The following is a 210085-nucleotide window of genomic DNA, read 5'->3' as shown; positions in this document are numbered from 1 at the left end:
TGCTTTGGGCCTCTTGATCTGCTCTGGAAGAGGCCTGATGCTCCTAGGTGGTTCCAGAACTATTCTGACCTCCTGAGGGTTTCCTTGGACAAAAGGAGGAAATGACCAGCTCTATGATAAAGAGACAATCTTTTGAGGGACACCTGAGAGTGAATGACAGTTTCTCCATTTTTTCATTATCAACTATTATTAGCAGATACTCGGTTCCCAAATTGCTAGACAGTGGCCACCAGAGCCTACATTGCACCTCAGGAGAGTGTCTCACTGGGAGGTAGCATGGTAGCAAAAAGACATTGCTGCTCAAGGGTCAGGAGGCCAAGGTTCACATCTCAGACCTGCCATTGTGACTTCGGTCAAACCTCTCAGGGACTTGGCTTCTCCAAATGTAAAATCAGTGAACTGAATTAGGGGATCTCTAAGGAATCTCTAATCCTACTACAAAGTGACCAGCTACATCCAAGCTTCTTGGGAACTAAACTTTTTCCTACATTAAGATGGGAAAGCCAATTCTCTTCCTCTCTAACCCTGTCCTAAATGACTCACAGGCTCTTTGGGTTAAGGTCAGGGCTGGGGGCCACAGTGGGAAGCAGGCTGCATTTCCAGTAATCTATAACCCTTGATCTACCCTTGATAACACAATGAGTATCATTCATCAAAACAACCCTCATTCATTCTGGCTTCCTAACCTTCCTAAACACATCATTGTTTCCCTCACCCAACTCCCTCTCTTACATTTCTCCAATTACCCCAATTTGGCTCCAAATCTCCAGAAATCTGTTACTGGGTCTAATAAGAGTGCAGAATTGATCTTCCTGATAAGTTCTGAAGTTGTTCTCTTCTCCTCTCTTTCCCTGATTCCTATGTCAACCTGATGCTTGGGGGACACGGGCCATATTCTAATCAATGGAATTTGTGATGAGCAAAAGACAGTTTTTTGTCTAAATACTAAGGAAATACTAAGCTGGTGAATCTTAATCAATTTCTAAAAAATGTTTCCAAGCTCAAAACACATGCCCATTTAACTCAGTACTTATTGCCTCTTAAAGACTACACAAGGCCCAGGGGGAGCCCAAGCCTATGCTGGACATTCAGATGATTACCACAAATTCCAAAGACTCTGAAGAACAAACACAAATCACAGGGTAACCCAACTCTGAGAATAGGATAACCTTGAACTTGTGTTGGCTTACACAACTGGGAATCTATAGACAACTGCTTTCTGGAATGCTCTGGCCCTATCACACTTGTCAGGATAACCCAGAGGGGTGTGAAAATTGTTCTTTTTCTACTAGCTAGGTTATTCCTAACCCACTCCTGCTGCTCACTAGTAAATAAAAAAAATCATAATTCATATTCTCCTAAAGTCACAAGCATTAGATCGGAGAGGCACCTTAGAGATCATTTAGTTCAATATATTCGTTTTACAGATGGAGAAACTGAGTTCTGGTTCCCAGGTGGGAAACAGTTAGTTCCTCTGACTCCAAGTTCAGAGCTCTTTCCACTCTGCGACACTGCCTGTTCTTTATCCAATTGGGGCATAGTAGAAAGAATCCTAGATCTGAAATCAGAGAACCTGGTTTCAAGTCTTGGCTCAGCTACTTACGACCGGCTTGTGGGCTGCACCGGATGATTTCTTGGGTCGCTTCCCTCTCTGCCTCTATACTAGGATGACTGATCTGATCCAATTCAGAGCCCTCACCAAAAGGCCACCAGAGTTCACCAGAAGACCATGGCAGAGCTAGAGGTGAGAAAGGAAATTGCAGCACAGATGGAAAGAGGAGCTTCTGCAGCTGAGACCCTCCTTGTCCTCAGCAGGGGAAGCTAGAGGGGGCCAGGACTGACAGTCGAACTCCCCAGAAGCAAACTGACAGTCTTTCCAGAGAACTCTCTGAACTGGGAAGCACAATGTTGGCAGGCAGGCCAGGGCCGACAAAAGCACCAGGATCTGCTCGGGGAAGCATTACAAGGAATGGGAGGAGGGGTGCATCCTGAAATCTGACATTGGTACCCATGTGGCAGCCACCACAGCTGGCTTCTGGGCAGCCCATACAAGAGATAACTCCAGGACATGGTTATCCCCCTCCTCTCCATCCAGAAGCCCCTGAAGTCTCTTTGGGACTGAAACACCTAATTCCTGATGCTGAACTGCTGTCATCCCTGGTCCGGAAGGAGAAGGCTCTCTTTTCTGAAGGCAAGAGAACTTGGGCCAATCACATTCCCCTTTCCAAGGACGGTTTTCTTTTCTTGTCTAATAAATGGAAAGATCTATTTCCCCTGAAAAATCATCATCTTTAGACTTCTTGGGATAGCCTTAGCATATGGCCAGCTCATGTATCAAGGCATTTGGAACTCAGTAAGAAGAGTTTCTTTTCTTCCACTGTTTTAAAGGCAGACAGAGACAAACTTCAGGGGTAGGACTAGAGTCAAAGGCTAAAGATGATCCCTTCAGGTGGAATCCCCTAGACTACTTACTCACTATTGACCTCTCCTGCAGAATAAAGACCCTGGACTAAACTCCTGAACATGATTTCCATACTCACCGAGAATTCAGTAACTCCACCTCATGATGGTTCTGCAAAAAGGACCATGTTCCTCAAAATCTCATTTTGCCAAGAATAGCCATTAAAAAAAAAAAATTCAAGACTTCAAAGTAAACTTTAAAGGGAAAAAAAAAAGTAAACCAACCCAAGGTGGCTGCTGCCTCTCAAAAACAATTAACCTGCAGTTCATTGGATTCAGTAATGCTTTAAGCCCGGGCCTATGGCCCTTTCTCAGAAAATGTGTGACCCACTTCTCTAAGTTTCTACCACTTTCCCCCACAGATATAGGTTATAATGCTATCATGACTACATCCTGATAAAGGGAGTCTCACCAGCCTCCACAACCTCCAGGGCCCAGGGCCCCTTTTTCCCTGGCTGCCTCGGCCTGACCCCAAGGCCTGCTCCTGCCCCACCCTGGCGGACATCCTCAGTCTGACACTCTTAGGCCAGAAGACCTGGTGAGTGAATCTTGGATCTGCTACTTACTGTGTAACTTTAGGCAGGTCACATTCTCTTTCAGGGGCCGTTTCCTTATCTGTGAAATGAGGGTGCTGGAATAGATAAGCTGGACAAGTCCCTGGTCCACTCTACATTTCCTGATCAAGTACCTAACCACCGCAGGCTCCTCGCTCTTCTTCCCTAACTCTGGCCACATCCAACACAACAAAGTTCCTACTGTGTTTTCTTCAACTGACTTTATGGTTTGGAAGTTCAGCTGGGGACATGGTGGAAAGAAATGAACAACTTGGTTGAGGTGACAGAGATGGTTTCTTTTTAGTGAGTGGGACCTCCCCCTCCCCCTAAAAACATACACTGTCTGGACTGCCTCTCCCCAAAGTGTCCAGACAACTAGCACTATGATAAATACTGTGTTTGTTTATATATATATATATGTATATATATATATTTATATATAATCTCATTTTTTTTTTACTTAAGAAAATAATAAGCTATCACCAACTTGGATGAGCTTTATCATCACTAAATTAGCAGAAACCAGCTCAGCACAAACTCTCCAGAGATAAATACTGGTGGCTCAGTCAGAAAAAATATAGATAAAAAACCAAAAACAACCAACTCCCTCTGCCTCCCCCCAACAACGTCTCCTAAGAGTGGAAGGAGCTACATTAGGGTAACCAGCCAAAATACTGTGTGTGTTGTCCCTGCTGTTGCTGCGCATGATGGAAGAGTCAAGGAGAGGTTGAGAGAAGGATGGAGAAGAAAATGGAAAAGGGAGGGAGAAAGAGGAGAGAGAGAAAGAAGGGAGGAGGAAGATCTAACTCTGCCAGCAGCTTCCAGGTCTCTGAGACAGATGTGTGAGAAGGGGCCATGATAATAATGAGAGGATAAGGTTAGCCCTGAGTTCTTGGGCTAGCCCAGGGTGAGGAGAGGCAGCATGGAGAAGGCCAGCTAGAGCCCAGGGGCCAGGCTGGGGCAGCTCGGTGGGATGGCGCTCCCCTCTTACTCAGGTGGCTAGTGCAAATAGTCATCAACTCTGGCAAATGAACAGGAGCCCAGGCCAACTCGGGCCATAAGCCGAAGACACTCGGATGCTTGGCCCAAGGCGAGCATCAGTGGGGGCTGCTTTGGCAGGTTTTGAGATTCTGCGGGAGAAAGAGAAGACCAGGTTATTCTCTCAAAGGCTTCAACTCTCGGCATCACTGCATAAAGTAGAAGTCAGATTTGGGAGAACTGGGTGTTTAAGGGTTAGATTTGATTCCCACGTAGCAAAGTTTGTATAGGGAAATACAGGAGCCCCGGAGCACAGGAAAATGCCTTGGGGTCCGAAGAAGAGTAGGCTGTGAGCAAGTTCCTGTCTGGTTCTCTCTGTGCCCAAGGGAAGAAGCCCATGGCAAGAGTCATAGGCTGAGCTGTATAGTCATGATTGGAATCCCTGGGCAGAAAAGCTAGAGATCTATTTGTAATCTGAGTTATCTGGTCTATGGTCAGGGAGAAGTTGGGTTAAGGTTGGGGGAAGGGGTCAGTCTGGGATCAAAACTTAGAGCCTTGATTTGTGGCCTGGGGTGAGAGGCCAATCTGGACTGATGGTCAAGGTTAACACATTCTCCAATCAGAGTTAAGAAGTCAAGGTAGGGCCAGGGAGATTGTGATCAGCAGGACACAGTCAGGCTGTATCTGAGTGAGAGGGCTCAATCTGTCCAGGATTAGATAGCAGTTTGAGATGAGGGTAAAGGTTGCAATCTGTGACGATGGTTAGGACATCCTATCTATTAAGAGGGTTGGGGAAAGGGTCAACCTGTGACCAAAGCAATGGTCTGACCTATGATCTCGGTTAGGGAATTAGTCTGGGGACACGATTCAGTCCAGAGCATTAAGGTCTGTGTCTACGATGAGGCACAAGTCTAAGGTCAGAGGAGGTTGTCAGTCTGAGATTAGAGTGAGGATCTTTATGGTCTGGGTCAATCAGTGGCTAGGGAGTCAATCAGAGCACCAGCCCCCAGTCTTTATTATGCCCCTTCTGGGACAACTGGGTCACAAATTGTATCACGGTTTGTTCCATGGACTGAGTCCCAATTCTCAGCCACCCCTTGGAGGACGGTGAGCACGAGCCCTGAGGCACTTGAAGCAGTACAAGGGTGAAGGTGGAAGGGACTTTCCCTCGGGCATGGATCCATTTGGTCCCTCCATTCCTAAATAGGTAGATGCTAGAGAGTGAACACCTTCAGAGCAGAGAACACAGCCTTCCTGAGCCCTCAAAGGTCCTCAAGTCTATGATCTGCAGGCAGCCAACAATCCTACATGATCTCCTCCTGAGCCCAGCATAACCCTCCCTTGAAAAGACACCAAACCTGATCTGTGATCAGTCAGAGAGAAGGGAGGAAAGTTTCCTTACAGCATCTTGCCCAGGTTCTGTCTAAGCCTGGGGCAGGAATGGGAGCAGCAGAATCTTGCCTGGGGGCTCTTTTCCTACCTAAAATAGCACTATTGAGGGCTGCACACACAGGCTCCCTCTGGATAGGGTCTAGCTGCTGACCAACAGGGCAGTTCCATGGGTCGGAGTATGCTAATAGGCTGAATGCGTCCTGCATGGAAGAAAGCAAATGAAGAAGTGGTGAGAAAGGGCCCTCTTCCCAGGAGGCCCTCCCCTCCCGCAGCCCCCCTCCACCTCCTCAGCTGGCGTGCTGGGGAGCGCTGGGGCCGAGCCTACAAGCTCCAACAGACCTGCTTTCCTCCCCGTCTCCGAGGAGCTCCCCTTCAGGCAGAGTAAAAAGCTGTCCTCTTCGTGAAGGCTCCCAGCCCAACCCCCTGAGACTGCTGGCCTGGCCTTATTCCTGGAGCCCCGGGCAGCAGCTGGAAAGGAGCTCAGGGGCTTCTCCTGCAGCGGGGGTTTCTGGAGCTGAACTGCAGAGGAGGTGACTGTTTTGTTGGGGCTGAAACATGAAGGAGGATCCTCGAATCCCCTGAAGGGGCTACTCCCGACATAACAAGCTGCTGCTGCCCCTTCTCTCCCTCAGGCACAGCAGTCCCCTCCCCCGTGGCAGCGACCAAATCAGTCCTACTGGAAACTCTGTCTATTAAGCCAGTCCTGTCACCCACTTCACTTGGGGCTGGGGCCTAGTTCCACCGCGTGACCAAAGGCCTCTGTCCCTGTTCTCACCCTTGACCAGGGGCTGTCACTGGGAGGCTGCCTTTCCTACAGGCGTTGGGGACAGATGAAGGGGGACTGTCAGACCTGGTGCTGCCCATTCCTCTAGCCCTCAGCCTCAGGGCAGCTCTAGAGTTACCTGCAACATCTCTTTATGGGCCAGGTTCTTGCCGTACTCTCGGCACAGCTGTTCACTGAGGGTCTGCAGCTCCCGGCCAAACAAGATAATTCTCTCCGTGGCAGCCTGGTTGCCTCCGCAGAGCTGTCGCCGAGGACGCCCATCTTCTGTGCCGATGGAAAGAGCAGATACATAAGAATGGGTTGGGGAATCCCAGGTATAGTCTATGACACTGTTTTCCCATCATAAGACTTTAGGGAAAGATGGTAGCAGTCTTGGCTCAAATCAAGAGGTGACAGCTGTGTGATTTGGGGGGGCCTGGATGACTTAAGGTTAAGGCTGCTTCTGACTGATCCGTGGTTGAGTCTATCAACAAGGCTACACTTCAGGAAATTGGAGAAGCTGGCTGATAGTTTTGGGAAGACCACCTTAGATGCAGAAAGCTCTATTTTGATCTAGCATGCTCTCCCTCAGATATATTCTGCATTCTGTGATCTCACTCAAGTTCCAACTGACATGCTTGGCCTTTATAGGCTCGGTCTGAAATACATCTAGACATTCATGCAGCTCTTGAAATAGTCCAGGACTCAACTTCCCTGGGAGGAATAGGGGGAGCCAGCTCCCTTGCTGGGTTTTTTTTGGTTTGAGTATTTTATTTTTCCCCCTAATTACACATAAAACAACTTTTAACATTCAGTTTAAAAAATTTTGAGTTCCAAATTCTCTCCTTCTCCTCCTTTCTTCCCACTTCCCTGAGATGGTAAGTAATTTAAGATAGGTAATCCATGACTCAAGAAGAACTGGCCAAGGGTGGACCAGAGGCTTCTGATGTCCAGCTGGGGCCTCAAATTCCCACCAGATCTCACTTGTTCAGTCCCAGCTCCAGCTATTCTCAAGGCTTCACTCCTTAACGATATGGACTAAGGATCCCATGGTGAAAGCTACAGTCCTAGTTTCTTTCTGAGACTAGTAACAGAAAGGGGAAAAAGTGATGCCCTCCTGAGACAGCCCTTACCCATACTAGATTCATCTGTTTGTAGGATTTCTTCATGCTTGTAGGCACCATTCACGATTCGGGTGGATGAGTTCTCTAGCACTCCATTGGGATAATGTTCTGCATCCATCTCCATCTCACTGTCACTAAGAAAGAGGGAAAAGATGTTGGTCAAGACAGGTCAGGAAAGAAAAGATGCTGGCTGGGGCTCTCTTTTTCACTAGGTGGGAGACTAGAACACAAGTTTAGGATCTGAAGCCTGGCTGGGAGGATGATTTCCAGGGAGTTTTTACTTGCAAGGCCACACCTCTTTCCCCATCACTTTAATTTGATTTCAATTCAAATCAATAACTGTTTGATGAGCACTTACTATTTGCCAAGGACACCATGACAAGCTGGGGTTTAATTTTTTCATCTGCCATCACTCTGCCCCCCCAATTCTCTTTTCTCTCCTTCCATCTCTGCCCTCACATTAACCCATACCTATCTCCCTTCCCCTTATATAATCAGAGGCCTACAGAATCATATGATGTAGAGTTGGAAGGGATCTCTGAGATGATCTAGTCAAATGCCTTCATTTTTGCTGAGGAGGAAATAGGGCCAGAAAGGAAAAGATTAGAAAGGTATTAAAACAATGGCGTATGTATTTGATTTCAGGTCTTTGTGACTCCAAACTCAGTGTTCTTCTCATGAAATCCTAATGCCCCTTGCCAACTTTCAGAGCTAGCTTCTGATGCAGTGTTTCTCTCTAAGCCTTTAGAATGATCCCTTTCAGATTCCCTCCTCTTTCCCCAAGTATCCTTTTCTCCCTGACTCCCCATCCATTGGGCCATGAACTTGGAATGCCTCTTAAGCTGAATCCTACAGGACCCCTAATAGATCCTCGCCAGGCCTCTGGCTATTCCAGGTAGACCTCAAGGTCGTAGTCAGCATTGCTGGAAATGGTCATCTTGACAACAGTAGGGAAGACAACTTAACCCTTAGTTTCCCTGATGCCTAAGTGGAGCAACATCAGTTCTAAGCATCATAATGACTAAAGCACTTTGTTCATAAAAGTAGCTGGCCTGGGCCAGAGGCTGGGGCTCACTGGGTCTGAGCTAAGTTCGGCAATGAAGTTTCCTTGTTAGTTCATAAAGACAAATTCTATCCCGTGGCCTCACCCTCAAGCCAATGAACCCAAGAAATTACCAGGGAATTGTCCTCTCCCTACCTTCAGCTCAAGTCTAATCTAGCCCAGCCAGGAAGTGGTAGCAACTGAACAGTTACAGTGTTCTTGTGGACTTGGTCACTCTAAGAGTCCTGTCCCTTTCAGCAATACTGACCATGGAGTTCAGAAAAGTCCTATAAACTCAAAGGAATATTCTCCTCCATTCTCCTCCATCATTAAAAGAATTGTCCACAGTGTATGGGAATTAGGGGGAGTGCTGAAAGAAGAGAGCCTGCTGCTCCCCACAATCCTAAGGGTATGAGAATTCCTGAAGCCTGGAGGTGATTGGCTTAAGGTAGAATCTTGTCTGGGAAAGAAAAGCATTAATAAGCTGATCTAAAATTTTAGGGTTGGGGGTCAAGCTGACTCTGTTCCTGTGAGAGAGGTGGACTGACTATGCAAGGACGGTGGAGATGAGGGGACAGGAGGAAAAAAAGCGCTAGTTAGTCAGAGTGTGGTGCTGTCAGGGGCAAGGCCCTCAGAGTGGCCACTGCTTCTGCACCAGGGCCTGCCCCAAGAACAAAGAAGGGAAGCATGGTACCTGGTCTCTTGGTTACTTGTACTACTGTGCTGCTGGGATTTGGTGGAGTCTGTGGAGTTGGATTCAGAGTAGTTGATTGACGAAGGGGAGGAGGATGATGATGACGATGATGAGGAGCTCAGGGCTGGGTATTTACTGTGACTCTGTTTGCTTTTGGTGGATGTGACCCCATTGCTACAGCTTGGGCTTTCTGCTCCTGAAAACCAAGAGAACAGAGTCAAAAGGCTGGATGAGTGGCATTTGGCAGAAAGCAGGCAACCTATCGATTCCCCTTCCTGCTGGCATGGAAGCATGAGCCTAGAGATAGCTACAGGAAAGAAAGGGTCCCCAGAGACCTCTTTGTCAGGATCCTAATATACTGATTTCCTCAGAGCCATGGCCCAAGAGATAACAATAGCAATGTCAAACACTTGAGTTTTACTCTGGGACTTATACTGGCAAGCTGCTTCTGCTCTAGGTTATCCTGAGGACTGAGACTTCCCTAGCAGGGATCTCTCCTAAAGGAGAACGTCAGCTAGTTGGGACAAAGACTTTTTTCTAGGTTTTAGGGCTCCATTAAAACCAGTAATATCATTGCTGCTCTGGGCATTTCCTGTCTCGTATCAGCCTTGCCAAAATGGCATGTAAAGCAGATCCCTTGCTCCTTCCCTGGCCAAGGAATTCAGAAATTCCTTCCCTTTTCTAAAGCTGCTCTAGGGAGCACACAGGAAACCAGCTTCATCACCTTTCATTGGCCTCTTGTTTTCAAACCCTTCTCCAAACCTGTTCTCCTACTTCCCCAAGAGTGGCCATGCTCCACTGAACGTCTATATCCCTGACCCAAGTACTCCTATACATTCTGCCTTCTGACATCATGCTTTGGATCACTTCTTCTTATGAGCCATCAGGGACCTTGGTGAGCACAGAGAAAAGTCTCCAAAAGGCCAGGTCCTGGGAGATAATTAGTCATAGGCCTTACATAGAAGCCTAAAAAATAGTCCCATACCAGCAAGAAAAATGACAGGATTTCTCTGGCAAAAATTTTTTTTTTAAGAATTTATAAAGAAATATTTCCCAAACTAATTCTGTGAAGAAGGCAGTGCAAATATCACTATTCCCATTTTATAGATAAAGAAACTAAGGTTTTAAAAGGTTTTGGATTTGCCCAGGGTCATAAAACCTGGTAGAGTCTAGCTAGAGTCAGTTTCAAATCTGGGCCAAAGAGTTTCTGAAGAAAGATTCTTTAACACTTTCCACTGTGCCCACTATTATGGATATCAAAAAGCATGGGCTTACCGGTGCTGTGCAGATGGGAATTGCTGGGTCCATGTCTAGGGCTGAGGCTGGGGGACCCTGGGTAGCTGTCTTGGGATTTGGGGCTTCGAGCACTAAAACAACGAACCTCACTGTCTGTTCCATTCACCATCTCCACAAATTGCCGGCACCTGGTGGGGGAGGCAGGGAAGGAGCAGAGGGGAAATGCTTTAAGTACACACTTTGGCTGGTTCCATAAGTAGCTGTGTCAGAGCCAAGAGGGCCAGAAGCCCCAGACCCCACAGGCTGAGGCAATGGGGAAAGTCACTTGGGCTGCCAACTTACTTCAACATGAAGAGCAGGTTGGGGTTGTGCTCCAGGAGACCAGGATAGAGCTGCTGGGTGGCCTCTATGGCCTCTCCCACTCGGCCTGCCAGCATGAGCTTTTGTATTCCTGTAAGCAAGAGCACAGCAGTCAGGACTCCAGGAGCAAAAGAGAAACCCATTTCAATATCCTGCCCGCTCAGCCCTTATCAGTGCCACTGATGGAAGAATCCCCAACGGACGAGGTACTGGAGGCAGGCAGATATGACACAGGAGTTTATGACCAAAACGATGGGGAAGAGACAGAGACAAGCGGCAACAATATAAGGGAGACTCAACGTAAAGGAAGTGTCAGAGGCGAAGCAGAAGAAACCCGAGGAGGCATGTCTGCACCACCCTGGGCCATGAGGAAAGGGAAGGATTTCTGGAGGCAGAGATGACAGCCAGGGAGGCAGAGACATGGCTGAGGTGGGGCAGGACAAACATGGGGGAAGTGTCCCCTTGGTGGAAGGCAGAGTCCCCGCAGAGGAACAGAAGATGACAGAGCTGGAAGCGCAGAGTGGGCCCGCCTCAGCAAGGGGCTGCCAGGGGAGTGAGAGGGTCGGAGGCTTTCAAGCTGAAGGGAACCGGAGCAGTTGCCCGGCACAAGCTTCTCCAGTCACACGGGAGGGCACGAAGGAGAAATGGCTTGCCCGTGGTCCATCTATGCACTTATCACATCCTCAGAGGATCAGTTTAGGGGCCACTGTGCCCTCCCTTCCTTCTTTTACACATGAGGAATACGCGGCACATAGCGGTGGCACGGTGCCCATAAGCACCTGGGGCAAGGTCAGAGCCGCTCACCTCCAGCTTCCCAGCCCAAGCCACGAACAGCCAGGTTCTGACTCCATGACTTCTGAGTGAAGATCTGGTGCTTTTTGTAGCACTGATTTGACCTCACAGTAGAATTAGAAAGAGAAAGAGTCTGATGGGAGGGAGACTGGGAGATTGCAATCGGCTGGCCACCAAGGATAGCTCTTGCTTAAGCTCTGAGGAGATGTCCAGTGACATGTTGGCGCTATCCAGACCCACTGACCTGTGCTATGAAGAAAGCTGGACAGCACAGTGGAGAGCAAGAAGACCTTGCTGAGCCAGAAGGAATTTGAGCCGAGCCACCGAAGTACAGTTTTACCATGAATGACCCCTCCCTTCTGCCAAGGACCAAGGAAGCTTTTCTTTCTTTCAATATTGAATTATTAAAAACGTCTAACATCACTACTGCACAGTAACTCTACATTTAAACTCATTCATGTCAATGCCTACAATAGCCTAGGTTTTCCATCACTCCTACTAAGTCTTCATCGGGATCCTTTGTACATTCATTCTCATTTCCTTTTACTCTTTACATCTGTAGTACATTGGGGTTTGGGACTTTTTTCACAAAGCACTGTTTCATACAAATAGAATCTTTTGATTTCTTTTGTATTCTCCTAATTTATTAATTAGAGTAATCCATTAAGTTAATGTAATATAATTTGACCACTTTCCTAGTGTTGGAATTTCACATTTTTTGAACAGATAATGCTTTTTTGTTTGTGGTCATTCTTGTAGGGTACTTTCTTGCATGGAATTATGAGTTCTAAGACCATGAATATTTTTTCCTCTTCTGGTATACACTGCTAAACTAGACTCACATTCACTCTCTCTCTTCTTTCTTTATGGGTGAGGCATTTGGGGTTAAATGACTTGCCCGAGGTCACACAGCTAGGAAGTGTTAAGTGTTTGAGGCCAGATTTGAACTCAGGTCCTCCTGACTTCAGAACTGGTGCTCTATGCACCAATTAAGGCAGAATCCTTAAGTCTTCATACTAGCTTTTAGTTTGTTCGTGTCCTGAGTTCCTCCCAGCTTCAGTACATGATTTTATGAAGCCCAGTTCTGACACTTACTATAAATGGGTTACAGACCAGACAAAATGGAGATAGCTACTGCATTGGGGGTTGTAAGGGAAGTGTTCTGTAACTCTTAAGAGAACTAGAGCTATTTAAACTACTGCTCCTGTGATTATTCAAATCAAAAGAAGAGACCCAAAGCCAGGGTAGGATAGTGGGATGTTTTCTGACACATTTTTCTCCAAAAGTCTGAGGATTTACAGCTTTTTGCCCCCCCTTTTTTCTTTCTCTCTTATTCCCGAATCTGATTTTCTCAGGCTTTGCACTACTCCATTTCATTCTTTAATCAGATCTTATATGCCTGCTTGGAAGTCATCTCTGGCTTGCTCTTTCTCAGATGCAGGTCCCATGGTTGGGACTTGCTCTGTTGCTCCCTTTTGTATTGCCCATCTAGTTGAGTGTTTTTCTGGGAGACACAAACACAAATATATACACAAATACCTACAGGTTCAGAGAATGGTATAGAGACAACCACCACCCACACTATTCTCTCTTTTTCCTTTCTTTTCTATGTCAGAGGAACCTGAGAAGGAAGAAAATACATCTTCAGGGCCATGTGGGAACTTTTCACACTTTCCTTCTGACATTCATTTTCTAAGATTGATCCTTTAGACAATCTACAATTTGAACATTTTGTTAATGATTACACCAGCAGAGCCCAGACAATTATGAATTGTTGGTGACTCTTTTAGGGCAGGACAGCTAGGACCCCTTGCAAGCCTCTTGGGTTCTGTGGAAGTCAAGGAGGTCACAGAGAGGAGGGCACTGCCCGCTCCAGACTCCTGAACAATAGGCCCTTCAATAGGCCCGAGGAGTCCCTCAGTTCTTTCTTTAGCCATTAACATGAACAGCTGCTTGATGAAGGGAGAACAGAAGGCCCAGGCCTTGCTAGTAGATAAGGACTCAGCAGAGCTCTGAGTGATCTGACTAAAACAATAAAGATCAATGGGAACCAATTTTCAAGGGAATGAAAAATCCACACAGAGGAGGCTCGGAATGCAAACTTGCCAGGGCTCTGGATGACCAGCAGCCAGAATATAATGGAAAAAGTGAGTTTTGTTCATATCAAGAAAAGAATCAATTCTGGAGGATCTGACTAAAGAAAATGGTCAGGCTGGAGCAGCAGGTCTCTAAAAACCCTTCTGGTCCTAAATCCTATCACAAGGAAAAGGGGACAGTTAGAGCTGGTGGGCTGAGCATCTCCAGTGAACTGGGTCCACTCAGGAGACTTCCACCAAGAGGAGGACCAAAACCTAAGTTCAAGGTTCTGCTGGCCTCCTACAGGCTAAGGCTAGCATCACTGAAACCAGAGACAAAGGAGATCTAAGGTGAGGAGCTCACAGAGAAGTGGGAAGCAGGGTGGGAGAGTGAGAGAGGAATCTTGGTCTTACTTTGTCTGTTCTTGATGGAAGTCTGTTCTTCCTGAATCGTGGTTTCTGTCATACGGGCAAAAGCTGTGGCAGTAGCACAATACCCATGATGCACTAGGTAGGAAGAGACCATGCTAAAAACAAAAAAACAAAACAAACAAATAAACAACAACAACAACAAAAAAAAAAAACAGAAAAATAGTGACATTCAAAAAAGCAACTTTGAAAAAATAGAATGTGACTGGAAATACCATCTTTTTGATCTGTGTTCCTCATTCAAGCTTCCACTAAAATGTACCCAGAGTGGAGGCTTGAAAAAGCCTGCAGAGCAAGCATGTTCAGGAGGTACTAGAATGTTTCCTCTCACTGTCCCATAATGGGCCAATACACCTTTTAGTGTTGTATTGAAAAAGCACTAGAATCCAACTTACAGAGAAGAAAATAGCTCTTGGTCAGCAGTCAAGAGATCTGAGTTTGAATCTTGGCTCAGCTGCTAGGAATCTCACTTTTGTCATTTATATTGAGACTAGATCAGGACTTTTGGACATAGGATCTAAGAATTTGAACAAACTTTGGATAACTGTATTTCAATATAATTGGTTCCTATTCCCAATAAGATCAGAAGTGAAACAAGGTTGCCCACTATCACCATTACTATTCAATATTGTATTAGAAATGTTAGCATTGGCAGTAAGAGAAGAAAATAAGTTTAAAGAAATTGGAGCAGGTAAATGAGGCAAATTATCACTCTTTGAAGATGATATGATGGTATACTTAAAGAATCCTAAAGAATCAAGTAAAAAAACTATTAGAAACAATTCACAACTTCAGCAAAGTTGCAGGATACAAAATAAATCCACATAAATCATCAGCATTCTTATACATCACTAACAAAATTCAACAGCAAGAAATACAAAGAGAAATTCCATTTGAAATAACTGTCAATAGTATAAAATATTTGGGAATCTACCTGCCAAAGAAAAGTCAGGAATTATATGAACACAACTATAAAACACTTCCCACACAAATAAAGTCAGATGGAAAAATATCAAGTGCTCATGGATAGGCTGAGCGAATATAATAAAAATGATAATACTACCTAACTTAATCTATTTATTTTGTGTCATACCAATCAAACTCCCAAGAAATTATTTTATAGACCTAGAAAAAAATAATAAAATTCATCTGGAAAAGCAAAAGGTCAAGAATTTCATGGGAATTAATGAAAAAAAATTTGCCAATGAAGGTGGCCTAGCTGTGCCAGATCTAAAATACAGCAGTGGTCATCAAAACCATCTGGTATTGGCTAAGAAATAGAGTAGTCTGTCAGTGGAATAGGTTAGGATCACAGGACAGAATAGTCAATAACTATAGCAATCTAGTGTTTAACAAACCCAAAGACCCCAGCTTTTGGGATAAGAACTCATAATTTGACAAAAACTGCTGGAAAATTGTAAACTAGTATGGCAGAAACTAGGCATTGACCCACACTTACACTGTATACCAAAGTCGAAATGGGTTCATGATTTAAACATAAAGAGTAATATTACAATATGATTGATTCCCCCTTGTAATCTTATTCCGTATTCTGAGTATTCTGAGATAGGGTCTCTCTAGGCTTCACTGGGCAGCCAGAGTAATATGCTACAAAAAATGATAAGAATTCCTGAACTAGAAAGAGAAACAAATTCAGGGAAAGCAATGGCTCTGGAGCCAAAGGCCCTGAGCCTATTCATGGCACCCTGAAACCTGAAGGCAAGTCCTCCAACTTCCTAAGCCAGTCTCTCCTCGGGAAGATGATTTTTAAGACTCCTGAGGTTACATCTGCTGACATTTAAGACTAATGATTTTTAAGACTCCTGAGGTTACATCTGCTGACATTTAAGACTCCTAGTTCCAACAATCTGACCGGGACTATTCTTCATTTAAGCCGCTAGGTTTGACTGCAGTGGGTGCTAGGAGGGAATGGATGGCCACAGTCCATGGTGAAGCAGAAAGCTAATTGCAGTAGATGAGCTGCCTGGTACTTCTTAGCGTGATTCTCTCAGGCACACTTAAAACGCCAAGAAATCACTTTTGGAGTAGCTTCCTTGTGGGACCTCAAAGACATTAGCCACCAGAAAGAGAGCAAATTTCTGTGCTGTATACTTCCTGTGAAGCAGTCTCAAAATAATTTAGCTTGAGAAAGCCTGCAGTGCAAGCCTGTTCAGGAGGTACTAGAATGTTTCCTCTCACTACTCCATAATGGGCCAAGCTGGCTGTGCTGATTTCTTGCAGACACATCACTATCACTAGACTCTATTAAGCCTTCGGAAATGCTGGCTCTGCCCCTATCTGAGAAACCATCTACTCTGCTTGTCACTGAGCAAGAGTCAGGGGAAGGAGAAGTCAAGCTGGATCTTCTAAAACCAATCATTAAGCCTACAAGGAGAGAAGAAATCTTGTACAGAAAATCTGATGAGATGAATAGCTTCTGAGAGGTCATTTACTAAGAAGCTACATTCCCAATTCCACTTCACCTCCAGAGACAGGACTGTGAAAATCCAGAGAGGACCTTCATGTTTGTATCATGCATATGCAAATATGCATAAGTGTGTGTACACTTGGATATGCCTTTTCTAGTCATGCTAATATATGTAAAGTATTAGAATGGTTTCTAGAATTTAAAGGAATGCCATGTGGAAGAGGGCAGAATGAAGACCAATGGGTAGACCTTATAAAGGAAGCTATAGATGGGAGACAGTGTGGTATAGTAGAGAGAGAACTGGACCTAGCGTTAGAAGGTAAGATTCCAAATCCTCGCTCTGAAACTTATGAGCTCTGTAACCAAAGATACAAAAGCTCATGGGCAAAATGGGGATAACAGTACTTGTGAATTAGGTTGCTATTAGGAAAATGCCTTCCAACTCTTAAAATATTGCAGAAATAGGAACGACTATTATTATTATTCAGCTCAGCACAATAAAAAAAGAACTTTTTTAACAATTAAGACAGTCAGGACAGCTAGATGTCCCAGTGGAGAGAAAACCAGCTTTGAAGTCAGGAGGACCCAAGTTCAAATCTGGCCTCAGACATTTAACACTTCCTAGCTGTGTGTCCTTGGGCAAGTCACCTCATCCCAACTGACTCAAAAACAAAAGATCAGTTGCAACCATTAGGACTGTCTAACATTGAATGCTTTGTTGGGTACTAGTTCTTCATCACTAGAAAGATTTAAATATAGGCTGGATAACAATTGGCAGAGCAGCAGGTGGGAGGACTGGATTCTTGTGCTGGGTGGGACCCCAGATCTGATTCCTCCTGTAAGAATAGGACTTTCCAAGTGTGGGCATGTGTACATTTGAGAGCATTCTTATGCAGGTCTGTGCCCGTGAGTGTCTGTTTCTGTTTATAAGTGTAGACCTGCTCCTTTCTTAGAAACAGACTCCCTTCAAATGATAGCTCCGTTATCCAGTCTTCACTACTCAAGCCAACTTCCAGAAATTCAGCATCCAAAGACTTTATATGGAAACATTTTATTAGAAACTGTTGAATTAGCTCAATATGGCTTGGAATAACCATATTCACTCAATGCACAAATAGACTTATTGCCAAAGACAAATGGCAAATAGAAGTTTTTCTATTTCAGTAATTGAGTTTTCTTTATTTTCATATTTCTTTCTACTGAAAAGTCAGAGAGAGAGGGAAAATGAGAAGAGGGAGGAAAGAGAGAGAGAGAGAGAAGGAGAGGGAGGGAGAGAGAGGGGGGAGGGAGGGAGAAAGAGAGAAGGGAAGAAGGGAGAGGGAGAGAGAGAGAATGGTTCCTTACCCAGCAAAATAAGGCAGAACAGGGGCAACTAGGTGGCACAGTGGACAGAGCACCAGCCCTGAAGTCAGGAGGACCTGAGTTCAAATCTGGTCTCAGACACTTAACACTTCCTGGCTGTGTGACCCTGGGCAAGTCATTTAACCCCAATTGCCTCAGCAAAAAGAAAAAAGGGACAGAACAGGAGGTGGCCTGATGTTTCTCACATCTGAACTCTTAGAACACAAGGAGGTTTCACTAAAGCTCAACCTATTCTTTCTAAAACTGAGATATATGCCAAGTCTCCCTTCTTTACCAGCCCAATGTTCCTCCTTTCTCCCTTGCTTTGAAAAGGGGCCAAGGCTAGTAGCAGGATAGGAAGAAGCCTCACTCACTCTTCAAGTCTCAGAACTAGGATCACTTTACTCCAGAAAATGAAAGACAAGACACTTCCCACTAATTTTTGGTGGTTTTTTAAAATGAAAATGAAAATCATAAAAAAAGTGATCAAGAATAAAAAGAAAATAATCTTCACTTAAGAAGAGAGTCAAAAAATATAGTACATAGGGAAGCTGATAACCCCCCATAAGAGCTTTCTAATGACGAAAGATGTTTAAAAAAATGGCATAGGCTGCCTTATGAATTCCCAGCCCTGGAGATTAGGAGTGCTACTGATCATCTCTAAGATCCCATCTAATCTAAAAATCAGCAACATAACAATTCAATGGGACCAGGAAACTTGAAAATAGCTGGGTTCAGATGAATTGACATTTTAAAAATGGGGAATTTTTATAATAAACCAAGGTCGGGGTCCTGCTGATGCTGTGTATTTATCTGTGTGGAATTTCTGGACTGCTGTGGAGCCTGAACATCAGATATGTGCTAGAGGGCAGAAGCCCCAGAATATGCACAGAACATCATCTCAGCAAGGGATGATAGTTTCTCCTTTTTAAACTTCCTTTCTGGGTACAGGGTACAACAATTTCTGCACTCTCTAAAGAACATCACTGTTGGGCAGGGAATAAAAATGCTCCTTTTTTTTTTTTTTTTAAACAGAGCTTGGAGGTTTACAAGGTCCTTTCCCTCACAACCAACTTTGTGAGGGAGGTAAGGCAAGTATTATTCCCTTCCTTGAGCAGCAGCTGATGTGAATGTCAGAACAAGAGAAAAGCAACAAGTACAGAGGACTGTGATCAGTGTGGACTTTTACCCCCAGTCCCTGGTTGGCTCTGGGTCCATTCAACACCATCAGCTGCTTCAAACAAAGAGAGCCGCTCTATGTAAGAAGAGCCTCTTATCAGGGACTGGAGGCTGCCAGAATACCCCAAGAAGATCAAAAGAACCCTCAGCTGCTTTTTTTTAATGCGAGGTCAAACAGAGCTCAGGAGGTTCCCAGGCTTAGGCAAGATCTGATGGCCTGGTAAGTCTCACATTGTCTCCTCTAATGCCCTCAGCTGCAGCCCCCTAAATCTGCCACAGGACTCCCAGACAATTGGTTCCTAAAGCTACTGGATGCTAGGACTCTTAAGTCACTGACTAAGACAATTAAACCCTTTCCTTCTGAGCCTAACCTGCAAGAATGGTTTAAAAAAAAAAAAAAAAAAAACTATAGGAAATTAAGATGAACATGCACACAGGGACAGAAAATGAAACACAGAAAAACGAAGTGACCTTGCCAAAATCAGGCTCTAAAATAGAGTGAAGCTATGAATCAAGCTGAGATTATGTACCTTTGCCTAAAGTTTCATCATCTAATCACAATGATTCTCAAGCCTTTAAGTACTGGTTAAGGTATATATGACAGCTCAACTAGACAGTGTGAGCCAGAGCCTGCTGTGTCCCTACCTTGGCCAAATTTTTAATGTACAATAAGAACAAAGTTTCTTTTTTTACTACTTTGGTAGAAAGATCTGGTCTCAGTGGCTGATCTTCAGATCCAGGTCGGGGCTTCACAGATTCTTAGTGAAGAAAGAAGCCAAAGAGTACCAAAACATCCTCTCTGCTCGAACCATTCCTCCCTGCCCTCAATTACAAAGAAGGACCAAATACTGACCAAGACCCCCTTTTTGGGCAAAATTCAACCCAAAGTAACTTCATTGAGTCATTACCTAAAGATTCTAGGAGCAAGGAGCTTGGGCAGAGTAAAAGACAGCCAAGGATGCAGGTAGACCCAAATTTTATCCTTCAGACCAATTCAGGGAAAGCTGTAACCTTAAGAGCCAAGAGCCACCACCCTCAGGCTATGAGAAAATAGAGATGAGGAGGTTGGTAGAGATGACATGGGAGCAGCTGGTTGGGGCCAAAAAAGGGGAAACAAGGACTCACTTCTGTAGCATGGCTTGCCACTCCCCGAGTCTGTCACCAATGGGAAAACGCTTAATGGTTCCCTGAATCTTTGCTCTCCATTCCCTCATGTAGTCCTCAATGTCAAACACAAAGGGTTGCTGCCCAAAGTTGGCGTCTACGATCTCTCCAGGAGTCTGCAAGCCTACTGTGGGGTATAAGTTTGCCTGGAAAGAAAAAGGAACATTGGTTAGAAAATCAGCCTTGTGGGAGAGCAAAGCAGGCTCAATACCATGAAGAATGGGGTTCGATGAGTTGGAATGGATGAGTGACACTCTGGAGGGAGGTGTCTTAACTAAGCCAAGGAGCTAGGAAAAGGTGACTCATTTCAGGAGAACCCCTGGGTTGCCTTGGGTGATTAGCCTGAAGGCAGGATGGAGAGGCCATACCTAGTTCACATGAGGTACTTGTGCCCTACTCTCTCCAAGTGCTCAGTCATCTCACTAGGAGAACAAGGAGAGGGAGAGACCTCCAAGGGAGATGATTCCTGTGGAGACCTCTTGGACTCTAGCCTAGATTCTCTCTGGCTTTAGTCCTTCCTCTCACTCCTTTACATTAGCTAAGTGCTAAGACTTTCCAGGACAGGGGAAACTCCTGGGCCCAATAAGACCAGCAAGGCCAGGTCAAGCTGAGCAGTACCCAATAAAGTGCCACAAATCAGAAAGCCAACAGCAGTAACCTCTTCTCTGGGCCTCAGTTTCTTCATTTGTAAAATGAGAGGACTGGACTGGATGATTACAAAGGTTTTTTTGCATTCTACATCTTATGATGCTATGAAAGGGGAAAGGAGAGCATAAGTTAGCCAGAGAAAGAAGAGAACCCCTCCTACCCCATCTAACGGCACTTCTCAGGGATCTCAAGCACACTGGATGCCCAGATCTCATCTGATGTAAGAGTCCCTAGAAGGGAGTGGGGAGTGAGGGATGAGAAGAAAAAGAGGAAATGAAAAGCTGAATAAAGCTAAAGTTAGCAGCACCTTCTTACCGTGCATCTAAGTTCCCAAGTATTTGGGGAAAGAATTGAAAATGTCCCTGGGTATTCCGTGCAGGTCTTGCTTAATTATTCAACCATCTCCTTACCATTATGGGGCTTGATAAATCTCCTGCCTGATAAATGGGAGTCCACCTCCAAGGTTTTGCCTTAAAATCCTATCCACACTGATGGCTTCCATGATCCTTCCTAGAAAATCTGCACGTATAGCACAGACTACCCACCTGAGAATCATTCCTATTTCCATTTGTTTGCAGAGGATCCTTATTGAGTCAAATCAATTCCCACCAAGATCACTATAACAGCCTCCATCTCTTTCCCCTCCAATTTATCTAAAAGACTTCAGTCAGACTAGTCTTATTAAAAACAAATCTCTTATCAGTTCAAAAACTTTCAATAGCTCCTTATTCAGGCTATCAGATGAACCCCAAACTCCTTAGCCAGACATTAAAGGGCAAGGCTACCCCAATCTTCTCGAAACATTGCTCCTCATGAGATTTCTCTGCTATAGTAAAAAATGCTTAATTTCTCAAAACCACCCTCTCTTAAAACATTATACTTTTCTTTTTATTACTGACTCCAGAAAAAAAGGCCTTTCTCCTTCATCAACCTAATTCTTTTGCTTCCATCAAGGCTCACCTCAGCATCTATTAGCACTATGAAGCTTTCAAGTGATCTTTCCAGCCTATGAATCCGTATGGCATTTCTCATCTGGATCACACATTCTTTTTATCTCATGTAAATTCTCAGGCAGGTTGACATCTCTTCTGCACTGTTCTTTTTCTACCACTCCCTATCATTTTGTAAATCATTCAAGGAAAGTACCTTCTTTCTTTCTGTCATCTCTATAATGACCTTTTCATCAAAACTTAATGAATATGTGCTGATTTGACTTAGGAAAATCCTTGAATAAATGGGCTGTTTCCACCCATAAGACAGTAAACCAACAGTAAAAAGCAAGTCATAAAAAATAAGTCAAATAAAGAAACAACCAATAATTTTTGTGTAGCCACTAGTAACAGTATGCTAAAAGTTGTTTGATCTTGAGCAATTTCCTCTCCTCCTCTGGGCCCTTAGGTTTCTCATTTTTAAATTGGGGGAGCTAGGTCAGCTCTTAACACTCTGGGATTTTACTGCTAGATAAAACTAAGAAACTGGGGAAAAGATATGGGATAATGAAAATAAATATAATGTTTTAGAGACAGTGAAGATGAACTCAGTGAGTTTTCCTCCTTTCTTAACATTTTTTTCCCCTGCTCATTCTTCACCTAAAATCAATATTCCTTTTGCAAACAGCATACTGGTTTCTATGCTAACTGGCCAGGAAGTTCCAATGAGACTCGGGACAATGGAACAACTCCATAAATCAAACGGAGGTTGAAGGGCAATGTCTTTGATGGTCAAAGCAAAGGGAACCAAAGTGCAATCTATTTAAACAAGTAGTACAGTCCAAGAAGGGTTAGATCAATGGTAGAGGCAAAGAACAATGAGTTCCTTTTTCTTGACTTCTGTCTTATTATTAGTAGATTAGTGAGCTCAACTCTCATTGCTTCCCAGCAGAACAGAAGAATCCTTTTCCTCAAGTACCCTGACAGAAGCATAGACCAAAAGAAAGAAAACTACCTAATTCAGCTCATTTTCCTTCTCAAACTACCTACTTTTGGAGAATATTTGGCAATCAAAAAATATTTATTGAAGCTTATTACTGGGGAGAGGGGAAAAACATGAGAAAGACAATTTTTATGCTCTGTCCCCAGTAAGACCCATTAGGCTACAATAGTGATTTTATTTAGAGTGAAGTAAGTCTGGAGAGGTAAGTCAAGTTGAGGTCATGTTGTCAAGATAGTCTCCCTCCAGTGAAGGTTCTTCTCTAAATTCTTAAGAATCTGAATCTTCCTTGCTCTTCTCTGTTGTTTTTCAGATCATCATTCCATCAAGTTCAATTGATAGGTGGGCTTTTTGAACACCACCAATTTACATAATCCTCTATCCAAGCCTTTTGTTTTTTATTAGTCTTTAGTCCACACTACCCATATCTTAGCTCTTGATTCAGAGCCTTCCCTGTACCCTATCCCTCACCATTAGCTATATAATGTTAACAAATGTATATACATATGAGTTCTTGGTTCCTATCTCCTTTATTCCAATTAAATTGTACTCTAGTGTAATTCTACCTTCTGGATTCTTATTCCTGGGACTGTTCTAAGATGTCCAAAATGGAAACTCCCGCTCTGACCACAATTTCCTTTTTCTCTCACCAAATCATTCCCTCACTTCTACTAAATTTTTCTTTTCTCTTCAATGGGACCTAAACAATCGCTCTTCTCTTAGTCTATCATAAATCTTTTCTGGTATTACCTGCCTCATCATGCAGGACAGAAACCCATTTTCAGTCATGATTCTCACCTTTTCAGCTGTGCCCACGTCCCTTCCATGCAATGAGACCTTCTTTGACTTCCCTTCTTCTCTTGCCAAGTTGGAATGAATCTGGTCAGTCTTTGGCTCAATATTCATAGTACTTGGAATGACCATATGGGATTCTATCATTTTTTCATTCTCCCTCATACCTTTCTAAACTCCTTGTATCCACTTTACCATCTATTACACAGTAGGGATCATGAAAATTTTTTGAATGAATGAGTCCAAAGCACCACTCAGAAGAACCCATTTAATTACTGTGCAAGAGGTTTATAGCAAGACAGTGAGTTAGGGGTGGAGAGAAGAGAAAGAGGATCTGGATGCTCTTGCTGGTGGGGAAAAGCAGGAATACTGAAGGTAACAATAAAGAAAGAGAAGCTAGGACAAATTAGCTGGTACAAAGGAAAAACACCGATTTCTGCTAGTGGTTATTTCTCCTCATATCTCTTTCTACCATTTCAACAAACTAAGAGTTGGATAGGAACTTTTATGGGGGAAAAAAAAAGATAATGTCTGTCTTTTGCAGCGATAGTACCTGAAAGGTGAGACAGAATCACCCTCTCAAAAAAAAGCTAAAGATGAGTGCTTCTGTCAAAGCCTTAATATATCTGAGGCTGTATATCCCCCTTACCTATCTAGGGAAGCCCCTTTTCCTCATGCAGAAGTTAGAATAACGAATGTGGAAAGCCAAAGGGTGTCTGTTATGTCAGGCCTGGTACAGCACAAGTTCAAATCTTTCCAAATCGATGCAAAACAGTCAACAATAAAACCTAAGTTACTTGTGATCTCCAACCTTTCTAATTTCTGAAGTTCGGGCATCTATCTGCTGGCTCTTTCACTGAGCTTCACTGACCTCTGCTACATGCTGTGCTAAATCCACTGACATGAAGATGTAAATAACTAATAGATTAAAAGGCTGAACTTTCTTACACAGGTATTGATAAACAGTTACTGAACAAAACTGCCAAATGGTGGGATGTCTTAGGGGGTAGGGATGGGAGGGACTGAGAAGGATTAGAGAAGGGTGGTAGCATTCAGGTAGTTTTCTCCCCTATTCTGGACAAGTCTAACAGACAGTGAAACACAGAGAATTTAATTTAGCATTGTTTTAGCATTGTTTCACAGCAAGTAGCTGTGATAGAGACCTATCCCAAAGCGTAGCAATAGGAGAGGCGTCACTTTTCCCTGAGACTGACCCTTTCTATCTGCAAATGTGGATGTCCCCTCCTCCCACACCATGACAGAAAACAAAAAGATTAGTACTTACCGGGAGGTCTGTAAAAGCTATACCTGTAAGGAGAAAATGAGAATCATTAAAGAGAAGCTTGAAGGAAGGAGGAGACAAGAATTGAGGCCTCATGGGTGTAGAAGACAGACTCATACATATACACACTCACACATAAATATTACTACATATTTGTAATTACTAAAAAGACAGCGGGAGGGAGAAAAGGGGAATTTTACAATAGAGTCCTTGTACTGATAGGCTAAGAGGGAACATGTGTCTTTCCTGCTCAAGCCTTTCTCTATGTACTTTTTCAGATACTGAAAAACAATTCCTACTTCCCTTATCAATCCTAAATTAAACCAGCAGTTATTAAGTGCTTTCTATTGTATGAGGTCCCGTGAATGCCAAAATGAAAAAAGCTTAAACCCCTTAAGGAAGCATATGAAATGTAAGCAAATAGGTAAAAGAGATTGTAATGAGGAAGAGCATACTTTAATGGGGTGGGATGCCAGGAATAGGGGCAATGATGGCAGGTAGGTATAGAAATCAGGGTAAATGACCGAGACAAGGTGGCACCTAGAAGGAAGAGTAGAATCTTAATAAACAAGGATGAAAAAGAAGGGTGTTCCAGACCTGGGAAAAGATCTTTTCTAATCCATGAGGGCAAAGATGGTAAGACCAATCATGAGAACAAAAGTATGAGATGAGGCTGCAAAAGGTAGGTTGGAGACAAACTGCAGAAAGTTTGAATCCCTTTATGTTTGTATATTGTATACTATTCTTACTTTTTTGTTGTCGTTCAGTCTTTCAGTAGTGTCCAACTCTTCATGATCCTAATTTGGAGTTTTCTCAACAAAGATGCTAGAGTGGTTTGTGATTTCTTTTTCCATCTCATTTTAGAGATGAGGAAACTGAGGCAAAATGTCCAGAGTCACAGAGCTAGGAAGCATCTGAGGCCACATCTGAACTCAGGTCTTCCTGGTTTCAGGCTTGTGCCACCTAGCTGATTAGCTGATGTTAAGTCAGAAGGTTTTTCTTAAAGCTAACTAAAATTAAATGTGTTTTAAAACACTTTGGTCTTGATACTAGCATGAACAAAAAGGATATATCTAGATGACATTTTAATTGGAATCATTGTGGTTTAGTCTCAATAAGCATCTCTTCTCCCTTAGCAGATATGTGAGCTATAGATATCTGTCTGAACTTGTAGTAGTAATCATAGAAGGAACTCTCATTTTTACAATGTTTCTAATGTTTACAAAATGCTTTCTTCATAACAACTCAACCCTGTGAGGTAGGTAACACTTATTACTTATACATTCAGACCTAATTTCTCTCAAACTACAATATTGATTCACACCTACTTTTTGGACATTCTGTCCAAATAGCTAATGTTCTATAGGTATCTCAGTGTTTACAAAAGAACACATGATTCTTTCCCTTAATTCTCCCCTCTTCCAAATTTCCCTATTATTGGCATCATCATTCTTCCAGGCTCTTAGAACACCCCAATTTCTTATTCACTTAACAAACATTCCATCAATGGTCAATTCTCACTGTTTCTGTTTCCACAACATCTTTCATAGACATCCCATTCTCTCTCATTCAATTTCTACTCTTATGAGGCCTTTGTCACCATATCCCTGAATTATTATAAAAGCATTTTTATTGTTTTTGATATTATCAACTTATTAAAGTGAACGTTTTTTTAAAAATGGGCAAAGACAATCACAGCTTCTTATCTTGTGTAACTCCTTTCTCAAAGGGACAGAGGTCTTGGCATCATAACCTAGTCCCTCTCTTCTTGAGAGATGGAAACTGTTATTTTTAGAAGCAGTTCTCATTTAAGATACACTATTGAAAACTCCACAGACCATTGTTTTCTTCTACAATACCATCTGAAGAATAAAATGAAAACACTAAGCTAGTCTAATTGCAGTTGCTTTTTAGGGACAGTTAGGTGATGTAATGGATAGATCTTTTGGAGTCCAAAAGATCTGGATTCAAATCCAGATTCAAATATTTCCTAGCTGTGTGTCTCTGCAAGTCATTTCACCCCATTTACCTCAGTTTGTTCATCTGTAAAATGTGCTGGAGAAGGAAATGACAAATCAGTCTAGTATCTCTGCCAGAAAAAATGGATAGGATACAATCCCACAAAGAACTGGAAGTGACTGAAATGACTCAACAACTACCACCTCTAGTCATTCCCTCCCCTAAACCATCCTTCACTCAGATGTCAAAATGATTTTCCTCCAGCAGAGAGAGGTGAGCCAATGTTCTCTTTCACCTTGGGGGCCCTCCACTCTCTGCACATTCCCTAGCTCCCTGCTACCTGGAAGATCAAACATCAGCCACTGGATGTATGTGACCATTTCCCAATGTCCCAGCTTTCTCAGCCTTTCCTCCCTGCCACTCCCTCTATGATCTCATGGAGTTCCTTTCTGCTTCTCCTGCCTCATGTGGGCCATCTCCCAGGCCTGGAATTCTCTTCCTTCCGACCTGGTTTCTTGCTTTCTTTCAGAACTCGACTCAAATGCCCCCTTTTGCAGGAAGCTCCTCTCAGTCCTTCCTTGTCCTCTGTATAGGTCCGAGATGTACCTCTGACTTGACAATTAGAATTGTCTGATTCCATTAGAATCAGAATGAAAGCTCTGTGAAGCAAGGGTTGTTTTGTATCCCTAGTGCTTAATACAGTACTTAAGAAGTTTCTGTTTACCGACTTAACCCTATATGCTTGTGCAACTGATTTTTAAAAAATCAAAAGGTAACACTTGATAGTTATCCTTATTAAATCTAAGCATGTGAGTTTTTAGGTGTAGGCTTTTAGAATCTTTCTAGATTCTGATTTTGTTATCCAGCATATTAGTTCTCTTCCTCTCTACTGTGAGTGTGGGCTCACTACCTTCCTTGAAGTTTTTACAAACATGAGTCTACAATGCTGTCTGTCAAGAGAACAGTACCATGCTCACAGGTATGTAGTTTTTTTTAAACTTGATCTCTTTGAAAATAAGTCTCAAATTTGCCCATCTTTAGTCTGTGCACACTTCTTCCGATCTTTACAATTCCTCAAGGATTACTACTGACACTGGTAGTTTAGCTTTCCTTCAGTATCCTGGGCTGTAATCTCACTGGGCAAACATTCCTGAGCTTATTTAAAAAAGTTAAATACTATTATGAAGTTATGAACTGATCCAATGATTCTGGAGAGTGATTTGAACTCTACCTAAAGGGCTATAAAGCCATGTATACATGGATCCCATAATAATACTATTAGGTTTGCATCCCAAAGAGATTAAAAAAGGTAAAAATTACCCATTTCTTTAAAAAAAATGTGTATATATATATATACACATACACACACACACACACACACACACACACACACACACACACACACACACATATGTAGAGAGAGAGCGAGCAGCTTTTTTAGTGGTGGTGAAGAATTGGAAATCGAAGGAATGCCCAACAATTGAGGAATGACTGAACAAGTTGTGGTACATGACTGTGACAGAATATTATTGTTCTATAAGAAACAATCAGCAGGATGATTTCAGAAAGGTCTCAAGAGACTTATATGAACTGATGTTAAGTGAAATGAGTAGAATCAGGAGATCATTATACACAGCAACGAGATTATACAATGATCAATTCTGATGGATATGGCTCTTTTCAACAATGAGGTGATTCAGCCAGTTTCAATAAATTTTTGATGGACAGAGCCATCTGGATATATCCAGAAAGAAGATTGTGGGAACTGAATGTGGATTACCACATAATATTTTCACCTTTTTTTAGTTGTTTGCTATTTGTTTTCTTTCTTATTTTTGTTCCATTTTGATCTGATTTTTCTTGTGTAGCATGATAAATGTGGAAATATGTATAGAAGAATTACATGTTTAACATACATTGTACTTGCTAAGGGAAGGGGTGAAAGGAAGGGAGGGAGGGATTTTAAAATTTGAAATAAGGTTTTGCAAGGGTGAATGTTGAAAACTACGCATATATTTTGAAAATAAAAGGCTAAAAAAAAAAAGCTCCCTCCTTTCCTTTCTTTCTTACTGGAATTAGTTGAGTGGTTATACAATCAAAACTTCATTTTTTAAGACTTTTTATTTGGGAGGCCAAAATTTTAAACAGGAGAGTCATGGTCAGGTCTATGCTTAGAACAAATGTTTGGCAAAAATAGAGAGATGTGACAAGGGACAAAGTGGAGGCAGAAAGGCTTAAGGAGGTCACTTCAATAGTCAGAGTGAGAGCCTGGAGTCATAGAAGTGGGAATGAGAGAGGAAGATGATCCATGTATTAGTTTTGTGATATTTTAATGATTTCAGAATTGCAGAACTTAAAGGGCCTTGGAGATCATAGGGATCAAATCACTCATTTTGGCCTCACAAGACAAAGTGGCTCATGATCACACAGGTAGTTAATAGCAGAGAACTCAAGACTCAGGCTTCCTGGCACCTAATTGGGTACACTGTCTATAACAACACATTGTAACAAGTCTGTTGTTTTCTTCATTGGTTCTTCATATAAGAAGAAATCTAAGTGGATAAGATCAGGAGACATTATCTTTCTTCTCTGGACATTTATTTTTCTCACCTGTAAAAAAATCGATCAAACTGGATGATAGCTACAATACTACTGCTTTTCCCAATTTCTTTACTGTTATTGTTGTGCTGAAACTATGACTAAAAAAAATGGAGCTTATTTTTCTTTTTAATATATTTATAATTTTAATTAGAATTACATAATATATGTATATATTATATAATGATGATTAATTACAATTAATATATTTAACATATTTATCATGTAACTGTCAAACTGTCAAAAACTGTCATTTCTTCTGGTCTTGGGCTAGGAATTGAGGAGAGAGGAGAGAGAGAACATTGTCTCTTTTCCTGTCTCTCACCTAAATTGAAAGCCTCATTACAAATATGCAATTAAGCAACAAAATCCCACATTGTTCAAAATAGGGTTCCTTTTGCACCCTGAGTTCAGTCCCTCTGTCATAAGAGCAGCATGCTTACCATCAGTCCACTGGAATTGTGTACATTCATTGTGCTGCTCAGAGTTCATAAGATCCCCAAAGCTGTTTTCTTTTCATCATTATCATGGTCTACATCAATCTGGTTCTGTTCACTTTATTCCACAACAGCTTATACAAGTATTCCCAAGAGACACCATCCCTTCAGTATTCCAGTATATTCAGTATACCATCTTTCTGAAGGGCACTTTTTTTGTTCCCAATTGTCAACACAAAAAGAGGTGCTAGAAATATTTTTATACATATGTGTACTTTTCCTCCTTATTTGATCACTTTGGAACTTGGTTTAACCGGGTCAAAGGTATATAATTAGTGTTTTTATTTCATGAAATTGTTTTGTGTCAGAACTTTTCTTCAGTTTGCTTATTATCTTTGAATTTTCAGAAGTTTTCAGATGGCTTTGCTGCTCTGTGGTACTTCTATTGCTATTTCTTTTTAAGGATTTTGAGGAAGTTGACTGTGACTTTTCTACAATCTTATTTCTAGAGTTGTTTTCAGAGATTAGGTAGAAGCTGCAAAGGGTTTCGAAAAGTTAAGACATCGATCAGAAAAGCCTTCTTGAACTAAGCTGTTTAAAAGTAGAATGGACTGCCCCATGAAGTGGAAAAAAGCAAGACCACCACCACTTGTTGGTTCTCAGGTAAAGAACATTTCTAGTTTAGTTAAGAACTAGCTGGCCTTGAAGGTCTGCTTCCAACTCTGAGATTCTGTAATTTAACTTTAAAATTTAGAATTTTCTATGACTTGTGTTTTAGGACAGAAACTATACAGTCTCCAGTGCTCTGCATATAGATCTTCTAAAGATTTCAAATGAGGTTCCCAAGGCACTATCTTGGAATCCCTTAACTTCAGAGAGACCTTCAGGCTATACAAGTGAGAAGACACATCCAAGTCTGGTTGAACTATGGAATAGTCTCACGGTGAAAATAAATGGAGGAGTGGAAAGTAAACACAAAACCTGGCCAAATATCCAGAAGTCCTACCAGGTGTAGGCAGAAGCTCAGAGTTATAGACCTATGATGCAGTGTGTTTATAAAGGCAAAGAGCAGATCAATCTATCAGCACAAAGGATGTAAACCAATATGGCATTCCATGAAGAGAACAACATTGCTTCTAACTGCTCTGTAAATTTCTGATTGTACTTTTTGCCTAAATGTCAGGGAGAAAAAACATTGGAAATCAATGAGATAGATGAGTGAGAATTTGAAAGACCTAATGATAAATATAACAGCGCTAACTTGGAGACCATTTCTAAGTCTGGGAAACTGAAAATGGATCAGAGATCAGTAATAATTTTTTTTTTTTTTACAGTTATCCTCGTTAACTTAGAATTCTCTGAATGTATGGAAATATTCATGTTCCTCTGCTTTGCCATTTAAAATAACATGGAATAAAATATTCCACAGTCTACCACTAACTACTTGGAAATTCCATCTTATCCTCAGCAAAGACTTAATCAAGGAAGAAACAATGAAATGTTAAAACATTTTTGACACCTCAGAGTGATATGGGATGGTGGGTTTATGAGAAGGTGGTGAAGTATTAATTGTTCTCCTTCCTAATCATAGCCTAGGCTTCATATCATGATCCCTGATCAAAGAAACCTGAGGAGAAAGTGAAGTTGTTAGCTTTGCAAAAAGTTCTTGAACAGGTGAAGGGCATGCTGCCTTATTTACTGACATCTGCAAGAGAGCACCAAACTAGAACAATGCTGGGCCTTGCAGGAAGTCACTCAGTCTCTGCATAGTCTCATGTCCATCTTCTCTATAGTAAGAAAAGACCTAATTACTAAGGTTTATAGTCCCTTCTCCATAAGGAACATGAAGTGGTTTTAATGGGGGAAAAATGACCTGAGAGGCAGTAGTGATGAAATCTTGGGATGGGGAGAAAAAGGGGGAAAAGAAGAGATGTTTTAATATAACTATGCCAAGCTGTCTTTGTTCTGAGCACCATCCTGTGATCTTCTTTCTCCCCATATGGCTAAAATCCTAAACTCCTATGCTATCTTTAATATTCACTCCTGCTGTCCCCATAGACTGGTCTGATAATCTCACCAAAAAAGGAAATAAGTTTAGCTTGCTCCAGGCTTTTCTGATTCCTACAATGGGATCAAATGGTCGATCACTCATTGCATTCCTTTCTAATTGATATCAAACTCAAGTACATAGTTTCTGAAATTATCCTTTCTTCCTCTTAAGAAATGGAGACCTTTGCTTGATACCTTTCCTACTTTTGTAATTTATATCAAGTTATCAGCACTGATTCAGTGGTCACATTTTCAAGAACATCTTTGGGATGTAATTTTTCTGACCCTAGAAATAACTTCATTTAAAACAGCTCTGTGCTTGTATACCCCACTGTGTCTGAAGCAACTTTACTTGTACAAAATCATTTATGCTGTTCATTTCCCTAGGTCATTGTGGCTTCTGGCTTCACAGACCTATTCTTATAGATTCACAATAGTCTTTGGTACTGGCCTTTGGTTATAGATCTTTCTTTCGCTTTCTCACTATCAGGGTATCAAAAGGTCACCACATTGATTTCTTTTGATACTTCCCTCTTTTTTTTTTTTCCTCATTGAAATCATTTCTGACCATACTGTTCAGGAAATTTGGATTTCTGTGGCTCCTGAATTTATTTCCTTTGGAGAATCTCTGTCTCAACTATTATTTTCTCCCATTTTTGGCTTCATGACTATTACAAGGACCTTCCTTTCTTCAGGATCACTGTAGTGCTAACATTCTATGCAACTTTATACTCTTCCCCAGGTGGATGGATCATCTAACCAGAAAGGGGACAGACTAGATACAATGTATTATATTGGACCTGAGTTTTAAGGGCCACTGAGAAGTCTGACTCCTCCAAGGACGTAGATAAACAAGTACTTATAATCTGAATTCCAATAAATATTTCAGGAGAAAAGCTGAATACACCATAGTGAAGTTTTCTCTTAATCCTTCCTGTTTCCCAAAGTTGGGAGCTGTCACTCCTGTTAATATCCACTTAGACCTCTGCTCGGGACCAGTTGTATGTATAGGGAGGTCATGGAAAGGCTCACTTGTAAAGGGATGAGGAGAACTTATCACATGCACAAGAATTTTCAAGGTTTATTCACAGAAAACAATTTCTATCTCTTTCTAAAATATGTTTGCTTCACTAAGGCCCATGTTGTATGTTCTTGAGCCACAGCTAAAAAGGCTTCTTACACTGCCTAGGAAACTGATCTACAGGGGCCTGCCTAGCTATTACATGGCATCTAAGGGTGTATTGTGCTCAAAGAGTGAGGAGAATGATCATTTGGAAACCAGAAGATGAATGGTACATGGTCAACCCTCCCATTAACCAGATAAAGGAGTGGACACTTAAATATTTTGATGACTTCAATCATTGTCTAACAAGACTGTGCCTGCCAAGACCAAGCAGAGACATGGGAAACTTTCTTAGGGCAGATGAAAAAATGACTAAGTCCAGATGACTTCAGTGGCAGGGCTCAGAATCCAGAGAGAAAAAGGCTGTCCCTATAGGAGGTCTTTGTCCTCAGAGGACAGAAACCTGAGTCTTGAGGAGGACCTGGACCTTGGGAAGGAGAAGAACTATCAATGTAGCAGGGAAAGAACAATACTTTCTTCCAAATTCCTGGCTTGCCTTCTAATAATTCTTGGTTTGATGCTTCCCCTGGAAAGCAGAAATGACTAGAAGAAACAGGGATTGCCTAGCATTCTTGGATATTTCCAACATAAACATCCTCTGGTAAGGATACTTACCAGATCAGATTTTCCTGTCTAAAAAAACAGCAGCAGAGTTCAGTGGAAAACATATTCAATTTAGAATCAGAAGATCTCAGCTTAGATCCTTGTTTTGCTACCTACTGCCTTGGGTAAATAAGTCACTTACCTTCTTTGGGGGACTGGACTGAGTGACTTTTAAGGACTTTTTCAACTCTAAATATGATCACATTAGATTAAGTGTCCAGTCAATGACAAAGGGAAGAAGAGGAAAGAAAATTACCGCTTGGACATAGAATGCCATTACCCTAGTGTCTTGATAACTGTCCAATACTTCCCTTATTTGTATCCAAAATCCACAAAAGAATTTAATCGGGAGAAATAAGGGCCTCTGCAGTTCTGCTGAAACTGAACTTAAAAGAAAACTTTTGAAGTCGTATCTTTCAGGAATGGTGTTTCTCCCTTGAAATAATAAAAGGAAATGTGTCAATTGTTTTCTGGGAAAGCCTCAAGCAAGCTTCTGAATAGAAAATAAGATGTTGGGACTCTGGGAGATTTCTTATGGTATAAGGTCAGGGCCAACACTGACCTTGTTTCTTACATGTCATAAGAAATGGATACCCTCTATCTGGGATATGGGTCTTTTCTAAAAACCCAATTATCTCTGACAGAATAGGAAGAATATTGGATTTAAAATCTAGGATCCTGGCTCTGACATTTGAATGACTTTGGGCAAATTATTTAACATCCCTTTCTATCTCTCTTTCCTTCTATATAAAATGAAGGCTTTAGACTAGCTGCTATCAAGGAGTCTTCTAGTGCTATGTTCTATGACTATATTCCGCTAAAACCCCAGAATTCAGACCAGCTCTGGCTAGAGTTAGGACCACAGTAGATTCTAGGCCTTTGGAGATGCTACAAATAGGATCTTAACTCCAAACATAACATTGAGAATTCAAACGCTTCCTCTCTCAAATGCTTCCAGGATACTAGATCATACAAATATTCCCCTTAGAAGAAAAATGTCTGTACCTAAGGTCCTGGAAGGGAATTCAATGTGTTCTTAGTAAAAACGGCCCATGTGAACTCTGTGATATAAGGAATGTAGCAGGCATCCTTTGAGGAAGCATTATTGAGAAGGTTCTGACCTACAAGTATCTAAAAGGTGCTTATATGCTAGAACTTCCAGCTCAACAGCTCTACTTCTAGATAGTGGATGGTTGAGATTTTCCCCAACTGTGTGCAGAGGTAACAGAGATGGATTCTGTACCAGTCTTACTAAGCAGCCCCTTTATTCATATTTTAAGTTCCAGATCAATGAATATTTCTTCATGTCTCATGTCCTAAATCAAAAAGTATCAGCCTCTTGATGAGTACAGGTTTACAACTACAGCTTCTAGTCTTGGCGAAGCAGCCCTAAAGGCTAGGCTCTTTCCAACAAGGTAGCTTGTTAGGACAAGGTCACTTCACTGAAAGGCTCTGCCATGTTTCCTTCACTTTTCCCCATGCCTGATAACCCACTTGATTTCCTTTTTCACTCCTTTCTAGAGTAAAAAACCTACTAGATCCTTAAGAATTCAGATAATTTTCGAGGCTCCAGCATCTCCACTTTCTCCCCAGAAATTTATTAAGATGGAAAAGAAAATGTCTCAAACTCTAGGTTGACAGGGTCATTGACTTCTCTTGGTTGTGCTACACTGAAAGCTGATACTTGGAAACCCTTTCATAGGAACACTGCCCTTGTCTATCACTATAGGATGCAGTTTAAAGAAGGATGTGGCCCAAGTTCTCTCCTTCCCAACATCTCTACCCCACCACCATGCTCTAACACCGCTAAAAATCAGAAAGGTGTTTCCTTTGGGAAAGAAAAGTATAGTTAGAATTGAATAGACAGGTAGCCCTTCTCCAAAGGCATTCTCTCAATGCCATGATCCTTTCACCTCCAACTTCCCAAAACCCAGACACTTAGTAGTAAGGAGCAATGCAAAAGGAAACATGTAGTAATATCAACTGCTCTTGTTCCCACAGAGTTCAGCATACCCTTTCAACAGGACTGAACTTTTGTGCAAGAGAGGAGGGAACTGGGCTTTGTGGTCTTCTACTAGGGTAAAGAAATGGTCCCTATGAGGTGAAGTGACCTTCCCATCATCAAAATGTTCCAAGGAAACAATCTGATTGATATAATCCTAGAGAGCTATGTTAAAGATGTGGGACCCAAAGTTTTATCTGATAAAAGTCTAATTTTTCAAATTTGTAAAATTTGAATTTATAAATATATAAAAATAAGAACTATTCCCTAATTGAAAAATGGTCAAAACATATGAACATATGAAGGGAGTTTTTAGAACAAGAACTCAAAGCTATTGTTAGAGAAATGCAAATTAAAACAACACTGAGGTACTACTCTCACATCTATCATATTGGTTAATGTGACAGAAAAAGAAAGCAAAATAAATGCTGGAGGAGCTCTGGAAAAATAGGGGCATTAATGCACTATTTATGGAGTTGTGAGCTGGTTCAGCCATTTTAGGAAACATTTTGAAATGATGCTCAAAGGGGTATAAAGATATGTATACCTTTTGACCCATTAATACCACTAGTAGGTCCATATCGCAAAGATTTTTTGTTTTTTGGAAAAAGGAAAAGGACTTATATACCAAAATAACTGAAAACTGAGGGGATGCCCATCATAGGGGAATAGCTAAACAAGCTGTAGCAAATGACTGTGATGGAATACTATTGTGCTACAAGAAATAACAAGCAGGACTAGTTTCAGAAAAATCTGGGAAGAATCCCTTGAATTGATATGTGAAATAAGCAGAATCAGGAGAGCATTGTGTGCACAGTAAGAATGATATTACAACAAAGATCATCTGTGAAAGTTTTAGTTGCTCTGATCAGTTCAATGATTCATGACAATTCCAAAGAATTCATGATGAAAAATGCTATCCACCTCCAGAGAGAGAAGTGATGAACTCTTAAGTATAGGATAAGCATATTTTTTTCTTTATTTTCTTTGCCTTTTTGAAGGGGAAGGAAGGGCTCAACATGTTTAATATGAACATATATTTTGCATGATTTCATAAAAACATGAAAGTCTCATATTTGCTTGTTTTCTCAATGGGATGAGGGAGGGGACTGAAGGGAAGATTAAGAATTTGAAATTCAAAATTTAAAAAACAAATACTACAAACAGACAAATAAAAGGGGAGTGGGGAGGGGGAAGGGAGAGAAGGAGGGGGGGAGAGGAGATGTGATGCCTAATACATTATTCCCATGCTATTCCATGAAGAAGCCCTGTATTTCACCACCAATCAGGTGGAATGACATCTCAGTTAATCCAAGTCAGAGGCCAAGAACAGCTGTCCTCATTCACTTACCTAGGCTGTGTCCATTCTTTGTATAGAAGCAAGTGTTGTTGATGAGATTGACGCAGCAGCCAATCACATCTCCAGTAGTAAAGGTGGGGCCATATGGTTGTCCAGTTCCAGAAGAACAGAATGAATGTCCATCATCACCATGATAACCATATGAATGCTTGTCCCAACCTGTGGGAGCAGAGAATAATATCAACTGAGTAAAAGGAACAAGGAAGGTGAAAAAGTCCAAAAATGAGAAGAAAAAAAGGAAATTGTAGATCAAGGAAATCATATGAGCAAATAAACAGAGGTAGAAATAAGAATAGGAGATAATGACTAGATCAGTTAGACTAGAAATGGCTGAATTAAAAAAAAAAAACAACACATACACACACATAAAACAAAACAAAACCAAATGTCAAAGACATGTCTATGTCTTTTCCAGGTCTTGAATGCTAAGCCAAGGAGTTTGAGTTTTGGTTTGTCAGTATTGAGGTAGACAGGACTATATAAAACTTAGAAATGGAATAAGATCTATAGGTCATGTAGTATTATTTCATTACCTAAGTTACTTGATTTCCCAATGTCCCAAAAGTGACATTGTCCCACCATCCCAAAGTGGGGATTCCAGTTTAAGTCTTCTGACTCAATACTATTTTTTTCTACTACACAACAGCTGATTTTTTGCAACTTCCACAACATCCACCCAACAAATGCCCTCATAGTCATAATCTCTGATGAACAAAGGGGTCTACTTTTGGCAGGACAACACCATTGGCAAGAGGTATGTGCTGAGTGCATATCAGACACAATGCTAAGTTCTAGGTATAGAGAAAAATTGAAATCTTTATTCCCCATCTAGTTGGGAGACAAATCTCAAAAAAAAGTTATGCGTTTTAAGTACCAAATGAAAGACACACATAAAGATTTGAAAAGAATTTCAATGTAGATTGAATTGACTGGGTAAGAAATAGAATGAGCAGACTCTTGAAGAATAAGTGGAAAATAAGTAAGTAAAAAGCTATCTAAGTGGTACAGTATATAGAGTACCAGGTCTGGAGTGGGGAAGATGAGTCTTCCTCAGTTAAAATCTAGTCTCAGATATTTGTCAACTGTCTGATCCTGGGGCAAGTCCCTTAATTAATCCTGTTTGCCTCAGTTTCCTCACTGTAAAATGACCTAGGGAAGAAAATGGCAAACAGCTCCAGAAGCTTAGCCAAGAAAACCCCAAATGGAATCATAAAGAGTTAGGCACAACTGAAATCACTGAATAACAAAAGCAACAACAAAACGAATAAGCAAAGACAGGAGCAATGGTGGGGGGAAAACACAGAAATGGGAATTTGAATGGCATGTTTTGAAAAGAGTAAAGAGACTAGTGAAAGGACATAAGGTTAGAGCAAATGGATAGAAAACCTTGAATGCTATTATTTTGTTCTGCAGGTAAAGGAAACTGTCTTTTGTGTTTTGAGTCAACAAAGTGGTAAATAACATGTGACAAAATAGGTGTTTTTGACTAATTCCTCAATAATGACCCAGAGCCAGATTTTTTCTATTATCTGAGGATAGGATTAGCTAAATTAAGGAAGAAGTTCATCCCAAGAACACAAGATGACTCATTTTTCTGACCATAGCAATTCTTGAAAATCTTCTACTAAATCACAATAGGCTTGTACAGGAAAAGTAATTCCTGTATCAATAAAATCACAGAAGAAATTAGGATATAAAAATAAAACAAAGAGGCTCTACAATCTCCTTTCTGTCCTACAGTGTGATTACTGTTTTCCAATAAATAATGAGGGCTGAAGCACCTCTCCATGCTGGTGGGTGGGGTGTTAAACAGGCAGCTAGAAGTGCAGGCAGCAAGAAGACAGAACTGTGGGATGGCTCTCCCACCAAACTTCTCTATTCAAGAGTCTTCTTCTCTAAACCAAACATGAATAATATTAAATAAGAGAAAAAGGACTATTTGGGGGAGAGGAGTTGTCAAAGATCATGGGTTCAAATCCTGACTATATGACCTTGCAAAGTCACTTAAAGACTAGCTAGTCAGTTTTTTCATCTGTAAAATGAAAGTGTTAGAACTAGATGACTTATGAAAAGGTGTTCCAAATCACTACTGATCAGAGAAATGCAAATTAAGACAACTCTGAAATACTACTACACACCTCTCAGAATGGGTAAGATGACAGGAAACAATAATGACCAATGTTAGAGGGGGATGTGGGAAAACTGAGCCATTGATACACTGTTGGTGTAACTGTGAATGGATCCAAACATTTTGGAGAGCAGTTTGGAACTATGCTCAAAAAGTTATCAAATTGTGCATACTTTTTGACCCAGCAGTGTTTCTACTGGGCTTGTATCCCAAAGAGATCTTAAAGAAGAGAAAGGGACCCACATGTGCAAAAATGTTCGTGGCAGCCCTTTTTGTAGTGTCAAGAAAGTGGAAACTTGAGTGGATACCCATTAACTGGAGAATGGCTGAATAAATTGTGGTATATGATATAATACTATAATAGTATATAATATATAATATAAATAGTATGTAATATTATTATTCTGTAAGAAACGACTAGCAGGATTATTTCAGAGAATTTTGGAGAGGCTTACATGAATTGATGCTAAGTGAAATGAGCAGAACCAGAAGATCATTATACACAGCAACAACAAGAGTGTACTACGATCAATTCTGATGGACATGGCTCTCTTCAACAATGCTAAGATTCAAACCAGTGCTACTTGTTCAGTCATGAAGAGAGTCACCTCTCCATGAAAAGAGCCTTCCCAGAAAGATTATGGGGACCACAACATAGCATTCTCACTCTCTGCTGTTTGCTTGCATTTTGTTTTCTCTCTCAGTTTTTTTCTTCCTTCTCGATCTGATTTTTCTTGTTCAGCAAGATAACTGTATAAATGTGTGTGTGTATATATATATATATTGGATTTGACATATTTAACATGTATTAGACTACCTGATAGCTAGGGGTGGGGGGAAGGGAAAATTTGGAACAAAAGGTTTTGCAAGGGTCAATGTTGAAAAATTACCCATGCATATGTTCTGTAAATAAAAAGCTTTAATTACAAAAAAAAAAAAAAAAAAAAAAAAAAAGAACTAGATGACTTCTGAAGTTCCATCCAATTCTAGATCAATGATATTGGACAGGAGCTACCTACAAAGAAAAACTTCTACCTTCCTCAAAAGCAGTTTTCTGGAAGGGTCAAATCCTGCTTTCATTTATTCATATTAGGATCCAGAATAAAAAGGAAGAAATAAAGAAGGCACAATGCCCTCTGACTAGAATCCAAGTAATACAAATTAGGGGGAGAATATGACAGAGAATAAGATACTAGATGCCAATTAAGGCAAATTAGCAGTTTCTATAATTAATTCCATGTGGTATGAATAGCAAAATGCAGCTTTTAAAAAATTTCCACAGAGAATCTTCACCATCTGTTTATGGTCAAATGGCCTTTACCAGGTCCTGGCTTTCACTCAGCTTGGGTTTATGAAAACAGAAGTTTTACTTATAAAATGTTGAAAATGAAAGTGACCTTAAAGATTCCTGGTATTCCTTGTGTGGCCTTTGAAAAGTTCCTTCCCACTTGTTTGTGCTGGTACAGAGTGAAGTAAGCCAAACCAAGAAAACAATCTGCCTAATGATCTCAGAAATATAAAGGAAAACAACATTGAAGACAACCTTGACTTCGGCTGATTGAAGATGCCCCTCCCTGCTCTTGGCTGCAGTGGTGGACTCCAGGTGTGGGATGAGGTCTACGATCTGAGATGTGGCCAAGAAGTTGCTTTGTTTTGCTTAGCTATGCTTTTTTTTTTTTTTTTTAAATTACAAAAGCAGGCTGGAGTCGAGTGCTCAAAATAGGGCATGTAAAAAGGTTGTCAGTCAGACAAGAATCTTAGAGCCAACTACGTGCCAAGCATTGAGAATAAAAAAGGAAAGCTGGTCTGTTTTCAAGCAGTTAACAGTCTGATGGGGGACAGAACATGTACACACAACCATGGACTAGTTAGTGCGGAGAACTTGAGGGTACCAATTCCAACTTTGCTACTTCCAGACTGTACAGCTTGAGCAAAGTTACTGAGTCTCTCTGGGTCTCCATTTGCTCATCCATAAAATGAGGGAACTGAATCACATGGCCTCTAAGGTCCCTGCCAGTTTCAGATCTATAACCTAATAAAGCTAGTCAGTTATGAAAGAAGAAAGCTACGCAGGATAAGAAAGAACTTCCTTCTTACTCAGTCTCTATTAACCTAGCTGATGAATGTAAAAAGGAATGGGATTAGTTACAATTACCTCTTTAAGAATGCTTCACTCAGGCTAGAAACTGGAAATTTAATAGATGCCCATCAATTGGAGAATGGTTGGGTAAATTGTGGTATATGAATGTTATGGAATATTATTGTTCTGTAAGAAATGACCAGCAGGATGAATACAGAGAGGCTTGGAGAGACTTACATGAACTGATGCTAAGTGAAATGAGCAGAACCAGAAGATCATTATACACTTCAACAACGATACTGTATGAGGATGTATTCTGATAGAAGTGGATATCTTCGACAATGAGAAGATCCAATTCAGTTCCAATTGATCAATGATGGACAGAATCAGCCACACCCAGAGAAAGAACACTGGGAAATGAATGTGGACTACTTGCATTTCTATTTTTCTTCCCAGATTATTTTTACCTTCTGAATCCGATTTTTCTTGTGCAACAAGAGAACTGTACAGATGTGTACACATATATTGTATTTAAGATATACTTTAACATGTTAACATGTATGAGATTGTCTGCCATCTAGGGGAAGGGGTGGAGGGAGGGAAGGAAACAGAGAGGAAATTGAGGCCTTGTTTTTTCCTTTGCCTCATCCTGGGCTGTCATCCTTTGCTCTTCTCCCTGCTTTTTAGTGCTAAAATTAAGGGTTGGACTAGATGACTTTTAAGGCTCTTTATAGTCCTGAATACAGTGATCCTAATAAAGAATCAAGAAGAGTCTATTGTTAGGGGAAAGGTCAATTCTCCAAGAGTCTCCACAGCTGTGGATAATAACATCTGAAGGAGTTGCAAGGCAGCCTTTGCTGACACAGGTGTTGTGGACTGGGAATAAAATAAATTGGAGGCAGAGGGAAGAGGAGAGAGATCAGACAACACAACAACCTCTCAGTCAGAGAGGTCAGAGAACAGCAACTGCCTTTCAGTGTCCTTGTATCATCCTCTCACAAGAGGAGATCCATTCTGGGTTGGATTGCCAGCAGCCACTGTCAGATAGCTCCTGTGTATTCTAATAGCTCCCATGTATTTCAACAGTTTATTAAATACCTAAATCCCAGCATTAGAAAGACAAAGACAAAAACAACAATCCCTGTTCTTGAGAAATTTCTTATCAAAAGCTCACAAATACATATATAAATATGGAATAACCACAAAATATGTCATTTTAGAGGAAAAAGGCACTAGAGGATCAAAAAAGTTTTCATGAGTTTTTAACTGAATCTTAATGGCAGAAACACAAAGATAGAAGAGGAAGCATTATATGAGAGGAACAGCAGAAGTCAGTTTAAGCTAAACTATATACGGCAGTAAAGAGAAGAATATATAATAAAGCTAGAAAGGCAGGATGCCACATTCAATTTATATTTTATCCTTATGGCAATAGGGAGTCAGTGGAATTTGTTGAGTTGAAAAATAATATCGTCACTTTGGCAGTTTTGTATAGAATGGCCTGGAGTGGGGAGAGAATGGAGGCAGAGAGACCAATTGTGCAGCTAATGCAATGGTCCAGATGAGAAATGATGAGACCTGAACTAAAGCTGTAACTGCACAATGGTGAAAAGGGAACAGATGAGAGACATCACTGTAGAACTGTGTAGAAACACAATTTGACTGTGGGCCAAGTCTGTAAATTTTAGGTTTTTAGAAAGGGTGCAGGAAGTCTATGGATGAACAACAAAAAAATTATTTAGTCAATGAGATGTGCTGAACATTGTTCTAAGTACTGGGGATACAGAGAAAAGCAGGAGAGTTCCCAAACTGTCAACCTCAAGCATGTGTTTGCTAAAGATGATTTTAAAATGACAAATATGGAGAATACAAAGAAATATTTAAAGTTCAATGCAAGAATTTCAAAGCAAGATTAATCAAATTATGTAAGCATTCATATTTTGACTATCAAAAATATAACAACAGAAAGCAGTAGATCTTTAAAAGTACACAAAGATCTGAGGAAAAAATATTATTACTGTTGAAATGTTGTGGAAATGTGCATTATTTCAACAAGGATTTAAGCACCTACTATGTGTATGTAAGGCACCTAATAAAGTTCTTGGTGATAGGGATACAGAGATGAAAACTCAACAGTACCAGCTTACAGAAAGTGTTCCTTCTACTAAGGGAGAGATGTACTATGCTTCCTTATCTTAAGTGGAACACTAAGAACAATAGCTGACACTGAAGAAGTGGAGTGGTAAGTGTTTCAAATACATAATTGCATTTGAGCCTCTATCTTACAATAAAGTAGTTACAACAATCCTCCTTTCAAAGATAAAGTAACAGACTTAACTAAAGGTTAAGTGTTTTGTTTTGTTTTGTTTCTTAATCCATGCTATGTTCACACAGCTGAAATCAGAAGCAGGATCTGAAGCCTTCCTGAAAATATGTCCCACGTCCAGCACACGCTACCACGCCACCTTTCCTAGAGGCAGACTTAATGCCCATAAGAGCATCATGAGAACATCTACAGGATAGTGTGGCAACAGGCTTTTTCTATATCTGACTTTTCTTCTTAAAAAAAAATTTATTGATATAATTTGTTTTGATGTCACATTCATTTTCCAACCTCTCCACTGCCTGGATAGTCATACTGTGTAACAAAGAATAAAAAAGGAGGGGAAGCGTTCAGCAAAACAAAATAGCACATCACTAAGTCTGATACAGACGCAATATTCCAGGCCCATAAGTCCTCCATCTCTTCCAAGAAGGGAAAAAAGTGCTTTTTCTCATGTGCTCTGGGGACAAGCCTAGCCACTATCATCATAGGCATTCAGTTTTATTTTTTGGTTTTTTTCCATTTACTCATTTTTAAAATTATTATTATTATTATTATTATTTGCTGAGGTAATTGGGGTTAAGTGACTTGCCCAGGGTCACACAGCTAGAAAGTGTTAAGTGTCTGAGAATAGGTTTGAACTCAGATTCTCCTGACTTCAGGGCTGGTGCTCTACTCTCTGTGCTACCTAGCTGCTCCCATTTTCTCATTTTTAAAATTCAAAATAGAAATAGTTTAAATTTGAGTTTTATCTGATTAACTCTATATTTGGTTTGTTTGTTGCTATTGATTGAATGTTAATTTTATAATTATAAAAACAGTGATAAGTAAGACGACTAGGATTCATTAGTCAATTTTCTTTATCACGTGAACACCCAGACAAGATTGCACTACCTCTCTATAATTTGGAGGTTAACAATTTTTTTCTGCACTTCTGAAATAGTGACTGACAAGTAGATCAGTACATTTACGATGCACACCCCTAGCAGAGTCAGGGCAGAAGAAAAGAGGAGAGTTCTGCCAAAAGCTGTTTTAAAAAACTACCCAAGGAATTTTTGTCTAGACCTCTACAAGAAAAAAAAAAAAAAAAGATAGCAGAAGAATAATTAAGGAGTCCCGAATAAAGCTAATCTATAGTAAGAGCTGATATCACTGCTTGCTTAGCTGGTAGGGAAAGGTGGCCTCTGGTTGTTAAGAAGTCCTGGAGCCTGTAGGAGTCAAGTTTAGAGTTTGGTTTTCCCTCAAAACTCCCTTCACACTGTAGGAAAGAACAAAGCTCTCCAAGCGAAGTTCCCCAGCCTTTGTTCTAGCTCATTTCTTTTGGGAAGGGTGCCTGACTGCCCGGAAGAGAGAGAGGCAGCTTTCTTTAAGAAACAGCCAGGGAAATTCCATAGTTGATCCCACAATCCACATCCCAAAGCACGCGTGCAATGACACAAGAGCCAAAAGTACAAACATTGCCTCAATGTAAAGCTATGGGGTTCTCAATAAGGAATTACCCAGCCCTGGGAAACATTTCTGGGACAGACTGTTCTGGTTTGTAAACAGCCTCTGCCAGGCACACGTACTGAAGTAGGGAGGAACCAGGGATGGGGGAAAGAGTTCAAGAAGCTCTGAGCCCAGGGTTAGGGGGAACAGGGTGAGGCTCAAGTCCCAGGGATAAGAGAAAAAAAGTGCTACAGATCTGAGGGACTACTCCCACATCTGAGAACATGAGATCTTGGATTTTAGTGGATTGCAAGCACAATGCGATGTGGTAACTGAAAAAGTGGATGGGAACATGCAGCTAAGACTGTGTCTCTTTTAATGACCCCAATGCTGGATGACTGGATAACATAGCCCCGTTCTCAATTTAAGGAATAAGGAGGCCAATTGTCCTTGACCATAGTTAGCCTACATCTAGAATACAGTATTTGGTTCTGGCACTATAGTTAAGAAGTTCCTTAATAAACTAGAGAAAGTACAGGTAACCTTAATGCCAAAGAACCTCTACCAAGTCCAAATTCTGTGAAAATAAGTTAAAAGAATTAGGGATATTTAACTTGGAGAAGGCTCAGTAGAGAAATTACATGTCTTCAAGTATTTAGAGGCTTAGACCCAAGGACAGAACCAGGAGCAACTAAATGTAAACATAAGTTACAAAAAGGACACCTTAGACTAGACATGAGGGAATAGTCCCTCTTGATTTGGAAATCTGATGGCACACTTGTGCAGGCACTGCGCTTTCATGGAGGCCTTACTGAATTCAAATCTTGTGGCTGTGAAATATTAATTGGGAACTAAGGACTAGATGGTATAAAGCATCCCCCATGAGGAAAACTACTAGTCAACATTTAAAAATCATTCTGGGACAAAATTCTTCCAAAAAGTAGAATAGAGGCAAGTGAAATATCCAACAAAAATGGCAAATGAAGACAGAAAATCTAATCTTGTATTTTTATGATCAATATTAGGTCTGGACAATTGTGGCTAATAATAGTTTGGTCCCAATACAGTTTACTGATTGAGTTCTCCAGCTGTTTTGAGGTCCATAGTTGTAGTATGGAAACATGTTGTCTGTCGGCCCATCACATAAAATCCAAGTCACCACGCTAAATATTTAATAGATGGTCCCCATTAGCCTTTGTCAAAACTCAATTCAAGTGCCACTTTTTAGGACCTTTTCTGATCCCCCCAAACCTACTAGCATCTCCCCACCAAAAAAAAAAAAAAGTCTTGTATTTACTTTGTATGTATGTCATACCTACTTATATAGATATATAGGAATGAATGGAAAAACATGTTAGCAACTGATTATGCATCAAAAAGAAAAGTGATGCATTTACTGCTCTTAAGGAGTTCCTTTCTAATTGGAGAAATATAACACATATGTGGCTTTGGCCACAGGACAGGTAGAAAGTCCTAGACTTAGTAATACTGGCAGATCAGATAGAAATTCTTGGAGGGCCAAAAGATCTAGCTGCAAGGCAGATGGTAAGGGAGCCTTGTTGTTCTCCATCTCATCTTAATTGGTGACTCCCTGGTCATCCAAGAAAGTGAGTGGCAGTGTGCTTCTGCAGGTAAAGGTGGGGAGAAAGATAAGAGAATGTGAGGCTTCAGTGATTCTGCCCATGATCAAGAGTCTTGGTGGAACTGGTGCCCTCCTAGGCTGGGGGTGTTGGTGTCCAGGGAGAAGTGAAGGCAGGGGTACTGGCAGCAAAGGCTCCATTAGCCTCCTGTTCTTCTGGGCCCTCAGGTACATGTCAAGATCTGGCACACAGATGCTTTAATAAATTTGTTGACTGACTGCTAGCATTCAGAAGAACCCATTCATCTGCAGAATTGCAATTTTAAACCCACTTCAAAGGCTACATACAACTGGCAAACTCTACTCATCATCCTCAGAGTACTGTTTGCTTTCAACATTAAATAGTTTTTGTTTGCAAATAAAATGTGAGTATGTATCATTTCTGAGCAAAACCTGCTAACTGTCCCTCACAAGAAGACAGTGTTTTTAGATACCTTGGTTTCCTACCCTAATGAGATGCCATCTTTTTGAAGTATAAAAGGTTTATAATTAAAAAGAGGGATATGGGGAAGGAACTAGAGGGCAGCAAGAATATGGTCCAAAGTCTAGAGCTATTCTTTGATTCCTAGTCATGGACAATGCTCTCATCTATACCCAGCGACACAACAATGCACCTTCAGATCCTCTAGTTTGAGAAATCAATGTAGGCCATGAGATTACAGGCTGACATATATAAAGGAAATACGGACACCAGGCCAAATTCAGAGGGGAGCTGCTAATTGATTAAGAGTCTGTGCTAGTACAACCTGTTTCCTGAGCTGAATGGTTAACAGACTGCTTTCAGTCTTCATTTCCCTAAGGCTGACTCTCCTCTCAACATACACATCCTACCAAGAATCTGGAGAAGGGGACTTTCACTAGTCAGATGGACTGGAAGCTTGTGTTTTTACATCTTTTACTCAGGAAAACTCATTTTTAGAATGGTCTGATGTCAGGCAAGAGTCCGAGTCATAAAATGTTCTCAGACCAATTCTGTCCTCCCACTAGCTCAGTTACTTTGTCCTTCCTCGGCTCTTAAAAAACAGTCTGCAGGTTCTTTTGAGCAGGCCACAGGAGCTTGCAAGGAAGCAGCATAGGACAAGAAAGGTTTGTCTACACTGCTGCTCAGATTATTATTAAACAAAGAAAGGTACAGTGTATGGAAGTTTTCATTTAGGAATGGTCATTAATAAATGTAGGGAAGGCAGGTTTTTAGTACAACCGGATTCAAAGGGCACATAATACTTAGTAAAAACAGTCCTGGACAGGAAGCAAATCAGTAGACTTGATTTCAGTCCCAAAACTACCACTAATAAGCTGGATGACCACAGACAAATAACTTTGCCTTTTGTTTTGGTATTCCTTGGCCTACACTTAGACCCTTTTAGTACTAATTTTTTATGATATGACAGACCTCAAATGAAAATGATTATAACATAACTAATATGTATCCAAGAAAACTGCAGCTGAGCAAGATGCCTAGTGTTCCCCAGCTGAAGTCTACATTAAGAATCAAGGCAAATCACACATAACTTAATATTCATTATGGTTTCAGCAACTGTATTTCACTCCTATTCTACTTGGTGTTTTCAATCATTCTTCCTCCAGTAAATTATCGTTCTCCAGGTCTGGAATCATGGTCAAATCCATCCGGCCATTGCCAATCCAGCCCCCTCCAGCACCATTCACCATCCCTGCCAAGCTCTGGATCAAAGTTGAGTTCTCTGGCCATCAACCTGCTGTGTCTGTTATTTCCCCCCAAAAGATCAATTCCTTGAAGGCGCCTTTCTTTGCTATTATATGTATAGCTTATTAGCACATGTAATCATTTAATAAATGCTTTCTCCTTCACTCATTCATTTGTTCATTAATACTTATTTAAATACATATCTCCTCTAAAAAAATGTAAACTCCTCAAGAACAAAGATTGCTTCATTTTATCTTTGTGTCCTGGGCATTAGCACAATGCTGGATGACTGAGAGATCTATGAAACATTGTATGAACTAATGCACAGTGAAGTAAAACTCAGAGAATAATATAGATAATAGCTACAATGATATATAGTGGTGTCACACTTGAATAGAAATAGATTCCTGCTACCAGTCATCCCATGCCAGAGTACTGCTCTGATGTACTAGAGACCCACTGATGGTGAGAAGTCAGCAACAGTCAGTTACAGTTATTCCCATCCATATAACAACTTACCCCCTTACAATTTTGATATCTAAGATATTGAATGGGAATGGGGGGGGATGTTTGGGGGTGTATTTTATAGAAGCTAGGGATGACATGGGAAGGCAGAAAGTAAACCATAAAATAACATTAGCAATGATGAAGTGTATTTTTATTTATTTTGTTAAACATTACCCAATTACATGTTAATGTGGTTCAGGCTACATTAAGGAGTTTTGTTACCTCTGATGTAAATGGAAATATAAAATAACTACACTAATGTAAATGAAAACAATACTAAAAGGCAGTCAAACTCTGATTGATTATAATGACCATTCTAAGTGCTGCTCATAAAAGGATAAAGTATACTTTAGTCCTCTCTTCAAAGAGAGGAAGAGGAGTTAATAATAACATATTATGAGACGGTGTCTGAGGGTTAACCATTTTTGCTTTGTATTGTTGGAGGGTTATTAAGTAGAAAGATAAAATGGTGAATGAGAAGAAATAATGGGAAATAACTGAGGTGTAAAAATAAAAGCTTATCAATAAAATGTAAACCTCCCAAAAAAGGAAGGCTCAGGCCTGACTCTGGATCTGGTTATTCCGTTTGCTAGTCATCCTATGCCAGAGCACCAGCCTGGTGTGCTGAAAGACCCAAAGATGGTAAGAATTCAGCAACAGTCAAGTACAATTATCTTCTTCCATACCACAATTTTTCCCCATTATAATTTTGATATTCTGCACTTCAATATTTTGATATATAAGAAATTAAATGGGAATGTGGGAGGTTTATGGAAGTCACAGAAGATACAGAAAGATCAGAAACTCAGAAATGCATAAAATATGCATAATTTTATATAACATATATAGTATTGTATAATATCAACATAGCTTCTTTTTCATTACCATAATAATTCAGACTTCTTCCCTGGTACAAGGGAGAACCCAAAAATTTTATGTGGATTTTTCAGATCAAGGAATCGCCAATCCCTGCAATGTGGAGGTGATAAGTGTATATCAAACAACTTAGTGAAGTAATAGTCTCCTCTCCATTAATGATCGTAAGAAAACATTTGAGGTCAACGAAAGAATATAAATATTTTTTGCTGCAAAAGCAGAGAGAACATTCCTGTCTGCCAGATTCCTGAAAACCAGGGGGAATTGATGCCAGACTGACAGCAGGAAAAGAGGCCAAAGACCAAATACGCAAAATATGGTTGGCCTCACCACATTTCTGCATAGGTCAAAAGAGCAGAATCAGCTGTGAGATCTAGAGAAAAGACTAGGAACAAGAGTCCAAAGAAACTGGCTCTTATTTCATCTCTGCCATTAATGAGCTTGTGACCATGGGCTGTCACTTCCCCCTCACCAAGGCTGAGCTTCCTAACTTTATAGTTGAGAAAGCTAAATAAACTGTAATCTCCAAGATCCTTTTTTTAAACTCTGATAGTCTGTGGTTCAATGATTTTACTTGGGATTTTCAAAGTAAGTGTTCTGATAACAGAGTCACGGATTTGTAAGGCCAATAGAGATCATCCAGCTGCCTTCCCTCATTTTTTAGATTAAAAAACTGAAGTCCAAAGAATAGTTAACTTGATGAGAATAATCTGAAATATTCCTTTACAATGATAGGATCTTAGGATCTAGAGCTGGACAGGCTTATCTAGTCTAACCTCACCTTATAACAATGTAGAAAATGAGGTCTGGACTGAATGAAGAAGCAGAGCAGACAGCCAAAGCATCAGCCTCTATGATTCCTCTTGAGATTAATGGGTTCAAGTCTGGGAACAGCCATTTCATTTTCCTTGTGGCTCTACCTCCTGACTTTTCCATCTCACTCCACAATGAATTGTTTTCCCCAAACTCACTACACCATACTGGTGGCCTGAAGGAGACATCAAAGAATTTCTATGTTGATTAATGAAATTTTTTCCAATTATTATTATTATCTAAGGGGGAAAAGTTCCTGTTAATGCTTCAAACTATATGGACTCAAAAAACAAAACAAATACATGTGGATCTTGAAGCCTATTTCAGAGGGTTTTCATGTTCTCCAAGAAATAAGCCTCACAGACTCTGTAAAAGTTTTCCCTTTCAGAGGCTGGAACACCAACAGTGGGATAGAGGGGTCTTATTACTATCATTAGTTTCTAAGGAGTCAAGGAGCTTCTGACATGGTTCAATCCAGTCAATCCCTGACTAAGAATAGACTTCATAATTGTATAAAAATGTTTACATATATTGGGTTTTAACATATATTTTAACATGTATAACATACATTGGATTGCTTACCATCTAGGGGAGGGGGTGGGGGAAAGGAGGGGAAAATTTGGAACACAAGGCTGTGCAAGGGTCAATGCTGAAAAATTATCCATGCTTATGTTTTGAAAATAAAAAGCTTTAATGTTAAAAAAAAAAAAAAACTGCAGAAGAATACCCTACACCACCAACATCAACACCAACACTACCACAATAAACTCTCACCTAGTGTTTTCTTGAGGACCTTTAAGGAAAGAGACTCTGACAGCTCCAAAGCAATCCAGACCAGGTCTCATAGATAGACATCTTTCCTCACAACAGGCTTCATGTCTCTGACATGTCTACCCGCTGTTCTTTGTTCTAAATTGTAGAACCAAGCTGAATAAACCTAATTCTGCTTTCACATAATAGTCTTTAAATATTTGAAGAAAACCAACAGTCTTGCCTGTCCCCCATTCTCACCTCATGTAGGTGAGGTGAATTCTCCAGTTCAATTCAATAAACTTTCATTAAATATGTACTAGATGTTAGATGCTGTGCTAAATCCTGGGAATACAAATAAGAAAAAGGAAATCAATCTAAGTCCTAAAGAAGCTTAAAATCTTATGGGTGAAAATAAAACACAAGAGGAAGCTGGAAGAGGTGATTGCTATCAAGAGGTACCTCCAAGGCAGGGGTTGAAATTGAAATTAATCAGATAGACTACAGGAAAATGGAGAACATCCCAACTTCATTAGCAGATTTTCATATAGGATAAATTCCAGAGCTACTCCTGGTCACCAAACTCAAAGTACTTTGTCAAAATTCTTCCTAAAACAGGATAACTGTTTTCAAACCTACTAAACCTACTAAAACTCTAAGTCTTTTCATCATAAATGACTGAAAATCCCCTATTTCATTGAATTTTCCCCAGAAAAATAATGCTCAATTTTGCTGGATAGTTGATTCTTGATTGTAGTCCAAAATCTTTTGCCTTCCAGAATATCATATTCTAGGTTCGCCTGTCTTTTAATGTGGAAGCTGCTGCTAGCTCCTGGATTATCCTGATTATGGCTCTTCTGTGACTTTTTTTTTCTTTTTCTGGTCACTTGCAGTATTTTGTTCTTGACCTGATAATTCTGGAATTTAGCTACACTATTCCTTGGAGTTTTCATTTTGGGGTCTCTTTCAAGAAGTGATTGGTGGATTCATTCAATGACTATTTTACCCTCTGATTCTAACAAATCAGGACAGTTTTTCTTAAAAGATGTTTTCTAGGTTCTTTTTTGATCATGACTTTTATGAAATCCAGTAATTCTTAGATTATCTCTCCTGGATCTATTTTTCAGGTTTGGTTGTTTTTCTAATGAGGTAGTTTCCATTTTCTTCTATTTTTTTTTCATTTTTCTAATTTTGTTGACCAATTCTTGATGTCTCATTGAATCATTGACTTCTATTTGTCCAATTCTAATTTTTAATGAATTATTTTCTTCAGTTTGCTTTTTGTACCTCCTGCACTTAGCCAATTGTACTTTTTTCTTTTTCTTTTTAAAATTTTCAATGATATTTTGTTTTCCAAATACAAGCAAAGATAGTTTTCAACATTCATTTTTCTAAGACTTTGTGTTCCAAGTTTTTCTTCCTCTCTCCCTTACCTTCCTCCTCCCCCAAGACAGCAATTTTCCATCCCAAGTCTATTGGAATTGCCTTTAATCACCACATAGCTGAGAAAAACTAAGTCCATCAGTTATTTATCATATAATCTTGATACTATGTACAATATACAATGTTTTCCTGGTTCTGCTCTCTTCACTCAGCATCAGTTCATATAAGTCTTTCCAGGCTTTTCTGAAATTGACCTGCTCACTTCTTATAAAATAATAATATTCCATTAACTTCATATATCATAACTTATTCAGTCATTCCCTAAATGATATACACTTGTGTTTTTAAAGAAGTTGTTTTATTCTGTCAGAAATAGATAAAAATCAAACCACAAAATAAACAAGAAATAAGGAGGTAAACAGAATTTTAGAAAAGTTAAGATATGATAGACCTTTGCAAGAAACTGAATAGGGACAAAAAGGAATATACTTTTTTCTCGGCAGTACATGGAACCTATGCAAAAATTAACCTCATATTAGGACATAAAATCCTCAAAATCAAATGCAGAAAGGCAGAAATAGTAAATACATCCTTTTAGATCATGATGGCATAAAAATTAAATGTAATAAAGAGCCATGGAAAAATAGGCCAAAATTAATTGGAAACTAAATAAACTCACCTTAAAGAATAAGCAGTGAAATAACAAACCATAGAAACAATTGATAATTTCATCTAAAAAAATGATAATAATAAGACAACTTAATCAAAATTTATGGTTTGCAGCCAAAACAGTTCTTAGGGGAAATTTTATATCTCTAGATGCTTGCATGAATAAAAAAAGAGAGAAAGAGAAGATCAATGAATTGGGTGTGCAACTAAAAAAGGTACAAAAAGAACAAATTAAAACCCCCCAATTAAATACCAAATTTGAAATTCTGAAAATAAAAGGAGAGATTAATAAAATTTAAAGTAAGAAAACTACTGAAGAAAAATAGCAAACTGTTTATAAAAAAAACAACATAGATAAACCTTGAGTTAATTTGATTAGAAAAAGGAAAGAAGAAAATCAAATTACCAGCTATCAAAAATGAAAAGGCAGCGCAGCTAGGTAGCGCAGTGGATAGAGCACCAGCCATGAGGTCAGAAGGATTCTGGTTCAAATCAGACACTTAACACTTCCTAGATCGGTGACCCTGGGCAAGTCATTTAACCCCAATTACTTCAGCAAAAGAAAAAAAAAGAAAGAAAAGAAAAGGGTAAACTTACCACAAATGAAGAATTAAACAATAATTGGGAGCTATTTTGACCAACTATATGTCAATAAATCCAATAATCTAAGTGAAATGTATGAATACTTACAAAAATATAAATTGCTCAGATTAACAGAGGAGGAAATAAATTACTTAAATAAACTCATTTAAAAAAAAGAAATTGAATAAGCTATTAATGAAGCCCCTAAGAAAAAACTTCTAGGGCCAGATGAATTTACAAGTGAATTGTATCAAACATTTAAGGAACAATTAATTCTAAAACTATATAGAAAAATAGGAGTCCTACCAAATTCCTTTTATGACAGATATGATGCCAATACCAGGAAGGTTCAAAACAGAGAAAGAAAATTACAGATCAATTTCTCTAAAGAATATTGCTGCAAAATAAAATAACTGTTTGGACATGTATACTTATATTGTATTTAATTTTTACTTTAACATATTTAACATATATTGGTCAACCTGCCATCTGGGGGAGGGGGTGGGAGGAAGGAGGGGAAAAATTGGAACAAAAGGTTTGGCAATTGTCAATACTGTAAAATTACCCATGCATATAACTTGTAAATTAAAAGCTATTAAAAAAAAAGAATATTGCTGCAAAAATCTTATTATTAAAATATTGGCAAAGAGACTACAGCAATTAACCACCAGGATAATATACAATGATCCAATAGGATTTATACCAGGAATACAGGGCTGGTTCAATATCAGGAAAACTATTAGCATAATTGATTATATCAATAACCAAAATAACAGGAATCATATGCTTATATCAATAGATAAAAAAAAAACTTGACAAAACACAGCACCCGTTCCTATTAAAAAACACAGGAATAAATGGAATTTTCCTTAAAATAGTAAGTAGCATCCATCTAAAATCATCAGCAAGCATCATATGTAATGGCAATAAACTAGAAGCAATCCCAATAAGATCGGGGGAAATAAGGTTGCCTACTATCACCATTGCTATTCAATATTGTATAAGAAATGTTAACTTTAACAATAAAAGAAGAAAAAAGAAATTGAAGGAATTAAGACTAGGTAATAAGGAAATAAAATTATTACCCTTTGCAGATGATATGATAGTACTCTTACAGAATCAACTAAGAAAATAAATAGTATTTTTATTGGTTTTAGATAGATACTGATTATTATTTTAAGGAAAACTCCCTTTATCCTTATGCTCTTTTAGAGTTTTTCATAGGAATGGGTACAGTATTTTGTCAAAAGTTTTTCTGTTATGATTTTTGTTGGTTATTGATATAGTTGAATTATGGTAATAGTTTTCCTGATATTGAACCAGCTCTGCATTCCTGGTATAAATCTCATTTGGTCACAGTATATTATCCTACTGATAAATTACTATAATTTTTTTTGCTAATATTTTATTTAAAATTTTTGCATCAATATTAATCAGGGAGATTGGTCTGTAATTCTTTCTCTGTTTTGGTTCTTCCTGGTTTAGGTAAAAATACCATATTTTTAATCTAGAAAGAATTTGGCAGGACTTCTCCTTTGCCTATTTTTCCAAAAGTTTACATAGTATTGGAATTAATTGTTCTTTAAATGTTTGGTATTATTCATTTGTAAATCTTTCAGGTTCTGGAAATTTTTTCTAAGGGGGTACATTGCTACTATTACTATATTGTCACTATTATTATTCAATATTATATTCGAAATGAAGCCAGAAGGCAGGACATAGAAAGAGAATAATTGTAGATAATGTAAAATATTTGGGAATCTACCTGGTAAGACAAAGCAAGGAACTATATGAACACAATTACAAAATACCTTTCACGCAAATAAAGTTACATCTCAACAATTAGAGGAAGATCAAATTAGAAGAAGATCAAATGCTCTTGGGTAGGCCAAGTTAATGTAATAAGACTGACAATTCTACCTAAATTAATCTACTTATTCAGTGCCACACCAATCAAACTGATAAGAAATTACTTTATAGAGGTAGAAAAAAATAACAAAATTCATCTGAAAGAACAAAAGGTCAAGAATTTCAAGGGAATTAATGAAAAAAAAAATGCAAACAAACGTAGCCTAGCTGTACCAGACTAAAACTATATTATAAAGCAGCAGTCATCAAAATCATTTGGTACTGGCTAAAAAAATAGACTAAGTAAGACTGACAAGACACTATAGTTAATGACTTTAGTAATCTAGTGTAGAGCCAAAGGCTCTAGCTTCTAAGGTAAGAATTCACTATTTGACAAAACTTGCTGGGAAAATTGGAAAACAGTATGGTAGAAACTAGGTATTGACCAACACCTAACACCCTATACCAAGATAAGGTCAAAATAGGTTCATGATTTACACATAAAGGGGGATACTATAAACAATTAGGAGAACAAAGGATAGTTTGCCCTCAGATCTGTGCAAAAGGAAGGTTATGGCCAAAGAATTAGAGAATATCATGAAATGCAAAATTAACTTTGATTATATTAAATTAAAAAGTTTCTGTACAACCAAAACCAATGCAGCCAAGATTAGAAGGGACACAGAAAATTGGGAAAAATTTTTGCATCCAACAGTTCTCATTTCTAAAATATAGAGAGAATTGGCTCAAATTTATAAGAATACAAGCCATTCTCCAACTGATAAATGGTCAAAGAATATGACAATTTTCATAAGAAATTAAAGTCCTATGAAAAAATGCTCTGAATCACTATCAACCAGAGAAATGCAAACTAAGACAACTCTTAGGTATCATTTAACACCTCTCATATTGGCTAAAAGGACAGGAAAAGATAATAAATGTTGAAGGGAATGTGGGAAAACTGGGACATTGATACATTGTTGGAGGAGTTGTGAACCATGCAACCATTCTGGAGAGCAATTTGGAATTATGCCCAAAGGACTATTAAACTGTGCATACCTTTTGATCAAGCGGTATCTTTATTAGGTCTGTATTCCAAAGAGATCATAAAAAGAGATAAGGACCCACATGTGTAAAAATGTTTGTAGCAGCTTTTTTTTTTTGTAGTGGCAAGGAATTGGAAACTGAGTGGATGTCTATCAGCCAGGGAGTGGCTGAATAAGATATAGTATATGAAAGTAATGGATTATTATTGTTCTATAAGAACATGAGAAGCATGAGAAGCTAAAACATAAGTAATCAACATCTCTAGCATATCCTTTACCAATCAGTTTACTTTTCACAAAAGAAAATGAGTTTGGCATAGCACTGCCTGTTCTTGATTTTATTAAATTTTGTGGATGCCTTTTATTTATACGTCAGAATCACTTCTAGATAGATTTATCCCACCCATCTCCATCATGAACTTTGCCTGGCAATATGAAAAGCAGTTAAGTCAAAACACAGGCCAGAATGAACATATTCTACAATGTATGTAACAATATATCAGCACAGGCATTAACTCTTGAATAAGCTACACGGGCTCTGAGTACTTCCTCTTCTGGTTGCTTACTATGGTTTTAATGATTTATATTCTAGCATTTTAAGAAAACTCAAAAGCAAGGATACCAGCACCTAGTTAGCAAGTTCTTCCTTTTCTGAAAATCAATCTCTATAGCTGCCCTTTGCCAGCCATAAAGCACCACAACACTCCTTTTCTCTACAATCTTTTTTTTTAAGTTCAATTTTTTTTAATTTTGATTTTATCTATCATCTATCTGCTTAGTGAATTAATTCAAAGTTAGCACCCTACTTATCTAGAGTTTTTATTCTTTATTAATCATTTTTGTTCAGTCCCTTCCAAAGACCATTTTCTTTTATTGAAAAAGTAGAAACAAAGTATAAATAAAATGTGTTATGGGCCAGAATTTGAAACAAAGTGCTAAGTCACTGGAGTTGATAGAGACATGCTTATGTACTTGGTTCACACCTTTGGAGTTCACACCTCTGGGAGAGTTCACACATTAGAGTTCACACCTCTTATACCTTTAGAATTCACACCTTTAAGAGAGCATCTATAAGGAGGAGCCCACTAAAGGACAAGCCAACTGGAGACTTCAGGAGATTCCCAAGTCAGAAGCCCACAATCCCACTCTCGGAGGAGGAGTCAAGATTCATTCCAACTTCCACCTTTGTGCTGGCTGGAGGCTTTGGATTCGGAGGGAGCTAGAGGCTGAAGCTAGCAGAGGCAAAAAAGACTAGCGGCAAGAGCTCTTGGAACCAAGGAGAGAGATAGGCCTCTAAGAAAACTAACCGGGCTATTTTGAAGGAGACAATAAAGGATTTGGACTTCTAACTCCTGGCTGCATTTGAGGTGATTATTACACTGAGCTGAAAGAAAGCTGCCTTCAGAAGCTCCCCAAGAAACCTGCTCCCAGAGAACATTGTATTTTAGAGACGAGAACATTACAAAATGAGTAGTTCTGTCTTCTATCATGTTATCATATTTACTTTGAGCAATGATCCCATCTGAATACCAGAGATTCTGACACCTTTTCTTGGGGGCCCAGGCCATGATTTTGTAATTTTGCCCCCTTGTTTCCATCTTCTACACTTCTAAAATCTAAGATGTCTGATGCAAATTACACTGATCTGATGAAGTCTAGAGACCTCTTTTCAAATGCTGAATTTCAGTTAAGAGTTTAAGAATAAAATACAAATGTGGGTAACATGATGCTGGACTTGCAGTCAAGAAGACCAGTCAAGATATTCACAAATATAGAGATTTCATTTCACCTAACCACACATAAAATACCATAACCTATTTGCAAATGTTAAACTTTGACAGAAAGGTCAGTTGATAGTAATAGCATTTGTATTATAGTAAAAAGAATATTAAACTGAATGTAACCTGTACTTCCACTTTTCTATTTTGAATTACCATCTTCCTCTGGGCTCAAGGTAAATGAAGAGAGAGGCTAGCAAAGTAGTTTCTGATGATCTTGATACATATAAGAAGCTGAGAGCTCTTCTACCCCTCAACAGAAGTTTTAGGGAAGCCCAAAATAGAACAGAAGTTCTGAAGCCAGGCAGTTAGATTTGGCCACCTCTTCTTTCTTCTCAAGACTCTACCTGCCAGCAAATAAAACTTTCAAAAATAAGCAGCGTAGAAGAGTTTCTGATTCTAAGTATGTGATCACATATATCAAAATGTGTTAAGCATCCAAGATAAATGGATTCAGAGAAAATCATGACTTGAAAAAGAAGAATGTAAACATGGAACAAGGCTTAAGAGCTATGTGTAGATCAAAAATTTCATATGTTCAATATTATTCCATTTCAACCCTTAGGTTAAATCCCAAACCCAAGTAGTGCCACTGATAGCTATCCATGGGTAGGGTATAATCTAACCACCCAAAATCTGACCTTCTGCTGAAGAGAGAAACTAATAATAAAAACACCACGAGCAATTAACATTTGTATAATGCTTACCATGTGCCAGGCACTATACTAAGCTAACACAAAATATAATAATAAGCTACTATTATTTCATTTGAGCTTCATAATGAACCTGGGAAATAGGTACTATTAACTCCCATGTTCCAATGAGGAAGCTGAAACAAAGAGATGTTAGATGACATGTCTAGGATCACACAGTTAATAAGTGTCGACAGACATGGTTGAACTCAGGTCTTCTTGATTTGAAGCCCAAGATTAAATCCACTCTACCACCCAACCTTTTAGAAAGGTCACTTCACGTGAATCAGAGACTCTGTTAGAGTAAGGAAAGAGAGGCACTATGGCGGTTCACATGAGATGCTCAAGCAGAGTGATATTTAACAGACAGCTCATCTATCACAGAATTAAAGACCTAGAATAAGGATCTTCTCCCTACCCTCATCCTGGACCCCTTCAAAAAAAAGCCTAGATACCTCCTTAAAATAATATGTAAAAAACCAAAACATAGAATTATAAAGGAAAATGAATTATATTGGAAGTTATCAAAATATCTTAAAAAACAATTTTATGGAACTCAGATTAAAAACTCCTATAAAAGAGCTAGAAAAACAACTATGAAATTCATCTGAAGGAACCAGACATAAAAAATCTGAAGAGAAAGAATGAAAAAAAAAAAAAAATGAGAAAGGTGACGAAGTGGGAGGGCTCAAATTATACTATAAAGTAGCAATCATCAAAAGTATTGTTTGTAAGTTTAAAAACAGAGAGAATGTTTGATGGAATAGAAGGATTTACACAACATACAGAAGCAAACAAACAGTAGCAAAATATTTTATAAAATCCAAACAGCCAACTCCAAGGAGAAGAATTCTCTATTTGACAAAAACATCTGGGAAAACAAATGGAAAACAATCTGTCAGGAGTTTAAAAAGACCAGTATCTCACACAATATACAAAGATAAGTTTCAAATGGATAAATGGCTTAAATTTACAGCATAATCATGTTAATGGAGAAAGGATAAAAGTAATAATTATAGATGGGGAAATTTCATGACCAAATGAGAATAGGAATCAAAAAATTTAATTATATAATTATATAAGATTTTAAAAGCACCTACCAATACCAATAAAGTAAAACCAATAGAATTAAAATTAGAAGAGAAATAGTTTATTGAGAGGGAAAAAGCTACAGCAAGGGTTTCTGATAAAAGAATTATTTTCAAGATACATGATAAATAGATTCAAATTTATAACAATCCTATTCTTATAAGAACAATTTGGAACTATAAAACTGTGCATACCCTTCAACCCAGCAACACCATTACTAAATTTATATCCCAAAGAGATACAAGAAAATGGGAAAGAACATACATGTCTGAAAATAGTTGTAGCAACATTTTTTGTAGTAACAAAGAATTGAAAACTGAGGGAGTGTCTATCAATTGGGAAATGGCTAAAGAAGTTGTAGTATATGATTGTGATGAAACTCCACTGTGCTATAAGAAATGATGAGAAGTATGCTTTCAGAAAAATTGGAAAGACTTACATGAACACAGTGAAATGAGCAGAACCTGAAGATTGTAATACACTGTAATAGCAATAATGTAAAATAATCAAGTGAGAATGACTTAGATATTCTCAGCAATACAATGATCCAAAACAATTTTGAAGGACTCATGATGTTAAAAATTTTTGTTTACATGTAATTGAAAAAAAAAAGATGAATGGTCCAAAGATATGAACAAACCTATTCTGAAAGGAAGCAATACATGCTATCAACCAACATATAAAAGAACATTCTAAAACACTAAGAAAAGAAATTAAAGAAACTAAAATCCATCTCACGCTCATAAGATGGCCAATATGACCAAAATTTTTTTTTAAATGACAAGAAAACAGGTATAGTAAATCACTATTGGTGGACCAGTGGTCTAGTCATTCTTCAGTAATTGAGTCTATGACCCTGAATCAGTAAACAGTACTTACCCTTTGATTCACAGATACCACTTATTATGCCCAAAAAAGAGAAGAGGAAACAAAATCAAATATACAAAAATATTTGCAGCAGCTCTTTTTGTAGTGGCAAAGAACTGGAAACTAAAGAAGTGTCCATCAACTGGGGAATGTAAAGGGATCATAAGAAAAAAAAATCATTGAAGTTCTCAGAAAAAACCTGGGAAGAACTATTTAAACTGAAGCAGAGTGAAGCATCAGTGTAAAGATAACCAACTCTGAAAGTCTTTAAGTCCTGCACTCTATCCACTGTATCACCAAGTTGATGCCACATTGCCACTTTTAAAGATCTTATAATAAAAACTGTAACCAACTCTGAAAATCTTTAAGTCCTGCACTCTATCCACTGTATCACCAAATTGATTCCACATTGCCACTTTTAGAGATCTCAATAATAAAACCTGTTATTTCTATATTAACAGGATTCACATCATTTACAGTCTTTTGTATTTACTTAGTAATTAGGAAGGAAAGAGGACAAACATTTATCTATAGGTCTAGTATGTGCCAGATATTGTGCTAAGTGCTTTAACAATATTATCTCATTTGATTCTCACAATAATCCTCCTGAGAGACAGGCGTTATTATTGTCCCCATTTTACAGGAGAGGAAACAGAGGCAAATTGAAGCAAGTTGCCCAGGATAACAGCAGATCAGTGTTTGGAGTCTTGCTGACTCCAAGCTCAGAGCTCTACCCATTGCACCTTAAACAAATTGCTTTAATGATGCCTCCTTAATACAGTTTTGTCACATCATATATGTAATTTAACAACTATTCTTAGCTTTCTAAGTGTTTAAGCAGTGCCTCCACTTTTAGATTCTAACTTTCTACAAGGCAAAGGGAGTTCTGTCAAGGGGAGCCTGAAACTGAAGGGGGGACCCCGAAACTCTCTCTCTGAAACTCCTTCAAGTAGAAAGTCTCCTTGAATTCTGGCCTCTGTAAAAGACCCCGCCAGAGGGAAACAGGATAAACAGGTTCATTCTGTTATCCTGAGAGACTGGCACCACCCCCATTGATAATACTCACTACTGATAAAGCTCCCTATTGAAGTGAAGATCAGCCCAGAGACACTCATTCAATTCCAAGATTTTCTATTCTGATTCCAGCCCAATCTACACCCAGTCCTCTCAAAAACTGCCCCAGCTTCTAGCCATAAAAGGAGCCAATGTGGGGCTCAGTCTTTGCAGAGGACTTAATATGCCATGCCAAGTCAAGGAATTTCTCTCTCCTTGGGATAGCAGCAACCCTCTGCCCACTTAAATGATATTTTCTTTTAGCATTACCCTGTCTTTATCTTCCTCATCTATTTCCTTGAAAAGACTTTACACCTCGCTGTTGGGATTTCTCTGCTAGAAACTTCTCTGTCCGGACCTTGCCACCAAGGAATTCAGCTTTTCTATTCGTGCATAGCAAAGGCTGACTTCCCAATGCCAATAATAAACTTCTTTTACCAGTCTAGCTTTTCGGGTTCATAAATTCCTTTACAAAGGACCTCTGTGCCCCCAGAAGGGAGTTCCCACAACTTCCTGCCCTGCGCCAAATCCTAGGGGAATCTAGGGGAGCCAAACCTCTTCATTTGGTTACCTGAATCCCGAACCTGCCACTAACCTATTAACCTAGTACTACTTTTTTTGTCTTATCACATAGAAGTTTCCTGGGTCATGTGATCAACAAGCTAGAAGCCTAGATATTTTCTCTCAAATTTATTCAAAATAAGAATTAAGTATGAGAGGTAAAATAATTACAGTTGTCTCCATGGTCTAAGACACTAAGTACCTAATAAGGCAACCTTCAACAGATTAACAACAGAGAAGGCTAATCCTCTTGCTGCTCACTTCTGTCCAACACTCCCTGAACAAACTGCCCCTCAAAGCCAAGTTGGAGGAAAAGGGGCAAATTTGCTCTGCTGAGGGTAGCAGTATGTTTGCAAAACGTACAAAAGCAGAAACACTCAATCAGCAAACTCAAGAAGAGAGAGAACGAACTGGGGCAAGGTGTGGAGCTTCAATAAGCCTGAAGAAAAGGGCACTGGCATCTAGCTAAAGCCAATTCTGTCCTCCCACAAGTTACCTGGAGCACAAGCTGATCAAAAATGAATTTGCCTTAGTGAGGAAAGGCAGAAAAACCTGCCAAAACAGACACAAGGTTTAAAAACAACTAGAATAAAATAACAACAAAAGTACATTAAGAAATTTCTTTCTAAAAGTAATCAAGGAAAAAAAGATAAATTTAAGTGGAATAATCAAAAAGAGGAAGAACAGTATACAACACACCACGGCCTAAACCTCACAGTATCTCACCTTTAAGTTTTGTTTGTTTTTTTGGAATTAAACTGCAGAATGCCCTAGCAAATTAAAAAGGTAGAAGGAAAGAAGAAAGAAGTAAATGTGTAATACACCCTACTGAAATTAATGGTAGACAATGAAGGTAATATAAACCCGGTAATCTCTCAGGAAGAGGGTATATAAAAGAACAGGTAAGGTGGCAAAGGGAGGGACTGAAACACAAAACAAAAGAAGAAATTTCAATTCAATGATGGGAGGAGGTCTCACTGAAAAAAATTTTTGTCATATAGGGAGAATGATTCTAATAAGAGAAATTATTATTTCTCTCATATTAATTAGATTCTTTGTCTAGATTGTCCTGGGCTGGGGCTGGTGTGGTTTGAGAGTAAGTTGTAGCTTCTCCTTTTCTCTAGGAGGCCCAGGACATCAGGGAGGTGATACCATGACCTGCAAGTGAACTAGATTTGAGTGAAGGAGGGCTGTACAAGGTCACCAAAGTCTCCTCCAAACCATCTGGGTTTAGTGGCCAGATATAGATCAGGATGACTGGAATGCAGTGGGAGCCGTTGTCCACCAGGTCTCAGTTTGGAGCAACAGCAATTCTGTGTTTAAGATCAAGTAAGGAAGAAATGAAGCAAAACATGGCTTTTTTTTCCCCCTCAGACCAAAAAGGGGATGGAGGAGGAAGGGAGAAGAATCAATCCAGATTGATTTACATTCACTCTGAGGCAATCAGGGACAAAACAAAGTCAAAGTGGACTTGGCCTAGGACCTCTGAATGACACAATCATAGGTTTTCCCTCCCCTCACTAGAACTTCTCAAATAGTCATTCCTCTAATTGTTAACAAATTAGAGTTGACTGCAAGTATCAGGAACATTCTTCCAAGGGCATATAAGGATCAATAGGCCTCCATAATTCATTTTTGGTTCATGAAAAACAGCCAAATGGCCATCCTTTTATTAATTATTCACTAGCTATAATTAATAAAATTATTAACTACCCAGAAATAAACTCTCGAACTTTCTTTATATAATCACACTGTAATGCGAGATGGGAAAATTTACAATGGAGAGGTAGTGTAAGGGAGAGAAATTTGAATTTACCACAGGTATAATCTACAGGGATTTGGTATTTAGAGAGGCTACTATTTCTGAGAGTTTCCCCCTAGATCACTCTGGATCCTGGACCACCACTGTTTAGCCAGTAATAAAGAAGACCATAATTTTATTCAAATTTTAAACTATTCCCACTGGAGATGCTAATATGCTACTTCCCTATCTTTCTCCCATCTTCAAATCCCTGGAACCAAATAGCCTTCTGCAATCCAATATCAAGTTTGCACCTTTATAAAAATGGCCTGTCCATTTACATAGTGCCAAAATTGCAATAAACTCAGCTTGCCTCAAGGCCCACAGCTGGGGCCCCAAGAGCCATTTTTAACAAAAGTAATTAATATACCCACCTACTGCAAATGAAAATAGGAATATGGGAAAACAATTTTCTCTAAAGGCAATTGACTCTAGCTAAAATCTCTGTAAAAGGAGTGAAGAAGGGAACTGGAAATTTAAAATCTTTGAAGGAGAAAATCTCCTTTCAATTCTACATCAGTGAGAGACCCAGCCAGAGGGAGACAAGACAGTTTCATTTTCTTATCTTCTATTCAATTCTATTCAAATTCCAGCTCAAGCTGAAACCCAGCTAGTAGATGAGCCAATTTGGGATTCCACTCACTAGCCCCCTTAAGCTTGTAGCCAAAGCTCCTATTATAAAAGAGTCAATCTAAAATCCTTTCTTTGCAGATAGTCTAAACATGCCATGCTAGGCTATGCCAAGGAAGCCTCTGCCCATTGGAATAATATTCTTTTCCAGTGCTCTTTACCTTCACTTATTTCCCTAATGAGACTTTATGCCTCTCTGTCAGAATTTCTAACCTTACTTCCCAATCCCTATAATAAATCTCTTTTATCAATTTAGGTTTTCAGGTTTGTAAATTCCTTTACAGAGAATCTCTGCACTGCCAGAAGGGGATTCCCCAAACTCCCTACCCTTGGGCCAAATCCATAGGGAGTGCAGGGGAGCCAAACCTCTCCATTTGATTCCCTGAACCCCGACCTGCCACTAGATCATATCGTTTAACTCCCTGACCACCAGAAACCCCAATCTCATTTTGGTTCCCTAAATCTAGACCTTATCATTTGGTTCCCTACTAAAGTGAACCCCAAAACCTAAATTTCATCATATTTTTGGTTCTCTGAAAGGGAACCCCCAAAACTAGACTTCACCTCATCATATTTTAGTTCTCTGACCAGGAACCCTGAAAATTAAATCACCTAATCATATTTTGGTTCCCTGACTAACTAGAACCCCAAAATCTAGATCATCTCATCAGGAGGGAAAGGAACAGAGGCAGCATGGTACAGAGTGAAATGTACCAGACTAGAATTTAAAAAATATGGACACTCAAGAGTCACAAAAGTAGATACATTCTTGGATTCAGAGAAGACAGAGGACAGTCCTGTATGTAGAACAATACTGGTGCCAGCATTTCTTTCTGTAATAGGAAAGAACTGGAAACAAAGTGGACTTGTTGAACTGAGTTCAACTTTTAGCCATGTTGGTACTTGTAGCTGTTCTGAGTAAGGCTCTTCAGTGCCCTGATGTTTTCATATCCTCACTTCTAAAATGAAGGAAAATTTTACTACTAACCTACATAACTCATAGGTTTGTTTTTCTTTGAAAAGTAGAAAGCATCCCAGCATTGACTTCTTGTTCTTATCTTCATTGTCTTACGTGGCTAAATGTGATAAGAGAACCAGGATACCCAGAAAAGTCAAAACATTTGAGAGAAAGGATTTAGAGAGCATAACGTGAACTGAGCCTTTATGTTTCAAAGGGTATAAATCAAACCGGCCCCTCTTCAAAGGGGACCAATTAGAAAGAACGTATGAAGGTCTCAGCAGAGAAGCATTCAGTAAGTGAATTTGACACCATGTTTGGTAGCTCCAGGTCCTTAATGAAAGTAGAAAACAAAGCAAAACTCAGAGCAGGAGATGAGAAGGGCACTGCCTGCTTAGAGTAAAATTTTGCATGCCAGCTCTTTTGTCTTCACTCCACAATAATGAAGTCACATTGACTGAAGATCAAAAGTAACCAAGAGAAGTAGTTCATCACCTCACTAATCACAGGTGTCATAATTTATAGAAAAGATGCTAGGGTAATTTACATGAGTCAACTCAGAAACTTCCTGTCATTCTTAGTCTTCACATTCATTCTCATCGCCTCTCCTCCCTTTTCTTCTCCCTCTGCCTCTCCCTGTCTGTCTGTCTGTCTGTCTGTCTCTGTCTCTCTCTCACACACACACACACACACTGCCTTCAATCATGGGAAACAAATGTTGTAGAGATGCAGCCTGGTTGCATTTAAAGACCCAGAAGAGAAAGTTTTTGCCATCAAAATCCTTGACTTTGTCAATAGTTCAACATCAGGAACTAATATGATTTAATCAGTGGAAATTATAAAAAGATAGGATTAATATTTGCTCTCATAAGACCTTATGAAATATGGCACCCTTCTATTTGACTAGCAGCTGAAACTTAATAGATATGTTGTCTCATTAGACTATGAGTTCCTTGAAAGAACTGTCTCACATTTCAATTAGTATCCTCAGTGCCTTGCATACAGTAAGTGCTTAATAAGAGTTTTATACAATCATTCACTTGAGCCTTCATCCTCACTAGCTATGGTTACATATCTCTTCTCCTTTTTGTGGCTACACTCCTTAAAAAGGCTATAATTGTTGTCCCCACTTCCGCTTTTTGTTGAGGTCTAGCTTTGGGGTACCTAAATGAAATTAGGGTTAAGGTCTAGTGGCAGGTTTCGGGTACAGATTCGACGCAAGGGGGTCTAGTAGCAGCGCGAGTTCCCAATAAAAGCATTTATTGGCCCAGAGAGCTAGATTGATAAAAGAGGTTTATTATTATATAAGCAAAGTTAAAGTATAGGAGAAGGTAGAGATAAGGAGGGCACTGGACAGAGGGTCCAGTGGACAGAGGGTCCTCACATGGTAGCCATGTTTGGAATCTCAAAAGAGGGGTTCCCAGCAAGGCCTTTTTATAATAGGAGACTTAGCTCGAGGGGCTTTCGGGTGTAGCCCCAAAGTTGGCTCATATCCGGGTGGGGCTGGGAACAGGTCAGATCTTCTATTGAAATTCAAAGGGACCAGGATTTGTGAGTTAAAGGGCAATTTACATTATTAACTAGGAGAGGGTGGGAATCTAGAAAGCAAGCTTTCCCCGCATCATTTTCAGCTACCTAAAGTTTGGCTTCTGACTTCATCATTCAAATGAAATTGCTCCTTCTAAACCTAAAATGACCTCTGAATCAATAAATCTAATGGCTTTTTCTCAATCCTCATCCTTCTTGATCTTTCAGCAATCTCTGACTCTCTTCTTTTTCTTTCTCTGACTCTCTAGCTTTTCTTTCCTAGGTTTCCTCTTACCTGTCTGAGACATGGAAAAGGTTGTAGCCTCATAAGATCATAGGAATATATCTGAATGATAAATCTCAAAAACATGTTTGGTATGAACCCAAAGCAGGCCTTCCCCATACAGACAGAAGGGCTCTTCCTAGGAATAGTTGTTTTTAGACCGTGTCTACTAAAATTAGCTTCTGGAGGCCTTGGCAGAGATGCCAAGCTGAAAAACCTCAAAACTCACATTCTGAAAACAAATATATGTCTCTTGGGTGCTCTTTCAGCATTCCCAGGGTCTGAATGATGTCCCCAGAAAGCAATTTACAAAAAGCTGTTAAGTTTATAGAGTTACAGATCTTGGTACTATCTGTCATGAGAGATAAGTGTTATCAAATGCCAATAATTCTTCTGGAGTTTTCCTTAACCCATCTTCTTCATATTTGGGAAGGGGATCACAGCCATAGCAGGGAAACTGAGAGGGCTAAGACTCAAAATGATCTGATAACTACTAAGGCTGTAACCAGAATGTGAACTTTAATATGGGCTTGATGAGGACAATATAGCCTCGCCCAGAAGAACATCTACATTCCCTGGGAAAGACTGTTCCCATACATTATGCACCTTTTGGATGCAAAATCTACATTCCCTGGGAAAGATTCTTTTCCCATACCCTATCTCAAGTATGTTCCTTTCGGATGCAAAACCCAAATTGTTTTGTTTCAGTATAAAAGTAAGCCCTGAGAAAATGTCTCTTTGCAATTCTTTGACACTGCCTACCAAGAGAACATCTTGGTGTCTTGGTGTCTCTCTCACTCTCTATAAAGTGCCTTTTCTTATCATAGCCTTTCTCCCTGAGAACCCGCCCTAACTTGGTGTTCTGGAGAACTAGGAGATCAACCCATATTCCTGCCATTATCCATACCTCAACAGGCTCATGTATTGAGAAATGATGGCTAATTTAGGGATTTGTAATTCTCTCAGATACCTTCAGCCTTTTTGTACTCTTGGCTCCCACCCTATTGACCTCATGGTTCTCCTCCTACCTACAGGTCTGCTTATCAGTCTCTTTTGTTGAGTTCATCTCTTTCCTACCCAAGTAATGTGACTATCCCATAGACTTGTGTCCTGGGAAACCTCCTCTCTCTGTACTTCCTCACTTAGTAATCCCCATCAGCTCTCTTGGATTTAGTTGTCTGTCATCTTCATGTCATGACTTCCAAAATTATGTATACATGAATCTGTCTCCAAAACTCTATATATCCCCAAAAGGTTACTCTCCTGAGTATCCCATAAGCATTACAAACTCAACAAATCTGTGAGAAATGCTGAAAAGTTGGGTTTTCACAGTGTTGCAAGCTTTGAGGTAGTGTGGGATAGTGGGTACCATTGACCAAGAGGTTTTCTGAATGTGAGAGGTTAAGAAAGGTTAGGATTTACAAAACAATTAAGTGATCAATAGAAGCCTAGAGCAAACAAGAAATTACAGGAGCTAGGAAGGCACAGGTGGATTCAGCCAATCAGAGTTTTGTGGTTTTGAGAAAACCCACATTTAAAAATAATAGCCCATTTAGCCCAAACTAATTTCGACCAATGATAGAACTGACCAAATCACTACTACAATACACCCCACAAGAGTTTTCCACCAATCCATTCTCTGAAGGGAGGGGCTGCCCTCCACTAGCAAGTGTAAAGGTTCTCCCACTTCTTTAATCAGCACTCCCTCTTCCAAAAGAGTGAGGCTAGCTTCTGACCAGAAATGTTACAATGATTCCTTAAGATTCTTCTTCAATAAATTTTCCTCAATATCTGATTTTCAATGTCAAGAATGTGTTTCTAACACATCAAAAACAGAACTCATTATCTTTTCTTCAATCCACCCCTTCTTCCTAACTGCCCAGTTCTCTCGGGAGTGTCACCGTCTTCTCAGTTACCAAAGTTCATAAATTCTATACTCTCACATCCAACACATCCAGTTTCTTGCCCAATCTTGTCAGGTCTACACGCACAACAATTTTTGCTTCCATCCCCTTTTCCCTACTCAAACACTGTATTACCTTTCACCTAAACTACTATAGTTTAGTTTCCTAATTGGTTTCCCTGTTTCTAGTATCTCTTATCTCCATAGAGTTGACAAATTAATCTTTTTGTGAAATAAGTTTGATTATGTTCTATAATGGTTTAGTTTCCTAATTGGTCTCTCTGCTTCTAGTATATCTTTTCTCCACAGAGTTGCCAAATTAATCTTTCTGTGAAATAATATGTGCTAGAATGGTCTAGGAGTTCAGTGATGAAGACCTGGACCATGATGGCAGTGGCAGAAGAGAGAAGACATAAAAGAGAAATGTTATGAAGGTGGAACTGACAGGCTTTAGGAAAAGACTGGCTATGATGGGAGGTGGTGGTGAGGTGAGAGAGAATGAAGAATCTAGGACAACACCTAGGTTGTGTTACTGGAAGACTAGAAGATGGCAGTGCCCAATGATAATAACAGGAAAATGGGGGGGGGGGAGGGAGGAGGAAAAGGGGGAGGACAGATTTTAGAAGTTAAGAGTAAGCAGAAAAAAAGTTCAATTTTAGACATACTGAATTTTAGAAGTCTATAGGATATCTAGTTTAAGATATCTACTGGGCAGTTGGAGAGGCAAACTTCCAAACTGAAGATAGGAAAGGTTAGAGCTAAAGAAGCACATCTAGGAATCTTCCAGATAAAGATAAGTGAATTTTGGAGGCTGCTGAGATCAACAAGATAGATAGCAGATAAAGAGCAGAGGGCCCTAGACAGAGCTCCAAGAGACACCCACAGTTAGCAGGCATAATTCGGATAAAGATATATCAAAGGAGCTTTAGCAATGCTCAGAAAGACAGTAAGAGATACAGGAAAGAGTAGGGTCATGAAAACTTAGATAAGAAAGCAAGGAAGAGATTAACTGACAGTGTCAGAAGCTGCAGAGAAATCAAGAAGCATAAGCATTGAGAGCCACTAGATTCATTAAGAAAGCATTGGTAACTTTAGAGAGGGCAGTTTCATTTGCATGATGAGATCTTCAGAGAGCTAAGAAGAGAGTGAGAAGACAGAGAGGAGACAATAATAGATGGCCTTCTCAAGGATTTTAGAAAAAAGGGAGGAGATGGGACTACAGATAGTGAAAAAGGAGGATCAAATGAGGGCATAATGAGGGTTTGTAGGCAGCAAGAAAGAGTGTAGAGATGAGGAACTGAAGATGATTAAGAGAGTGAGGGTGGCAGAGGGAATAATCTGATGGAAACACAGGATAGAATGGAATCACATATGTATTTTAAAAGGTTTGTTGGAAAGGATTCTGGAAAAGATGATGGAGTAAATGGTAAAATTTCAAGCTCTCCCATGTCCCTCACAAAGAGAAAAAAATTGCCCCTCAGGGTGAACACAGACTGGTGAAAAATCAAGAAGACTTGGGGTAAAACAAGGGTATTCCAAAACCAACTCTAGAAGATCTGAAGAAAGACCACAGGCTGGGATCTGAAGTGCAAACATCTCCAGGACAGCTAGATAGAAACACCAAATGGGGAGCCCTAGGGTGAGCTGGGTGTGGTTGGAGCCTCAGTAGGAACTGCAGAAACTTTCACCTCTTGAATTGTTTGTGGAGTCTGAGGCTTGAGTGTGGGAAGACAAGTGAACTTCCACTGATTAGGAGCATTAGACCCAACTGTGCTGCTGAGATATAGCCTTGGTCAAGAAGGAACTGGCATCCTTTGAGTGTGAAAACAAGCAGGAGAGTGCAACTCTTGGTTTGGAGTTCCTGGTCAAGAGTGGAAAGCTGAAAGGCCCATCCTCAATTAGAGATGTTTTCACTAATACTTCTTATTTAAAAAATAAGGAAACCCATTACTGAAACAGGGAAAACTGGGGCTCATCTTTAGAGGAGATAGTAAAAAAAAAAACAAAAAAACTTTAGTAAAAACAAAAAAACTTCTACTACCCCAAAGAGTAACATGAAATGGCTCCCTGACCAGAGAAAATTTATAGAAAAAAAGAATTTAAAAATCAAATAAGAGACACAAAAGAGAAACAGGAAAAATTAAATAAAAACTATTCAAGAAAAACAAGATGATTATGAAAAAAAAAGTTTTAACCAACCAGAAAAGGAGGTACAAAGTCTCAAAGACAAAAATAATGCTTTGAAAATTAGAACTGAGCAAGGGGAAACCAGTGAAAATATGAGAAACCAAGAAATAACAAAACATGTTATAAAAAATGAAACAACAGAACACAGTGTGAAACATTTTATAAGAAAAATAAATCTAAACAAAAGAGCAAGAAGAGAAAATATAAGAATAATTAGACTACCAGAAAGTTATGACCAAAAAGATAATCTTGACATTATAATGCAGGAAATAATCCAAGAAAATGGTCCTGGAGTGATAGAACATGAGGGAAAAGTAGAAATAGAAAAAAAAAAAAAATCCACTGATCACCACCTTAAAGATATCCTTTGTGGAAAACACAAAGGAATATTATTGCCAAATAATCAAAAGAACTAGGCCTGCAACCAAAAATATTATCTAGCAAAATTATCTATAACTTGTAGATTTTCAGGATTTTCTATCAACCAAACCAGAAAATTTAACATATAAAAGCCAATAATCAAAGATCAATTTTAAGGAACAACACAGAGAAGATGCTTAAAAATGGATAAATTGTTTATGTTATTTTTACATAGGAAATATATACTATATATTTAAGATTCACAGAAACAATAGGGTAGCTCAAAAGAGACTAGCAGAGTTAAGGTAAAAATAGTAATTATGTTATACAAACGAGATGCAAAGGAAGAATAGACACAGAGGCATTAGAGGGCAGAGGAAGACTCATAGTTCTGAAAACCTACTCATATTGGGAATGTGTTCAAAAGGTAACATTACTTATATATGATGGGTACAGCACCTTCCAAAATCTATAAAGAAATAAGGAGGGAAGAGGTATGGGCAGATGGGGAAGCAAAGGGTGAGGGAAGAAAACAAGGGAGGGATCCTTGAGTAGGGGAAGGTTAAGTAATAATAGTAAGGTAAGTTAGGGAGCAGGATTTAATTAAAGAGTCAGCAGGGATAGGAAAGGGTGTGTGTGTGTGTGTGTGTGTGTGTGTGTGTGTGTGTGTGTGTGTGTGTGTGTGTGTGTGTGTGTGTGTGTGTGTGTGTTGTATATAGGTACGTATCTATATATCTACATATATATATACACACATACAAATATATCTTTTCTTAACTGTAGCTTGCTTAGGGATAATGGGGGCAATGAAAGGGGGGAAAATGAAGTAAATAAGGTTCACAGCAAAGAAACAATGAACAACTTACAAGGAAGTAAAGATAAAATGGACATTAATGAATACAATTTCTTCTAATAATATATATATATATATATATATATATATATATATATATATATATATATATATATATATATATATGGTTTCTTGATCTGGTATTTTTTGTTATATATTTTGAATTTTTCCTAATATACTACTAGACACATGACAATGTTCTTTTTGGTTTTATTTTGTTTTGTATTCCTTTTCTGTTTTCCTTTTTTAAAAAACTATTTTTTCAAGTTAAAAAAAAAAAAAAAAGATTTACTTTGCCAAAAATAGTTTCTCCTTTGTGTGAAATAGGAGTAAAAGAGAAGATTGTAAAGGAAGATATCTGGGATACAACAGATACGGAAGAGGGAAGAAAGGGTTCTCAGGGAATGACTTCAACATTTTTTGAGGCTACGTTCCTCGCTGAAAGGATTGGTTTTCAAAGCAATGAAAATATCTGGAAAAGCTGTTGTAATAAGTGAGATAGAGAATCAATTAGGGAAGTGTAAATGGACTGACTTGCTGCAATGTGAGTCCAGCTAAAGTGATGCTATGAATATTTTGTTATATATTCGACAACTCTTTCTGGCTTAGAGTATATCTACTTAACAGTAGGATCTCTGAGTAAAAAGATATGGACCTTATAGAAACTTTTTTTTTTTTTTTAACTTCCCTGATTTCTCTGCTATGCCCCAGGAAACTCATACTCTGGGGAAAATCTCTTCATCTTGAAAGATCCCATCAGCACTGGGACAGCACCTAATCACTGTCCTCTGTCCCTTTGATTTGGAGGGTAGAGCTTAGAACTCCAAAACCTCTACTTAAGGAGGGAAGTCAGCTCAGTCATCTCCTCATTGTTCTCCAGACTAACTTTTTCAGGGCCTTCTCTCTCTCACCACCCTATTACCTGTTGAGGTTCAGGAAAGAGCCCAAAAAATTGGGATTGCAGACTGGTGTCATGAGATGTCTTAAAAGAATTTGCAGGCTTGAACCCATCTCCAAGTCAAGGGGCAAAGTTTATTGTAACTATAATATTAGCTAATTGAAGAACTGAATCCAGTTCTTCATGTCACTGATATGCTAGTTTTGTGGCCCAAAGTTAAACTGAGGAGTGGTCTCAGGAATTTGGTTATCACTTACCAGCAAATTATGTATCTGACAGTCAACAATGTTTGTAGGACTTTTCTAAGGCCAGAATTCTTTAGAATCATTGTCAGAACAATAGCACTCTAAAGTCAAAGGACCTTAATCCCTAATATATTTTCCCTAAAGTCTAAGGAAGAAATACTATTATATTCCTAAACTAGAAGATTTTTACAATCATTGATGGACAGATTGTTAGAATAATAGCACTCTAAGGTCGGTGTTCCTCAAGATCACTAATTCTAAAGCCAGAAGACTTTAGAATCACTGACAGATTGTTAGAACAGAAGCATTTTAAGGTCAAGGGATCTTAAAATTATTTATATTTTTCCCCTAAAGGCTATATCCTAGCACCACCCAATCCCTTTCTGCTTCTTTTTGTGGATTATCTTTCACCATTAGAATGTAAAGTCTTTGAGAGGAGAGGATTAATTTTCTTTATTTCTTATTTGTACCCCAAAACTTAGCACAGTGCCTGACAGTTATTTTAATGATTCCAAACTTCTCCTAGTGACAAAGGCACATGTTTTTATTATCAATATTCAACCAATGTTGTTGTATACCTACAAGATCTCCTACATAGTGAAAATGAAAGTCACACATGGCAACCAACCAGGCAAGGTGAGTGGACAAATAGGTTGGGATACATAACCAATGAGAGACTTCCTAAATAAATAAATAAAGCTGTTATTAGGGAAATAATCACAAGAAAAGAAGGAGTAAGGGTAAGAAATGAAGAGTACAAACCTAGTGCCCTCCTGGCATCCTTGTAATGTTCAGAGGTGATAAAAACAACTTTATGCAGGAGGGACAGACCCCCATAGCAAACAGCAAAGAAGATGGACAAGCTAAACAAGATAGGCAGATGTAGACAGACAAAACTACACAGCTGAAGGGCAACATCCAAACAGTGACATAGATTCACAAGTACTTAGTATGTGAACACCATTTATTATAGTTACCTATGTATGAGTCTTATTTTTCCACATCTTAGCCCAAGATCACACAGCTAAGAAGTGTTAAGTGTCTGAAGCCAGATTTGAACTCAGATCCTCCTGACTTCAGGGCTGGTGCTCTATCCACTGCACTATCTAGCTGCCCCGTTTTTTCCACATCTTAATCTGGGTAATTAACCTTCCCTAGAACCTAACTCAGTCTTTGCATGAAACAGGAACTTTTTAAATGTTTGCCAATGAATAAGAAAACTAATTTCAGTAAACAGAACTGTGTCTTCTTTGTATCTTCCACAGTGCCTAGTACAAATAGAAGCATGATAAATATTGAATAAATTTGATTATTAAGCAAAAGAAGTCAACATGATAAAGAACCAACAATTAGAAATACTGGTGTTTTTCCTTAAGACAGCTCATTCCTAGGCCCTGATTAAGATAATTTACTATTGATTTTCCAAGTTAGGAGCCAATCTAAATAGCTCGCTGTCAAGAGAATTTTTATTCTGTTTTTAGGGACAGATTAATAGAGATTTCATTAAATACTTCAAAGTATTGCTGATAGTGAGGTATTGCTAGAACAGCCTGGGATAGAGAATAGGTGAAAGGGATCTTGACTGACTAAAGAGACATCTACAGTTATATTGTCTTTCTAAATATACAATCTCAGCCCTCACACATGTACCATAGCTCATTATCTTCTTACAAAGGAATGGTTAGAAAACTTAAATAGTTAATGTGATTGCAAACAAAGAGCAAAATATTCAAACAATAACTCATACTGAACTAGATCTATGATCTCATCAACCGAGGAATTCCCTCCAGTAAATATCACAACCCATTCTTGTTTCCCTATCCCATACAACTCAACAATACCTGTGCATATTGTAACAACAATCTGCCACAGAAATTCCCTCAAAACTGCAAAAGTGCCAACAGTACTCTCTTTACTGTCCACTTGTCATTCCCTCACACTCTTGCTATATGAGCTGAACATCTTTTCTTCCTATCATACAATTCCTTGATGATGTTCACTCTTTGGAGTTCAATTATTATATTTTGCCACTTAATCACTCTCCTTTATGAGTCTGTCTCTTTGGGTGATACTTGTCACTAGTTCTTCAGAGGAAATGGTGTTCGATATTTTATTGTAACATTAGCAACCTGGCAAATTGTTAGTTTTGGAAAGATGGACATCTGCTTTCATATGAAGCTTAATGGTCAGTAAAGAAGTTCTGCAATTTCCAGAAAGCAATCCAGCCCATACTCCTCCTTTTCAGCTCTGACTCCTGCTCATTGTTCATCTGCATTGTCTGTCCAATATATTCAAATTATTGGGTAAACTCATTAAGGTGTCCATTCAGACTCATATTTCAATCTGTGAACAAGCTTTCTTTATTTCTTTGGTTATTTCTTTCCTATGTAAGTAGCAAACCAAACTCCTTTCAGTAATTAAGAAATCTCTTCTATGAAGCTTTGCAACAGTTCCAAGTCTTAATGCAATTAATACAATATTGCAAATGAAATTCAACAAAGATAAAAACTGAGACATGTTATCTAAGCAAGATAACAGTTTATTAGCAGGGCACAAAGCTGTCAATAAAGTGGATCAACTGAACACCTTGGTTAGGCTAAAAGACTCCAAAGAAGGCACAGTCCTTTTTATAAGCACAGAACAATGAACAGAATGATGTAGGTGAGAAAAATAATACAAGGGTTGGCAGGATCATGAAGATGAGGACAACACAATTGGCTACATGAAGAAATGTGGGCTAACAGGACAACGGTGATCACACCTCTGTTCTTAAAGATATGCTTGATTTATGGGATACACCTGCAACCTGAGGCCACTGATAGTAGATCAGAGAGAGCAAAGCCCCTGGCTCCCAAAGATAAAGACTATTTTTAACTGGGCAAGGACGGGCAAAGATAGTACATCCTGTGCAAATGTACCAAGTCAGCTTTTAGGTCTTTAATGATAGCATACAGATGTTATGGAGTTTTTTTGAAGTTGAATATGAGTGATAAATTTTCTTGGCAGAAAGTGATGTGCAAGTGGTGCTGAGATAATTTCTTTTGAGTTCAATATTTTATGAGAATGCCGAGCCCCTTAATTTAGCTCAGTTTCTTTTTTTAATTAAAAGTGATTAATCAATAACTAAATTTTTACATCTAACTTGAGAGATGAAGACTAAACTTTTGAATTCATGAGCATCACTCAGAGAAAAGGTCTCAGGTTGTTATATTAAATACAGAATAGAGTTAGAAAATAAAATCAACTATAGAGTGGAATCAAATATAAATATCAAATCAATGTTTGATTTTTTTTTCAAAAACAAGAATATATTATTCACAGAGACATTTTCTCAACCTGGTCCAGAGTCTTGCTTGCCTTTGGCAAAAACATATCTTTCTATTTTAGCATTTAAGATTCTTTTTCTATCAGAGGGTCACCAAACAGGATTATTTCTGTTGTTACATCTTCTAAGAAATGTTAGAAGATATTGATATTTGGTTGGAAGAAGTCTTGTAAAAGAGTCTAGAAGATGACCATTTGTTCTCCTGAATCAAATGTCTTTTTGTAATCAATATAAACAATGGGATTTTATATTTCTCAGTTAATTGTGAAATGATAATATGATTCATTGTTGAATAAAGCACTAGGAAGCTTGTTTATTCCCTTCATTGAGAATGCTTTTGAAACATGATGACTCTCAAAAAGATTTTGTATAGGCAGAAGGGTAGGCTCATAGGCTGGTAGCTATTGCTGTTTTCACCTTTTTCAAAGCACAGGGCAGGAGAACAGCAACCACACCTCTCCTTGGATCATACCATCTTGAAAGACCTGAAACTTACAAGTCCCCAGAATTAACTCTGAAAACAGCAGCATGAAAAACGAAGCATGGGACAGTGCCCAGGAACACAGCCCAATTTTAACATAAAGTTCAAAGTCAAAAAATCAGCTAGATAATGAGCAAAAAACAGACTTGAAGTTACAAAAGTTACTATGATGAAAGGAAGATCAAAATATAAACTTAGAAGAGTACAACTACACATTGAACATGTAAAGCCCCAACAAAAAATGTGAATTGGTGTCAGATTCCCCCCCCCCCCAAAAAAAAAAAATTCCTGGAAGTGAAGCAGGATGTGGTCCCTTTAAGAAACTGTATTTCCTATTGATCTGTGATCCCTTTAAGATTCTCAGTCCATTCCTGGGGAAGGCATATCCTCCCTAGATAATATCTTTCTAGGATGCCAGGGCCTTTGATTCAATTACAAATCCTGGTCAAAAAGCATCCCTTTGAATTCTAATAGGAGATCAGAGCTGTCCCAGCCCCCACCAAGACACACAATATAATAAGCTTCCATCAATGAAGGTCTTTTGCAGATGGACCTTGGCAGCATACTTTGCTGCCAGGACCTTCTGTCCACTGAGAACTGCATTCTCAGTGCAAAACTACATTTTCACCAAAGATGAAATAGAGACTATTACCGATCACAAAATAGAAAATTTTGATTATATCTAATTAAAAAGCCTTTGTACAAACAAAACTAATGCAAACAAGATTAGAAGGGAAGCAACAAACTGGGAAAACATCTTCACAGTTAAAGGTTCTGATAAAGGCCTCATTTCCAAAATATATAGAGAACTGACTCAAATTTATAAGAAATCAAGCCATTCTCCAATTGATAAATGGTCAAAGGAAATGAACAGACAATTTTCAGATGATGAAATTGAAACTATTACCACTCATATGAAAGTGTTCCAAATCATTATTGATCAGAGAAATGCAAATTAAGACAACTCTGAGATACCACTACACACCTGTCAGATTGGCTAAGATGACAGGAAAAAATAATGATGAATGTTGGAGGGGATGCAGGAAAACTGGGACACTGATACATTGTTGGTGGAGTTGTGAACGAATCCAACCATTCTGGAGAGCAATCTGGAATTATGCCCAAAAAGTTATCAAATTGTGCATACCCTTTGATCCAGCAGTGTTTCTACTGGGCTTATATCCCAAAGAAATACTAAAGAAGGGAAAGGGACCTGCATGTGCCAAAATGTTTGTGGCAGCCCTGTTTGTAGTGGCTAGAAACTGGAAATTGAATGGATGCCCATCAATTGGAGAATGGCTGGGTAAATTGTGGTATATGAATGTTATAGAATATTATTGTTCTGTAAGAAATGACCAGCAGGATGAATACAGAGAGGCTTGGAGAGACTTACATGAACTGATGCTAAGTGAAATGAGCAGAACCAGGAGATCACTTTACACTTTGACAACGATATTATATGAGGATGTATTCTGATGGAAGTGGATTTCTTTGACAAAGACTCAGTTTCACTTGATAAATGATGGACAGAAGCAGTTATACCCAAAGAAAGAACACTGGGAAACGAATGTGAACTATTTGCATTTTTGGTTTTTTTTCCGAGTTGTTTTTACCTTCTGAATCCAATTCTCCCTGTGCAACAAGAGAACTGCTTGGTTCTGCAAACATATATTGTATCTAGGATATACTGCAACATATCTAACATATATAGGACTGCTTGCCATCTAGGGGAGGGGATGGAGGGAGGGAGGGGAAAAATCGGAACAGAAGCGAGTGCAAGGGATAATGTTGTTAAAAAAAAATTACCCTGGCATGGATTCTGTCAATATAAAGTTATTATAAAATAAAATAAAATATTAAAAAAAAAACTACATTTTCCATAGATCTGCCAGTATAGAAGTCAATCTCTTGGTAAACTGATTTCTAACAATAAACTTTCATTTTGCAACTAATGTTTCGAGAATGAGTGAATTCTTTCACTCCTAAAACCTGGAGCCAATTTAAGGGGATTCTTAATAACTCTAATAGCCACCAGGAATCTAGAACACTCAAACAGCATCAGAAGCACTCCAAAAGAATTTTAAAAATCAACTAAGAAAAATAGGGAAAAGAAATGGAGTAATGAAAGAGAATCATGAAAAAAGAAAAGCAGAAACCAGACTTGCCCTGGAGGAAATCACTTTTGAAAGACTGAAAGCTTATAGGTAAAACTTGGGATATCTCTGAGAGCTAGGGGAAAAAAAGACATTCAACATCCCCCCAAAAAGCAGCATCATGAACAGCCCAGATGTTCCCTCAAGAAATGAGAAAAATCTGGCCCTAACATAAAGCCTGAAGTCAAGAAAAAGACTGGAATAACCAAACAACAACAACAACAAAAAATCCCATCATAAAAGCTATGATGGTGACAAGAATGCTCAAGACATACAAACTTAGAAGAAAAGTATGAATCCAAAACATTTACAGAGTCTCAAAGAAAAAAAAAAATACATCTTGGGAACAACTCAACTGGAGTTCCTATAAGACATGAGGCAGAAATCTTTCTCCCCCCAAAGAGTTTAAAATGCTTTTATAAATAAAGAATGCTAGAAGAATTAAAAAGTAAGCAAGAGTTATGGAAGAAAGGAAACAGCCTTATCTAAGAGACATTAAATATAAAACCTTGACTAATCAAGAAACTTCTTCAAGATTAAAATAGATTAAACAAGTTAATGAATCCATGAAACAAGACTATTAAAACAAAATCAGAAGACTGAAAAAAAAAAAATAGAAGCAAATATAAGATTGTCTTTTAGCAAAAACAACTGACTCAAAAACAAATCAAAGAAAAATAACTTAAGAGGACCTGCAAAATCTGAAGAGCCAAGACATCATAATTCAAAAAAATAAAAGAAAATTGTGTGGATTTCTTAGAATCAAAGGGCAACATGGAAATCAAAAGATTCTGCCAGTCACTTGGGGGGGGGGGGGGAGGGTAGAGAAAGGGAAAAAAGACAACTCGTAGCAACATTATGCTTCCATGTTAAATGGGGGGGGGGGGAGGGGGAGAGGGGCAAGCAATTAGAAAGAAACAATTCAAGTACCAAGGAGCTACATCAGAATCATATTCAATTTAGCAAGTATCACGATTTAAAAGAGCAGAAGGACTGGGATAATCTAGAAGGCATAGGATCTAGACTTACAATCAAAAATAACTAACCAAAACTGGGTATAATTAATCCTACAGGAGGAAAATGGAACTTTAATGAAACAGGATTCTTCTAAGCATTCCTTATGAAAAATCAGACCTCAATAGAAAATGTGACATACTAAAAAAGAGTTAAGAGAATCATAAAAATGTAAATAAAAACGAACAATTATAAAAGACTAAACAAAAAAACAAACTGCCTATATTTTAAGGGCATATAAAAAGGAGAGTAAGTTAAAAAAAGATTACTTCCTAATCAGAACTAAACTCTAAGGATGTACAAACATATTTATAATAGCTCTTTTTGCAGAAAAAAAAAAAAAGGGAAATCGAAAGGATGTCCATCAGTTGGGGAATAGCTGAACAAGTATGTGAATGTGATGAAATATTGTGTTGGAAGAAACTATGAAGGAGATGGTTTCAAAGAACCTTGGGAAGACACATTTGAACTGATGCAGGGTGAAATTTACAAAACCACTGAAATGGACAAAGGACTGGCCTCCCCTCCCCTCCCTGAGTCTTAGGTCAAAGGGCCTAGGTCTCCCAGAGAAATGTTGGCTCAGCCAGATTAAAGGAGGTATTTTGCACTTCAAAGTACCTGCTCAACAATGCTCTGAGGAATATCTATTCCATGAGGGTGGTTGCCTAATAACCCTGATCTATAATCTATGTCAAAACATCTGCCATAGTGCATTCTCTTTACATCCTGTAAATGCACTATTTTTCCAACTGTAAGCAGAAAAATTGAGTCACTGTTTAATGTGAAAATGTAACAGCAAAGCTGAACAAGAATGCTTATAAGGCTGTCTCTAGATCTCTTTGAGGCAAAACTCTATCAGAGCTCCATCTTGGCTGGTAAAATAAACTCTCCCCAAATTACCCATGTCTTGGCTATCTTGAATTCTACTGCCTGAGCTATTTCACCAGGAGGACAATTTATAGACAGACAATTTTGTAAAGGCATAGGAACTCTGATCAGTATAATGACCAATCATTCATGATTCCACAGGACTCAAGGAGAAACATGCTACCTACACCTCCTGTTAAAGAAATAGAAAGACTCAGAATATAGAATGATATATACTTTTTTTTTTATCATGACCAATACAGAAATTTGTTTTACTTAACTGCTGGGGAAGTGAAAATAAAATATATATATTTTTTAACTGATTAAAAAAAAAAACCTGTCAATTTTGAAAAAACCCATCTAGGACAAGAATCAATTTTTAAGGGAGAAAAAAGCCATCTAGCAACTAAATTAGGAAAAGAGAGAAGCTTGGTCCATTGCTTCCTCCATTTCATCATAAGAAATTTTAGAAATTCACCTTCCTATCAACTACCCTTTGTGGGAAGGAGATGTGGAAGACTGTATTACTCAGTCCATCTCTAGTAAACTTAAGGCTAGATACAAAAATTAAAAGAGCTCAGATTGTTCCAATTCACCTCTAAAGGAACAAAGACCAAGTTTCTACGGTAAACCTCTGATTTGCTAACAGAATGTGGGGAAGATCCTTCCAAAGTAGATTAAATTGCTTTGGGGTCATTGTAATTTAGAATCTAATTTTAAAGTCCTTTCCCAGATAGGGCTTTACATAATTCCTATTTGCTCAGAACTCTAGTTTTAAAATTTTAGATTTTTATAAATTTATTTAAATAAATACTTTCCTCCTATTGAAGTAATCTCCTGAAGATGAAGTATCTCACTTTTGTCTTTGTATCCCCAGTACTTAACACAATGTCTTTTTTTGTCTCTGCAAGTAAATATTTAAATAATTTTTCTTTCACTCAGTCATTCAAAATAATTTCAGGAGAAATAATAAGAGCTTTAAAACATTGGGAAAACAGCATTATCCAAGGATGGACAAGAATAAAGCCTAATTTTAGCTCCAATTATGCCATAAATATGCTAGGTGACCACGAACAAGTCACTTCCTCTTGCTCTGGACCTCAGATGCTCCCCATCATCTATAAAAAGGAAAAAATAATTCTTACATCCTCCTCCCTTTATAATGCAGTACTGAGAATAAATGAGGCATCTATGAGAAATGTTGAGTTTGTTAGAATAAAAGTGCTATATAAAAGCTCAAAGCTATTATTAGCATTCTAATGAATATCAAACTGTCATTTTTCATCTCAACCAAACAGCACTTTAAAGACAAAAATTTCAGTTCCCATTTCCAGGATATGTTTATTAGATAGCCAAGCATCATGCCTACGAATACTATTAATCAAATATGTGTCAGGCTTATTTTCCATTTACAAAAACAAATTCATTACTAGGCTATCTCAGCATGCATATTTACTAATAAGTCATATTCACCTCCAATGACAACATACATACACATACTAGCTTACTGAATGGGGAAAAATAATAAAGTATGTTAAGAAAATTCAATTTGACATTTATCAAGCATCAATTATGTACAAAACTTTATGCTAGTTCTTAGCTTAGGGACCTAAGCATAAATGCCATCTATTTATTTCTCAGTTGTCTGCTTGTGCCTTTGGGATACAAAGAGAAATGGAAGCAAACCTTATCTTGCCTTGTCCTTATGGAGCTCACATTCCAATAGATTTCATTACAGATGCATGTTTTAACCTCAACTGAGCCCTTAATTATCTTTGTAAGGCAAATCTTTTACTAGTCCTTTATTGATTCTGACACATTTTCATGTTATATACCTTTCTTTACTTTGAACCTTACAAGTTGCACCTCTGAATTTACCTTTCATTCACTGACATGTAATAAAGTCTTTAGAGGCAATGTGACAAAATGAACAGAAGGCTAGATCTAGAGTAAATAGACTGTGAATCCTGGTTCTCACACCAGTTGTGGGATTATAGATAAAACAAGAGATATAAAAGGCTTATGTGGAACAATTATATTGGATAGCTCTTGCCAAAGGACTATCAAACTGTGTGTGCCCTTTGATCCAACAGTGTCTCTATTGGGTCTGTGTCCCAAAGAGATCATAAAAGAGGGAAAAGGATCCATATGTGCAAAAATATTTGTAGTAGCCTTTTTTGTAGTGGCAAGGATCTAGAAAATGAGTGGATGCCCCTCAGTTGGGGAATGGCTGAATAAGTTATAGTATATGAATGTAATAGGATATTATTGCTCTATAAGAAATGATAAGCAGGCAATTTCAGAAAAGCCTGGAAAGGCTTTCATGAACTGATGCTAAGTGATGTGAGCAGAATCAAAACAAGAGAACACTGTACACAGCAAAATTATGCAATGAAGTAATTCAAGGTATTTCTAATAGACCTGTGATGGAAAGTGCTATCTATATCTAGAGAGAGAACTATGAAGACTGAATGTGGATCAAAGTCTAATATTCACATTTTTGTTGGTTTTTTTCCTTTTTGATCTGATTTTTTTTTAATCCAGGATGACAAATATGGAAATATGTTTAGAAAAGTTGCAGTTTAACTTATATCAGATTGTTTGCCATCTTGGGGAGAAGAGAGGAAGAAAAAAATGGAACACAAGGTTTTGCAAAAGTTAATGTCAAAAACTATCTTTGCATGTATTTAGAAAACTAAAATACCATTAAAAATAAAATTTTAAAAACTCCTAAATAGAGAGATATAAGGCTTATAAAGCATTATACTTGTCCTACAGCATTACATAAATATAGAAAAGAAAATGAAGACGAGAAGAAGAGGCAATTTATTGAGCACACTCAAGAGACCAGAGGGGAGGAAACATTAGAAGATTCTGAGAGGCAGATAAGGAGTGAACATATCAAATGGTTTCAATTTTCTAAATAAAATAGGAAGCAACTTCATCTGATTGAGAAAGAGGGACAGTTGGGGTAAAATTGAAGACTTGCAAAAGAAAGAAAAAGTATGTAATATGAAAATGTCAGAATCAATAAAGGACTAATAAAATATTTGCCTTACAAAGTTAAAGGGCTCAGCTACAGTGAAAAACATACATCTGTAATGAAACCTATTGAAATGTGAGCACCATAAAGACAGAACAAGGCAAGGTGTGCTTCCCTTGGTATCCCAAAGACACAAGCTCTCAAGTTTTACCCTAAGTAACTTCATCTAGTAACCCATATACTCTGGAAAGGTGAGGAATTAATCATAAACTTTACTAAACACCTACTCTGAGACTTCACCCTCAAAAGCTGCAGCAGAGTGAAGACATGGGACACTGGCACATACCAATTCTCTCCACCCACTCAAGCTATTTAATGATGACCCACGTCAGCAATAGGTATCAGGCAAGTCCGGCCTAACTGCTTAGTCTGTTTGGGAACTCCTCCCAGCTATAGGAACAGGTGGGGCTGCTGATTACTCAGTAATTTAGGCATGTCCTTATGGAAGTCAATAATTTGGGATTCTCCTCCTTAAGAAGCTAGTTAAAGACCATATCTTCTTTATCTGCCTCTTCTAATGTTCTTTTTTTCTAGAAATGCATTTAAAGCTTCTTATTAGTCAGCAAATAAATGAACAGGATCTCAAAAGTGATAGATGAGAGGTATCTGAAAGGTCACCAGATCCAGAGATATTGGAATGTTCTCTTAGGAAGGCTGATTAAATTGAGAAAATAAAATAAAATAAGCACTATTAGGGACTTTCTTTGCCAGGACAGAAAATTTGTCACTTAAACAAAAATTCAAATGCCTTACCTGGTATTCAGGGTCTTTTCTAATGTGGTACCCTGGCTCCTTTCACAACCAGACACAGAATCCTTCCAACACTTGCTCCAAAAAGCTGGATCTCCATTCCCACTGCTTCCTATGCTGAGAATGCCTCCCCTCCTCACTCAGCTAAACATTACACTAAATGCTGTCTCTCTCTTTAAAAAGAAAGAAAACTGAGTTTGGGGTCACAGAATCAAACATTTAAGTGTTTATTGTACTATAAATCAGGCACTTAAGGAATAGTTAAGAATATAAAGAAAGGAGATAATTCCTGCCTCAAGGAACTTATATTCTAAGGGAGAAAAGACATCAGCTTTTCCAAGCTTTCCTCTTTCTTTCTTCTACACTATTCCTCTAATTTCCACATTTAAGGACCTTACCTCATACTTTACATACAAAATGAATTCATCTTTTACTCCTTTCTCTGACCTTCACAATCCCTTGACATCTCTACCTTCCCTCCCTCCTTAATTCTAGTCTCAGATGAAGAGATGGCTTTTCTGGTCAATGCTACCTCTCTTCTCCTTGAACCCACCCTCTTATAGCAGTTTCCCTACAATCTCCATCTATAGATTCCTTCCAGCCTTCAATACATTCCCAAGTCTCTCATACTTAAAACAACAACAACAACAACAACAACTACTATTACTACTACTCTCTTTACAATGCCATCCCCATTTTTATATATTTTTTCAGTCCAAGAACCTATTCTGTTCAGGGGTCTACTGACCATTTCTCTAAATTTAAAAACCAAAGAATACATTCCCTGTATGTAAGCTTGGTGAGGTCTGGGACAGTTAAGGCATACAGTAAGCACTTTATAATAATAATCATAATAAATACATTTTCATTCCATTTTTCATTTGCTGCTCTCCCTGCATTTGATACTAATGAGCAGTGTGACATAATCAATAAAACAGGTAGCTCAGAGTCAAGGCAATCTGGGTTTAAGTCTCTCTTCAGACCCTACAAGTGGTAGGGTGACCACTTGGTTCTAATAGGAACACCTAACTCACAAGGCTGCTGAAGTCAGAATCAGCAATACCTGGAAGGTGCCCCAGGCACAAATATTAAAGTGCTCTATAAATATGAGTTATCAGTGATCACTGGTATTAATCATTCTTTCTCCTCACTCTCTCAGGGTTTCTTTTTTTTCTCAACACTCTCAGTGACCTACATCAGCTCCCAATATAAAAATACCATGTGGTATAGTAGAAAGAACTCTAACCTTTGAATATGAGCCTGGAGCCACAGGATACAAGTGTGAATCCCAGCTCTGTTCCTTCCATGTGAATTGAGACAAGGTATTTAACCTCTCTATCTCATTTACTCATTTCAAAAATGAAAAGAATGATCTAAATGATTTCTGAGGCTGTTTCTGGCTCTCTCTATTCTAATATCAATCTAATAAGACTTATCTTCTGTCCTGAGTCCTAGTCACATACAATGACATAGAAATATCTCTAACTCAAAAGTCTACAATACCTCAGCTTTTCACCAAAATCATCTTTTAAATGTCCTTACATCTGTCAAAGGTACTAACATCCTTCAAGTCACCCAAGTTCCTAACCTTATCGTCATCTTCAATTTCTCAAGCTACCTCCCCACAATATCCAAATAAATTGGCCAAATCTTGTCATGACTATTCCCAGAATCAATCTCCTCCTTTTCATTCAGAGAACCATTAAAGTCCTTAATCTCTTTTGTCTAGACCAGTGCAAGAACTTCCAAAATGGCCTCCTTGCCTCAACTCTCTTCTTGAGTTCAATTCATCCCTCATATAGTTGTTCTTTTCTTAAAGCATAGTGATGAATATATCACTGCTACTCAATAAACTCAGTGGGTTCACTTCTTTTACAGGATCAAATACAAATATTTCTACCTCAGATTTAAAGGTCTCATGATCCAGCCTCTACCAACCTTTCTAAACATCAGACACATAGCAGTTCTGCCTCACTGCACTTATGGATACACATATCTATGCATGTCTTTGTAAATTTCACCTCTGAGAATGTTCAGCTTTATGAAAACTCAGATCAAGAACCACATTTTATATGAAACCAATCCTGATTTCAGTTGCTAATGCTTCCCCCCAGCATTTTACATATGCCTACTTCTACAAATACATGAATAGCCTTCTCTCACTATATTATAAGCTTTTCTTGAGGTCAGAAGCTGTTTCACTTTTGTCTCTGCAACCCCCAGTGCCTCGCAAAATACTTGGCAGATAGTAAGCACTTTAAAAATGCTAAATGACTGACTGAATAGATGATAACTTATATTGTTTCCAGTTTTTTGTTCCCCCAAAAAAGTGCTGCTCTGAATATGTTGACATATATTAGAGCTTTATTTCCCTTTTCTAGTTTTTAAAACAGCTCCTAAAGGACTTATTTCATTTAGTCTAACATGTAGCCTGTTGTAACACTTTCATTTCTTGAATATCATAAACAGCAATCATTGCTTTGGGCAGAAGTTATTATTCCAGCTCTCCTTCCTTCTGAATTCTCTTCAAACATGGGCCATTTTATGTTATAGACTGAGACGGATGGATCACAGGATGGATGGAAATTACTATGATACAGATATGGGATGAGTGAGGAAGGAAGGAGAGAAACCAGTCAATGTGTTTGCTGCTTAGCGTCCAGGGGCTAGACCAAAAATTACATAAGATCGAAGTTTAACAAAAGTTTGGAGAGTAGTGTGGCATTCTAAATAAAAGGACAGACCAATAAGTCAGAAAGACAAAATGTGGGCTATATACAAAAGCAGCACCACATAGGAAAAAGTTCAAGAAACCTGGATTAAATTTCTGACTCTAACACTCCCCAAGCTTTCATTTCTGGAGTCCTTGTGCTACCAATCTCAAAGGTTTGCTTTGAGGAATGTGGTTTGTTTAAAGCTCAAAAATGAGTTCTTGTACAAGCCTGGATAAAAGGTGGGTATAAATGACCTTTAAGTCCTCTCTGTTCCAATGCACCTGTGCACTTGGTGAGAAGACATAAAACAAAGAAGGAAAGAAGAATGAAAGAAAGATGGAATACTGGAGTTTTCAAAGATGTAGCTTCACATTGAAGTACAACATCAGTGGAAATGCCACATGAGTATTTAAAAGAAGGATAAACTAGGTCACACAAACTGGAGAACATTTGATGCTGCTCTCAGTGACAGGACTAGGAGAAAAAGAGCATGAGAAGTAACATTTGTAGTGTTCTGGTTGGTTTTCTGGAGGTCTTGGTATCAGCCTTCGTTTCAGCAGATTAATCACCACAAGAATAGCCAGGGATAAAATCCAAATTCTTCATCATCTCCTTTAAAGTCTAGTTTCCTTGCCTGGGGCCTGGGTTAGCTTTCTTGAGGTCCTCTGGAATGTGTCTTGGTTTCTGTAAGGGGAAGCAGGAGGACCGCCACTACAGTCTCTGTCTTGAAGTCTGTCTCAGTCCCAGAGCTTAATATTCCAGCCTCCAGTCTTCTGCAAGTCTGTCTCCAATCCCTTTCCGAATCTGTGTCTGGCCCAGAAGGGCCTTGGTCTCAGTGGAGAAATGAAGGAAGACAGGCCTGCCACCAGGGTAGTGTGAGATGGAATGAATGAATCTGACTGAGTTTGTCCCAGCTTATATACTCTAATACAGTTAAATCCATTCATCACACTAAGTATAAGCCAATCATTATATCACAAGGGAACCATTATTTATTGTAATCATACTGAACTAGAGAACTATTAATCACCATGCTAAACTAGATAACCATTGTCTTATCAATTTCACTTAATTAGCACCTTGTAAGAATCTTTGTTTCAAATACAATTCTGACCCATAACAACAATTAGTACTGGCTTTGAGGGAAGCCACCATGGCAGAATGGTTAGTGCATTCTTAGATGATAATGGACACTTGAGAGATATGAGTAAGGTCAACAAGCTAGAGACTAAGTGCCTAAAACTGAGGAGCAAGAGAGAAAAAGAAGCAATATTATTAATCAGAGGATACTAAAATCTAAACAATGGGGAAGAGATGAGAAAATTGGTATCCTTTTCCTCACTCCCCCCAATGCGATTGGCAAGGTCCAGAAAATAAAAATCACTGAAATAAAAAATTACATGTAGCTAGAGACAGATGATCACATGCCACAGAACTGCAGTAGAATCGTGTAGGATTATTCATCAACTAATATAAAGGAAAGAAGAGCTGGGAATACTATGCCTTTCAATCATTTCTCTTGAAAAAACCAAAGCAAGGCAAAAACTTGGAAAAGACATATATAATAGTGGTTATACAAAAGAAACTTAAAGACATACTTTCCTAAATGAAATGTCATAAAGTTTGGTGCCTACAGGGGGAAAAAAATTCAAATAGAACTACTGTTTGCCTAGAAATGATCAAAAGTGAAGATGGTTCTAGCTGCAGTTCTTCAAAGTCCTTAAGTCATAATTCCATCTAAAAAGATAATGCAAGTGCATCACAGTGGCTTTTTTTTTGTATGTTTGCTTTAAGCCTGGTATCATGTATCATGAAGTGATGATAACCAAGATTTATCCATAGGCTTCTCTGGTGGCCTAATTTGGCATAGGATTTAATGTTAATGTTTGTATACCCAGTGATACCATAAGGGACCCTGGGCCAGTAGCTCAAATTTATCAAGAGCAACTAGGTGAGATCTTACTACCCTCCTTATTTATTTGATCATTTTTGTTCTAATCTTTCTATTCCAATATTATTCTCTTTGGAAAAAGAAAAAAATTTAACTAATCTCTGTCTTCTTTATTATTGATTATCACCGGTCCATTTTCAAAGCATTCATTGAGTTCTTGAAAAACTCCTAAATTCAAAACTTTTTAACCTTTATGCTAGAGACAAGAAGGAATTAGAATTTGTGGAGACTATAGACACAGGACTACCCTAAAGGACGATTGGAAAATTTCTCAAGTCTGAAAAACCACAATATGGTTTAAATCACGTGAAAGTAAGAGGAAGCATTAGTTCTAACAAGTATGTATGTAGACACAGCACCATGAAAGTAAAAACTTCAGCAAAGGTTTTTTTGTTCTGTGCAGAGGAACCCATAATTGATTTTTTAAAAAATCCATGACATAAATATTAGATATAAAAATAGAGTTGTTATGACTATAAACAAAAAAGGCAAAAATAATTCAGTTTTCCTTCATGACGGGAAGACAGAAAAAATTCTTGATAAGTGCAGAGTGATACTGAAATAAGCTCAGTTTTTCTTAACACTTACATGACAGGAAAAACTACTGGAAATCTTCATAGAATTTGATTTAATTTTATTATTTGAAAAGTACTAGAATATTATAAAATCTTAACACTAATGTAAGTCAATGGTATGATTTAGTAGCTTCCACAGTAAGTTACTTCCCCTGCCAATGAAACTCAGTTGGTCTTTCTCTTTACTGTATAGTATGAAATATAGGGCACTGGAAGGTTAAATGGTTTGCCCAGAGACACAGAGAATATATTACAGATTAGACTGGAATCCAAGTGTTTCTGACTATCAATAATGCTTACCTACCTAGGCCTAAACTATTGATAGGACTCTTGTCTATTGATGTAACCTTAGGTTGCATTAATAGAAACAGAGCAGTTACAACTAAATGCATGATCTTCTTTGCTTTGATCAAAACAACACCTAAAGTACTGTATTCCATTTTGGCCATCACATTCTTAAAAGAACATAAGCAAAATGGAAATGTTCAGATAAGGTAAGCAAGGAAGACTTTGGGCCCACCTCCTCATTAATATATCTACCTCTAATTGAATGTTTACTAATCAAGGCTGATAACACCTGTCATGGCTACTCACTTTTCCAAAGGTATTTAAACATTTGATGAACTCCCCAATCTTTAGTTTTTGGTTACCCAGCGAAACCACTGACCATCAATATATTGATTAGTTGCTATCTCAAAACTGTCTCTTGGACCTTTCATTCAGATCTTTCCTAATGTCCTTAAAACAAAACAAACAACAACAACAACAACAACAACAACAACAAAACCTGTTGACCGTTGGAGAAAACAATCCTTTAAGAAAGAACCTACTCTCCCCAGCCAATTGTACTGGAGGAAAATTTGGTTACTCTGGGATTGACATGAGTAGACACATGTAAGTGATTCTTCAGCAATTAAAAAATATTATTTTACTAAACAGTTATGTGTTTTCCCCCAAAATATAAGCATTAAAGTGAGGAGATGTTTTTATAAATGTTTAAGCTCTTCCATAGGCTAGGCAAAATTTTTTCTGCTTAGGTCAACACCTGAGCCAGAAAGCATCTTATTATTTGTTCCTATAATGATAGTTCATAATGGTTCTATAAACTAGGACTCAAGCTCATTCAGCAGACAGGAACTTGAGGTATGAGGAAGGGAAAAGAAACTTAAGTCACACAAAGGCCTGCTATACTTAGCACCATCCCAATATAGCAAGTAAAGACTACTGCCACCGACAGGCAAGTAAACCCAATAGCCCTGTCAATTAACAGCATACACTTCCTCTTCTCTTCCCTTCCCCAAATCACCAATAATGCTGCAACCCATCCCTTTCAGTCCCTTCTAGAGAGGCAGCCCCTGTAAGGATATGAGCTACTGAGTGCCACTAGGCTAAATATACTCTTGATGAAGAGGAAGGCAGAACATCCCACCTAAGTTCTTCAAATGATTCAGTACCTTTTATCAAGGTTAATGATAGTAAAGAAAAGACATGATTCTCTGTACCTTAAGATTACTGGGTCTTTCCACTGATCTTTCCATAAGATAAGGGCATTTTCATTTATTCACACCATGGAGCAGTGAGTCAAATAAAAGCTCTGATTCAAAGCCTAAAACAAAATTTCTGGAACTCTCCATCTTAAAATCTCATGAAACGGCTTCTAACTTGGAAGGAAAAAAAAAAGTGTCAAGGAGAAGGGTACTCCAAGTCATAACATTTCTTTTTCTGAACTTTCTCCTAAATTACCTCACTAGATTCCCCCCATCCACAAGTCTCAAACCTTTTTTTAAAAATTATTATTATTATCTAAGAGGCAATTACTTAAGACATCTTTGCCATATGGTCTGCTCAACTACCATTTGATAAAAAGGAATTTTTTCTTGAAAAATCTAAGGAGGCTTGTTTATATCTTTCAAAAGAAACATTTCAACAGGAAACTGAGAATAAATGAGGATGGTATATATACCAGGAAAAATCAACATAAACTTTTCCCCTCTGTGATCTTCCTCATTTACCCAAAGAGTTTGAGGCTTCTTTAATAAACACCTATGAAGTGTTGTGAGATCATGGGATGAAAGGTGCTACAGAAACAGGACATTATTACACTTTATAATGAGGGATAATTACAATGGGAGTTTACAGGACACAGAAGCTATGAATACATGTGAGTATGTGTCAGTGATGAACACAGCACAGGTGGAGTGTGTTGAGGGTAGACTATTCTCAAAACAGTGTCCCTATTGGTGGTTACAACCACTTTATATATTTATAGACCAGTGGAAACAGACACTCATATTTACTTTTAAGAAATTCATTACTTTGTTGTTCAGCATACACAAAGCTCACTGTGTGTTCCCAAAGAAACCAGTTTACTAGCCTATACCTGCAACAAGGATACACACAGGGAAAAAGATTTTATGACTATCAATCACTACTTCCTTTTTAAGAAGTCAGAATTAGACCGTAGGGCCTAGGACATAGAAAAGAAAGTGCTGAATCGCAAATAATTCCTCCACCTTCTAAAAGGGGCAGGAGCAGTTATTTTTCCTATTTATATTTCTAGTGCTTTAGATATAGTAATGAATTTTTACAAAGTTTGTTAAATTGAATTGAAAGAAGTGTGTACAAGTTGAAGATGTCCTATTTCCCAATGCCTATGTATCATCAATCTTAAACCTAACAATAATCTTTCCATAATGCATCAGTAGCCTGTCTCATTCCCTCCTACTGCTTCTTTTCAGTTATATTTGTTTCTTCATTGTCCCATTCTACCTTATAAATTCATACTCCATCATGTTCATTTTCTCACTTCCATGCCTCTGTGTTCAGTTCTCTCCATTTGGCTCACTCATAAGCCAAATCCTCCAAGATGTCTTTCCACAACAGTACTCACTTTTCTGAATTTCCATTGCACTTTTTAAAGAATGTGTCATGCAATCACCTGTGGGATCCTGGGCAATATTGTCTACCAGTTTTATTCAACGAGCTTTTAATCTGGCCTCCCTAGGGAAACTCTAAAACTCCTGAAGAAAAAGCTTTTCTTTTTTCTCTTAACGTGTCTTGGGCAGGGCAATGGATCAAAAAAAGTACTATATAGTAACAATGAATTATCAAATAGCAAGTCGTAATAAAAGAAAGGGAGCTCCATACTGTCCAAACTCCTTCCCAAATAGACCTTTAAAAACTCTAAGAAAAGTTTTAGGAAAAAAATTTAATTTCTTAAAAAAAAAAAAAAAAAAAAACTCCTGCCTTATACTGAGGGACTTCAAACATGTATGATGATACTCCATCATTTACCAACACTTCCCAGTTTCGTCATCTATCCAACTCCAATGATCTACATCTGCTCTTCCACTCCATCTAATCGACCCAAAGATAATCATGCCCTCAATTTTGCCATCATCCACAAATGTTCCTCTGTCATGATCATGAATTCCATAATTCTTATATCTGATTATAATGTTATAATTTCATAATTCCCTGTCTTATGATTCCTACCTGTACTTCATCCCCCCAGTGACCTTTAATCTCTTTACTCCTCTCCTCAGTAAGTTTATACATTTTATTACTCTACCAATGTCAACCCCTCTAGTAAATAAATTCAGCTTTACAATAGCTTCCATTTGTCTCTTTGTCCTATCACCAATCATGGCTTGCCAAATCTCATACCTGAATTACTCTCACCATCTGCCTCCTTTGCTCCTATTCTCTTGTTACTGAACAAAGTAGGAGGAAGCTAAGAAATCATACTGACTGGGTTCACTACAAATTTATATTATCTAAATTCAACTGGGCCCTTACTTTAGAAAGGCAATCTTTTTATTTTTACTCCCTTCCAATTAATAATTCTCTCTGCTATGAATTTCAGTGACTATTCCAAACTTTTGCACCTGTCCTCAAGTCTCTCATGGGAATAATAGGACCAATCTCACAAGCAAGTTGTTGTGAGAATCAAATGAGATACTATTTCTTAAGTGCTTAGTATAGTGCCTGGCACATGGTGGGCAGGCTTAATAAATGCATATTCTCTTTCCCTGTATTCCATCCTCATGGCATACCTCCCTCATCATCTCAGAAGAGAAACTTGCCTCATACTTCCCTGAAAAAACTGAGGCTATTCACCTAGAATGCCCTTTTCTCATTTCATATACCTCTGACATCATCCTCCACTGGGCTATTCCTCCTTCCCTCAAGCTCGAATAATGAGATGGTCATTTTTCTTTTCCAGGACAACACCCTCTACATTCATCTGTGATTCCATTCCTTCCATCTTCTCCAACATACTATGCATGTTCTTGCACTCTCTATGTCTCTGACTCTTTCCCTCCCTCCCTCTCATTAGCATTATAAATTTCTTCTTCTGTATTGGTAGTTCCTTCCTTGCTACCTAAAAAAAAGTTCACATGTCCCCCTCCCCCCCATCTTTAAAAAGCCCTCACTTGATTTTACTCTTCCATTAAAGCCCTTCTCAGTTAAATTCCATGAAAAAGTCATATACCCTAGCTGCCTCCATTTTCTATCTTCAAGCCTTTTTCTAAACCCTCTACAATCTAGCAGACCACACCACTCAACTAAAATTGTTTTCTCCAAAGTTATCAATAACTTCTTAATCACTATATCATACTGTAACCTATTCAACATGTAAAGGACTGCTTGCCATCTGGGGGAAGGGGTGGAGGGAGGGAGGGGAAAAATCGGAACAGAAGTGAATGCAAGGGATAAAGCTGTAAAAAATTACTCTGGCATGCGTTCTATCAATAAAAAGTTATTAAAAAAAAAAAGAAAGAAAGAAATGATCATCAGAGTGAATACAGAGAGGCTTGGAGAGACTTACATGAATTGATGCTAAGTGAAATGAGCAGAACCAGGAGATCATTATATACTTCAACAATGATACTATATGAAGATGTATTCTGATGGAAGTGGATTTCTTCAACAAAGAGAAGATTTAACTCAGTTCCAATTGATCAATGATGGACAGAAGCAGCTACTCCCAGAAAAGGAACACTGGGCAATGAGTGTAAACTGTTTGCATTTTTGTTTTTCTTCCCAGGTTATTTTTACCTTCTGAATCCAATTCTCCTTGTGCAACAAGAGAACTGTTCAGTTCTGCAAACATATATTATATCTAGCATATACTATAACATATTTAACATGTATAAGACTGCTTGCCATCTGGGGGAGGGGGTAGAGGGAAGGAAGGGAAAAGTCAGAACAGAAGTGAGTGCAAGGGATAATGTAAAAAATTACCCAGGCATATGTTCTGTCAATAAAGAGTTATAACTAAAAAACAAACAAACAAACAAACAAACAAACCTATATCAAATGATCTTTTCTCAAGCCTTATCCTTCTTGATCTCTCTGCAGCCTTGATCCCATTGATGACCATCATCTTTCTCTTTGAAAGATGATTTCTCTTGGTATACTACAAATTCATGCTATGAAACTTAAAATGAAATCTTACAGCAAATAAATCATTCCTTTAATTCCGCCACAATTTCCCAACACATACCACCGAAGCTATTCCAAACAGTCTCTCCTCACCTGCTTCCACACCTGCTTCCACACCCCTCTTTCACTAAGTGCCTTCCCTCTCACTGAATTTAGAAATCAAAAGCAATATGATGTAAAATTTTCCCTCTTTCCCTTAATCTATCTCAAAGTTCATTTATGGCTTGTTTAGTTTCTTTTTCTAAAACTGGGTTATTTATGTAAATGTTTAACATATAATGAATCACTTGCTGACTTGGGCAAGGGAAGGAGAAAAAATCAGAACACAAGGTTTTGTAGGGGTGAATGTCAAAAATCTTCAATGTATATAGTTTGAAAATAAAAAGCTTTAATAAAAAAAGATCAAGTTATTTAAACACATTATTTCCTATTCTGTTAATCTAGGTAATAGGTAAATGAGTCTGTTTCCAATGGGCCCTACATGTCCTTTTATGCCTTAATACATGTCCATTTTGATGAACATGATAAGTATAGCTGAGAAACAGATACACTTCCTCCTATTCTCCAAAGGTCCATCATTTCTATCTTTTCCGAAGTATATATTTAGTACTGCTACTAATTTATTGTTGTTCAGTCCTTTCAGTGGTGTCTTGACCCCTGACAATAATGGAGTTTAACTTTTAATGCTTAATTCTTATATTTGTATGTCATTTTTTTCTACTCAGCTCTGGTCTTTTCATCAGGAATGCTTGAAAATCTTCCATTTCATTAAAAGTATTTTTTCCTCAGTGGAGTTTTACTCAAGTTTTGTTGCTTGTTAACCTAAGGCCTTTGCTTTCTGAAATATATTCCAAGCTCTCCATTCCTTGAAAGTGGTAGATGCTAACTCTTGTAGCCCCTCATCAGTACTTGCATTCTTTTTTCCTGCCTGTTTACAGTACTCTTGGACCTAGTTTTGGACTTAAGATTCTTTGGAGTTTTCATTTAGAGTTTCTTTCAGGTAACAATCAACGGATTCTTTCAATTTTTATGTTGCTTTCTACTTTTAAGAGATCTGGGCAGTTTTAAGATTTCTCGACATAATCAATGTAATGAAAAATAAAACAAAATAAAAATTTAAAAATCAATGTATTGATTCTCAACTTATTCCAATGAGGTCAGTTGTATTGTTATGAGATACCTCACATTTTCTTCTATTTTTTCAGCTTTTGATATTTTAATTTTGTTTTAATGTTTCCTGTTGTCTCCTGAAGTTATTAGCACCTATTTGGTTCATTTTAATTTTTTAGGAGTTCTTAACCAGGGGTGGGGGGTGGGCCCATATATGTATGTGTGTTATGTGTGTGTATTAAATTTAGATCACTGCATTTTAATAGAATTAGTTACATGTACTTTATTTTGTGCATTTAAAAACATTCTGAGAAAGGATCTATGGACTCCAAGACTATCAGAAGGGTCAAGGATGCAAAAGAAAGTTAAGAATTACTGTTTTGGTGGATAAATCAGCTCTACGTCAACAAATGATATTTGCAGTATAACTCTGCAAACATACATGAGAAAATCAACCACTGTCAAAAAATTAAACAAACATGTACTGAGTGCTTACTCTCTATGCAAGAAACAGTAGTAATTACTTTAGGGACAAAACATTGTATATCTTACAGAAACAAATAGAGAAAAAATATAGTTCCAGAATTGGAAAGTGGGAGGAAGTGGCAAAATGGTTACCAAGAACAATCAGAAAGAAAAGGGAGACACCACTACCAGGGGCACAGCTAGAGTAAGCCATGTGATTTCCATCAATTTATTAAAAAAACTTCCTGTAAAAGCACCACATTCATAAAAAACCCTCAATAACATTTTGCTACCAGTCTTGTTGAAAAAGTCATCAGCAAATGGATTGCTTGAGTGTTTCTGCCACAACCCTGAAATGCATTAGACTTTGTATGACTAAGAGAAGATGAATGATAGCTATTCAAGTAAAACCAATTCTTTTATAGTCTATATTTAGGGCTGGTTGTAATACTAAATATTTGGAATGTTGGTGAGAAAATGAGTTGAAATAATGAATAATCTTTTGATTTACTTCCAAAACTTTTCTCAAAAAGTCATATGAAGATATAATCTTATGATATAATTTTTTTTTATTATAGCTTTTTATTTACAAGATACATGCATGGGTAATTTTTCAGCACTGACAATTGCAAAACCTTTTATTCCAATTTTTTCTCCTCCTTCCCCTCTCCCGCTCCCCAGATGGCAGGTTGACCAATACCTGTTAAATATGTTAAAGTATAAATTAAATACAATATATGTACACATGTCCATACAGTTATTTTGCTGTACAAAAAGAATCTGACTTTGAAGGAAGTCAAAAATGCAGGAGGATAAGAATAGAGGGACTGGGAATTCTATGAAGCGGTTCATATTCATTTCCTAAAGTTCTTTTGCTGGGTGTAGTTGGTTCAATTCATTACTGCTATATTAGAACTGATTTGGTTCATCTCATTGTTAAAGAGGCCACGTCCATCAGAATTGATCATCATATAGTATTATTGTTGGAAGTATATAATGATCTCCTGGTTCTGCTCATTTCACTTAGCATCAGTTCACTTAAGTTTCTCCAAGCCTCTCTGTATTCATCCTGCTGGTTATTTCTTATAGAACAATAATATTCCATAACATTCATATATCACAATTTACCCAACCATTCTCCAATTGATGGGCATCCATTCATTTTCCAGTTTTTAGCCACTACAAAAAGGGCTACCACAAACATTTTGGCACATAAAGGTCCCTTTCCCTTCTTTAGTATTTCTTTGAGATATAAGCCCAGTAGTAACACTGCTGGATCAAAGGTTATGCAGTTTGATAACTTTGGGGGCATAATTCCAGATTGTTCTCCAGAATGGCTGGATATATTCACAATTCCACCAACAATTATGATATAATGTAACTAGAAATTATCACTAATTCCATAATAGTAATTCAAAGATATTCTTTATCCTCGAGTATATCTACAATGAAGGCCATATTAATATAAGTACACTTTTTTTCATTTTTAAAGTTGTTTTTGAAAAAGTAACTTTAAAAATCTATTTGTATACTTGTATCTCTTTTAAATAATCTACTTGTATACCTGTTATGTCTAAGTTAAGTGAATCATTCTAAAGACTAATATCAGAGTAAGCTTACTTACTATACAAAGATTGGCAGAGTCTCTAGGAAGGAGCTGCATGGCAGAGCTGAGAATTTAAGCTGCAATATTTTTTAAAAAATAAATAAATAAGGCCACCAAATAATGAGGAAAGGCAAGCTTTCCAAGCTTCATAGAAAGACCTTCAAACTTCAAAAGAAAAAAGTCTACAAAGATGGAAACTACTACATACCTCAATCAAGTAAGACAAGTTAGTGCACAGTTCCTATAATTTATCCTGAGAAAAGGGATCATCCACAAAATCCTTGGGGACTTAGAATTGAGAGGTGCTGGAGCTGTTTTTAACAGCTTACTGTAAATTCTCTAAAGAGCTTACACGAACCAGTCAGAAGACATTCCAATTCTCACCTGATTGCTCAAAGGCAGATGCCTCTCAGTACCCTAAAAAGCTCTAAGTCAACTATACCAGAATCGTGAGGTCTTAAGACTTTGAGCTGAGCTAAAAGGCTCTTTAGAGAGCCATTTGGTCCAATCCTCTCATTTTTCAAATAAGTAAAGGAGAAATGGATTGGCCAAGATCATAACAACAACAACAAAAAAAGCGTTGGAACTAGAAACCAGATTTTCTGACTTAAAATCCTGTGTTCTTTATCTACATTGCTGTGTCCAATTCTCTGGGGAAAAGGGATAGTCTCCTAAACTGCTTTAGTCTCAGCCACAATGAGAAGGTAAAAAGAGATTAATGGTAATGCTAGTCATCAGTTTTCTTTTTGAGAATAAAATAATCATTTTTAAGAGTGGATAACTCTAGCAAGTAGCCAAAGAATAATTGGAATATAAAAAACTATTTCTGCTGATTCTTCAATATGTAATTTTACCAAATATAATTACTTTGATCAATAATATGACTTTCAGACTCATGATGGAAAATGCTATCATCCAATCCAGAGAAAAAGTATGCAGTCTCTGAATGTAAATTAAAGCATACTAGTTTCTTTTTTTTTAACTTTCCTTTTTAAAAAAAAAAAAATATATATATATATTTATTTATTTATTTAATACTAAATACAAAATAAGAAAAACTGGAAAAAGACAGAAAAATAAAATTAAAAATAAACCACTGTCATGTCCCAGCAAAACATCAGGGAAGAGTCAATAAATTTCCATTTCAAGAAAATATATATAATAAAGAAGACATTATATTCATGATTATCCATCTTTTCTTTGCTTCCTAGTAGGATATTCTTTTGTTCTCTGCTGTGAACTTATTCTTTTTTTTCTCCTTTCATTGCCCATCTCCCCTCCAAACAGGCTACAGTTAAGCACAGATATATTTGTATATGCACACACACATATGTATATATATATATGTATATGTATATATACAGACATCTACATGCACACACACACATAATATACATACACAATTACACATAGATGTATCTAAATATTAATGATAAAGTATACTATTTTCACTTGGAGGGTTTTTTTTTTTGATTTTTCTTTTAGTTCTGATTCTTCTTTTATAACATGACTAATGTGAAAATGTTTACTATGATTATACATATAACCTATACCAGATTGATTGACATCTGGGGGAGGGACGAAGAAAAAGTAGAAAACAAATTATTATTAAAGCAAATGATAAAAACTAATTTTTAAAAATATGACATTCACTCATATGGTCATGTCTTTTATAGAAGTAGAAAGGTGAGAAGAACAGTTGTAGAATAGTGTTGTTCTCAATCATCTTGATGCAAAAATAGGGTTTGGCCTCTGGTGAAGTCCTATGCAACTTGGCCCAGGTCAAAACTAATGTATACATTTTTAGCTAATCTGGCACAAAGAACAGCCTCATGTCCCACACTGATCTAAAGTATCTGCTGGTCTTCCCAAAGTTGATATGGATGTCAAATATCAGCTGGCTGCAGAAAACTCCCCACCCAGAAAAAACATATGCCTATTGGGCCTCAGTCAATGTGATTAGATAGACACCCCAGGGACAACTGGCTAATGAGGCACATACCAGACAGGATACCCACTGTACCAAGTCAACCAAAGTGAACTCCAACAGATAGCAGAACCAGAAGACAGAGGACAATAGACTAATTCCATACCTGACCATCTTCAACATCTGAATTTCTCCTGCAGGGTTTCATTAAGATAATCAGACTATTTTCTTAAACCTGACACCCAGCAAAAGCATATGATCAAAGCAAGCTACTTGCAGACAAATAAGTGGCTTTTCTTTACAATTCACAACAGCATCTAGTTGTTTTCCTAATCAAATCCAAGCAAGAATATCACCCATAGGGGCAGCTAGGTGGCACAGTGGATAGAGCACCAGCCCTGAAGTCAGGAGGACCCGAGTTCAAATCAGACATTTAACACTTCCTAGCTGCGTGATCCTGGGCAAGTCACTTAACCCCAACTGCCTCAGCAACAACAACAACAAAAAAGAATATCACCCATGAAGTAAACTTGCACCTCATTATCCATCTTTTCTTTGCTTCCTAGTAGGATATTCTTTTGTTTTCTGCTGTGAAGTTATTCTTTTTTTTCTCCTTTCATTGCCCATCTTCCCCTCCAAACAGCCTTTTTTATTTAGGGTAACTAAATCTGTTCCAGCATACCTGCTACAACCTCCTACTGGATGGTTCAGTTTCTTAAATGGGAAATACCCCATTGTTATAAAAACAGAAAAGTTGAAGTCCTACACTCAGGTGGCAAAAGGGTCTTGAATCTCCAAACCTGAGCTGTTTGCACCATTCTTGCTAATACTTCAACAGTAACTCACTAGCCAAGTTATTCAGGTGGGCACTAGGAGAAGCTGAAGGTATAGGAAAAGGTGATATGTCCCTATTAAAACAATCTCCTCATCAGCAATAGGTAATTGCCTTAAGAGCCCAGAGTCCAGCTATACCCCCAATTTTGGTCATCTTACAGGAGCCTATATGCTCTTTAATGTCAGAGTACACCAAATCATCCATTGTTTCTCTCTCCAGAAAGGCAACTAAGACATACCACTCTGCTTAATATATCATCACCCTTACCACAATTGCTTCCCCCAACAACCTCCAAGGATTTGGAGAGCCTGTTCAACTGGCCTTTCTCAACAAGTCACATATAGGTGGGACAACTGGTACACTCACCTGAATCTCACGCAGTCCTGCTTCCATAGCCTTTAGTCAATTATTATGTTTTGCCTGGTTCTGTGCCACACCCAATCACCATGCCACCTATTTCTTAATTCCACACTTACAGGACACAAAAAATACCTAAAACACACCTAGAAATTCTCTAAGAAACTAGAAATCCTATAATATTACCCTCCTGTTCCAAAAACCTGGCAAAGTCAAAGTCTCTCAAGAGGATCAAATTGAACTTCTATCTCAAGGATAAGAGGAAGTCACTAAAGCTACTTCTGTTTGTACCCTACACCCACATGACACATATGGCATCTCTTCTGGTCTGATCTAGGACTAGGAGAACAGGAAAAGGTGATCCTGCCAATCCAGCGCAACTTATCAGGAAAAACCTGAAATACAGAAAATGGTGTCAACAAAGTTCACTGCTCTCATAATAAGTTAATGTCTTCTCCTTTAACACTCAGATACAGTTCAAAATTTTATTTCTTAAATATTTATTGGAATTGAATGAGAATCCCTTTATTTTTCTTCCCTTCTTTTGTAATATGACAATATGAAAATGTTTTGCATGATTCCCCATGTAAAATGGACATCATATTGCTTGCTTTCTCAATAGGTGGGGCACAAAGGCTGGGAGATGGAGAATTTGGAACTTAAAATAAAAGGAATATTTTTAAAATAAAACAAAGAAATCATATGTGATTCCTAAAGATTCTTCAAAAATAAGACAAGTAGGGCAGCTAAGTGGCACAGTAGATAGAGTACCAGCCCTGAAGTCAAGAGGACCCAAGTTTAATTCTGTCCTCAGACACTTGACACTTCCTAACTTTGTGACCTTGGGCAAGTCACTTAACCCCAATTGCCTTGGGGGGTGGGGGGGGGGAATAAGACAAGGCAAAAGGCAAGATAGAGGACATGAGCAATGAGAAAAGAAAAAATTGGGTAGACATACAGCATGAATGAGAAATTATTAACAGTCCAGGAAAGATTTCTTAATGGTGCCTATTGGATACTTTGTGAAAGATTTATAGAAGAATATGGACAAGAATCACATAAAATCAGAAAATATAAATGATTGAAATCTAAAAACAAGGTTCCACATTTATGAAATCAAAGCAACATATATCTCCAGTATCAGACCACCTAAGTGCAAAGTTGGCCTCTATGAGCTAATTTTGTCCTAAGTGCCAGACTGAAACAGCCAAACCTAAAAAGGCAAGGTGAAGTTTAAGTTTAATATAAACTATATTTCCTATAACTTCAAATTCTAAGTAACTCTGGACACAAGTCAGTGAATCTTATATGTACCTCATCTACTTGCAATGAAAACAACTTTGAGGTAATATCTCACACTAATCAGATTGGCTAAAATGAGAGAAGGGGAAATGACAAATATTGGAGGGAATGTGGAAAAATTAAGATACTAATACACTGTTGGTGGAACGGTGAACTTATCCATCTAACCATTCTGAAGAGCAATATGGAATTATGCCCAAGGAGTTATAAAAAACTATGTATACTCTTTAATCCAGCAATACCAATATAAGTATGTTTCCCAAGGTGTCAAAGAAAAAAGAAAAGAATTTAAATGTTCTATACTTTAACATATTTAACATGTATAGGACTACCTGCCATCTAGGGGTTGGGGTGGAGAGGAGGAGAAAAGTTAGAACAGAAGTTTTTGCAAGGGTCAATGTTGAAAAATTACCCACGCATATATCTTGTAAATAAAAAGCTATAATAATAATAATAATAATAAAAGGACATACTCACATAAAAAGAACCTAAATGTTCTAAAATACTTAAAGCAGCTTTTTTTGTGATGGCAAAAGAATTGAGAAGATGCCCATCAATTGGAGAATGGCCAAGAAAGTTGTGATATGTGATTGTTATGGAATGTTACTATGTTGTAAGAAATAGTGAGCAAGTTCATTTTAGAAAAAACAGAAAAACTTGCGAAAAATAATGCAGATTAAAACAAGAAAAAGCAAAAGAATGTTGTATACAGTAACAGCAATGTTATTTGGAGAGCAATTGTGAATGAATAAGTTGTTCTGAATAATATGAACATTCAAATGAACTACAAAGAACTTATGAAGGAAAATGCTAATCACCTCCAAATAAAGAACTAATATATGGAAATGTGTATTATATGGTTCCATATAACAATAGATATATAAATAATTATATATACTACATAGAATATTGGCCTCTGTGAGGCTAGAAAAGAAGGAATTATCTCAGAATTCCAAACTATAAAAAAAAATGATAAAATTAAAAGTTTTAAAGAGACAATAGGAGGATGTCTTTGGGCATGGGTGAATCACTGGAAAATGAGGAAAAAGTAAAAATACAAAAAAAAAAAAATTCTAAAAGACAAAAAAAAGATCAACAAAACCTTTTTAAAAACATGGCCATTGGGGGGAAATTAAGAAAATCATCTCCCTTTCTTCTTTGAAAAGAGGGACAACAGAGAATACTGTACACATTGTTAAATACAGTATATAAGTTGATTAGTTTTATTGAACTGTTCTTTTTCTTTTTAAATCTCGAATAAAAAGGACTGTTCACTTGGTGAGAAGTAATATATTCAGAAATCCAAGTAATATTAAAACAAGATTATCATCAAAAATAACTAGACAGACAGATAGGCAAGGCAGAGCCCTAAAAGTATTCTAAGGAGTCTACACCACTACCTACCTATCCTACCCTCCTCTGCAAAAGAAGAGTATGGCAAACTGGGATGGACCAACAACCCTTCAAAAGTTATCACCCATCAAGGCTGCTTTTACCCAAAGATCTCAAAGAGCATCCTCAGCTCTATAACCCATGTCCAATGAAGCACAGATGGGTATGGACAACTGAAAAGCACATCCTGGATCACCTTTACTGAGCTGCTTTTATCATATAGCATATGTTCTACCAGACATTTGATAAAAATTTCAAATTTGGTTCCCCCCCCCCCCAGTCATCTTTCTTTGGCAAATGATTGGGTCTTCTAAGATAGGCTGCATGGGGCAGGCAGCAAGCAATTATAAAGTGTTTATCATTGTGCTAGGTATTATGCTAGAAAAGGAAGAACATTAGATTTGTAGTGAAAGGACCTAACTTAAAATTCTGGCTCCATTTGTTCCCATTAACTTTTGGTAAGCAAGTCACTAACCCCTCTGTGGGTCTTAGTTTCCTCTCTGTAAAATGAGGTGGTTAAACTTTGCCTGGCAACTATACTATGCCTAATTTCTGGGGGACGTGCCATTTATTTTACTACTGTCTAAGCCCAATTAAGAGGCAAGATAAAATAAGTATGAAGTAACCGCAAGGGGATCATGAGCTGCTTATTCTTTTGAATAGGAAGTTTACAAAACTTAGAATGATGACTTTGGCTTTTCTAAACAGAGTACTGTGGTTAGGGCTGGAAATATAGAAATCTGCTAGGTCACTCTCCTCCCCAGTTCCCAACCCCATACTTCTCCTTACCAAAATTCAAGGGGAAGGAGAAAATTTGTACTTTAGTAACATTCATAAAGACTTAGGCTTGGGAGAAATAGGATAAGTACTTAGTGAAGGGCTGTCATATGTAGAGAAGCTATACTTGTGCTCTATTTGATGCCACAGTGTGGAACTTGAAAGCCACAAATGTTTCTGGCTTTTATATAAGTTAAAACTTCTTAATAGTTATACCTGTCAAATAGTGTAATGAGTTGTCCTCTCCTCATTGGCGGAGGTGCAAAGTTCTCCCCTAGGTAGAGAATGGATGAATATGTATCAGGAATATCAGACAGAGGGGATAGAGTTGAATTGGATAACCTCAGAGTTGTCCTACAATTTATGAGTTTTTGTGCAACTAGAGTATTTCTAAGATCCTTCCTAGCCCTAAATCCTATGATCATAAGCATTAAAACTAGGCTGTCTCATGTACTGAGAACTCAAAGTTTCTGCTCCACTAGTGAGAAGGTTCCATGCATCATTTTTTTGCTGTTATCAATTATAGATACAATGATATTCCAAGAACCATAAGAAATGTTCTCTTCAAGTTACACTGTGCAGATACTTCACTTCTTAGGGATGCCTTCTTTTGGTTCTCTGAGAAGACAGGACTAAGTGCTCACTAGGATAAGAAGACTGACTTATTAATAAGAGCCATCCCAAAGAAATTTTTTTTTCTTGAATGAGTTCAACAAGGAAGCCTCACTTAAATTCTCCCACTGTCAACACTGAACAAGCATATCAATGCCTGATTAGTATCTCTTCATCCTTACTGACATAACATAATGGCCTGAAGGGAAAATACTATTTTCTTCTTTGTGGACAAAGCAAATAATTTGATCTAAGCTGATAAAAAAACAAAGCTTTCCACATTCAAGTAAACCAAGGTTCTTAACCTGGGATCTGTAAACAAATTTTCTTTCTTTCTTTCTTTGGCTGAGGCAATTGGAGTTAAGTGACTTGCCTAAGGTCACACAACTAGGAAGTATTAAATCTGAGACCAGATTTGAACTCAGGTTCTCCTTACTTCAAGGTTGGTGCTCTATCCACTGCGCCATCTAGCTGCCCCTAAACAATTTTTCAAAATAAATAATATCTGTATTTCAATATAATGTATTTCTTCTGTGATCCTACAAAATGTCCAACAAATATTAGTGCAGCTTTAAATGTTAATAACTTCAAAAGTATAAAGGCTAAAAGCTTACAAAAACATCACTTTAAAGTTTATTTAAATTTCTCAAAGTTTTAAAATTTTGAATAATAAATTAATTTTTATATTTATATATGATGTATTTATTCTACATATAACATATTTATTATATATCATAATTTTAACAAGATGTGTCACTTCTTCATTACATAATATAGGTGTCACTTTCTGATGAAATTTTCTTAGACCAGGGGATTGGTAAAGGAGGTTCTCTTGCTTGATTCCTCAGATCTTATCTCCATTAAACTCCTTTTCAAAGGGTCACATCAAAATTGTGGTGAATGCATCAAAATCTCATTCTCTGAATGATCTTAAGACCAAGATTAAAAATACAATCCTATCTGTCGCTAAGAAGCAGCTGATGAAAGTTTTGACAAAGTTGAAAAATCAGCTACAGTAACCATTAACACAAAACAGCAATTACATTGAATGTTTATAAGAAACTTACCAATACTTGAAAATTTTAAATAGGCAACTCTTCAAATGTTTTTTGCAAGTTTGTAGCCTTTGTACTTCTTAAGTTATTAAAGCTGAAAACTCTCCTAATCCTTTTAATAGATACTCTATATTTATTTCACTTTATGTACTTAAAAACATTCTGAAAATCAATCCATAGATATTACCAGACGATAAAAGTGGTCATAACACAAAAAAAGTTAAGAATTCCCTATTGTAAATTGAAACATTCCTTATCATCCTTACTACCATTTTCAACTAAAGACACAATATGTAATAAGTATCTATGTAGGTCCCTACAACTGTTTCTGAACAATAACCCATCTAAGAATTCAAGTGAAGGCTCAGCTCAACATAATGAACTCAAAGATCTTGAGTTAGCATTAAAGCCAATTAGTTACTCCCAAATTATCTTCCACTCTCCCCAGACCTGACTCTGGTCTATTCATGTAAGTGTCCTAACCATCTCCTAATTTCAGTGCTATGTTCATGGCCTTTCCCAGCTTTGCCTTCCATTTAAAAATCTCCATCTCTATCAAGGCTTAGCTTAGAGCATTTCTTCAATAAAGCTGTAGTGTTCCAGCAGATCTGTACACAATAGCTCTTCTAAGAAGACTTTATGAACAGGATTAGAAAGTATGGTTCGTTTGCTGACTGCACTGGAGGAAAAACTGCTCACAATGATGAGATTATAAATCCATCCAAGTTTATATGTATGGTCTATAGCATGCCACACATTTGCTTATATGTAGCTATTTCACATTCTTATTTTGTCTCTCCAGTAACAGTATACATTATTGTAAAGCACATCTTCGGCATTCTCCATTATCTCTAGAACATATAGACAAGAGGCAGTTGAATTAATGAATTATTATGAATCTCAAACTGTCCTCTGATTTACTACTTGGATTTTATAGCTCAATTCTCCAGAACCTCAGCATTAGGCACAGAATACTAAGAAAACCAGATTTATTAGTCCATAACAAAACCTGACTTCCAATGAGAAAGTAAATTTTCTAAAAACAGACATTGCCCAATTTGCTCTGCAAAGATCAAAAGTCAAAGACACCCAAATCACAAACATTCCTTCTTTCAAACCAAAACACTAAAGTCTCCAAAAGAGAAAGAGAAAACCCTGAGAAAATCTTTTGGATCATTCAATCCACAAGTATATTCTAAATCCGGCTAATTCCCTAGGCACCATCTAGCCAGGTACAAACACCAAAATGAAATAGCTCCTAATCTCAAGCAGTTTACAAACTTTTAGGGCAATCTAGAGTTAATAGTTTCACAATAGATGAATCAGTCATAGGCTTAGTAATATCACTTTATGTAACACAAACACCAGAAAATCTGCTTCTGAATATCTTAAAGAACTGTCTTGGCTCTCTAAAAGCACTTAGGTACCTCAACTAGTCTGAGACTGAGAAAACAAACATCTCAAGAAAAGAATGTTTCCCAGGACATGTAAAGTGTTATCTTCAAGAACAGAATCTAACATCTCATCATTTGGCAAAGAAACCAAGACAAATACCATGGCTGATCCTCTAGCAATGTGTAAGAAATGTGAAGCCAATGGCTCTAAACTTGTTTCAGCCCAGCTCTCTTATTCAGAAGCAGTTATGGACACCATTTTCTGTAATCTGTAGCCATTATAAGGGATAGTTAAATAACCAGCGATACCCCAATAACGCCATGGAGATCAGAGAGCACTTCAGGGGAGGCTGTAAACATGTTAATGCCCACAGGTTCCCTGCTGGCACACTTTCTCAAGCAGGATCATTCAGACCTAGACATCTAATCTCTCCAAAAATGTACCATCACAAATCACATTCTCCTTTCATATAGAGGTTGTTCTACAAGCACATTCTGGACTTCACACTGGAGCAAAAGTGCATTTGTTCAAGCAACACAGACTTGTTAAGTACCTTGTATGTACCAGTCACCACTGGAGCTAGAGAAGGGTGGGGATGTGGAGCCAGAGCAGGAGACAAATAAATATAATAATGAAACAGTCCCTCTTCAAGGAGCTTACATCACATAGTGGAGGCAATATATACAATGCATATTAAAGTAAGTACATGGCAAATATATCTGAGGTAGTTTCAATGAGAAGGCACATGAAGAAGAGGCATTTGTTTGTACTTTGAAGGAAATTAATCAGTAGGACAATAAATGAAGAGGCATAAAAACAGAAAATGAAATGTCATCTAGGAGAAATGTAGAATAAGGCTAGAAAAGGCAGGATTGAATGAAAGGAATCTGTGTTTGATTCTCTAGGTGACTAGGAGCTATCTGTGGAAATCACATGGTTAAGCTTGTGCTAAAACACCTGTGAAGATCATTTAAAAACTTAGTAAAGAACAGTTTGGAGAGGGGAAGAAACTTGAATCTATGAATCCAAAATACAGCAAGGACATAACTCAGTTTCAATTGATCAATGATGGACAGATGCAGCTACACCCAAAGAAAGAACAATGGAAAATGAATGTAAACTATTTGCATTTTGTTTTTCTTCCTGGGTAATTTTTACCTTCTGAATCCAATTCTCCCTGTGCAACAAGAGAATTGTTCAGTTCTGCATACATATATTGTATCTAAGATATACTGCAACATATTTAACATATATAGGACTGCTTGCCATCTAGGGGAGGGGGTGGAGGGAGAGAGGGGAAAAATCGGAACAAAAGTGAGTGCAAGGGATAATGTTGTAAAAAATTATCCTGGCATGGGTTCTGTCAATAAAAAGTTACTATAAACATATATATATATATATATATATATATATATATAATATATATATATATATATTATATATATATATATATACTGCAAGGGCAGGAGGCTACAAGGAGAAGAAGAACAGAGACCTATACAAAAAATGATATGGAAACGGCTCTACAATAAAGTTCTACAGCGACTTGGTGTTGTGGAGGAGGGGAGTGAGGAGTTGTAAATGTGGCTGGGCACTGGAAGTACAGAGATGTCCTCTGAAAAAAAGCAGGACAACTTGTCTGGGGAGACAAAAGTTTGAGGAAAAAGAACATGAGTTACATGCCTACAAGATATCCTCCTCTAAAATGTCTAACATTTTGGTGAAACTATTCAATTAATGAAGTAGCCCTGGAGCCCAAAAGAGATACTAGGGCTGAATAAATGGATCTAGATGTCATCTGCACAAAAATGATAATTCAAGCTACAGGAGATCATGAAGTCATGAAGAGAATGGAGAGAGAACCTTGGGGTACAGCATTCATAGTGAATGCCTCTGTCATTGTACACAATGACAACAAGATTATGTGATGATCAACTGTGATGGACATGGCTCTTTTCAACAATGAAATGATTCAAATCCATTTTAAAAGACTTGTGATGGAGAGAGCCATCTGCATCCAGAGAGAGGATTATGGGAACTGAATATGGATCGCAACACAGTACTTTCACCTTTATTATTGTTGTTTATTTGCTTGTTTTTTTCCTTTCTCATTTTTTTCCCTTTTGATCTGATTTGAGTCTCAGAGTGAAGGCTCTAAGGAGCCTTAGAAGTAGTCTTAAAGTGAGGAGGAGAAAGGACTAATACAGAAAAATGTCATGAAGACCCAAAGAAGAAAGAGCATTCAGGAGCAGAAGCGGGTCATTAGGGCATTAAATGCCATGGAGAATAAGAAGGATGATGGTTAAGAAAAGTCCATTAGATTGGTAATTAAAGATCAGTAACTTTGGAGAATCCTATTAAATCAAAGAATAGAAATCGGATGGCAAGGAGCTGAGAAGGAGAAGAAATGGAGGCAATAAATGGCATACTCCATAAATTATACAATGCCTTCCTACTATCTCTGGCCTTAGATTTAGTTTCATCTCCAGACTACTAGACTGCAAAAATAAAAGGTTGAGTTAAACTACCAGGCTTTGAGGTGAAGGCTACCATCAATGAAGACATTCAACAAGAGATGACACTTGAGAAAAGATAGCTTGAAAATTAAGGGAACCTAGAAAGACGGCAGAGCTGCAATCCTGCAACTGAACATACACTTATTAATAAACACCTATTATGTATGTGCTGGATGAGATGCTAATTGACAGATGGGTTGAAATGTCCTCATGGAGCTTAGTTTGAGTAGATGACACAACGATAATTTTCAATCCCCTACTTAGTTCCAAAATTAAGACTTCAGTAAATATAATTATTACTATGTAATAACCATTTATATGGCATTTTTTATAATAAAATATTTTCATTTTTCAAAATACATGCAAAGATAAGTTTTCAACATTCGCCCTTGCAAAGCCTTGTGTTACATATTATTCTCCCTCCTTTCCCCTTCCCCTCTTTCCTAGACATCAAGAAATCCAATATAAGTTAAACATGAGCAATTCTTTTATATATATTTCTATATTCATTATGCTGTACGAGAAAAATCAGATCAAAAGGAAAAAAATGAGAAAGAAAACAAGCAAAGAAACAATAATAATAAAGGTGAAAATACTGTGTTGCGATCCACATTCAATCCCCATAATCCTCTCTCTGGATGCAGATGGCTCTCTCCATCACAAGTCTATTAAAATGGACCTGAATCACTTCATTGTTGAAAAGAGCCATGTCCATCACAGTTGATCATCACATAATCTTCTTGTCATTGTGTACAATACTGTCTTGGTTCTGGTCATCACTTCACTCAGCACCAGTTCACATAAGTCTCTTTTAGACCTTTCTGAAATCAGCCTGCTCATCATTTCTTATAAAACAATAATATTCCATTGTATTCATATACCATAACTTAATAAACCACTCTCCAACTGATGGCCATCCAATTTCCAGTTCCTTTCTCCTACAAAAAGGGCTACTACATTTTTCCACATGTGGGTCTTTTTCCCCTTTTTATGATCTCTTTGGGATAAAGACCTAGTAGAGACACTGCTGAATTAAAGGATATACAGAGTTTGATAGCCCTTTGAGCATAGTTCCAAATTGCTCTCCAGAATGGTTGGATTGGTCTACAACTCCATCAACAATGTATTAGTGTCCCAGTTTTGCCACATCCCTTCCAACATTTTATCATTATCTTTTCCTGGAATCTTAGCTAATCTGAGAAATATGAAGTGGTACTTCAGAGTTGTCTAAATTTGCATTTTCAATTGTGATTTAGAGCATTTTTTCATATGACTAGAAATGGCTTTAATTTCTTAAATCTGAAAATAGCCTATATATACTTTTAAAGTTTCAAAATGCTTTAATCATAGCTATCCAAAGGTCAGGAGTATAACTATTATTATCCCCATTTTTAAGTGGGAAAACTGAAGCTTTAAGAACTTGTGTGATAGCCTAGATCCAAATCAAGTCCCCTGGCCACATCCTGCATCCTCTGCTTTCTAAACATCAGTAACTGGAAGAATCATCTAGCAAATGTAAAGCTTCTCCACTAATCACTAGAAACCTGTGCTGCTGGCTCCATGATGACCACAAGTAGAAGTTGGATTAAAAAAAAAAAAATCTGACAAGCCTAACTAGGCAAAAGAATAACAGTAACCAGAACTTGCCTACCTCTTTTTCAACTCAAAATGTGAGACACACTCAGTAAGGGAATCACTATTGGCCACCATTGGACTCCATCATGAACTCATTTTTCCCCTTATAAAATATTAAAAATGAACTCCTTCATTTGGACAGTCTTTTCCAAATCTAAACAGAAGCAAAAATCAAAAACAAAATCTTTTGCCAAATTCATCCTTTCTTCATCAACTTGCCATCCTGAGCTATCAAAATAGATTGCTCTGTAGAATGACAAGAAATTCAATTAAACAAACATCATTAAGTGCTGGCATCACTGGGCTGGGTGCTGGGAATACAAAGGTAAGAATGGAATTCTCACTGTGAAGAGCTTCATGTTACTGGGGGATATGGATAGTAAATAAATAGAGGGTGAATGTGATAGAGGTAAAAGAGAGAGATAGACAAGGGACTAAGAACACTGAAGGAGCAAGATAACAATTCCACTGGGAAGAATTCAGATGAAATTTTAAGCCTGAACCAATAGTGATAAAGTCCTATTCTGAATCTAGTCCTCAAAGCATATTTACTTCAATATTCATGCTAAAGAAATCATACAAATACTACTTTCACAACATATGATAGCTTTGATTATCAAATACTTACCAAAATACAAGAAATAAATGTCAAAAATATTCAAAGAAGTACAAGAAGAATCAAACTGGATATGGTTTAGCCTATGAACCTATAAAGTCAATGCATGTTCAGGTATCCTGATTGTCGACTACTCCTCCCTTACATACCCCTGGTTCCTACCAGGTTTTCTGGTGAGGAATGGAAAAACCACTTCCCTCTGGGTACCCCAAAAGTGACAAAGTATGCCTGATGATGGTTAGACTTTGTATTTGTTTCCTATGAAAAAGATAAAACTAGTTGAGCCACACAGATTTGGTCACCATGCACAATAGTCAAGGAAATAGGAACTAGGCTAGTATCTCTTCAGACCATAGCCACTCCAACACAACAGTATCATTCACTCTGGATGATACTACTATTTTAGCTTCCCTACATGTTCTTTGACCACAGAACAATATACCATGAATAATTGTCTACCAGCAGGGTCTTCTTTTTTTAAAGTTCTTCACTATCTTACTTTTCTTAGTCCCAACTCCTTCTTTTTCCTGCTTCAGGCAAATGTGTTCACTGCCTCCTTAATATAAAAAGAACTGGAAAATGTAAGTTTGCCAATTTGGAAGAAAGAAAAGCAAATGTGCTCAAACTCGATACTGACAAAGCATTAGATTCAGAGTTAGTAAACCTAAGTTTGAATCCCAGACCCACGCCACTTACTATCTATGTAATGTTTTTCATTTCATTCTCTAGGCCTCAGTTTACTCAACTGTAAAATTGACTTTTCAGATCCCTTCCAATTCTAATAATCCAAGGATTCCTGTGAAAAAAAGATTGTTAATAATTGGTATTAAAAAAGAGATTGATCTAAAAATGCAATGAAAGCAATATAAAATTATCAGAGTTACAGGGGTAAATGTTATGTAGGGAACTGCGAAGTAAACCTTAAAATTAAAATATAAATTAAAACACCAACTTAAAATATTGGCCAAGTTACAACAAATATTAATTACAGGCCTACTATATATGTTCAAGGAACTGTGCCACAGCATTTTTGATATTACGAAAATACCACCCTCATGTATTTCTAATCATCTGACTTTGTCTACCTGTACTTTTCACTCTTTTGTGAACATAAAGCTAAAGATTCAAATGATATTTCAGAAGGGAAAAAGAGTTGAGGAAGGGCAGCTCACCCCGCCCATTCCCAGAAGTTTAGAACTCCTGATCCAGTACAATGTCCACCACAGCTACAGAAGGCAAAGAACATTTTAAGTAAACATTCAGACAATACATGTGTATTTGAACAAAAGCCTAGCCCACAGAAACCCCAAGTTGTAATGGCCCACCTCATAGAACTGTGCATTCTCAATGCCCTATGAGAGAAAATGATTCTGGATCTCTTCAACCAAAAGAAAATAAATCCTCCCGTAACTAATCTAAAGCAAAAACTGAAATCAGCAAGCATCAACGATAGGAATCCATGAGCTACAACAGAAGTCTTGTAGTTCAAAGCCCAAAGCTCTACCATTCAATTTCTGTGTGACTCTGAGCAAGGTACTAGACATCTCTCTAGACCTCAGTTTCCTCCTCTGAAAATAAGAGAGTTCAGTCAAAGGTCCTTTCAAGCTCTAAATCTTATAATCCTACCATCCTGTCTTTTTGAGGATTAGGATGGTTCTCTTCACCATTAATCTATCCAAATTAATAACTACCAAAAGTTAAGTGGGTTAGATTTTACCTAAACTTTTTCTGTGTCTTGGCAGACTGGAGAAGCTTCTGGACCCCTTCTCAAAAATATGTTTTTAAATAACAGAAATTCTAAATTTCAGTTAGAGGTTAGTGAAAATAAAAATTAATTATTTTCTTATCTAGGTTTACAGTTTCCTTTGAAATCACAGATTTGGGGTAAGAACCACTCACATAATTGAATTAGAATATAATTTAAATACTAAGCAACTAGAAGAGAAATGCAAGAAAGGATGATTTTATCAACATGTGTGTATTATCTCCACCAAAGTGGACTTGACTCTTCTACAGATTAGTATATCATGTTGGAGACAGGAATGACAAAAATAATACTCCCATAACCAACCTAGGGACAAGACTCTCCAAACTTGGTCAGGGTTATTCTCAGACAGTAGACAAAAAGTGTATTTGCCTGCCTATATCTGAAGCCTTCATAGTTGATTAGGTCCTCTAAGAGCTCTGTATTCAGCTGTCAGAGAGTAGAGGGCCAGGCCCCTGTCATAATGAGACAATGGAAGAGGGCTTCAGAGACATGCTGATCAATAACCCTAACTTAGGTACTTAGAAGAATTTACAAGTTCCATTATTATTTTTGAGCATTTTGATGTAATGTCCCAAAATGACCATTTAAACACATATTTGTTCTTACTAATCCCAGAAGAAAAGGAAAAGTTCAGAATATAATATTTATCTTGTAACCAGGAAATCAAGTGCCTTGTTCAGTTGTCAATGTAATTTTTTGGTAAACTTGCCATTAACATTAAAAAATGAGCCTGCTGCTGAACCTGCTAAGCAGCTCTTGTGGACAGTCAGGAAGGTTTCTGTATCCTACACAGAATAAAGCAACAAGGAATTGGTGTCTTCAAAGAAAATAGTACTGACACATAATAGGAAACTGGCCCAGTATAAAATGGTTCTCAGGGGCTGAGGGAGCTATTCTGCCTATTAATTAGGAAAATTAATTCTTCATCTTTAGTATCATCAAGGCATAAACTCTAGATGACATCTGATCCCTATTTCCATTTTTAATCTTTAATAGCTAGGAAAATGGAAAACAAATACCATGTAAAGGAAAGGAAGCCTGCAATAAGTTAGTAAGTTTAAAAAAAAAAAAAAAAAAAAAAAATGAAAACAACTTTACCTGTAGTACCTTTTTCCCTTCTCATCTATTAAAAAAAAATTGAGCACAGAATGGTGTAATAGAAAGAACACCAACTTAAAGGTATGACCTGATTTCAAATTCCTGCTCTGATACTTGCTAGTTGTGTGACTTCAAACATCTAATTTAACCTTCTGAGACCTAAATTTCCTTATCTGCAAAATAAGGGAATTGGACTAGATTATCTAGAAGTATCTTCCCAGATCTGAATGAAATGATTTCTTAGATGTACCTAGAAAGCCAAAAGTCAGTGGGAATAGGAAAAGAAAGCCAAATTTCAGTTAGAGGTTAGTGAAAATAGAGATCTAATTATTTTCCTATCTGGGTTCAGTTTGATGACAAGAGAAATGCAATGTGGTATAGGTTGCTTTCAAAACATCTTCCCCTCCTCGCTTTCATACCCATCATCCCCTGTAAACCTTAATTAGTGGTAACTGGCCTAAAATTCTTGCTTCATACCAAGCTACACCATCTACTACTGTTTCAGTAGGGCTATATTCAAAAGGACACTTTCAAAGTATTTGAGAAACATGAACAGACAAAATCTAGACTGATGAGTAAACCTCTACTTTATGAATGAAAGAACAGAGGCACAAGATGATGCAATTTATCCTGAATCACAAAGGAAGGTATTGCAAAGTTATAATAAAGAAAAACTATTTGTGAGAAGTTATTCTACTACAAATTAATTTACTGAAGAAAAATTCATTACAAGTTCAACAAATACTTCCCAAGGGCTTATGATGTACAATCTTTTCTTTTTTAATTAAAGCTTTTTATTTTCAAAATATGCATGGATAATTTTTCAACATTAACCCTTGCAAAACCTTATGTTCTAATTTCCCTTTCCCTTTCCCCACCCCTTCCCCTAAATGGCTAGTAATCCAAAAAGTTAAACATGATAGAAATATATAGTAAATCCAATATATGCATACATATTTATACAATTATCTTGCTGCTCAAGAAAAATCAGATCAAACAGGAAAAAAAATAAGAAAATAAAATGCAAGCAAACGAAAAAGGTGAAAATGCTGTGTTGTGAACTACCCTCAGTTCCCACACTCCTCTCTCTGAATACAGAAGACCCTCTTCATCACAAGATCACTGGAACTGGTCTGAATCATCTCATTGCTGAGAAGAGTCAAGTCTATCAGAATTGATCATCATATAATCTTGTTGTTGCCGTGTACAATGATCTGGTTCTGCACATTTCACAGCATCAGTTCATGTAAGTCTCTCCAAGCCTCTCTGAAATCATCCTGCTGGTCATTTCTTACAGAACAATAATATTCCATAACATTCATATATTATAATTTATTCATCCATTCTCCAATTGATGGGCATCCATTCAGTTTCCAGTTTCTTGTCACTATGAAAAGGGCTGCCACAAACATTTTTGCACATGTGGGTCCCTTTCCCTCCTTTAAGACCTCTCTGGGAAATGCAAATTAAGACAACTCTGAGATACCACTACACACCTGTCAGATTGACTAAGATGATAGGAAAAACTAATGATGAATGTTGGAGGGGATATGGGAAAACTGGGACACATGCATTGTTGGTGGAGTTGTGAATGAATCCAACCATTCTGGAGAGCAATCTGGAATTATGCCCAAAAAGTTATCAAATTGTGCATACCCTTTGATCCAGCAGTGTTACTACTGGGCTTATATCCCAAAGAAATACTAAAGAAGGGAAAGGGACCTGTATGTGCCAAAATGTTTGTGGCAGTCCTGTTTGTAGTGGCTAGAAGCTGGAAAATGAATGGATGCCCATCAATTGGAGAATGGTTGGGTAAATTGTGGTATATGAATGTTATGGAATATTATTGTTCTGTAAGAAATGACAGAGAGGCTTGGAGAGACTTACATGAACTGATGCTAAATGAAATGAGCAGAACCAGGAGATCATTATATACTTCAACAACAATACTGTATGAGGATGTATTCTGATGGAAGTGGATTTCTTTGACAAAGAGACCTAACTCAGTTTCAATTGATCAATGATGGACAGAAGCAGCTACACCCAAAGAAAGAACATTGGGAAATGAATGTAAACTGTTTGCATTTTTGTTTTTCTTCCTGGGTTATTTCTACCTTCTGAATCCAATTCTCCCTGTGCAACAAGAGAACTGTTTGTTTCTGCATACATATATGGTATCTAGGATATACTGCAACATATTTAACATATAGAGGACTGCTTGCCATCTGGGGGAGGAGGTGGAGAGAGGGAAGGGAAAAATCGGAACAGAAGTGAGTGCAAGGGATAATGTTGTTAAAAAAAAAAAAAAAAACAACCCTGGCATGGGTTCTGTCAATAAAAAGTTATTATAATAAAAAAAAAGAAAGAAAGAAAGAAAGAAAAAAAAAAGACCTCTCTGGGATACAGGCCCATTAGAAACATTGCTGGATCAAAGAGTATGCACAGTTTGACAACTCTTGGGCGTAGTTCCAAGCTACTCTCCAGAATAGTCGGATCCATTCACAATTCCATCAACAACGTATTAGTGTCCCAATTTTCCCACATCCCCTCCAACATTCGTCATTATCTTAGCCAATCAGAGAGGTGTGTAGTGGTATTATATGTACAATCTTAAAGACAAGAAACTTTTCCAAAAGTTGGCTCCAGTCTACTTTTCCAATCTTACTTCCCATAACAAATCTGTGACACTGTGACACCAAACTGATCTACAAGCCAGTCTTAAGATTTACCTGCAATCTCTTTATTCCCAATGCTTAATCGATACAAGTTCAGGAAAGCATAACTAGGCCAAAAATAAGAGGAATACCAGGAAATTAATTGAGTGAAGAGTTCACTAAGGAGAAGGAATAAGAGACCTACAGAACCATCACTTCATACCACCAAACATTTGTACTTACCATACCTCATGCTTGGAATAGTGAAAGTCTTTAAATAAAAGAGCTGCTAATGCCGCAATAGTAGTAGGAGGATTCAAAATCCTTTTCTCCTCCTTCTTCAGGCTCCACAAAGGGAATACTTCCTATATGAAGCCCTCTAGGATGCTCTTGGCATCTATATTTCTATAGATATGTTTTATTCTCCCCCTTTCCACATTTGTTTATTTGTAAGCTCATTGTGAACAAAGACTCAGCTGTTTTTTAATTAGTATTTGTCACCTAGCACAGAACCTAATAATGGACGGAGCACTTAATATTCATTAATTGTTATTCAATTCAACACACATATCAAGTGCCTGAAATGACAAAGATGAAAAACCACATATTCCTGCCTTCAAGAAGCTTACAATAAAACAGTAACAACAAATTTTCTGAATGCCTTTTGTTTTTATAATCATAGGTCTTTCTAAATACATCCTTGTCAACCACTCAGCTACCCCATTAATCCAACAACAACAAAAAAAGAGGAGAAAAACAAGCAGTCAAGTACCATGTCTGACACTGCAACAAGAAGAGAGGGAGGCATATTTCCTTTATCTGTTTTCCTGATTGGTTATTATAATGATCAAGATTGGCTACTACAATCAAGGTACAAATGATCAAATAGGAAATTGAAATTATCTAAGAGGCAGCAAAGGGACAAGCAAAAAGTCTCTACTCTGTAGAAAACAGCCCATTAAAGTCAAACTTGGTTTAGGAGTACATGATTAAAGTGAGCACATGATTAAAGTGAGCACTATATAAGACCAAAGAAGCCCCAAATGGGAAGATACATAGGGTGGACTGACAAGATCTTGGCAGGAGCTCCTCTTAGTTTGTTAAGAGTTTATTCTCTTAGCATTTAAGCTGCTTTTTCATTATTTCATTATTGTAGTAAAAAAGTTGCTTTTTCTACAAACCTCAAGCAGTCCATTGCTTAATAAGTACAGAAGTTCAGAAAAGCATAACTAAGCCAAGAAAAATCAAGCATTTCCAGGAAATTAACTGAGTGGAGAGTTCACTAAGGAAAAGGAAGATAAGAAAACATTACCACTTTAAGGATCCAGAGATAAAGAAGAGTACCCCCAGGAAGGGTTATGAGTCTTTAAAACAAACTGTATTAAATCCTGTTTTAATTCAACAAGCATTAATAAAGCATAGGGCTAAAACTTGCAAATATACTTAGAAGGGCAGCTAGATGTGCAGTGAATGGAACACTAATGCTGGAGTCAGGAAGAACTGAGTTCAAATTTGGCCTCAGACACTTCTTAGTTGTATGACCCTGGACAAGTTATTCAATCCTAAGTGCCTCAGAAAAAAATTTAAAAAGAGAGAATATAATTAGAAAAGAAAGGCAAAAACCTCTCAAGGAGCTCACAATCTAAATTCAGAAGATAACATGCAAATAACCATTCAAATAAAAGATATTTAAGATCAATTCAGGATAGTTTCAGAGAGCCAATACCAAGATTAAGGAAGACTAAGACAGGCATTTTGTAGAAGAAAAGTCTTTTGCTGAAACTAAAGGAAGCCAGGGAGGCCTGGAGGTAAGATTAATGAGGGAGAGTGCCCCAGGTATGGGGCAGCCAATCACAGTGCCCAGAGAAGGAGATGAAGTATCCTTTAGAATACCTTTATAAACAGGGACACTGATACATTGTTGGTAGAATTGTGAACACATCCAGCCATTCGGGAGAGCAATTTGGAACTATGCTCAAAAAGTTATCAAACTGTGCATACCCTTTGATCCAGCAGTGTTTCTACTGGGCTTATACCCCAAAGAGATACTAAAGAAGGGAAAGGGACCTATATGTGCCAAAATGTTTGTGGCAGCCCTGTTTGTAATGGCTAGAAGCTGGAAAATGAATGGATGCCCATCAATGGGAGAATGGTTGAGTAAATTGTGGTATATGAACATTATGGAATATTATTGTTCTGTAAGAAATGACCAGCAGGATGAATAGAGAGGACTGGCGAGACTTACATGAAATGATGCTGAGTGAAATGAGCAGAACCAGGAGATCATTATATACCTCAACAACGATACTGTTTGAGGATGTATTCTGATGGAAGTGGATCTCTTCGATAAACAGAGCTAATTCAGTTTCAATTGATCAAGGATGGACAGAAGCAGGTACACCCAAAGAAAGAACACTGGGAAATGAATATAAACTGCTTGCATTTTTGTTTTTCTTCCCGGGTTATTTATACCTTCTGAATCCAATTCTCCCTGTGCAACAAGAGAACTGTTGGTTCTGCACATATATATTGTATCTAGGATATACTGTAACCTATTTAACATATAAAGGACTGCTTGCCATCTGGGGGAGGGAGTGGAAGGAGGGAGGGGAAAAATCGGAACAGAAGTGAGTGCAAGGGATAATGTTGTAAAAAATTACCCTGGCATGGGTTCTGGCAATAAAAAGTTATTTAAAAATAAAAATAAAAATAATTTTAAAAAGGAAAAAAAATAGAATACCTTTATATAACTTTTTTAAAATCTCCAAGCTTAAAGATCTTGCTCTGACAAAAGCAAAGACCAAAAAAGTTGGTCTAGATGCCTCTAAGGTCCTGTCTAATTCTATTATCCTGTGATTCAGAGTTAAGATGCTACTAGCTGGACTCCATCACTTAACACCTACCATTGCTCATGATGGCAGCTCCCATCTTTATTGCATTTTAATGTTTACAAAGCTCTTTCCTCACAGGCTCTATGAGTCAGAAGTAGGACAGGGGATTACAGAAACAAAGTGACATGCCTAGCCAGAATCAAAGCAGGACTCTAATGCAGGTCTCCTGACGCCACGAGTCAGCCTTCTTTCCACGTGACACCAGGCTGCTCTGAGGCAGGTGCTTACATTTTAGTGCATTCTAATTAGCCTTACTTTGATTCTAATAAGTCGCCAGGAATGAATGTCATAATGTGGGGAAAGGGTGTAAAATAGAGGTTTCTGTTTCTATAGAGAAAATGTTATGTCCATCTTCCCAGAGCCCATCTAACATAAAAGAAAAAGAAGAGACAGACACACAGAGAGAGATAGGGACAGATCAAGAGGTTGAAAAAGGCATAGAAGAACAAAGATAAAGACAAAAGGATCCTAAGGCCACTTAGAATGACCCCCTCACCTTAAAGACAGCAAGAACTGGGCATAAGATTGCAGGAAAAGAGTAGGAGGGGAACTCCCAAAACAGTTCAAGATAAAACTACTAGTATGCTCTAAGCAGTTTATTCCAAGGAGGTCTGCTCCTACTGCACTGAGGAATACTGGCCTTGGAGACAGAGAAAAAGCTACATAGCCTTTATTTCAAATAAAGAAGTCTGTACACAAGCACACACACATGCAATGCAACTTCTTCCAAGAGATTTTTTTCCTTCTTCTTCCTACTAGAGTATTTATATGCTATAGACCAATACCATCAACACTTAAGGTAATTTTTGCCAAGCAATCTAAGAGCAGTTTGGGGGTTTCTCTTTTGGGGAGATCTTTTTACATTATGCATTTCAGTTACCATAACAACTCAGAATCTTTACTCTTTGCAATTTGGAGTAACATTATTTTTAAAAGATATTCCTTCCTTTCACCTCAGTATTCACACATTATTTTGCTTGGCTCCTTCTTCCCCCATGTTTACAAGAAGTCCTGCCCTAGTTCCATCAATCAGAAGATGGACAGGTAACTCTTCAATAACTGTGATCTAACACTCTCTGTCAGAAAAGTCTTTTGCTTTTCACTTTGATCTTTTCAAGTGAAAAAGCTCTAAAGCTGCTTGCAAAGAAAAGATGTCAGTCTGCTATCTGCTCCACTACCTAAATCTGAATCCTGACTGTCCAGCTGTCAGACCAGTCCTGTAAGTTCATTTCTCTCTAATTTTAAACATTCTTAAGTATTTTTTCCTCTGGTTACACTTAATATTGCTTACTACTTATGACATTTTCCATTAAAGTCCTCCAATGCCTCATCATGATACAGAGGAGACTACGGGTTCTTTAAAATTGTGCCAATGGACTATCGAGCTCTGGCTGAGCCTGACAGTGTTTGTATCATTTCGCACACAGCCTGGCTCATTATTCGGGGAGAAGCTTAGCACCAGATATATGGCCATCAAAAGATGAATTATTCTGCTGCGAAGCTGTCTCAGGTGTGGAAAGCTGTATTCTTTATCCACATTAAAATAATCACCCATCTTTCAAAGTTTATTGTTGTTGTTTAGCCATTTCCAATTCTTTGTGGCCCCATTTGGGGTTTTCATGGCAAAGATAGTGATATGTCATTTCCTTCTCCAGCTCACTTTATAGAGGAGGAAACTAAGGTAAACAGGGTTAAGTGACTTGCCCAGGGTCAGTCACACAGTTACTAAGGATCTGAGACTAGATTTAAATCAGGAATATGAGTCTTCCTGACTTCAGGCCTGGCATTCTATCCCCTGTGCCACTTGGCTGCCCCTATCTTTCAAAGTACTTCATTATTTATATCAAACTGTCTAAGTTTTCCCTAAGTGACTGAAAGGACACTTCCAATGATTTGCATGACAAAGCCAATCAGTAAGACCAAACTCTGCATGTTTGGTGGTATTGACAGAATTGCCTTGGTACCCTGTAGCCTACTTATTAATGAAATCTCATTTACTAAGAAACCTCAACAACTCAGTTCCACGTATTGAAGAGATTTTAAAACTTTGATCTTAAACACTCTGGAATAACAAAGGACCAAGAGTTGGCAACACACCTGCTGAAGGTCCATGTCCCAAGCCCCAGTTCAGTTAAAAAAGCCAATAGGAATTTTTGGTTACTGAGGCGTATCATACTGGAAAAAGGCCAAGGTCCTTAGCTGAAACCACCAACAGTTCAAATTCCACTAATGCAAAGCAAACACAAATTCATTTTTGGAACTGAATCCCACAAAGACCAGAAATTCCAGATCATTGGCTGGTTCCCAAAATGACATCACAGACCAATGAATGCAGCTCATATTTGCCGTTCTCCCTCCAACCATATTCTAGATTACAGACTTATAGATAGATAGGAATCCTATCATGGCTTTATACTAAGAGGATTCCCTTCCCATAATAGATCTAGAGAGCAGAACAAATGTTCTTTTGACTAGTGACTCACCAGGCAGTCTGTTCATGTTGACACCTTGGGCAGAGAGTCCTATTCCCATGTACCTTAAAAAAAAAATAATGTTGGTTAGCATACAATATCCTTCCCTCTCCTGAAAGCTTCTTGGGGGAAGAGAGGAAGGAGAATGGAAAGAGTAATAAACTAGAGAAAATGGTTAAAGCATCAAGATTTTGGGGGGGAGTATGAATTCTAATTTTCAAATGGAGAGTATCTTAAAGCAGTGGAAGGAACGAAGCACTATCAAACTGGAAATATCAAGTTTTATTTTCAGGGCTAATCAGCTTTAAGTAATCGACAACTAATCTTGATTTTTAAACGCCAATGAAGGTAGCTCCCAGGAGCTGACAAAAATGAAAACCATAAGTAGTATTGTACTTACAGGCAGAGTGATACAGATGACTGAGTCCCACAGGAAAGGAGCTCTGCAGAAGTGACCCAGATTTGACATAGGAAAATAAGGACATAACCTAACTGGATATTGACAATCATACTATTTCCACAGTCCTCATAATCCCTCACATGGATATTATAAGACTCACTGACATCCTTACTGTTAACCTTCCAACACCATCTAGGATCCTGCCAAAGACTATAAGCACAAGGTGATCCTCTTTCATGAGCCCACTCATCATATATAATATTCACCTTGATGGGGAGACACTGTTGACATTTTTTAAAGGCTTAATGGGGATAATACAACTATCTCCCTTCCTTTTCATATGTAATGGTCTTTGAGAGTAAAACCCACCTGAATATATTATTATCAAATGGTTTCTTGATTCACAGAATTTAAGGCTTATTAAGCAACAATTCCAAGGACCTAGAAAACACAGCTAAGTTTTACTATTACACCAAGGTTCTGACTTTCTAAAGAACCAGAACACAACTACATTTGTAAATGTATCATCTCCCTACTTAATCACCCCCTTTAAGTACCAAGGGGTACTCTATTGAGTCACTATGACACAAAAGCAACCATGGGTTCACAAAGACTTCCAGAAAAATATAAACCTTAACAGATCCAGTAAGCTGGAAGGACTCTGATTATGGGATAAACTATATATGTCCATTCTCTGAAGATCAGCCCAGTTCAGTACAGTTTGCCCTAAGGATAATGAACATCCATGTTTTGGACATCGTCTTCTCCAAGTGAAATTTAACAAATACTTTATAAACTTCTCATTTGAACCTCAAAATAACCCTGTGAGGAAGGTAGTATAATTACTCATTTAACAGATGAAGGAATAAAGTTCAAAAGGATTCTCCAAAAGTTCAAAAATATTAAAGAAGTATTTAATATGTGCTAAACATTAAGTATGAAAAGTTGACAAAATCCAAAGTGGAGGTCCTCAAGAAACATCCAAGCTAAAAGACAGTAAAAATTTTAATGATTTAGCAAAGTCACATAAGCTAATAAGTGACAAGGCCATGCTCACAAAATCTAACCTTTTTTATCTCCACAAGAACCCCAACAATGATATCTGTAGAACCTCAATGAACAAAAAAAGATTCTTGCCAGGAGAATTTCCTTGATCATATCTGTATTCCAACATCTAGCAAAATGCTTTAAAAATGTGAGTGTTTACTGGTTAATTCAGATATGGAATGGACTAGATGGTTGACTATTCCTTTCAACTTTGATATTCTGTTAAGGGGAGTAAAGTGAGTTTATACTAACTCACCAACAGGACACCTCAGATCAAGGCCAAGATTTCGTAAGCTGAGGCAAGAGTTTTATAACTTAGTACCTTAATGGATATGCAATTAGGGGCATGGTTCCTAGAAAAATGGTCTCCAAACCTTTTTTGACAATACTCTTTTATCAGGGGGGAAAAATGAGTATCAGGTCAATCCAGGCCAATCTTCTGGATCACAATTGGTGTATAATGAAACTATCCTGGAATATATACAAAACCAATAAAAAATTACTTCACTTAAATAAAAAAAATAAAAAATAAAAAAACCTTGATATTTTGTGATTTTGTCAAAAGCTGAACACTGAACTACGTACCAGCTAAGTTTTACAGTTAAAACTCCCTCATACAACATTCCTAGAATATCTCTCACATATACAGATATATGTGTGTGTCTATATATCATTAGTCCTTTGGCAAGCAGATGAGAAAATAACTAAGTCACAAAGGCAGCAATCTCATCACTCAAAATAAGAGTCAAAACTAAGAAGAAAGCCAAAAAGGCCTCCAAATAGTGAGGATAAATCAATACCATGGTCAAAAATAAAAACAAGCCATTGAGCACTTTCCTAGCTGTTGACATTATATCACAAGATTATAATGTAAGCCCTTCAGATTCCCTCAGAGGCTATTTAATTTTGCTTTACAAATAATTCTAAACCAGTTTAAATTATTTGATTTCATATTCTATAACATCTTAGAGACATGAGGGGAGAGACTACTGGATACAGTTTCACTGCCCATAGTACGAAAGGTTCACTGATAGACCAGAGAAGAAGGAAGAATGTGAAAACCAGTTAAGTCAGAGTCCATTTGGGAGGAGACTGAAGGGAAAGATTATGGGGAGAGTACCCCATGAGAAGTCTTGAATTACAGCACATAATAATACTGTTCATGATGATGCTAAGACTTTAGGAAAAGGTTAAATTAAGTTCATTATATCATTTAAGACAACAGAAACCAAAGAAAGAGATACACAAAAACTACAATGACATAAAAGAAAACTATACCAAGAGTATAGTATCAGATTAAATACTACAACCCATTTCAGAAGGACAAATGAAAAAACACACCTTTCTCCTCTCACCAAAGAGGCCAAGGATTAGAGATATAGAACGTTGAATAAACTGTCAAATTCAAATGCATTGATTGGTTTTGTCTAATCTTTTCTTTGTTAATAAAGGAGGGATCTGGGAGAATCTATTGGAATATTAATAGTATATAAAAAAATATCAAAAATATTTTTAAAAAAGAAAGCGGAGAGATAAGCAATATGTTTGTAAAGATTTCCATTCAAAATAGCTAAAATTTTAAAAAAGATTTGGCACTCAGAAATAAGCTTTAGTTATTTGTAAAATTTGCTTCGGTAGGAACACTTCATTGCTCAACAATGGCAGAAAAATGGGATATGAAATATCAATGCAACTCTCACCAATCAAACCAAAGGAAGTCTGTATGAGGCACTAGATTAGCAGGCCATTTTGCAGAACTTAACTACAGGTGAGATAAAAATGATAACACTAAACCAGACATCGGAGAATCTGATTCCTCTTCTGAAAAGCAGATTGTCCTGTGCATAGATTCTTGGGCAATCAGAGGATGGATGGCCTTCTACAGAACCAGAATCCGATAGTGAAGGAGATCTCCCTAAACTGTCCAAGCTGCTCCCAGACCCATTGTCTCAATCTGAGTCAGGATACTATCCAGGGACCAAAAAGAACTATGAGATACTCAACTTAAGCAAAAGAGAGGGAAAAGATTGCAAGGGATAATGCTGTGTAAAAATTATCCTGGCATGGATTCTGTCAATACAAAGTTATTATTAAATAAAATTAAATAAAAAAAAAAAAGAGAAGGGGAAAAAAAAAAAGACTGATAAATAATTCTGACAATGTGTCACTGAATCTAACAAATGTAAAAAGTTAAAGAAAGATAAACAGAATTCTGAGGAATGTTTCCTGTAGAAAGACAAGTAGGCTTATTTTCTCCAGCAATCCTTGGAATTCAGAATTGGTTTCTTAAAAATCTACAAAATAGGCATGTACCTAATTGGACTATGTCCCACTCAAATAAGAATTGTAAATATTGCCAACTAATTGTCCAGTTACAAGGGGAAGTTGATAATGCTGACAGATTTCCTATAAGATTACAGCATGAATTCTCCCCTCCCCACCCATGAAAAATGGTAACACATTTCTCCAGCTTTCTCCATACTTCAGAGACTGCCAAAGGTAAGCTTCTATCCTTTCAACTTCTGGAACGAAGAAAAAAATTGCCTCAAACAGTCAAGAGGTGACCACCCCGAATATCCTATCCTTCACATACACACACCTATACTACCCCACTCCCAAATCACTGAGATCAGCTCAATCTCGCTGGTGCTAAAAGCAGATAAACTGCTCCACTAGAATATACCAGACAACTTTCCCTGAATTGCCTACAGCTGTTCCTTGGGAGGGCACAAATAGAGCTTTGTGCCAGCAGAATGAATTCTGGTCATTTAGTGATCTGTTCATTCATTCAGGAGGGTTTCAGCAGAAACTCTTTAACTGCCCAACAACTCCAAGTTATGTCATGCAAACTAGGAACAAATTTAATAATTTACCAAATAAGAGAAATCCTTCAGTCTTTATGATGTCATAAGAAAAAAAGCTGAAGATAAAGGTACTTCTCAAACCATGGATGAAGTTTCCAATGCAAAAAAGAATAGTTACCATGTATGATTCTTCATCATTTTCAATGGAACACTCATCAAACACCTACTATGTACAAAGCACAGTCATTTGGAAAGAGACTTTCAGGAAGACATAAGGACTACGAAGATCACAAACCTTAGATCCACAGGGGACCTTAGTTCAACTGCTTCATTTTGGCATTCAAAGTCTTTTATAATTTAGCTTTTTATAACCTTGGTACCTTACATATGCACCACTCTAAGAACTGTGGTCTCTGAACTCTGGATATTTTCTTGCCTCTAATCATGGCCATCTTTCATGCTGGAAATGCTCTCCCTCTTTCACTCTGCCTCCCAATCTCTCTGGCTTCCAACTAAAATCCCATCACTTAAGGAAGCCTTTTCCACCTCCAATTCTTGCACCTTTCCTCAGTTAATCTGGCTATAGTTGTTTTGTATATATTTGTGAACTCCTTGAGGGCAGGGAGTGTCTTTTGCTGCTTTGTGTATCTCCAGCAAAGTTCCCGACAGAGAAGGCACTTTATAAATATTTATTAATGGTTAATTCTACGATGACAAAACAAAGATCCACAAAAGTAATTTATTCAAGATCATAAAGAGTCATAAAGGAAGATCAGGGAGTTCTGGAATCAAATTCAGCCTTTGACATAGTGGCTACAAAATAACGAGCAAACCACTCAAAATCCCAGGCAAATCTCTCACTATATTTGGACTTAAAGCTGAGTCAAAGGAGCTCCTCACCAGGGAGGTACTAAATACACAAAATCTCACATCCGTTCCTCATCTTCATCAATGTCCTAGTAGCAAAAAGCAGGAATCCTACTATTTTATGTTTAAAAATATTAGAAGAAGTACATTAAAAATTAAGTTTCTGGAACTTAGGCAGAAATCTTAAGACAATTAACTACTAGAGGCGGAGAATTACTGTGGAAGAGACCCTGTAGAAATTCTATTTAACTGATCCTGTTACCCAGACACAAAATCAACCAAACCAATAAGGGAAGTTAGCAAAAGGAGAGGGGATTCTGTTCATGTTCACATTACCCACTCAGAACCTTGGAAATAAGATTTCCACTTTTCAAACCACTTCTTCCTTCCCAACTCAATATCCTTAATGAAAAAGAAAACAACAAAGGTCCTCTTTTTCACTTAAGAGAGTTCTTTGAGATCCTGACTTAATATTGGCCAAAGTTTGATGCCCACACCCAAAGAAAATATGGACTTTATACTGTAAGAATTTCCAAAAGAAGATGAACCTTTGCAAACTTTCTGCCCACCGAAAGGACAACTCTTAAATAACTTCAGGGTTCCCCCTTGCACAATTTCACTGATGGGGATGTTTAAGAAAGAGAAATACTTGAGGAATCTTCACATGGAAATGACATTTACTCTGAGGCCTTCCCACGGTCAAAGAGCCCCAGATGAGGCAATGTCCAATGTCCAATGACGGTGTCAAGCTCAGCCTACTAATTTTCTTTAGATGAGGAAACTGAGGCCTAAAGGGACCCAAGGATCTGCCTAAGACAATACAAGCAATAAACAGCAGGGCCAGGGCTCCAATCCAAGTCATTGACTCCTCATCCAGATCCAAAGATCTCCATTTATGGAGCAAGCTGTGGGCTCTTAGCTGTTTTCTACTTAAGTCCTTTGTAATTACTTCTCCACTTAGGGGCTGCATTAGAGCCTCAAAAGAGTAGCGGTCATTGTGTGTCTGTGTTTAGAAAGGGAAAACAAAGCTTTCTTATTTTCTCTTTGCACTCTTAGCACCTGGCCAAGTGTACTTATTTAATGTTCATTGAATTCAACTAATTTCATTCAACTGAACTGTTATCATCAGGGTTCTTGGATAGCCTGACAACACAAGGCTACTTTACTCCACATCTGGCCAGGAATCTCTTCTAGATTATTCAATCTCCATTTGAATACCTCCAATTATAGGTTAAGTCACCACCTCCTGAGACAGTTCATTCCTCCTTTGGACATGTCAGCATAGTGAAACTGACTTTTATACATTGCCTTCAGTGAGTTTTAAGAATAGAAAAAGGTATGTATGATTACTCTTAGCGTATGAGGCTTCATTAGTTTTTTAAAATGCTTTTTGGACCTTGGTAACAAATACATTCTTAAATTCCATGAGAGCAGGAACTACTTTTCATTTTTGACTTGGTATCTTCAGATTCTAGCATAGTTCTGTGCAAATGACAGGTACTGGACAATAGCTGAATTCATCTGTTCCTCCAAAAAATCTTTAATGTCTCATACATGCAAGGTACTTTGTATATGTTGATTGACCTATCATAAGAGCAATACTTTCTTGAAGCCTTCTAACGTTTGCTCACAATTAAAAGGCAGAATTTTTGCTTGCTGGAAAGTCAAGCTGTTGATAAGGACTGTTAATGTAACCACTGGTATTTGGAGGATAAGGCTTTTTATCCATCTTAGACTCAAAGACAAAGGCTAAAATAACTTCTAACTTCAGGTTGCTGTGTCACTTGGACTTTTGTTTTGAACTGCTCCATGTGTAACTGAAACCTGGGAGTTGGGAAAACTCATAGGCGTAGGTGTCAACTTCCTTCTGCAAGTTCACCTGCATCTCAACCCCTCGACTTTCTCTGATAAGTGAACAGAGATCTAAATGTACTAAGGCTTCAAGTGCTGCAAGGCAATCGAGGGCACAGCAAACAATCCCCTATCACAGGATACCTGCATCTGAAGCTGGAAAGAACTTGAGAGAATTAAGCCAAAGTCCTTATGTTATAAAAGAGAACTTATAGAAGTAGTCTCCCCATTGTCACATGGATAGTAAAAAGCAAGCCTGAGATCCGAAAACTGGTACTCTTGACACCAGAGTTTGTGTTCTTTCCATTACAACATACTGCTTCAATATCCCACACAAATACTGAAGGTCAAAACTATATTCTGTCCCCAAGTTCTCAGGCCCAGGGAGCTGGAACAGAAAAAAGGCAAATTCTCTGGTAATCATGGGCTCCATGCAGGAATGATCTGTATGCTCACTGATTGACTGGTGTGGCAATGCATAACATTACAGGTCATCACTACAGGAAGCTACGAAAACTTCCTGATCAGTCTTACTAGCTTCTTGTCTCAGTAACGAACTGAAGAGTTGCACTTGAGGACTTCCAAGGTCCCATCCAACTTAGATGATTTATGTTCTAAGGTTCCTTCCAGCTCTGCCACACAGCCTTCATAGGTGGGTTCTGAAGAAAAGCATATCCTCATGAGGTGAGTGGGTCAGCAGATGCTACTTTCTTGAGATGCTAACAGGTTAAAAGTCTTGTCTAAACAAAACCATCATTTCATTTTTCCATTAACCAGGTGCCCATGATTGTTATTCAGGCAGTCCATGCAATCTTGAAATGACTTTTCCAAAAAGGCACCTAGTATGCATGCTAGACAATAGATTGCATAGTTAATATAGACTATTTGTCTTATATCTTCTCTACAATAAGAACTAAATCCCTAAGTGAAGTATGACATTCTCTCATTCCCAGCTCTCTAGGATCTCACAAAGACTACACTGATGAAAAAGTTAAGGAAATAAAGAAACTCAATAAAAACATGATCCTAGTGAGATATCAATGAATCAAAGTTAGAGAACCAGCTTAAATTCAGCAGGCACATGAATACTGTAAATACTGTACACAGGACATCAAGGGGAAAAAAAAGATAAGATGAAAGTGAAAGACCTTTGGGAGGAAAGATGCATTGCACAGGGAGCAGAAACTCTAGTTTTGAGTCCTGCTTGCTGCCTGTATTGTTTTAAGCAAGATCAACTGTCCAATCTCAGCTTAGAAAGACATCCAATAATGGCATCCAATAAGACAGTTGAGTGACATAGCCCAAAACAGATAAAAATATAATTGGGAAATGTTTCACAAAATAAACAAAAATATTCATATAGCCTTGATAATGTTAACTTGTGGTTTTCTAAGTCAATGTGTTTGGGCAGAGATCTGGACATCACTGGACTACACAATCCCTAAGGTTCATTTAGTTCTAAAAACTATGATCCAATGACAGTCAAGAATAAGTGCTAGGGGGCAGCTAGGGGCAGCACTAGATAAAGCACCAGCTCTGAAGTCAGAAGGATCTGAGTTCAAATCTAGCCTCAGACATTTAACATATCCTAGCTGTGTGACCTGCCAGGCAAGTCACTTAATCCCAATTACCTCAGAAAAAAAAAAAAAAAAAAAAGACTAAGCGCTAGGAGGATGATCTACTTGATAATCCACTGAGGGAGTTCTCAGCATATCTGTCTTCAGGACATCTAAACAGTCAACAAGAGGTTCATACTGCACTGAGCAGGAGGGTAAGTCAAGATCAAGCAAAACTGACATGAACCAAAAAGCACTGATATAACAAGGGGCAAAAATGATTCACGGGTTAAACCCTGATAGCCAGTATTGGTTGTGGAAGCAATAAGAAGACAAAACATGTGCTGTGGAATAGTCAGGAAGTTCTAGAGTACAATGTCAAAAAGCTGGAAGTGCTCCCATTGAACAACAAACATTTCTATATGGAGACTGCTCAAGTTATTTCCAAGACAGACAAGCAGGGCAGCTTCAATACTAGCATGCTGAATTTATTATATTCCTCTTTTTTTTTTTAAGTGTATTCTATATCATCATCATTGTTTTATATACATTCTTCTTTTTTTTCCTACTCCTGTAGACAGAGAAATACTGGTGTTTCATCATGTTTGTTAATTATAAAACAGCAAGAAAAATTTTAATTAAAATAACAAGACTTTTGTCTAAGAATCAAAATCACTGTGAAGATTACTGTGAAGAGAGTGATCAACTGGCCATCAAGCTCAATACAAATTCTACATTGAGAAGCCAAGAAAATGAGTAAATGTTTTTGTGCTTTTTGATTTGTGTTACAGAAAACCTCAAATTACAATAACAAAAAATTTCATGTTTATACCACAAAGTTAAAACTTTTCACTTCCAATTTACTCTCAGAACTGCAAAAGCTACAACCTCCAATGCTAGATCAAGATATTTCTTTAAGAAGGGAAGAGTTAAAGAAAATTCACTCTCCAAGTTTGAAGTATGTCAATTTAATGGAATATTAGTGGGTTACCACAAAAGATGAATTAGAAGACTTCAGACCAGTGCAAGGCAGCATGTATAAATGAAGGTAGAGTGAAATAAAAAAGAAAACAATATGCACAATGACCAGAACCATATAGAGAGGGGAAAAAACACCACCTAAGTAATTATCATGATCAAGCTAAGCCCCAGAAGAGCTGAAAAAATACACCTCCCTCTTCTCAGCACCAAGACAAGAACCAGGCTATGAAACACTGAATATGCTGACATATAGGTTATCCAGTAAAAGTGTGGGTTAATTTTGCTGAACTATTTTGCTTTCTTTTTTTTTAATCTTTCTTACAACAAAGACAAAGAAGGAAGGACATATTTGGAAATAAAGGTGATATGAAAACCAGGGATAATAATAAAAATATAGATTTTTTTTTAAAATTCACTCTAATCACCCAGTAATGGTATCATCGAATCTTCTAAATAAATTTAGAATTTTCAGAAATTGAGTGTCTGCTGTCTTCTTTCCTGCTTTACAGTTTAATTCAAGCTATGGCAATACAAGTAAACACAAAAAAAGAAAAGTTGGGGGGGTGGGGAAAGTTCTTGAATCAGAATAAACAGAGTCTACTAGAGGGCTTCTTTGTCTGATGGTTAAAAATAAAAACACTGACAGTTCAAAAGCCTACAATGTATTCTTTGGGACATATCAACATATCATATGCTGGCTAAGGCTTGTTTGAACAGTTTTCTCCTTTGTAACAAATCTATTCCCCAAATGCTACCATACAAGGGATTCAATGTATGTATACATGCTAAACCAGGACCACCCCAGAATAACTGGAAACTGCTCCTGGAGAGACCAAGTGGCCACTCTGCAAAGTCACCAAAGCCTCCAGATGCTGGGGACTGGGGACACGCTGTATAAGGAGACAGAGCTCAAGGTTTACCAAGTTTCTATCTTGGGATTTTCATTCTTGGCAGAGGAACTTTTCTCAAGAGTCTAGTATTCCACAAATGTGTCACAACTTCAGAACTCAAGGAAAGAATTCCTCTTGCCACAGCCTTGGTGAATGTACTGGAAACAATCATGATTCATTTCTTTCTTTAGTTTGGTCACAAGACAAAAAATGATCTGCCCAGACAAGTTTAGTAGTGAATGAAGAATGAGAATGAAGAAAGACCCTTGGTTACAGTGAAGTCACGAATGTGCTTAAAACTCCTCCTACTAAGCTCTTTCCTTAGCAAAACTTTCCCCCATAAAAGCTTGAAAAATACCCCCAAAGTGAAACTGATTGTGAGAGCCCTTGGCTGGCAGCCTGAGCTGAGGAGAAAGGCACCATGCACTCCTCCTATGTTTGCGCCACTGCTAGACATGGGTTTATCCTGGACCTGAGAGCTACAAGGGTCTCAAAGTGGTGTCTAATCACACAGGAACACCATGCCCTCAATGAAAATGAAAAGTAGGAGGAAGCATCGAGGACTAATCCAAGAACTGCTCTTTGGAAGATGACCAAAAAAGCCAGAACACAAGCACAACGATACCCGAACCCTGGCACTATGGAAAGGGTAAGTGGGGTCCCAAGAAGCTAATGTAGATTCCACAAAGTACACACATCAGTCTAGTATAGCCACTGTAGGCTGAGATAGCAAACACACTCAAAATCCTAAGTTTAAGGTCTTAAAAACTACCTGAAAATTGCCAGTTCACAGTGAGAAATCAGCCTCAGAGAAGGAAAGTTCATGTGGATATAACAAAAGGCAGAAAAGGGGTTTGAAACTAGATCTTCTGACTCCATGCCCAATGATCCTTCTACTAGACCACGTCAGTACAGATGAGGATGGAATTTTAAAGCTGCAAAGAACTTTACATGTTTTTAGCTCACTTAAGTCCTTTTTTCACAATACTGTAAGATAGGTGCTATTTTATTCCCATTTTACAGATGAAGAAACAGAGGCCCAAAGAGGTTAAATTGCCTGCCCAGAGTACCAAAGCAAGTACAAGTGTCATATTGTGATTATCAGTGGCTATTCTAACACATATCACAATCTCCTGGGTATCAAGAAGGTGATGGCTACATCAGTGACAGGATAACTTACCAAAACAGCCAATGCATCCTTAATAAAGGGTAGAAAACACAGGGAAAGCCATCAATCCCTTTACCACCAGAGAGCTACTAAAGAGACCAACTTCCTATCTACACAAGCACCTCAATTAGTACAGTGGCACCAGAAGGTAAGTATGCAATGAATACTAGTAATAATCAAATGGATAAAAAACACAGTTCTGTGTCACAGGATTATTCAATTGGGATTGGACAGCTTGAGTAATCTGTACTATACCACAGCAAACAATATGGCTGAGTTCCCATTCGTTATCTGAACCAAACCCACTGAATACTAATAAAATCTCTAACCCACGAAACAATTGTATGCAAATGAACAGAAGGCCTAGAACCTGTTCCTTCTAATGATTTTCTTTAATAAATTTAATAAATTTCTCTAATAAATGACTATATTGAGTCCTTTCACATAAAAGAGAAATCTGATGTCCAGGACCTAAAAGAGAATTTCATCAGTGGCTAACTCAAAACCCTGGTCTTGGGCACAAAACAAGAAGTTTTACTTCTTGGGTTTACTACCATTATCAAGAGCAATTAGAAGTGAAGTAAGTAACTCTTCTCTAGAGCCCAGTTTGCTCATCTGACAAATCAGGAGTTTTGACTAAAAGCCCACTGATGATCCTCTATTTCTAATGTTCTTTGAATACATTAGTCTGGCCACTTCTCCCAACTAGGCAGGATGTTGTCAGTAATCAAGGAAAAAGAGGCAAAGAGAGACTACAGAAAAACCTGGAAAGTCTCTGGAAATATTTCAGGAAAAGCAGAACTTTGACTTCAAACTATGAATCAAGTCAATAATTTGAGCCAGAGAATTCTGCTCATAACCCAGTGAACCTTATTAAAGATTACAAAAGTACCAAGTGGAGTCAAATTGATTTATCTATTTTCCTACTCTACCCACCCACCAGCAACCCCCAGAAATAAAACGCCTCATGCTACAAAGGTTCACCGCCAAACAGAACTTAGCAGTGGCCTCTGAGACTAAAAGATGCTTAGAAAAAAAGAGGATAGAGCAACTCATAACTATCCTTCAATCATAATTGATATGGATCATACCACTTCACTCTCCCCCTAGCACCAAAACCCTATGATAAGAATGCAAACTCCTATTTCCAATGAATATTGTTACAAAGTCATAATCGATAAATATATTCCCAAATAGTAACAGAAACTTACAGAAAGCATGGCTTTTTTGTTCAGGTTACAACAAATTTCATACAGCAGATACTCTATTTCATATATACAGGTGCCTTACAGTCACTCTCTAGAGAATTGAGCTCCTGTCCCAGCAAGATGCAAATTAATTAGCCTTTCACTTAAAAAATATTCCTAATACAAAAAAAAAAAAAAAAGCTTAACTAAGCTTAACTACTCAAAACCCATCACTCAAAACCTTTTAGTGACTCCCTATTGCCTTTAGAATAAAATTAAAATTCCTTGGCCTAGGATCGACAAACTGTCTCCACTCTATCTTGCCACCTTTATTTCATTTGTGCCCCTCACCCTCTGGGTTCTGAGAGCTCCAGTGTTTCATTTCTAGGATGTTATCTCCATCATCTGTTTATTTGCACATCCCTACCCATCAAAATCCTCTTTAAAACTCAGCTCAGGTTCCACTTCCCCCACAAAGCATTCTCCAATCCCTCCAATGAAAAGCATTCTCTTTCTTTCAAAATCTTTCTAGAACATTTTGTCTAGATATTTCTTTTGGTTCTAGTCACACTGTACCTTGTACTATACTTATCTGCATACATGTAATATTCCCCAATTAAATCATAACCTCCTTGAAGGCAGTAACTGTGGTTTCTTCATGTCCAATGGTGTATATAGTACCTTGTGCAGTGAAGGCATTTAATAAATGTTTGTTGAATCAAAATTAACTCTTCTCACTCCTCCCCTCTCAAATATCTAAACAAAACAATTCTCCAATTACCCATCCCCAAACCATAAAAATTGTACAAAAGCTGGGAGGAAGAAAAAAGGAAATGTGGGGAGAATAGGAAGGGAAGGGGACAGTGGATGAGAAAAAGAAAACTGTAGGAAGAGAAGAAAAAGGAAAGAAAGGGAGAATGAGAAAGGAAGAGCAGACACACATATGTATATATATATATATTTACACACACACACATACACACACACACACAAACACACATACAAAAGATTCTCTCTGAGCTCTTATCCATGTCAGGTTATACAGAGCAAAGATGTGATTTTTAGCAACATATCTACAATAACTAAATTCCATTATATCAAAACAATACTGATAGCCCCCTTAAGCTACTACAGTGGGATTTTAACTATACTTTAAACAGATTTTCAGAAAAGGCTTGGAGATAGTAATTCTTCCCACTTGGAAGTGTTACCCAGTCTTACATTTTCTTATTTCCTTAAACCGCCCCCAATAACAATTCCTTACCCTTTTCAAGGTATCCATACTCCGACCTCGGGGCCCTGGATCTCTTCCCGAATGGCTTCAGGATGGTGGTGGTGCAACTGTTCCTGGCACATGGAGACTCTGCAAAGGAGCCGAACCTGCCTTAAGCTGAGGCTGTGACCTCCTGCCTTTTCCAGGGCTTGCCTGACCATCTATCTAGTCTATAACTGTCAAAATTTCTCTCATTACTCTATAACACACAGCACTGCTTTGGGAAGAAATGGTCATTTCAAAGAATTGGAAGGGCCACCGGAGAAAGAAAACAGGGGTAGCAACCTCTGGCAAAATCTTTGGCAAATCTTCCCACAATGAGTCTGAAGTCCAGGGAAGCCTTCAATTAGAAAAAATACTATCAGAGCTCCCTGGAATTCTGTAGCCTAGAGGAAAGTACCTGCTTTGTGTTGTGAAGGTTTAAAAGGCCACAGAAAAGCTGAATTCAATGTTTGCACCACCACCACTCAACAATACCTATGGCATAAGGGAGAAGGAGCATAAGGAGGGCCCAGGGGGCCCACAGGGGATCAAAGTAAACCAGAAGAGAGGCCAAACATCGTTCTAAACCTCACCAGTCTCCCTTGCTTTAAGCCCCTAAAACGGACTATGAATTTGTAAAAACAGTAGAAAGGGTAATTTCAAGATGCCTCAAATTCCATTACTGCCAATGTGCCCCAAAACAACTTCCCTAAAAAAAAAAAAATATCACCCTTCAGAGTCCAAAAGTCAGGCCAACGGACAGCCACTAAGAGTGCTGCAGATCCTAGGGTTGGCCCTGAGGAGCAGTGATCATTACTCAGGAGTGGGTAGGAATCAATCCTTTCATTTGTTTGCAGATTAAAGACAACTTCATAAACAGTACTGAAGAGCTAACCTAGTACAGGAAGAAGCATGAAGAAACTTAAATCATTCCAGCAATTATATTAAATTGAAGATGCTAGAGATCTACAAAGAAAGGTCTTTAAGCATCACTATTTAATACCTAATCAAGTTTGTGTTTTATGAAGTCTTAATTCACATCAAGATGATCTCTAAGTACAATTAGAAATTTTAAATTCACTTTCTTCTGGCACGTGTGAGAATCTTGGTTGTTTGAGGCAAGACAACATCATCATGACCTAGACCTAAAATGTTCAGACAAAACAATGTCTGAGAACTAAAGCAATTTACAATACGTTTATCTCTGGGAGGGTCTCTCTTACTACATTCTCTAGCCAGACTTCAGCTACTCAAATATCCTAACATTTTATATTAACTGAGGAACTAGAACCTCACTATACTAGGCCTGTGGGCAGAATTAAAGAGACCTGGTGAAAGCAAACCAGCAGAATAGGTTCCCTTCATTCCTCAAAAACTATATAATCCAAATAAAGTTAATGGCTTTTCCTGCTTATACAGCCCCTCTGACAATGCTCTCTGCCTGGATAAAAGTAAGTCAGTTTTCTAGACAAGAGTGCACAGAGTCAGCATCAGCAGAGAAAGCAAGAACCATTCAGAAGTCCATACCAGGAACTCATAGACTGAAATGAAGCATGGGGGAAGGTCCTCGGAGAGGGCTCACTCCAGTGCCACATGCTTAGGTATGGCTACACTTGATGCATCAGGAGGCCATAGAGTGGATGAGGTTACAATCTATTTTAAGAGTAATATTATAGTATCTGTTTGCCAGCCCCACCCTTAGTGTGTCACCACAGAGAACTGTGGACTCCAGCAGGGTTGCATGCTGCCATCCCCAGGACGCAGCTCATCCCAGAGGAAACTCCATCTTGGTGCCTCTGGGGCTTTCTAATAAGATGAACCTGAACATCAATCAAAAGGTGACTTTCTTTCTTCTGATGCCACTAAAAGAAGTCTGACATTTTCTTGTCAGATGGTCTTTCTCCCAAACACACAATTTGGTCATCTTGGACTCCCATGAAATATCATCTCCTGGTAATGGGGACAAAGAAGCCCTAAATTGTACACTCAGGTTTCCAATTAAGGTTATGCATTTACTACATATTACCCTATGGCTATATTTCCTAAGAAGCAGACTAATGATTACTTAGTCACAAGATCCAAGATCCAGTTCTTAATTCAGAACTTGCCCAAATACACCAACAAGAATTCAGAAACAAATCTGAGCACTGTGGTATTGACCACACTTCTGTAATCCCAACACTGAAAAACAAGAAATCCCTTTTTGAACGATCTATTTATAAGTGCACGGTGCAAAATGACAATTCTCAAATTTGCAAATCAGAAGTTACCATTTCAGTGGGACTAGAATTTAAGACCAATATCCAGCTCGAACCATCACTGACAGAAAAACACTGACAGAAAAACCCCATTCCCTAAATATCTGCATTTTTCATCTAATTCCTCTAGCTCAAGTTTACCAAATAGAGCATAAAAATACTTTGGTACATTAAGAAATAAAACAAAACATAAAACCAACAACAATCTAGTCACCCTCCTTCCCACCCAATTCTTGATGAGAAAAATTGTAGGAGGTACAATATGTGTGATAACTGTGGTATTAGCTGGCTTAAAGAGCTTCTGACAGAGTTCTAGGCATCTCTAAATATGCTTGGGAGAAAAGGATGAGCCACTAACTTGGCTAGGGGAGGGCTGCTCATGATGCCTACCAACACAAAACAGCAGAATCTCACCTAGGACTCCCATACAGGCTCACTGAGTGACTTTCAGCACTAGCTCCATCTATTTCATTAAGGTAGTCTTAGATCAAATGAGATAATGAATGTATAGGCACTTGGAAACCTGTAAAGCACCATGCAAAATAAGGGGGAGAGAACCATTCATGGGTAGGTCCCAGGTCCAAACAGGACAGTAAACATGACAGCCCCAGAACATTCCTTCTTGATGATTGCCTCAGTCCTGAATGCTCCAACTGACATCTGCCCCCTAGCAGGGGCAGAGAAACCCTTGTGCCAGGGTTACCATTCTCCCCTTCAGAGTACTCTACCTGAGCTGTTGATGAGGTCGCAGCCCCTGGGGAGCTTCAGTTGAGTTTTAATCTAGGCCTAGCTCATTAGGGTCCTTTGTTAAAGTCATACTCCTTGGACTTTGTGAAAGCCAAGCTCAACACCATAGTCATCCTCTCCACTACTACACGAACACACAAACATCCTGAGACTTGAAACTGAAAAAAGATGCCTGACTTTCTGAAGACTGAAAGCTCTGAAGTAAGATAACCCTCACAAGTGAGTTCATGTTCAAATTTCCAGAGCTCTTTTCTCAACCTTGACTTCTGAGTAACAATAGCTCCCATTTCTTTGGTCTTTTAAAATTAATCAAGTATTTCCCTTCACAGCCACTCTGTGAGGTGAGTCTGACAAGTATTATCATCACCACTTTACAGATGAGGAAACTGAGGTTCAGAAAGAAGAGGTCACCTGCCCAAAGTCATATGGTAACAAGTGCTGGCATTGGGATTTGAGCCCAGTGCTGATTACCGAGCCACACGATGCTCCAGCTCACGTGTAATCAGGGATTCCAGAAAAAGCAGCAACCTGGCTCTATCTGGGCTCACTGAACCTTACTGAGGACAAAAGCAGGCCAGCCTCTGACCTCGCCAGCCCACTCCCCCTCTGGCACATGGATAAGAAGACAGGCCCTGAGAGGGCTGTGACATGGGACAATAGCCAGCCTGAGAACCCAGACCATGCAAGGGATGGCCTATCTCCCCCAGCAAACCTAAGGGGGAAGGGAAGACGGGGGAAGGATTTCCAATTTATTTGCTTTCCTGTTCTCTCACAACCTCAACACCAGCTTTATTTCCAGCCATTAGAGAAAAATAGCTGGTGCAGATGGGGTTGGAGCAGGGAAGAAATAAAAGAAAAAAATTTCTCTCCAGAAACTACTTTGTTAGTTCCTGTGTATTTAATAAATATTCACTGAATTAGTGTGCCTCAGTCCGGCTTACTTTAATTAGGCCCCTCTAAAGCTAGTAGTATGAATCCTTAAGTCTCTCCACTTAAAAATACCTCTAGGTGTAGCAACACTTGTACTCACTGTTTCCCTAAAGACCCCAAGTCAGAGATGCATAGTCATGGTTGGACAGCACCACAGAAGTCAACCAGAGATGAGCAGAAATCCCCTGAATGACATGTCTGACAACTGGTCATCCAATTGCTACTTGTGGGGAGCTCACCACCTCCTCATCAGCTCAATGGGAGTTTTAAGTTACACTGAACCAAAAACATGTCCCTCCAGCACCTCCACCCACTGTTCTAGGGTCCACCCTCTGGCACCAAAGAAAACAAGTCTAATCCCTCCTCTCCAAGTATTCAAAGAGGGTTACTTTGTCATTCCTAAGTCTAAGTCTTCTCTTACTACCTTTATGAATGCTACCAAAACCCATATTTTCTCCCTTCCCTACAAGTGAACAGACTGATATGTGTCAGGGGCTCTAAAGGCAGGAGTTAAGAGGGTGGAGAAGTGCCTGGCACATTTCCAATGTGACTTTGGGAAAGCCTAATATGTGAAGGTGAGACAGTTTTGTAAACTACCCAACCAAAAGAATGAGTAGCAGACAATCATGTCTAGCAAAGGCCTCTCTTTCAACTGGGTTTGCTGAATGAAACAACAGTACGAAATGGAAACCCAGTATCAACTAAGTAGAGGGCAGTTCAAAAGGGCCTTCTCTTCCACCTTTCCATCTGTTGGCTCCTTAGCTTAGGATCACAAAGATCAACTGAGTGACCTCCAACCCTGACTGACAAGGTAAAGCTAGTCTTTAAGGACACAGGGTAATGAGAGGGACACAGTGTGAGAGGTGACTTACCCATCTCTACCTTTACTGACAATTTTCACTTCAAAGTAATAAATGCCACAGGCAGCAGGTATGGGATGAGTTGCACGAACTGATGCAGCATCTTTGTGATTTTTGCCATGACCTGGAAAAAAGGGATAGGGAAGCTTCAGAAAAAGGAAATGCATTAGCAGTCTCCCTCTTTACTGTTCAGTGATTATTGTAAACAGAGCCCAACAAGGACTCCTCAAAAATAATTCTCACCAAGCAGAAGGAGGAAGTTGAAGACAATTCAACCAATTAAAAGTATGGTCCTGCACTGTAACTATGTAAATGACCTACAGAATTATGCTACTGCTGCAGGTTTTACTTTGTCTCACCTCTTCCATGGCTTGGAGAGAGAGAGAAACAACACTGACCGAGAAACTCTGGCAGCAATACAGATGAAAACTAGGTAACAATGTTCCCTAATAAAAGTTTGTGTGTATGTGACTTCTAAAGATAAGGAGGTGATGCTTGTCAGGCCTCTCAGGAAATTGTGCCAGCCACCTTTGTGGCACTCAGGACATGGGGGTAGGAGAGAAATGATATCCTGTTCTATTTACTTCAATGTTTCCACTTAAAAACAGAACTGAGGGGCTTCCTGAAAAGGTCTATAATTGGAGAGGTCACCACCAATAGGTTAACATCAGGAAAACCAGAAAATGGCAAATGGTTTGGCAGAGTCTGAAGTACAGAAAGCTAAGAATCTTGTGTTGCAGGGCACCTCCAGGGCCCAGTGCATTATGTAAGGTGCCAGCAAGAGCTAGGGACACCTGCTGTGACTCCTGGAGATTTCAGTAAGCCATCAGGACAACCTTCGCTAGGAAAAGAGGTGCAGTGGGGGGACCCCAAACTGAATCAGACTGAATTCCAAGAAGCCAGACATGGAGTGAAAATAAAAGAAGGGTGCAAAATGCATTAAATGTGGAGTTTAAAAGCACAAATTCCAGTTTTAGCAGAAGTCACTTGGATCCCTTGGACCTCAGTTTCTCTTCTCCCCCACCCCCCAAAAAGGAAAGGAATATTTGATCTCTCACTCTATCACTAAACATGTATGTTCCAGTTCTCTGTTTGGTTAAACAAGGGTGAGGGACAAAGGTAAGGATTAGGGCACATATACACACACAGGCATCTCCGTTCCCGGAAAGGCTTGAAAGGGAAGGAATGAGGTTGGAGATGGACAGGAATTAGGAGAGGAGGGTGGGGACTGTAGGTGGACCTCCCTCCATCCCCAAATCCCTTCTCCAAATATCCGCCGCAAGTTTGGACAGTAGGGAGGAGACTACGCTGCGAGGTATACTAGGAAGAGTCCCGGATTGGGCAATCAGAAGGCCAGGGTTCGGATCCCATATCGGGCACCACGGAGCTGTGTGACCTTGGGGCAGTCCCTTTCCCTCTCTGAGCCTCAGTTTCCTCACCGTGATATGGGGGGATGGTGGAGGGGGCGGTGCGCTAGACAGTCTCTAAGCTGTCTCTAGATCCCACGAGCCCTGTCCAAGGGGGGCCCGGTCCCGTGGTCCCCCGCGGCCCCCTCGTACCCCATGGCCCCGACCCCGGCACCTTTGTAGTGGACGCGGAGGTTGCTCTGGGAGAGGCCGATGTAGTTGTACTTGTCCTTGGGGCTCCAGGAGCGGGGCAGCGGCGTCTCGTGCTGGTTGACAGCCGGGTAAAGGCGCTGCAGGCGTCGGGTCAGCTCCTGCTCCCCGGGAGAGGGGAGCCCGCCAGCGCCGCTACCGCCCCCGCCACAAGACTCGCCAGCTGGGGGGCTCCCAGCTCCCGGATCCGCCGCCGCTGCCGCCATCTTGGAGGGAGCCGCTATTGTGTCACAGAGAGGCGGGGGGAGAGAAGCACCAGATCCGCCGCGCCCAGCCAATAAGCTGCGCGCCCGCGGAGGTTGTAGGGAAACTGAGTTCGACTTCCGTGTCTACACGCTTGTCTTCTCATCGGAATGACTACATGTCCCACAGTGCACGCGGTTTCAGGGGCGGTCCGAATTCGCTCGATAGGGAGGACACGCACGGCTTGCTGGGAGAAGTAGTCCTTGTCTCCAGTTGAAACCCTGTCAAGTGGAGACTTTTGGAGGATAAAAACTACAATTCCCCATAGAAAAGCAGCTTCGGCCTCTCAGCCTTCGCCACACCCCCACAGCTACAGTCATTCTGTTGCCTTGGAGCGTGTTAATTTGTTTGCTTCTAATTCTTACCTGTCATCTGTGTGTTGGTGTTTTAAGGAAATCTCCCCCAAGTGGACGTGAGTTCCAGGCGATTACATTTGTCTCTACTACCAAAACCACCGATACAAGGGGCCAGAGCTGCCCCTAGTCGGGGACAGGGTCCCTGACCTACACTTTATGCCGCGTGACTCAGGCAGTTTCTCGGCCACCCTAATACGCGGGGGTCTTCTCGAGGCAGTGTTTCCACAGCAACAGACTGTAAACAAATACCAGCTGAGGCTCCTGGAGCTGTGGGCTGCAGGCTGCGGGCGGACGGTTGGCGCCCTAGGAGAGGGACGGGCCTCTGAACTATGGCTCTCCCTCGGCCAAGAGGCGATATTACCTTCTCCCCAGCAACAGTAAGGTATGGCTTGGGTAGACGCTTGTTCTCCCTTTCTCCTGGGAAGAGAGCTCCAGCCTCGGCGGGGTGAATCTCCCCCAAAAAGCTGGGCTCGACAGCAGACTAGCAAAGCTGCCCCGCGAGAGACCGGCACTCGCGGTGAGAGTGCCCAGGCTTATTAGGATAAAAATCACAAATAGTAACAACGAGCACTGACATAGTGCTTTAAGGTTTTCAAGGTGATGATTTGGTCCTATACCTGTGAGACAGGTGCTAGTATTTATTCTCCTTTTATAGATGAGGGACTCCCCGACTCAAAAAACTCAATAAAGGACTCGATCAGAATGATGCACTCTGAGTGCAGATCGAAGCACTTTATTTTTCATCTTTTTAAAAAATTTTTCTTGCAACATGACTAACATGGAAATTAGTTTTGCATGATTCCACATGTATAATTGATATGTTGTTTGCCTTCTCAGTGGGTGGGGGAAGGGCTAGAGAAAGGGAAGGAATTTGAAACTCAAAAGTTTTTTTTAAGTGAATGCTACAAAATAAATAAAGCAAAGAGGTGAGCAACAAAAAATAAGTTACCATTTCTGTAACATCTACTATATGCCAGGAGCTGTTATAATCCCCATTTTATAGTTGAGAAAACTGAGTTTAAATAATTTGCATAAGTTTACACAGATTTGAGCTCTGGTCTTCTTGACGACGTGAGACCTAGTTGCCTCCTTGCAAGCAGACACCAGTTTTGCCTTTCTTTGCACCCCAATTAACATAGTGCATGATACAGAATAGGCACTTGAAAGTGCTTGATGACTAGGCTTGGAGCTGAGCCAGGTTAAGGGACTTGACCAAGATCACACAGGCAGAAAGTGGCTAAGATGGAAATTTGAACTTGGGTTTTCCTGACTCCAATTGGACACCCTATCTACTACTGACACCTAGTGACCACTCCCATCAACTTGGAGTCATGGAATAACTCTCATTTCCATTGCATCTTAAGGTTTACAAAGAGCTTCCTCTCAACAGCCCTAAATAGTATTTATACTCTCTACTAGTATTATCCTTCTTCATATTTCAAGATAATAAAACTGAGACTTGGGGAGTTGAAATGATTTATCCAAGAGGGATACTAGCAAATTGGGATCCAGGATTGCTCCAGCTCATTCCACTGTACTATTTTGTGTCTCTAGTAAGATTTAAAGCTGGAAGAAACCTCAGAGATTTAGGCCAACCCCTCATTTTTCCAAGAGAAAACGAAGCCCCACTTATATCCCAAAGAAATACTAAAGAAGGGAAAGGGACCTGTATGCGCCAAAATGTTTGTAGCAGCCCTGTTTGTAGTGGCTAGAAACTGGAAAATGAATGGATGCCCATCAATTGGAGAATGGCTGGGTAAATTGTGGTATATGAATGTTATGGAATATTATTGTTCTGTAAGAAATGACCAGCAGGATGAATACAGAAAGGATGGGCGAGACTTACATGAACTGATGCTAAGTGAAATGAGCAGAACCAGGAGATCATTATACACTTCGACAACGATATTGTATGAGGACATATTTTGATGGAAGTGGATTTCTTTGACAAAGAGACCTGAATTTCAATTGATAAATGACGGACAAAAGCAGCTACACCCAAAGAAAGAACACTGGGAAACGAATGTGAACTATCTGCATTTTTGTTTTTCTTCCCGGGTTATTTATACCTTCTGAATCCAATTCTCCCTATGCAACAAGAGAATTGTTCGGTTCTGCAAACATATATTGTATCTAGGATATACTGCAACATATCCAACATATAAAGGACTGCTTGCCATCTAGGGGAGGGGGTGGAGGGAGGGAGGGAAAAAAAAATCGGAACAGAAACGAGTGTCAATATAAAGTAATTATTAAATAAAAATTTAAAAAAAAAAAAAAGAGAAAACGAAGCCCCAGAGTATAGACTGATTTGCTCCAAGTTAACAAAGGTGACAGAGCCAATAATAGACCTTTCAACTTAAAAACAGAGAAGGAAATTGGGACTTGAAGAAAAGGATGGTTTGTTCCAGGTCCTATAGATTAAATACAAATACAATCCTAATAGGTATAAGAGATTCACCAATAATAAATTTTTTTTAAAAACCACTCATGCTTATATAACACTTAAGGATGACAGGATTTAAAACTGGAGGGATTCTTAGGTTTCAGTAGAGTTCTCCATTTTACAAAGGAATAAATTAAGACCCAGAATGGGTAAGAAACTGGCCCACAAGGGTTGAGGGTTTTTCCCAGAATCACACAGGTAGGAAGTAAGAGAGCAAGATTTTTCTGACTTTAAATCTCCTGACCTTTCTACCACTTCTCATATTTTATCACATTTTCCTCTCAGTGCCGTTGCCACTTCTCTATGTGTTCTTGGGCAGATCACTTCCTTTCTCTGAGTTTTAGCTTTCTCATCTATAAAATTAGGAAACTGGACTAGATGGATGATTTCAGAGGACCTTCCCAGTTCTAAAATTCAATAATCTTTTTCTTAAAGTCAAAGAACTGCTCCAAATCAACTAAACTGATATTGTTCCTGAACTCCAGGGCCCCAAAGGACAATAAAGATGCAGAGACAGTTCAGATGTCCATGGAACCTACATTCAATGAATTAAGGCAGTCTCAGTAAAGTAAAACATAAGGTATCTGCAGTCAACGACCCTATATTCAATTCCTAGCCCAGTATCTGTATAATCTTGTCAAGTTACTGTTTCTCATTTACAAACTAAAACCCATGAAGTTGTCCTTCATATCAGCTATTAGCAAAGGAGGTAGTATATATTTTTGTAGTTGATGAATGAAGAAGTCTTGGAAGGTAAAAGTTGAAGATAAAGATGAAGACGTATGTCAGAGCTTATTCATGGAGGGTTCTCCCCATTGTTTTCATAGACCGTATAAATTACAAAATGCTTTAGACAAAGTAAGTTCATAATAAATGTATTGTTAAGTTAATATTGATTACATTCCCTTATGCTAAAACGTAATAAAACCTGGTATCAAATCTGGTCTTAGGTGTATACTAACTGTGTGATCTTGAACAAATCAATCTATTTGCCTCTGTTTTCCTTAAGGGTAAAATGGGAACAATAATAGCAGTTTCATCTCAGGGTTGTGGTGAGGATCAAATGAGATCTTATTTATAAAGTGCCTGGTATATAGTAGACACTATAGAAATGCTATTTTTTATTAAGGAGCTCACTATCTAATTGGCATGACAACATACCAACAACTTTGTACAAAGGAGATAAATACTAGATCAATTGGAGATAACTCAGTAGGACCTGGGTTCAGATATTGCTCTGATACTACTATTTTGAACTTGGGTATCTTATGTTATCCATGATCCTTGTCATTTTTTAATTGGAAAAAATTTGCACTGGTATTTGCACTGATACTGGCTGAATTCCCCCTCTTGAATCCCTCTGGAAAGATATGAATTGCTGAAAAGTGCTATCATGACCCTTTTTTTGGTACTCTCCCCCTTTCAATGAAATTCTGGGTGTTTTAGGAAGTTACCAACTACTAGCTGTAAGGGAACAGTTCTATTCTCTAATCTAAGACAAGACAAATCCAGAATAGGACACTACTCTTTAAACTATTTTGAAATGAACCTAACAAAGAAACCCTTCCATGGTGGATGAGGTGGTCAGAAGGAGGGATGTTTGCAGTTGCATTAATACAATCTGGCTCCAATGAAGACAACCCTACTTGACCGCAAATAGCAACTATCTTTAGGCTTCTGATGCTGGACTACTGATTGTAGAGGAACAGCACCACCTAGAGGACAGCCACTCATCGATCCTTGAAAGCATGGCTTTTAGACAGAATTAATGACCTCAGTCCCCCTCCTTCTCCGCCCCCCCCCCCCCAACTAGGGAGGATGGTCAAAGTAGCACTGAAAGTGGCTCCAGTTTTTTTGTTTGGTTTTAAAGTTATCATTTATTTTTAACATTCTTTCCTTTTTAAATTTTGGATTTTAAATTCCTCCCTTTCCATCCTCACCTTCCTATTGAAAAGTCAGTGTCAATTAATTGTATCTGTAAAATCTATGCAAAACGTGTTTCCATATTAGCCATATCCCCCCTCCCAAAAAAAAAGACAAAAATAATAAAGCAAGAAAATTATACTTCAATCTGCACCCCAAGTTTATAACTTTTCCTTCTGGAAATAAGTAGCCTTTTTTTCATCATAAGTCGTTTGGAATTGTCATGAATCATTATATTGATCAGAGTAGCCAAGTCGATCATTGCAACATTGCTGTTACTGTGCGCAGTGATCCACTGATTCTCACTTCTTGTTTTATCAGTTCATTTAGGTCTTCCCATGTTTTTTTGAAATCACCCTCTATAGCACAATAGTATTCCATCACAATCACTTTTTTACCACCAGAAAAAGAGCTGCTATAAATATTTTTACACAACTAGGTCCTTTTCCCTTTTTAGAAATCTCTTTGATATACAGATCTAGTTGTGGTATTGCTGGGCCAAAGGGTATGCAGTTTTATAATCCTTTGGACATAGTTCTAAATTGTTTTTTAGAATGGTTGAAGCAGTTCATGACTACCAACAATGCATTATTGTCCCTATTTTCCTATATCATCCTCTAGTATTTATCATTTTCCTTTTCTAGCATATTAGTCAATCTAATGGATGTAAGATGGTACTTCAAAATTGTTTTAATTTGCATTTCTCTAGTCAATGATTTAGAGCATTTTTCATAACATTATAAGTAGCTTTGATTTTTCTCTCCTGAAAGCTTCCTGTTCATATCAATTTAAATAAATTTATTTCAGTTCCACATAAATTTGAGAAATGAGACCTTTATCAGATCAACTTAACATAAAAAAAAATTTATATTGCTCTGTTGTCTATGGTACCTTTTAGCAAAATGTATCCCTGATTATCTATTTTAATTAGGTCTATTTTTGCTTTTGGTTAGTCTGAAATCATGATTACTACCCCTGACTTTTTTTAAACGTCAGTTGAAGCATAATAGATTATGTTCTAGGCCTTTATAACTCTACATGTGTCTTTCTGTTTGTAATGTGCTTCTTGTGATCAGCATATAGTTAGGACTTTTTTTTTTCTAATCCATTATGCTATCTGCCTCCATTTTATGGGTGAACTCACCCCTTTCACATTTATAGTTATAATTGCTAACTCTACCTCCATACTATTTTCTTCTGTCTTTTATGTTTGAATGACAAATTATCTTTTCATCGAGTGCATAAAAATCCTCTATTTCATTAAATATCTATTTTTTCCCCTGAAAGATTTTATTCAGTTTTGCTGGGTAGGTGATTCTTGCTTATAATCCTACTTCCTTTACTTTCTAGAATATCATGTTCCAAGCACTAAATCTTGGCAGCCATTAAATCTTGTGTAATCCTGACCATGGCTCCATGAAATATGAATTATTTCTTTTCAGCTACTTGAAATATTTACTCCTTGACCTGAAAGCTCTGCAATTTGGCTATAATATTCCTGGGAGTTTTGGTTTTGGTATTTTTTTTTTCAGAAGGTAATAGTGGATTTAAAAAAAATTCTACTTTAATCTCTGGATTAAATCAGGGCAGTTTTCCTAAAGAATTTCTTGAAATACGATTCTAGGCTCTTTTTTTAAAATTAGGCTTTCAGGTAGTTCAATACTTTTTAAATGACCATTCCTAGATTTATTTTTCCAGTCAGCAATTTTTTCTATAGTTCATATGTTCTATTTTTTTTCATTCTTTAGACTTTGTTTTGTCATTAGCTTCCAATTCTAATATTTAAGGAATTACTTTTTTTAGTGAAATTTTTATACCTCCTTTCAATTCAGTATATTGTTTTTTAAAGTGATTCTTCAGTGAATTTTTTTGTGTCTCTTTTACCAAGCTGTTAATTTCCTTTACGTAATTTTCTTGCATATTCTCATTTCCTTTCCCAGTTTTTCCTCTACTGCTTTTATCTGTTTTTTAACTCTTCCAGGAATTGTTGCTATCCTTGAGCCAATTAGCATTTTTTTTTTTGAGGCCTTATAGCCTTGTAGCATTGTTGTTTTCTTCTGAGTTCATGTCTTGTTTCTTGGCCGCCATAGTAAATTTTGATGGTCAAGTTTTGTTGTTGCTTGCTCATTTTTCTAGACTATCTCTTGGCTTTAAACTTTATGTTAAAGCTGTGCCCACCTGGAGATGAGGAGGCACTGTGTGCCAAGCTTCAGGCTTTTTAATGCTCCTGTTTTTAGAGTTTGTTTTGGAGATCCACTTCCAAGGTGATATATTCTGGTCTTTACCCAGGAAGGGCCTCTGCTTTCCTCCAGCCAATAGTGCTAGGACCTCTCTGCCTTGGAACTGAAACTCCAAACTGCATATGCACAATATGCCAATCAGTTCCCTGTCAGCACCAGCTGCACCATGCCAGAAAGGGCATCCTGCAATCTCTTTCTGAACAGTTGTTCAATCCCCTGGCCTGAGGGCTCCGAAAGCCACTTATGTTGCTTCTGCTGCCTTCACAGCTGCCTCCAAGGCCTGCCACTTGTGCTCCTGTTAAACTTGGCCAGCTGCCACTGAAGTGTTAGAAATCTCTTTTTCTGACCTCCTAAGTTGTCTTAGGCTTGACAAATGACTTACTCTGACCTTGTTGTCTCTGCTTCTCCAAATTTTGATCCGAGGAATTATTGTAAAGTTGTTTTAAGGGTAATGTTAGGAGAGTTGAGGTGGGTAGCTGCCTGTATCTTGACTTCCTATTTCCTTAAAGCCTCACACTGTTCTGCCTTGGGTTAGACTTCAGGCTGTCTGCAAATCTCTAGCTTCTCTCATTGCTTACTCGTGAGCCATATTTTCCAAAATAATTTTTGCCATCCTTCCCTATGTCTGCTTTTTCATTGAAATCTCTATGTCCCCTTTGCCACAAAGTCATCAAATGTCAAAAGTATCTGTAGATTGAGAACGGGGACCAAAATCTGGATGACCCGAATTCAGATCTAGCATAGGCCAATCACTTAATCTCTGTCTGCCTCAGTTTCCTCAGTGGGAAAACAAAGATAATCATAGTGCCTACCTCCCAAGCTCAAATGAGATATTTGTATAAGTGCTATAGAAATGCTATTTTTATTAAAGCACTAAGAGGTTAAATAACTTATGTGCGATCATTCAATTAAGGCTTCAACCCAGATCTTGCCAGCTCAGACTTCACACAGCTAGGAAATATTAAGTGTCTCAGGTCTGATTTGAACAGTTCATTTTTTAAAATAGCTTTACGTTTTACAAAATGCTTTCCTTACAAACTCTGTGAGTTAGACAAAACAGGGATTACCACACCCATTTTACAGATGAAGAGTAAGAGGTCTAGGGACTTTGCTTGCAGTCATACAGTTACTTAGGAAGAAGACCATGGCACAAACCTAGACCTCCCAGACTCCCAATGCCAGCGTGTTTTCCATGTCCTTTAACAAAAACTGTTCCCTTCAGCAGCATATCCAGTCCCAGTACTTATCCTGCTCTTCTATCCGACACTATTTATTTTTTCTAATTGCTTTTTGGCTAAGGCAATTGGGGTTAAGTGATTTGCCCAGGTTCACATCGCTAGGAAGTGTTAAGTGTCTGAGATCAGATTTGAACTCAGATCTTCCTGACATCAGGGCTAGTGTTCTGTCCACTGCACCACCTAGCTGCCCCAATCACTAAATTTTTTTTTAAGCAATCAAGAGTTAAGTGAAGTGTCTAGGGTCCCACAGCTAATAAGGATCTGAGGCTGGATTTGGCAGATCCTCTTGGTTCCAGCACTGGTGCTCTAACCACTACACCACCTGGCTGCCCCCGTGTGCCAGGCACTGTGCCCTGAGAGGCTGTTTGCCAAGAGATGAGCAGCCCTTGTGGTTACAGAGCCACGAAGAAAGGGACCAAGGACCAAAACACAGATCCTGAGGCTCTGAGCTCTTTCTGACAGAATTGCCTCTAAAGTTTCATCCAGCTCCTAGACCTCTCATCCTACCATAATCCTTCCTTCGCTGTGCCACCGGAGATGGTCTGAGGCTCCAGGAAGGGCTGGAAAGACCCACTTTCCTCCCTTCTACCACCAGAGGCCACCTCCTGATTATGGCCACATCTTCCCACCATGCCCAACTGGTAGATATTTTCTCTCTCTATTCGGAGACTGAAACACTTGGAAATAAATGACAGAATGAGTTAACATGAATCCTTGTCCTGTTATACTTGCAGGAGCCAGACCTCCAAGCCAGGAAGTGCTGGTGGAAAAAAGGAACATGTTTGTAGGAAAGGACAGAGAAGGCCAAGAAAACAAGATGGCCCTGACACTTGGGGGGTGGAGGAAGGGGAGAGGGTGGGTCTCATTGGTGGGTCTGTGAGTCTCCTCAACAAAAGCCCCAGTGACCCGCTCTTGTCCTTCTCACCCTCAGGGAACATCCTGTTTTTCCTGCAGTCAGCACAACACCCAGTCCCCTCCCAGACCCGAAGACTCTCCATAAACGTAAGATCTTTCAACACCGAAAAACCCCGGTGAGTGTGATTTCCTGTAAGCATCCTTCCACAGACAGCTGACAGGCCCGATGTCCCAAGCCAGCATCTCCCTTTTCCGTCTGGACCCTGAAGTACCCCCTTCCTCCATCTCCATTAACAGAGAAGGATGTGGAGAAGCTCTGGGGAGCCTCCGATGGCAGAGTCTGACCCCAGAGCAAGGAGCAGGCAGCCCCAGGCCGGGAGGGGATGGGTGGTGCTTTCGGGCAAGGGGGAGGAGAGTCACGGTCTCAGGCTCTGAAGGCAGCGGACTTTCCATGAATCCTCCCCATCCCCGGGCCAACAAGCACTTGGTGCTCTGTGCCAGTCGCATCCCTGCCCACAGGCCCGTGGGGGAGGCAGTCCCCTGCAACCACTCCCTCCAAGACACAGACCCAGAGAGCCTCGGCTGAGCCTTCCCCCACTGAGCGCTCTCTCTTGTACCTGTTTCTCAGCCACTTCATTTTTCCGTGGGTGGCCGTCTGTCTTCATGGCCTGCATATGCCAGTGCACAAGCTATCTTACAGAACCGCAAACCCTGCTCAACCACCGACAAAACGGGGTAAGCATATGGCAGTGGACATACACGGGCACACGCGTCCTCATGCATGCACATGTGTGTAGCATCCCTGCCAAGTGCACATACACACATGCACACGGGTGCAGCATCCCTGCCGAGTGCACATACACACATGCACATGTGTGCAGCATCCCTGCCGAGTGCACAGACACACACGCACACGTGTGCAGCATCCCTGCTGAGTGCACATACACACGTACATGTGCCTTGCCGAGTGCAATACACACATGCACACGTGTGCAGCATCCCTGCCGAGTGCACGTACACACATGCACACGTGTGCAGCATCCCTGCCGAGTGCACGTACACACATGCACATGTGTGCAGCATCCCTGCCGAGTGCACGTACACACATGCACACGTGTGCAGCATCCCTGCCGAGTGCACATACACACATGCACACGTGTGCAGCATCCCTGCCAAGTGCACACACACACACACGCACACGTGTGCAGCATCCCTGCTGAGTGCACATACACACATGCACACATGTGCAGCATCCCTGCCGAGTGCACATACACACATATGTGTGCAGCATCCCTGCCAAGTGCACATACACACATGCACAAGTGTGCAGCATCCCTGCCGAGTGCACATACACACATGCACACGTGTGCAGCATCCCTGCCAAGTGCACACACACACACACGCACACGTGTGCAGCATCCCTGCTGAGTGCACATACACACATGCACACATGTGCAGCATCCCTGCCGAGTGCACATACACACATATGTGTGCAGCATCCCTGCCAAGTGCACATACACACATGCACAAGTGTGCAGCATCCCTGCCTAGTGCACATACACACATACGTGTGCAGCATCCCTGCTGAGTGCACATACACACATGCACACATGTGCAGCATCCTGGCCGAGTGCACATACACACGTATGTGTGCAGCATCCCTGCTGAGTGCACATACACACATGCACATGTGTGCAGCATCCCTGCTAATGCTCACACTGTACACATGTGTGCAACATCTCTGCTGAAGCATGCACATGTACTCATACATGTATTCATGTGCATACACATCCATACACGCATGTATACACACACTCAAAAAAGGGCCACGATAAGAAGAAGGGGCCTACATGTCAGGACAGATTTTTCCCAAGGTCATCCCAGACTTTCCACTCTCTCTTCCTACTGGGTGCCCGGGGGAAGGGGGTTGTGACCACTTCATCCCAGTGATTCTTTTTAAATACTCTGCACACAAACAGAGCTGACTTCTGGGGGTGCTGGGAGGACAGAGAATTGCCCCGCAGATGAGAAATAGCCTTTTCCAAAGAGAAAATTGTTCTAGTTTGTCTCTACAATGGAGAACCAGCCTCCACATTGCTGTTTTCTGCAGGGCCAGAGACAAGCCCGCTCTCACCGTCGCAAAGCCCCGATACCTGGAACAGCTAGAAGATTACCTGAGAAAAGAGTTGCTTCTTCTGGACATGACCAAGGACAATGCTGAGGAGCTCAAACTCCAGGTGCGGCTGCTCTGGTCTGGCCTGGAGAAAAGGCCTCCCTTGTGGGAGGGGTGACTTCTGGGGCCTAGAAGCAGCAGCCCCCCAAGCCCTTCTGTCTGCCAAGGTCAGCAGTGAGTTAGCTTGGAGTTGAACCCAGGAAAAAAGCCTACAAATGACTACCCAGAAAAGTCCAGTCCAATGGTATGGTGCTGGGTGCTGGGTGCAGGGGAGGCTAAAACAAAAGCAATCCTTGCCTTCAGAGAGCTTCCACTCTAACAGAATGTAAATAAGCATGGAAGTGATCAATTGAAGAGGGAAAGAGCTTTAAATAGGGGACTTAGAGAGGTCTTCCCAAGGATGTGGCACATGAGCTGAGTTCTGAAGAAAGGATTCTAAGAGGAGATGAATATATTCCATATGTGAGGAAGCCTGGAAAAAGGTGTGGAGATGGGAATCGAAATACTGGGTTTGGGGAAGGGTAAATTGGCCCATTTGGCTGGATTTTAGAGTACATGAAGGTGATATAAAGGCTGAGGCCAGATTGGGAAGGACTTACTGCCAAATGAAGGAGTCTGGATCTTAAAAGAACCAAGGACCCGACCTCTTGGGAGCAGGAGAGTGACAGGGCAGGGTCTCTGCTTGAGGAATGTCACCTGGCAGCTGCATGGAGAGTGGATGGAGAGGGGAAGTTCAGAAGTCCGATTAGGAGGCGATAGTCCAAATAAGAAGTGGCAAGACCATAAACAGGACAGAGTTGATAGGAATGGAGATAAGGGGATGCATGGGGGAAACAGTGCCCTTCTTAGAGGGGTCTTTTCAGAGCCAACAGTCCGACTGAGTCAAGCACACAGCAACGAGTCTCATTTAGGAGATCTCAAGATAGCTTATCTCTGGAACTCAGTTTCCTGGTCTGTCAGATGGTTACTCTGAGGTCTCCTACAATTGCAGAATTGTGCTTCTCTGTGTCCTTTCTTGCCCCTCCGGTTTCCAAAAGCGGGTCCACACTAATCTATAAGGGCTGTCCTCACATGAGCACATGCATCTGCTCTCTGCTGACAAAGCAGCATCTTATAGGTCAAAGATGGATGATTCTGATGGTCACAGACCAAACACACACAGGAGAAATACTGGTCCAGCGCAGTTTAAAACATGATTAATGGCATTAACATCATCCACAAATCTTACAAAGTCAAGGAAATGCCATATTTGAAGAGGGAGGAGACAAAAAGAAGCCAAAGACTCAGGCTGCTAGAAGAAACGCTGATAGAGACCATCCCATTCAGACCTCCTCATTCGGTGAAACGGGGCTAGAGAGGGAAATCCCTTGCCCAAGGTCTAAGCTGAAAATGATGGGAAAGCCAGAAGAAAGTTTGAGAGTCTCAGGTATAGGGAAGCTTGACAAGAGAGCTTAGAGGCTACCACATGAGTACTGCTCCTGTCCCATCAGATAGAAGGGAGATGAAGGTGCATCCCTTCTGTGGGCATTTAGACAGCAGAGCAGAAATGCTAAAGTGAGCCAATCTTTGCTTGTTTGTATTTGGCAAAAGCAGTGACAGTGGCCATGATAGTTGTGGGATTTCTGTTTGTTATCCTGGTCATTTGCCATTCTCTCATCACCCAGTATGGCCCCAGGGAATGGAAGTGAAGAGGGAAAGTCATCTCCTCAGCTCTCCTGTCAGAGTTAGAAATAGCACAGCTAGTCTTTCCCTGACTTTCCCTCCATGGTTTGTTTCTCTCCTTTTTTCATCAGCCTTACAGAGAGATCTTTGAATTCTTTATAGAGGACTTCAAAACCTACAAACCCTTGTTGTCTTCCATAAAGAATGCATATGAAGTCGCGCTGGGTAAGTAAGACCTCCAGTGCCAGCCTCCAGCCAGCATATATGCAGGGAAAGCTCATAGGTGCTACCTCCAGGGGCAAAGTGGCCAGGTTTCCCTGCACTGTGTGGTTCTGTAATTCTTGGAAGGTCCTTCATAGGTAGTAGAGGGGACCTGGAAAGAAATCACCCAAAATCTATTCAACAGCCAGTCTGACATCCTCTGCTCTTAGGTTCACAGGGTGAGAACATCCCGTTGTAACTACCCTAGGTACCTCATAGCTTCAGAATGATTCACAAATTAATTTTCCCAAAACTTTTAAGGGGGGGAGTTGGGTTTCATTCCCTGCCTCACAGAAGAGTTATTGGAACAACTAGGTATAACCCATTTTGCCCCTTTAATCCTGTGCAAATTGCTTAATGTCTCAGTATTCTAAGAAATGCTGAAGGACAGGGATTCTTAACCTGGATTTATTAACTGGTTTTATTTTATTTTTTTACATTTTGGTAACTGAATTACAATATAATTGGTTTTGATTAGTACTCTGTATTTTATTTTATGCATTTAAAAACATTATTCTGAGAAAGGGTCCATAGGTTTTACAATAGGGGGTTATGAGGTTATCACAGTCTCTGAAGAAGGGTCCTTTTATCTTTGGGCCCCTGTATTCGGGATGCCATTTCTTCAGCTAGACAATGGTCAAAGAATCTAAACCTGGAGGCAACCCTGAATACTGTCTAGGCCAACTTTACTTTTTTAGCCCTAGTACATAGAGAATGTTCTGAGAAGTACAACTATGAGGATATGTATGTGTTCAGTTTTTTTTATATAATAACTGCTTTTTACTTTTCAAAATATGTGCAAAGACAACATTCACCCCTGCAAAACTTTGTGTCCCAACTTTCCTCCCGTACTTCCCCCTCTTTCTTCTCCGCTAAATAGCAAGTAATCCAATAGAGGTTAAACATGTACAAGTCTTCTAAACATATTTCCACATTTATCATGCTGCGATGTACTCAATTTCTAATCAGTCTGCTATTCATACATACAAATGAGCACTGTCTTCTTCCAAATAACTACCTAGAGAAACTTATCCCAGTAATGTGCTCATGGCTTCAAATACCCTTCATGATGGATTTGGAGTCAGAGGATCTGAGTTAATCTGGCTCTGCTGCTTATTACTAACAAATCATGTCACCCTTCAGAGCCTTGGTTTCCTAGTCTGTAACATTAGGGATTTAGATTAAATGATCCTTGAAATCCTTTTCACCTCTAGATCTTATGATTTAATATCTGGATTCCTCTTTAAGAACAGCCTCCAGAAACAGTAAATGAACAACAAAATGAGTTTACTTTTTGGCTCAATATAAGACCTTTCTTGCCATTAGGTTTGACTAAAACTAGAATGATCCATTTTGTGCAGTAGTTATCCATATTCAACAGAGGTTATGTGAATGTTTATTAGCAATATTGTTGAGAGGCAGGCAAGATGAGCTCTGTAGTCCCTCCCAAATCTCATTCTACTTTTCTAGCCATCCATCTCTCCTTTCTCTTTTTCTCCCTCTCAGTCACTCTCCCTATTTCCCATTCTCTCCCTTCCTTTCTCTTCTTCCCTCTCATTCTCTATATCTTCTAATCTCTTTCTCAACACACATACGCACACACACACACACACACACACACACACACACACACACACACACATATATTGGCTGAAGCAATTGGGGTTAAGTGACTTGCCCAGGGTCACACAGTTAAGAAGTGTTAAGTGTCTGAGGCCAGATTTGAACTCAGGTCCTCCTGACTTCAGGGCTGGTCTATTCACTGCACCAACTAGCTGCCCTTCAACATATATTCTTAGGCCTGGATTTCCCTACTTTATTCATCAGACAACATACTGAATAGTTTAACTGTTTCAAAAAATCAATCTGCTCTCAAAAATCAAGAATTTTTTTTTTTTACCATTGAGAATATTCCCCCCAAAAAGACACTATAAGCTTTAGAGGCCATTCCCAAAGAAATTCAAATCCAGAGCAATGTTAGTGTCATTGGAATAAATATAAGCCTCCCAAGGGGACTATTTTTGATTGTTAATATTTGTTTAAATCTTTGTTTTGGTGTATTCACCAAATAATAAGTCAGTAACTATATATTATACAGGGTTTCCCAAAGGCTGCATCCAGACTCTCTCAGTTCATTCTCTGAAGGTAGATAGCATTTTTCATCTTGAGTTCTTCAAAATTAGATCACTATATTGCTGAGGAAAGACAAACCATTCCTAGTTCATCATTGTATAATATTGCTACTACTGTTTACGTGTTAACCTGGTTCTGCTTACTTCATTTTATATCATGATGTTCATGTTGTAATTTATTTTTCTGAAAATATCCTACTTGTCATTTATGATAGCATAGTATTCAATCATAACTATATACCCCCACAATTTGTTCAGCTGTCCCCTCAATTTCCAATAATTTGTCACCATAGAGCTGCTATAAATATTTTTGCACATCCTTTTCCTTTGATCTCTTTGGGATATACACTGGTTGTTAATGCTGGGGTAAAGGGTATGCACAATTCTATGGCCTTCTGTAGCCCTAAAGCTTCTTATACCCAGGCTTGGCCTAACCTGCTATGTGAAGAATGTAGCTGTGGATTTTTCTGGGCAGAAGGCTGTCTGGCCCCTGCAGTCTTCAGGTAGGAAGAATGGCTAGACTCTAGGCAAGTAAACCAAGTGGGATTGTGAAAGAAGCACTGGATTAAGACTGAAACAATTTAGAGTCCAATATCTCAGTTATGGACTGTGTGACTTAGGCAAGTCCCTAGATCCGGATTTCTATGGCAATGTTTCCTAATCTATAAAATGGATTTCGACTAGATTTTAATCTTATAATCTTTTAAACACCTGCTTCCTAGAGTCACCACTAACCAATCTAGCTCTTCTTGAAATGGTTTTTACCCAGACCAATGTTCAGGGACCTGGATAACTACTCCCCCCACCAACCTACACCCCTGGCCTGAAGGATTTCCCTCACATTCTTTGGCTTTGTTCAGCTCACTTTAGGGAGAAGATTAGGTCTCTGGAGCCACTGAAAGCCATGCTAGTCACTGTTTCTGAAGACTGCAATGAAAAAATCCTGGCTATCAGGGCAGAAGAGAGATATGAAATCAAAATGTTAAAGAAAGAGAAACTTAATTTATTAAAGCTCATTGACAAAAAGAATGAAGAGAAAATCTCTCTGCAGACTCAGGTGGGTCACTTCCTTCCCTGCTGACAAGGGAAGGGGGGGAACCAAAGAGAACCCTGCAACTTAAGAAATATCTTAATTAGGTATATCCAGCCCTATCTGAAAACTTACACTGAAACCTCCCTATGCGTTTAGTCATGGTCCATGGGTCAAGATGAGAAAAATGGGTCCTCCTCAGTTCTCCTTGTGAATCCCTGTCTTCTCTGGATCTCAGAATCAGTTCCATTTCCCCTTCGTCCTTTTCCTCAATCCTAATTGACTCCTAAGTGTCCACAAAAGTGATACATAACTTGTTTTTCCAGTTTTACGTAATTGGTAATCAGAAGCACCATTAAACTAAAATTTCCTAGATAGAACATGCCCTTCTAGCCTCTCATCTTAGTCTAGGTAAGGTCAGAAAACTCATGGCTGCCCCTGAGTATGGTCCCAAGCTGAACTTGTCTGTCCTGCAGGTGACCAACCTACGAAAAAACTTGGCAGAGGAATATCTTCATTTCCTTAATGAACGAGATGCCCGAAAGATTCTTATTGCAGATCTTAATGAACTTCGATATCAGAGAGAAGACATGTCTCTTGCCCAGTCTCCAGGTAGATAAAACAGTTTTTAAGCCTCCTTCTGGTTTCCTTCTTGGGTATAGTCAGAAATAAAGGAAGGCATCAATATTGTTCTATAAGGTCTTCTGCCTAAAAGGCTGCAGTAAAAAATACCAAGGAATAGTAATGATTTCTAGACCAAGGAGAGCAGGAATAAATCTCATATCTGAACTATAAATATTCCATAAATAAAGATGGACAGATGAGAAGGTGAAGCAGGGGCTACTGTGATTGTCTCAGTTCTGCTTGAGGCAACAGAGCATAAAGGAAAAATCAGTAGATTGGAGCCCAGTCACCTAGGTCCCAATCCTGATTTTTCACCTCTTTCTAATCACTTAATATCTCTGAGCCTCAAACTTGGATAAAGAAGAAATTGGATGAGATCTTTCCTTCTTTGTATACTTTCTTATATACTAATCACATTCTACTTTGTACCATAGTTATTTCTGGTAGCTTATGTCCCCTACTATAGGCTAGGCAATATATCATCTCGCCTCAAGTACTAGGACAAAGCCTGGCACAAAGTTAGGGATTCAGTCAAATGGAACAGCCCGGTGGCTGGAGTCACCGAAAGCTGCATCAAGAAGAAAGGAAGGGTTTTAGATGATTTTTGTTGTAACTTGAAAAGAGACAAGCCTGGGACATTAATAGGGCTCATTATCTTTCAAGATGTGAGCAGAGAAGATCCTGTAAAGTTAAACCTCGCTTTAAAGATGTGTCGTCAAGACCTCACCAGAACTCAGAAGGAACTGAATACGATGAAGGCAAATTTTGGGGATGTTGTCCCCAGAAGGGACTTTGAAATGCAGGAGAAAAAAAACAAGGCATTATTGGAAATGGTGAGGCTATTTCCTCCACTGTGGAGCTGGATATGGTGGGGGAGGAGGGTTTTATTATATGATTCAGAACTATAATGAACCTTAGCTATGATTTAGGCTGATAATCTCATTTGACAAATCATGAAATTGAGGCCAAATAGCTAGGAGAAAGGAGACAGAGCACTGGTCCTACAGTAAGACTCAAGTCCAACAGTAAATTCAAACACTCACACCCTGGGCAAGTCACTTAGTCTGCCTCAATTTCCTTATCTGTAAAATGAGGATAATACTAGTAACTATTTCCAAGTACTGTGAAGATAAAATGACATTGTTTGTAATTTAGTATCTTATTTTCCCTCAGGTATAAGTAAAGACAATTTTTTAAAATAGCTATTTTTCAAAACACATGCAAAGATAGTTTTCAACATTCACCCTTGAAAAACTTTAAGTTCCAAATTTTTCTCTCTCCTTTCCCTCTCCCCCCCAAGACGCCAAGTAATCCAACATAGGTAAACGTGCAGTTTTTCTATACATATTTCCACATTTATCATGTTGCATAAGAAAAATCTGATCAAAAATGTTGTGATCCACATTTAGTCCCCACAGACCTCTCTCTGGGTGCAGATGACCCTCTTCATCACAAGACCATTGGCACTGGCCTAAATCATCTCATTGTTGAAAAAAGCCAAATCCATCAGAATTGTTCATGGCAGAATCATCTTCTTGCTGTGAACAATGTTCTCTTGGTTCTACTCATTTCACTCAGCATCAGTTTATCTAAATCTCTCTAGGCCTTTCTGAAATCATCCTCCTGATTTTTTCTTATGGAACAATAATAATCTATTACATTCACATACCATTATTTAGCCATTCTCCAACTGATGGATATCCACTCAGTTTCCAGTTCCTTGCCACAACAAAAAGGACTACTATAAACATTTTTGCACATGTGCAAATCTCTTTTTATGATCTCTTTGGGATACAGACCCAATAGAGACATCACTGAATCAAAGGATATGCCCAATTTGATAGCCTTTTGGGCATAGTTCCAAACTGCTCTTCAAAATGATTGGATTGGTTCACAATTCTACCAACAATATATTGATGAATAAAATTAATTTTTAACGTTTTTTAAAACAACTTTTGAGTTTCAGATTCTCTCCCTTCATTCCACCTGCATTGAGAATGCAAGCAATGTGAGTGAAGTAAGTTATACATGTATGATCATGCAAAACATTTCCATAATAATCATGTTGTAAAAGAAAAGGGACCAAAAAACTCTCAAGAAAAAGTTTTTTTTTTTTTTAAATATGCTTCAAACTGTATTCAGATACCATCAGTTCTTTCTCTGAATATGAGTAGCATTTTTCATCTTAAGTTCCTCAGAGTTATCTTGGATCATTGTTTTGCTAAGAATAATTATATCTATCATAGCTGATCATCTTAATTATATCATTGACAGATGAACATCTTACACTATTGCTATTATTTTGTACATAGTACTTGGAAGTATTTCCAGGTTCTTCTGAGAGCATCCTGCTCATCATTTCTTATAGTACAATGGTATTCCATCATAATCACATACCACGATGTAGTCAGTTGTTCCCCAATGGATGGGCATCCCCTCAATTTCCAATATGTAGGTCCTTTTCTTTTTTGGAATAAAGATCTTATCTTTAGTAGTAGAATTGCTAGTCAAAGGGTATGCATGGTTTTATAGTCCTTTGGGCTCCAAATTGCTTCACAGAATGATTGAATTTGTTTCCAACTTCACCAACTGTAGATTGTTTTTTTCTTCCCTACATTCCCTCCAGCATTTATCATAAAATGATATATTTATAAATTTAGCACTTGTAAACCCCAAAGGACTACATGCTAGTTGTTACTATTATTACCCAAGGTCACTAAGAGTTCATCAGGAACTCCCCAGAGGTCCTTTTCACTCAAAAACTAGTGCTTGTTCCACAGTAACACTAAATTGTCCTTCCTTAAGGGCCTCTAGTGTTTAACCTGAGCGGGACATGTCTTCCAGACGGAGATTTTAAAAACTGACTATGAAGAGATACGAAAAGAGTATGACACACTGCTACAGATTCATATGACGATTGTCAAAGATAGGGATGAATTCTACACTGAGTTGCAGGAGATACAACGAACATCCACTCCCAGGCCTAATTGGACTAAGTGTGAAGGTAACCAGCAGGCAGGGAGAAGGGCAATAAAGTCTTGGGCTACAATAACAAAAACATGCTAAAAAAACAAAAATGAGGGAGATCTTTAGAGTCCTGCTACTCTGTGTTCAGAATACCATTATTTAGAATAACCTGGAGCTCATTCAGAATAGGGTGATCAACATGATAGGGGAGACTATAAATGACCTAAAGCATGTTTAACCTGGAAAAAATAAGACTTGGGGACAGGAGATGGGTCATGGTAATTCTTTCTCAGAATTAAACTTAGGTTGTTTGGACTTAGAGCTTAAACCTTGAAGCAGTGAAAATTGTAAATAAGCAAAATTCCACCCAAGAAAAAAATTTCCTAATGATCCAGAGGTTGAATCTACTTTTTTTAGAAGGGAGTGGGTGTTTCCACCTCTAGAAGCCTTCAGGCAGAAGCTGAAAAACTACTTGTTAAGGAAAATGTAGATGGAATTTTTGCTTAGTTATGGCTAGACTAGTGGCTACCTACATTTCTGATTCTAGGAGCAATTTTTTCTTATCTACTTGGTCCTTAGGCTCATCAGCCTCTAGATTTTTCCCTTGCTTTTTCTCTCATAGGTGTGATATCAGGGGGACAAGAACGCTGGCGCTTTTTGTCTCAAGGGAAAAGCAGCGACCAGCTTGTTGATGTGCTGCTAGAAGAGATTGGTGCAGGACTTCTCCGAGAAAGAGAAACCTTTCAGGGCCTGGTAGGACCTTTCCCTGGACTTGGCCAACACACTTATCCCCTGCCCCCCAAGTTCATTGAGGGGCAATTCCTGATTTTGCCTCTCTGGAAGTACCATTTACACCCTGTGGCTTAGGGAGGGTTTCAAATCCTAGTCAAAACTGGCCCAAGCTCAGCAAGTTGGCCCATAATAAGTGCTTAGTAAATAACTGTTAAATTTAATAAGAGCACATTGGCTCAGAAAATTCCAAGGTTGGTAGAAATATATCCCTTTTCCAGGGCATTACTGAAGACATACCCGAGTTCCTTCGGACTGAAGGGTTCATCCGAAACAAAAAGCTAAGCAAAAAGGAAGTGGTGGACATCATCAAAGATATCTGGAAAGAGCGGATGGCTGAAGAACAGGTCTTCAAGTTGATTGTGGTTGGCAGGAGGGCAAACTATGGGAGGAAAGTAGGCAGGTGGTGCTAATACTTCAACAGGACTGGGAGGTTGAAAGGGGCCCTCACTCTTCTAGCCAGGGAATAGAAACACTCCCCCAGTAGTAAGGGTGGTGGAGACCGTGTAGATAATGGGCTTTTTTGGAAAGTGGTATGAGTTCATCAAAGATGAAAGAAAAGTTCTTTGGCCTTTAGGAAGGCAGAATTCTTTTTTTTTTTTAATTTTATTTTATTTAATAATAACTTTGTATTGACAGAATCCATGCCAGGATAATTTTTACACAGCATTATCCCTTGCAATCACTTATGTTTCGTTTTTTTCCCCTCCCTCCCTCCTCCCCCCCCCCCAAGATGGCAAGCAGTCCTATATATGTTAAATATGTTGCAGTATATCCTAGATACAATACACATTTGCAGAACCGAACAGTTCTCCCACTGCACAGGGAGAATTGGATTCAGAAGGTAAAAATAACTCAGGAAGAAAATCAAAAATCAAATAGTTCACATTCATTTCCCAGTATTCCTTCTTTGGGTGTAGCTGTTTCTGTCCATCATTTATCCAATGAAACTCAGTTAAGTCTCTTTGTCAGAGAAATCCACTTCCATCAGAATACATCCTCATACAATATCGTTGTCGAAGTGTATAATGATCTCCTGGTTCTGCTCATCTCACTTAGCATCAGTCCATGTAGGTCTCTCCAAGCCTCTCTGTATTCATCCTGCTGGTCATTCCTTACAGAGCAATAATATTCCATAACATTCATATACCACAATTTACCCAACCATTCTCCAATTGATGGGCATCCATTCATTTTCCAGTTTCTAGCCACTACAAACAGGGCTGCTACAAACATTTTGGCACATACAGGTCCCCTTCCCTTTTTTAGTATCTCTTTGGGGTATAAGCCCAGTAGAAACACTGCTGGATCAAAGGGTATGCACAGTTTGATAACTTTTTGGGCATAATTCCAGATTGCTCTCCAGAATGGCTGGATTCGTTCACAACTCCACCAACAATGCATCAGTGTCCCCGTTTTCCTGCATCCCCTCCAACATTCATCATTATTTTTTCCTGTCATCTTAGCCAATCTGACAGGTGTGTAGTGATATCTCAGAGTTGTCTTAATTTGCATTTCTCTGATCAATAGTGATTTGGAACACGCTTTCATGTGAGTGGTAATAGTTTCAATTTCTTCATCTGAAAATTGTTCATATCCTTTGACCATTTATCAATTGGAGAATGGCTTGATTTTTTATAAATTTGAGTCAGTTCTCTATATATTTTGGAAATGAGGCCTTTATCAGAACCTTTAATTGTAAAGATGTTTTCCCAGTTTGTTGCTTCCCTACTAATCTTTTTTTTTTTTTTCCGGTTGTTTTTTTTTTTTAATTTAATTTTATTTAATAATAACTTTGTATTGACAGAATCCATGCCAGGATAATTTTTACACAGCATTATCCCTTGCAATCACTTATGTTTCGTTTTTTCCCCTCCCTCCCTCCCCCCCCCCCAAGATGGCAAGCAGTCCTATATATGTTAAATATGTTGCAGTATATCCTAGATACAATACATATTTGCAGAACCAAACAGTTCTCCCGCTGCACAGGGAGAATTGGATTCAGAAGGTAAAAATAACTCAGGAAGAAAATCAAAAATCAAATAGTTCACATTCATTTCCCAGTGTTCCTTCTTTGGGTGTAGCTGTTTCTGTCCATCATTTATCCAATGAAACTCAGTTAAGTCTCTTTGTCAGAGAAATCCACTTCCATCAGAATACATCCTCATACAATGTCGTTGTCGAAGTGTATAATGGTCTCCTGGTTCTGCTCATCTCACTTAGCATCAGTCCATGTAGGTCTCTCCAAGCCTCTCTGTATTCATCCTGCTGGTCATTCCTTACAGAGCAATAATATTCCATAACATTCATATACCACAATTTACCCAGCCATTCTCCAATTGATGGGCATCCATTCATTTTCCAGTTTCTAGCCACTACAAACAGGGCTGCTACAAACATTTTGGCACATACAGGTCCCCTTCCCTTTTTTAGTATCTCTTTGGGGCATAAGCCCAATAGAAACACTGCTGGATCAAAGGGTATGCACAGTTTGATAACTTTTTGGGCATAATTCCAGATTGCTCTCCAGAATGGCTGGATTCATTCACAACTCCACCAACAATGCATCAGTGTCCCCGTTTTCCCGCATCCCCTCCAACATTCATCATTATTTTTTCCTGTCATCTTAGCCAATCTGACAGGTGTAGTGATATCTCAGAGTTGTCTTAATTTGCATTTCTCTGATCAATAGTGATTTGGAACACTTTCATGTGAGTGGTAATAGTTTCAATTTCTTCATCTGAAAATTGTCTGTTCATATCCTTTGACCATTTATTAATTGGAGAATGGCTTGATTTTTTATAAATTTGAGTCAGTTCTCTATATATTTTGGAAATGAGGCCTTTATCAGAACCTTTAATTGTAAAGATGTTTTCCCAATTTGTTACTTCCCTACTAATCTTGTTTGCATTCGTTCTGTTTGTACAAAGGCTTTTTAATTTGATATAATCAAAATTTTCTATTTTGTGATCGGTAATGGTCTCTAGTTCATCTTTGGTCACAAATTTCTTTCTCCTCCACAAGTCTGAGAGATAAACTATCCTATGTTCCTCTAATTTATTTATAATCTAGTTCTTTATGCCTAGGTCATGAGGAAGGCAGAATTCTTAAGGGGATTCAATAGCTCAAGGCAAATGATGAAGCAGGCTTGGTAGCCATCCCACCAGCTCCCTGACCACTCGATCTCCAACCTTATTCCTTCATTTAACTTTTTTAGGCAGTTGGGGTAGTGCTCTATCCATTACACCATCTAGCTGTCCCCACCCCTTCATTTCTTTGCAGAAAGAGAAAACTACCACCTTGGGCCAGTTTTTCCTCAGCTACCTGCAAAAACGCTTTGGGGAGGCCTCTGCCATGGACTGGTCCTACACCATTTTTGAAAACATCAGACTCTTTCACTCCAATGAGGTCATGAAACTGTTTCATGATATCTTGACAGGACTGGTGAGTTTAACCCTAACACCCTAGAAAGAGAATCCATTTTGTCTAAAGTTGAACAAGCAAAAGAGGGAAAAGCATATAAGATCAATGAATCCTAATTTCAGACCTAGGAAAAAAAATCTTTGAAATTATCTAAAGCTATTCTAATGTGGATAGAAAAAGCAAACCTGAGTTTCCATCCTAATCTTGACACTTGATGATTGCCATTGATGATGAGGGCAAGTTCCTTGACTACCCAACCTGGGTTTCTGTTTGTTTCTCTATAAGATATGGTGTCACCCAGTGGACATAGCACTGTGTGCAGGATCAGAACCCTTTCTCAAGGGCCTTGTCTTGTTCCCCAAGTTACTTCTCCTCAGATTTTCAAACATAAAAGATGCAGACTAGATTAGATGACTTCTAAGGAACTTTTCAGATCTGATCTATGGGAATATGAGCTCTCTAATGTCCTCTACAGAATTCCCTTCCATGAAATCTTCTGAGTCTGCATCCACAGAAGGGGCGTGGTGGTTACTCCTGGGCAGCCTGCACAATGCCCCTTTTTCTCTCCTTACCTCTTTCCTTTGCTTGTAAGCCCTGAGGGGTTTAAAGGAAAGGTCTACTGCCCCCCTCTGGGATTTGCTTTTTCCCTAGGCAGGTTTCTATAGGCCAGCAGCAGAGTGCATCACCCCCAATTCCCAGTCACAGAGTAGGCTTTTCTCCCCAGGCAAAAGAAAATGTATTCCTTGACCAGAAAGAGCTCGAATCTTATCTGCTGAAGGAGTTGACTACGGCTGACAGCCAGAATGAAGGAAGCCTCACCCTAGATCAGTTCAGGTTGGAAAGGCCAGAATCCTAGCAGCCTCCAAATAGTTTCCCCCACCCAACTCTTCCATGCCCTAGAGCAGGATCAGGGCTTAGGAACACCAAGAGACAAACTCATGGAGGAACTCTTTTCAGTTTTTGGTTCAGTTTTGGTTCATCCCATCTGACATGAATATCCCCTTGGGCATATTGGTTGATTTGAACTGATCCTCCACTGGAGTTTGAGGGCTCTACAGGAAAAGGAATTATTGAGCAGACCATGTGTTAACACTCTCTGCTCTCAGAATACCCTGGGAATGCTGCCAAGTCTCATTTAAACTTAAGTAAATGGAGGGAAGAGAGGGCTGAGTGTCATTCCCCGAGACCTTACTAAAAATCCATGACAAATCAGTAAGAGCACATCTGACCCATTCCTACCACACTATCACCATGGACAGTCCCACTCCATTTGTTTATCAAACTGTTCCTGCCACCCTTCATCTAATACCATGGCCAGATGGCACACAATCATTGGGTGTTTGTTGTATTAAAATTAGCCCTTGGATTGGTTTCTTTCCCACTTCTTGGTAACTCTTACTATACAGCACAGTGCTCAAGACCGCCTTTCCCCTCAAGACAGAGGAACAGATTCAGGAGTTGTTGGATGTGGCCAAGGACCCATTAGAGGAGCTTGATATCATTTACTACCGAATCTTGTTTGCTGAGGTAACTACCCCTTGGCTTTTGCCATTGTCCCATCCTTCATGAGAAGATCGATCCAGCCAGGGCTTCCCTCCCTAAAATAGCTCAGCCCCATGCCACCAGGTTTGAAACACTGTCCCTGGGTTGTCTAGGTTGATCTTGTAAACTGAACTCCAGCAGTAAAATCGATGGGCTGGGGCCCAGATAGGTGAAGCTTGGTTAAACATTGAGGAAGGACTTTTTGTTCAATAGGAACCTTCCTCCAAGTCTAAAGGGAAAAAGATAGATGAATTCTCATTTCAGTCTCCCTCATCCTAAGCTCCACTGTAGGATTCCTTTTTACAAAAGTGGAATGAGTAGTTTCTTCTAGTCTACACACATCATTCTCTCACCTATAGTGGATGGCATAGACACAGATCCAGAACTGTTACACTAAGTCCTAACTAGGGTCTGTGACCTTTCCCAGGATGAAATGGGTGTTTCAGGGCCCTTTGTCCATAAACTGTGGAGTCAGGCCCAAAATGAGAAGCAGGCCTATCTACAGGAGTTGGAGACAGAACTAGGAGCTAACAAGTAAGTATTCCCTTGACCCAAACTAACACTTCTCCATTTCCTTTCTGCTACTCTTCATCCAGAAAAAGCAATGTTAACAGTTCACATTTATAAAACATTTTTAGGGTTTGTAAAATGCTTTTCTCATAGGGACCCTATGACATGGGTAATGCAGATAGAATCTCCATTTAATGGGTGAGAAAACAGATTCAGAGATGTGATGTGCCTGTGGTCACAACCCTAGGGCCAGAACCATAATGTAAATCCTGTGTTCTCCACTTTGTTAAATTTTCCAGATTTTTCTTTTCACAGATACCTGTCTCCCCTCCCCCCCCAATTCCCTAACTTTATATCTGATTAAGTGGCAGTAAGGATATTGTTCTAGACCCAGAATCTGGGAACATCCAAGTTTACATCTTGCCTAAGACACTTAATCTATATGTGACCCCAGATAAGTTACCTAAATTAAATCTTGTTGAGTTTTAGTTTGCTCCTCTGTAAAAATGATAATACCCACCTTGCAGAGCTGCTGTGAGAACCCCATGAGAAATTCTACTTAAAGCACTACATTTATAGTTGCTATAATTAAAAGACTGTCAGCTCCCTGAGGAAAGAGCTCTTATCAGCCTTTTTGGTCTTTGTATGGTACTTTCCCCAGGCTGTTTGACAAATGTTTCCTATTAAATTCTGATTTCAAGTCCTATTCACTCTTGCCTTCACTATTGGACTGCTGCTTGTTCAGAGTATAAAGTAACCTTGGGCAAGCCAGGCTCTTGGAAGGCTATAACCTGAACTCATAGCCCTGAGTATGCCATATAGGATCTGATGTAGGGTCCTGCAGAATCTGTGCCCCCCTAGGCCTGCTCTTCCTATTATCTTGGGGGAGAGGCAAGAAATGCCACATCCTCCCCATGGAGTTTTCACCTTCCAGTGACCATCTGATGGGGCAATACCTGGTGAGGGCTGGAATGAGGGGAGCACTGCTGAGGCCTAACTGTTTTTTTTGGGATAGGTTGGCCGAGATAACCCCAGGACAGCTGCGCCAGGCCCTGATTTCCATTGACCCCTCTCTGGATGAGCAAACCCTGGACTACTACGTGAGCCAGGCCTTCAACACCCCTATAGCAGAACTGGATGCAAACACCCTCGAGGAAGAAGAGGTCCTGCTAGCCCACTTACAAACTGGAACTTTCAAGAGGATGGGCCCTCGAGAGCTTGAGCCTAGTTCCTAGACTGTCTTCTAGCCAACCAAATGAAAACTCCCACCCTTGTCCAAGGAAAGAGGGACAGAGGTCAAAAGCCACTCCAAACCACAGCCTTCTTCCCTTCCTCCACCCCCATTACAAGAGCAAAGATTCTTTAATTTTGAAAACAAATATATCATTTGTAAGAATTTGAGTTGTCTGCATGGTGTGCAGAGGGAGAAAAGGAGAAAGAAATAAGGATGACTTCAAGGAAAACTGAGTACCAAAGTGGGAATCAGTAAGAAAACCTGGAGACCTGGATTTGAAGTCCTAAAGATCTATATCTGAATCTTGGTTCAGGTCAACAATCCAACAAGCACTTTCTTCCTATGGGCCATGGGCTAGGCCCTGGCTGGAGAGACAGGGACAAAACTCATAGTCCCCACCCTCACAGTCCTCAGCTTATTAGGGAACACACTATGTATAAACAGAAGAATGTTGGAGCAAAAAAAAAAAAAAAAAAAAGCTCCCAGAAAGACAGGGGCAGAGCTTACTGTCCCACAGTCAGAATCACATGGAGGAACAAAGTTGGGGAATGATCAATTAAAACCAAAAACAGCTTGCTTGGCTGGAGTTCGAGCCAGAAGAAAGAGAACTTGAGATTTCTTATGTATACAAAAGGGAGTTCCTGAAGGTTTTACAGCACAGGAATGATCAGGGTCACACCAGTGCATTAGGATGATTATTGTAGAGGTCAAGGAGCCAGGTAGAAGTCTGCCCATGGGCAAGAGGCCAGCAGAGGCGCTGGACTGATCACTAAGCTCCAAGTTCTAAGGTTATATGATCATAATGCTTAATCATTTTCCTTGATTGTTCCATGCATCTCCCCAGACCTAAAGGGAATGAGATCCCCATCTAGGGAAGAGAAAAAAAGTGGCTTTTACTTTTGGCCCCCCACTCAGCCCCATCAGCATCTTTTTAAAGTGGCTTTATCACATTTTATTGATACTAGGAATAGCATATGAAGAATTCACTCTTGGAAAGGCCTTACTTGGAGGCCTCCAAAGAGCCTCAGCCCGAAGCTCCTGCTTGCCTCTTTACTGAGTCTGTCTATGGACTTAGAGGAGAAGCTGGGAGGACAGCATTCCTACCCAGCAGGGAAGACAGAATTGCCACTGGCTGCACAAGGAATGAGCAGCCTCCGATACTCCAAGGGCAGATATCTCTCCACAAGCACATAGAGGGAAACTTCATCAGTCACTAGGCCCTGCCTAGAAAAAGATAAGAAAATGGTCATATCATACTTGAGGGATTCCCCTGAAATTCAGCACAAGACCCCCTCTCTGGAGAAGGAGGCTTCTCTATCCCTTGTCCCTCCCCTTCTCCCACTCTGTCCCTGCCACTCTTGAAGTTGGGGTATGGGCACGAAAAACTCAGATTCAGGCCTACTGACCGCCTCATCAACAGCTCCAAGTCAGCCAACAGCACGGTTTTTCGGCCTGCATGGTGAGCGAAGGTCTCCAGGTCATCACAAAGTGTCCTGAAATACTGGTCCAGGCTATATAATGAGGGCAAAGCAAGCATTAGAAGCCCAGTATCCTGCACTATGAAGTAGGTCTGTAAGCAGAACACTCAAAAATGTTTAAGTCTCCATTCCCAGGTATGGGGAGAAAAGGGCCCCAACAATTGTCAACCCCCCCAACTCACCACCTCATCAAGGTCTGAGAGGCTGGCTTCTCCATAGGAAGTTTGGCATAGTAGCTGAAGACTTTGCAGTAATTGTTGAGGCCAGTTTTGTCTGGATCACGGGGTTGCCTAGGGCCTGGGGCACGGCGCTTGGGAGCACGTCTGGCCCGGGGAAACTTGGAGGGCAACCTAGGAGTCAGGAATAGAAACAAGATGGCTCTAGCAGCCTGGCAGGAAGCTGGCAGGACAAAAGCACAATGACCCAGCCCAGACTCTAAATCCCTTGAATTTCTGTAGCATGGCCATCAATTTATTGCTGTGAGAAATTTGCCTAGAGCCCAATATGTCTCTACTTGTTACCTGGCAGCCCCAAAGATGTCTCCATCTCTATTTTTCACGATTTCCCCACTTGGACTAGAGCTGGAGAGCACCAGTTTTCCCAGAGCACTGTTCCCTTTCAGAGACTAACATAACAGATACTTACAGGGGAGTAGTAGTATTAGGAGGTGTTGGGGTAATACTGAGGACAGGATTAGGAGGCTGTGAAAGGAAATGATGTCGCTTGGCCCGGAGAAATTCTGGAGTCCTCATGCTAAGTTCTGAATCCTCTAAAAAGAGAAGATCCAAGATGACGGATTCTACCCATTGGCCAAGTGGACACCCAGCTGTCCCCTGAAAATATGTCTCTTCTCTGAGTCCCATCAACGTGTAAATGCCCAAATGATGGACTGTTAATCCTAAGAAATCTTCAACATTCCCCACAATCAGCTCAGAAGTCTAAGGATTCATAGGGTCCCAGCAAAAGTCCAAGTAGCTTTCCCCATCCCCAGAGACTGGGAATACTGGAGAAGCATGGTGAACCAACCTGAACTAGCCTAATTACACTAGTCTTGGTTGAACCTTGACATTACCAGTCCTTTCAGGGACTTCTGTGTTCTCTCCAGACTCTGTGGCCGTCTCTTCCTCCATCAATCTCACTCCTTCCTCTTCTCCTGACTTAGCTCTGGCGCTCCTGGAGATGCTACTTCTAGCAGGGGCAGAGCGAGCAGAGAGGCGGCTGTTTTGTCTTGGGGTTCCCACCCAAGGTCTGGTTCGTGTTCCAGTAGACATGGGACTGGCAGAGATGGGGGTGTTTTGACTTGGACTTTTGGTGTAAGACTTGGTTTGTCTCCTAACACCTAAATACCAAAGAAGAAAATAAAAGAGATTGATGACCTCTCTCTAACCTCCTCGGATCCCTCAGGACCTCTCTCACTTCTCATCCCCAGTCCAGCCCAGGCTGGAAAAGCATCATATGGGTCATTCAATGATAAAGGGTAATGGCCATCACCCCCACATCCTGGGGATGTCTAGCTTTGCTACCCATACTTCCTAGCCCTTGGCCTAAGTCTGGCTGGAACAAGGCCCTCTGCCCTGCCCTGAACCCTGCACCTTTCTCCGTTCCTTGATCAGCCTGCTTGGTCACAGCTCTCAGATCTGGACCCTCTGCCAAGTTTCTCCGGAAGCCTACGGAGTCACGACTTGCCTGGAAGGACCCATTACTATCGACAGACGTGACACTGTGATAAGCGTGATGATCTAGACATGGAGAGAGAAACAAAGGAGACGACTGTCAGAGGGCCAAGTTCCTGAACTGAAATAAGGCCTCTGGTCTAGGAGCTCACTCCAAGGGCTAACTAGCTGCATTGAAGACCACCCAAATGACCCACAAATCTGTCATCTCTACTCCATCATCTTAGGAGGAAAGCCCCAGGGGGTAAAGGATTCCTCATGCAGATGCTTCGCCATCCAGTTTCTCCACTACTGCTCCTCTTCTGGCAGCCAGCACTTTTAGCCATGTTGCCCAGTGAGGGCCAAAGGAAAAGCTGGGTGACCTCTGGAATAATATTAGCACATGAGAGGTACGGATCTGCCTAGGGAATCAAGGTACATCTGGTAATAAAGAACCTTGAAGCTGTTCTGTTTCAATAAGCATTATACTAAACACTATATAACTGATTTTATCTTTAATCCTTAACTGGCAATCTTCAAGCTCATTACTGTTCCTTCCCTAATGTTCAAAGGAATTTCCAAAAGGAAGGTAAGAATAGCCAATTCTTCAGTGACAGCCTTTTCACCTCAATTACATGGCTTAGAAAACTCGAGACAGACTATAAAAGGAAAAAAAAAATTTGGGATCCTGAAACACCACTTAGGCCAGAAGTGTCTAAGGTGGTGAAGGTAGGAGGAAAGGAGAAAAGAAGCAGGATATTTGGGGGTTTTGTGATAAAGTCTAGACTATCTCCTCACAGAACTCAGGACTAGGTGGCCTTACCTAGGAGATGAGTCAGTGGGACAGCCTTTAATCTTTGTTCAAATGCTTTGATGTCAACTGTCTTACGGGTCGGAGGCCTTCGGGCCAAGCCAGGCCTCTCTACAGACTCAGGGGGCAGAATTGTGGCCAAGGTGAGGTTGAAGGACCTGACAAAAGGAAGGCTTGCTGTAAAAGCCTTGCCGAAGTAGACATCCATTACCCAAAGGTGGATTAGCTATTAGATAACACTCTCCCCTGCCCTGGCCCACTTCCTTGGAAAATTGACCCTTAGTGTTTCCAAAAAGGTTTCTCTTCTAGGAGCTACAGGATGATTTTCTGTTACATTCTATAATCTATCCCTCCTCCAGTCTTCTGGTTCTGCCCTCCCCCGCATGGTAATACAGAGTAATACTTGGGCACCTGGTCACAGGGGACTTGTTGGCTAAAGCTGGCTGCTTTCCAGTGAGATTTTCTGTCCAAAAAAAAAAAAAGAGAAATAGAAGAAATCCTGATCATCAGAGTAGGAAGATGGGAGCTGAAGCACAATTGGTTATTCATCCCTGTAGACTTCACCCTCCATCACCTGGAACCTATTGCTCATGCAGTACCAAGTATTCTCAAAGTTCAGCAGAGCAATCAACAGTGGGCAGCCTACACAGGAGTTCCCATAAAAGGCTCTGGACCCTATGAACCTCACCTGAAGCAACAGCAAGTCCTTGGTCCACTTCCTGTTCAAACTCAGAGACACTAAGGCAGCGCTTCTTTCTGCTCTGCACCAGAAACTCTGGAGCTACAGTCACAGAGGACTCAGACTCGGGAAGCTGCAACTCCAGGCTGAAAGGAAAGCGAGCCAATCTTCAGTATGGTGCTCCTTGGATCTGTGGCTTTTCTGGAAGCTTTTAGTTCTCAAAATGCCTCAGACCTGAAAGATTTGCTTTCCTCTTGTAACTCAACAGGTTCTGGCTCTTGTGAATTCACCAAGGCAGGTACCAGGACAGAGGCTTCTGAAGCTACAAAGAGGACAATCATTGGAAGAAAGCATGAGATGGTGCTGGAACCCCCATGCATGAAAATGAGGTCCTAGGAACAAGGGTCAATGGGAACCTATCTCTTCTATTTCAGCAGCCCCTGACACCATGCTGTCTTGTTCTGAAGAGGCGCAAGCTATCTCTAGAGAGAATAGGGATCTTTCTCTGAAGAGACAATTACCTATATCACCTACATCTTGGTTTGGAACACTCTAAGGCTGCACATTCTGCCATGGAGTTCAACCAGTGCCCCAGATGCCCAGACCTTGGCTCACCAGTCTGTAGGATTTTCTTCAGAAGAAACCTGGGTGTGCCTTCTTCCAAGAAGTCAAAGAGCTGACCATTAGCTCCAATGTCCTTTTGCTGAGCAGGTGCTGGCTAAAGAGGGCATACAAGGAATAAATAAGCATGTCAGCACTGAAGTATCTATTTTGGGCAGAACTATTCCCTATAGGCCTGGAATCAGTACCCCCCAGTAAATCGGTTATCCATGGATCCAATTTTTAGAAACCCTTCTCCCATTTTGAGCTAAAGTCTAACCAGGATTCAAACAACCCCAATAATAACTCATGATTCTGTATCATTAAGGTTTATAAAATTCTTTACAGACAGCTCAATAAAGAGTCAGTGCAAAGACCACTATCCTCATTTTAAAGGTAAGATCAAATTTTTCTGGTCCTAATTAGGCAAGCTTCTCTGCTAGTGCCAGAGAAAAAATTCATATTCAGGTTTTCTTTCTCCAAGTCCCATGCTCTTTAAGTACAGCATTTTTATAGGCTTGAAGGCTCTGCTTAGCTAGGCCAAATCCCCACCATCTTTGGGCAGCTAGGTGGCACAGTGAATTGAAGACCAGGCCTAGAATCAGGAAAACCTGAATTCAAACTGGCCTTAGACATGTACTGTGTGACCCTTGGCAGTCATTTAACATTATCTGTTACCTCACCTATAAAATAAGCTAGAGAAGAAAATGGCTAAATACTCCAGTATCTTTACCATGAAAACCCAAAATAGGGTCACCAACAGTCAGAAGAAATGGAAACAACAATAAGCTGGGGTTGCATTCTCAATTTCCAGGCCAGAGAATTCCAGGTTTCATAGTACACCTTTCCCTGTCTCTCAGAAAAGAGATAAGGGAATCTTCAATGTTTACCTTTGTTTGCTTACTCGGAAGTGAGTTAGGCAGAGAGGCACGTAGGTTGCGGCATGGATGGTTTGTGGGTAAGGAAAGACTTCGCTTGCTAAAAAAGAATACAGAAATTTAAGGAGTCCCAGAAGTGGGGCTGTTACTATAGAAGAGTCTTGTTCTAATCAGACCAATCCTACCTGTGTCCATAGGAATGTCAGAAATACTCTTAAAAATATCTCAGCCCCTGGAACTATCTGAGTTCTCATAGGTCATGACCTTTCACCTCATCTAAGGAGGAATGAGGCTCATCTTCAGGACACCCAGGAAAGAGGACCCATAACTTCTCCTCCTCCTAAATCTCCTTTACGTGGCATCCCCAACAAAAATGTAAAGTTCTTGAGAGTAAGTACTGTCTCTTGTATGCCTAGCACATAGTAGGTATTAAATATGCTTTATCTGTCATGCTAATATTGAGGCCCTTAACATTTATCTTTAAAACTTTGCATGGCACACTCGGAGTAAGCTTCCTTGTGCCTATCAAATCATTTTAAGTCTCTATTATTCAACTTTTTCATCTGCAAAATAAGGTTGGACTAGGTGATTCCTAAGATTCCCTCTGGAGTCTAAAACCTTTTATGGTAATTAACTTTGACAGTCAAACTGTAATAGGTATCCTTGAAGATAAGATAAAAGGAAGGTCAGAAAGCCAGGCCACATACATTTATGAAGCTCTTAAAAGAACTTTCAGTACATTGTCCCAAGGCTCATTTCAATAATCTTGTAGACAGAGATCTTATGCCCCCATCATAGAAAAAGACAGGTCCATGATGAATTAATGTAACACTAGAACCAGTTTCAGAAGCAGCATTTCAATAGAGATCTCTCCTGAATCCAAATCTGACATTCTTTCCATTAGACCCTGGGACAGCTAGGTGGCACTATAGATCCTTGGGGTTGCAGTCAAGAAGCCTCATCTTCATGAGTTCAAATCTAACCTCAAACACTTACTAGCTGAGGGACCCTTAACCCTGTTTGCCTCAGGTTCCTCATCCATCAAACAGTTGAAGGAGATGGCAAACCCTTCCAGTATCTTTGCCAAGAAAAACTCAAAAGGGTCCTCTAAGAGTTGAACAGGACTCAACAATGATTAGTCCATGCTGTCCTAAAATATGTATATATGTAAAATATGTATATTTCAATAATTATTTTTACTTAAATGATTAGTATTTAAAATATGTAATAAAATGCATATATGTAAAATAGCCACTCCCCCAATAAATTATAAACTAGCACACCTAATTGTACTCAGCATCATTATATGGAAAAATTTCCATGTTTTGTTTTTAAATGTCCCCACAATGTCCAGTAGGGCCATCTGTGCTTGCTGACTGACTGCAGGCAGTGCTAACAACATCCAAGAGTTGTGGAGAGAGAGCCCTTTGATTAATGTGACAGGGCGGCCAAGGGGCTGATGGACTAACCTTAGCCTGGTGTTAGATGAGACTGGGGAGCTTAGAGGCTGCATCTCTAGCACGTGATGAAGCAAAGTCTTGGTCCCTTCATTCTCAGAGAGAAACTCCATGTTGTTCACCGGGATGAAATCACCTGGGAAGGATCAGATTTGAGGGTAGGGTCCTCAGAAAGCCTCCTTCATTGGGAGTAATAAGTGGGGATAGAGAGAAGCCTTGGAGGAATAAGTAGAGTCTGGCAGTACCAGGATGTTGGGGTGAGTCTAAGCTCAAAACAAACAGGGGCTGGGTGAGGGGGTTCAAGGAAGGGGCTACAAGGGGAAGGGAAGGCCAGAACTGGGACCATGGGGACAGGCCAGTACCTCCAAGTACCCTCGGGGAAGAAGGGGATAAAGGGTCAACCCAAGTGAGGTTCCGAAGGGGTTGGGCGGGGCGAAGGGCAGCAGAGCGGGAAGGTCGGAGACGCCCCGAAGTGGTAGAGTGGGAGGGGGCAGAGGAGAAAGAAAAGGCAATAGGCTGGGCGATACCTGGGTGGGAGATTCCGTGGGCAGGGATATCTTCTGGGTGGGTTACAGACATGGGCAAAGTCGTTGGCAAGGAATCCCGGGTGGGCCAGGGCCCGTGAGGAGGGAGCCCGGGGAAGGGGCAACATCGGGGACCCCTGAGTTGAAGATACCACCGCTCAGCTTGGGGCTCAGGTGAGGCGGGCCCAAAGGAAAAGATCAGTAGGTCCTCTTAGAATGGAACCCGTGGGATGGGACAAGGAGCCCCCTCGAGCTGCCGGGGGGAAGGAAAGTGTGTCCCGAGAGACCATGGAGTGGAGGCACGGGGGTGGGGGTTAAGAGGGGATAATGGAGAGGAGAGGGTGGGGTTCAAGGGTCCTCGGGAGATGAAGTCGGGAGGAAGTAATAGAACCAAGTCAGCGGTTCTTCCCCTCCCCCTCGCAATGAAGCCGCGGGCGGGGCCAGGTATGACCCAGGTGGGGTCAGGAGGCTCCACCGCCACCAGACGGGAGAAAGGAGGGGGCGAATGGGAGTTGGGACGGCCTTACCCCGGAAGCCAGACGGAGAACAAGGCCGACTCTCTCCGAGCCCCGCCGGGGGCTGCCGATATCCGCACTCCCGCCTTCAATTTAAGCTAAATATCGCGAGCACAGCTGCACAGCCTCACGGGAAATGTAGTTCTCAGCCGCTGCCCGCTGGTGGTGGAAAGAAAAGCTTGTTGCAGAAACTGTCTTTGCCTTTTTTTGTGTCCCCAGCCTTAAATCAGAAACTGGCACATAGTAGGCGCTTATTAAATGTTTACTGATTGGTTGATTACTTAGTCCAGTGTCTGACCCACTCGGACTCTTAATAAATGATCTCTGCCTACTCTGCTAGCTTTTCCCCCCACGTGTTCTCCGGCCTTGTCCTAGCCTGCCTCTCATTTTTATTTGTGTACATCTTCCGTAGTGGGCTGTCTTATTTATCCTCCTATCTCCTTCACTGATCAGGACTGCACAAGATGCATAAGGTTGTAGTAGAAGGAGTTCCAGATTCCTCGGTGAAAGATTTGGCTTTGTCCTTTTTGCAGTGGCCAGAAACTGGAAGCCGAGGGGATACCCAGAACGGCTGAATGAATTGGGGCATATGAATATTATGGAATATTACTGTTCTGTAAGAAATGACCGGCAGGAGGATTTCAGACAGGCCTGGAGAGACTGACACGAACTGATGCTGAGGGAAACGCCAGGAGATCATTATATACTTCAACAACAATACTGTATAATGATCAGTTCTGATGGACCTGGCCATCCCCGGCAATGAGATGAACCAAATCAGTTCCAGTTGTTCAGTGACAAAGAGAGCCATTTACACCCAGAGAGAGAACGGTGGGAACTGAGTGTGGAGCACAACACGGCATTCTCACTCTCGTTGTTTGCTTACAGTTTGTGTTCTCTTTTTCTCTTGTGCAGCATGATAATTGTATGAATATGTATGCATAGATTGAATTTAACATATATTGGACTACTTGCCATCTAGGGAAAGGTGGGAAAATTTGAACACAGGGTTTTGCAAGGGCTGATGTTGAAAACTTGCCCACACATAGTTTTTTTTTGTCTTTGTTTTCTTTTTCTTTTTCTTTTTTCTTTCTTTCTTTCTTTTTTTTTTTTTTTTTTTTTTTTGCTGAGGCAATTGGGGTTAAGTGGCTTGCCCAGGGTCACCTTGCCAGGAAATTTTCCATCTCTGAGTCACATTTGAACCCAGGTCCTCCTGACTTCAGGATTGGTGCTCTATCCACTACACTGCCCCCATGCATATGTTTTGAAAAATAAAAAGCTCTAATAAAAAAGAAAACAAAAAAAAAGAAAGATATAGCTTTATCTCATCTCAACCATTTGCTAAATATATGTAGAAAAGCACCTACTTTTTGCCATACACTGTGCTAAGTATTTTACAAATTTTATCTCACTTGATCCTCACAACAATTACAGGAGATAGGTGCTATTATAATCTTCATCTTAAATTGAAGAAACTGAGGCTGATAGAGATTAAATTGTTATGCCAAAGTTCCCTTTTAATGTTGTGACCCAGTTTCTTCAATTGTCCTATTTATAGGTTATAACCTTTCCCTCTTAATGTTTGAGATAAAGGTTTTATAGGCATTCTTTCTTAATGTTTGACAAGATAAAGGTTTATCCATTTTAGATGTCATTAGAATATCAGTAACCTCCCTCCATTAGGTTATCCCCACCTAGGTACCACTATCTCATTGTTCTTTAGCTAGACTCTTTGAGATGATAATCTCCTCTAGCCCTGGGATCAACCATGGATCCATTGGTCCCAGTATTTCTCTCCATTTAATAAGCTATTGAATTGGTCTCTAATCCCTTGTCTTGCTCAGTTTCTTCGGCATTACAAAATGAATTGGCCTAGAGACACATAACTAAGAATCTAAGGCTGAATTTGAACGCAGATCTTACTCCTGACCCAAAGCTCTTATCCGTTGTACCACTTAGATGTGGGCAAGTGACTTTATCTCTCTGTACTTCTTTGAATTCATCTACAAAATGCAAATAATATTTACAATATATACTCCAAAGGATTGTCATGAATTTCACAGGATATAAACACCAAATACTTTGTTAACCTTAAAAGTCTGTAAAAATGTAACCTTTTTGTTATGTTATTGTTATGTATACAGAATTGGAAAGTATCTTAGAGATCTAGTCCAACTGCCTATTTTATCGAGGAGGAATTTAGTTGGCCAAGGATACATATGTAGCACAGTCAGGATGTGATCTCAAATCCAGGTCTAGTGTTCTTTCCACAGTACCACAAGGTATCTCCTAGATTGAACTGAATTTGTTCCATACTTGTTGATTCATTGAAGATACTAGATAGGACTTTTAGAGGATTACACAACCGTGTTGGTATTTTATTACATGTACCGGGATCCCTAACCAGAAATAGAATTAGCAGTTCTAGTAGCCAGCACAAGCATGAAGGAGAAGCCTTAAAAAGGCTTTCTTAGGAAACAAGGCCCATAGAAGAAGAAGAATCTGTAGGTAGGAGATAGACATCAGAGAATACCCTGGGGGCCCTTAATGAGGAGGATACCACAGTGACAGGAACAAAATAGGGCCAGCAGGGACTGTCCACACCCATGTAGTGGCAGTAGAGTTCATTCTTCCCTGCTCTGGTATGTAAGCTACGCCAGGAGAGGTACAACCTCCCCCAGAGATGGCTGGGAATGGACCCTTAGGAGTAAAGGAGTGATTGTAGGTGGGAGGCCTCGCATTGTGCCATTACCTGTCCCCCTTTAGCCCACTATTCAAGAATGAATCAATCAATCGTTATTAAATATTCATTAAGCACCTAGTTACTATACAGTCATCAGGCACAGAGAGTCTGAATTAATGTGCTGGGATATATGGGTAGAGAGGTGTCAGGTGTGAAATATGGGATAGAGGTTTTTAAAAAGAACAAGATTTGATAAGTTAATGAATGAGGTAGGAAGAGTGAAAAATCAAATACAAAGCCAAGGTTATAAATACAGGAGACTACAAGGATAGGACAGCTACAGAGTGCAGTGGATAGAGTACAGGGCCTGAAATCAGGAAGACTGATCTTCCTGAGTTCAAATCTGGCCTTAGACACTTACTATTTGTATGACTCTGGACAAATTATTTAATCCTAAATTTCCTCACCTGCCAAATGAGTTGGAAAAGGTAGTGGGCAACTACTCCAGTTCTTTGACCTTCCCCCAAAAACAAACAAACAAAAAACAAATGGAAGGGAAGGGGTAAAGCCAAGATGGTTGAGAGAAGCCAAGAACTTGCCTGAACTCTCCCTAGTTTCCATCAGAAGCAACAAGAAATCAAGCATCTGAGTAGATTCTAGAGTGACAGAACCCAAACGGAGTGAAACAATTTTCCAGCTTGAAATAACCCAAAAGGACTCCAGGAAAGGTCTGACTCACTTGAGTAAAAGGGACACTCTAGCAGGAAACTCTCAGCTATATCACAGATCAATAACTTTGGTTCCTTGGTCCTGACTCAGCAGGCCAGCTATGAGGACTCCAGCCCTAGTGCAAAAGGCAAACTTCAGCACAAACAGCCAGTAACTACATGCCTGCTGAACGAGATGAGGTGAGATCTTTCAAGACAGTTGTGAAAATCGAGTAAAGCTTCATCTACTTCAGAGTTTGAGTAGGCCTGAAGGACTTTGAAAATTGAGTCAAAGGCATACTTAAGTCCCCTTCCGGCCATACTCCCATGACATCATTTTCTCCCTATTTCAGTCAAGTATGGGCAACTATGTACTTATTGGTCAAGTTCAATTTCTTGGGTAGTTCCCGAGTTTAGAATATAAAATCCTCAGCCAATGAAGATGAGGGTCAGTGGAGGGAGGGGGTATTTGCATTAGGGATTAAAAGTATTAACCCTGCCCCAGAAGGTGCTTCTTCCTTCTATTGTCTGCTCGATGGGTGGACCGCCCAATTCTCGTGAGACATATAATAAACTTTGCTTTGCTTCTAGAGATCTCTCCAGCTTTTTTATTAAATGGTGATTCCTCATCATTTCTGAACCACACCCCACACACACACACACCTGCCATGTCCTCCCCTTTTGAAGAAGACAACTTCTTAAAAATAGATTTGGCAAAAAAAGAAAAAGAAAACCACAAATGGGTTTCAAAATCTCAGACACAGTCAGAATGACTGAACAATAACAAAAAAGAACTGTGTTGGACCTTCTAGGCATCTTTAAAAGAGGGGTGGGCTTTGGGGGAAAGATAATAAAGATTACTTTAGATATGTTCAATTTGAGATATCTCTGGGATATTCAGTTTAAACTACTCAATAGGCAGATAGTAAATGTGATTAAAACTGAGGGAAAAGTTTGGGGCAGAACAGATACATCTAGGAATCATCAGTATAAAGATGATAAACATAATACATAGAATCATCAAATGAGATAAAGAGAATATGTAAAGAGAGAAGTGTAGGAGGCCAGTTAGGTAGCATGATCTGGTTGATAAATCAGCAAAAAGATTGAGAATTGATTAGATGGGTAGGAGGAGAACCAGAAGGGTATCACAAAAGTCCAAAGAGAAAAGAAGAATTTTAAAGTAGTCAACAGTGTCAAAGCAAGCAAAGTTTGAGAGGGATGAGGACTGAAAGAACTGTAATCAGATCATATTAGAAACTATTGGTAACTTTGGAGAGAGCAGTTTCAACTGAGTGACACAGTCTAAAGTAAGGTTGCAGAGAGCTGAAAAGGAACTTAAGAAGAGAAGCAATAGAAGTAGTGGGTATAGATAGCTTTTTCTAAGAGTTCAGCTGTGAGAAGGAAGCTAGTAGATAGAAAAAGTTTAAAGAGTAGAGGAGTAAGGAAATGACAGACTGCTACAGAAGATGGAAGCAAATGAGCTCTAGACAAGAATGTGCTAATGTTTAATAATGAGATGCACAATACTTTTTAAATAGTTTTTTATTTACAAGATATATGCGTGGGTAATTTTTCAGCATTGACAATTGCAAAACCTTTTGTTCCAATTTTTCCCCTCCTTCCCCCTATCCTCTCCCCCAGATGGCAGGTTGACCAATACATGTCAAATATGTTAAAGTATGTTAAATACAATGTATGTATACATGCCCATACAGTTATTTTGCTGCACAAGAAGAATCAGACTTTGAAATAGTGTACAATTAACCTGCAAAGGAAATAAAAAATGCAGGTGGACAAAAATAGAGGGATTGGGAATTCTATGAGGTGGTTCACACTCATTTCCCAGAGTTCTTTCACTGGGTATAGCTGGTTCAATTCATTACTGCTCTATTGGAACTGATTTGGTTCATCTCATTGTTGAAGAGAGCCATGTCCATCAGAATTGATCATTATATAGTATTGTTGTTGAAGTATATAATGATCTCCAGGTCCTGCTTGTTTCAGCATCAGTTCATGTAAGTCTCTCCAGGTCTTTCTGAAATCATCCTGCTGGTCATTTCTTACAGAACAATAATATTCCATAACATTCATATACCACAATTTATTCAGCCATTCTCCAATTGATGGACATCCACTCAGTTTCCACTTTCTGGCCACTACAAAGAGGACTGCTACAAACATTTTTGCACATACAAATCCCTTTCCCTTCTTTAAGATCTCTTTGGGATATAAGCCCAGTAGTAGCACTGCTGGATCAAAGGGTATGCACAGTTTGATAACTTTTTGAGCATAGTTCCAAATTGCTCTCCAGAATGGCTGGATGTGTTCACAATTCCACCAACAATGTATCAGTGTCCCAGTTTTCCCACATCCCCTTCAACATTCCTCATTATCTTTCCCCGTCATTCTAGCCAATCTGACAGGCGTGTAGTGGTATCTCAGAGTTGTCTTAATTTGCATTTCTCTGATTGATAATGACTTGGAACATCTTTTCATATGGCTAGAAATAGTTTCAATTTCTTCATCTGAGAATTGTCTATTCATGTCCTTTGGACATTTATCAATTGGAAAATGGCTTGATTTCTTATAGAGTCAATTCTCTATATATTTTGGAAATGAGGCCTTTATCAGAACCTTTATGTAAAAATGTTTTCCTAGTTTATTGCTTCCCTTCTAATCTTGTCTGCATTAGTTTTGTTTGTACAAAAACTTTTCAATTTGATATAATCAAAATTTTCTATTTTGTGATCAATAATGATCTTTAGTTCTTCTTTGGTCATAAATTCCTTCCTCCTCCACAGGTCTGAGAGGTAAACTCTCCTATGTTCTTCTAATTTATTTATAATCTCATCTTTATGCCTAGATCATGAACCCATTTTGACCTTATTTTGGTGTACAGTGTTAAGTGTGGGTCAATGCCTAGTTTCTGCCATACTAATTTCCAATTTTCGCAGCAGTTTTTGTCAAACAGTGAATTCTTATCCCAAAAGCTGGGGTCTTTAGCTTTGTCAAAGACAAGACTATTAAAGTTATTGACTATTTTGTCCTTTGAACCTAACCTATTCCACTGATCAACTAGTCTATTTCTTAGCCAATACCAAATGGTTTTGGTAACCGCTGCTTTATAATATAGTTTTAGATCTGGTACAGCTAGGCCACCTTTGTTTGATTTTTTTTTTCATTAGTTCCCTTGAAATTCTTGACCTTTTGTTTTTCCATATAAACTTTGTTGTTATTTTTTCTAGGTCATTAAAATAGTTTTTTGGAAGTCTGATTGGTATAGTGCTAAATAGATAGATTAGTTTAGGTAGTATTGTCATCTTTCTTATATTTGCTTGCCCTATCCAAGAGCATTTAATATTTTTCCAATTGGTTAGATCAGATTTTATTTGTGTGGAAAGTGTTTTGTAATTTTGCTCATATAATTCCTGATTTTCCCTTGGCAGACAGATTCCTAAATATTTTATACTATAGGTAGTTACTTTAAATGGAATTTCTCTTTGTAACTTTAACTGTTGGATTTTGTTAGTGGTCTATAAGAATGCTGATGACTTATGTGGGTTTATTTTGTATGCTGCAACTTTGCTAACGTTGTAAATTATTTCTCATAGCTTTTTAGTAGAATCTCTGGGGTTCTCTAAGTATACCATCATATCATCAGCAAAGAGTGATAATTTGGTTTCCTCATTACCTACTCTAATTCCCTTAATCTCTTTCTCAACTCTTATTGCCGAAGCTAGCATTTCTAATACAATATTGATAGTAATGGTGATAGTGGGCAACCTTGTTTCACTCCTAATCTTATTGGGAATGGTTCTAGTTTATCCCATTACATATGATGCTTACTGATGGTTTTAAATAGATGCTACTGATTATTTTAAGGAAAAGTCTATTTATTCTTATACTCTCAACTGTTTTTAATACAAATGGATGTTGGATTTTATCAAATGCTTTTTCTGCAGCTATTGAGATGATCATATGGTTTTTGTTAATTTGGTTATGGATATGGTCAATTATACTAATAGTTTTCTTAATATTGAACCATCCCTGCATTCCTGGTATAAATCCTTCTTGGTCATGGTGTATTATTCTGGGGATGATTTTCTGTAATCTTTTTGCTAATATTTTATTTAAGATTTTACCATCAATTCTTATTAGCGAGATTGGTCTATAATTTTCTTTCTCTGTTTTCAACCTACCTGGTTTAGGTATTAGTATCATGTCTATATCATAAAAGGAATTTTCAAATAGTTTATATAGCATTGGGGCTAATTGTTCTTTAAAAATTTGGTAGCATTCACATGTAAATCTATCTGGTCCCGGGATGCACAACACTTTTAAGTTTAATTTAGGGTGGAGGCAAGATGGCAGAGAAGAGGCAGAGACTCACCTGAACTTTCCCAAATCCCCCTTCAAACAACTCTAAAATAATGTCTTAAAATGAATTCTGAAGCAGCAGAACCCATAAAAGATAGGGTGAAATAATTTTTCCAGACTAAAATAATTTAGATCAGTAGGGAAGATCTATCATAGTGTAGTAAGAATGGAATACAGTCCAGCACAATCCTTGGATAAGGCAATTGAATTGATGGTTTTGGGAGCTCTCAATCCACAAATAGTAAAGGGATCAGACAACTGATCAGAAAGAGATTACAGGAATCCCTTTGCTGGTATTAGATGCAGGAGTTTGTTATATTGTCCATACTCAGGTTCAAATCACAGTTCTGTGTCAGAGTCCCAGAGTGAGGAGGAATATTAGCATAGAGAACTTGGGACTGCAGGGGAGCAAGGGATCCTAGAACAGAAAGGAGTGCTTATGGTCACTCACAAACCAGAGCACAGGCCAAGAGAATAGTAAACACACCTCTCCCTAGATCATACCAACCTTAAAAGAACTGAAAACTTATAGATCCCCACCACCATAATTAGCTCTGAAAACAGATACGTACAAAATCTGAAACTTTTATATAACATTAAAAGTTAAGAAATCAGTAGAAAAATGAGGGGAGTAAAAGAAACCTGACCATAAAATTTTACTGTTAATTAGAGGGGAAAATCAAACAAACCTAGAAGCAACAAAAGTAAAGGAAAAGTGTTACATCTAAAACCTCATAGGAAAAAAATTTAATTGGTCGCAGGCTCAAAAAATTATTCCAGGAAGAGTTAAAATTAAAATTTTAAAATCAAATAAGAGGAGCAATTAAGTGGTGCAGTGGATAGAGTAAGAGCCCTGAAGTTAGGAGGACCTGAGTTCAAATATGATCTCAGACACTTAACACTTCCTAGCTGTGTGACCCTGGGCAAGTCACTTAACCCCATTTGCTTCAGGGAAAAAAATCAAATAAGAGAGATAGAGAAGAAATTTGGAAAAGATAAATGAAGTAAGAAAATCATGAAAAAAAAAGAGTCAATTTGATAAAAGAAACATTTTAAAAATTGAAGAAAATGATACCTTAAAAACAGAATAGGCATCTATAGTCATATGGGGGGAAAATGTTCTAAATCACTATTGATCAGAGAACTGCAAGTTAAAACAACTGAATACCATCTCACACTTCTCAGATTTACTAAGGTAGCAAGAAAAGATAATGATAAATGTTAGAGAAGATGTGGGCAAACTGGGACACTAATGTATTGTTGGTGGAATTATGAAATGATCCAACCATTCTGGAGAGCACTTTGGAACTGTGCCCAAAGAGTTATCAAACTGTGTGTAATCTTCTACCCAGCAGTGCCACTACTGGATCTGTATCCCAAGGAAATAATAAAGGAGGGAAAAGAATCATATGTGCAGAAATGTTTGTAGTAGTTCTTTTTGTGGTGGCAAAAAAATTGGAAAATGAGTCAATGCCCATCAATTGGGGAATAGCTGAATAAATTATGTTATATGAAAGTAATGGAACATAAAGGACAGGAACTTTGAAAAGGTATACTTAAGGCTCAGTATGATTGACTTAATCCTACAACAAGATATTAACTCAGTGGAATTAAGATAATGATTCTCTGGTTTACATGTACTTAGTACTTAGTATAATTCTACAAGTTGACACCTATTCCACAAGATTCGACACCTATGATGATGTACTTACAATAAGGTATATAAGAGCCACCAAGGACTGGAAAAGAGACATCCTAGTGGCTCTCCTACCTCCTGCATTCCTCCACTGAGACCAAGACCCATCTAAAGGTCCCCTAGAAAGCTAGCCTGGCCCCAGGGAAGGAGACAGACCTGTGAAGGAGACAATAAAGATTTTGGACTTTATCCTTGACTATTCTCATGGTGATTATTCTTCTGAGACCAAGGCTGGTCCAAAGGCTCTGCAGAAAGCTAACCAGAACATTATTGTTGTTCTATAAAAAAAATGAATAAAATAGGTGGTGCTGTGGATAGAGCACCAGCCCTGAAGTCAGGAGGATCTGAGTGAAAATCTGGTCTCAGACACTTAACACTTCCTAGCTGTGTGACCCAATTGCCTCAGAAAAAAAAAAAATAGAACAAGCTGATTTTAGATTTTAGAAAAGCCTGGAAAATTTTAAATGAACTGATGCTGAGTGAAACAAACAGAACCAAAAATATATTGTACATAGTAACAGCAAGATTGTACAGTGATCAACTATGAAAGACTTGGTTCTTAGTGGTTTGTGATCCAAGACAATCCCAATAAACTGTGCATAGAAAATGCTATCTGCGTTCAGAAAGAGAACTATGAGATTGAATGCAAATTAATACAGGTTATGTTCACTTTTTTTCTGTTTTTTTTCTCTTGTAGTTTTTCCCTTTTATTCTGATTTTTCTCTTCCAACATGATTCATTATATATATATATATATATATATATATATGTGTGTGTGTGTGTGTGTGTGTGTGTGTGTGTGTGTGTATATGTGTATATATATATATATATATGTTTAAAAAGTTAACATACATGTATAACCAGAAAAATAAAACAATAAAAAAACTCAGAATAGACCAAATGGTAAAAAGATTTTTTTAAAAAATCCATCCATAAAGAGAAGAATGATTTAAAAAATAGAATTGGCCAAATGGAAAAACACATACAGAAATTTACTGAAGAACTCCTTATAATATAGAATTAGCCAAATGGAAAGGAAGAACAAAAATTCACTAAAGAAAATTCCTTAAAAATTAGAAGTGGGTGCACTGTTGGTGAAATTGTAAAATAATCCAATCATTCAGGAGAGCAATTTGGAACTATACTCAAAGAGCTATGAAATTGTATATACCCTTTCATCCAAAAGTATCACTACTTGGTCTATATCGCAAAAAGATCATAAAAGAGGGGAAAGAACCCACATGTTCAAAAATGTTTGTAGCAGCCCTTTTTGTACTGGCGAGGAATTGGAAATTGAGTAGATACCCATCAGTTAGGAAAAGGCTGAATAAGCTATGGTATATAAATGTAATGGAACATTATTGTTCTATAAGAAATGATAAGCAGACTGATTTCAGAAAGGCCTAAAGAGACTATATGAACTGATGCTGAGTGAAGTGACTAGAACCAACACAATATTGTACACAACAAGATTATATGATGATCACACTGTGAAAAGTATGACTCTTTTCAACAATGAGGAGATTTAGGGCAATTCCAATAGACTTGTGATGGAGAGAACCATCTGTATCCAGAGAGAGAATTATGTATATCATCACAACATAATATTTTCACCTTTATTCTGTTGTTTGTTTGGTTTTTTCTTTCTCATTTTTCCCTTTTGATCCGATTTTTCTTGCATAGCATGATAAAAGTGGAAATATTCTTAGAAGAATTGCACATGTGTAAGTTATATTAGATTGCTTGTTATCCAAGGAGGAGAGGGAAAGTAGGGAGAAAAAATTGGAACACAAGATTTTGCAAGGATGAATGCTGAAAACTATTTTTGCATGTATTTTGAAAAATAAAAAGGCTATTATATTAAAAAAAAAAAAAAAGAAAGAAATGATAGGATGTTTTCAGAAAATCTGGAGAGATTTACATGAATTGATGCAGAACCAAGAGAACACCATACACAGAACCACAAAATTGTACAATGATCAACTATGAATGACTTAGCTGTTTTCAACTATAAAATGACCCAAGAGAATTCTGAAGGACTTATCATGAAAATTAATTTCCATCTCCAGAGAAAGAACTGATGGAGTCTGAAAGATCAAAGCATAATTTTCAAATTTTTCTTGGAGTTTTTGTTTTGGTCTATATTTTCTTTCAAACATACCGTATATGACATTTTTTTTGAGGGTTTTTATTTTCATTAGGGTGGGAGATCTGTGTTTTCTTTCACAAATTGACTTTTATGTAAATGTTTTACATAACTTCATATGTGATTTCTTCATTGTGGATGGAGATAAAATAGAGAATCTAGATCTCAAAAAAGTTTAAAACAAAATTTAAAAAATTTTGTTTTGAATGTAACTGAGGAAAAATATTAATAAATAAATAAATAAAGATACTGTCTGTGCTAGAAGGGCTATTCAGTAAAAGGTTTGATACTTGCTTCTTCTGAAGGGGGAAAAATGGCCTAAAATTATTGATTTTAATTGTCTTCCATATATTTGTTTTTGTTTTGTTTATTTCCCTTCCTGCCCTACCCCTCTTTTCTCAGTGACCCAAAATACTCCCAAGTGCATTCAAAACTATGTATGTAGTAAATGTACTACAGGAATGTAAATGTAGATTTACAGTGTAAATAGGAAATATTTGACAAAATGAATGAAAATATAAGAAAACACAGATTATATCACATTTTAGAACTAAGCTAATACTCAGCGTAATGGATTAATGGTTCATGTTTCTATTGTCATTTGATACTGCCTCTCAAGAAGATTCCTAGGACCTTGCCACAAAAAAAGGTAGTATATGATAGAATCTGCCTGAAGGATCTGATTAGCCTTAGCTTCCCTAAGGCAATTTCCAGGTCATCTAAGGATGTTAAAAATTTCAGTCATATGGAATCTGTGTCTCAGAATTCTTGAATGTCTTAGGGCACATAAAATACTATATCCTGAAATGACCTACTGACCTATTGTGTTTTGAGATGAAGAAGAGAGAGATTATATTCAGAGAAGTTGACTAAGATATTTTCTTGCTATGTTAAAATAATATAAGCTTCTTTTGTTAAATATTCAATGATTTGTAAGCTCCTCATTTTATCCCAACATTGAATCAGAATTAAGAAGGTTCTGAGCATTAGAGCTCTGCCTCCAACAAGGGAAAAGCATATACCCTTTTGGATCACTTAAATTATATTTTCTGAATGCAGACAGGACAATAGAAATGATATACACCTCACCATATCCCTGCATCCTTTTTTTTTTTAAGGAATGTATTTGTGCTACTGAAATATTTTAATATATTATGGCTGCCAATTCTGTGATTTCAACAATCACATATACATGCAGTACTTTTGGTGATAGCAAAGAAGTGAAGACAAATAGATACTCAATGATCAGTAAATAGCTAAACAAATTGTTGTATTGAGTATAATGGAATATTATTCCACTGAGAAAAAATGATGAATATAAAGAATTCAGAGAAGCATAAAAAGGTAAACAGGAAAGGGAAAAAAAAAAAAACAAAAAACTTTGTTATCCCTACATGGGAAAATGATACTTGTAACTCTTGAGAACTCTAGATTTATTAGGACAGTTAGAAGGGATATTCATTGACAGAAGATGTAAATATAAATTGACTCTGATGTGATGATATAAAAAATTTAAGGAAGACAAAAAAGATTACACTGGGGGAAAAGGAAAGGAGAGACAAAATAGAGTATGCATTCAGAGGCACAAAAGACTTATCACAATAGAGGGAAAGAAGGGGGGATGAGCATTGTTCAAATCTTAATCACATCAGATTTGGCTGAAAGAGGGAATAATATACACACTCAGTTGAGTAAAGAAATTCATTTTATCCAATAGGAAAGTAGGAGAAGAAAGGGGATTGAAATAGGGGTGGAAAATAGAAGGGAGGGAAGATTGAGGGAGCCAATATTCAGAAGAAAAATATTGGTGAAGAAGGTCAGGATGAAAAAAAAAAAGTTTAAACAAATAGGATAGTGGGAAATACACAGTTAGTAGTCATAATCCTGAATGTGAATCAGATGAACTCTACCATAAAGTGAAAGCAGATAGCAGACTAGATTAAAAACCAGAATTCTACAATATGCCATTATAAGAAACACATTTGAAGCAGAGAGATACGCATAGAGTAAAAGCAAAAGACTAGAGAATATATATTATGCTTGTTGGTGGAGTTGTGATCTGATCTAGCCATTCTGGAGAACAATTTGGAATTATGCCCAAAAGGTTATAAAACTGCATACCCTTTGAGATTAAGTAGTTTCACTATTGGGTCTATATCCCAAAAATATCATAAAAGAGGGGAAAGGACGCATATATGCAAAAATTTTTGAAGCACCTCTTTTTATGATGGCAAAGAACTGGAAAATGAATGGATGTCGATCAATTGGGGAATGGCTGAATTATGGTATATGAATGTAATGGAATATTATTGTTGTATAAAAAATGATGAACAGGCTGATTTCAGAAAATGGAAACACTTAACATGAGCTGATGCTGAGGAAAATGAGCAGAACCTGGAGAATGTTTTACACAGTAGCAGTATGCTTATGTAATGATCAACTATGATAGATTTGGCTCTTCTCAGCAATGCATCGATTCAAGACAATTCCAATAGACTTGGGATAGAAAAATATCCAGAGAGAGAACTATAGAGACTAAATGTGTATGGAAGCATTTTCATCTTTTTAAAAAATTTCCTTTTTTTTCTCATGGTTTTTCCTTTTGTTCTAATTTTTCTTTCATAAAATGACTAATATGGAAATATGTGGGGTTTTTTTTAAAGAAAAGTTTTTAAAAATTAAAAAAAAATTTAAAACCAGGGGTAGCAATTCTGATATCCAACAAGAAAGAAGCAAAAACAGATCTAATGAAAAGAGATAAGGAAGGAAACTATCACTTGCTAAAAGGTATTATAGACAAAGATGTAATAGCAATACTAAACATATTGTACTAAGTGACATAGCATCCAAATTTTGGAGCTACTAAGCATGATGTAAGGAAGAAATAGCAAAACTATACTAGTAGGGGACCTCATCATCTCCCTCCCAGAACTACATAAATCCAAATGCAAAATAAACAAAAAAGAAGTAAAGAAGGTTACTCGAATTTTGGAATATTTCAATATGATAGAACTCTGGAGAAAAGTGAATGGAGATAGAAAGAAATATACCAATGGTACATGGCACCTCCACAAAGGGTGATCATGCATAAACACTTCACAATCAATTGCAGAAAGGCAGAAATATTAAATCATCTTTCTGAGATTATGATGCAATATTATGTGTATTAAAGGATTATGGAAACATAGACTGAATACTCATTGGAAACTAAATAATCTAATTCTAAAGAATAAGTGCCAAAAAAAAGAAAAAAAAAAAAAAAAGAATTAAAAAAATAAAAAATAAAAAGAATAACTGCATCAAACAACAAATTATGGAAACAATCAAAATTTCATCCAAAAGAATGCCAATAATGAGACAAAATGCCAAGATTTATGTGATACAGCCAACAAAAGTGTGGTGTTTTTCTTCTTCTTTAAAATATAATGGTTCTCTCTGGGAGCAGGTTTCTTGGAGAGGTTTTCTGGAGGCAGCCTTAGTTTCAGTTAAAAGTAATAATCACCCAAATGCAGTCAGGTGCTAAAAGTTCAGATCTTTTATTGTCTCCAACATAGCCCTGTTAGTTTTCTTAAAGGCTTCTCTCTCTCCTTGGTTCTAAGAGCTCCCTCCAAATGTCTCCAAATCCAAAGATTTGTCCTTCAGCCTCCAGCCAACACCAAGGTGGAAGATGCAATGAATCTCTCATGTCTCGGAGAGGGGGCTTGTGGGCTTCCTCCTAGAGTGCTCCTCTCCGACTCCAGTCAATGTTCTGAAGTAACTCTTTTGACTGGCTCCCTGAAGCTCTATTTATGCTCCTAGATTACCCAAGATCTGACAGTTTCTACAACAAATGATGGGGGGGCCTATTGAGATTGAGTATCATCTTTCAAGAGAGGAGATGGATCTTCAGTGAAGTAATAATTAGACTTTCAATCATTCCTATTGAAAAAACTAGAACTAAACAGAAAATTTAATCTTCAAACACAGGACTCAAGAGAAGCATAGGAAAATAGAGAAATATATATATAATTTAAAGGTTTCCCTAGATGGAAAAATGACATCTTGAGAATTATATCTGTTATTGGGGCAATTAAAGGGAATATGTATGGACAGAGTGTGAATATGAAATTAACTCTGACATGATTATATCAAAGACATTAAGAAGTAGAAAAAGGATTGTACTGGGAGAAGAGAAAAAGGGAGACAAACTGAGAGAGAATATTATACACAGACATGAAAATAGGATAAAGGGGAATAAAGAGCTGGTAATCATAACTTTAAATGTGTATAGGATGAACTCTCCCATAAAATGAAAGCAGATAGCAGACTGGATTAAAAACCAGAATTCTAGAATATTTTGCTTACAAGAAACACATTTGAAATAGAAAAATATATACAGAGTAAGGATAAAAGGCTAGAGCAGAATTTATTATACTTCAGCTGACGCAAAAAAAGCAGGGGTAGCAATTCCGATCTCAGATTAAAAAAAATAAAAATAGATCTAATTAAAAAGAGATAAGGAAAGAAATTATATCTTGTTAAAGGGTACCATAGACAATAGTGTCGATATTAAAGGTATTCTTGCACCAAGTGGTAGAGCATCCAAATTCTTAGAGAAGAAGCTAAGCCAGTTACAGAAAGAAATAGACAGCAAAACTATATTACTTGGGGACCTTAACCTCCCTTTCTCAAAATTAGAACCCCAAGAAAGCACCTAAGGAGGTTAATAGAATCCTAAATTAATAGAAATCTAGGGGAAAAAATGATAGCCCTCTGGAGAAAATTGAATAGGGAAAGAAAAGAATGTACCTTTTTCTCAGCAGTACAAGGAACCTACGCAAACACTAATCATGTATTGGAGCATAAAAACCTCACAATCAAATGCAGAAATGCAGAAATAGTAAATATGTCCTTTTAAGACCATTATGTAATAAAAATTACACCAAGGAAAGACAGGCTAAAAACCAATAGAAATCAAATAATCTAATTCTAAAGAATGAGTGGGTTAAGCAACAAATCATAAAAACAATCAGTAAATTAATCTAAGAGAATGACAATAATGAAACAACATATCAAAATCTATGGGATGCAACCAAAACAGTTCTTAGGGGAAATTTTCTCTCTTTGGATAGTTATATGAATAAAATAAAGAAAGAGGAGATCACTGAATTAAGCAAGCAACTAAAAAAGCTAGAAAAGGAACAAATTTAAAAGCCTCAATTAAATATCACATTTGAAATTCTGAATCTCAAAGGAGAGCTTAATAAAATTAAAAATAAGAAAATTATTGAATAAATAAAACTGAATTATTTTTATGAAAAAAAAAAACAACAAAATAGATTAACCTTTGATTAATTTGATTAGAAAAAAGAAAGAAAAAAAATTGTCAGCAACAAAAATGAAAAGGATAAACTTACCATCAATGAAAAAGAAATTAAAGCAATAAATAGGAGCTATTTTGCCCAAATGTATGCCAGAAAATATGACAATCTAATTGAAATAGGTGAAAATTTATAAAAATATAAATTGCCCAGATTAATAGAAGAAGAAATAAATTACTTAAATAGCCCCATTTTAGAAAAAGAAATTAAACAAGCCATCAATGAATCCTCTAAAAAAAAAATTTCCAGGGTCAGATGGATTTACAAGGAAATTCCACCAAACATTTAAAGAACAATTAATTACAATACTATGTAAACTACTTGAAAAAAATAGATAAAGGAGTCCTGCCAAATTCCTTCTATGACACAAATATGATATTGATACCCAAATCAAGAAGTGTCAAAAGAGAGAAAGAATATTACAGACCAATCTCCCTAATGAATATCAATGCAAAAATTTTAAATAAATTATTAGTAAAGAGATTACAGCAACTTATCATCAGGATAATATATTATGACCAAGTGGGATTTATACCAGGAAAGCAGGACTGGTTCAATATCAGGAATACTATTACCATAATTGACATTATCAATAATAACAGAAATCATGATAATCTCAACAAACGCAGAAAATGTTTTTGACAAAATATAGCACCCATTCCTATAGCACCCACTACAGAGCATAGAAATAAAGGGAGTTTTCCTTAAAATGATTAACAGCACCTATCTAAAATCATCAGCAAGCATTATTTGGGTTTTAAAAAAATTTTTTATTAAAGCTTTTTATTTACAAAACATATGTATGAGTAATTTTTTCAACATTGACCCTTGCAAAATCTTTTGTTTCACATTTTTCCCTCCTTCCCCCCACTCCCTCCCCTAGCTGGCAGGTGGTCAATACATATTAAATATGTTAAAATACATGTTAAATCCAATATATATATATATATATATATATACACACACACAGTTATCTTGCTGCAAAAGAAAAATTAGATCAAGAAGGAAGAAAAAGAAAAACTGAGAAAGAAAACAAAATGCAAGCAAATAACAACAGAGAGAGTGAGAATGCTATGTTGTGGTACACACTCAGTTCACAATAAACATTTATAAAGCAATAGTGCACACTCAATTCCCACAGTATTCTCTCTGGGTTAAACTAAATGTTTAAGAACGTCAGAGGAGCCAGAAAGCAGAAGTGAAAAGTTGCTGTGTACAATGATCTCCTGGTTCTGCTCACTTCACTTAGCATTAGTTCACATAAGTCTCTCCAGACTTCTCTGAAATCATTCCACTGATCATTTCTTACAGAACAATAATATTCCATAACATTCATATACCACAATGTATTCAGCCATTCTCCAATTGATGGGCATCCACTCAGTTTTCAGTTTCTTGCCACTGCAAAAAGGGCTGCCACAAACATTTTTGCACATATGGGTCCCTTTCCCTCCTTTAGAATCTCTTTAGGATATAAGTCCAGTAGAAACATGGATCAAAGGGTATGCAGTATGATAACTTTTTGAGCATAGTTCTGTGTGGGACAGACACAAGACCCCTTTCTTAATTAACTAATCAGAGACATCTTCAGGTACAAAGAGAAAGCATTTCTTTAATCCCTGCAGGGAGATGCCCACACACACACCTGGGAACCATCCCAACTCTGCCATGTGCTCCTGGAATCTGACCAGCTTCCAGTTTGTCCAGGACTTAAAAGCAAAAGACCCTAGCCTTCCCATTGGATAGACTAACAGGACGTAATCATCCTTGACCAATGGTCACCAGTGTTGGCTGCCATCCATAGGTCATGTCACTTCCTGCAACAGAGTTCAAAGTTCATACCTCCAGAGATCATGTAACCCTCATCTCCCCCCAGGGTCCCAGCTTTGGGAAAAAGGATCATGTAACTCAATACTGAGAAATACTTCATTCAATCAGTCCCATTCAGTTCCAAATTGCTCTCCAGAATGGTTGGATCCGTTCATAGTTCCACCACCAATGTATCAGTGTCCCAGTTTTCCCACATCCCCTCCAACATTCATTATTATCATTTCCTATCATCTTAGGCAATTTGACAGGTGTATAGTGGTATCTGAGAGTTGTCTTAATTTCCATTTCTAGCAATCACTATTTGTAATGGAGAGAAGCTGGATGCATTCCCAATAATATCAGAGGTGAAACAAGGATGCCCATTATCATCATTATTATTCAATATTGTACTAGAAATGTTGGCTTTAGCAATAAGAAAAGAAAAAGAAATTAAAGGAATTAGAATAGGCAATGAATAAATAAAACTATCACTCTTTGCAGATGATATGATGATGCACTTAAAGAATCCTAGAAAATCATCAAAAACCTGTTTGAAACAACCGCTTTAGCAAAATTGCAGGATATAAAATAAACTCAAACAAATCATCAGCATTTCTATATATTACTAAGCCCAGAAACAAGATATAGAAAGAGAAATCCCATATAAAATAACTATACTCAAAATAAAATATTTGAGTGTCTACCTGCCAAGACAAACCCAGGAACTACATGAACACATTTGCAAAACACTTGTCACACAACTCAAGTCTGATCTAAACAATTCAAAAAATATCAATTGTTCATGGGTAGGCTGAGTTAATATAACAAAAATGACAATTATACTTAAATTGGTCTACTTGTTCAGTGCCATACCAATCCAACTGCCAAAAAAAATTTTTATACAGCTAAAAAAAAATAACAAAGTTCATCTGGAAGAACAAAAGTATAAGAATATCAAGGGAATTAATGGGGGGAAAAATACAAAGCACGGTTGTCTAATAGTATCAGACCTAAAATTATTTTATTAAGCAGCAGTCATCAAAACCATTGGTACTGACTAAGAAATAGAATGGTAGGTCAGTGGAATAGGTTAGATACAGATTACACAATAATCAATGACTATAGTAATCTAGTATTTGATAAACCTCAAAATTTCAGCTTCTGGAATAAGAACTTACTATTTCACAAAAATTGCTGGGAAAACTGGAAAATAATGTCAGAAACTTGGCATAGTCCTACATCTTACACCCCCTATCAAAATGAATAAATGATGTGAGCATAAAGGATGATACCATAAACAAATTAGGAGAGCAAGAGATAATTTACCTATCAGATCTTTGGAGAAGGGAGGAATTTATGACCAAAGAACTATAGAACATTATGAAATGCAAAATGGACAACTTTGATTGCATTAAATTAAAAAGGGTTTGCATACACAAAACCAACACAAACAAAATTTAAAAGGAAGTACAAAGTTGGGGGAAAATTTTTACAGTCAATATTTTTGACAAAGGCCTCATTTCTAAAATATATAAAGAACTGTGTCAAATTTATAAGAATACAAGTCATTCTTCAATTGATAAATAGCCAAAGAATATGAACAATTTTCAGATGATGAAATTAAAGCTATCTATAGTCGTATGAAAAAATGCTCTAAATCACTATTGATTAAAGATATGCAAATTAAAACAATTCTGAGGTATCACTACACACTTGTCATTGGCTAAGATGATAGAAAACGGTAATAATAAATGTTGGAGGGGATTGCTGGGACACTAATGCATTGTTGGTGGAGTTGTGAAATGATCCAACCATTATGGAGAGCAATTTGAAAAAATCTGTGCATACCCTTTGATCCAGCAGTGCTACTACTGGGTCTATATTCCTAGGAAATCATAAAAGGAGGGAAAAGGAGCCACACGTGCAAAAATGTTTGTAACAACTTTTTTGTGTTGGCAAAGAATTGGAAAATTTGTAGATGTCCATCAATTGGGGAGTGAATGATTAAGTTATGGCATATGAAAGTAATGGAATATTATTGTTCTGTAAAAAAAGATGAACAAACTGATTTTTAAAAGGTCTGGAAAGATTTATGCAAACTAATACTTATCAAAACAAGTAGAACTAGGAATACATTGTACACAGTAATAGCAACACTGTGCATTGACCAGCTATGAAAGATTTGGCTTTTCTCAGTGGTTCAATGATCCAAGGCAATTCTAATAAACTTTGAATAGAAAATGCCATCTGCTTCCAGAGAGGAAAACTATGGAGACTGAATGTAAATCAACACATTCTCTGTTCACAGTTTTTTTTTTTTTCCTGTTTCCTTTTCTCTCATGGTTTTTCCCTTTTATTCTGATTTTTTCTCCCAACATGATTCGTAAAGAAATGTATATTAAAAGAATGGAAAAAAAAAAACAACCCAAGCCTAACCATCTTCTTTAAAATCTCAATATATGGACTGAGGCACAAAAACAGCATGTCAAACACTTCCAGATCAACCTATGAATTCACTAATTACTGAATCAACTGCCTGAGAATGTCATTATATTTGTAATTTTTTTTAGTTATTACAAAACCACACTCTTCTTCAAGGTACTGCAGATATATTTATATATAGATCGATAATAGTGAGGATGTTCACATAGAACTGTTCTCTAACAAATCACAACCATGATATCAAGAGTAAATGATATTAAGTGTGGCATTTTTCAAAGAGACAGTTTAAGTTCATTATGGTTCTTCCCCAACCTTAAATACACAATCATCTCTCTTAAATAGAATATGGTATGATTTTCAAATGAACCAAAAGAACTTATAGATATTTTATAGATAACATCAAGTTATAGGGCTCTACCAAGAAACATATTAAACACTTCCTTCACCTCATGGAATCTTTCTCCTATGATAGTTATCATTAGATGATAAGCTCTTCAAGGGCAGGAACTATCTTTTGCCTCATTTTGTATTCTCAATGTTCAGTATAATGTCTGGCACATTTTACAGATGAAGAAATTGAGGCAAATAGTGTTAAGTGACCTTCAGAGGGCCACACTAATAATTATCTTTAAACTCAGGAAGATGTCTTTCTGACTCTAGGCTTGGCATTCTATCCAACTTGTACTAGCTGCCCCAGAATTAATAAGATCTGAGTTTAAATCCCACCTTAAACACTTACTAGAAGTGTGTTCCTAAGCAGGTCACAATTCAGTCTCCTCATCCATAAAAATGAGGATAATAATAACACCTATCCAGGATTGTTGTGAGGATCAAATGAGATAATATCTATGAAGCATATTGCAAACCTTAAAGTGCTAAATAAATATTGTTATTATTGTTAAGACCAAAGAAAATAACTTTTTCTTCAAAAAACCAACAAATCAACTTTATTTTTTAGGTCCAGATTCTCTCCTTTCCATCTCTCTCCCTTCATTCCTCTAAAGCAAGAAAAACAAAACTTCTCTTACAAACATGTACTGTCAGGGGGAAAAAAATCCTCTATGTCCAAAAAAAGTCTTGATATGTACTCTGGCACATCACCTCTCTATTGCAAAGTAGAAACTTGTTTTATCATCATGAGTCCTTTGGAATTATTATGCTTGGTCATTGTATTGATCATCTACTACAAGTTTTTCTTAATAATGTTATTGTATTTGTAATGTGTCTATTTTGATTTAGTGTTTCCTCCTATCCTTCTCTAAGGGAGATTTAAATTCATTCCAGGAAAGAAAGCAGGAGATTGGAGACAGAGTCTGGCTACTTTCCTCTTCTCAGAGAGAGGAAATAACACAACACAGTAGAATTAAAATTTATCTGTTCCCTTAAATATTAGTCAAGGGAATGTAATGTTTAAGTTCAAGCTACCATTGCTATTTCTTTACCAGGAAAGGGGAGCTTCAAGTTTTAAATCCAAAGCTTCCTTCCTACCAATGAACAGAAATAGCAAACAAGCACAAGTTCGTAGCAAAACAGAAACTAGAGAAAGTATATATAGATAGATAGATAGATAGATATACTAAATCTATATATAATTAAGTTCTCCCGGAAGCAACATAATAGCTCAACTAAGAGAATCTCAGATGTCACCCAAATCAAAAATTCCTCAAAATCTCTAGAGTAGAGACATGAGTGTGGTGTTTTTCTTCTTTAAAATATAATATATAGATGGTTTTCTCTGGGAGGTTTTTTGGAGGCAGCCTTAGTTTCAGTCAAAGGTAATAATCACCCAAATGCAGCCAACTTTATTTTCTCCTTCCAAAACATTCCGGTTAGTTGAGGCCTATCTCTCTGCTTGGTTCCAAGAGCTCTTGCAGATTGTCCTTTGCTTCTGCCTCTACTTTCTCCAGCCTCCAGCCAGCCAAGTTGAAAATGGAATGAATCTCTCTCACCTCTGAGAGAGGGCTTCTGGCTCTCAATCTCCCACAGTGCTCTGTGTCTGTCCCAGCATGCTCCTCTCCAATCTAATTCAGATGAACTCTCCTAACTGGGCCTCTGCTTTCTTCTTATATATATCAGAGAGTGGGATTATGGGTTTTCTCCCATAGTGCTCTCTGGCCCTAAGAGCTTCAAGGGAGATGTGAATTCGAATATCTCATACTAAACCCTGAAATCTCCCAAATGTGTGAACTCCAATAAGTAAAGGTATGCACACAAGTATTGTATCAATTAGTTCTACTTAGTACCTTGTTTCAGGTTCTGGCCCAAAACATCTCCTTGTAAGATTAGATCAAGGATACTGAACCATGCTAAATTAGATAATTATTGTCTTTATCAACTCTAATGACTTAACAGTTTGTAAATATTCCAACACATGAGCAAAGTTTTACATGTAAATTTTTTTTCTGTCTTTGTTTAGGAAAGCTCTAAGTGGGCAGGGGTTGTGTTTTATCTAAACTTTGATTTCCCTCCCCCCTCCCCAAAAACAACTGCAGGTCTTTACACATAGCCTCTTAGATTTCCCTTCTTTGGTGTACGGCCACTCCATTTTCTCCCCTGAAAGCTCAGATTGGCCAAGAGTGAGAATGGGAAGAGAAAACTCCCAAGGACATGCCAGAAAGTCTCCTTTCTTACCTCTATGTTTTGGCTTCTTTCAAGTCCCATCTAGAAATCCCACTTTCTATTAAAAACCTTTCCTCAAACCCCTTAAAGGTTAGTTTCTTCCAATTCTTTGATTAGTTACAATTTATCTTCAGGACAGCTTGTCTACATAGATGTTTGCATTCTTTGTCTCCTCACTTGAAGTCCTCAAGATTAAATGAAGGGACTATTTATCCTCTCTTGGTAAACTCAGTGCTTAGCAGAGTACTTAACACATAGTAGATGCTTAATGTCTAAGGATTGTTTGACAATGGTGAGAAGTAGAGTGGTCTGGAGCAACAGTACTAGAAACCCAGATCCTCAGGATTTCCCCAAGAAGCCTGAGCTCAGTAGTTCATAGCCAACCTCTGGAGGTGCTACTGGGAGGAAGAATGGGGGAAGTGGGTCCAGAGTGGATGCTACATTTCATTCCTTGATGTTTGGAGATTATGACTACATGATATGGCAACATCTATTTAAAATGTTGTTCTTGTGATTTTATGTATCAATGTCATGTACATGTGTACAACAGTTTGTTCTGTTCGTCTATCTGACCAAATAATAGTTTGGTAAAGAGGACTATAGAGACTGAATGTGAATCACAACATATTTTCATCTTTTTTTTGTTGTTGTTTGCTTGTTTTTTTCTTTTCGATCTGATTTTTCTTGTGTAGCATGATAAAAGTGGAATTATGTGTAGAAGAATTTTGCACATGTTTAACTTATATTGGATTACTTGCTGGTGAGGGGAACACAAGGTTTTTTGCAAGGGTGAATGTTGAAAACTATCTTTGCATGTATTTTGAAAATTAAAAGCTATTATAAAAATAAAAACATGAATCTGAAAAAAAAGTGGTTTGGTTCCAGTACCATTTACTACTGAAGTTCCCTAGCACGTTTTAAGGTCTGCATTCCTATTATGGGTTAGTTGGTTAGGACTGAGGAGATTAATGTATCCTGGGAGGCATACTGGTTTGTCAGTGACAATGAGGAGAATCTGCAAAGAGTCTCAAAGACTTAGAGATAGAGATTTAACAGAAGATGGGATGGGGCAAGAGTTGGTGGATAGCTCTCAATACTGCTATAGTAGCTTTGTTTCTTGATATCTGACATAATAATAACCAGCATTTATACAGTGCCTATTATATAGCTGGCACTATGCTAAGCACTTTACATATATTATCTCATTTAATCCTCACAACAATCCTGTGAAGTTGGTGCCATTCTTATCCCCATTTTACAAATGAAGAAGCTGAGTCTTAGAAAAGGTAACTTTTCCAACAATATACAGATAATATGTTACATATGTGGAAATGTGTGTAGAAGAACTGTATGTGTTTAACTTATATTGGGTTCCTCCTATGAGAGTGGGATTGTGGGAGCTGTGACTTGTGAATCTCCTCCACTGAATTTATGCATCTCATACTGAATCCTGACATACTGAATCTCAAACGCTAATGTGTGAACTCTTAAAGGTGTGAAAGGTGTGAACTCTGAACTAGAGAATTGCTAAGCACGATGCTAAAATTAGACAACTGCCCTATCACTTTGTAAGAATTCTAACATGGGGGCATTGACAACATTGGAGAAATCTCATTCAATGGAAGAACTAGTCCCAGACCATCCAATAAAGACAATTTTGAACTCCAAATCTCTGCAGAAGTCCAAAGGAGGATTATACTTTGCCAAAGGAACTCTCTTCTTGGCACAGCTGCCTGCCAGGACTCCTTCCTGTTATGAAGATACCCTCTTTTCAGTGATAACCTTTGTTATTTCTCTGACAGGACCTTACCACTGAGGACTCTGTTTTCCTAGCAAAGCTGGCTTCTCAGTGCCAATAAAAATCCCTTTTTCCATTTCAGACTTTTCAGGTTCGAGAATTCTTTCATGTTGGATATATGCGCCAACAAGAAGGGAGTCCTCATACCTCAATTCTCTACCACCAGAACCGCATCAATACTTTCCCTGTCTAGCTTATCTTACCTTAACTTGTTTTCACTGTCCCCTTTCCTGGACTTTGTGTCCCAGGTATGAAGCTGGGATAATCAGAATAGTCCTTGTTCCTTCTCAGCTTTTTCCAGACTCTGCCTTTATCACTGTCACTCAGGAATTCTTTTCTCTCTTCCTTTTAAATTCACCAAAGTAACAATGTCTACCTAATTCCAATTTATGGTAGCTGAACAGGTCCCTCTTCCCCCCAGGTCATTTTCCCTCCTTTCTTAAAAAGTTCATCACCTAGATTACCCTCTTCTGCCCTTATATACCAAAAGATTTCAACCTCAGTGTTAAGGGTCTCTCAAGCTCCTAACTCTTTAAACATTCATAAATCCTATGACCTACTCCTTTGTTTCATCTCAGGTCCCAGGGCTCAGTAAAATAAAACTTCTTTTGGTTAACTTCATCAACAAGGACAAAAATTATTTTTAGAATTCTTTCTCTAATATCCTTAAGTTTTTCTTTGACCTTCAAAGGTTTTCCTTTCTATTGGGTCTAAAGTGAATTCAAGACATCTTAGTCTGATCATAATAATAGCTTACAATTATTTATAGCTTTAAGGTTTAAAAAACAGTTCACTTCCTTTCTATCAACTAATCCTCAAAGCAACCTGATGAGGTACCAGCTATTATTATAAGTGTTTTACAGAAGAGGGAACTGAGCCTGAGAGGGGCTAAGTGACTTTCACAGGCTCACTCAGATAGAAGGTAACTGAAGCAGTATTAGCATATATTTCTGACTACAAGTTCAGACTTCAGTATGTACCACCTACCTAGTTCACTCATTGCCCCAATTCTTTCAGGCTATGGGGCTAAGGCAAAGATTTTAACTAGATTAAGGTATTTTCCATTTTAAGTCTCTACGTTAATCCACTGTTTCTCATTCTAAACCATTTATAATGATTATAAATTGTCTCAGGAAGATTCTGAAGATCACTTGGCAGGATATTAAGGGCATTTCTCAAACTAAACTGCCAAGAGAGTACAATTCCACTGGGCTTGTCACAGTATTTGAATGCCAAATGTACATTTACCAAGAAAACTGTTTTATGGTGAACTCACAAGCTCTCACAAGGTGGTCAGAAATATTGATAGGACATTCTCAAAGTCTTTCTTAAGAACTTTAGAATTGATTGGATGACAAGGGGGACACTGCCACATAACCAGCATGATGTGCCCTCATCAGAGAAAGGACTGTGCTCTATTAGCAAAACAGAATTGAATTAGCTTAGAAGAAATGTGAGAAGCTCAAAGTTAGACAATCTACCTTAAATGTTGATAGGGATTATTTGTGTCCGATTTATGGCAGAGCAAACCTTAAGCCTTAGTAAGCAAGTTTTTCCATGGATTGCCAGTGAAAGAAAAAGGTTAACAATATCATTGTTGAAAAACTATAAAAGAAGCAGTTTTAGAGATTTCTCTGAAGACTTGTGCAAAGTGATCCATAAAAGAATGAGCAGAACCAGGAGAAGAATTTATACAACACACAACATTACAAGGCAAATAAATTTGAAAAACTTGAGTTCTCTAATCAATGTAATGACCAACTCTGACTATAATTCAATGAGGAACCATTGCTACTCATCTTCGGAATGAAAGATGATGAACTCAAGCTCAATCAAGAACCATACAATTTTGGATATAATCAGTGTGGGAATTTGTTTTGTTTGACTATGCATATTTGCTACAAAAGATTTGTTTTCCTTTTTTTTTTTAATTGGGAAAGGTGGCCAAAAATAATTTTTTGTTTGTAGAAAAAAAATTTTAAAGGACAACTTTTGATTAAGACATTGATTCAAGACAGTTCCAAAGGATCCATGATGACAATGTCATAAGTCTTCAGAGGAAGAAGTGATGAAATCTGAGTGCAGGTTTAAGCATACTTTTAACTTATTTTTCTTTTTTTTTCTTTTTAAAATTGCTTTATTTTTTCCTGGTTATAAATTTATTAATTTCTTTAAAAAACACATTTCTTTTTTTTTTTAAATAACTTTTTATTGATAGAACCCATGCCAGGGTAATTTTTTACAGCATTATCCCTTGCATTCGCTTCTGTTCTGATTTTTCCCCTCCCCGAGATGGCAAGCAGTCCTTTACATGTTGAATAGGTTACAGTATATCCTAGATACAATATATGTGTGCAGAACTGAACAGTTCTCTTGTTGCACGGGGAGAATTGGATTCAGAAGGTAACCCGGGAAGAAAAACAAAAATGCAAGCAGTTTATATTCATTTCCCATTAACTTATTTTTCTTGGTTTTCTTGTTTGTGTCTATTTTCTTCTGCAACACAGTCTATTGTGAAAATGTTTCCCATGATTTCATATGTATAATCTATATCATATTGCTTGCCTTCTCAAGTTGGAAAGGATAATTTGAAACTCAAAATTTTAAAAAGTAAGTGTTAAAATATTTTTATATGTAATTGAGAAATAATTAATGAAATAGATAAATGCGAACCTAAAACCTCCCATTAGAGGTTAAGTTTTCTCAGAAATGAACTCTGTATGGACTAAATGCATGAATCCAAAGGAAAGGAGTCCCTTAGAGGAAA

At 38.6% G+C, this 210085-nt stretch overlaps 3 protein-coding genes across 10 annotated transcripts; 1 reads left to right on the top strand and 2 right to left on the bottom strand.

Annotated features, from left to right (window-relative positions):
* Positions 1-1701: 1701 nt before the first annotated feature.
* On the bottom strand, positions 1702-145782 carry RANBP10 (RAN binding protein 10). 4 transcript variants are annotated; one of them, XM_051974977.1, is made up of 14 exons: positions 145402-145782; positions 143833-143944; positions 125032-125084; positions 36785-36952; positions 24666-24688; positions 19973-20157; positions 13885-13997; positions 10586-10694; positions 10283-10431; positions 9008-9203; positions 7281-7405; positions 6287-6432; positions 5473-5584; positions 1702-4144 (listed from the first exon to the last, which is right to left on the bottom strand). In XM_051974977.1, exons 1-14 carry the CDS (start codon positions 145640-145642, stop codon positions 4014-4016), a joined length of 1863 nt encoding a protein of 620 aa, XP_051830937.1. In that variant the 5' UTR covers positions 145643-145782; the 3' UTR covers positions 1702-4013. The 4 variants fall into 4 exon arrangements, 2 of the variants coding, with proteins under 2 accessions (XP_051830937.1, XP_051830938.1); XM_051974978.1 differs by lacking the exon at positions 145402-145782 and adding an exon at positions 139035-139133 and having other exon boundaries at positions 143833-143928; XR_007950284.1 differs by lacking the exon at positions 1702-4144 and adding an exon at positions 5724-5932 and having other exon boundaries at positions 5495-5584; positions 145402-145718.
* Positions 145783-146276: 494 nt separating this feature from the next.
* On the top strand, positions 146277-173229 carry TSNAXIP1 (translin associated factor X interacting protein 1). Of its 2 annotated transcripts, XM_051974975.1 has the most exons (16): positions 146277-146417; positions 154814-154913; positions 155366-155472; positions 156848-156974; positions 158704-158797; positions 161826-162022; positions 162472-162607; positions 163283-163452; positions 165464-165623; positions 166209-166339; positions 166597-166722; positions 169658-169819; positions 170523-170632; positions 171205-171325; positions 171768-171874; positions 172866-173229. In XM_051974975.1, the coding sequence occupies exons 1-16, from the start codon at positions 146365-146367 to the stop codon at positions 173083-173085; spliced, it is 2121 nt and encodes a 706-aa protein (XP_051830935.1). In that variant the 5' UTR covers positions 146277-146364; the 3' UTR covers positions 173086-173229. The 2 variants fall into 2 exon arrangements, with proteins under 2 accessions (XP_051830935.1, XP_051830936.1); XM_051974976.1 differs by lacking the exons at positions 163283-163452; positions 165464-165623.
* A 783-nt stretch (positions 173230-174012) lies between these two features.
* CENPT (centromere protein T) lies at positions 174013-181790 on the bottom strand. 4 transcript variants are annotated; one of them, XM_051974981.1, is made up of 15 exons: positions 181691-181790; positions 181167-181300; positions 180652-180775; positions 179195-179282; positions 178320-178422; positions 177939-178026; positions 177714-177850; positions 177437-177488; positions 177038-177183; positions 176155-176301; positions 175635-175901; positions 175208-175331; positions 174745-174912; positions 174491-174595; positions 174013-174308 (listed from the first exon to the last, which is right to left on the bottom strand). In XM_051974981.1, the coding sequence occupies exons 2-15, from the start codon at positions 181216-181218 to the stop codon at positions 174185-174187; spliced, it is 1725 nt and encodes a 574-aa protein (XP_051830941.1). In that variant the 5' UTR covers positions 181219-181300; positions 181691-181790; the 3' UTR covers positions 174013-174184. The 4 variants fall into 4 exon arrangements, with proteins under 4 accessions (XP_051830941.1, XP_051830940.1, XP_051830942.1 ...); XM_051974980.1 differs by having other exon boundaries at positions 181167-181416; positions 181691-181751; XM_051974982.1 differs by lacking the exon at positions 181167-181300 and having other exon boundaries at positions 181691-181782.
* Between the last annotated feature and the right edge of the window lie 28295 nt (positions 181791-210085).

Source organism: Antechinus flavipes, chromosome 2, assembly GCF_016432865.1.
Source record: "Antechinus flavipes isolate AdamAnt ecotype Samford, QLD, Australia chromosome 2, AdamAnt_v2, whole genome shotgun sequence".
Classification (NCBI taxonomy): Eukaryota; Metazoa; Chordata; class Mammalia; order Dasyuromorphia; family Dasyuridae; genus Antechinus; species Antechinus flavipes.
This window is presented reverse-complemented; position numbering and strand designations above follow the sequence as displayed.

Coding starts and splice junctions, on each gene's coding strand:
- RANBP10 (XM_051974977.1), bottom strand. CDS start 145,642: ATGGCGGCAGCGGCGGCGGATCCGGGAGCTGGGAGCCCCCCAGCTGGC. Junction 143,945..145,401: donor CCTCCGCGTCCACTACAAAG/GTGCCGGGGTCG, acceptor CCTTTTTTCCAG/GTCATGGCAAAAATCACAAA. Junction 20,158..24,665: donor TAGCTTTTACAGACCTCCCG/GTAAGTACTAAT, acceptor TTTTCTTTCCAG/GCAAACTTATACCCCACAGT.
- TSNAXIP1 (XM_051974975.1), top strand. CDS start 146,365: ATGGCTCTCCCTCGGCCAAGAGGCGATATTACCTTCTCCCCAGCAACA. Junction 158,798..161,825: donor TGCATATGAAGTCGCGCTGG/GTAAGTAAGACC, acceptor GGCTTTGTTCAG/CTCACTTTAGGGAGAAGATT. Junction 169,820..170,522: donor ATGATATCTTGACAGGACTG/GTGAGTTTAACC, acceptor TTTTCTCCCCAG/GCAAAAGAAAATGTATTCCT.
- CENPT (XM_051974981.1), bottom strand. CDS start 181,218: ATGTCTGTAACCCACCCAGAAGATATCCCTGCCCACGGAATCTCCCAC. Junction 178,423..179,194: donor TTCCGAGTAAGCAAACAAAG/GTAAACATTGAA, acceptor TGCCCTCTTTAG/CCAGCACCTGCTCAGCAAAA. Junction 176,302..177,037: donor CCCACTGACTCATCTCCTAG/GTAAGGCCACCT, acceptor CTCCATGTCTAG/ATCATCACGCTTATCACAGT.